Source organism: Aedes albopictus, chromosome 1, assembly GCF_035046485.1.
Source record: "Aedes albopictus strain Foshan chromosome 1, AalbF5, whole genome shotgun sequence".
Lineage (NCBI taxonomy): Eukaryota > Metazoa > Arthropoda > Insecta > Diptera > Culicidae > Aedes > Aedes albopictus.
Genome location: NC_085136.1, coordinates 227,556,904 through 227,845,261, shown reverse-complemented (window position 1 = coordinate 227,845,261; position 288,358 = coordinate 227,556,904). Strand labels below are relative to the sequence as shown.

At 40.9% G+C, this 288,358-nt stretch overlaps 5 protein-coding genes across 12 annotated transcripts in view; 2 read left to right on the top strand and 3 right to left on the bottom strand.

Annotated features, from left to right (window-relative positions):
- The window catches only part of LOC109430140 (synaptic vesicular amine transporter), a 10,588-nt gene extending 7,946 nt beyond the window's left edge, over window positions 1–2,642 (bottom strand). The window contains exon 1 of the mRNA XM_019706177.3: window positions 2,144–2,642. Within this exon, the coding sequence (XP_019561722.2) occupies window positions 2,144–2,246 (103 nt within the window). The 5' untranslated portion in view covers window positions 2,247–2,642. The remainder of the gene's footprint in view (window positions 1–2,143) is intronic.
- A 61,739-nt stretch (window positions 2,643–64,381) lies between these two features.
- On the top strand, window positions 64,382–65,811 carry LOC109430158 (ATP synthase subunit C lysine N-methyltransferase). The gene is made up of 4 exons (XM_019706198.3): window positions 64,382–64,397; window positions 64,468–64,619; window positions 64,679–65,055; window positions 65,570–65,811. The coding sequence occupies exons 2-4, from the start codon at window positions 64,511–64,513 to the stop codon at window positions 65,714–65,716; spliced, it is 633 nt and encodes a 210-aa protein (XP_019561743.2). The 5' UTR covers window positions 64,382–64,397; window positions 64,468–64,510; the 3' UTR covers window positions 65,717–65,811.
- Window positions 65,728–67,601, bottom strand: LOC109432169 (uncharacterized). Its single transcript, XM_019708488.3, has 3 exons — window positions 67,265–67,601; window positions 66,554–67,068; window positions 65,728–66,120 (listed from the first exon to the last, which is right to left on the bottom strand). Exons 1-3 carry the CDS (start codon window positions 67,385–67,387, stop codon window positions 65,991–65,993), a joined length of 768 nt encoding a protein of 255 aa, XP_019564033.1. The 5' UTR covers window positions 67,388–67,601; the 3' UTR covers window positions 65,728–65,990.
- Window positions 67,602–88,041: 20,440 nt separating this feature from the next.
- On the top strand, window positions 88,042–286,633 carry LOC109430165 (protein tolkin). 7 transcript variants are annotated; one of them, XM_062846367.1, is made up of 13 exons: window positions 88,042–88,696; window positions 142,387–142,596; window positions 143,899–144,417; window positions 200,018–201,323; window positions 229,264–229,503; window positions 241,412–241,821; window positions 243,005–243,150; window positions 263,998–264,199; window positions 264,691–264,952; window positions 265,353–265,558; window positions 283,036–283,682; window positions 283,743–284,177; window positions 284,241–286,633. In XM_062846367.1, exons 3-13 carry the CDS (start codon window positions 144,063–144,065, stop codon window positions 284,562–284,564), a joined length of 4,533 nt encoding a protein of 1,510 aa, XP_062702351.1. In that variant the 5' UTR covers window positions 88,042–88,696; window positions 142,387–142,596; window positions 143,899–144,062; the 3' UTR covers window positions 284,565–286,633. The 7 variants fall into 7 exon arrangements, with proteins under 7 accessions (XP_062702351.1, XP_029713457.1, XP_029713455.1 ...); XM_029857597.2 differs by having other exon boundaries at window positions 88,042–88,750; window positions 142,387–142,591; XM_029857595.2 differs by having other exon boundaries at window positions 88,042–88,750; window positions 142,387–142,591; window positions 143,885–144,417.
- On the bottom strand, window positions 213,117–227,210 carry LOC134285509 (uncharacterized). Of its 2 annotated transcripts, XM_062846368.1 has the most exons (3): window positions 217,479–222,097; window positions 216,821–217,423; window positions 213,117–214,235 (listed from the first exon to the last, which is right to left on the bottom strand). In XM_062846368.1, the coding sequence occupies exons 1-3, from the start codon at window positions 217,812–217,814 to the stop codon at window positions 213,153–213,155; spliced, it is 2,022 nt and encodes a 673-aa protein (XP_062702352.1). In that variant the 5' UTR covers window positions 217,815–222,097; the 3' UTR covers window positions 213,117–213,152. The 2 variants fall into 2 exon arrangements, 1 of the variants encoding a protein (XP_062702352.1); XR_009996435.1 differs by lacking the exon at window positions 213,117–214,235 and having other exon boundaries at window positions 217,284–217,423; window positions 217,479–227,210.
- Window positions 286,634–288,358: the final 1,725 nt, after the last annotated feature.

The following is a 288,358-nucleotide window of genomic DNA, read 5'->3' as shown; positions in this document are numbered from 1 at the left end:
CGGTCAGAACTAAAGCATGTTTTCTACGCCCGACGTTTCGATTGTATATTCAATCTTCTTCAAGGGTTAGAAAAGTTTAGTTCTTTGTCTGGTAGATTGTTTTTGGTCATTCTCGTCAAGCTTTTGGTGTTCATCAATTTCTATTTTACTGGACAAAACGGAAAAAAAAACTTGGCAACGGTTCACTACTTTGTCTTGTTTTTAACTATTCTAACTATTTTACTGTGAATAGTTAGAATAGTTAGAAACAAAACAAAGTAGTGAACCGTTGCCAAGTTTTTTTTCCGTTTTGTCCAGTAAAATAGAAATTTATGAACACCAAAAGCTTGACGAGAATGACCAAAAACAATCCACCAGACAAAAAACTAAACTTTTCTAACCCATGAAGAAGATTGAATATACAATCGAAACGTCGGGCGTAGAAAACATGCTTTAGTTCTGACCGCTCCAAAGACTGAAAGCCGAAAAAGTCTCCCGGCACGAACTCCCAGCAGTCGAAAGCATCCAAGTTTTGACAAGCTGAAGGTAATCGTGGAGGGTCTCTTTCCGAAGCACGCCCCAACGACGTGGCCACCAACACCGTATGCTGAGGAAAACGACGGTAGTGCGGAAGCTTGGCAAGTCTCCAATGTCGAGCTGGAAGCAGTGGCGAAGAAACTGAAAGCGAGCAAAGCTCCGGGTCCGGACGGGATCCCCAATGTGGCGTTGAAATCGGCGGTACTAGCTTATCCCGATATGTTCAGGACGGTGATGCAGAAATGTTTGGAAGAAGATCACTTCCCAGACATATGGAAGATGCAGAAACTGGTTTTACTGCCAAAGCCAGGAAAACCGCCGGGTGATCCAGCATCGTATAGGCCGATATGCCTGCTGGACACACTTGGGAAGCTGCTGGAAAAGCTCATCCTTAACAGGGTGGTACCTTGTACCGACTTTTCGAACCCTCTAAGCAGAATACCCTCTTCGAATGAGTGTAATCAGTTTCATAGCTGGTACCGTTTACAGAAGGAGAGCATGGACTGTCACAGATGCAGTTTGGATTCCGTAAGGAAAAGTCGACGGTGGATGCTATTCGCACGGTCCTGGAGAGGGCCAGGAAGGCGTCCAAACAGAAGAGGAGAGGAAACCGGTGCTGCGCCGTAATCACAATTGACGTCAAGAATGCGTTCAATAGCGCCAGCTGGGAGGCCGTCGCCGTAGCGCTGCACAGAATGCGGGTTCCAGACTACCTGTGTCGGATCATGAAAAGCTACTTCCAAAACAGAGTCTTGGTGTACGACACTGAAGCTGGACAGAGGAGAATGAAAGTGACAGCGGGAGTTCCACAGGGCTCCATCCTCGGGCCAACGTTGTGGAACGCTATGTACAACGGAGTGCTTACGCTACAGCTATCCACAGGCGTCGTGCTCGTGGGCTATGCGGACGATATCGTCTTTTCAGTAACAGGTGAGTCACCGGAGGAGGTAGAAATGTTGTCGGCAGAATCGATCGGTATCATCGAAAATTGGATGAATGGAGTCAATTTGAAGATAGACCACCACAAAACGGAGGTGCTATTGGTGAGCAACTGCAAGGCAGTGCAGCGAGTGGAAATCTCCGTCGGAGAACACGCAGTGGCGTCGAAGCGAGAATTGAAGCACCTGGGTGTGATGATCGACGATCGGCTAAACTTTAACAGCCACGTCATCCAAATATTTGCTGTATTTCCCGGAATAATCCGAAGAGAAAATTGATGAAGAGAAATCTATCATTGTAGATACGCCCGTATGATACTAAACGCGAGATTTAGATATTGAGATTTAAAATCAAAAAAAGGTACCCGGATACCCAGCCGGCCACGAGACGGTTGAAAAAAAAACAGCAAATTGATGAATGATTTGTGGCCCACAGTGTCTTACTAAAATTAAATTTTGGCCGACAAAGACAGTAAAGCTGATGATCACTGACCTAAATAAACTTTAAAATTTCTAGCCTGGAATTACACAGTAAAAATTTCTTGATAAACTTATAAACTATGTGTGAATCTCAGTATTGGTAGTTACACGATTGTGTCAGCGTTTGTAATCAGTATTATGGCCATCATATGTATTTCTACAACTCTTCATGGCCCTAATTTTGAATACCGCACAAAAGCATTACTTACCTATGACTGTCAGCAACATATTATCCAAAAACAGCGTTATGTAAACGATAAACGCAATGAAAGCGCGACTGTGCCTCCGATCTTGCCCGATAAAGGAAAACATATTGTAGCAAACGAGCCGTGATTTTCCGAAACTGCCCACTCAAACAAAGCCGACTGTACCAATGTTGAAAATTGTCGTCAATCATTATTCAAACACTGGGCTCCTATTCACTTTCACTTTTCTCTCACTCCACATCGCTCAAAAGATAAAATTTAGACAACTCAGCATATGAACGTTCAATCAATCAAATCACAATTTGGCGCCTTATCCTGGCTTCACAATCGGTTGGCCTGATTTTCCTTGGTTATTACAGCGGGCTGCACCACACACAGCGCACACGACAAAAGGACACTCGCAGACGTCTGTCTGCCTCCGGGCGCTATCAACAAGTGTCTGTTCTGTTCCGTTGTTGGAGGGTGGCGATCTGGTATTTTTCCGACCCTCCGACCCCGATCCGATTCGAGCCGAAGCGCAGAGTGGGGCGTTGCTGGGATAAAACGGAGCCACTGTGAACTGTGTCTTACGAGAAGCACTCGCGAGGAACATTTTTGCATAAAATGGTTATATTTTTTAAAGATACCTAACTTACCTGGTTTTAATTTTTTTTAGAAAAATCAAAATTATTTTATTTGAATGGATTGGCTCGTATCGTCTTTTGAAAGAAAGAAGCGGAAATGTTTCATTATCAGAGGAATTATACGATCTAATTTGAGGCATTTAATTGAGACGAGGCACGTGCTCACTCTTTTTCTTTTAACTTCTGAGAGAAACCGTGTTATCTAGGTGGTCATGGAAACAAGCTCATATTTTTTTAAAGTACCGCTTAAACTGATTTATCGGATCATTGTGCATGTGTACTAGTAGCGTAACGTAAACTTCAACGTCAAAATGTACACAATACCCCAAGCAACACACATGTTCTATATTAGTTACGACAGCGCAAGTTTTGGTTGTATAGAAGTTTATTTTACGTTATTTCAACACAAGGTTAGAATTACGTAAAAATAACTTCTATACAACCAAAAGTTGCGCTCTCGTAACTCTTATATAACATGTGTGTTGCTTGGGTACGCATCGCCCAACATCTTATGTATAGAAGAGCATTTCAACTCTTTCAGAAAATAGCCCTTTCTTCGGGGAGTTCATTTCACACCCCGATCACCGCAACTGATGGCCCAATCATCCGTATCTGTGATTAGTGATGCTTTCATCCTACCAGGAGAGAGAATGAATCATTTTTACATTGATGGAAAGTTGGTTGGTTTGCTCCTGTTAGACGGTCGCATAGTGACCAGAGACACGTGTACACTGCATGGGGAAAGTAGGGTACACAATGTAACTTGTACCGGCTTAAGACAACGTTAGAAAAATTTGAAATTGTGAAGGAGGGAGTTAGGGCGCTTAAGCTAAATTATTTTCTAACTTATACTAAAAACATTGATGGTGTAGTGTCCTGAATCAGGAATCCTGATCTGTAACGGAACCAAAAAGAAAGAAACTTAGACAACGATAAGAAGAGGACAAACGGAAGGAGATGGCGATAGTCAGGGGCGAACAAGAAAATCAAATGGCAGACAACAAAGACAAGCAACGTACTACATCAAACTCTGACATCAACACGTTTCAAAAACTGATATATGAGATTCGTGTATTCCAAATCAAGGTCTGCTAACACTTCTCTAACGGGGCTCTGTTATTTTTCTCGGACCCGGAGAATTTCATGCAGCTCAGATCTGACCTCACGATGCTCATCGCATCCCCACACGATATGTTCGATATCTTGGTAAGCCTTGCCGCAGACACAGAGATTGCTTTCTGAGAGCCCAATACGGAAGAGATGAGCGTTCAACAAATAGTGGTTGGACATCAGCCGACACATCACACGAATGAAATCGCGGCCTAAATCCAACCCTTTGAACCATGGCTTCTTAGACACCTGTGGAATGACGGAGTGCAACCATCTACCCAGCTGTGTAGCCAGCTGATCAAGGTCTCCTGACGGGCCAATGCAAAAAAAATCGTCGAAGGCAATTTGACGCTCGTAAATATCGCCTTCGCTAGCGCTTACCTTAACCAGAGTGTCCGCTTTCTCATTGCCCGGAATCGAGCAATGTGAAGGGACCCAAGCTATGGTGATGGTGTATGAGCATTTGGGCAGAGCACTCAAGACTTGGCGTATTCCATTTAGGAATTACGCTGAGCGATGAAGCATTAACCGAACAACCTCCAGAGAATTTAGACTGTTGGTAAAAATGAAGTATGTGTTGCCAGCTCAGGTGAAAGGCAGGACAATTGTGTGTGCCTGAACGTTGACCAAATGTATCCTTTGGAGTTTATCCTTTCACTAACAACAGTTTTATCAACAATCAATATACAGGTGGCGGCAAGCCTCGTTGCGTAAATGTACGACTCGTGCTGAAAAAATAAACTTTTTGCAATTAAATAGGGTAGTGGACATATTTTGGCCCAGGGAAGGTTTTTTGGCCCACCTTGGGTATTTTATTGCATTTATCATATAATCTCTACAAAATCTTGGCAAATTATTATTGGAACTTCCAACAATAATTTGCCAAGATTTTGTAGAGATTATGGTGATATGATGATGGTATTTTTACTACCATCTATTGTAGCAAGGCAGCTGCCTACAGTACTGGAATAATCTGAAAAGCGGTTTGATCAAGATTGTGCTGTTGTTAGTGGTCAATCAATCTCCTGTATGAAGGGCCAAAAACGGTTTTGCGGACCCGCAAGCAGAGACACTTGCACGAAACCCGCGTCCGGGGAAAAGAATCTCCGTCCAGAAGAAAATTCTCACGAACCACTACAAAACCAAGCCCTCGATTGACAGAATACTCCCAATAGATGGTGTGGTATTTCAATAACCAAAATAAAGTAACACGTTCTATACATTTTACTAGTATTGTTTATTATGAGTATCATCAATCTAACATTTACATAGGCAAGTAGACGACCAATGCGTCACAGACAATAGACATACAATTGACAAACATAATACAAATCTCATTACCACATCTCCCTTTTTTAATATTATTTAAAGTATATTATCATACGATCGACAAGTAATCCTGCATCGAATATGTTTCGTTGGTCCATCTGGTGAGCTGAACGTTCTTTAATGCGATGAGTTGTGTTGGTATTGCAACCGATACTCCTGGGTAACGATGCCAAGTAAAGACCGCACTTCATCGTGGCATCAACTCACATGTGGATTGCATTGCAACGCATCCGACAACATATCTGATGAAATGGTTGGACCTATTGTCAGCTGCTGGCGTTGATGATATCGACCGTCGCGGTGATTGGATTCCTACATCTGTAATTGATTAAAATACGAAAATTAATGAAAGAAACATGACATACCTCTTTGTTAACTCCTTTTCAATTTCAAACCAGCCGTACACTTTGATTTGTTCAAGCACAGTTGAAGTACTGATTTGCTTGCCTTTTAGTTCTAACTATTCTCTTCTTTCCCTTCTTTTTCTACTTTTTCTTCGTTATCTACTTTTCCTTATTCTACTTTTCCTTAATTTTCTACTATTCCTTCCTCTTCTTTTTTGATTATTTTTTTCTCGCCCTTCGTCTTTTTCTCAGCATAACGTCTCAACAGAGATAAAGTTTACTTCTAAGCCCAGCCCTCTAAGAGCACTCACAGTTATTGACTGTGTTGTTTACGTCGTGTAGCAGACACGAAGATATTCCATTCACAAGGAAGTTGAAGAAACCTTGCACTACGGCAGGTTCCTAAGTCGACCGGGAATCTCAACCGAAACCCTCAGCATGGACTCACTGTAATAACAAATTTCATATTTTCCTACCCAACATCTCAAAGAAAGAACTATGTAACATTTTCCTAACTCTTACTGAACTGTACATTTGCTTGATGTAGTGCGTAGATTATGAACAATAATGTTTCGTGATTTTAATGAATTTCTTGGGATTTTCGTACTGCGTTGTTATACTTGAAATATTGATGATTTGCAACAATACAGTCGTGATCAGCTCATTTCCTACAATAAAAAAATCACAAACGATCAAGTCACTCATCACTCAAATAACAGCCGCAACATTCCATTCCTCTATTTTTTCCTTCTTTGATTAAACACTCTGGTTAACTGTGAACAATGATATGACGTCATAAGATGTCTAAACATTGTACCATCATACAGCAACCCCTTTCCACCAATTACAGCACTCTATACTTGAACCTTCAAATGGCATGGCTCGGTTATGCACACATAAAAATCCCTAAATCGAAATTCTCTCAGAACTCACGGTAATGTGATTCCATATGCATTCAAAGAATCTGGTAGTGACTCATTATTATCAAAATATAGTAAGTCAGATTCACAATTCAAATCGACACCATTCCAGTTGTCTAACTGGAACCCCAAATCTAATTATTGTTATGATTGTGATGGGTAAAAACTTATTTATCGTTTTAATCTGATCCAACCAGCAAAACATACATGTAGTTCGCTCTCTTTATTCAACGACTCCCATTTGGTTATTTATTTATTTTGGTACAGTGTTCATTTTAATACATATGGGTATATTTAAACTTTATTTGATATTACACTTAATGTTCTAAATCCTTTTTCCAAATATTAATACCAAAGCTCTGTTTGTTCAAATGAAGATTACTGAATCAAAGCCTTGTCTTCTTAAAATTGGATAGTAACTCAGAATCGAGCCTTGAATATAGAAGCACAAACATACATATTTTCCTCTTCCTTCCTCCGAAACACACAACATCAAAACCTACATCAGCCGCTAGTTTGCTCAAAGATTACCTGAAATCACTCGAACGATTCAAAATGTATAGCATACCAAACAGCCGTTAAGATACCAACATTCGAACGGAAATGGCCACAAAGCTGGTGTTATCCAACCAACCCAAGCTCGCTTAAGCACTAAGTTTCATCGAATAATATTAAGTAGGCGCCAATTCATTCTCTATCAACCATCTCCTTTTCTTGGCGTAGCGTCCTTTTTTGGCAAACCTCTCTATCGACTTGGAATCTAGTGTATATAAAAACATCAGAGAATGAATGTAAACACCAAAAAAATAAATGTAATTCTATAAATGTTAATCACATTTATTATTATCATTATTATCGACTCGCGAGACTTGCGAAGTTACAGATGCGAAGTAGGGGTGGTGGGGGTAAAGTGTACAACCTAAGCATTTTGGTCGTTTCCCACGGAAATGCGGCAAAATCCATCGACTTTTCCGAGTAACATGGAAGGTAATGATATACTCTAGAAATCTTGTAGGAGGTTGCATTTAAAAAATATTGTTTTCTTTGATTATTTTCTTCACCAAATCGTGCATCAAAATAGCGTGAAAAAAATTGGTGGGGGTAAAATGGACAATCGATGGGGTAAAATGAACAGCATATTGTTTCTATGTTTTTAAATACAAACTATCAAATTTCATACGATACCTTTACCGTATTACCCCGTTAATACGACACCGATTGAACAATATATATATATATATATATATAGGTATATATAGGCATTTTGCTTCAGAAGGGATTTGATTATTTCAAACATGTTTTGAAAAAACTACTTGTTTGCAGTTTTGCTACAGGGTATATTCCCAAATCCTGGCGGGATATTACTGTGAAGTTTATTCCGAAAGTGGGTCGTGCGTCGTATGAAGAAGCAAAGAGTTTCAGACCTATCAGTTTGACCTCTTTTCTTCTGAAATGCTTAGAACGCATTGTGGATCATCACATCCGTGATGATCATCTGGCCAACGTGCCTCTTCATGTGAACCAACATGCCTACCAATCTGGTAAGTCCACTGTGACTCTTTTACACAAGGTTGTTTACGATATCGAGAAAGCATTCGCTCAAAAACAGTCTTGTCTGGGTGTTTTCTTAGATATCGAGGGTGCCTTTGGCAACGTGCCTTTCAATGCCATATTGGAAGCCACACGGAGTCATGGTATATCTCCAATGATTTCCAATTGGATTCACCAAATGCTCAAAAACCGATATCTCTTCTCGACATTGCGTCTAGCAGGGATTAGGAAATTGAGTGTTTGTGGATGCCCCCAAGGGGGAGTCTTATCACCGCTTTTGTGGAATCTCGTAGCAGATACGCTATTGAGGCAACTCAATAATAGCGGTTTTCCTACTTATGGTTTTGCCGACGACTACCTAACATTGTTAGTTGGTATATGCATCAGCACCCTTTTCGACCTGAAGCAAAGCGCCCTTCAGGTAGTTGAGGGTTGGTGTCGCCAATATGGCCTTTCGGTCAACACAGATGTAGAATAAAGATAATACAGATTGAGAAATAAAATGAAATTGAGTTTAGAAATTGAGATGTTAAAATTCTTTTAGAAATAATTAAAAAAAATCTATTATTTAGAATTACCGTATATATTTATTGCAAAACATGTATACGGAAGAAATTCAGTAGTCGAGTTTGTTAATTACATTCATCTATTTGAAAATATCTCACTGGTTGTAGTACTTTGCAACAGCGCACAACCACGCGAAAGCGAAAAAAGTGCGAAGGGGAAATTGTTCCCCCTTCGCTAAGCACTTCTGATTGGTCACAATGTGCGCGCGCAATATATAAAAGCAGCGTGCATTTCTGACTTGGTCATTCTCAAGACGAACGTGTTAGACGACGCATCGGACTCATCGGAGAGGAGAGCCAATCCCGTGGCAGCAACAAGGGAGAGCAACCCATCTGGGCGCTGATCCAGCAGGAGCCAGCCGCAGCAGCATCGAAAAAACCAGGTGCCACCAGCGAGGTTTTGAGAGTTTTCCTCGCTGGGGCCATGGTATATTTCGATTTGCGTGGCAATTTGCGGATCTGGAACCTGGAATTTCGACAACAGACAATACTGGAATAGTTTGGAGTCATTTCGTCAAACCAAATTGTATTGTACTGAGCCATCTCCAAGGGTGGCGAAGTATCTTACAAATCTGTCAAAGCAGAATTGCAGCATTCTGGTCAAAGCATTGACTGGCCACTGCCGACTCAGCTATCACATGGCGAATATTCAGCAAGCTGATTCATTTGCATGTGATAGCTTGTAGCAGCCATGAGGCGGCTTGGAGTCTGCTTTCTACATCCGGCCAGTTTTCAAACAAGTGGCTTATGCGCCACCTCCTAGGAGGACCACTAGTCGTGTTCTACGCCCGGCTAGATACTGACCGAAGAGGTCAGCTTCCAAATACTCAACAGTGCGCAGGAAGAAGTAAGCAGAACCATCTATCCAATTTGCCCGAAAGAATCTTACACCTCAATAACTTTCCTCACACGAACATAACCAACGAATCCCGGAAGACAACCGTACTCCAAGAACTCGACCTTATCCAGGTTATCATCACGGGCAGAGATTCCCCATCCACTTTAATCCCATTCCGGTTTGGAAGACGGAATACACAACAAAAGGACGCTAACCAGAACTAACGAAACGTGAAAGGTACTTCAAACATCTTAAACATCACTGACTAACACATTGTCTTACGAAAACAAAAACGTGAAACTTTCGAATTTATTTACTAACAATTTGATAACCTAGGCATTCATTATTCTAACAATTTGATAACCTACGCATTCTTGCTCGTCCGGACGGCCGGCCTTTCTTCTTCTTTCCCCCTTTTTGCTTCTGGCCCTAACGTGTGCGGTTTAGATCTATCTAGCGCTTTCGAGTGTCCGTGCTAATGACGCTTGCATGCAAGGTTACAGTAACGTACTCACGGTTTCCGAAGCTTACGCTTCGTAGCTTTCTACGATGACGTTGTCGATGACGTAGACGAATCGACGAGCGAGCGAGCGGGCTGTTTCTTGTACCGCTACTCGCGACTTCACAGTCACGCACGAGGTTCTAGGAGGTCCTTCTCGAGCCCGTGACTTCACGAAGACGTTGGATGGCCGATGAAAACGTGCCTGGAGTGCGTTGGTGACGGTCGCTACTCCCTTCTGGCCCTAAACCGCCAGGCAAACTTCGGCACCAAATCGCAGGTGGATGCGTGACGTATGGTGGTGCAGCGGGACGCTGTTTTCGCTTTCTGTTTTGTGCGGTGTACGCTATTTTTGGAAACAGAAGCCGTAGCGCGCGCTTGGCTTTGAGGACACAATTAGCACATATGGGGACACAACGAACACAAGTCATTTACCTTTGAACTCCAGTTCAACTCGCACAATTCACAACCGCACAAAACTAGCTAACTTATATGGCTCCCGGAAACAGAAGCCCGACGGTCTCCGTTAATCATGTTCGTGTGATTTCAGTTAAAGAAATTGCTTTCGCAATTGAATTGTCTGCCCATCTTAATCCGTTACAAAGCCAAGTATTCAAAAGCCAACTACTTCGGTGTTCTCTAGCAAGATAACGAGAACACGAACAGTAATTCTCGTTACAGTGTACGCAGTACGCAACTACGCTGCGTAGCGGTTGACCTTTCTACACTTCACGAAGTTGTATGCTATGATTTCATTGACTGTTTTGTCTAAACTCCGGCTACGTCCGTGTAAATCATGCTTGAATTTAATATGATTTTGTATTCTTTTATAAAGATAAAATTAATAAACGAGTAAATAACACAAATAATAAATAACAAAAGAGGGCTACCGTTACAAGCTGTGAATCCGATTATGGAACATCGTATCATTTGATATGTAACTGTCCAGTTTTTGCGCAACTGCGTTTCCGAGTATTCGGTAAACACTTATTAAGTGAAACTGACTTCAGAAACCTGAATCTTCAGGATATTCTGTTGTTCTTAACCCGCTGTGGTGAAGAGCTATAGGCTCTCTTTCGCTTTATGCGTTATTACAGTGCCCTTTTCAGGGCGCTGTTTGAACCCATTGTGGTACGCTTGTGCGTTAGTACCCTCTTGCAGGGTATTTTTCCTATTTCCCTACCTGTCCCTATCCCCATCCAAATCCTTTTTCCTTCCTTTTCTCAGGTAGATGATGAAATAGGCTGTTATTTTGGCGATGGCACAAATGTCCCAAATGGAGGATAACGTACCTCTGGAGCCGGCCTTCTGATACCTGATCGGCAGTTCAGCTGACCTTTCCTCGGTTGCGCCGTTTCTTCGCCTTGGGAAGAACGGTTTTCGTCCTACGGAAGCGGTATTTTCCGCCATTGATTCGACCTTTTGTAGCGCTTGAGCTTGATATAGGACTCGCAACTGCTGACCTTGTGGAACTGCTTGACGATCAGCTAATCCATTTTCGGTGGACATCTTCACTCTACTTTTCAAAAAATCCTGAAGAAAGATTATTTTTTCTTGCTGGGCTCACAACCTTTTAGATGTGGCCGTAAATCAATATACTCTGTTTGACGGTTGTCAGGGAAGTGAAAATTTTATTAATATAGGAAACCTAAGACTACTACGATTGATAATGTGCCGGACGGAAAGCATGGCTCCTACCGTGGCACCTACTCATTCCGACAGATTTTAAAATGTTAAAGTTCACTTATATCACTTCATAATCAGGTTTTGGTCACTAACACCCCTTTGCTTCTGACCCCCTCAATTGTAATGATGTCTATCACTTTTCCGAATCATGATAGTTTAAGTTCTATGTAATGTTTCTTAATGAGATTGTTCTACTTCCAAAATTATTAGGAATAACATGTTGAATGATTTACGCATTAATACAGAACCTCATATCACATGATGATTGCTGCTGTAGATATTCAGTGTTGCATCACTTAGGCAGCGGCCCTCTCTTGGGCACTTTCCGTTAAAACTCTCTGTTTTATACAAATGAACTTGATATTTCGCAACAAACCCGTTCCAGCAGATACCTAGAATCTATATCATGTTTATCATCTAACTTCTAACTCAGTGGAATAGCCGATAGGCAAAGGTTATGCCTCATCTCACAATCAACGGATCAGTGTACGAATCCATGCCAATATTTTACTTTTATATGATTCGTCTATCGATTGCTATACCCACTTTCCAACTGCAACGGCTAATTTACTGCGTGGAAAGGATGTAATTTGTACTTCACTTTTACGGCGCGACGGATGTACATTAGGCCGTCCCTTATTTTGCAAAAATTGGAAATGTTATAAGTTCGTTAGTGGAAAATGATCGTTTTAGCTAAAAAATGATCGCGTTAAAATTTGAAGTCCGTATCTCAAGGCTAAGTGGTCCCTCAAGGGGCCTAAAGTTGACAAAAATTGTATGGGACCAAAAAAACATGAATTTTTTTTCGACAAAAAAAATACGCTATTCTACTAAAACCGGTGATTTTAGGACCCTATCGGGCCAAAAATGTGCTTAGATTTGCGATATCTCTACTCGTTTTTGAGTTATTGAACAAAATAGGGTAAGTTTTCTTCGGAATCTAAAAAAAATGATCAAAAATGCTGATTTTTCAGTCGTTTTTTGTCAATATCTTGGAAACGAGTAGAGATATCGCAAATCTAAGCACATTTTTGGCCCTTTAGGGTCCTAAAAGCACCGGTTTTAGTGGAGTAGCGTATTTGTTTTGTCGAACAAAATTTCATGTTTTTTTGGTCCCATACAATTTTTGTCAACTTTAGGCCCCTTGAGGGACCACTTAGCCTTGAGATACGGACTTCAAATTTTAACGCGATCATTTTTTAGCTAAAACGATCATTTTCCACTAACGAACTTATAACATTTCTAAATTTTGCAAAATAAGGGACGGCCTAATGTACATCGAAAATGGTGTGATATCACAATAGGGGGATTCACTTAACAGCGTAAACTGATTAAACGTCGCGATCACCAAGGCAATCTTTGATTATTTCATTCTGAAAATCATGAAACATTTCAAATAAGCAGAAAATCATGGCTTACGCAGCAATTGAATCTGTTTAGTGAGTACCCCTAATATTTTTATGTTGTGTAGATACGCTACGTAGTTGACAGTGTACCAAAAATTTAGTACGACAGCTTCAAGCTTTCAAGAATAGGATTAAAAATTTTGAAAGTTTTTCGTTAGTTCTAGAATTTTTATTACTTGCTTGGTGGTCTTGTGGCTACCGCTACTGATTCGTATGCAGAAGATTCTTTCTCTTTTTCTTTTCTACATTAGCATCAAAAATAAAATTCTTCATTGATTGCTAAATCTGTGTATACATGTACACTCAGCCAAATAACCTTAAGATTTCCATAAGGCCCAGCTTATGAAACGGCCTTTAAATAATTCATAATGATTCGGATGAATTTCATAAGGTCACTCTATGACGTAAAATCGTCTCACAGCTTGGCTTTTATTCATGTTTAGCAACATGGTATTTTCAAGCGTCGGTAGCCGTGTGGATAAAACACGGGCTCGGTGATCCCGACGTTCATGGATCGAATCCGGTCTGCATCGTTTTAAGATTTTTTTGTTCTTTTTATAAGTCTATCTTATGAAATTTGTCATAGCAAGCACGATCAATTTTCATAAGGTATTCTTATGTCATCCATAAGAATTAGTTATAGCAAATTTTCATAAGGTATTTTGATGAATTTCGCTAGTTTTTTTCGCTGAGTGTAGATGAGGTAACAATTCACTACTTTTTATGGTGGACACACTCAAACATTCGTAAAACTCAATTTGCTGCTGCTTCGAAATTATCAGAATTTCACCATATGAAAAACATATTTCAAATTCAATGATATTTCGATTATTTTGGAGAAATATAAATGGTACTTTTGACAAATAGTATAATGAATTGTTCATTTACACTTGTGCATTAAAAGATTAACATAAAAGTTCGCGAGAATTCCTTCGTGAAGAAAATACCTTAGTGTGATGCATGGTAAAAAAATACTAAGTTGTAGTGGAGATTTCCCAAATCAGATTTCCCTGCCGAACTAGTCCCATACCCTACACAATCTAAATCTAGGAAAAAATGATGTTAGAACATTCAACTCGCAAATTACTAGATATATGTGTACTATCCAATCCATTATCTAATCGACACAATGAAAATCAAGCATCACTGTGCCACCGACAACAGCTAGGTAGCTAATCAGTTTTTCCCCGAAAAGTAGATTGACAGGTGAATTACAATTTTCCCAGCTGAAACGACAATACCCTCACCGCACTATAAATACCTACTCCAGCTTGCTGTTTGCTTTAGGTCCGAGAGTAAGTTCACAATGTTTATCGAGTTGTTTACTTTGGCAGTGGTGGCGGCATTGCCCGGTCAGCACCCTGTTGAAGCTCGATTGTATCCCGTGAATGACACGTGTGCGGATTTCCCGGTGGAGCAAGTGAATGGTGTGATAAAGGAATTTTTCAAGGTAAATGTGATAAAGTCGTGGGGTAGTGTTTGGTAGAAGTGACAAATACATTACAACTAGAATAAATAATGAAAAAAAGTGTACTACAGAATAAGAACCTACGACCAACGAAGGATCATAATGTATATTCAATTATAAAGAACGAAGTTTGCGTAGAGAAGGTGTATTGATTTTTGCAAAAACACCAGCCATGACAATAGCAAATAAGCACATTTGCACATAACAAAATATATAAACCTGCATAAAAAATGAGTTTTCAATAAAAGGTCGAGTTTTTGGAATTTTCAGTAATTCTCGCTAAATAACGCTAAATAAACCAATATCTCGCTAGCTTGTAACGATCGAAATCTTTTATATAGGAATTTGAGAAAACAAAATTCTCCAGGAATGTTTTCAAAAATTCATTTAGAGATTCTGTCAGAAATTTATTTAGACATTTATTCAAAAATTCCTACAGAAACTTTGATAAAATTCCATTAGGGATTCCTCCAAAAGTTTCACAAAGAGTTGTGTACCAAAGTTGCGTATGAGTTTCTGCAGGATTTTTTTTATTTTTTTTCCGAGAAATATTTTTGATTTTTCTTTAAGCATTCATTCAAACGATCTTCCAAGAATAATTTCCAAAACTTTCTCCGGGATTTACTGTGGGAATTGCACCAGGTTATTTTTAAATCTAAATTTCTGTCAGAAAATCTTCCTAGGATTTCTTTGGGAATTCTTCCAGGTACTCTTTAAAAAAAATATCAGATTCATTTGAGAATCTTCTGCACAGATTCCTACAGAATCTGCCTAAGTATTCCTTCATAATTCGTCCGAGGGATATTTTCAAAAAATCTCCCACTCAAACACATTTTTTAATGAAAACTATTTATACAATAGCTTTCAAACAAAAAAAGAAGTTCAAAGTCGGTTAACTGGTTGAAAAGTTATGATTTTTTTTAAATTTTAGTTTTTCAAAACTTTGATTTTTAGAGCCACCCTTTCTGAAAATTGATCACCCTAATGACGAAATAAAAAATACGGGTCTAATAATCGAAGAACTACGAACCCACCAAGTTTCACGACAATCGGAGTTGCACTAGGGTATTGATTCCCTTATTAAGCATGTGGCTTCCATTTTCATCCTACAAAAAACAGAGGATTGAAGCGCTGTTTATTTTTGTATTTTTCGTTGGAAGTGAGCACTCAGGAAAACAAAAAGAACGGAATTAATCAGTGCCGTAATTGCTTGTTTTCGAACAAGACCATATTCGTCCTGTGTGAGATTACTGATGGCACACATACCCTATATCATTTTTCGATGGAATGGCTGTAATATTAATGAGTTTGAGGCATCAAAGCTAACGAACTTAAAAGGTTGTTAAATGGGCGTGTCGAATCGGAAAACTGATTTTACAAAAATACCGGAATTCGTAGTTATTTTCCCGTTTTGCCGTGTGTGTTGGGATGCTGATGCTGCTAGTGTGTATTTGTGTTTGCTTCGGAAAATCTGTTGCCTAAACGTTGACCAAACATAACCTGAGGCCATTGTCTATTGAAATCGCCTGATTGGTGTGTTGAATTCAAACACGGGATATTTCTTTGTCGGCAAAAAGAAGTCCCTTTTTTCGGAAAGCATCCGTATAACACTGAGGAAATGCAGTTTCCAGTTCAATTGATGAGATCGGTTCAAGAAGTTGGTATTTTGTTTCTTTTCAGAGAGCGAGCAAGGACGCTTAAGCCTAGGCACAAGGGCTAGAACACGGACTAAATACCTGTGTTCCATCCCAGGAGACAAAGGACCAAGGAGTGATATTAACCTTCTTAGCTTAGTCACTCCCTCCGATTTTCCCATGTTTAACTTTCGAAAAAAGCCGAGTGAATGGTACGAGATGTTCCCACTCAATGGCTTTATTATAGAACTACCTCAGGAGTTTATCCAGAAGTCCAGGAACTCCTGGAGGAATCTCCAGGGAACTCCTGGAGAAATTCCCAGGGAACTCTTGGAGGAATCCTCGGAGAACTACCGGAGAAATCCCTAGGGAACTCCTGGAAGAATCCTCAGGGAACTCCTGGAGGAATCCCCAGGGAACTTCTGGAGGAAACCCCAAGGAACTCCTTGAGAAATCCTTAGGGAACTACTGGAGAAATCACTGGATAACTTGTAGAGGAATCCATGAGGCACTCTTGGAGAAATATCCGGAGAACTCCAGGAGGAATTTCCGAGGAACTCTTGGAGGATTAACACTCTAGGAGAAATCTTCTGCAGCTTCTGGAGGAATCCCCAGGGAACTCCTGAAGGGTAACTCCCGGAGGAATTCTTTCAGAACTTCTGAAAAATCCCCGGAGAACTCCTGGAAGAATTTCTGGAGGATTCCCCAGAGAACTTCTGAAGGAATTCCTAGGGAACTTTTGGAGGAATCCCCAGAGAACTCCTGTAGGGATCCCTTGAGAACTCCTGCAGGAATCCCCAGGGATCTCCTGGAGGAATCCGCAGGAAACTCCTGGAGGAATCTCTAAGGGAACTCCTGGAGGAATCCCCAGGGTACTCCTGGAAGAATCCCCAAGGAACTCCTGGAGAAATCTCTAAGTAACTCCTGGAGGAATCCCCAGGGAACTCTTGGAGGAATTCCCAGGGAACTCCTGGAGTAATCCTCATCGAACTCCTGGAGGAACCCCCAAGGAACTCGCTGAGAAATCCTTTGGGAACTGCTGGAGGAATCCCCCGGAGAAATCCCCTGGGAACTCCTAGAGAAATCCCCAGGGAACTCCTGGAGGAATCCCCAGGGAACTCCTGGAGGAATCCCCAGGGAACTCCTGGAGGAATCCCCAGGGAACTCCTGGAGGAATCCCCAGGGAACTCCTGGAGGAATCCCCAGGAAACTCCTGGAGGAATCCCCAGGAAACTCCTGGAGAAATCTCCAGGGTACTCCCGGAGGAATCCTTAGGGAACTCCCCGGAGAATTCCTGGAGAAATTTCAGGAGGTTTCCCTGCAGGAATCCTTAGGGAATTTCTGAAGGATTCCCAAAGGAATCCTTAGGGAACTCCGGGGAAAATCCCGGGGAACTAATGCAGAAATTCCCAGGAAGCTTCTTGATGAATCCCCGGGGAATTCTCGGGGACCTCCTGGAGGATTTCCTGGATAACACCTGGAGAATCTCAGTGAACTGCCATAGGAATCCCCATAGAACTCATGGAGGAATTTCTGGAAGCTCTTGGAGGAATTGCTGGGGATCCCCTGTGAACACCTGGTAAAAATCCCTGAGGAAATCCTGAAAAATCCATGGGGAACCTCTCGCAAAACTCAAAGGAAGTCAAAGAGAAATTCCTGAAAATTTCCAAGTGATATTTACGAGGATCTTTAGAAAGTTTTCTGAGATACTTCTTGAGGAATTCCTGATGAACTCCTGGAGTAATTCTCTAAGAACTTCTGGAGAAAATATTGAGAAACTTCTGGTGATCTCCTTGAGGATTTCCACGAAAAATATCTGGATAACCGACAACATTCTTCCCGTTCCTCCTGTATTTCCAATCCAGAATATCTCCAGAAACTTCCTGGAAACTTCAAATTATCCCGTAATTTCACCGAAATAACCAAGCCGAAATCGCCAACCAGAACTTAGTTTCAGTTTCCGCGCAATGTTATTGTTTTTTTAGTTCGCCAACATAAACGTCAACCTATATCAAGTTGGCGTAGTGTGAACACCTTTCTTGATACAGGATATAGGGCTCTGCACGAAATTCTCTCCCTCTCTTTCGCTCTTATTGAGATTTTGTAAACAACAAGGCCAAGAAATGTCAAAATCCCATACAAAATCAAAACAGTGCAGTACCCTATCATCAGAGCCGTAGCTTGCCGTTGGCCAGGTTGGCCCCCGCCAAGGGCGCCTGGCTCGGAGGGGCGCCGAAAAGGCATAAGGCTAAAAGCAAAGTAAAGGTTATCAAGATTCCACTGTTCAAAGTATCTATGATTACCTAAAAAACTATCAGTGAGTTTTTATTTTTATTTCCTGAAAACAAATTAAATATTTTAGGAACTCCAAATAAATTTCATCAGAACTTTCTTTGGAATTTCTTGCTAGGTTTCTTTCGAAAACGCTTTCAGAAATTCTTCTAGAGATTTCTTTGAAAACAATTCAAAGAATTTCTCCTGAAATTCTTTTGGAAACTTCTTCAGGAATCCTCTGAAAAAAAAACCAAATCAGAAATTCTTCTCGGGATTTATCACGAAATTTCTCGAAGGATTCTCTTAGAAGTTCCTCCTGGGAGACTATCAGAAAGTTATCTAAGAAATTATTGAAAATATTCTTCCTTAGAATAGTTCTTATTTTAGAGATAATTTTCTTCAAGTACACCTTCAGAAATTCCTCCACAGATTCGTCCAAAAATTCTTCTAGGGCTTGATACTTATATTTCTCAATTCTTATTTTACTATTTTTCCTGGGTTTCTCCTGGCTAATATCCAATAAATTTCTGAAGAATTTTTTTAAAGATTCCTTCAGAAATTCTTGTAGATATTCCTACAAAAACATATTTAACCCTTCAGCGCGCGCGCTGTTGTAAAAAGTACAACACTACCAAAAAACCTCGCTTTTCGTATACAGCGCGAGCGCGGTGCAGTTTCGGTTGTTTGATGGCGCGCGCGCTGGAAGGTTAAGGATTACGGATTAGGATTATGGATCTGCTATGGATTCCTATAGAAACTCCTGCAGATTCGTTTAGAAATCTCTCCAGTGATTCCTTCATAAATGTTTCTGAGAATTCCTTCAGAAATTCTTCCAGGTTATTTTTTTAGAAAACCATCTATAGATTTTTTTTTTAAATTCGACCAGTTTCCAAAGACTTGTACTGATTCCTTTAGAAAGAAGAAATCTCTCATATCGCTTAGAAAATCTTTCAATTATCCCTTTCGAAATTCGTTCATGTTCATTAGAGATTTTTTCCAGGTACATATTCCGTTTGAAAATCTGCCATTGAATTCCTCTAGGTATGTCTTCATAAAACCTTCTAGGGAGTTGTTTTAGAAAATCCTCCAGTGAGATTTCTTAAGAAACTTTTTCAGGGATTCCTTCAAAAATTTCTCCTTTCAGAAATTCTTCCAATGGTTTTCCACTTTTTTACATGAAATCCTTCAGGCATTTCTTCAGGAATAGCTCCAGGAATTCTTGCAAGAATTTTTACATAAATTCCAATGCAAATTCTTGCTGAATTTTTTTTTCGGGTTTCCATCAGGTATACCTCCGGGATCTTCCTGCAGGAATTACTACAGAGATTCTAGCACAATTTCGTTCAGTGATTCAGCAGGATTTTTTCCAGAGATTTCAACAAAAAGTCATATAGAGATTTCTTCTGTTATTTCTCCACGTCCATGATTCTTTTATTGAAAAACTTCTTAAGGATTTTCCAAGATATATTTTGATTGAACTTCAGAAGAAATGTTTCGTTAAGTTAATGGAAAATTCGGTTAAAACCAATTGAATAAATCATCGAAAATTTGTAAAATAGATCGTTTGAGGATCCCTGAAAACCTCTGGGAAAAAAAAACAGCTATGGAAAAAAAAAACAGCTATGAACATTATGCAACTCAAATGAGTTGCATTATGAAAAAAAATCATTGCATAAAATTTTGTATGGAACTCGTTGCAAAACTCGTGACATAAATAACTATTTTGTTACGCTGTGTAATGAACGTAAAATAAAGTTGGAGTGTATATTCCCGATCAAAGGTTTGGGGTCACCCCCTCAAACATATCATTTTTAGGCCCATATCTCCGCCAAATCTCAGTTTTGCACAGTTGTTTTGGACGCTAATATATATTTAAAAAGCATTGTTCCGGGTTGTTGCGATCAAATTTTAATACAACGTTGTCCCACTCTTATAGACATTGAACCACACATACTAAAACTTAACGTAAATTGCCTTTTTTTAATGTGGTGAAATGTGTTAACTTTACATAACATTTTTATATATAAAAATCGTTGAATACGTTCAATTGAAGACATCAAAAGTAAATTTAGTTAACTATCTTTGAAATGAGCCAATAAGAATTAAAGTTGAACAATTGATGATGAAGATATAACCAAATAACTTTTCCATGTTTTACGATAGTGACCCCAAACTTTTGGAGATGTTTATTTATGTATTCATTTATTCATACATATAACGAATACTTGCTAAATAAGATACAACCTTTTAAATTTTACCAATCGGAATTCAACATTATTCAGCTCTTGTGAAACCTACCACCTGTGTGTACCAATCGAATATCAAGTGCCAGTCCGAAAATTCCCCAGTGAAGCCCCACGCGTGTGTTGGTCCCCAGTGCAGTGTATACAGTCCATTCCAAAGTTGGAGGTCGGCCCGCGAATTTCTAACGAAGTGAATTCGTGGTCGGAAAACATTACTCCAGTGAACAAAATGGTGCCTAAAAATGACATGTTTTTGAGAGGGTGAACCCAAACTTTTTATCGCGAGTGTATATTCAAATTGATCGCAAAAAAGCTCACAGCAAAAAAATTCTTATGATATCACATCATTTTCGCTGCACATCAGTAGATCCAAGGTGGTAGCCCCACCATCGTGGTCGTCCCAGTGTTGGTTGGGACGTTAAACAGAACTGGCACGATGGCCCTTCGGCGAAACAGGAGTGTTGGCGTAGGCCCAATAAGCCACCCGTAAAAATCCCCATTGCGAATAACATAGGAGAAAATACGACTCGATACAATCGGCAAAGACCCACGCGACGAAATAAGGACTACGATTGGAAACTTGGAACATGGAATTGCAAGTCACTAGGTTTCGCAGGATGTGACAGGATAATATACGACGAACTACATCCCCGCAACTTCGACATCGTGGCGTTGCAGGAACTTTGTTGGACTGGACAGAAAGTGTGGAAAAGCGGGCATCGAGCGGCTACCTTCTACCAAGGCTGTGGCCAAAGATGCGACAACGTGTGATCGGGTGGCAGCCGATCAACGCAAGGATGTGCATGTTAAGAGTTAAGGGCCGTTTCTTCAACTACAGCATCATCAACGTCCACTGCCCACACGAAGGGAGACCCGATGACGAGAAAGAAGCGTTCTACGCGCAGTTAGAGCAAACATACGATGGTTGCTCGCCGCGTGACGTGAAAATCGTTGTCGGCGACATGAACGCGCAGGTAGGAAGGGAGGAAATGTCCAGACCGGTAATCGGGCGAAACAGCCTGCACGCCGTATCGAATGATAACGGCCAGCGATGCGTAAACTTTGCAGCCTCCCGTGGTATGGTAGTCCGAAGCACCTTCTTCCCCCGCAAAGATATCCACAAAGCCGCCTGGAGATCACCCGACCATCAAACAGAAAACCAAATCGACCACGTTCTAATCGACGGTAAATTCTTCTCAGATATAACCAACGTCCGCACATACCGCAGTGTGAATATAGATTCGGATCACTACTTAGTCGCTGTATGCATGCGCTCAAAACTTTCGACAGTTATCACCACGCGTCGAAGTCGAACGCCGCGGCTCAACATCGAGCAACTTCGTAACGTAGAAGTGGCTCAAGACTACGCGCAGCAGTTAGCAGTGGCCCTACCAACGGAAGAGCAGCTTGGCGCAGCTACACTTGAAGATGGCTGAAGGGACATCCGATCCGCCATAGGTAGTACCTCGGCTACAGCACTAGGCTTCGCGACTCCGAATCACAGAAACGACTGGTACGACGGCGAATGTGTACAGTTGAAAAACGAGAAGAATGCAGCATGGGTGAGAATTCTGCAACACTGTACGAGAGCGAATGAGGCACGTTACAAACAGGCGCGGAACAGGCACAACTCAGTCTTCCGGATGAAGAAGCGCCAGCAGGAAGAACGAGATCGCGAAGCGATGGAAGAGCTGTAGCGCGCTAAGGACACACGAAAGTTCTACGAGAAGCTGAACCGCTCGCGCAGAGGCTTTGTGCCACAAGCCGACATGTGCCGAGATAATCACGGGGATATTCTCACGAGCAAGCGTGAGGTGGTCGAGAGGTGGCGGCAGCATTACGATGAGCACCTCAATGGCGACGTTGCAAGTACCGAAGGTGGCGTGGTAACAGATCTAGGAGTATGTGCACAGGACGAAAGACTTCCGGCCCCTGACCTTCAAGAGATTGAGGAGGAGGTTGGCCGGTTGAAAAACAACAAAGCCGCTGGAGCAGATCAACTACCAAGCGAGCTTCTAAAATACGGTGGAGGAGCACTGCTGAGAGCACTACACTGGGTCATTACCAAGATTTGGGAGGAGGAAGTATTACCGGAGGAATGGATGGAAGGTATCGTGTGTCCCATCTACAAAAAGGGCGACAAGTTGGATTGCGGGAACTACCGCGCGATCACACTACTGAGCGCTGCCTACAAGATACTCTCTCAAATTTTATGCCGCCGTCTATCACCGATTGCAAGAGAGTTCGGGGGGCAATATCAGGCTGGATTTATGGTTGAACGCGCTACAACGGACCAGATGTTCGCCATCCGCCAGGTGTTGCGGAAATGCCGCGAATACAACGTGCCCACACATCACTTGTTCATCGATTTCAAATCGGCGCATGATACAATCGATCGAGAACAGCTATGGCAGATTATGCACGAATACGGATTCCCGGATTAACTGATACGGTTGATCAAGGCGACGATGGATCGAGTGATGTGCGTAGTTCGAGTATCAGGGACACTCTCGAGTTCCTTCGAATCTCGCAGAGGGTTACGGCAAGGTGATGGTCTTTCGTGCTTGCTGTTCAACATTGCTTTGGAGGGTGTAATAAGAAGAGCGGGGATAAACACGAGTGGGACGATTTTCACGAAGTCCGTTCAGCTGCTTGGTTTCGCCGATGATATTGATATTATTGCTCGTAAATTTGAGACGATGGCGGAAACGTACATCCGACTAAAGAGTGAAGCCAGCCGAATCGGATTAGTCATTAATGTGTCGAAAACAAAGTACATGATGGCAAAGGGTTCCAGGGAGGAATCACCGCGCCCGCCACCCCGAATTCATATCGACGGTGATGAAATCGAGGCGGTTGAAGAATTCGTGTACTTGGGCTCACTGGTGACCGCCGACAACGACACCAGCAGAGAAATTCAGAGGCGCATTATGGCAGGAAATCGTTCTTACTTTGGACTCCGCAGAACTCTACGATCGAATAAAGTTCGCCGTAACACGAAGTTAACCATCTACAAAACGCTGATTAGACCGGTCGTCCTCTATGGGCACGAAACATGGACCCTACGTGCAGAGGACCAACGCGCCCTTGGAGTTTTCGAACGGAAGGTGTTGCGTACCATCTACGGCGGAGTGCAGATGGAAGACGGGACTTGGAGAAGGCGAATGAACCACGAGCTGCATCAGCTGCTGAGAGAACCAACCATCGTCCATACCGCGAAAATCGGGAGGCTACGGTGGGCGGGTCACGTCATCAGGATGTCAGCAACCCGACTAAAATGGTTCTCGAGAGTCATCCGACCGGTACAAGAAGACGTGGAGCGCAGCGAGCTAGGTGGGTCGACCAAGTGGAGGACGATCTGCGGACCCTACGCAGAGTGCGGAACTGGAGACAAACAGCCAAGGACCGAGTGGAATGGAGGCGGCTACTATGTACAGCAGAGGCCACCCCGGCCATAGCCTGACCGGTAAGGTAAGTAAGCTTGAAAGTAGGTCTAGCAATCGGAACCGGAATCGGATCGATAGGTGAATTACACTCCCGATCAAAAGTTTGGGGTCTCCCCCTCAAAAACATGTCATTTTTTTAGGCCCATATCTACGCCAATTTGCGTCCGATTTCAAAACCCTAGGTTTCATTCAAAAGATAATAAGTCAAAGAAACTTTGATCATAATTAAAAAAAAAAACTTTTTCCAAAAATTTTGTATGTAAACTTTACCCAAAGTTTCCAAATTTTCTAAAAAATGAATATAAATTTACGGCAGTGTCGCTGGAAATTGGGTAGACCAAATTTTAAGATGAGAGCGGTAATATGACCCATTTTCTATTAGCTTTCACCTGCTTTTTACAGAACATAGCTAAAAAATCTAGAAAAAAAAGTTAATAAGTAAATTAACTCTTCATGTCATCGACCAAAAGTTTGGGGTCCCATTCACAATACGCGCGACGTGAGACGAGACATAACACTTATAGTTCTTACAATCGTCAAGATATTAAAATTTACCTTTTGTCGACCGGTTTCGGGCGCGATGTCGCCCATCAACAGGACAATGTCCGACTGATTGCCTTGAGTTTTCGTACGATGTTCGTACACGTCCGAAGAGAAGAGATGCTACCGGGGTGTCGTGTCTACCAGATTAAAAAGACACGACGCAATGGGCGAGTTGTCTTCATTCATCAACGGCCTTCGTGTGTTGCTGATGAACATAGACATGAGGGGTCACTCCTCAATATGATGTATCAGCCAAAAGTTTGTGGTCACTCTCGTAAAACAAATGAAAAGTGATTTGGTGATATCTTCGTCATCTATAGTTCAATTTTAATTCTTTTTGGCTCATTTCAAGGATAATTAACTAAACTTACGTTTGATGTCTTTAACTTAACGTATTTAAAGATTTTGGTATATACAAATGTTATGTTAACACATTCCACTACACTTCAAAAATTGAGTCAACTTTACGTTAAGTTTTGATATGTAAATTTCAACAAATATGTGTGGTTCAATGTCTATGCAGTAAGTATCATACATTTTGTTTCAAATAAGCCAAGAAGAATTAAAATTGAATGAAAGATGACAAAGATACCAACAAATCACTTTTCCATGTTTAACGATAGTGACCCCAAACTTTTGGCCGATACATCATTTTGAGGGGTGACCCCAAACTTTTGGTCAATGAAATCAAGGATTAGTTTACTTAATAAATTTTTTTCTAGATTTTTTAGCTAAGTTCTGTAAAATGCAGTTGAAAGCTAATAGAAAATGGGTTATATAACAGTTCTTATCTTGAAATTTGGTCGACCCAATTTCCAGCGACACTGCTTTAAGTTAATATCCATATTTTAGAAAATTTGGCAACTTTGGGTTAAGTTTACATACAACATTTTTTGAAAAAGTTTTTTTTAAATCATGTTCAAAGTTTCTTTGACTTATTATCTTTTGAATGAAACCTAGGGTTTTGAAATCGGCCGCAAATTGGCGAAGATATGGGCCAAAAAAAAAATGACATGTTTTTGAGGGGGTGACCCCAAACTTTTGATCGGGAGTGTATATATAAGTAAAATATTGGCAAGGATTCGTAGACGGATCCGTTGATTGTGAGGCATATCCCTTACCTCTTGGCTATTTCACCGAGTTGGAAGGTGGATGATAAATAGGATACTTCTACTAGGTTTCTGCTGAAACGGGTTTGTTGACACATTCCGATGCCAACCAGGGCGTACATTGTAAGTGTGATAATTTTTGGAAAATGATGTAACTGAGTGAAATTATGATAGAAAATGGATACATCGTCGAAAATTACGCACCTAGATATTACAAAATTATTTGCTGTACTGGAAAATTGTTCTAACCAGTAAAATTGCGCAAATATATTATTAATATATGTCTATTTTTCGATTTTGCTTCAAGAATGTTTCAGCTATCTGCATATTTGCCATGACTACGGATTGGTCAGCTTGTACCGCACGAGCAGGTGTTTTTGGCGAATCGTTAAGTCACACCTTTTTCGACTCATTGGACAGCTGTAGGAAGCATTTGCCCCATCAAGTATAGCTCAAACTTATGTTTTATATTCATCCGAAACAGATAACAGCAATCAACATCTGAACGTCGATGGTATTTTGTTGACGGCTACACAGGAGGTCAAATTTTCCATCAGTGATCACATGGTTAACAGGCGTGACTTTGAAACCCTTGCGGTGATAATCATGAAGGGTGACGACGATCAAAATTTAGGAACCCTTCGATCAAGCTCGAAACTGTTTCATCGGTCGGTTATCTTGAACATTGATCAACGAAACGAGTTGACAGGATGCATCTTGGATAGCGAGTCCAATAACAAATGTTTCAGGGATACCGAATTGTTTAAGATGGATCAGCACGTTCAAGTTCCTGAGCATTTTTCCAAGCGAGATAAAGGAACACTAAAGGTTTACTTACTAACATAAAATGTTCAAAGATCTCTGCTTATCCAGCGTTGATTTCCAGGTAACATTGTTTCGCCTGGAGACTGACGAGCAACCCGAAACTGATTTCTTTTATCGCAATCCTCTGGTGCGGTTGGTTGATCGACCCGTGCTGCAAGCCATGACCAGTATGCTTAACTTGACACCGGTGAGCGTTGGCGATCACAGAAACTTTGGCTACCGACTGCCGAACGGAACTTTTGTTGGAGATTATGGTGACATTGAGTACGGAAGGGCTGATCTGGCCAACTCAAGGATGGTGACTTTCTTGCAAGGGGCCGAGAATATTCGTTTTCTGTATCCAATAATGGTAACTCCGTTCAAATTCATAGTGCCCAAGAATTACTATGAGCATCCGAGAAGAGAAGTCGATGTTATTGGACTATCGCCGCAGTTTGTCGTTGCTTACTACAGTATTCTGTTGTGGTTTCCGTTGGGATTTCAGCTATTTGAATACTACGATAGAAAAATCCACCCCGAAAGGTATGCATCGAGAAATACAAGAGATTCAGCCATTTTCGCCACGTTAGCAGTGATGATCAATGTGTCTATAGCTATTAGAGATGTGTCGTCCCAGCGAATTTACTGGATGAGTTTGATTTGGTTTCAGTTGATTGCCTACAGTGTCTTCCAGGGAAACATGATCAAAGAGGTGAACCGAGCAGACAGCAGTCGTGACATACAAACCGTTCAGGAACTCATCGAGTCGGATCTCGACATAAAAATGCACTACGCGATGGAAGATTTCATCCAGTTCGACGAAAAAACCATGAAAACATACAACCTAAGCAGTCGCATCATACTGAACAACGATGAACCGGTTATATTAATATCGAAACTTATTCCGAAAGGTTCGTACGCCATACTTCTTCCACAGCATATGGTTGACGATCTTGTTCCACGTTTCTACGACGAGAGAACAGGTGAAAATTTGGTACACGTTATTCCCGAAGTGGTCTCGGAATTCCACTGCGCTATGTATGTCCCAGCCAATTCTCCCTACATGGAACCGTTCAATCGTATTTTAATGATAATGGTCGAAAGTGGATTGATCAATTACGGATTGAAGTACAGGTTATTTGAGGCAAGTTTAGCATACATTGAGCGATATAAAAGCAGAAACTTTGCTCAGCCTGAAAAATATGTGGCAACTGTGGATTTCGTTGCTTTGAAGAGGAACATTTTTGCTTTTGTTGGAATGTCGGTGGTGGCGTTGCTCGTATTTTGCGTGGAAGGGTTCGCAAAAAGAATTTGTATGAATTTTAAACGGTCGAAATTGAAAGTATTGAGTAGGACAAAAACAAAATGTGTGGCAACCAAGGCGGTTCGTACTAAGTTTTTAGAATGAATGTCAGTCACATAATCTGCGGTTGAAGCTAACATTTTCTGTTTTCGTTTCAAATTTCCATCCTCGATCACTCGCAACGCGTTCGGCAGATCACTTTTCACTTAGCATTCCCAACTTGCGGACTGCGCTCCACCCACACCTTTTGTGTCAAATGGGTCTTTTGCCAATACCAGCTTTGCAAAGCATTGTCGTCTTTATTTTTTCTTCTAAACAATGAGGGGAAATATGGTCAACAGATACCTTAACATGAAGGTCCAGGTATTGAGGGGTTAACGCCGTCTTCTACAACAAAACTGAAAGCCAGAACTACTCTCTCCTCAACGCACTTAACACATTCTTATGGTCGCCAAACCCTACGTCTCTCCGGAATCATCAAGAAGGCATTGCTTCAGAGAGGGGTCTGTGCACTGCAATTTTTTAGATTTTTGGCCTATGCCTGTACCACTGTGCGACGTATCTTCAGGTGGTTTCCTCGTCTTTGGCAATAGAACCGCTTCCAAATTTCTGGGAAAACTCCCTCATCCAGACTTTTCAGACCTAAAAATCTCGGGAGCCTCTGCAGTAGCTATTTTTAAGACCAGGTTCGGATCTTCGTCCGGACATGGGGCTTAACCTACGCTAAGCGACTTTGCTATTCCCGCAAGTTCCACATATAGGCCCATATAGCCGAGACGGTAAACGCACGGGTATTCAGTATGACCATGCTGAGGGTGACGGGTTCGATTCCCGGTTGGTCCAGGATCTTTTCGTAAAGGAAATTTCGGGAAATTTTGTGCGGCTCCGTGGTCGTGCGGCTAGGGTCACCAAGCTCTTAGTCGCATCGTGCTGAGGAGCGCGGGTTCGATTCCCGTCGCAGCTGTCAGGAAAAGTTTTCGGCTGTGCCACTGGGCGTTGCATGCTAGTCCGTTGTCTAGTGTCGTGCTTCCTTCAAAGAGCGAAAAGCTCACTGGAAGCATTGAACGTGTCCGTGTCTTTAAATTTCCTTGACTTCCTTGGGCATAGAGTATCTTCGTGCCTGCCACACGATATACACATGCAAAATGGTCATTGGCAGAGAAAGCTCTCAGTTAAAAACTGTGGAAGTGCTCATAGAACACTAAGCTGAGAAGCAGGCTTTGTCCCAGTGAGGACGTTACGCCAAGAAGAGGAGAGGAGCAAGTTCCACATCGGTGACCCTCTTCTCATCGCCAGTTCCAGTTCCCAGCTGCCCTACGAAAGGAGGCCAAAGACTAGGATTATAACGTGGAAAAACCACTTGATAATTAGCAATTACAGGCGCGTTTTCGGTCATCGGGTTACTTATAAAACAACGGTTTTAATTATAGCCGACGTTTCGAGCGTTTATTCACTCATCTTCAGGGCAAACTACAATTTACATACAAAGTTTGAGTAGTCAAGTCATTTGTTACATAAAACATAAAATTACTCACATTAAAGGTTGTTTTTAGGTCAAGTAGGTTTGAACATGGACAATTTGAACGGTTGACAACATTACACTGAAATTATAATCACACATATAAATTTCGGACCTAATGACTTGATTCGTTTTTAATTAACAAAACTTTGAACGGAGCACAAACTTACACAGCTTTCACCAAGGCACATCTAAACAGGTTTGAATCAAAATGTCTGTGAGTGGAGACGTCAAAACGAAACGATGGAACAGAAAAGACATTAACAGAAACAGAGCATCACAGCGTGCTTTGACGATGTTCTGCTATCTCTCTCCGTGCGTGATTGAGTGCAGAAGACCCGAGTAAACAACACTCAGATTGCTTGTGTCGGTTCTATAGTTAACCGTTTTGTTGTCACAAAAAATGTGACACATTTCAAGAATCTGAAGTGCGTTCAAACGATTGTCCTGATCAAGAATTTTTGTTCCAGGTAAATCGAATTGGTGCTCGCACTCAATCACGTGGACTATCAGCGCCGTCTTTTTGAATTCTTCCTCCCTCTCCGTCGCTCTATTCGGGTCGGAAGATTTCAAATCTGTGTATCGGTTCATGAGAGACCGATGCCCAGAGAGACGGTTTTTCAACTGCTGCGTCGTCAGCCCAATGTATGCACAGTCGCAGTCGGAGCAAGGAATGCGATAAATAACATTTCTTTTCTCCAGCTGCGGCGTTGCATCTTTAAGCTTCGAAAACAACAGTCTGTTGGTTTTGACGCATTTGAAGCCCAATTGAACATTGGGGAAATTTCTGCTTATAACTTTTGCGAGAGCCGGTGTGAGCATTTCTACATGGTGGAGAGACCGATATACTTTAGGTTCGGGATTTGTATTGCTGTTGTTCTCTTCTGTGTTGGTGTTCTTGTTGATATATCGGTTTATCAACCGATTTATCAATGAACTTGGATAGTTGTTGTTAAGCAAATAATCCCGAACCAATTCCTTCTTCTCATTTTCTGATCTGCACGTCGACAACTTGAACACTCTTGATGCTCTGTTTCTGTTAATGTCTTTTCTGTTCCATCGTTTCGTTTTGACGTCTCCACTCACAGACATTTTGATTCAAACCTGTTTAGATGTGCCTTGGTGAAAGCTGTGTAAGTTTGTGCTCCGTTCAAAGTTTTGTTAATTAAAAACGAATCAAGTCATTAGGTCCGAAATTTATATGTGTGATTATAATTTCAGTGTAATGTTGTCAACCGTTCAAATTGTCCATGTTCAAACCTACTTGACCTAAAAACAACCTTTAATGTGAGTAATTTTATGTTTTATGTAACAAATGACTTGACTACTCAAACTTTGTATGTAAATTGTAGTTTGCCCTGAAGATGAGTGAATAAACGCTCGAAACGTCGGCTATAATTAAAACCGTTGTTTTATAAGTAACCCGATGACCGAAAACGCGCCTGTAATTGCTTATTACCATCCAAACGGTCGTTATTCCATCAATACCACTTGATAATCCCGTCCAGCATTTTTGGATACTGCTCTGTAGGATGCATTACTCCTCCTGTCTTGGCTATCAAGATTCTGTCCGTATCATCACCCCACGGATTCGCATTCTGATTTAGACCCTCAAAGCAGGCCTTATTGCTTGCCCTTGTCTACAGCGCGACTCTAGCAGCGGCGAATACTACCCGTCGTTCGTTTCGCTCTTCCTCAGTCCGTGCCCGCTGGCTAGCCCGCAGGCAGGCGCGGCGAAGGTCCACAATCGCTTGAGTCCACTAGTATGCCGGTGGTCTCTTATTTCTAGGGTGGATTTGCCTCGGCATGGTTGCATTACTTCCCACAAGAACCTCACATTTTGTGAGTATGCCGGAAGTAGGATTGACGTGATAGCCACGGGCTTTATCCATCACACAAGGTTGGCTCCACAAGAGCTAACCGTCGATAATTACCCTGAAGTGTTTTAAAGAGCGCTTCGAAGTGATAGTGCAATCGCCTATACCACTTGCTGCTCCGACTTTTTCTATTGTTTCATCGTAGAACTGAAGCGCAATATCGTCAGCGAAGCCAAAAATGGCCATGCTCACCGAAAGCTTCAATCTCAACACCTCGTAGTACATGACATTCCCTCACACCAGACCAAGAATGGAACCTTGCGAAGCTTCTGGGATTGTGCTGAAGCACTTTCGAACCACCTACGTGTCCTATACTTGTACTCGATTCTGTGAATATCTTTCGAGAATCTTATAAATGTACAAATCGCCCTAGACGAAAGAGCGCATCGGCCTGGTACTGTTGACCGCGTTCTTCACAACCAGAATCACTTCTGCACTGTAGTAACAAATTACCCTCTCCAAGATAGCGTCTACGGAAGCCTAACTGGTTACTCGAGTGACATTCAGTCAGTACCCTCGGAGTGCTTCAGCAGTATGATGAAGATGATCCACTCGATCGGCAGGCTCTAAGATGCCCAAGAAAGTCAAGGAGAAATTTCTGCAGAAACTTTCGAAAAGTTTTTGAAGGAATTTGTGAGCCATTTTTGAGGGGACTCTTGGATAAATCAGGCAATACATGTCTAAAGTTCCTATCTGCTGAAGGGAGGCTCTCTTTGGTTTCCCTCTCTCTTTCGTTAATATCTCAGCTGTTTATTTGTATTATGATTGTCTCCTTGCATTAAACGATGGTCAAAACAATCGTCTTTTGATTTGTACTGTAAAAATAGTTGAAAAGTGTACCATTATATTGCAATAATTGAAAGAGGAAGTGAACAAAAAGAGCCTCTCAAATGCAGATAGGACCTATTGAAATGTTTGGCCTGAAATATTTGATTGAATACTTAGGATTTTTTCAAACGATCCATGGATGTGTACTTAAAGTTCCGCAAGTATCCTTGGAAAATTTTGTGGAAGAATTTTATCCAAGTAACACACTATTTGTCATAGAAGAGTCACATCAGCAAAGGTTTTTGTAGCACAGAAGTGACTGTAACTTACTTCTAGCAAGTTGATATTTATTTGTTAGAAGTTAGTCATACAGAGACTTCTGCGCAACAACGGCATCAACAACCTGCGCAGCAGTGAATCTTCTATGACAAGTGTGTTTCTTGGGTAGAGTAGTTCTTAAAAAAAAACTTCGAAGGAATTTCCGTAGCAAGCATTTCCTGCAGGCCTTCGTGAAGAAATCTCTGGAGAAAAGCAGAAGAAATCTCCATCCAATATTTGTGGAAGAACTTCAAGAGAAATCCATTCTAGAGCTCTTGGAAAAATATCAGATATTTACCTGGATGATCATCTTTGTCGATGGGAAATTAAGCAGGAATCGTCGAGAAAACCTTCTGGAAAAACATATAGTAAAATCCCTAGAAGAACTACAAGAGAAATGCTTTAAAAATATTCAGAAAGTAGGGGTTGGTGGGGCAATATGGACACCCGGGGCAGAATATAGTCCATTTATCTAAAACGTAGTTTCAGGAAAGAAACATTCGAAATTAAAATTATACTTGATTTTACACGAAAAAGTTGCATCCTCCGTTTTTTGTGCATGGAAATTAGGCCGGAACAAATCTCATTTTCTTCTTTTGTCACTTTGCTCGTAGACTCACCAAGGGGGGGGATGGTAAATAATAAATGTATTTCATGAAAAATTACTCAAACAAATAGGCAACTCATCGGATTTGTTAAGAAATTTTTTCGGCGGCTCTAATTTCACTCTAATTTTTTTATATTTCTTGAATAATTTATTTGTGTCCCCCCTCAAAATGTCAAATTCTGACCAAAATTTTCCGAGGGGGCGGTGACATAAGAGAAAATCGAAATTTGTGTCAGCCTTATAATTTTCACACCATCTAAAATAGGATTTAGTTTTTTTTCCAGACTCTAGTTTAATTTAAAAACACTTCACTAATACTTCACTTTTGCAAAAGAAAATAAAAAATGAATAACTCTTTTAAAGAAAAACTAGAAAGGACGAGCAAATTCCTTTTAATTCTACTACTGTGCTTATCTTCGGACAGATAGGCCTATTTCGTCTGTGACTTACAGACTTCTTCAGTGTCAAGTGCTCGACTGACACTGAAGAAGTCTGTAAGTCACAGACGAAATAGGCCTATCTGTCCGAAGATAAGCACAGTAGTAGAATTAAAAGGAATTTGCTCGTCCTTTCTAGTTTTTCTTTAAAACATTTTTAGAAGTGGATAAATCATTTTTCTTCGTGAGCATTCTTATGCAATAGATGCTAAATAGACTTTAAAAGGATACATGTATCAAAAAACTAAACTTTTTTGACATCTTGCCAGGTAAAGTTGGCAAAAACCTTAGGGTGTCCATATTGCCCAGCCTACCCCTATCCTACAATCATGGCCATGCATAATAAATGGTCAACTTCTTAGACATGTACAAAATCCTATGTCTAAAACGCAAGCGCCACGTAGTGGTTTAATTTTACATACAACATTTTCCACTACCTGAGACCCAAGAACTTATCGACAACATCGCTGAAGATCCTAACTTTCTAGGAAGACAGAATAATGAGATAAAAAAGCTCTACGAAAAATGCAGTGGAATTTCGTATCAAATTTTATACAATTTGAGAACATCGTGAATTCTAAACCACTTTGCTAAGCTCATGAACTTTTGAACTCATGATCTGGAATTTCAGATGAAAAATCTAAAATTTACACAATAGCAACACGTAGTCGTGGAATTACGTACACTCGAACGTTCATTTAGGTAATGAGTCGGAACTGCTTAATTGATACGGTTCTCTTTGATCCAGGTCTTTTTTCTGCTCGGCCCCTGACGGGAACCTACCAAAGCCCCAAGCTGCTGGTCTTTAGCCGACGGCTGCTTCCGGGGTGGGCACTCAAAGGCCTCTTGTGGTGACCTGGATCTCAGGGTCGTTGAAGATTTTTACTTTAATAAATTCATTACCTAAATAGTTTTCAAGGTTGCAAAGAATTTTGATAACGGCAAGTGGCCAGCAGATGCGAAGGGAGGGGAGGTCAAGGCATTCAGATATATGGGTCGGAGAGGGGGGTTGGGGGGCTTTATAGACTCTCAGGTAAGCTTCATGATGGTTCCAGAGGGGTTTCAGAGACGTTTTAAAGCGTTCTAATGCGTTTCAGGACGTTTGAGAGGTGCGTTATGGGGGCTTCGAAGGTTTTCAGGCTAGTTTCACAGTGCACTGTGAATGGATTTTTAGTGTTTCAGAGGCGTTTAAAAGCGTTTCAAGACGTTTCAATGCATTTTAGGAGACTTCAGAGAGGTTTAAGGAGGCTTCAGACTTCAGAGGCTCCCAGGTAAGATTCACATAGATTCCAAGAGGTTTTCAGAGGCGTAATAAGGCATTTCAAGAGGCTTCACAGGTTTTTGTTCCAGGGCGTTTGAGAAGGTTCCAGGACGATTTTAGGGGGCTTCAGAGGCTCTCAGGTGAATTTCACAGAAGTTTTATGGGCCTTCCAAAGCATTTCAAGGCGATTCAAGCCGTTCCAGGAAGATTTTAGGAGGCTTCAAAGAACTTTAGGTGAATTTCACGAAGGTTTCATGAGGGTACCAGAGGCGTTTCAAAGCGTCTAAAGGCGTTTCAAGGTGTTTCAGAGGGGTTTTAGGGGGCTTCAGAGGCTCTCAGGTGAATTCCACGGAGGTTTCATGATGATTTCAGTGGCATTTCAAAGCGTTTCAGACAAGGTTTCAGAAGGCTTCAGGGACTCTCAGTTGATTGTTGCGTAGGTTTTATGGGGGTTTCAAAGGCGTTTCAGGAGATTTCCGGGGAATTTAAGGGGGCTCCAGAGGCTATCAGGTGAATTTCGCGGAGGTTTCATGGAGCGTTTCAGGAATTTTCAGAGGGATTTTAGGATCTTTAAAAGCTCTCAGCTGAATTTACGGGGGTCTCATGAGGTTTTCGGTGGCGTTTCAAAGCGTCTCAATGCGTTTCAGAAGAGTTTGATTTCGCACCGAGAGGGAGGTATTAGGGGCTCCAGAGATTTATAGGTGAATTTCACGAAGATTTTATGAGGGTTTCAAATGAGTTTCAACGCGTTTCAGAAGGATTCAGAAGGGCTTCAGAGGCTCGTAGGTGAATTTCACGGAAGTTTTGAAGCCTTTTCAGATTCGTTTCAAACCCCCTCAATGCGTATCAAGATGTTACAGGGCATTAAAGGAGGTTTTAGAGGGGTTTTATAGGGCTTCAGAGGTTTTCAGGTGAATTCACGGAGGTTTCATGGGGGTTTCTTTGGCATTTCAAAGTTTTTCAATGCGTTTCAATGCGTTACAGAAGGTTTCTGGGGCGTTTTAGGGGGCTTCAGAGGCTCTCAGTTGAATGTCGAGAAGGTTTTATGGGGGGTTAAGAGACGTTCAATGCGATTCAATGCATTCCGGGGCTCGCAAGTGAATAACACGAAGATTTCATGAGGGTTTTAGAGGCGTTTCAGGAGATTTCGTAGGGGATTTAGAGGACTTCAGAGACTTTCAGATAAATTTCACGATGGTCAGGGATGGGAACACTCACTTGCAAAGAGTTACACGAACTTGCTTTTTTCTCAGCTCAGAAACGTGCAATCAAGGAACGATGTATGGCCGACTTTTGCCTTGTGATTTGATCTAAAAGTTTGCCGTATATAAATAGTAAGGATCGCACACGCATACCGAAGTTGCGAGGGAGCTGCGAAGGCAACTCTCCACGAGGTTAAAGTAATTCAAACTCACCTCGTGGAGAGTCGCTTTCACAGCTCTGTTACGACTTTGGTATGCGTGTGCGACCTTTACTCTATTCGGCAAACTTTTAGATCAAATCACAAGGCAAAAATCATCCATACATCGTTTCTTGATTGCACACTTCTGAGCTGAGAAAATAGCAAGTGAATGTAACGCTTTGCAAGTGAGTGTTCCCATCCTTGACGTTGATTTCAAGGGCGTTTTCCGTGGAGGTTTCCTGGGGGTGTCTGGGCGTTTCAGGATGTTTCAGGGGGACTTAAGATGCTCGCAGGTGCATTTAACGGAGATTTTATGGGAGTTCCATAGCCACTTGCAAGCGTTGTTGCGTTAGTAGATCAGATGGCCTGAACTTCAGGAAGTTCTCGAATACTTCTATACTGCCGTTCTACGCCCGATTGTCCCATGTTATATGGGAATCCCATATAACATGGGACAATCATGCGTAGAACGGCAGTATACAATAATAAACTTATAGTTACCTGTGACAGTGTGTATATGAACCTTAGTCATGAAGTTCTTAGATACAACAAATTACGTTGGTAGATTCGATAAACCATACTCAAGAGAGTTCTTGGAGATCCTCAAATAGATAATGAACTCTCAACTTGACAGCACTTAGTTGCATAGGGCTGTGCAAGTATGAAATTCATTCATTATGCTCCAATAGATCACTGGTTACGCTAGTAACACTTGTTTACAGCATTTTTGAACTCGGTAAGCTGATGATCATTTTTGGTGTGGAATCATGCCCTGAGTTCGAAAACGCGAAGGGAAAAAAATACAGTAGAGCGGATTTTTTTTCGACTTTCCATCAGTGATGGAAAACAGTGAGGAATGCAGCTGAGTAGACACAAACGCAAAGCTATCCTACTCGTGAACAACAGAAGCCAGAATATATTCGCTCTTCCTTCACTCGCGAGCTAACGAAGCTAGTCGCACTCGTGATTGATTCGCGAAGCAGCTCTGAACATTTTTCAATTTTGTGGAAAAACGAATTTACACGACCGACAGATTAACTTTTCAGGAACAATAAAGCACAAAACACTACTATCTGATGGATACTTACTTGTTTTGCTATTAAAATCGCACTAAAATGGAATTCCCGCATCTCCACTTGTTCTTCGCGAGTAAAAATTCATGAATGTTTTTGTTTTTGTTTTGTTTCATACTCGTGAAGTAAGCGGGTGCGAATAAACTCACACACGGCTTACTCTCGGCACCATGAGTAAACCGTTTGTTGGTTTTACACTCGCGAGTTGATTCACGATGAGAGTGTTTCCATCTCTGCTTTCCATACAAGGTTTTTGATTTGAAATCGACTTTTGTTCTATTTTTAAGCAAAGTCGCTTACTTCACACATCTCATTCTCCGTAAACAATGCTCCGATTTAGCTGACTTTTTTACTGTAACTCGCCTACATATGATATGCCAAATAAACAATGGGAAAGAATTTTTAAATTGCTTTTTCTTATTGAAAAAAAAATATCGTTCTTCTTATATTTTTGAAAATTTTGCTAAAATTTAAGAAGATTGTCCTTAAAACTCATCAGTACCTTGAATTTCATCAATTTGATGCAAAAAATGCATTCAAATGATCGAATGGTATTATACTCAGCTCTTAATTTATCGAAAAAAATCTAAAATTGATTGAACAGAACACAAGATATTTGAATTTTAGTTAATTCAATTTTTTAAAAAGTTGTAAAACTCAATATTGAGCTATAACTCAAAAACTGTTCTACTTAAAATTTTTTGAAGCACGGTGTAGAAATCAGCTTCAAAAATTTTGGTCGTTGACAGAAGTTCACGACTTTAGTTTTATTTTGTAAACTAGTGTAAACACTGTAAACATCCCTTAACTGTGCTTTTATTCCTGTAAATCAACTTTATTTTTAATCTTTGGTACTCCAACTGTTCTGAACATAATCAAATTCCATTTAGGTAACGTTACCTTAATGAAGGGGCCTAAAAAGGTTTTACCTTTAAAGATTATACCTAAAGGGTGGCTTGCATGTACCAAACTTTCCACCATTTAGGTTAATAAAGTCGATTTTTTGGAACAAAGTTTTTCGATGCCTTTGAGCGTCTAAAACAATTGTGCAGAATTTGGGAGCGATTGGTTGCATTCCCGTGTTCCGATTGAAATGCGATTGAAATTTTAATGGAATTTAGTATGGGAAAACGTGCTTATTTACATTTTTGTCATTAATTGATTTTTTTTTGTCTAAACGATCTAACTAATGACGTTGAAGTATAGCCTAGGATATGCCGAAACTTGTGAAAAAAGTTATAACCTACAGATTGCCCGGTGGTGCTTAACATTTAACATGTAAAGGAATAACATCAATAATAAAATCTCAATTTTTGGCCTAAGTTAGCAAGCAATTTTTTTAACGAGTGTCGGATTACTTTGCGGTCTTGGGCAAAGTCTTTCGGCATATGATAGGCTATACTTTAACATCATTGGTTACATAGTTTTAGACAAAAAATCAACTCATGAGTAAAATGCAAAAAAAGTACGTTTTCCCAATTCCATACAAATTTCAATCACAATGCGGAATACGGGGATGCAATCAATTGTTCCCAAATTTTGCACAGTGGATTTGGACGCTGAAAGGCATCGAATAAGCTTTGTTCCGAGTATTACAAATATTACGGATATTAATGATGGTATTAATAGTTGTTTATGTAACGAATCGCAAAAAGTTGATTTTTTCAGCACGAGTCGTACATTTATCTAACGGAGCCTGCCGAGTTGGATAAATACGAAGAGTGCTGAAACAATCGAGTTTTGCAAGGAGTTCCATAATGCAACTGGGGCCATAATGCAACTCATTTGAGTTGCTTAATGTTCATAATGCAACTCAAATGAGTTGCTTTATGAACATTATACAACTATTTTTCATTACGCAACTCATTTCGGTTGCATAATGAACCAGTTCGGAAAAATGGCCATTATGGTACCAAAATGAGTTAGATAAAATATAAATTATGATACTGAATTGCATAAAAATATTAACAAGTGCTCATTGATATATAGTCGTTGTTTGTAGTTGTCAAAACATCACATTGGAACTAGAAGAGCTCACATAATTTGGACACTTGAAACGCTGGAAAGTACCGCATACAGCATGTTTTAATTTTTGATAGTCCCTTTTGATGTGGACCACGACCTGCACATCGTTTTCAATGAGCGTTGTATCCATGATTAATAATCTTGAAGTACAAAGACGTTCATTGTTAACGATTGAATTCAGTTTCAGAGAGGTTGGTTAGGGTTAACACCCCCCCCCTTTCCACCCTCAGAGCCAAAAGTTCTAGAACAAATTTCCAGTATAAAACGCTTTGTGTTGAAAAAAAAATTTCGGATGCGCCACTATTTTAAGCCTACGCCTCAAGCTGAGTGTATGTATTTACGAAATGTGAGTGTCAAATAAAATATGGTAAAATATGGTATTGAACATCGAAAGCCCCTCCCAGAGCAAATTTCTGGCTACGCCTTTGACCGTTGTAATAATTATTTTATGTTATTGTTATGTCTTTCTGATCGGGTTCTTTTCTCAAAATAAAATGTGAAGTAATTGAAGGCTTCTCTGTGAAACTGGAACGATGTTTTGGTTGGAATACATAAGCATTTTGTTTGTTGTTTTAGCTGGGTGAAGTAGAGTTACTTTGGAAATGTGTTAATAGAAATACCAATATGTGAGGAAATAAAGTTAAGTTAAATATAAATGAAATAAACGAATTGCAGCACTGAAACTACTTTCTACAGTATGGTTCACGCATGATTGGTTTACCCCAACGATGATGACTGTCCTCCTCCCAACAAAAAATGTTTGTTTATGGCAATACAGATATAAACAGCTTTGACGACGACTGTTTAGTAGACTTTTTGAGTATTTTTGTGGCGTTTCAGTCTTCTCGAGGACATGTTTTCTATTTCCAACGTAAGGATCGAAACGTTGAAAATAGAAAAAAAAATATAGTTGTTTTTGATCCCCGAAAAGACTGAAACGCCACAAAAATACCTCAAAAGCATTACTGATAAAAAAACGATGAATGAATATGAAATTCTTACCCTAGTTACTTTTAGTGGGTATAGTATTATAACTCAACGATTTCTCATAAAAGCTTGTATGTTTGTTCCATAAGTACCTCTTTTTTTGTCGTTACTTAGTGATCATTGAATTTACTGTTTCCTTGCAAAACCCAAACTATTTTGCACACCACTAACATATCTGTATTGCTTTCCTTTTTATTTTTCATTTCAAGAATGTTCCAACAGTCTCCATCATTCATATGCAAACCGATTGGTCACAGTGCACAGCACGAGCAGCCATATTTTCTGAATCACTAAGCTACACAACCTATGAATCACTGGAAAACTGTAAGATCATTGCAAAATAGTTTAATTTTACCAGTGCAATATCTTATGCTCATTCTCAACAGACACCAAAACACAACATTTGAACATCGACGGCGTACTCCTGGTAGGAACGCAGGAAACCAACTTTTCTCTCACTGATCACTTCATCGATAAGCACAATTTTGAAAAGCTGGCAATGCTCATTATGGGAGGTGACATCGATCGTAACGCGGGAGCTCTCCGGCAGGCTTCTAGACTGTTTCATCGATCGATTTTACTTAATGTTGGCCATGAGTTGACTGGTTGTGTGCTGGACGTGGAGTTGAGAGTCACGTGTTCAGCTGGAGCCGAACTTCATGGCGTCGGACAGAATGTGGAAATGTCACCACATTTCATGAAAAGAGAGCGGAAGTTGTTTAGGGTTCGGTTGTTCGAACTAATTAGATTTGAACTCATAATTTGCTAAACTATTCATAAAATTTTAGGTCACACAGTTTTATCTGGAATCCGAGGTGCGACCGAACACGAGCTACGTGTACGACAATGCCTTGGCACGCTTGGTAGATCGTCCTATTTTGAAATCAATGACTAGAATGCTGAACTTGACGCCAGTCAGCGTTGGCGATCGCTCTAATTTCGGCTATCAGCTACCAAACGGAACATTTTCCGGTGCCTTGGGCGAGGTGGAATACGGCCGGTCTGACCTGGCTAACGCAAGGATCATTTTCTCGCTAGGCTCAAGCAATGTACAGTTCTTGCATCCAGATTTGGTCACTCCTTTTAGATATGTAGTACCCAAAAACTACTACCAACATGCGCGAAGAGAAGTACGCGTAGTGGCCCTAGCACCGGAGTTTCTTGCTGTGTATTTCTCCATTCTGCTCTGGTTTCCACTGGGGTTTCAAGTTTTTGAATATCTGTGTTTGAAGATGCACAGATTTAAAAGCAAATCGAGAACACCGTGGATATCGTCCGTGTTCATGACGTATGCAATTATGACCAACGTATCCATCAACATTCGAAATATTTCATCTCAAAGAATCTACTGGATGAGCTTGATTTGGTTTCAACTGGTTACGTACAGTGTATTTCAAGGAAATATGATCAAAGAAGTTAACATGGTGGACAATAGTAGGGATATCCAAACGATACAAGAACTCATGGATTCCTCGCTCAACATATCTTTGCAACCATCGATAACAGCATTCTTCAAGTTCGACGAACACACAATCACAAGATATAATCTTGGAGATCGTGTAATGCTGCAAGACGCGGAACCAGATCAACTTATTGCCAATGTTGCTTTTATGAGATCATTCGCTGTGTTCTTACCACAAGACTTGATTGAAGATCTCGTTCCACGCTTCTACGACGAGCAAACGGGTGAGGATCTGGTGCATGTGATTCCTGAAGTGGCGTATGAGTTCTACTCGGCAATGTATGTTCCAAGCTCGTCGCCCTTCATAGAACCCTTCAACCGTATTTTGGAACAGTTTGTCGAGAACGGATTGGTAGAGTACGGAATGGATCACATGAAGTTCGAGGCACGTCTGTCTTATATTAATCGTTTGAAGGTTGCAAGTTTCACAGCAAGTGAAAGCCAAATCGCTACCGTGGATATGAGAGCACTGAAGGATATAATGTTTGTAGCTTTTGGACTTTTGGCATTGTCAGTTGTAGTTTTTTGCATTGAGTTGGCAATAGAAGTGATTTCTTCTAAAAGAGCACAGGCCATTGCGCTAAACATTATTATGACAAAAGCTGAAAGAGTTGATAGCAGTGATACAGATGATGATGTATCTGGAAGAAATGGAGTTGAAGAGATGGAACTTTAATTGTATATACCTGGGTAATTCATCACTTGTTGAACGGTTTGCACTGTTTTTTTTTTGTAATTTTATGAAACTAGCCAGTGAACGTCTAGTCATTTGTTATACTTCCTATTGAATTTGAATTCTTTAACCTTCCGTTAATCGCGCTGTTGTACTTTGTACAACACATGAGAATTATCGACTATTACTTTGAAACCATCTTTTCTATCGATGTCAACCTCAAATGTATTCTACAGGAATCTTATTTGGAATATTATAAGACCTTTTTTGAAAACAGTATAACTCCTTATAATGCGGAAAATTAAAAATCGCAATATGAAGAACGTACTATATTTCAGATAAGATGGACAGTTGTATGTGCATTAGTGTATTTCAAAATCTAAATGATATAGAAATATGGTGTCTTCGGCAAAGTTACTTGGGATATCAAGAGCCTTCGCGAGGTGATCTGAGAAATTCAGATTTCAACCGATAGGTGGCGCTAGTGAGCATGTAATTTTTATATCCCATATAACTCAGGATCCTGAGTACTTAGAAAGATGGTGTCTTCGGCAAAGTGGTTTGGTTGGTTAAACACTAACTGATAGAGAGCCGTTTGGTTTGGAAAACATCTGAAAAAATATATATGAAAAAAATCAAGTTTTAAAGCATGTTTTGGCAGTGTTTGGTGAAAAGTATCATAAAAATGACTACTTTGATAAAAAGTTTGTTTGAGACAAAGATAGGCAACAAAAATATTTACAAAAGCAAGCTAAAAAATTTAAAATTGGTCAAACAGTTAAAAAGTTATAGGACTCTAAAGTTATTTTTTTTGTAAAAAGAAGAAAAAAATGAATTAAATCTTCAAAAACTCACATTTTGCGTGACTTTGGAAAAAAATGATGTTCTACGAGTTTTTTCGAAATTTAATTTGTGAGAAATTCATAAAAAAAGATTGAAAATCGGTTTAAAATTGAGAAAGTTATTGCACTTGAAGTGAAAACACCTTTTTATTACTCAAAAACTCGACTTTGAAGCGATTGCGCGACCTCTAAATCTCAATATTTTTGGCTTAAACTCAGAGGTTTCTCTTTTTTGTGTCATTTGAATCCAAAAGAGCTTACGAATTCCAGGTTTCAACAACTTTTGAAAAATAAGCCGCAGCCTACTGTACAGCCTCTGGCTGAAGACGGTGTCCCGTACCTTTTTAATCGGGATCCTGAGCTACATGAGATTAAAAATTTACATGCTCACTAGCGCCTCCTAGTGGTGACATTTGAAATTAAACTGTCACTCATCTATAAGCCCTTGATATACCAAACATTTTTGCTGAAGACACTATTTTTCTAAGTAATAAGGGTCAAGAGATACATAATATATAATATTTACGTGCTCACTAGCGCCACCAAATGATGAAATTTCAGATTAAACTGCGAATCATCCGTAAGTACTTGACCTACCAAACAACTTTGTCGAAGACACCATCTTTCTAAGTTATCATGTTCCCGAGATACATAGGATATAAAGTTAATTTGCTCACTAGCGCCGCCTAGTGGTGGAATTTCAAATTAAACGGCCAATAATCTGTAAGCTGTTTACCTACCAAACAACTATGCCGAAGACACCATCTTGCTAAGTAATCAGGATCCCGAGATACATAGGATATAAAATTTATTTGCTCACTAACGCCGTCTGGTGGTGGAATTTCCAATTGAACAGCCAATAATCTATAAGCCGTTGACTTACCAAACAACTTTGCCGAAGACACCATCTTTCTAAGACATCAGGATCCTGAGATATAAGATATAACATGATATTGCTCACTAGCGCCGCCTGGTGGACGTATTACGAATTAACCTTGTCAGCATCAAGTAGCCCATGAAATTTACAACAACTTTGCCAAAGACAGTCCCCCTCTAAACAATCAGGATCCTTAGATATTCCAGAATGTATGGGTGTTGTACAAAGTACAACGCGCGACTGCTCGCGTTACAAAAATTGGCGCGAGTACTGAAAGGTTAAAATTCCATTTTTTAGGGAAAACCGAACATTTATTCTGGAATCTTGAATCCAAATATTCAACGCTTTTTTTTAAGCTAAGGGTACGAAAAACGGATCACGCCGAAAAACAAACGCTTTGTCCTAAGCGGTGCATGTTGGTAACAAAGGCGCTCCGCATCAAACGGATGTCAGGCGATGAGAGCAATAAAACAAACATCGCTTGCCTTGCGTCTGCTGATATTCCGGCTTTTCCGCTGAAATTTTCAACCCACATCATCGAATTCATAAGCATTTGGACAAATCAAGACTCCTGCAAGCCTCAGAGTCGAGTTTCAGTTGTAAAACAATGCGAAAATCACTATATGAATGGAACGAGACAAATATTCCTTATGTTTTCATTGTGAACAAACTCGGGAGCGATTTTGTCATTATCTGCTAACGAAAAAACAAAGCGTTGTTGCCGTGCCTTCTTTGTTACCTATTTTTCGCTTGCGGTGCCATATTCTGCGTACACTGAAGCTAACTGATCCTAACGTTCGCCGATTCTCGCCTATTGATGAACTACACTAGTTTACAGCATTTTTGAACTCGATAAGCTGATGATCATTTTAGTGTAGAGTCACGCCCTGAGTTTGAAAACGTAAAGGGGACATACAAGGCTGTCATATTGAAATCGATTTTTGTTCTATTATTAAGCAAAATTGCTCCCTTCATACATCTCTTTATCCGTAACCAGTACTCCGATTAAACTGAAATTTTTACTATAACTGGTTAACATCTAATATTTCAAATATATTTATATACGTTGAGAAAGAATTTTTCAAATTATTTTTTCTTTGTGAAAATTTACAAATCTTAACTATTTTTTGGGAATTTTGGGAGATTGGCCAATATAATCACCAATATCTCAAATCTCACTAATTTGATGCAAACATTATGTTCAGATGATTAAGACATATTATGTTCAGCTTTCTATTTATGGAAAAAGATTGAAAATTTGATGACGCTAGATATTTACAGTGTATCAAACAATTGTTCGTACAGCAATTTTTTGGTCAAAATATTTTTTCATTTATATGATTATAACTTTTTTATACGTCAATCAAAAACGCTGAAATTTTGACCAATTGTAACCCATATATTAAAGCTAAAGGTAAAATTTTGAGCGAGATCGAATAAGTTTTCTTAAAGTTATAGAACTTTTAGAAAATCTTATAAAATTTCTGAATACGTTTTTAAAACATTATATCTCAATATGTACTTGACGAATTTTTTCCAATTTTTTCGTGTTATAGCTTATACCTAAGGCTTTCATATGCAACTTCGTTTAAGGTTTTATGTTCACTACAAAAAATATGAAAAATCTGTATATGTTCAGAGTGTCATTTGGAAATTTATCATATTTTGATCAATAAAAGTGCCAAGTGTTTTCAACTTTTTTAAACTCTCTTAATGATATATTTTTATACAGGACCTACTAAACTACATATGAAGAGTAGGTCCTATGGATTTTTCGTTCAGCTAATGCACTTTTATTGGTGGAAAAGGTTTGGCAGATTATATGTGCAAAATATGATAAATTTTAAAACATCGTCAACTACATATGCACATTTTTCATATTTTTGTAGTGAATATAAAACCCCAAACATGGCTGCATATGAAAGCCTTAGGTATAAGACGTAACACAAAAAAAATGTTTATAATGTTTTAAAAATGTGTTCAAAAATCTTATAAGTTTTACTAAAAGTTCTATAACTTTCAGAAAACTTATTCGATCTCGCTCAAAATTTTACTAATGGAGCTTTAATATATGATTAATAATTGGTCGAAATTTCAGCGTTTCTGATTGACGCATAAAAAAGTTATTAACATTTGAATGAAAAATTATGCTGATAAAAATTTACTGTACGGACAATTGTTTAATACACTGTATATTTTAGTAAATTCCATATTTAAAAAAAACTTTAGAGCTCCATTTTCAGGAAAAACTCGAAAACTGTTCTACTTAATTTTTTTTAAGCACGATCTTGATATCAGAACGTAATTATGCATCAAAAATGTTGGTCGTTGATAGAAGTTCACGACTTTCGTTTTATTTTGAAAACTAGTGTTATTGTCTATTCCGGTCAACCCATGAAACTCTCTGGAAGACCTTTGGGCCCACGTGAAACATGTCAAAGATATCAATGAAATCCTCTATAACCCTATGCAACACGCTTAGAATACCCTAATACCTATAAAAACCCATGGAATGTTCAAAAAATCCTATGAAGAGTCCTTGAACCTATTGTAACATATTTCTATACCCCTGAAACACCTTTGAAATTCCTTAAAGGCTTCTGGAGCTCTCTCTAAACCTCCTCAAACCCCTTGAAAACCCTTGAAACGAACCTGAAACCTCCTGTAATCCCTTCAAATGTCCCTGAAATCCCCTGGCAACACTCCTGGAACGTTTTGGAACTACTTGAAGCGCTCTAGAACAGCCCTGGAACACTACCGGATCGCTTCTGGGAGCAACTACGAGGCCCTGGAGTGGCCCCTGAAACCTCTTGAGTTACCTCTGAAACCACCTAGAACGCCCCAGAAACCCCTTGACAAGCTCCTGGAATGTCCCTGGGAATCCCGGTTACCCTCTGAAACCTGTGGGAACATTCCTGCAGCTCCCCTGAAACACTCTGGAATACCACTGTAATGCCTCTAAACCCATTGCACTAAGGGCCAGAATCGCAATCTAGCGGAACTAAATTAATTACTTCAAAACGAAGAATTTCCGACACATGGTGTCTTCGACAAAGTTTTTTGCCGTCAGTAGGGGCATCTATTGCTTAGAACGTAATAGTTCGCATCTCGTCCGCATAGGTGGCGCCACCATCTAACTTCTTTGTTTTACGTCCTAGAGACTTGGCGTCTTCAGCAAAGTTGTTTATTTTGGCAAAATAAACAACTCTTATTTAGACGTCAAAATTCCACAGCCTACTGTTTTCGAGTTATTTAAAAAATAAAAACCAATCAATGAAAAAACTGTTTTTTAAGCTTATTTTGACATTTTTACTAGAAACCACGTGAGTTTATTTTTTTCCTAATGCATGTGTGTCAAACCAAACACATTGTATGGGAATATGTTGAATATAATCATTAAAAACTCAAAATAAAAATACAAATTCGTAAAAATAGTGTGAATTTCAAGCCTTAATATCTCACAAAGCGCAAAAAATCGCAACTTCAAATTTTCAGCAAATACGAAGCAATACTAGGTGAACATACTGTAAAAAATTTGGAGAGGTATTTTTTGGTGTTTTTGAGATAATAGCTTTTTACTTACAGTATAAATATAAGTAGTGTCAGCATGTAACTTTTTACTGTTACACATTAGAGAGTTTATGTCTTCGAAAAAGTTGTTCATTTTGACTAAATAAACAACTCTTTCTTAGACGTCATAATTCCATGGCCTACTGTTTTCGAATTATTGCATATAAATTAGATTATATTGAGAAAAAATGACAATTAAACACATGTTGATGCCATAGTATGAACTATTTTTATTGTTTTTACTTTTACGATACATAGTAGGTCATGAACATGTCAGTTTCGTGGAGCTACAGTTTCACAATCTTCGACCAACGTCCTTTCCATTCAGGAACAGATCCACGAGCTTTCGACAAGATATTTCGCGCTCTAAAATTTAAAAAAGGTTGACAAAATTGGTTAAGCATAAAACATTTTGAAAAAGACATGCCAAAAATTAAAAGATATCTTGACCCATGCTGAAATAGTAAACTGACATTTGCTTGTATCGTTAAAGTAAAAACAATAAAAATAGTTCATACTATGGCATCAAAATGTGTTTAATTGTCATTTTTTCTCAATATAATCTAATTTATATGCAATAATTCGAAAACAGTAGGCCATGGAATTTTGACGTCTAAGAAAGAGTTGTTTATTTAGTCAAAATGAACAACTTTTTCGAAGACATAAACTCTCTAATGTGTAACAGTAAAAAGTTACATGCTGACACTACTTATATTTATACTGTAAGTAAAAAGCTATTATCTCAAAAACACCAAAAAATACCTCTCCAAATTTTTTACAGTATGTTCACCTAGTATTGCTTCGTATTTGCTGAAAATTTGAAGTTGCGATTTTTTGCGCTTTGTGAGATATTAAGGCTTGAAATTTACACTATTTTTTCAAATTTGTATTTTTATTTTGAGTTTTTAATGATAATATTCAACATATTCCCATACAATGTGTTTGGTTCGACACACATGTATTAGGAAAAAATTCAAACTCACATGGTTTCAAGTAAAAATGTCAAAATAAGCTTAAAAACAGTTTTTTCATTGATTGGTTTCTATTTCTTAAATAACTCGAAAACAGTAGGCTGTGGAATTTTGACGTCTGAGAAAGAGTTGTTTATTTTGGCAAAATAAACAACTTTGCCAAAGGAACCAAGTCTCTAGGACGTAAAACAAAGAAGTTAGATGGTGGCGCCACCTATGTGGACGAGTTGCGAACTATTACGTTCTAAGCAATAGATGCCCCTGCTGATGTCAAACAACTTTGTCGAAGACACCTTGTGTCAGAAATGCTTCGTTTTGGAGTAATTAATTTAGTTCCGCTAGATTGCGATTCTGGCCCTTAGTGCATTGAAAGCCCCAGGAACGTTCATGAAACCCCTTCGAAACCCCTGGGCCCTGAAAGATTCAGCACTGGAAGGTCTACCTAAAAAACCGGAGCAAGTTGTTATACATATATCATATTTTTTTAATGTTTATGCAGAAATTTAAATTAACGCGATGGCCACATGATTATTTCACACGAGTGTAATAACGCAATAAATGTGATTTTTGTGATTTTTTGTCATGCCAAACACTGCAATATATTCGCAAAACTACCTGCAATACAGAACACATGTGTTTTATTTTGTAACTTTTAATTTGTCGCGATGCTCTCGATTATTATTTTTTTATTTCACAAAATGTGCACATACTTGGGGAAGTAGTTCTCCGATTTTTTCAGGACAAATTTGAGATCAACGTTGGGTATGTGAAACGAAGCTGGAGAAACGATGAGTGCAGAGAGATTTTGTAGAAAAAAAAAGAACGGAGCGATTGCTGTCATGCTGCAGCACGGAACTCGACAGAACGTGGAATGACATAAAAGAACGCGGAAACCCGCATCTTCCGGGAGAAAAAGGAACGCCTGGAAAAAGTGAAGTGCTCTAGAGGAACTTTTAGGAATTATACGATTTTTTTTCAAGAAAACCTTCCAAGAAATTTCTTAATGTATCAGAAATTTCTAAGGTTTTTTTTTTTCAGAAAACCATCAACGGATTCCAAACAAGAATGTTTGGCAAGCTATTTCCAGAAAAACAAGAGTTTAAAATGCTTACATAAATTTCACCAGGGATCTGTTCAAAATATTCTTCTTACATAAATATTTTTCAGGGATGTAATAAGATAATTCATCAGGAAAATGTTAAGAAATATCTCTCAAGTTCCTTTTGAAAATTCTTTCACAAGTTTCATTAAAAATTTCTTCAGAAATTCCTCCATAAATTTTCTTTTTTAGAATTTCTATAGAGAACCGTCTATGGATTCCTTCTGAAGTTCATAAAATGCACGCTGAAATTGTCCATTTTCAAATCATACCTCCACCCCACCATAAACATCAAATGGGATTCTTGGAAAATTTTCTGAAGAAAACTATAGAAAAACTGCTAAAGATACTTCTGGAGGAGTTTTTTAAAATAATTTCTTGCAAAATGCCTGAAAAAATAAGTGGGCAAAATTCGTGAAACATTTTCTTAAATAATCGCTAGAGGAATTTTTGGAGCAAATCCAGCAGAAATTTAAAACCAATCTATAAGAGTTCTTGACGGAATCACTTAAACATATTTCTAAATAAATTGAAAGGGAGCCTGGAAATCTATAGAATGTTCTGCAGTAACTCCATTAAGACTTTTTTTAGTTATTCCTGGAGAAACACCAAGAAATAAATCGGGATGTGATTTCTGAAAGAATCTCTGAATAAATAACTGAATGTAAAAACTTCTGAAAGAATCCCTGATGAAAGGTCTCAATGAATCCTGAGAGAAGTTTACAATGCAATCCCTAGAGGAAAATTTGAAGAACTTTTGAGAAACTCCCTGGAGGAAATTCCAAAAATACCTCTTGAGAATTTTCTAGAAGAATTTCTGAAGTAATGTCTAAGACAATCTCTGGATCTGGAGGAATTCCAAAAAGGAACCTCTCGTGAAGCTCCATTAAAAATTTCAGAAAACAATCCTGCAAAAATTGAAATTTCTGGAGGGATCGCTGTAAAAACTTCATGATGAATACCACTGCTCGACAAAATTTTACAAAATTTGGTGTAATGGGATGAGAAAAAAAATGAACAGGGGTTTGGGACCCTAAAAGTGTCATAGTGAAAGAATTTTTGAAAAATATTGGACCGGGCCTTCACAGTTTAAAACCGAAGTTTGTATGGATAACTTGGGGTGTTCAATTGATATGTGCATTACAACGTGCTGTCTATATTTTTAAACGTTTTCGGTATTTGGGTTAGTTTCGTTATAGACCACCTCACGGCAAAATTCTATCTCTTTCGTGCTTTCAGATACAACAAAACCAGTACCCGTCAAATTTGATAGATGTTGGTGTTGTTGTTTTCTGATTTCCCGTTGGAGAGAAAGAGAACGATATCTTGGTGACGTCACCGTGCAATGTAGTATTGTCTAACGCCTAAATATATGCACAGCGCGCTCTAATGCACATATCAATTGAACACCATAAGTTAAGTTCTCCATACAAACTTCGGTTTTGAACTGTGAATATTTTTCAAAAATTCTTTCACTAAGACACTTCTAAGGGTCCCAATCCTCTGTTTTTCTTTTTCATCTCATAACCAAATTTAGTGTTGAACGGTGTACTCGGAGTAACCTTTGGAGAATTTCCTGCAAGAATTTCTTAAGCGATCACTGAAAAAATAACGGGAATTTCATCGTTGATCATAATTCTGAAGGATTCGCTTGAGGTTAAAGAATTTTTTTGCAGGAATTGATTTTTAAAAGTCATGGCTGGGTAAAACTAAAGAAACGCCGGGAAAAATATCTTGAAGAATTCCTGAAGAAATGTCTAAAGGAGGCACGGTAAAGGCTGGGTATGCTGCGCAATTCAGATCCCATTGTGATCCACTAGCCTCTGCCCAGCAGCTCCTATCCCTACCTCCTCGCAGTACCGGCCGGAAACTATGAGCAACCTTAGGGAAGATCGGGTAACCAACCCCGGTGGGAAATTTGGTCGTAGGCTGACAGGGAAGGGGGGGTTTGCTTCGGCAAACCTGAGCCTCTGTTCTCCAGGAGAAGCGGCTCACAACAGCGTCTGATCCCCATGTTAGGGCGGCTGATCTACGTCCGAGTGCCAGGGAAGGACTCTAAGCTCAACTGTGCACTATGGTCCTCCGGAAAGTAGGGGGTTGGTGTCAGGCCCTACGAGCCAGCCGTAAAAAAAACATTGTAACGGAAAATCAGCAACAGAATAATACGAACCGAGACCAACGGCAAGGACCCCAGCGAACAAAAAGGACTTGCGATTGGAAACTCGGTACGTGGAACTGCCGATCTCTCAACTTCATTGGGAGCACCCGCATACTCGCCGATCTACTGAAGGACCGCGGGTTCGGCATCGTAGCGCTGCAGGAGGTGTGTTGGACAGGATCCATGGTGCGAACGTTTAGAGTTAATCATACCATCTACCAGAGCTGCGGCAACACACGCGAGCTGGGAACAGCTTTCATAGTGATGGGTGATATGCAGAGGCGCGTGATCGGTTGGTGGCCGATCGACGAAAGAATGTGCAGGTTGAGGATCAAAGGCCGATTCTTCAACTTCAGCATAATAAACGTGCACAGCCCACACTCCGGAAGTACTGATGATGACATGGACGCATTTTACGCGCAGCTCGAACGCGAGAACGATCGCTGCCCAAGCCACGACGTTAAGATCATCATAGGTGATTTGAACGCTCAGGTAGGCCAGGAGAAGGAATTCAGATCGACGATTGGTAAGTTCAGCGCCCACCAGCAGACGAACGAAAATGGCCTACGACTCATTGATTTCGCCGCCTCCAAAAATATGGCCATACGTAGCACCTTTTTCCAACACAGCCTCCCTTATCGTTACACCTGGAGATCACCACAGCAGACGGAATCTCAAATCGACCACGTCCTGATTGACGGACGGCACTTCTCCGACATTATCGACGTCAGGACCTATCGTGGCGCCAACATCGACTCCGACCACTATCTGGTGATGGTCAAACTGCGCCCAAAACTCTCCGTCATCAACAATGTACGGTACCGGCGACCGCCACGGTACAACCTAGAGCGACTGAAGCAACCGGATGTCGCCTCAGCATATGCGCAGAATCTCGAAGCCGCGTTGCCAGACGAGGGCGAGCTCGCAGCCGAGAGCACCATCGGGTACGTGGTACGGAATCGACGGAACGAATGGTTCGACGAAGAGTGCAGAACGGTTTTGGAGGAGAAGAATGCCGCGAGGGCGGTAATGCTGCAGCAAGGGACTCGACAGAACGTGGAACGTTATAAACAGAAGCCGAATCTGCAGACCCGCCTCTTTCGGGAGAAAAAGTGCCGCCTGGAAGAAGCGGAGTGTGAAGAAATGTGCCGTTCCCAAGAAACACGGAAGTTCTATCAGAAACTCAACGCATCCCGCAACGGCTTCGTGCCGCGAGCCGAAATATGCAGGGATAAAGACGGAGGCCTTTTGACGGACGGACGTTTGGTGATCGAAATGTGGAAGCAGCACTTCGATCAGCACCTGAACGGCGTGGAGAACGTAGGCACGGGAGCCCACGGCAACGGAGGAAACGACGACGCCAGTGCAGCGGAGGACGGAAATGAACCAACTCCCACGCTGAGGGAAGTAAAGGATGCCATTCACCAGCTCAAAACCAACAAAGCAGCTGGTAAGGATGGAACTCATCAAGATGGGCCCAGAAAAGTTGGCCACCTGTCTGCATCGGCTGATAGTCAGGATCTGGGAAACCGAACAGCTACCGGAGGAGTGGAAGGAAGGGGTAATCTGCCCCATTCACAAGAAAGGCGACCATTTGGAATGTGAGAACTTCAGGGCGATCACTATTTTGAATGCTGCCTACAAAGTGCTATCCCAGATCATCTTCCGTCGTCTGTCACCTAAAACAAATGAGTTTGTGGGAAGTTATCAAGCCGGCTTCATCGACGGCCGGTCGACAACGGACCAGATCTTTACCGTACGGCAAATCCTCCAGAAATGCCGTGAATACCAAGTCCCAACGCATCTCCTGTTCATCGACTTCAAAGCGGCATACGACAGTATCGATCGCGCAGAGCTATGGAGAATCATGGACGAAAACGGCTTTCCTGGGAAGCTGACTAGACTGATTAAAGCAACGATGGACGGTGTGCAAAACTGCGTAAGGGTTTCGGGTAAACTATCCAGTTCATTCGAATCTCGCCGGGGACTGCGACAAGGTGATGGACTCTCATGCCTACTCTTCAACATCGCTTTGGAAGGTGTGATGCGACGAGCCGGGCTCAACAGCCGGGGAACGATTTTCACAAAATCCGGACAATTTGTGTGCTTTGCGGACGACATGGACATTATTGCCAGAACATTTGGAACGGTGGCAGAGCTGTACACCCGCCTGAAACGCGAAGCAGCAAAGGTCGGACTGGTGATGAATGCCTCAAAAACAAAGGACATGCTGGTAGGCGGAAAAACGACCGGATCCGTCTGGGTAGTAATGTTACGATAGACGGGGATACTTTCGAGGTAGTGGAGGAATTCGTCTACCTCGGATCCTTACTGACGGCTGACAACAACGTGAGCCGTGAAATTCGGAGGCGCATCATCAGCGGAAGTCGGGCCTATTACGGGCTCCAGAAGAAACTGCGGTCGAAAAAGATTCACCCACGCACCAAATGCACCATGTACAAAACGCTGATAAGACCGGTGATCCTCTACGGGCACGAGACATGGACCATGCTCGAGGAGGACCTACAAGCACTCGGAGTTTTCGAGCGACGCATGTTAAGAACGATCTTCGGCGGTGTGCAGGAGAACGGTGTGTGGCGGAGAAGAATGAACCACGAGCTCGCTGCACTTTACGGCGAACCCAGCATCCAGAAGGTGGCCAAAGCCGGAAGGATACGGTAGGCAGGGCATGTTGCAAGAATGCCGGACAACAACCCTGCAAAGCTGGTGTTTGCAACTGATCCGGTTGGCACAAGAAGGCGTGGAGCGCAGAGAGCACGATGGACGGACCAGGTGGAGCGTGACTTGGCGAGCATCGGGCGCGACCGAGGATGGAGAGCGGCAGTCACGAACCGTGTATAATGGAGAAATATTGTTGATTCAGTTTTATCTTGAATTTGATGTAATACTAAATAAATGAAATCAATGTCTAAAGGAATTCCTGGAGAAATCTTAAGAATATCCTGAAGGAGATTTTAAAAGGAATTCCTGGAGATATAATTGGAGAAACCTTTCTAAAAATGATGAAAAGGGTTCCTGCAATAATTCCAGATTTTTTCTGAGGAGTCATTGTAGAAATTTTAGTAGAAATCTTTATGCAACTCCTTGAGGTTGACAAGTAGTAGAGGTAGTTGGCAATTCTTAAATTAAAAACGATTCAATTACATGTTTATGATACCTATTATTCAAGATTTTCATGCCATTTAGCAGCTAAACAATAACATACTTCTCAGTTCCATTCGAGGGAAGCAACTGATTCGATAAAACATATTTGTTCGGACATTTTATAAGGTGGCTCATGCCAATCAATGATACTCCTTTTTCAGTAGCTGAGTCAATATCTAACCGTACGTTGCGATTTTCTTCCATGAACTCTGATGTTTAAGTTGTTTTTCATTACTGAAATGCTTCCATATGATTGACGCTAGGAGGTATATTTTCGGTAGCTCAATTTGTTATGTAAACACATCCTTTATTCCTCGATAAATGCTTCCATTAATTGAATGCGTAATTCATTTCATCTGGTGGGTAGCCAAGCTTTAGGGAAAACAAACAAAATTATCATCTCTTTGTGCTCTGGAAGAGTATATAAAAGCATCGCAAGGGAACCTAAAATTATAATCGGTTTCAAAATGTACTGGACAGTAGTGTTTCTAGCGGTAAGCTGTACAACCATTTTGGCCCAGAGCAATGAGTCCTCAGTACCCATTGCAGTCGACTACTGCCAGCAGAAGTCCAATCGAATATACGTGGAAATCACCAGGCGATTTATCCAGAATCAGCATTTTCTGACGGCAGTAGAAACTCTCCACAATCAGGACGGAAAACTTATCACTTTGCATTGCACCATCAATGGAATTGCCAACCCTCTTATTCTTTACACATTGCAAGAGTATGATTGAAGTTGAGTGTTTGTAAGAATGTCAGTCAGAAGATCATTTTCATTTCTCGTAGATTTCTCACTCGAGCTGAAAAACATCGAAAAAATCCGGCAAACAGAAAGAATATCAATGCTTATTCACAACTGGAAGGTTTCCTAAGCTTGGGTTCGTACGAAGTGTTCTCGCACCAACTACTTCCAGCGTTTGCTACTTTCAACCCACTGGCAAAGATAATTCTCATCGGAAGATACTTTGATCGTCAGCAAATCATCAATTTGTTCCGCTTGGCGTGGATCGACTACGACATCTTCAACCTGCTCATTCTGAACCGAATGGACAGTGAAACAACCGAATCATGCCTTTTCAACCCGTACACGAAGTCAACGGAGGTAATCGATGAATGGAATCTGGATTGTCGTTTGATAGGATCACTTGAAGAAGTTGAACCTTACATGGAACACGTGAAACAATATCTGCACAACCGTGTGAGAAACCTGAACAAGTATCCACTGAGAATCGCCATCGCCGATATTGACCTAATGTCTTTGGCGGTTCGAAGGAATGGCAAGATAGTGCGATTCACCTATCTGGAAGGGGAGATAGTCGATATTATGAAAAGAAAAATGAACTTTTCAACAGATTTTGTAATACTTCCAAGTCAGCTTTCTACAGGATTCGTTTACCCTAACGGATCATTAGGAGGCTCGTTGGATTTGATCGAGCGTGATCAAATTGACTTAGCAGCAAACTCCAGAATCATCTACAGCTATAACGTGAGTAATCTACAATACCTACGTCAGCTGACCACCACGAAACTGATCTTCATTGTTCCCCGAAATTACTACCAATCCCGCAGCAGAAATCGCGTGTTTTTCAATACCTTCACGTGGTCATTCTATACTGTGAACATTTTAATTGCCTTATCCTTTCCAATCTTCATGAAACTTTTGAATAGGGTATCCTTCGAAAAGCTCGAGGAATCCTACGCAACTGCAGCTATGTACACCCTATCCGTAACTCTAGCCATTTCCACCACACTACCGAATCGTACTCCTGCTCGGATGGTTCTCTGTGGCATAATGCTCTACGGCTTGGTATCCTACTCGATATGGCAGGCCATCACTATCAAACGCCTGAACACAAACAACGACCATCTGGACGATATTCAAGGTATCAGCGAAATGCTAGATTCAACTCTGGTCCCAACGATTCCGGTGGCTTATAGCCAATTCGTCAAACCCTACAATGGAAACGAGACTTCTGTTGGTAGCTTACAAGAGAAACTCTATCGTCTGGCAAAGATAGCTAGCAACAATCTTACCGGAGCCGTACTGATCGCAGAAATGCTAAAGACGGGCACTTCGGCCGTTCTGATTCACGACCTGCGAGCCGGCGCCGTCTTGGCCAGATTCTACGATGATGAACGGATGCAAAGTCTGGTTCATGTCATTGCTGAGCACGTGCTGGAGTTCTACCAGGCGATGGCCGTACCGAAAGACTCGCCGTTCCTGGAACAGTTCAACGACATCACGACCCAATGCGTGGAGAATGGAGTGGTGGCTAACCAGATGGCCCGCATTGAATTCAAGAGTGTACTGTACATGATTGCCAAGGGGAGGGACAACCACCTGCTCGGTATTCACGCCGGAATGCAACGCTTCGATCTAGGGGTTTGGAAAAATGTGTTCTATTTCTACATGGGATTGAATGCATTGGCATTGATTGTGTTTGTTGGAGAACTGCTGTTGCACAAAAAGTTTCCCAAAAAGAAGGACCAGCCTCGGAAATATCAAATTGAATCGAAGTTGCGCAAGAAAAGGCTATCGTTGAGTGAGGATTTTAATGTTCCGACTATAAGACGTAATCCTTTGAGAAAACGAAAGGCCACAACTAACTAGTCCCTAGTCAACAATGCCGTTAAAATTAGGTTTGTGATTGTATTTTGTTTAGTTATTGTTGTTATTCAGGTCAAAGTAATAAGTAACTAAAATTTTACAGCATTGTTCTTTCCAAAACAGCTCAAAACTGAAACGATGTTAAGCATAACTCAATAACTCGATTGAAACACATTTCAAGATTAGCACCAAATATCTGCAGCACAGAGAAACAGAAGTCACACTCTACATTTTCATGTAAACCATGGGGGGAAATCTGCTCAACAGACACATGAACAGGAAGGTCCAGGTAGTGTGTGGTTGAGGCCGTCTTCTACGTAAAAGTCTATGGGGGGTCGCGAAAACTACGTCTGCTGGCAAAGGGGGTAGCGCGACCTGAAAGTTTGGGAACCTATGCCATAAGGAGTTGCTGACAGTGGGGCTTTCAACTGCCCCGGCCCTTACCGGGGACAACTCTCCAACCGCGGGCTCGGATCCAACACAGTTGACCGACGCCACGACAGCAACGCTACCAGAATATTCTCTCTGTGGCCACTTAATTGCTATAAGGGTTAATTTTGCAGCATTACACCGGTAATACCGATTGTACGACATTTCCCCGAAAACCAGTTCTCCGAATGAAGTTTCCCCGAATTTTTTTCCCCGAATGCACCATTTCCCCGAAAAGTGTATGTCATCTGCCATTTAACCTTCTTTGGAAAATAGCTGACGCAGTACACGTTCAGCGTAACCTGCCTGGGTCATTATGAGCCCAATCCACGAAAAGGGTTAACTCAAAATTTGCTTTCGTTCACAGATTCTTTAATTTATTTCTGATTTCAAATAGTATTGATATTTTCGAAGTGGTTAACTGACACTGAGGAAGATTACAAGTGGTAGTCAAAATACGCGGTCTGTCAAAGTATACACAGCTAGCCGCGTTCGGTAATTTTTACCGAAATCTCAACAGCTGAACGTTCGGTAATGGTTTTTAACCGAAATTCTGTAAAAAATACCAAATTTCGGTAAAATGTTATCGTTTATCTGGCAAATTTTAACGAAGTTCGGTAAACGTCACCGAATTTCTCCGGTAAAAAACTTAACGGTTGAGATTTCGGTAAAATATTACCGAAGTCGGTGATTTTTGCTAAGTGTGTAAGCAAAATAGGGCGGAATTAAAAGGTACGAAACTGATTACACTCATTCGAAAAGGGTATTCTGCTTAGTGGGTTCGAAAAGTCGGTACAAGATGGTATTGATATGTTGAAGTAGGATTCCGGGGTTGCGATATTTCTGTTTCGTTAGACTTCTAATTCATTATGTTTAAGAAACGATAGGGGAACTACAAAATTTTGTAATAATGAGATGATTTCTCGTATGGTGAGATCGAAGGCTCAGAGACCTTTGGTGAAATGGTAAATTCTTCGCTCCTGCAATGAGATGGCGCAAAATGAATGGGTATTATAATTCCTTGCCTAATGTGATGCTGTTTGGCTGTTGTAGTATTCATTTCTTGCCTCTTCAACAACACAGTTTTCCAAAGTTTTGCTCAAACAGCATCACATTAGGTACGGTATGATCATTTCACGCTTTTTGCGCCATGTTATTCAGAATGTATCATCTCACCATACATGTATTCTGTTCATCAATGTCCTAATGCATTGCCACACTTCAGGGTTATGAGAGAGTCAACTATGTGTACGGATGATTATAAACGGTGAGGTAGATAATAGTGGTGAATGACCATAGGTCCATTGTCAATGAACTCTAGTAGAATGTTGGGCTCAATATAACCCAGACAGAATTGCCGAACGTGTACTACGCCATTGTCTAGCCTAACATCTTAGGAGGTTTAAGTTAAATGGTGAACAGTAGACCGAATGGGAATTGACGTACTGTCTTAACCTGATTGATAACCTTTACATAATAAATTTTCCTTCTTTCAAACAAAGGCTGTTCTTTCAAGTTAACCTGTGGAATTTATCATCAGCAATTTTACAACTGGTATATTTATCATTGATGTTTTGTTCTTTGGTATCAAGTTGTTCTAGTGGCTATGGACTTTTTATTATAAATCTCCATCAGAGATTCTCCCTTCTTTCAATATATACGGTTCTTTCAAAATATTCTGTCAAAAACTGTCGACAGTCAAACTACTAATATTTTCTGCAAAAAAAAAATCAAATATAATTTCAGTAAAGTTTGGCCATTACCATCGATTAACAAAAAAGTACATATTCAAATTGTGCCCAAATACTTTCTTTGAAAGCAATAATTTTTAAATTTTCCTTATCGAATGGGTTACAGCTATAGCCTACAACTTTTATGCCGATGATGATCTTTAGCAGATTACTTGAACCCCGACGACTCATTTTAAAGGTATTATATGTTTTGAGGGCGTTTTCAGCGTTTAAATATTCAACAGTACTCGTAAGAACTGCTTATGAATCAAAGAAGGGATAATCTCAGATGAGCGTGTTCTGAGTTGAAAGACCTATAATTTTCAATCACAATAAATGAAAAGAACGACCTTTGTTTAGAAGAACAGCAAACGTCATTCAAATATCATAATTATAATTATGTCTTGAAAAATACCTCAAGGGAAAATCCAGAATGGTCATAATACCAATAAGGTGTGTAATTTTTGTCAGATGCGTCTCATACAAACTAATAAGTGTTCCATGCACTTGATATCTCCATCAATTCGTCAATTGTGTCAAAGCAAGAACAGAAACTCCAAGGTCATTAAAGCCCTGTGAAGTCATTGAACAGTCCTTCTAAAGCCGGTCAGATGGAAGTTTAATAAATATTTCGGGGAAACGGTCTATTCGGGGAAACAGCTCATTCGGGGAATCGTTTTTCGGGGAAAAAACTTTCGGGGAAACTTCATTCGGGGAACTGGTTTTCGGGGAAATGTCGTACAATCGTAATACCTACGTAGCTGATTCCGAACCCTTGTATAGCGTCTGAACTAACCCATCTCCGAGTCCACGCACCACCTCCTCTATAGCTCCAAGAGGATGTGGATGATAACCATTGAAACGGCATTCCAGTCAAGCTCGACAATACACATTCTCTGGACAAGATTTCCGGAGTTATGTCCTCTCCGCATGTGGGAACCACGCGGCCACACATTGTGCGAAAACGCGGACACACGATCAAAACGTGTTCCGCTGTTTCCTTCAAACCAGGACAAACCGGACATTTGGAAGAACCCGCATGACCGAAACGATGTCGATACTGTTGGAAGCAACCAGTCTTGTTAGCGATCACAGTCTTTGACACCTTTTTGTCGATATTCGGCTGCCTTCGTCTCCAACATTCGCAACACAAGCGATCAAACTACTGTCCGGAACAAAAATTTCGAATGAATGCGCTTGACCACGATTGCGTCTTCGGGAGATGGTTCGGTTTTTGTTATTCCTGTCTTTCTCATAAAGAGAGCTGTTTTGTATAGATGTATGTGTCGTAATCGATTTATCACACACGAGTAAACTAATATTATACCAATCTTAATCAAAATTGGCTGAAATCTTGCGAAAAGCTGAAATTAGGCAAATGTCACCGTGTCAGACGACGATGATTTGATCCACTTTTTTGTTTATTGATCTTCGTTCTGCCGCTCGTGTTGTGTGTAAGAGGTAGCGGTCGCGCTCGAATGAAACAAAGCAAGCTGACACCCGACCGCGGCAACGAAACGAAGGTAGTGAAAAGTGTCGATGTTTACAAGCCTGCTTGAAGCAACCATGGCCCGAACGGACCAGTGTCAGGTGGAATGTTACTTCCCCATGACGCCTGTTTATCTACCCTTGGGATCTGCCATTTGACCATTGAGGCCAATCTGGCAGTCCTACGTATGCCTCTTGAGTAGCGCTCTATGTCTTTCCCGATAAGGATACCGATAGGCACCATACCAGTCATAATGTAGAGTGCATCGTGTTACACGGTACGGTACGCTCACAATCGTCATTAGCCAATAAGTACTTTCCAGCTAAATCGGGTGAGCAGTAGTCAACTCCACTTCTTCGATCGATTCACCGTAGACTTCCAGCGTAATGTCATCAGCAAAACCGACGATCTCCACTCCCACCGGGAACTCAACACCTCTTCGAACATGACAATCCATAACACCGGGCCCAGGATGGAACCATGCGAGACTCCTGAGATTATTTATGTGAAAGCACTTCCGACTCATTTCTTTTACGACACAGAACTACTACTACTCGATTCTAACTTCCGAATATCTTGTACATATACCCGGGTATCCCCAGACGCAGGATCGTGTCGGCAATAACCGCCTAATTGGCACTACTGAACACGTTCCTTACTTCACTGATGTACAGTAGTGAATCGCTTTCTTCTTTTGCTGGAGCGCTATCACGACTGTCTTTGTAACCGATATGGCAGCGTCTACGGTCGACCTCCCCTTCCGGGAGCCAAACTGGTTGCTCGAGAGATTATTTACACCCTCAGTGTGCCTCAACACTCTGTTGAGGATGATCTTTTCGAGCACTTTTTCCGCCGTGTCGATCAAGCATATTGGTCTATTTGCCGATGAGTGGTTTCTCCGCCTTTGGTACTAGAACTGGGCTCTGTCGCTTTCAAACCTCTGGGAAAACTCCCTCGTCCAGGCATTTCTGCATAGAAGACCTGAACATCTGGGAGCCTGTGCAATATCTACTTTTAAGGCCAAGTTTGGAACTCCACCCGGACCTGAGCTGAGGTCTTACCCAAGGGAATTGCATTCCTCGTAAGTTCCTCATCGGTGACCCTCTCCTCATCACCAGCCTCAGTTTCCAGCTGTCGAACACCACCCGCCTCTCGTTTCGCTTTACCTCAGTCCGAGCCAAGGAGGATGCAGGCCCGTCACACTCCAACAAACTACGCCTAGGGTAAATGTACCAATAGTGGTGCTATTAGTAGCTCCTTGTAGAAAAAAAATTGAAGAAAAAAATGATAATACCACAAAATAAAAAGGTTGAAAACGTTAATCAGTAGTTTCCACTTATTGCTAGGAAAAATGTAAAAACCATTGTTTATTACAGTTTTTGCTAATAAATCATTTGCACCAACTATAGGTACACGGTTCCTATTATGGCGGTAAAATTTAACATTGGTTACTATAGTGGCGCATCCCATTGAATTCTAATGGGATCCACCACTATAGGTGCAAAGGAGCCAAAAATTTAAGGAAAATAATTGTTTGAAATAAGTTTTTCGGCAAATCCTGAACACAAAACTGAATTAATATTATTAATTAGTTATGATAGGTTATGATGCATCCGCAGACAGACGTTCAAGTTTGACTCAGCAGCTTGTGTAAAAAACATGGCCGCCACAAATTGCCAAGTGCAATCAGCGAACAGATGGCGTTAGCGACGTTCATATGCAATCGCTGCCTCACATGTGCGTTGCGACCAACAACTGTCACCACGGTCGTCTTCCAGTCGGATGGCGGGAAAAGACCGCACGTGTTGCACGCTAATAATGTTTCCACATAATTTGTGCAGAGTAAATGACTTTTATTTAATGTCTAAAATCTTTTGCACAAATTAGCGCAGGACTCTTGTAAACTATTTTACACATTATTACTTTTATTTTACATAGATTTGCTTGAATAAAACTGCATTTGGATGAACTTCACCCGCATTGGAAAATCTTAGTGAATGTGACGCAAATATAGGAATGATTTTGACAGTGATTGTTTTGATTTTATTTCTCGGTGGGTGGTGAATTGGGTGGTAAGTAAGTGGCTGGAAGCACGTGGTTTCTCAAACTGTCAACTGCACGCGACTGCACTGTGGCAATCGATTGCCTACACTGAAATGAATTTTGTTGTTGTTTCTACCGAATCCATGGTAAAATTAAGAACTGTACCAACAATTTTCAACCGAATGCAAAATTCTGTTAATTGCACTGAAACATTGTCAATATTACCATGCGTGAAGTACCATTGACTAAAAACATTCTTGATGTTACTATTTTGACATTGTATTTTTGACCATGTTTATCTAAGACGCGCAACATTCAAGTCTACATGGTCGAAATTACAATACCAAAATAGTAGAACCAATAATGTTTTTAGTCAACAGTAACACAGGCATGGTAATATTGACAATATTTCAGTACAATTAACAGAATTTTGCATTCGGTTGAAAATTGTTGGTACAGTTCTTAATACTACCATGGATTCGGTGGAAACGACAACAAAATTTATTTCAGTGTAGGTGTCGCTAGTTAAAATTTACATAGAAAATTTGAATAAATTTGTTCGAGCTAGAACGTCTGTCTGCGATGCATCTATTAAAAATGTCATTTGCAAGCTTTTTGTTTGAAATAGTGCTAAATTGGCACTACCACCACTATTGGTACTACCTCCACTAAGGGAGCTTTTACCCTACCTAACATGCATCAAACGGGCCTTCCCAAACAACACAATGCGATTTCGCGGGCCATCCACATCGGCAGCACAAATCGTTTTCCAAGCAGATTTCGACCAGGCCCAGGTCACGTTGGCAGTCGACACTAACACACTTGAAAAAGATAAGCAGTAGGCCTACCTTGCCGCTTGTGAATCCATTGGTCAGTGCTCGCAGAATCCGCCATCTAACTCATAGGCAGGTCCACAATCGCCGATGTTTACCTATCTTCGCCAGCAAAAAAAAGTTTCGGCAGCTACATTATTCCAGTATTTCTAGATTACAGAGATGTTTACCTTAAACTTTCTTTTTCTTCTTCTTCGTTCTTTGGCACAGTGAGCGGGGATGGATGGCACAGCAAACAAAAAGAAACTATATTGCCAGTTTGTTTTTACCTTATATTTTAAAACGCTTTAAACGACATTTTGTTGCACTGTGATTAACGATCACTGCAAACAAACGTAAGTACGCAGCTAAACTTGATTGCCAGAAATCAAAACATTGTCAATACCATTTTGACATTTCTAACAGCGCATTTTTTGTACGGTCTACTGAAGTGAACGTGATTGTAAAAATGTCAACAAACGAACTAAGCTCGCTCTCTGCGCTAGCCATTCAAGCAAATGTTGCAGATTCCCCACAGAAAAAGTCCCTTTCGGGGAAAATCCTCATCGGAGTCACTGGTAAGTGATTTATTAGTAATTTCAATTATGTAATATATCATAAACTCGCCTCATTTCAGGTGGAATTGCAGTCGGCCTTTCGGTCGTTTGCTATCCATTTGTAGCACCAGCATTGCGTAAACACTGCCTTCCGTACGTACCTGCTACAGTCAAACAGATCGACAATGTGCTGGCGTCGGTTCGAAGGGGAGCTTGTTCGACGAGCGACAAACTGCTGGACATTGGTTCGGGGGATGGACGGATCGTGATTGCCGCTGCCAAACGGCTCCACCTGGAAGCACATGGAGTGGAGCTGAATCCTTGGTTGGTCTACTATTCGCGGCTGGCAGCTTTGAAGGGAGGCGTTTTCGGGCAAACCAAGTTCTACCGGAAGGATCTGTGGAAGTATGATATTTCCGGATATAATAACATTGTGATCTTCGGAGTAGAGCAAATGGTGAGTTAAGCGAGAATCAGAGATGAGGGTACTTCATTTTTTTACACCGGGATCCACTTTCTTCTACTTTAGGGAAGTATGGCAGACGATTCACGCATTTCAAAGTATTCGCTCATATATGGATATTATGCCTAATTTCACCTTCTACCATATGTACACTTGTTCGCGCCCTAGCGAAACTGTCAAATCTAGCATTTCATTCCTTGCACTCTGAGTAGAAAATGTTTCAAGGAAAAATATGAAAGATCTTTTGAAAGAGATACAATTAGACCTTAACGAATTTCAAGAATTCCAACTGACAGCCTCGCAATATTTCCGCACAAATTTATCCAGGGTTGAGGAAATTTCAAGAAAAACATCTTGAGTTCCTAAGCATTATTATTACATTTCTTTAAGCACGTAGATTTTCTTGTAGCGTTTTACTTTATGAAACATTTTGTCTTGGATTTCATAAAGTTACATGTTATATAGTTGACGTATCACAGTCACAAGATTTTTTTCCTATTGTTTTCAGATGGCTGATTTGGAAAAGAAGATCCAAAATGAAGCGAAACCCGAATCGACCATCATTGCCTGCCGATTTCCATTTCCCACCCTGCAGCCAACGAAGACCATAGAGGACGGAATCGATTCGGTATGGGTATATCGGAATGTTAAATAAATGGAGTGAAGTTGGTTTCGTTTCGATTTGTAATTTATATGGAACTGTTAGACATGATACAAAGAAAACAAAAATAACACGATATTGATTATGCACTTACAAAATAGTAAATATCATGAACTGTTTTGAAGTATCCCAAAACAGACGAGATTAGGTTCATTCAAGTTGAAACTAATTTAATTGTTGCTGCTTACCTATTACCCCGCCTAATACTATGAACCAATGACCGAACAGAAACAAAAGCTGCTCGAGTGTGTCCGATTACGATACTTGACTACTGCAACTCTACGTTTATTTGTTCCCTGTTTTGATGCCATTCAAATGGATCGATGCCCAGCTGCGATTTCATGATTTTCAGAGTATTTCCAATGATTTGCTTATGATACACAAGCCTTAGAGTAAATCTGCAAAAGAAATAAATTGTTTTACGTTACAATTATCGATTCATGGATCGATTACTCTTCATTAAATTTCGCGTTCGTTAATAACTTCTCCACGAAAACGTTTTGGTGATAGATAATATTACCACAGACAAACAGGCATCTCATCTTACTAAATTGTCATCGTTCTACTTTTTAACGGTTAGTTGGAATATTCCTCATTTCACAATTCGCTCTCTCACTGCGCTCACATCGTTTTTGCTCATGATAGACGTTTACTCACTACCGCTGCCTACTTAGAAATTTGTGAAACACAACGTTGGGCGTTTTGTGACGATGAATTCGTTAGCAATTTGTTCCAAATGATACGTCCGTTTGTCTGTGCTAGTACCATACAACTACATCGTTAGATCATCCATAATCTTATTGCGCCTACGATAAACATGTTCAAACTTACCCCAGCTTCAAGTAAACTTCCCTGATGGCTTCGTCACACTCCGAAGTAGCCGTTTCAATCGTAAGAAGTTGATTGTCGTAAGCATTCTCCAGCACCCTGATAATCAACTGTTCTGCAATCTCTCTAAATGGATACCTGGGACACACTGCCAATCGATATATCCACCCAGAATTTTCTAGCATGAGATGATTCTTGCAGCTTATGGTGCCAACCACTTTCCGTCTCATTTTGTTCAGTTCCTTAGAGTCAACGTTTGGAACATCACTGTAGAACTGATCTATTTCCAGACCTCTGGTCAATCCGTTGTGAACGAGTGGTTTGTAAATTTCCGCCACCCAACACATACTGTTACCCCCTCGGATGGCTAGTTCATTAGATTTGTTGAAATAGCTGCCGTACGTCGTAAACAGAATCAGTCCTATGACCACTGGAATCGCTATGCAACACATATATAACGGAATGCCGCAGAATATAAACAGGATGGCCCATACTATGACCACCAGTTGGAGAGTTATCTGAAATGAAAATTAGATAATGATAAACGTGGTCAGTAAATCCCTCTTCTCGTGCAATAACCCCGATCAAATTCTAATTAGATGTTATCGTAGAAAATCGATATCACATTCCCATGCATTGTAACTCCCCACCGTCACAACAATTCATAGCATACGTCACCACCAATCAAAACCCAGAAACCACAGACGGACAAACCTCTCGGAACAAACACGACACGAAAGCATCCCAGGCACCGGCCATAATGAAATCCTTCACAACTCTTTGGCACTGTAAATTATCCTGACCTTCCAGCTTACGGATAACGACGAAGGGTTTCATTTTCTTTCACTAATTCGGCTCAAAACAAAAAGGAAAAACAACTAGCCCCGTCGAAGCTCACCGCTGCACTACACACTGGCGTTAGCTTGTGCGGTAAAGCGAAGGTGAAGAAATTTCCAAACAAACCAGGTTGGACTGCACGCATACCGATACACGACCGGTGAAAGAACGCACCCAAAGCAGAGAGTGGTGGTTGTTTTTATACCAGGGTTGGCTCTTCAAAACAATCGAATTTTGCGGACGAAGATTGGCTGCGTTCGGAGTTAAGCTCTGGATGTAGCGATAGCAAACAGTAGTGAAACATAAAAATATTGCTATTGAAATACGACTGTATGGTTGACTCTCTCGATTAACCGCTACGCAGTCTTGAGATTTTAAAAAAACGAGCTATTTTATTCACCCGACGTTTCGACACGGGGATAGTGTCTTCCTCAGGGGGAAAATAATTACTATCGTTTTTTGTCAATGGTTTTGTCTAACTGTAACTGTCCCTTTTTGTGTCGTTTGTGGTACATGACTTCGGATTCACTTTCAACTCGTTTTTTAAAATCTCAAGACTGCGTAGCCGTTAATCGAGAGACATAAAAATATGATAGAGTAGGTAAATGATCATTTGTTACAAATTGAGGGGTATTTTATCTCTAGTTCAGAATTCATTTTATTTATTTTGTTTTAATTATTGCTTTTAAGGGAACGAGTGTTACTTTAACTGGAAACTTTTAGTGGCTACGCAGTCTTTATTCTTAAAACGGGTTTATTGTTTACCCAACGTTTCAGCACTTAGGGATGGTGCCTTCATCAGGGGAAAAACAATGTTCTCGTTTTGTCTCTAGTGTTTCGGCTAACTTTAACTGTCCTGATTTTAGTTTTTTGGTACATGACTGAGTATTACTTGGTGAATCTACGTGGACTTTTTACTAATGAATATACCCGTTTTAAGAATAAAGACTGCGTAGCCACTAAAAGTTTCCAGTTTTAAGTAGGCTGACACAAATTTCGATTTTCTCTTATGTCACCCCCCCCCCCTCGGATTTTTTTTGTCGGAATTCGACATTTTGAGGGGGTACACATATAAATTATTTCAAAAATTTAAAAAATTTAAAGTGAAATTAGAGTCGTCGAGAAAATTTCTTAACAAATCCGATGAGTTTGGCGATTTTGACAAACATTTATTATTTATCATCCTCCCCCTTGTCGAGTCAACGAGCAAAGTGACAAAAGAAGAAAATGAGATTTGTTCCGGCCTTATTATTGCACCGGAACGTTATGGAGCCTTTTTTTTATCTATTTCATTTATTTAGGGCTCAATCGCGTATAACGCTTTGCGGAGCCGAAGATATTTTTATACAGAGTTATACAGAGTAATAGTTTTTCATGATATCTGTTAGTATGTAATGGGTAGAAGCCAGGGTACTCGTGGCAGCTCGAGGTTAGAAGGTCACATTTTGAGGGATGGACAGGGTAAAGATTGGGCCAAAGGTTTCACTGCAGCTCATCCGGGGGTTAATCGCATCTTGCTAGCGCAACTTGTTGTGGGAGTGTGGGACTTGGTCTTCCGGATGGCCAGGAGCAGCCGTTATGGAGTCTGGCATGCGTGCTAAAGATGGTGTTGTAAGAACTTCATTTGGAAAAAAAATTGACTGACCAGAAGAAAAGGGCATCCGTTTCTATATCGCATTGATGAATTTGGTGAGTTCATTCTGTTTTCAATTGTGTAGTTGTTTATATCACTATTATGGTTGTTATGTCAATTTCTTTTGAGATATTTTCAACATCCAGTGCCGATTCGTTCGTTGGGAGCTCGTTAGACGGGCTGAATCGATGGTTGAATGTACGCTGATAGGGGCAAAACCCAACTAAAAAGCACTGTCAATGTCAAAACCGAAATCAAAACGAGTTTGACGTCCGACCGCCGTCGCATCGCAGCTCCTTTATTCAGTAGTTTGTTCAATTATGTGAGTGTTTCGTGACGTATTTCTCGTCACTTGCGTATGTCTAAGAGCATTTTGATCAGTTGTCAGTTGCCCCAACGAACGAACTCGATCCGCTAATCGGGGAACAGTCGTGACCCAACCCAAAGTTGTAGCTAATAGAGTTGCCTAGGAGTACCAAGGGTCAACTAAAACTCTAGGGTACTTGGGGAAATGCTACGGTCAATTGAATAAAATTCTTCGTTTTCCCATTGTACACGGACTGGAAAGCGTTCACGTCGAAACAAAAATAAAGTTTATTAAATTAACACATAGGAATTCTTTTGAAATTATGTGAATTCTTATATGTAGTTTCAAACAGATTTGCTAATTTTAAAACCTTGTGATATTCTGTTTGTTTTGATGATCCAGTGTATTATGGCGACTCTTGTATAAATTAACATATCTTGCGTTTTGTATCATACGGGCGTATCTGCAATGATCGATTTCTCTGAATCGATTTTCTCTTCGGATAATTCCGGGAAAAATGTTCAATGTTGGATTACCCTCGAAGAGATTCGATAAAAGACGACTTTGACTACATCTAAAACAACAAAAACAATCAAGAATGATTTGTAGGTTATGGTTAATAACTACCAAAGAGATCAAATCGATGAAGAGAAATCGATCATTGCAGATTCGCCCGTATGATACAAAACGCAAGATATGTTAAATGCGAGGTATTTTTACTTTGTTTCGAAGTCAACTTAGCTGAACATTCCCTCAGCGTCGAAGAGGAATGTAAAAACCACAATATTCAACATGAAATCAAACAGAGTATTTTGGTATAAATATTTTACTGGTAAATCCGTCGGTCACTTCTGTCAAACCAAGCAGATAACTTTGTTTTATAGTATTTACTACTTTGCTAATGCTCAAAAAGGGATAATTTTCAAGTAATGCAAAGCTGTTTTAAATAAAAAGCATAATTGAACATTACTTCAACTTAGTGCGGCAAGCAAGGTAAGGCATTTTTGAAAAGTTTTTTTTTTCAATTTATTTATTTATTCATAAACAGGTTAAAATACAAACTCTAATGACATGTACGCCCATCATACTCTAACACAATACATTCTTGCATATATTTTTATTTACTAATACGAGAAAAACTGAAGTCGAAAACATCATAACATTGATTAAAAACGCAGCACACTCTGTAAAGGCTCATTTTGTCCATAATTGGTTCTAGCGGGACGAATGTACAGAAAATTGTGAAAACGAAGACTACGACTAGGGACATGAATTCCAACTTGTTCAAGGAGAAGCACTACTAACATCACCTTGTAATAGGTCAGCTATGAAGCAAGCTCTCGCAACACTTCTTCTAGATTGAAGTATCTCAAGACGAATCAACTTACAACTTACGTAACTTACGTAGCTAGGGAGCCGTAGCGCAAAGCGGATAAACTTGCGCTAAATAGCCTCAATACGCAGAATTTCGTTCTGATAAAAAGGGGCCCATAAAACAGAACAATATTCAAGGATAGGTCGAACCAGCGAACAATAAAGTGACTTCAGACAGTATACATCTTTTAACTTTTTGGCAAACCTTTATACAAAGCCCAACTGTGAGGATGCCTTAGAAACGATATAAGCGCGTGTATAAGCGACATGTTCCTTGAAACCAAGTTTAGCATCCATCATAACACCCAGATCCTTTACAGTAGTTTGCCGCTTTGAATAGGTGTCATCCAGGCAATAGTCACGGCATAAATATCACAAGGCAGGCTGGTAACCTATGTAAACATACATTTTGGTTGTAAACATGTGACGTCATTCTAATCATTCTTCACATGATCAAATTTATGTGGAGTACTAGATCGCCTCTGAACGATTTGAACTACGTCATCAAAAAACTGTCAGTTTTCCGGAAGATATCACCTTCTAAATGTTGTACACCGTGGCAATAGTCCTGATGTAAAAGTGATCGTTTTGAACAGCCGCGGCAATGTCGGAGTTATCAACTACCTCGTTGGAGAAAACGCTATTTAACTGAGACCGAAACATCTCAGCAATTTCAGGTGTAGAATTAACTTCCAATACGCTGTTGGTCATGGTGGTGGGTAGTCCTGATTGTTTTCGTTGGTCATTCACGTAGCGCCAGAATCCTCTAGGGTCGGATCGAAGACGATTTTGAGTTTCCACCAAATGGGCTAGGTACAGCTGGTTGTTCAGTCTGGAATACTGTTTGATGATGCTTGAATAGGCAGCTCTTGTCGAATCTGTACGATGTTTGCTGTGCTTCTTCAGAGCAGCTCTTTTTGCTCTCTTCAAATGACGAAAGTTCCGAGTTTGACCAGACTGGGCTTGCAGGTGCCCGGTGGTATTTTTTGACGTAGGACTACGTCTCTCTTTTCTATACCGGGTGTCATTCTAAATTTTCAGAAATCGGCCGCGTTACGTTTGAAGTGGAGATTTTGAGCGTTAATAACTCAGCCATTTCTCGTTGAATTTTCAAAATTTTGGCTCCAATCGATTGGAAATCTTTACACCAATTATGTGCAATATTAACATTTGCTGTTTTTCAATAACAAACTATTGAAAAATTGGGAAAAGTAAACCCATGTTTATTCCAGCCAATCACGATCGAGCACATTTTGGAGCACATTTTGGATGCTCCCGTCGAATATAAAAGCTACTGCTTCTTCGCATCTTCCCTCATTTGCCTTTGTCGTCTCGAGGTGAACGCATCGAACGAGAGCTGCCCACTTTCATCGTTTGCGTTTTCGCTCATTCTACTTTGACGGCCGTGTCGACTCGGTGTCGGTGGTTGTCGGCAAGGGTGCTGTTGCGCATTCACCTTCTAACCGTCTAACGCGGCAGACCAAGGAAGTGTTTGAACATCGGATTGATCGACGGTGGTGGCAGAGGCAGCAGCAAAATCCGGAATCGCACCCACGGCGCGGCAGCAAGCGGTGGGCCAATTTTCGACGGCTTCCAGAAAACAGCACGGAGAAATCCAACACGCATTGCGTGGAATGATGAATCGATTTCAATTTCTTCCTAAAACCGTCCATAATTCAAACGGTTCTTTTCAGAACCATCGAAAATGCTTCCTAGAGAGTTAATTGGATAAATTTCCTCCATCGACCGAGAAAGTGTAGTGAAAACAAATAGTGAAAGATTGAATTCTTGGTGGTGGTTCAGCAACAGTGAAGGCGATCACTAATCTCATCCACGGCAGCAAGCGGCGGGCCAATTTTCGACGGCGTTCAGCATTCAACACGGAGAAATCTAACACGCATTGTGTGGCATGATTAATTCATGTCAATTTTCTGTCTGAAATCGTTCAATATTCAAACGGTTCTTTTCAGGACCATAGAAAATTATTCCTCCAGAGTTGTGAATCAGATAATTATTTCATTCCATCGCTCGGTAAAAGTGTGGTGCAACCAAAAAGTGAAAAATTGTATGCTTGGTGGCCCCGCAACAATAATAATGCCGGCCACTAATGATTCCACCAGGAATTTAGCAACGCTTTATCCTATCCAGACCATTTTTCGTGAAACATTGTTTAATTTAACCATTTTTCGAATTAAAATAATCTAAATCTTCCAATATTTTGGTTACTTTATGCGTTAAATGAAAATTTTCTCATTTCTCGGTTGATTAACCGTTTCAAGCGTCTGGTGTATGCGGGGCGGGACATGCAAACGAAATAAACTGGAAAGCCAGACGAATGGGAGGAGCTTCATCTGCCAATCTAGGGACATAAAATCTGTTCCCTCTGATTTCTTTCGTCATTTTCGTATGATCAGTCAGGCAGGGTGGATGTCACCTCCACAGCTGAGCAGTGGCACATCAACCCAGCCACAACTCTCGGCTATCGTGCGGATAGCACCAGGAATCTCATCCATGGCAGAAAGCGGCGTACCAGTTTTCGATGGCATCCTGTATTTAGCAAAGAGAAAACCAACACGTATTGCGTGACATGATGTTTTCATACCATTTTGTTTTCTAAAATCGAAAATAATTCCTCAAGAGTTGTAAAGCAGATAATTTCATTCCATCAATCGAGAAAAGTGTGGTTCAATCGAAAAATGACCGATTGAATTCCGGCCACTAATCGTTACACCCAGAATTTAGCAACGCATTGTCCTATCAGAAGAAATATTTTTCGTGAAACATTGGGGAGCGTTCAGAAATTACGTCACATTTAAAGGGGGTGGGCGGTTCAGCAAAGTGTGACGACCCATACAAAAAGTGTGACATAGGGATGAGGAGGGGTTGAAAATGACTAATTTTTGTGTGCCGTAATTTAAGGACGATCCCTTGTTTAATTCTAGCATTTTTCGAATCAAAATGATCTAAATCTTTTTATATTTTGGTTACTTTATTTTGTTAAATGAAAATTTCTCTCATTTTTTGGTTGAAAATCGTTTGAAGCGTCCGAAGCATGCGGGGCGGGTCATGCAATCGAAATAAACTGGAAAGCCAGCCGAATGGGAGGAGCTTCATCTGCTAATCTAGGGGCATAAAAGCTGTTCCCTCTAATTTATTTCGTCATTTTCATTGGATCAGTCAGTGAGGGTGGAGGTGGATATCACGTCCACGGCTGCGCAGCAGCACGTCAAGTGCGACGAGTGATAGCACCAGAAATCTCATCCACTGATCACGGCTGTGGTGGGTCCGGCAATGGAAGCTACCTCGCAGCTGGGTAGCTGCGCACCAACCCAGCGACGACTCTCGACTATCTATCTGATAGAACCAGGAATCTCATGCACGGCAGCAGGCGGCGGCAGTTTTAGATGGCTTCCCGCATTCAGTGCGGATAATTTTCAATTGTCTTTCTAAAATCAACCGTTATTTGAACGGACCTTTCCAGGACCAGAGAAAATTATTCCTTAAGAGTTATAAATCGGATAATTATCGGATATATTCCATCGATCGGTAAAAGTGTAGTACATTCGAAAAGTGAATGGTTGAATGCTTGCTGGATCAGCAAAAGCTTAATCGATCACTAATCTTTCTACACGAAATTTAGCAACGCATTATCTTATTCGGACAATTGTGCCTGGAACATTGTTTCATTCTAATATTTATCAAATTAAAATGATCTTAACTATTCAATACATCGATTAGTTTATCCGTTCGATTAGAAACTGTCTCAAAGAACGGTTGATTAGTCGTTTGAAGCGTCTGCCACAATGTCATGCAATCGGAATAAACTTTGCAGCGTTTGAAGCATGCGGGGCGGGTCATGCAATCGAAATAAAATGGAAAGCCCGCTGAATGGGAGGAGCTTCATCTGCTAATCTAGGGGCATAACAGCTGTTTTCCCTGTTATCTTTCGTCATTTTCCTTGGATCAGTCAAGGAGAAGGGAGATGTCACCTCCCAGCTAGACAGCAGCACACAAACTCAGCGATGACTCTCGGCTATCGTGGTGGCAGCACCTGGAATCTCATTCACGACAGCAAACGGCCGCATTCAGTATGGATAAATTCGCATTGCGTGATGAATTCATGCAATTGTCTTGCCAAAATCTTCCGTTTTATAAACGGTCTTTTCCAGGATCAGCGAAAATGATTCCTCAAGAGTTATGATTCGGATAATCAAAAGCGACAGACTGAAAGCTTGGTAGTTCAGCAATAGTGAAGTCGGCCATTAATATGTTCGTCCTGGATGAAAACAACATATTGGCGAAAGAGTTTCACGTTAAACTTTAGTTGAAAAGATCTATCTAACGCCGTTCAATTATCTAATAATTTTATCCGCTCGATGAAAATTCTCTCGTAGAATAATAATTTGACCATTTCTCTTCAAAACGAAATAACTCTTGAACTAGTCAACATTTTTCCAAGTAACCGAACCAGCTGAATAACAGCTTCTTCAGCTAAAGTTAGCTTAAGAGTGATTTGTTTTACTCTTATAAAGCGAAAATGTTTGTTGGGTTGTGAATGCGTTCAGCGAAAGCAATCACACAACAACTTTACTCAACACATCAGTTCTTCATTTGTATTATCCTAACTACAAACATTGTATTATGGAAATATAAAAGTCAGAATCTCGTTCCAGCCTTTGTCCTTCGTCAACATTGCGGTTATGTCCCAGACATTACCCACCCCTAGTTTTTTGTATTAATCAATCGAATACAGCAAAATGTTTGACATCGTCGAAGCAGCATGATTGCAATCACTACCATGAAAAAATCCTGCCCAGTCGAGGTTTTGTATAGAAATTCGTTCATACCGTCAAAATCGCCCCTACCAAAGTCGTACGAGACGCGGTCCATAGGTTCGACAAAACGTGGCCGAGGTCCGTTGTTTAATGCAACAAGCAAAGGTGTTGTATGTATGTCCTTCACTAATGGCGATGATGCACGAGTTGCAGAACAATCTGTACGCAAATCTTCACTTATGAAGCAAAGATCGAGTATCGAGTTGTTATCATTATGAACCGAATTTATCTGCTTGAGACCGGCAGTGCTATATGCGTCCAACAGAGTAAGCGATGCTGATGATATAGAGGAGCGAGATGCATCCGGGAAATACGTCCCACTGGAGTCCCTTAGCCATGTAACAACACGAAGATTGAAGTCGTCAAGTATGATGATGTGTCATTTGCATTCATTTGAGCAACTATCCAATCAAGTTAGAGGAGATGTGTGTCAATTAAGGATCTATCATTCGCCAGGTCAGGTGGAAAGTAAGCAACACAGAAAAAGGTCGTTTTGTCACTTCCACTTACAGCTACCCATAATTGTACAAGGGATAAGTGTCTGGAGCATAAAGTATACGAGATTTATGAGAGGAACGAACTGATCAATGAGAGTCTAATAGAGGTGGGGAAGAAGATACTTCGTGTGCGTGAGATCCGTGTCTGGTGCAAAACATGTCACTACTACAAGCAAAGCGAGCTCCCATAAGAACGCGTGTCAAATAGTGACGTCACTATTTGTGTTTACATTTTTCTTGCCTTACTAATACATAGCCATCTCTTCTTTCCCCACCTGTAATATACTCTCATTGCGAGCTGATAGAAGAACGCCCCCGCCAGAGCTTTTGCTGCTATTAGAGGTTGAACGGTCATGACGATGGACTGTAAACGAATTGTCGAACAACTGACTTAATACAGTATTATCGCTAAGCCATGTTTCGGTGAACGCGTAAATATCGTAGCAAGCATCGCTGCATGCTAGCCTATAGTCTGCCATGGAGCAATTGATCCCACCGATATTCTGATAAAAAAAACTAATAAGCTTCTGGAACCGCTGGTTCTGCTGGGAGATGGAGTTGAGTGGAATTGATCAGTTGAAACTCCAACAACTCCTGCGTGCAAGTTTGAGGTTAATTGTTACTTACGTTTGTGCTTGAATGGCACAATACTGACAAAATCAGGCCAAACAGATGGACAACTAATTACATTTGTGAAACAAGGATTGTCAACAGTCGCTATTCTAAATGACACAAATGTTCTCCGGTGGCTACTGGACTCAGAAGCCAACCGATGACAAGAAAAGTCTTCAAGGTTCCAGCCGGTTTGATGGCAAACGTAGTTGATGATGTCGTCTTCGGTGGTGTAAGGTTCAAACGGTTTCACGTAGAAATGCTTCATTGTACGTTAGACTGGCCCAAATACAAAAATGTCGAAAAATTCCACGGGGCACCCTCTAGAATCGTGCATTTGGATGAGAGGAGCAATCTGTGAAAATCTGTGAGTGAGAGACTGTAGGTCATCCAATTTCCCATATATTTGGACTCATACAAACCTTCAACTCATTTGCGCCAGCTCAGTTTTAAACCGATTGAGCTGAATCTTTCACAGATTGTTCTTCTCATCCAAAGGCACGATTCTAGAGGGTGCCCCGTGAATTTTTCCAACTTTTTTTCTCGCCATACAAATGTGGGCCGGTCTATTGTACGTGCTTGTGGCGGCAATAGCACTGGAGCAGCAATAGTAGTTGGTCTCGCTGATAATCCACGGGTTGTTGAGCAGGATATCTGGGTCTCAATGAAGCGTTTATTAGGGGTGTAGTATCCAACCCTGCTTCAGCAGGGCATATACTAAAGCCTGTATCCGCAATAATCGGGACACAGAAGTACGGCCGTAACTCTGTACTGAATCAATAAAAATTGACCTAAAGTTAACTGAGAACTCTTTGATGTATATTTATTATCTGTGCAAAATTTCATAAAAATCGATGCATTACTTTCAACTGTGAAAGAGAAACAAATAGACGTGGTTTTTAAGATTTTGTACAATTATCACCAATTTTCATTCGCATATTCTTCTTCTTCTTCTGTATGGCTCTACGTTCTCACTAGAACTTGGCCTGCCTCACTCCAACTTAGAATTCTTAGAGCATTTCCACAGTTATTAATTGGAGGGCTTTCTTTGCCTGCCATTGCATGAATTTGTATATTGTGAGGCAAGCACAATGATACATTATGCCCAGGGAGTCGAGAAAATTTTCCCGACCGGAACGGGAATCGAACCCGCCATCTCCGGATTGGCGATCTATAGCCTTAACCACTAGGCTAACTGGAGACCCGCATATTAGATGGTTCTTTTCCGCTACAATTAAAAGTTCTGTGAGGATAATTATGAAACTTCGTGAGCAGTTATGATGCTGATAGAGACACTTTCTTGCAAAATTTCTTCAACTTTTATCAATTGGATTGAAAGTTACTGGTGTTGATAGAGGATAGTGTTAGTGAAAATGTTTCATGTTTTTTATGTGCGATGTTTGCCTATTCATAACTTTGGAATGTCTCGACCAATTTTCATGAAATTTTCACAGAAGGTAGTTGATTATGTGTATATTATGCCTGCAAAATTTGATGATTATTGGTGCAGTACTTTCAACAATACAATCGAAGCAATAAGGGGTGCTCACTAATTGTTGTCTGAAGGGCTAAAATCACGGTTAGCCCCAATATATGTTTCGACTATAAAACTGTTGATAGTGCATCGATTTTTTTGAAATTTCGCCTATGCAAGTACAGTAGATTGAGAGGTTTGTGTTCAAAATTTCAGCCATTTCATTTATCAAATTCAAAAGTTACAGCGCTGACAAGCTAAACCAGGGGCTGTACAAAATTCAATTGCTCGCGTTTTACTGTTTCATTGCTACAACAAAAGGTACTTGACCGATTCACATGGAATTTTGCAGATGAAATGAACACAACTTAAGATATTATCAGGCAGCATTTAAGCAATTTTATTGTATCTATTGCAGAGTTACAGCCATGTTTCTGTGTCCCGATTATTGCGGATACAGGCTTTATTGTAAGTATTACCTGTGAAAACGATGGATGTTGCGGACACAGGATGCGTTGGTGGCATAGTAGGCTGCTTCAGTCTATGAGTGTGTGTATTTGATAAATGATGACGGTGAATGGTGACAGCCTGATGCAATTTCATTAATCAGGATATTCCTAGATTTTTTCTGTAATCTTCAAATATATGTAAATAATAATAAACCAGAGAGAAAAACAAGCATGCTGCCATACAATTAATAAGGGGATTCACTAAGGGTGTGAACCATTTCGCTTGTTCGTTTAACTTTTAGTTAAAATTTGACACTTCGACAGTTATTTTGCGTCCGGTTAAAAATAACCCTACTCCCGACCAGGGTTAGTTTTGACAGTTCGATAGTTATTTTTTGTTCGCAATGATTTGGCTGCGTACTGTATTTTGTTCCAAATAACTACTCGTTTGTCACATTTCAAATGGGTCGCCCTCGTGGTTATTTTTAAACCATCCGATGAAAAATAACCACCAAAGTGTCATATTTTAACTAAAAGTTAAACGAATAAGTGAAATGGTTCACACCCTAAACAGTGTAAACTGATTAAACTGATTAAACGTCGCGATCACCAAGGCAATCTTCGATTATTTCATTCGCAAAATCATGAAACATTTCAAATAAGCAGAAAATCATGGCTTACGCAGCAAATTAATCTGTTTAGTGAGTCCCCCTATTATATTATTGAAAGTAGAAGAAGACTATTTTTGAAACAACCATAATATTGTACATATCATTCTTGACAACCCACGTCTAAACCCTGAAACTCTTATTATAATCAGATTTCTGATTGAAGAACAACAATACTGTATTGTTGAGTAAGGTATCTGTACATAGCACTAGAGTAATCTGGCAAGCGATTTGATCAAGATGGTGCTGTTGTTAGTGATCAGACATTCTCCTGTATGAAGGGCCGAAAACGGTTGTGCGGACTCCCAAGCAGAGACATTTCTTCTAGAAATAAGCTATCACGAACAACTTTAAGTCACATTTTAAAAATTGCTTTTGAAATAACAGGTATTAATCTTTGTGACCTTTGGATCGTTTTATAGTATAGTGTATTTAGTAGAGAAATTTCATTTGTAATCAGAAAATTATGGGCATCCATTTCTTAGCTGACCCATTTTGCCATTCTGAAATATTACTTGAAGGATTTTATGAATCAATCAGCAGAGGTATTCCTGAAATAAAGCTTGATGAAATTAAAAAAAAAAATCTTCAAGGAATATCTCCGAAGAAATTTTCGTATTAATCCTTCAACAAATATTTGAAAAGAAATACTCGGCTGAAAAAAAGATTCGCCGTTTGGAAAAAGTTTCAGTCGATTGGCGGATCGGAAGCGAGACGGACACTACAGCCAGGTCAAATTTCTGTCGAATTGCTTTATTTCGTTGTTGAGGGTGCGCTGCCATAAGCCTCTCGGTCTGCCTCTGCTGCGATGTCCTACGGGGTTCCAATCTAACGCTTGCTTGCAGATTTCGTTTCCGCCCCTGCGCACAGTGGCGGGCCTCCATACAAAGGACGGACAAAACCTCAAATGTTAACCGAAATGGCTAAAATTCACAGGTTATGATGATTTTAGTGCCCTAAACCTATTTCTGACATGGAACTTTTCATATATTTTGATTTTACTATTTTAGGGTAATTCAAAATTTTGAAATCGATAATAAGCTAACACGATGCGTTTTCGATCGTACCTTTTGATCAACCTTTTGATTTGAGGGTTCTTTTATCATGTATAGACATTGAAATTACCTGTAATTGTGTATTTTTTGCTGTTAGGGTGGTTCAAAATCTTTAAACCTACATAAATCATTAGAAAAATTCGATACGTTTTCTTTCAATGGATCAATTCAGATACACACAATGTGATTTATTCTCAGGGACCCTCTATAGACCATGTGACGATTTACGGTGGATATACGGAGATGAATTACCAATTTAAAATGGGGTAAGATAGTAAACTGCGTAAAATTTGAACTGCTGTTTAAAAATCTCGTTTCAACGACTTTATAAATGCTCGTCCGAGTTTAGGTTGTACATGTTGTAATGTATATTGATCTTTGTTATCACTTGTGGAAGCAATTAAAATAACCCTACATATATTGAAAGGAGTTATTGATAAACGACCATTAGAGATCGGTTATCATATTGATGAACAGTAGAGCTCCAGCAAATATTTTCCAAATCTATATCACTTTGTGTGTCGTTCAGTCGAAATGTGTTCTAAGAAAACGCATGAATAACATACAATAAAACTTCAAGGTTTTGACAAAAAAAAACCAAGAAAAAAATCGAGAAAAACAAAGATTGCCTTGGTGCTCGCGACGTTTACGAAGAAAAATATTTGACGTAGCGTTTTACGCCGTTTAGTGAATTCCTTTTATATTTTATAGATGACTATTGAACTGGCTTTGAACTGTAGCGATGTGCGTGTAGAAAAGAAACGCGCTGGTGTCGACAAATTTGTATCATTATATGTATATTGAAACTACGATTGAAGGCACTGTAAACCCCCTAAAGTAACGAGGAACAATTGATGACATCGGGAACCTTCGGCAATCACCAGCAGCGAAGATAATCTTAAGCAGGCATTTTTAATATTGTAATCAGTAGGATTTGGACTACCATAAGTGTTGTGTCGTAATTTACCTTTAGTCAATTTGTATGGTCCTGTAAATATAGTATGAGTAATTAAATGTTGGTTTTAAGTCAAAGTAAGTGTTTTATTGTGACCCATTGGACGGAACTGGCCAGGACGGGCCAGTAGGCACATCTGCGATGTCGGGCAAGGGACCCCCAACAAAAATACAGTCCACTGAAAGCAGCTCGGGTCGCTCCCCGACATTATGGTCCTTCGAGCCGGATTGGGCTAGGAGCCGGATAGGACTAGGAGAAGGATAGATCTAGGAGAAGGATACTGGACCCTGGAAGATCAACGGTGATTGAGACTCCTAGGAAATAAAGGAAATCACGACCCGATGTGAAATTCGTGCGAAGGCTACACACTCTACGCCATTAGTGACAATTGGACCTGTTGTCACAACCCAACACTTAATCTGGCTGTGCAAGGTGATCGGCAGCGCCAGGAGAGCTGTACTCAGCCCAACTGAACATGATGGCGGATTCAATCGGATCCCGTCTTTGAGGATTTGGACTACTGAACCAGGCCCCAGAACTGGTTCTCCAGGTAAATAAGTGTTCAGTATATGTCCAGCCGAAATTCAGTAAATCAAATTGCTAATTCACCTTTCGTGTTCAATTCATCGTTCATCTGGGCTACAAATGGATGGAGTGCATCACTCTAAGCACCGCACATCAAGCAGCAATCATCATGGAATTACGTCACCATCTACACATGCTGTTTCGGGAAGATGATTGTTGACATCATGGGACCAAAATGACGATCATCAGCGAACCATCCAAGAATTTCACTACCACCAATTTGAACACATCACTACTAGCTGAACGGCACGCTAATGGAGTGCCACTTCAGCATGGACGCTTCAACGTTTTCATCCACATCATTTGGGTTAATATCACTCGGATCGTCACCCAATCAATCACTCGATCATGGAGATTATCACTACAATCATGGCAACGGTACACATCATAACTGGTGGTCTTCCAATACATCCAACGATGAGACAGGTACTCACTCGGCCACAAGATCATCGACACTACCATGAGGGCTCATAGGACTGACCAGAGCTCACTAACACATCACACGGGAATCAATCAGTTTTCTGGCTAGCTGAAACGAATTGCATGGAATCTAACTATGCCTTTGGAAACATGTTAATGCTCACGTAGATGCAACGGGTATCCACGGTGAGCACTATCCCAATTCGAACACTAGGGGTGTCCATCGGATCCAAATCACAATCAAGGTCAAGTGTAGTCAATGGTGACTGCACACTACCCGGCGGTGCAACGGTGCACTATGGTTTGGAACGCAGTACGGTCTGCGGCTGTTATAGGGTAGCAGCACTCCAATGCCACCACAACTGGCTTCCCACGGTTTGGTTTGCAGCACGGGCTGCGACTGCTACAGGGTAGCGGAACTCCCAATCCGCAATTTAATCCAGTGACTAAACGAGGAAGTCACGAAATCCCGAGTATCTGATGCGGCTCATCAATACTCATCCTTGATTGGTATCGGATATTGTCACGGACGGCAGTATTCACTCGGTTAATGGGTTCCAAAGGCACTAGAAGACGATTCCGGATCAAATTGCGGAATAAAAACCATCCCATTTTGGATTCAAAGATTATTCAAAGCGACAATTCACTAGATCGGACACCACCACACTTTCCCAAGAAGATAAACTCATCCACACCGGCGGCGTAATGGATGGAAAGCGGACACCGAACTATTATCTCGCTCGTTTTTGACGGATTCAACGGCGGACAATTCGCACGGAAGCGCCCAAACAAGGGTTCACAGGTAAATACACTTGGTATATGCCCGCCGAAGCATGGGCCTACAGATTTACACTATCCTCATCAAAATTATTATTCCAACCGGACTCTCACGACTTCGCACAACCTCGACACGGCGCACTCGAATTGGACTGGAATCGAGTCGCATGGATAGATCTCGCCGAAACTAGAATGAGACCAATACGTACGTAGGAAAGGTGATATCGGCAACCAAAGGGCAACGTTAGACGAACATCATCCACACTAGACTACCTGAGATGGTCACCTACAAAATCGACAATCGCTACACGAACGCACACATTGGCGATTTACAACAACGAGTGAACCTGCGACTACTACAATTGGACCAACTGATCGCTATCTCATTACCCACCACAACCAACATTGCACAGTAGTTCGAAAGATAGTCTACCACGGACCTCCATGTCTGGGTTGGATGAAGTACACACTTTTAGCTGTTTGGATGTGATCATCAAGTACCACATGTGAGCAGGTCGAGATCATCATCTTCATCCGAAGAAACACATGCAGGGACACATCGTATACACAAGGCATACTGATACATCATTCAACAAAATACCATGCTACTTCTTGCCCAGCGACCGTAAAGCGGGAAGGGTTGACCGTGCTTACATTCAACGATTTGGCTTTGTTGACGTAGATGGTAAGAAACTGCCACCGAGAAGCGATTGGCGAGATCATTGAGCATGAGCTGAATATCAGAACGCTGTTGAGCTAGGAAGGCAACGTCATCAACCAATTCGAAGTCATTTAGGTGCTCCATGGTATTGCCAATGTATATTTGCATAAAACATCCTCCTAGAAGCCAGGCAGGCAAAACCACGAAAAATTCCTTTGTTTCTCCAATAAATATTGCCAACTTCAGGTTTTTCGTGCTTGCAATTAAGGTTGTCTGATAATTTTGTTATCAGCCATGTGATTCCAAAAAGATTGAGAATCATATGGAGGCGCGTGGTTGTTATTACCCATGCTACCCCTGTTAACCTTCGAGCATGCACATGCGTGCATTTTTCATGGTGCGTGTACTCAGCACACGACGCGACCGCTTCCGGATTACTTAGCCAACTTTTAACAACACTAATAAAAATCGATTAAAATGCATTATGAACGTGAATGTTTCTGCTGAAGTATCAAGCAAATATTGTTTAATTGCTATTAAAATTTTGATAGCAATACAAAAAGTTTAAAAAATGGTATCTACCCAACCTTATCCTAATATGAAAGTGTTTCCGTTGCGTTGGTTAGTAGTATGTACCTAGGTAAACTTCTCTGTGTCCATTTAGTATCGCACCGGTAATGGAGGCGCTGCATACTTCAACGGTTATGAACTTTTCATGCTTCAGCATAAGAACGCAGCATGGGCGGGCAATGAATACCACCCCATTCTCAGGAAAATCCCCCTGCTCATCAACAGTGCTCATCTTTCAAGTACCAACAGGCTGCTGTTCTTTCTGTTTGTTTTGGTACATAACTTTGTTGGAGAGCGCGCCTTGCGCCGTCGTCGTCGTCTCGCCAATTGAGAATCAACCGAAGCGAGGACAACCGTTTTCAAGATAAGGATGAATCGCCAGCCAAATCATTTTCTCGGTAGCGGCATTCTCGTCATCATCATCATCATCGTCATCTTGGTAGAAGGAGCGTTGCCCCACTGTCGAGGTAGGGAACGAGCGCGCGCGGAAAACCACCGTCCATGTGATCGTTTGCCTCTCCCACTACTGTCTGGATCCCTATATCGTTATCACCAGAAGAGCACTTCACTAGTTGCAAAGCGCGAGCTGAGAGTTTTTCATCTTTCCATGCTCTGTTTTCATGTGTCGTCGCGTCCGTTCGGTTGTCATTCGGTATTCATCGTCTGTCTGATGGTTGCTTGCGATGGTGCGAGGAGGCTGTCGGCAGTCCCATCGAGAATCATATTGACAGGGGCGTAACCAGCAAGCTGTTGAAGGGCACAATTTGAAAATTCGCCTGGATTGATCTCTCTACCTGGTGTTCATTGATTACGTAAAAGCTTTCGACCGTCTTAATCACGGAAACATGTGGCAAGCCCTCAGGCGCAAGGGTGTCCCTGAGAAAATCATCGGCCTCATTGAAGCACAGTACAGAGCATTCTCGTGCAGAGTACTGCACAGCGGTGTGTCTTGGCCGATCCCATCCGGGTCGTTGCTTACTTACCTTACCGATCAGGCTAAGGCCGGGGTGGCCTCTGCTGTACATAGTAGCCGCCTCCATTCCACTCGGTCCATGGCTGTTTGTCTCCAGTTCCGCACTCTGCGTAGGGTCCGCAGATCGTCCTCCACTTGGTCGACCCACCTGGCTCGCTGCGCAGCTGCGCTCCACGTCTTCTTGTACCGTTCGGATGGCTCTGAAGAACCATTTTAGTCGGGTTGCTATCCGACATCCTGATGACGTGACCCGCCCACCGTAGCCTCCCGATTTTCACGGTATGGACGATGATGGTTGGTTCTCTCAACAGCTGATGCAGCGCGTGTTTCATTCGCCTTCTCCAAGTCCCGTCTTCCATCTGCACTCCGCCGTAGATGGTACGCAACACATATAGGACGACCGGTCTAATGAGCGTTTTGTAGATGGTTAACTTCGTGTTACGGCGAACTATATTCGATCGTAGAGTTCTGCGGAGTCCAAAGTAAGAACGATTTCCTGCCACAATGCGCCTCTGAATTTCTCTGCTGGTGTTGTTTTCGGCGGTCACCAGTGAGCCCAAGTACACGAATTCTTCAACCGCCTCGATTTCATCACCGTCGACAGAAATTCGGTGATTCCTCCCTGGAGCCCTTTGCCATCATAAACTTTGTCTTCAACACATTAATGACTAATCCGATTTGCCTGGCTTCACTCTTTAATCGAATGTACGTTTCCGACATCGTCTCAAACTTATGAGCAATAATATCAATATCATCAGCGAAACCAAGCAGCCGAACGGACTTCGTGAAAATCGTTCCACTCGTGTTTATCCTCGCTCTCCTAATTACACCCTCTAAAGCAATGTTGAACAGCAAGCACGAAAGACCATCACCTTGCCGTAACCCTCTGCTAGATTCGAAGGGACTCGAGAGTGTCCCTGATACTCGAACTACGCACATCACTCGATCCATCGTCGCCTTGATCAATCGTATCAGTTTATACGGGAATCCGTATTCGTGCATAATCTGCCATAGCTGTTCTCGATCGATTGTATCATACGCCGATTTGAAATCGATGAACAAGTGATGTGTGAGCACGTTGTATTCGCGGCATTTCCGCAACACCTTGCGGATGGTGAACATCTAGTCCGTTGTAGCGCGTTCACCCATGAATCCAGCCTGACATTGCCCCACGAACTCTCTTGCAATCGGTGATAGACGGCGGCATAAAATTTGGGAGAGTACCTTGTAGGCAGCGCTCAGTAGTGTGATCGCGCGGTAGTTCCCACAATCCAACTTGTCCCCCTTTTTGTAGATGGGACACACGATACCTTCCATCCATTCCTCCGGTAATACTTCCTCCTCCCAAATCTTGTTAATGACCCAGTGTAGTGCTCTCACCAGTGCTTCTCCACCGTATTTTAGAAGCTCGCTTGGTAGTTGATCTGCTCCAGCGGCTTTGTTGTTTTTCAACCGGCCATTCTCCTCTTCAATCTCTTGGCGGTCAGGGGCCGGAAGTCTTTCGTTCTGTGCACATACTCCTAGATCTGTTACCACGCCACCTTCGGTACTTGCTACGTCGCCATTGCGGTGCTTATCGTAATGCTGCCGTTGCTGTCGTTGCTGGATGTATACCACCGACGAACCGACGTGGCAGTGGTGATCCAAAAGTGTCCCCCCCCCCCCCCCCCCCCCCCCAAATTTAACGGTCGACCACCGAAGCGAGCGATCGCTTCTGTCAAATCAGCGCAGACGCGAACCGTTTCCTATATGAACACACGGGGGTTCGGTGTCGAGCTATCAAATCATTGCGAGCCGTTATAGAGGTGGCGATAGTGTTCGGCTATTTTTCATCATGGCGTCGAGGACAACAAATTTGAATTTGTTTGTTCTAGCTGTCACGTCGGTTCGTCGGTGTGTATACTATCACCGCTACTGTTCCTCATTCATCGTAATCGACGAGATCCTGATAGGTACGATTGATCATGAACTGTGACCCATTACCTTGGAGCACCTAAATCACTTCGAACTGGCTGCTGACGATGAGTTCGACGGCGCCCTGATATGCAGAGCAAGCTCGATGATCTTGCCGATCGCTCCTCGGCGACAGGTCTTACCATCTACGTAAATAAGACCAAATCATTGACTGTAAACATGGTCAACCCTTCCAGCTTTACGGCACACGCTATGTCCAAACGGAAGTATTATGAAAATCGAATGTCCCTCAAATGTTATTCGCTAGGATCGTAGCTTTGGACCTCTAGTTTCAGAATCTGTGCGGTTTAAAATATTTCATCTAGGGTTTTTTGATTTTTTTGATTTTTTTTCCTATTTTCCCATACAAATATCGAAAAAAGTCATTTTAAGGTCAATTTCGTCCCATATAAAAATGTATGGGAAAAAAAACCCAAGATGGATTTTTTTAAACCACACATTTCCTGAATATAGAGGTCAAAAAATATAGTTCTAGCGAATAAATTATGAGGTACATTCAGTTTTCATAATACTTCGCTTTGGACATAGCGTGCGGCAGCTTGGCAAGCAGTGGAGAATGTTGAAAGCTTCCAATATCTTGGTAACTAAATGGCGACATAGGTGCACGGATTAAGAAGGCGAGGGATGCTTTTGCGAGTTCAAAAAATGTATTGAAAACAGTCAGATTAATCAATACACCAAAATCATATTTTTCATCCCAAACGTGATGTCTGTACTGCTGTATGACGGTAAAACTTGGTGTGTATCAGTGGAGAACTGCAACCACAATCATCCTTCTTACTTCTTGATGCCTCACACAATGTATCGCACACACGCCTATGATTTTGCGTCCTGAGTTGGATGCTGCCTGGATTCATTCAGACGTAGACGCTGCCGTCGTATAGGACTTATCATCATCCCGTCGTGGCGCCACAGATTTCAGTTCGTATCCGATGCTGGGACCGTTCGGTCGTGTTTTCTGAAACCGCTTCCTCCCTCCGGTCTACGGTCGTGTAGTGTGTTGTGGCTGTGGAGTGTCTCTCAGGCACTCAGCTTCAGCTTTTTTTTTGTGCTGCCTACCCACATTGCTGGTTTCACTGCCGCTATCAACCGTGCTCCTCGTGCTGATATTCTAGTTATTCCTCTTTTATTTTGTTTCGTGCTGATCCCTTTTCTTATCAGTGAGCATATCTCGTCGCTTCGGGTGTTTGCGTGTACTGGCCGCCAGTCGTCCGTGTTTGCCGTTTGCATTCCTTTATCAGGAAACTTTTGTCCTTCTGTTCTTTTTTTTTTTTTGTTTCGGTCCGCGGCTTGTTTTTGCTGAAGCGGCTCATCTGTTTTGTGTTTAGTGCGCGGAGCGGAGAATAGAAGCGAACCATTGTGCGAAAGTGTGTACTCGTTTAAGCCGTAGTACTAAAAGTGAAACAATTAACTTGCCCATTGTTCCTGAATGGAGATAGAAATGGACAACCTACCCAGCAGTGAATGGAAGCTGTGATTTTGCGTCCCGCGTTAGTTCCGCAGACAATAGTGGTTTAAGAAGGGAGAGTGGGAATACCCATCATGTAAGTGTTTCGTTCCCGGTGGAAGCAGTCAAGTGGCAGGATATTTTTCACGAAAGGAGCATTCTGGGAGCTGGGAAATGGACTGTAAAGAAGAGTTATGGGGAAATATAACTTTGTCGTGTGAATATATTGTCTATCCGGTTGGAATCAAGACCGACATTCAATCAAAAATTGCCATTTTCTTGGTCCACAAGTGTCGCAACTGTTTCGCATCTAGTGCGCTGTGTTGCTGACATCAACGGGAAGGATGCGCACTGCTTTTGACATGATTAAAAAACGTCGCGAGTTGGGTCGCGTCGCGACTTGATTGTGCGAAGTCCGGTTTGGTGGCGGCCCGACAATACAATCTCTGAGAGATAGTTGAGCGGGCCCTTATGGTACCACAGAATCATTTCGGAAGTGTGGTTTGGGAGTCGGTGAATACACGGGAGTGAAGGGAGTAATCAATTAACTGATATATCTTCATGGATAGTTTAACTTAAAACGTCGAGCAATTTTACTTTTGAAAAATGCTTGAAGTTGATTAATGATTATTCATTCCTGCATATACTTCGGTAATTAAATACTATTAGATGCCGGGTTCTATTCCCTGTCAGCCCAGGAACTTCTCGTAGAAGAAATTTCCTTAACTTCCTTGGAAATAGAATATCTTCGTGCCTGCCACGCGATATACACATTGTCATTAGCAAAGGAAGCTCTCAGTTAATATCTGTGGAAGTGCTCATACTAAGGTAAGGTGAAAAGCAAACTTTATCCCAATTGAGACGTTACGTCCAAATTTCAAAAGAAATCTAGAAATTCCTAGGAAATATAGGATGAATTTCAAAAAAAAATCGTGAAGAAAATCCTGGAAAAAATCGTAGAAAATACATAGCGAAATAGTTTCGGAATTACTGAAAAACCAACCCTGTGTTAATTTCTACAAGAATGCTACCAAGAAACTTTTTAATTCCATAAAGTTAATTTGAGGAGGTTATAAACTGAATCACATAGCTAAAAAAAAATCACCTTGGTTTTATGATAATTCTCAAAACCTCTTGAAAGCAATTAGTGGCCTGGAGTTTTACCCGCTAGACCCCGGAAAGAAATTCCTACAAGAATGCTCCCTTTTAGGGGAGAGTGGGGATTCAGTAAAGTGTAACAGCCCATTCAAAAATTTCAGAGGTCTCATAGAAAAAGTGTGACAATGGGGTGAGGGGTGGTAAAAATGGGCAATTTTTGCGTGACGTGATTTTTGGGCACTCCCTAGGTATTCGTCCAAGAATTTCTCCAGGAATTCCAGGAGCAGTAAATTCCTCCAAGAACCCTTCTAAAAATTTCTCCAGAAACCTGCAGAACATTCTTCCCAAAATTACTCCAGGGATTCATCCGACATTACCTTCAGTCATTTCTTCAGAAATTCATCCAGGAATTCGTGAAGAAATTATTCAAGAAATTTCTACAGAAATTACTACAGGAAATCCTCAAAGAATTCTTCCAGGAATTCTCACAGGGATTTTATAAAAAAATTTCTTCATGAATTAATACCTCCATGATCCATCGGGAAACCTTTAGAAATTCCTCAAGAAAATATTTCTTGAACTCTAAGAATTAGTCTAAGAATTCCTTCAGGGGTTTCTTCAGAAATTCCTCCAAAAAAATCTTAAGGAATTACGCCGAAAATTTCTACCGAAACTACTCCAGGAATTTCTTAATAAATTCTTCTAGGCATTCCACCAGGAAATCCTCCAAAGATTCCCCCAGAAATTACTCCGGAAATTCCTTTAGGAATTTCTGTTATAATATCTACAGGAATTCCCCCAAGAATTCATGCAGTAATTCAGTCCAAGTGACGAACCAGCCAAGGGTTGGAAGTCTCTATAATAAAGATAAATCAATTAATCAATCCAGTTATCCTACCAAAAATTCCTCAAGGAATTTCTCAAGCAATACATCCAGGAAACTCTCCAAGACATGTGCCTAGAATTCTTCCAAGCAGCTCTCCAAAAATTTCTCTAAAAATTCTTACAGGACCTTCCCCGAGATTTTCATCAGGGCCCCCCTAAGACTTCTGCTAAAAATCCCTTCAGGAATTTTGACAGAGATAGCTCCAGGGATTTTTTTCAAGAATTCGTCCAAAAAATCCTCCAGATATTCCTTTATGAATTCCTTCAAGATTCTTCAGCGAAGCTCCAGAAAATCTGCATGAAATTCTCCTGGGACAACTTCAGGGATTCCTCCGAGAATTGCTTCAGGGAATTCTCCAAAAACTGCTCCGAGACTTCTTCCAAGAATTCCTCCAAGAATTCCTCCAAAATTTTCTTAAAATTTATCCAATTAATCTGCCTGGGTTGTTTTTTTAAGAATTCCTCCAGATATTCTTTCGAAACTTCTACTGAGAATTGGGTTTTTAAATTTAGAAAAATTCAATGATTTTTTATTTTTAAACGAAAGGACACCTTTTTCTGAACCACTATGATTTTTTTCAGATTTTTAGAACTTTATTTTGATACCCAAAATCAATTTCAAAGAGATTTTTTCAAACCACCTTTTGACAGCTGGGCAACTGCTTGACAGCTCCGCCCAGTACAAAATCCGACGAGGGGTGATTCATCAAAATGCTCCCATACAAACTTCAAATCAATTTTAAAATAGGTTCCCGGGCACCAAAATTCATGAAAATTTGGATTTCGGCTCAGTTTGGCATGCAGATTCAGAATATGAAATTATCTCAACACCGCTAAAGAAGCCAATTCCTCCAAGGAACTTCATGAATTTTTTCAGGAATACCGCCAAGACTTCTTCCAAAAATTCCACCAAGAATCTCTCTTGGAATTACTCCAGGAATTCCTTGAAGTATTCTTTCAGGAATTCTTCCAAGAATAAAGGAATTTCTTCATGAATTTCAAGAAATTCTTGAGGTAATTTCTGGAGAAAATCATAGAGGAATTCCTGGAGTATTTTCGGAAAGAATTCATGTAATAATTTGTGAAGGATTTTTTTGAAGAATTTCCTGGGGGAATTCGTAGAAGAATATCTGAAGGTTTTCCTTGCGGAATCCCTGAATTTTTATAAATTATTTTATCTTCTATTGTGGAGGAATTCCTTGAGGATTTCTGTAAGAATTCGTGGGAAAATTCTTGGTGGAATTCCTAAAATAGTCCCTGGAGGAATTCCTGGACTAATTCCTGGAGGATTTCCTGGAATAATTCTTGGATGAATTCCTGGTGCAATTCCATTAGGAGATTCTGCAGTTCTTCCTGGAGGAGTTCCTGGAGTAATTTCTTAAGGAATACCTGGTGTATTTGCAGGAGGAATTGCTTGAGGAATGACCAATTGAATTTCTGGAAGATTTTCAGGAGGAATCCCTGTGAAGAAGTCCTGGAAGAACACCTGTTGGAATTGCCGGAGGAATTCTGGGATGAATTTGTGGAGGAATTCCTGGAGGAACCCCTGAACAATTTCTGCAGGACAACGTGGAGGAATTTCTGAAGGAATTCCTTGATGAATTTGCAATAATTTCTGGCAAAAGTCCGGGAGGAGTTTCGGCATTAATTTTCTGGTGAAATTCCTCAAGTAATCCCTGTGATAATTGGGTTGTTTAGTGAATAAAATATTGCTTTTTCCTATAGCCTAATCGAAAGAGCTCATTTATCTGAGTATAACGTGATTTTATTGGATTCCATTACCTTTGTTTTGATGGTTAAATTAACAAAACAGTTTTAATTTTCGTGGATAGAATGACAGTTCAATCGATAAAGTGACAGTTCGACCCGAACAAAAAAATTTCCCCATACAAACTTTAAATGCATTTTAAAAATAGTTCCCGGACTCCGAAAATTATGAAATTTTGGATTTCGGCAAATTGGGCGGAGAATCAGATTATAAAATAATCGGGATACCCCTAAAGAACCCAATTCCTGGAAGAATATCTGGAAGAACCCCTAGAGGAACTCCTAAACAAATCCCTGGATTAGTGGATTGCTAGTGGAATCGCCTTGGGAATTCCAGGAATAATTCCTGCAGGAATCCCTGGAAAACCTTCTAGAGGAATTGCAGGAGAAATTTCTGAAGGAACTCTTGGGAAAATTACCAGGAGAAGATTTCAGAGAACTCCTGCGGAAATCCTTGGGTGACTCCCGTGGAATCGTGGAATTTCTGAAGGACTCCTGAAGGAATTTAAGAGGAACATCTGGAAGAACTCTTAGGTAATTTCCAACACTTCAAAATTCAAAATCAATACTAAGGTGGCCCACACTTATATGAAAAGCAAAAATTTCGAAAAATGCCAAGTCTTACCTCCTAAATCAGTTCTTTTGGACTCCCAGAAGCTACGTTCAAAATTTGAGCAAAATCGGTTGAGCCTAAAGGGGCGCTCAAAACGCTTGAAGTTTGTATGGGAAAACTTGGCCAAATGTATGTAGAAATTTAAAGTTTTCGAATTTTACCGCTAGGTGGCGCTGTAAGCGTTCAATAATCAAACCCTTTGGTATTATTGTAGGTGACTATATGCCAAACAACTTTGTCGAAGACCGCAAAGTGACCCAACGTCTGTGAAAAAAGTTATACCCTAGGCAAAATGAGGATCAACTTTATTGTTGTTTTTCCAATACATGTAAAAGAATAATATCAATAAGAAATCTCAATACTTTGCCTCACTTTGCCTAGGGTATAACTTTTTTCACAGCCGTCGGATCACTTCACGATCTTCAAAAAAGTTGTTTGACATATAGTCACCTACAATAATACCAAAGGGTTTGCTTATTGAACGCTTACAGCGCCACCTAGCGGCAAAATTCGAAAACTTTAAATTTCTGCATACATTTTTCCAAGTTTTCCCATACAAATTTCAAGCGTTTTGAGCGCCCCCTTAGGCTCAACCGATTTTGCTCAAATTTTGAACGTCGAAGACCGCAAAGTGACCCAACGTCTGTGAAAAAAGTTATACCCTAGGCAAAATGAGGATCAACTTTATTGTTGTTTTTCCAATACATGTAAAAGAATAATATCAATAAGAAATCTCAATACTTTGCCTCACTTTGCCTAGGGTATAACTTTTTTCACAGCCGTCGGATCACTTCACGATCTTCAAAAAAGTTGTTTGACATATAGTCACCTACAATAATACCAAAGGGTTTGCTTATTGAACGCTTACAGCGCCACCTAGCGGCAAAATTCGAAAACTTTAAATTTCTGCATACATTTTTCCAAGTTTTCCCATACAAATTTCAAGCGTTTTGAGCGCCCCCTTAGGCTCAACCGATTTTGCTCAAATTTTGAACGTAGCTTCTGGGAGTCCAAAAGAACTGATTTAGGAGGTAAGACTTGGCATTTTTCGAAATTTTTGCTTTTCATATAAGTGTGGGCCACCCTAATCAATATCCTATTCTAATCCTCCGGTAACGGTCCAATAAAGGCCCGAAACGTCGGATCAGAGTGAAAAATAACGTTTTAGCTGGTCTTCCGACTGGAAAAGCCGAAAACCATACCATACAAGTTTTCACAGTCGATAGCCCCCAAAACTACTTCAAAATACCATAAAGATCATTTGTAGGTGTGTCAGTGGATGCACCTATAACACCTAGATAAACACAAGACATTATGAGATACAACAGAAACTATCGTGAAATGATTACATCCATAAAGTAAAGAGATACAGAGTAGAGCTTGTAGGTCTTGAAGGTCTTAATTCCAACATAGTTTGAATGACCTAGATCACCAAGTGAATGTTGCTAAGTTACACTAGTTCACGGCATTTTTGAACTCGGTAAGCTGATGATCATTTTTGGTGTAGAATCATGCCCTAATTTCGAAAACGTGAAGGAAAACAATTACAGTAGAGCGAATTTTTTTTCGACTTTCCATACAAGGTTGATGATTTGAAATCGAATTTTGTTCTATTTTAAGCAAAGTCGCTCACTTCACACATCTCATTCTCCGCAATCAATGCTCCGATTGAGCTGATTTTTTTACTGTAACTCGCCTACATATGATATGTCTAATAAACATTGAAATAGAATTTTTAGATTTTTTTTCTTATTGAAAAAAAAAATACATTTCTTCATATATTTTTGGAAATATTGCCAAAATTAAAGGAGATCGTCCCAAAAACTCGTCAATATCTTGAATTTCATGAATCTGACGCCAAACCTTCATTTAGATGATCGAATGGTAGTGTATTCAGCTTTTAATTTATGGAAAGAGATTTGAAATTGGTTGAACAAAACGCAAGATATTTGAATTTAAGTAAATTCCATATTTAAAAAAAATGTTAAACTTAATATTGAGCTAAAACTCAAAAACTGCTCTACTTAAATTTTTTTGAAGCGTGATTTCGAAATCAGCGCTAAATTGTTCTTCAAAAATTTTAGTCGTTGACAGAAGTTCACAACTTTCGTTTTATTTTGTAAACTAGTGTTATCAGAATTGCACTCTGAGGCTCTAAGAATAGCGAAGATTATATTCCACGAGCATTTGCTACAATAAAAATATCCCAAGATTTACAGATATTGTGACCTATACTTTAAAATACATTAGGTCCATTTGTATGCCAGTGGACAAAACATAGAGATACTCGTAATATAATGACGTGCAACAGACACAATCGTGAAAGAGATATGCCGATAGAGTGAAGACAAACAAGAGTAGAGCCTCTGGACCTTGAATGTCCTGATTCCAGAATAGTTTGGAAAGCCTGGAATATCCCATGAATGTACCAAAACCAAAATAGTTGTGCACTGAATATTTTTTTTTAGTTATAGTTGTCCACGAATATTTTTTTTTTTACAATTAACGCATGTTACAATATGTTGATATCCTGGATATGGAGGTCATTTGCATTTCACGGAATGTAAGGACTGTTCATTTTATAAAGAGGACAACTTTGCAAGGCTATAAAAAGAAAACGCGTAGTTCAAATTTGAGCAGCCTTGGTTAGTTGTTCAGTACATTATATTAGCAGATAATAACCATATATAAATTGGTTTAAAATTTTTGAACTTCATAGAAATGTGGCAAAGTGTTTCGAGAGATCAATTTTTCAATTCCCAAAAACTAAAGATAAACACAAAATTTCTGTAAAACATCGGTGTATCGTTTTCAATTGCAAAAAAGTGTTTGCCATGCTGCAGCAGTTTGAGTGATACATATTCTGGCAAAATATAAACCTAATCGGAATAATGGTTGTTGATATATTAAAATTACAAATTGGACTCGATTTTCAGAATAAAATTTATTGTTAAACAAAAATGTATAAAAATATTAAATTTTGAATGTTTTCAATGGATCTAGTCGAAAGTACTAATAATGCAATTTCAAATGCAGAAAACCGCTTCTTGATAGCATTGTTGGCTTGGTTACTGTGCTTCATGGCAGTTACCGGAGATAAAACCGCTTCGTTCTATGAAGGTTCTTCTAAATAACGATGTACTTTATTGCAAATACAACGTAACAATGATGTCGAAAATAAAAATTAACATGTAGTTATTTTCAAATAAGGTATATAGTCACATAGGGTCAGACCTTGCTGAAAATAAATAATAATAAGCTTCTCTAGAATCAAAAACTTGCATTTATGGAGCAAAAAGTATGCAATTTTTCATTATGGCCATCATGAAGTTTTAAATTTATGATGAAGAATGTACTTTAAAGAATATTTTTCTTCGGTATCATTTAGAATGCGATTCTCTTCTATACTGGACAAATTTTGAACTGATTCCGTAGTGTTATTGCATCACTGGACTTAAATAGGTATTTTTTATCAATTTCATTGATAACAAGGCAACTCACTATATCAAGCTGTATAATCCTTGGTGCATTATTACTGACCAACTATTACACTCTACCTTTAGAAGAATAGTATTAGATCCCAACACATTGAAAAGTTCATGAAAATTTTAAAGTTATGTATGTGGAAAGTTGTGTAGAATTTTGAGAAATGGGGTTTTATTGAGTTTTAACGAAAACCGCTTCAGTTCCATAACTAAGGACAATTTGTATAATGTTATATTTTTCCTGCACTGTAGAATAGCTATGGAAATTTATGCAAAAAAAACGATAATGATTTCATTGAAAAATAAAAAAGATATCACACCAATAAGGTGTCCTCTTTATAAAATGAACAGTCCTTACAACTATCACAATATCGAGTTGCTCGTAACATAGCGAGATCTAAGGGACATCAACGTTACTAAATTTCTTGAACAGAGTGAACACAAACGATGGTAGATCTTGTAGATCTAAAGAAAATGAATTCCAAAGTAGTTTGGATTACCTAGATCACCCAATTCACGTACCATGAATTTTCTAGGGGTGCTTTGAGGCTTTTTGAGTATCGTTGACTATGTTCTGTGATCATTCATCGAGATTAAATTTTGTTTGAAATGTTGGATTTGTGACACAAACTTCGGAGAACTTTTGAGGCCTTAGAATAGCTCTGGGATCAAAACATCAACAGACTATGATAGGTTGTAATAGATCTCATGTCAAGGATCAGTGAAAACTATTGATGATTAGCAAAACGATGAAATTTGAGCAAAAACATGTAGAATACATAAAAATTACAAAAAGCCACGTATTTTCAGCTACCAGCAAAAAGGGGAGGGTGTAAAGGGGGGAGGTACCATGCATTTCTTAGCACAACTTTTCACCTTGACTATGAAAAAAACTCCAGGGTAAAATATTTAAAAAAAATGATATTGCATTTCTGCCAAAAGAAGATCGTCCCGGGTGTTTACGGGTTAATCAACATCAATATGGGAGGATTCATAATTGAGCCTTTTTTTTTTTACTTATTCGTTTATTTGGAAGGCTCGGGCGCCACAAGAGCATAACGGAGCCAAAATCATAATAACAAACATTCTTACATAAAAAAAAGTTCAAATAACAATAATAAGGAAAAAAAATCAATCGTGATAAAAATCAAATTGTTCCATCGGGGTGTTGGTAGCCTTGGCAATCCGCTGCTTGTCTTCCTCAATCAACGATCGTCGTTCATTTTCGTCGGTAATCCAATCATAACTGGCAATTCTCTGTGATATTCTCCTGGGTGCCACATCCGGGACGGTAGCTAAGCTGTTGTCATCACTTTCACTGGAGGAGGTGTTACTTTTGTTTTGCCTTTTGTGTACAGGTTGTGTCTGTGCAGATTCAGACTGACTATCTGTATCCAACGAACGTTGTCGTTTTGTTTCGGTCTTCTTTATCTTCTGCTGTCGTTTCGCACTTGTTTTGTCCTCTGCTACAATAGGGGCGCCACCATCTGACTGTTCATCGGATGTTTCGATTTCCACGGCTGCTGTCGACTGTTTTTGTTGTCTGTCACTCGTCCGTTCTCGCAAAACTGGGCAATCTTTTTTAAAATGCAATTCTGATTTGCAGCTGAAGCACTTCGGTTTGATTCCGTCGAAATACACTCTTCCCTTCCTGTTGCGGAAGTAGAGGATATCCGGAATTTCTCTCTCAATTTCCATATAGACACCCCGGACTCCGGTAAACAGATCCAGTAGGAAATCTGCCGGGAATCGCTCGCGTACTGTACGTTTGACCTTCCCATACTTCTGCATCACTTTGACCAGATCAGCATCCGATACTTCGGGTGGTAGATCGAACACGCGTACATATCGCGTGTTTCCTGCCACCGACATGCGAACCACCACTTTGTTTCCATTGACGTAATGGAACGGTAACGATTGGCTGTTGTTTTCGAACACAAATTTCAATGCTTCTGCGGATTTGAAGCGGATGAAAACCGACTTCTCATCCGAAATCTTGTAGGCCGTTTCCATCAGCGACAGGTCACCTTTGAGTGCTTTCACGAAGCCGGCCATATCTGCTACGGTCGGTTGCGCGGCATCTTCTGGGAACAGGAAAGCAAGCGTGTTTTTGATTTCAATTTCACTCGACATTTTGATCGGTATGCACTGTATAGAAACAAACAAAAGAAGCTAGCAACTGCACGAAACGTCTGTTCGCGTCGAGAGCTGATCATCCACTCATAATTGAGCCTTATAAATTTATCTATTTTTATATCTAGTTCATTTATTTGGGGCTCAATCGCGTATAACGCTTTCGGAGCCGAGGATCTTTCTTTGTACTTAATAGTATACATTATACAGAGTAATAACTTTTTAATGATATCTGTTAGTAATGGGTGGAAGCCAGGGTACTCGTGGCAGCTCGAGGTTAGAAGGTCACATTTTGAGGGATGGACAGGGTAAGGATTGGGCCAAAGGTTTCACTGCTCCTTAACCGGGGGTGAATCGCATCTTGCTAGCGTATTCGGTGCCTTGTGGTGTTGGTACGAACTTGTTGTGGGACTTGGTCTTCCGGATGGACAGGAGCAGCTCGGTAACACAAAGAGGACAAAACAGAGAAAATAAAACTGGAGAAGAAAACATAAGCGAATTAAACTTTTATACCAGCAGAGCGAAGAAAGTCATCATAACCGGAACCGCACTTAGTACAAGCATTGCTCAACGCGAGGTTAATTCTGTGTAAATGCGCGTCTAGCGAGTAATGGTTGGAATAAGTCTTGACATCACGCGAATGAAATTGCGACTTAGGTACATCCAAACCATACCACCATACTCGCAAAGAAACATTAGGAATAATGGAATGTGACCACCGTCCCAGCTGGCCATCTCGCCAATCATTTTGCCAACTTTGAAGAGAACTCTGGCGAACGAAATGGAAAAATTCATCATGTGAAATTCTTCTATCATAGATCTCACCTTCCTGTGCGCACACCTTTGCAAGAGAGTCCGCCTTCTCATTGCCATAAATTGAGCAATGTGAGGGGACCCATACAAAGGTAATCTTGTATGATCTTTCGACCAGTGCACCCATCTGCTCCCCTATTTTTGTAAGAAAGTAAGATGGATGTTTTACAGGTTTTATCGACCGGAGTGCCTCAATCAAACTAAGGCTATCCGAGAAGATGAAGAAATGGTCTGCGGGCATGTTGGAAATGATTCCCAAAGCGAAGTTGATTGCTGCCAGCTCAGCAACATAAACCGAACAAGGTTCCTGAAGTTTGCGGAAGGCGGTGAAATTTCCATTGAAGACACCGGTTTGGATCCATTTATGCGAGACCCATCAGTGAAGAATCTCTTACAGGAATTGACATTTTGGTACTTTTCGTTAAAAATGCGAGGAATAGATATACATCGAAGTTGATCTGGTATTCCATGAATAGCTTGTTTCATGGACAGATCGTATTTAACAGAGGAACTGTCATTAGTGAAGTGCACACGAGGAGCGTTATAACTTGGTAGGCTTATGTCAGACGACATGTAGAGCAGATAGACTCTCATGAATTTTGACTGAGTGTTCAGACTGAGCATTAATAGTCGTTTGTAAAGCTTAATGGTGTCTTCCAGGTGAGCACCCCACCATGTTCCGGTAATTGTTCGTAGAAAATTGATCCTTTGTTAACATTTTTGCACCAAATATTTAGTTTGGGTACCCCAAGTGCCTTTTGAATCAAATCAGACCCCAAGGTATTTCGAAGTCAAAGACTGGTCGATTTCTATTCCCAAAAGATTGAGTTTCAGTTGGGCTGGGTTCCGCTTTTTAGAAAACACAACCAATTGAGTTTTTTGCGGAACAAACTCGATCCCCAAATCTCTTGCCCAGATTGACAGATTATTTAGAGAACTTTGCAATGGTCTTTGCAACATTTCTGCATGTGGGCCTTTTAGAGAAACCACCGCATCATCTGCAAGTTGTTTTAGCGTGCATTTGCCTTCCAAGCAACTATCAATGTCTTTCACGTAAAAATTATAAAGCAAGGGACTTAAACATGAGCCTTGCGGTAGGCTCATGTAGCTAATTCTAGATGTTGTCAGTTGTACGAGATTGAAGCTCATGTGTTTTTCTGACAACAAATTATACAAGAAATTATTTAAAATTCCTGGAAGTCCACTATTGTGCAGTTTTTCTGACAATATGCCTATGGAAACTGAGTCAAAAACGCCCTTAATATCCGAGAAAACTGAAGCCAGTCACGGCGTGTGTATGGGAAAGGTTTATAACAAAAAAAATAGGCATCGTCAAATTTTTCGCTATTCAAAAATAGAGGCTTTCAGCTTTCATTTGCACGGTCCCTCAAAAAAACCACCGAGGGATCTCGAACAACTTTTCAGAATACTGTTTTTCCCCATACAAAATGAACGGTTCCAAATTAATCCCTATTTCTACTTAACAAACATACCCAATTTTTGTATGAAAAAGTTCCCCCGATGGAATATTTCGATGATGGGCTTGAATGAAAGCTAGAAGCGTCAACTTTCACGTAACGTAAAATTTAGCGATGCTTATTTTTTTGTAATAAATTTCTTCTACCAGACACACCGTGCAGTTGCTCCTTTTCCGCAAAGGCCAGTTGAATATCTGTTGAAAGCAACGCTAGACAATCGTTTGTTCCTTTACCCTTGCGAAACCCGAATTGTGTATTTGAAAGCAAGTTATTCGATTCGACCCAATGATCGAGTCGTGTTAGGATCACTTTTCAAACAATTTCCTTAAACATGATAAAATAGCAAATGGGCGGTATGAATTAGGTTCAGACGCTGGTTTACCAGGCTTTTGAATAGCTATTACTTTGACCTGTCTCTATTCATACGGAACGATGTTGTTCTCCATTAATGAGTTGAACAGGTCCAGTAATCGTGTTTTCGCGATATCTGGGAGATTCTTTAGAAGATTGAACTTTATCATATCGCGTCCCGGAGCAGAATTGTTTGAAGAAAGAAGAGCTATAGAGAACTCCAGCATGGAGAATGGTCTGTCCAGAGAGCCGTCTCCTGAGGAAGTTTCCCAAGAGAGCGCTTCAGCTGGGACCTAGTCTGGGCAGACCTTTTTCGCGAAGTTGAATATCCAGCGATTGGAGTATTCGTCACTCTCATTAGAGGATGAGCGGTTTCGCATGTTGCGAGCCACTCTACAAAGCGTTGTCATCGAAGTTTCTCTTTTAACATTGAAATGTCGATGTTTCTCTTTTAACAATGAAATGTCGCCAATAACTACGCTTTTTCGCTTTCAGCAGGTTCAATCATCATCCCAGCCTGGCGGTGGCTGGTCTTCTTTTGAAGGTTGCACTTGGAACACGTCGTTTTTGTGATTCTAATGCACTCTTGTATAACAGTTCAGACAGGAATCGATATTTATCCAAAGGTGGGAGGGAATTGAATGATTCAATGCCAAAAGATACCGCTTCTGCTTATTTTTGCCAATCGATATTCCTAGTGAGGTCAAAAGGAACCTGAATTGGTTGGCCTGACCTTTCACTATTATGTCACCACCGTCAAGGTTATAATGGGCAAGTGATCACTACCATGAGGATCTTCAATCACCTTTCACGAGCAATTGAATGATAGTTAACTCGATCTCAGTGATAGGTCAAGGCGAATTTTATTGCCGTCAGATGCAATACGTGTCACTTCACCTGTATTTAAAATGTTCAAATTGAAATCGTCGCATAAATCATAGAAAATGGCCGCTCTATTATCGTCATATGGTTCGCCCCATCCTGTACCATGTGCGTTCATATTACCCAGAATTAAAACTGGATGTGATAGTGAAGAAACCGAATTCCAAAAAAAATCAACTATAGCGAATAATTGGTACTTTTGCCATAATTGGAACACTCACCCTAATAATCTACCCAAAAATTGAAAAAAGTGTCACATAGATCATAAAGTATATCACACCAATTAACGGCAATCGTTGACGTTAATTTTACGCATTCCGTTGACGTTAACGTTAACTGGCAAGAAAATTAACGCAACGCCGTTGACGTTGATTCTGACGCAAATTAACGTTAACGGCGTTAATCGTTGATTACGTTGACAACACTGTTCCAAACATTTAAAAAAGTTAAGTGAAATTTTTTGACAATTCGATTAACAAACATTAATTCTTGCCTACTAAGACCAAACTATAAAATCAGGAAGCAAAAAAGGTCAGATTCGAATCACCCCTCGCAGTTTTATAACCAGCGTGAAAATCTGGACAAGGAGCCAGATAATCCAAATCAGGCGCATTTGTTAATCAATTTTCAAGTTTGATGCTCTTGAAAACCTGAGTAGTGGTTCAAGTCGGTTATTGTGACAACTATATTTGTTTTTTTTTATTTCTTTGTATGTGTGAATTTTAACTAAAGCTAATTCTTCACACCATATTTGTATTCACTGATGTTCGACCACAAATTCCTTCGAGACCTCTCTCAGATTGCTACAATGATTACCTGCGGTCATGAGGGTAACCAATTGCACTGGAAATTTGAAATGTCTTCATTTACTTCTAACTGAATTTATACCCAAGACTCCGTTTGAAGAAAAACGGTACTACAGCCAGTTAACCAAATAAATCAAAAAGAATTAGATCGTGTGTCATTGTGGACATTGAACTTAAGTTTTAATTTATAAATTAAACTCATAGCGATAACGCTTTTTCGGTAGTTAATAATAGGAAATAATTTATTGAGTGTTACCAATATGGTTTGGTGTTTACTCGACCGCCCGTTCCCACGATTTAGCTGTAAAAGGCAGCAAAACTGACACAACCTTTTTTACTTCCAAATCTCCCTGGGAGGCACAACCGCCGTTATCAGCATTCAGTATAAAACACAGATGAAGCCAAAGGAGATGTTATAGAACGATGTTCAATGATGAGAGAACGATGACGACGACGGACCCAGAAACGGACACAAATGAAAATGATGGAACGCATATTGTCATGCGAACGCCGCCGTCGGTAGGCGGAGTATAGTGGTTAAAAATGCGAAAAACGTTGGTATTTCGAATGTAAAAATAAAAGATATTTTTTATACGTTTGATAAATAGTCAAATACCATTTTGTTCAAAAGTTAAAACAGTGTCTTTGGCATATCAGCCCCTATAGCAGAAAAAGTAATCGCTCCGGTATTAAGCATGAGCAATGCGACCATGTTGAGGCTGACGAGTTCAATTCCTGGCTGGTCTAAGATCTTTTCGTAAAGGACATTACACTGCCTTCCACGAGCGAAGAGTATCTTCGCTAGCTTTCAGTTCAGTTAATAACTTTGGAAGAGTTCACAGAGCCCTAAACATTGAAGCAGGCTTTGTCCCAGTTGAGATGAATGACAAGATGAATTAAAGAGATAAAATATAGTTCTTTTTCTGTTTTGGATAAATTTATCAAAAACCAAACAAAAGTTTTCGTATAAAATGCATATCAACTTTAAAGCTTTGAAAAACATAGCACACCAAAATGCTATTTTTTTTCGCACGGAAAATGTCGACGATCGTGTTTTTCGCAAGTTCAACCACTGTGCGGGGGCACCTTCTTACTCTTACTCTATAAAGTATCAAGACAAGAGAGACGACAGACAAACGGACACATGTTTTCATTTTAATTATTGTTATTTCCGACGATTTTTCGTTCTTGGCGCTGCACGCTCTCGAGTGCTGAATTTTCATCTCGTGCTTCATGCCTGCCATACCATTATTGCTGGCGCTTGCTCGGGTGGGGGGGGGAGATTTGGGCCAAATGAGCTCCTTACATGCGTATAACTAATATTAGATGTGGAAAGTATATAAATTAAGATGATCTCCACTCTTAAAATAAGGGCGGGATTATGAAGATGTTGTTAATAAGTTTAAATTTTCACATATATGGTTTTGCATTATGCGATATACACAGTGATTCTGTGTATCCTCGCCTTTGGCGTTTTCCAATCGATACCGATTTGGTTTTGTTGCTGCCGTTCTTTGTTGTGCTGTTGTTGCGAAGAGTTTAATCTTGCCTAGTTTGGTTAGTGGCTACGGTTTTTTATTCCTTGTTGGGTATATAAGTCACTGCGACCAGTTTTTAGATCTATTGTGGCTACGGTTAGGATAGCTCTGATCAATCTTCAGCATAAAAGAACAGCAACAATCAATCGTTGCAGACTTCTCGGGTTCTTGTGAACCCGGTGTTTGCTACTTTCAGTAAACATGAAATGGCAAACTCGCGTGTCATGCCTCGAGCCTGTGTGCTTGTCAACAACGCAATAGTTGCTACACTCATCTCTGAACTAACCACTAGAGATGTATGTGCTATCACAATTGATGTATCTGTTGGAAACCTCAACATGAAATACGTCTATTGTTCGGTTTATTTACCGCATGATGAACCATCAACCATACGGATGCTTTCAAACAAGTCATCGCATACTGTACTTTAAAAGGTCTTCCGCTAATTGTTGGCAGTGATGCTAATGCTCACCATATCATCTGGGGCAGCTCAGACATTAACTTGAGAGGCTCCAGTTTGATGGAGTACTGAAGTAGTACAGATATTGCATTACTTAACATAGGCAACCGCCCAACCTTCATGGTATCTGCTAGAGAGGAAGTGTTAGATATAACGCTTTGCTCTAGTAGAATTAGTCACGAGCTGACCAATTGGCATGTGTCAGATGAAGAATCTTTATCTGACCATCGCTACATCTTTTTTGAACACATAAATGTTACTTCGCAAACATTGCGTTTCAGGAATCCCCGGTCAACAAACTGGTATATGTTTACTGATTTGGTTGCGGCCAAATTTCATGGATACTCGCCATGCATTGACACTCCAAGTGAATTAGATGATGCCGTTGATACTTACAACGACCTTCATCATGGAAGCTTTTGAAGAAGCATGTCCTCTACGGTCTGTGAAGATGACAAGAGGAACCCCTTGGTGGTACTCTGATCTGGCGAAAGCCAGGAAACAATGTAGAAAGAGTTGGAACAGACGACGTTCGGCTGGATCGGAGGCTTTTGAGTCGGCTCGCAAGGCCTACAAGAAAGCTCTTCGGTCTGCTGAACGATCCGGCTGCAAAAACCTTTGTACAAATGTTTCCAGTTTGAGTGAAGTCAGTCGGTGAAATAAAATTCTTGCGAAATCTAAGGATTTCCGAGTGAACGAACTTCGTTTGCCAAATGGCGATCTGACTTCCTCTGATGAGGAAGTTCTGGAATGCTTATTCCGCACACACTTCCCTGGATGTGTGGATATCACATCTTCGGATGAACCTGATGTCTTTTCTTGTAGTTACGATTCCCTGGCTTCGGCTCGGAGTATTGTAACTATAGAATCGATTGAGTGGGCACTTAACCCTCGAGCGATCGCGCTGTTGTATTTTGTACAACACGTTGAAAAAATCTCGCTTTTTGTACTCAGCATTAGCGTGGTGCCGACGCAGGTAGTCAACCGCGCGAGTTACGGAAGGTTAATAGCTTTGCTCCTTTCAAATCTCCTGGGGCAGATAGGATTTATCCTATTTTGCTTCAGAAGGGATTTGATCATTTCAAACATGTTTTGAAAAACATACTTGGTTGCAGTTTTGCTACAGGTTATATTCCCAAATCCTGGTGGGTTATTACTGTGAAGTTTATTCCGAAAGTGGGTCGTGCGTCGTATGAAGAAGCAAAGAGTTTCAGACCTATCAGTTTGACCTCTTTTCTTCTGGAATGCTTAGAACGCATTGTGGATCATCACATCCGTGATGTTCATTTGGCCAACGTTCCTCTTCATGTGAACCAACATGCTTACCAATCTGGTAAGTCCACTGTGACTCTCTTATACAAGGTTGTTTATGATATCGAGAAAGCATTCGCTCAAAAGCAATCTTGTTTGGGTGTTTTCTTAGATATCGAGGGCGCCTTCGACAATGTGCCTTTCGATGCCATATTGGTAGCCACACAGAGTCATGGTATATCTCCTATGATTTCCAATTGGATTCATCAAATGCTCAAAAACCGATATCTCTTCTCGACATTGCGTCAAGCAGGGATTAGGAAAATGAGTGTTTGTGGATGCCCCCAAGAGGGAGTCTTGTCACCGCTTTTGTGGAATCTCGTAGCAGATACGCTATTGAGGCAACTCAATAATAGCGGTTTTCCTACTTATGGTTTTGCCGACGACTACCTAGCATTGTTAGTTGGTATGTGTATCACCACCCTTTTCGACCTGATGCAAAGCGCCCTTCAGGTAGTTGAGGGTTGGTGTCGCCAATATGGCCTTACGGTTAATCCGGGTAAAACATCTATTGTTCTTTTTACGGAAAGGCCAAACCGTAATGGCGTTCGACCTTTGCGTCTCTTTGATTTTGAAATCGATGTGACTGAACAGGTAAAGTACGTTGGAGTCATTCTTGATTCCAAGCTTTCCTGGACACCTCACATTGAGTTCAGAATCAAGAAAGCTTGTATAGCCTTCGCACAATGCCGGCGAACCTTTGGTACAACTTGGAGTCTAACAACCAAGTATATCAAATGGATCTACACAACTGTTGTTCGGCCAATATGGGCCTATGGATGTCTCGTGTGGTGGCAAAAGGGCGAAATGAGAACGATCCAATCAAAGTTAGGCCATCTGCAAAGGATGTGCTTAATGGCGATGTCTGGAGCGTTCTCTTCAACTTCCACGGCAGCGCTCGATGTTCTCTTTGACGTTGCTCCACTACACATTCATCTCAAACAAGAAGCATTTTCTTGCACTTACCGTCTACGGGTACACGGTCTACTAAAGGATACTCCCTTCCCGGGAAGAGTGGACATCTGGAAATCTGGAGATAAGTATTTAAGACGGCATCGTATGTTACACTGATGGCTCCCTGCTCGAAGGTCGAGCAGGTGCTGGTGTTTATTCTCGTGAGCTAAGGCTGTATCAGTCTTACTCACTTGGTAGACACTGCACCGTTTTTCAGGCCGAAATCTTTGCTTTTATGGGTGGAGTGCAATCATCACTTCAGCAGTACGTAATGGGCAAAGTAATGTACTTCTGATCAGATAGCCAGGCTGCTATTAAAGCACTTGCTTCGGCCAACTACAGGTCGAAGATAGTAATAGCTTGTCGAACTCAAATCGAGGAGCTGAATTCAGCAAACGCTGGAAATGAATTGGCTGATGAGTTAGCTCGCACTGGAGCATCACATGTCTTCATTGGCCCTGAGCCAGCTATTCCGATATCGAAGTGTTGGGTAAAGCTTCAGATTCACACCTGGGCTGCTACTCAACACAGACAATACTAGAATAGTTTGGAGTCATGTCGTCAAACCAAATTGTATTGTACTGAGCCATCTCCAAGGGTGGCGAAGTATCTTATAAATCTGTCAAAGCAGAATTGCAGCATTCTGGTCAAAGCATTGATTGGCCACTGCTGACTCAGCTATCACATGGCGAATATTCAGCAAGCTGATTCATTTGCTTGTGATAGCTGTGAATCCGATTATGGAACTTCGTATCATTTGATATGTAACTGTCCAGTTTTTGCGCAACTGCGTTTCCGAGTATTCGGAAAACACTTATTAAGTGAAACTGACTTCAGAGACCTGAATATTCAGGATATTCTGTTGTTAATAACCCGCTGTGGTAAAGAGCTATAGGCTTTCTTTCGCTTTATGCGTTATTACAGTGCCCTTTTCAGGGCGCTGTTTGAACCGATGCTGGGTCATTAGGCCGAATGGTCATTAGGCCGAATGGTCATCAGGACGAATTGAAAGTTAGCCGTTGTTTTTACCTTTGCCAACAATTTTTGCCAAAAACTAGTTTAACAATGAAACAAGAAAGAATAGCCTATGTTTTAAAAAAGGAAAAAAAATATGAATTGAATATCAGCAGTTTCAGTGCCAAAAACTATTTTAGCAATGATACTAAAAAGAGCAGCCTGTATTTAAAAGAAGGAAAAACTCATGGGTAAAATATCAGTAGATTCAGCATCAATAAAGTATCTTCGTGCCTGTCACACGATACACACATGCAAAATGGTCATTTGCAGAGGAAGCTCTCAGTTAATAACGTAACGGCAAGAAGAAGACCCAGTGACCATTCGGCCTAATGACCATTCGGCCTAATGATTATTCGGCCTAATGACCTTCGGCCTAATGACCTTCGGCCGAATGGCCTGACACCGTTTGAACCCATTGTGGTACGCTTATGCGTTAGTATCCTCTTCCAAGGTACTTGGTACAAGGAAATGTCTCATAATCACATTAAAAACTTCTCGTTTAGTAAGGACGATTACTTCTGTCAGCAACGATAGAGGATCTTCACGAAATTGTGTATCGATGTGAAAAGATCGTCCTTAAGGTATCACATCATTTCTAGGACTCGTTCGACAAACGTAGATTTTCCCACTAAGAAAGACTGTTATGGATGGCAAAAATATCCCAAATAGAGAATAACGTGCCTCTGGAGCCAGCTTTCTAATACGGACTGCTTATGGGTACAGCGCCTTGCACTCTTCACTTGTTGGGTACAACACGATGAACGCGATGTTCTGTAAACTACGATGTCTAACCAACAGCTGGCGAGACATTTGTTTTTGAAACGTCTCCAATTGAAGTATATTGTCGTTGCAGTATATTGTCGTACAAGACCTTCATATGTGGAGTCAAAAGGTCTGATCCAGTCAGCAGCATTGAATTGAGTGATGTTTTTTTCCCACGCGTGCTGCCGCGTCCCATACAAGTCGCACTTTCCCAAGTTGCCGGGGATGCTCAACGACGCCCATGAAAAGATATCATACCCGATGTGGGCCGGAATCTCGTAGCTCATCGTTCTGTAGCCTTGTGGGCATATCCGTGCTCCAGACACTAAGGGGCTGTTCATAAACCACGTAGACCAAATTTTGGCCATCTCAGACCCCCCTCCCCCCTCGTAGACTTTTGTCCATACAAAAATTTTAAAATTTGTATGGAGCGTAGACTTTGGCCAAACCCCCCCCCCCTCCCCCTAAAAAGTCTACGTGGTTTATGAACGACCCCTAAGTAGTAAATCTTCTATGACACCTTCATATCCAGAGGGCTCCACCCCACTACCCCGAATAGGGCACTGCCCCGAAAGCCATTACACCGAAAGCCACTTCCCCGAATGGACCATTACCTCGAATCATTCAGGAGATCATTTATAAAGTGTTGGCCGTGGACAAGTTATTGGAAGTTGATAAAGGTGCACACTTAGTTTTTAATACCGAACTCGGTTTGATTTTTAAACGAATTTAATCGGTTGAATGTGAAAAACCGACGACTTCGGTTGATTTGTGGCATTTTGACGATTAAAACCGGCTGTTCGTTGGAAGTGACAGTCTTTGGCGAACTGATATGTCAAATCTACCGAGCAAGTCGGTTTACTTCTGAAATATACGGATTCGGTTGGCAGATACCGAGAAAACTCGGTTCACTGCCCTGACGGGCTCAACTTTTGCGCCGCCATATTTGATTTCTTCAATGTTGATTATGTTACAACTAAATGGATTCGTGCGAGTTTTGTGCAATTTTTAAGATATTGTGTTGACGGATTTGAAGTGAATCGTATTACAGATGTTAATAAGTGCTTCAACTATGTTTGTCTGGTGGCGCAAATGCCAAATAAGATGTGTTAAACTACTATTTTCAGATTATGTACCAGCTCATACCTCGCGAGAATTTTTATCCAGTACTACTAAGCAGATCTTCTTCGAGGTAACAAGTTTTAAAATGCAATTGCCATAAGATAAATGATATAACAGAAAAGTGTGACTAATAAAGCGAATTACGCCAAGGAACTTGTCCAAAACAATTGTTTTATGATTCCGAATCTCTAGAATTCGAAAAAAAAAAGATTCCAATAAGATCCATCCAACTTGATACAACCGATGTTCGGTTGGCCACGTTATTCGTACTAAATTTTAACCGACTTCATCGGTAAGTTTGACAATCAGGATCAAATCAAAATAACACCGAACGCTCGGTTGGCCCACGTTGAACCGAACAGCCAACCGAGCGTTCAGCAGATTAAAACTCGGTTAAATTTTAACTTAGTTCGGTTCTATTTTTTAAGTGTGTGATTATAAGTTAGAAAGGGGTAATCTCTTACTTGGTTTTGAGTACTCTTCTCTGCCCTACACCGTTCGAAAAAAAAACCTGCAAAATTATGATGAATCGAATGTAACAAAAGGACCTCATCATATATGATGGAAATTTTCGCGCGATTTTAAAATAACGTTGCAGATATTTGTTAGAAAATATATAGTAAAACTGAGCTCCGAGCGAGCGAGAATCGAACTCAGATCTATGGGGTGTGAGTAGCACGGCCGAGCACGCTCTGCTATCATATCTTGTTTAGTAGGAGACAGTCAAAGCTAAACTATGTTCATCCTAGTCTAAAACAGCCGATTTTTCCCGTTCTTTTTGTTATCATGCATGCTCACTCGTAACAAAAAACACCATAAATAAAACAAAATGAATAGCGCTTATTTATTTCGTTTTAGATAGGATGAAAATGGGAGCACTTTGTTTTATTGTGTGGCTTTGAGATCGTGGGACTAGTGTCACCAAGCATTTAGTCGCATCATGCTGAAGAGCTTGGGTTCGATTCCCGCCGTAGCTGTCAGGAAATGTTTTCGGCCGTGCTACTGGTCGTTGCATGCTAGTCCGTTGTCTACTGTCGTACTTCCTTCACACTGTGCATTGCTTACTGGAACCATTAAAAACGTGTCCGTGTTTTTTTAAGGTACATGCATTTTAAGGGCCCATATAGCCGAGGCGGTAAACGCACGGGTATTCAGCATGACCATGCTGAGGGTGACGGGTTCGATTCCCGGTCGGTCCAGGATCTTTTCGTAAAGGAAATTTCCTTGACTTCCTTGGGCATAGAGTATCTTCGTGCCTGCCACACGATATACACATGCAAAATGGTCATTGGCAGAGGAAGCTCTCAGTTAAAAACTGTGGAAGTGCTCATAGAACACTAAGCTGAGAAGCAGGCTTTGTCCCAGTGAGGACGTTACGCCAAGAAGAGGAAGAGGAGAGGAGGCATTTTAAGGTAGATGCAAATGCAATGAAAATAAGAAGACATATTCATCCAATTTGCTACAGTCTGTATGGCCGATGGCCGAAGACGAAGGATGTATCTATTCAATTATTTATCCTCTGTAAGAGCTCTGTAAGCTTATCTAACCGGCCTTAGGTTAAGGTGTGTTTTTTTTAATTTGCTTCAATTTCTGTTGGCATTGACCGCGATAACATTTTAAACATATTTTTTCCTTTCTTTTAATCAATGGCTGTTCTTTGGAACTAACGTCCCTATTTAAATTGGACTGTTCAAGTTTTTATACGTGATTTTCCCTGGCTGTTCTTTCGAAGTTATTGCTATGAAAGCTACAAATATTTCAATTTTCCCTCCCACAACATTCGTTTTTAAACCTACATCATTTAGTACCGAATACTTGCTGCAGACCATGCCAACTGATTTTTCTTTATTAGAGACTTTCAGCCAGTGCTGAAAAATTCATTTCGTCATATCTAAATTCAATCTCCTACAGCTCATTTTAGAAGCTGAACCTGAGAATATGGTATATGAAAAACTTGTGCGGCTAGACCAGCTCTGCAAGAAAGTCACGGAAAAATCGCTATTTTTCGAATATTTAGGGTAAATGTCACGGACTACCTTTGAAAAATGCAAATGATATTCACGGTGAATATCATTTGGCATTTTTCAAAGGTAGTCCGTGAAATTTACTATGAATATTCGAAAAATAGCGGTTTTTCCGTGACTTTCTTGCAGAACTGGTCTAGCCGCACAAGTTTTTCATACGCCATATTCTCAGGTTCAGCTTCTAAATTGAGCTGTAGGTGGTTGAATTTAGATATGACGAAATGAAATTTTCAGCACTGCTTTCAGCCCTTGGCTGGTTCGTCTCTTATTGAATGACCAGTTTTTGATAATGAGAATGACCGAAAAGATCTCTAGCCATTCGGCCAAAAATCATTAAGGCCAAAAGTCCAAGAAATTTTGGATATGTAAGCTGTAATTAGTATAAATTTCCTTTTCTTTCGAATGTGATTACTTTCTCTTCACCTATTTATAACTTTTTTTCAACATAGGCTGTTTTGAGCTACTTACACACGTTTGTGACTTGTTGTTCAAATTATACTCCTTATAATATTTGCCTTATTTAAAAAAATATGCTGTTTTGAGATTACAGTGTCCAACCAGGTACTGCTCCAGAGTTGTTTGGCGGCAAAACTGTTGATTTCTCCATAGAAATTTTCCCTTCTTTTCATCAGAGGCTGTTCTTTCAAGTTGAAATGTTAGTTTATTTGCAGACAAACTACTAACTTCATAGGGGATTTGTTTTTCTCTGAATAATATGCTGTTCTTTCAAATTAAGTTTCAGAATTGACTGACCACATTCATTTATTCGGGCTAATGACTATTCCGTTTAATGTTTGTTTCAATGCAATGACTGTGGCCCTTCATTGAAGAATTGGTTCTCTAATATTTCCTGGAGAACCATTTTTCGGAATGTTTCACTTCCTGCATATTTATTTCAAAGAAAACCTCAGATCTCAGAAGATATTTTTAGTATATTTAAACATGGTCATATATTTTGTTTCTTATTTTCATTAATTTTATCAGTTGTATGATCAGTTTCCAGAACGTCTAGCCCTAAAATTGTTATCTTTTTTTTTTCAAGATTGTAGTACTTCTTATGGTTGTTTTGATCACCGTTTACGTTATCCTTTTCTATTACGATTGGTGTTTTTCGGTGACGATTGAAAACTCTGTCTTTATTCTTCTTTACGTTTCAACCTACTTTATTAACTTTCGGTCATCTTCAGAAGATTCCGCCGGACGTTCGTTTGTCAAGGAGAGAATTAAGTGTACCGCCTTGACAAACGAACGTCCGGCGGAATCTTCTGAAGATGACCGAAAGTTAATAAAGTAGGTTGAAATGTAAAGAAGAATAAAGAAAGAGTTTTCAATCGTCACCGAAAAACACCAATCGTAATAGAAAAGGATTGTAGTACTTATAAATGGACTGGAATTCAGATTTTCAGTTCAGTTCACTTAGCAAAGTAGAGCCAGCACGTTGAACCAAATTGACTTTTTCGACTGGCGACTAAACTGTAGCTTTTATTTTCGTCAAATGATGTTCGTGTAGACTCTAGGTGCACTAATATAGTTTACTGGCAGTTAAACTGCTAACTGTGTATGAGATTTGCCCTTCTTCAATTTAAAGGCTGTTCTTTCTAATTTCATCGTTACCGAGTTTTTTGGTGACCAATCTATTAATTCCATCTGATGTTTTTCCTCCTTTAAAAGTAGGCTGTTCTTTCGACTTACAGGGGATGGCCAAAATGTTTGGGATAGGCAACTTTTTTTTCTCTCACAAAAAAGTTCAACATGCTATAACTTTTCATAGAGCGCATCAAAAAATCTCAAATTTTGACTGTTTGTCAACCTATTATATGTGCATCATTGGTACAAATTTAGGCTTGATTGATTAATATTTCGCAAAGTTAGAACCGTTCGGGTAAAACACCTTTTTTTAGACAACGCATTTTTGAGCTGTCATATCTCGGAAACCAGTAAACCGAATTGAATGAAATTTTGAACGTACACTAACAATATGTAAATACTTCAAAAACTATTAAAACATAGATACTTTTTAAACGTTGAAAAAAGTTATCATTGATTGACACTTTTTGGACTTTTCTCGAAAAAATATATTTTTTTTACATTAATGTGAATAAATTTTAGTGTTGATATCCAAAGATTTTCCACTTCTGTTCTCAAATTATCTCTAATCAGATATTATAGAGCCTATTTAGATTGAAGGAAAAACACATTTAATAATTTTTGTGTGGTATTGTTAATTTTACTTATTTTCCTCTATATGGGTAAAAATTTCAACCCGATATAACTTAATTCGCCGTGAGAAAATATTACATTTTATAACGTCGTATTGAGTATCAATATATTGTTGATAAACGTTAAAAAATTCATTCAATTTGGTTCACTGGTTTCCGAGTTATGACAGCTCAAAAATGAGTTGTCTAAAAAATAGTGTTTTACGCGAACGGTTCTAACTTCGCGAAAAATTAATCAATCGAGCCCAAATTTGTACCAATGATGCACACATAATAGATTGACAAACAGTCAAAATTTGAGATTTTTTGATGCACTCTATGAAAAGTTACAGCATGTTGAATTTTTTTGTGGGAGAAAAAAAGTTGCCTATCCCAAACATTTTGGCCATCCCCTGTATATTGTTTTTAAATTGTTTGGTAGCCATGTGGCTTATTGGATCTTTCAGATTTTTGTATATATGTTTATGATCTTCTTAACTACGAAGAATTTAAGGCGAAAGAGGATCTATCCAAAGCCTACGCTTCATTAAAAAAAATTCTGCTGTATGGACAAAAGTCAACGAGGGGGAGGTCTGAGGTGACCAAAATTTAGTCTACGTTGTTTATGAATGATGCCATAGGAGATTTGTCCTACTTTAATTTATAGGCTGTTCTTAATAGTTATATCCTTGCTGACCTTATTGGTGTCCAAAGACTACTTTTTTTTCCTGTTTTAAGAGTGTACTGTTACAGAGTGTTAAACAACTCGTAATATGTTACGCTAGACGCATCATGATGGCGTAGTGCACGTTCAGCGAGCCTGTCTGGGTCATATTGATTCCAACATCCAACTAGGGTTAACAAACTGTCTTCTCCTCCTTAAGAGATTTTCTTTTTTTCTAGCTAGGTTGTTCTTTCGAGGCATATTATTCGGTCGTTTTTATTTTGATTTAGCCTAATGATCATTTGGCTTGGTATGATTTGGCCAAATATCTCTATGCTTTCGGGGTAATGGCGTTCGGGGTAGTGGCTTTCGGGGTAATGGGGTAGAATCATCCAGAGCTAGGTCTTCTCCGAGCTTCTTTCCAAACAAACCATCCATCGTTCGGCCATTTTGTAGCTATCAGGGAGTTCGAAGTCGTCGCTTTTCCGGTACGTCGGGTATTTTGGGCCAAGATTTGCTTAACAAGCTCGTCTATAGGTGATTCTGAAGGCGTTGTACGGTTTACACCAATAATCTTTACTGCAAAGTAGTCGTTAACGTGATTGAGAAAATTATTCATTTCAGTTTCACATGGCCAGTTTGACGTGCTCAGTCCTTTGCTGCCCTCCTTGTCCACCTACGAAATCGTCCATCTAAGTCTCATTTTAGCAGGTATTGATACGTCTCTCACGCTTGTCCAGTGTGATGTTTAACGCAGCGTTATCGCGTCCAATGAACATTTTGGGCACCGCATTGGAAACTCTTAGTACTGGAAACTCCCGCAGGTGGTTCCTCGGAGAGGCACTGTTTGGACTTCCGGTATTTTTTTTTTCTCTTTTCCGTCAAAACCATAGGGGAAAATTCTGCACAACAGACATCTGAACAGGATGATCTAGGTAGTGTAGAGTAGAGATGGTCGGGTTTCGGGTTTTGAAACCCGAAGCCCGACCCGAACCCGAACCCGACGGGTACGGGTCGGGTTCGGGCTTGGAAATTTTTAAAAACTCGGGTTCGGGTCGGGTCCGGGTTTAAACAATTTCAAAATTTTCGGGTACGGGTCGGGTCCGGGTTTGAATAACGCCGGGTTGAAGTCGGGTTTGGTACCAGTGTAAATAAATCAGTATTTAAAAATATGCTTTATTTGTTATAACCGATACAATTAACGGAAAGGGGGGATGGCTTTCTCAGTCTTTGATTCAAGAACGATTTTTATCTACATTCCCGACGTTTAGGCCTAGGGATTTGGCCTTTTTCAAGGGTCGTAGTGTCTACCGTCTATCGGTTTTGTAGCTTTTGCATATAGAATGCTCTTCTGGGTTGCTTGAAAAAGGCCAAAACCCTAGGCCGGAACGTCGGGAATGTAGATAAAAATCGTTCTTGAATCAAAGACTGAGAAAGCCATCCCCCCTTTCCATCAAGTTCCCAGTCGTAAAATCCCATACTAGATACAATTAACAATTATTTTTGAACTCGGGTTTTTGGTCGGGTTTATTGACAAATATTTTCTCGGGTTCGGGTCGGGTTCGGGTTCGATCATCGAAAAATTTTCGGGTTCGGGTCGGGTCCGGGTTTGACGGAACAAAAAATTCTCGGGTTCGGGTCGGGTCCGGGTTTTTAAATTGAAAATTGTTCGGGTACGGGTCGGGTTCGGGTCTGAAAAATCTGAAACCCGACCATCTCTAGTGTAGAGTAAGGGCCGTCTTCTAAAACAAAAGTAAAAACCAGGACTACTCTCTCCTCGACCCACTAAACACATTCCTATGGTTCCGCCAAACCCTTCGTCTTGCAGCCAAGATTAGCTGCGTAGCCTGCAGCAACGAACATCGATGACTCGCTTTGGAGAGTCCATCGTCAGCAACACTACCAGAACTTTCTCTCCACGGCCCCTTAACCCGGGAGCGGTCGCGTCGCGTCGTACACGCACCATGAAAAATGCACGCTTGTGGTACACAGCGTGAGCGCGGCGTCGCTGTAGGTGTAGGTAGTCAAAGACGCGACTGCTCGATGGTTAATCGCTGTAATGGTTGATTCCGACCGCAAGGCACCAGCATGACCTATAAAGCCGACTCCGAACCTCTGGACCACCTCTTGTACCGCATCTGAACTAGCCATTCTCTGAGTCCACGCGCCCCCTCCTCTGTAGTTCCAAGACGATGTGGTGATAGCCGTTGAAACGTCATTCCAGCCAAACTCATCCCTACAAGATTGTCCGGAGCTGTGTCACGCATTGTGCGAAAACGCGGGCGCACGAACAAAACGTGTTCCGCCGTTTCCGCCAAATCAGCACAAACAGGGCATTCGGAAGAACCTGCATGTCCAAAACGGTGTAGATACTGTCGGAAGCAACCATGGCCTGAATGGACCTGTGTCAGGTGGAATGTTACTTCCCCATGGCACCTATGAACCCAACTATCTACTCTCGAGATCAACCTGTGATCAACCTTCATTTGGTAGAACTGTCCCACGCGCGCTGCCATTTGCCCATGGAGGCCATTCTGGCAGTCCTGTGTATGCCACTCGCTCGCTACCCTTAGAAATATTAGCTTTAAGTTCTTTTCCAGCTTACCACGGTAGTTTTTGGTTCTTAACGTGGTGCCCCAAGCCGGGCCGCCATACCTTAGTATGGACGAGCCGACACTAGCCAGAATGCACTTGCTGGCATACACCACAGAGCTATTTGACATCATCCGGGACAATGCCACGGTGCCACTATTATAGCTGTGGACGTGGAGGCTCTTTTGCAGTCATTATCAACGTCGCTTCGAAGTGATAGTGCAATCGCCTACACTGATCACCGCTTGCTGCTCCGGTTATTCACAAGGGGCTGTCCATTAATTACGTAAGGGTTTATGGGGGGAGGGGGGGTTTGAGAAATCTTACGCGCCATACAAAAATATTTGGGTTCTCGTACAAAAAATCTTACAAGGGGGGGTGGGGGTGTCGAAAAATCGTAAAATTTCCCTTACGTAATTAATGGACAGCCCCCAACCACCACAGTGCAGTTCCCTCGAGCTCATCCACTCCTCCACAACTACGATCAAGTGGGCAACAGTTAATTCCACTTCTACGATCAATTTATCGTAGATCTCCAGCGTAATGTCTTCAGCGATGCCGACGGTTGCCACTCCCACCGAGAACTTTTACCTGAACACCTCTTCGCACATGGCACCGGACCCAGGATGGAACCTCGCAGGACTCCTGAAGTTTTTTTATCTAGTTCATTTATTTGGGGTTCAATCGCGTATAACGCTTCACGGAGCCGAAGATCTTTTTTTTGTACTTAATACCCAAGTAACACACATGTTATATAAAAGTTACGACAGCGCAAGTTTTGGTTGTATAGAAGTTTATTTTACGTTATTTCAACACAATGTTAGAATTACGTAAAATAAACTTCTATACAACCAAAACTTGCGCTGTCGTAACTCTGTTATAACATGTGTGTTGCTTGGGTAGTAAATTATACTTAATAGTACATTATACAGAGTAATAACTTTTCAATGATATCTGTTAGTAATGGGTGGAAGCCAGGGTACTCGTGGCAGCTCGAGGTTAGAAGGTCACATTTTGAGGGATGGACAGGGTGAGGATTGGACCAAAGGTTTCATTGCAGCTCATCCGGGGGTGAATCGCATCTTGCTAGTGTATTCGGTGCCTTGTGGTGTTGGTACCAACTTGTTGTGGGACTTGGTCTTCCGGATGGCCAGGAGCAGCTTGGTAACACAAAGAGGACAAAACAGAGAAAAAAAAACTGGAGAAGAAAACACAAGCGAATTAAACTTTTATACCAGCAGAACGAAGAAAGTCGCAAATACATCCCATGTATGTGACATCACGGGTCCCCAACACATCTCTCACAAGAACAAAGGGTTGTCTACCTCGGGCCTCAAGGGTATACAAAAGTAGTGCTCTGGAGTAGACCTGTGCGCCGCCGCGCCACGCCGCCGCCGCCGACAGTTTTTGCCCCACGCCGACGCCGACGCCGATATCGGCGGCGCGCCATACGCCGATGTTTGTCACGCCGCCGATTTTCATTTTTCACGCCGGTGATCAGGGCGCGAACAAAATTTTATTTACATTGAGATAAAATACTTAAACTCTTTCGAAGATTTCTCTAAAATTCCAATCAAAGAATTTTTCAGAAGTTCCTTAAAAGATTCCTTCAGGAGTTTCTTCAAAGATGTCTACAGTAGTTCCTTCAGAGATTCAGGGATGCCTCTAGGAGTTTCAACACGCATTTTTTTTTTCAGAAGATCTCTCAGGAAGGTCTCGACAGGAGTACGATCAGATTTTTTTCAGGTGGTTTCAGGGATTCCTCCTAGAAATACATCCGAAATTCATCCAGGAGATTCATCAGGGGATCCAATAGGAGGCCCTTCAGAGATTAGTCAGAGAGTTTCTTCAGAGATTCCTCTAGGAGATCTCTCAGGAATTCCTCTAGAATTCCAACAACGGGTTTCTCCTGGCGTTCTGTATTCTTCAGAAATCACTCCAGGAGTTCCATCAAGGGTTCCTTCAGGAAATCCTTCCTGGATTTTTTTCAACAATCCCTCCTGAAATTCCTATCGGTATGCCTCATGGAAATTTTTCAGAAATCCTTTCAGGAGTTCTTTTAGGGATTTATCTAGGAGTTCCTTCAGATATTCCTACAGAAGTTTCTCCGTAGATTAATTCATGAACATTTTCAAGGATTCATGAAGTATAGTAGTTCTTTCAAGAAATGCTCCAAAAGTTCCTTCCGTGACCTCTTCAGGAGTTCCTTCAGGGATCTCCTCAACAATTCCAGGAGGATTCAGGAATGCCTCCAGGTGTTCATTAGGAATTCCTTCAGAGGTTCTTTAAGCTATTTCAACAGAAATTCTCTCGGGTATTCTTTCAGAAGTCCCTTCAGAGATTTTTTCAGGAGGATTCATAGATGCCTCCTGGAGATCCATCAAAAGTTCCGTTAGAAGTTCTTTCAGGAAGAAGGTCCTAGAAATTAGTCTAGGAGTTCCTGCAGGGATTCCTTTTGAAGTTCCTTTAAAAATTTTACTTTGTAATGGCTTTTCCAGTTTTGATACATTTAAAATACAGCTATTATTATATCTTGTCCGACGTTTCAGTTACATTTGGTACCTTCCTCAGGACTCAATTATTAACGATTTTTCGTCCAGTGTTGTTCTTTCGAACAGCAGTTAACGATTTTTGGATTCGACTGCGATAGAATTTAACTTTGAAATGGCTTATCTAGTCTTGACGTTCGAAATCTAGAATTGACAAAATTCGAATAAAGCTATTTTATTAAGTTCTTTTAGACATTCATACAGGAGTTCTTACAGAAATAAGTTCAAGAGTTTCTTCATAGATTCCACCAGGAGTTTCCGGCATTCATGAAGATGTTTCTTCAGAGGTTTCTCCTGAATTTCTTCAGGGATTCCTTCAGAAGTTCATTCAGATTCCTTTAGGATAACCTTAGGGGATTCCTCGAGAAATTCATTTAAGAATTCATTCATGAGTTCTTCAAGGGATCGCTCTTGGGGTTCTTTCTGAGATTTTTCCAGGTGGACTTACGGATGCACCAGGGTCCAGGAATTATATCAGAGATTTCTTACAGGAGTTCTTTCAGGGAATCTGGTTAAAGTTCCTTCGAGAATAACCTTAGGAATATAATCAGGCATATCTCCAGGATATTATTGTGGGATCTCTCATGGAGAATTCCTCAAGCATTTCGTTCTGGAATTCCTCCAGGAATTCTTTCGGGGACTCCTCCTGACAATCTTTCGGGGATTCCTCCTACAAATCCTGCAGGGATCCCTCTACCCAGAAAGATTCCCTCGGGACGGGAGATTCCGCTGAAAATCCTATCAAGAATTCCACCTGGAAATCCTTCGGAGATTGCTACCGGAATTCTTTCGGGGATTCCCCCTGGCATTCCTGCAGCAATTTCCCCTGCAATTTCTTCAGGGATTCCTCATGGACTTCCTCCGAGCATTCCTCCTGAAATTCCTACGGAAATTCCTCCTGGAATTTGTTTGGAGATTCTTCAAATTCAAAGAAATCATTCGGAAATTCCTCCTGGAATTATTTCGAAGATTCCTCTTGGAATTCCTACGGGGATTCTTCCTAGATTTCCTTCAGGGTTTTTCCTAGAATTTCTTATGAAATTCATTCAAGGATTCCTCCTAATATTCCGTCGTGGATTCCTCCTGAACTGCCTTTGGGAATTCCTCCTGGAATTCATTCGAAGATACAACTTAAACATCCTTCTTGGAATTCTTCCTGGGGTTTCTCGTACAATTTCTTCGGGGGTCTCTCCTAGAGTTCCTTCAGGAAATCTTCCTAAAATTCTTTTGGAGATTTCTTCTGGAATTCCTTCGAGGATTCGTCCTAGACTTACATCATGGATTCCACCATAAATTCTTTCAGAGTTTTCATTTGATACTCCGTCGTGGAGTTCCCCTGGAATTTCTATAGGGTTTCCTCCTGGAATTTCTTTAATAATTTCTCTTAGAACTCCTCCTGGATTCCTCCTGGATTTCCTCAAGGAATTAAAGTTCCTTCGGGTTTCCTTCGGGAATTCCTTCAGAAATTACTCCTGGAGTTCCTATGGGGATTCCTCTTGGAAATCAAACGAGGATTTAGGTTTGCAACCCTTCGGGGATTCCTCCTAGAGTTCCTTCGGAAATTCCTCCTGAACTTCTTTCAGGGATTCCTCCTTAAATTCCTCCGGGGATTTCTCCTGGAGTTCCTTCGGAGATTCTTCCTAGAATTCTTCCTTGAATTTCTTCGGATATTTCATTTAGAATTCCTTCACAGATTCCTCCTAGAGTTGCTTCTGGGATTCCTCCTGTAATTTCTTCAGAGTTTCCCCTTGGAATTCCTTTGGAGCTTTCACTTCCAAATTCTTCGGAGCAGAGATGCCAGATATACAGATTTTTGACCTTCTTTACAGATAAGATACAGAGCACAGGAAAATACAGATTTTTAAAATATGATACAGATTTCTCCAGAAAGCACAGAATTTGAAGTTCATAAATTTAATGAAAACTTTATAAATAGCTGCTTAAACATTAAAGAATTTATGAAAATTTGTACATTTTCACACAAGTTTTAGAAAAAATGTCAGTAAAAATTAAAACCCGTCAAAAAGTAGTACTTTTTTGTTAGTTTCTTTCGAAATCTAGGACTCTCGGTGTCTGCTATAACCTCAAATACGGCGATACAGATTTTTGATAAAAATAATCTGGCATCTCTGCTTCGGAGATTCCTCATGGAATTCCTCCTAGAATTTCTTCGGGGTTACCTTCGGTGAGTCCTCCTAGAATTCCTTCGGGGATTCCTCCTTTCTGAGTTCTCCTGGATTTTTTTTCGGGGATTCATCTTGGAATTCCTTCGGTCCTCTTAGATTTTTTTTATGAATTTCTCCCGGAATTTATTTATTATTATCCATTTATTACGTTCTCGAATTTTTGACACCAGCCCACCTCCCCCCCCTTGTAAGATTTTTGGTATGAAACTCCAAATATTTTTGTATGGATCCAAACCCAAACTCTTGGGTATATTTCGTTGGTTCGTCCTCACAATTTTTCGGGGATTATTTCTTGAATCCTCCTTGAAATTCCCACTGAAATTATTTTAAGGATTTTTGCTGGAATTTCCTTGTTGCACTGCTTGAATTCCTTTGAGATACGCGGGATCCTGCGGGAATCCCTCACAGAGTTCTTTCGGGGATTTCTTCGGAGTTGTGAAGAATTAGCCTAAGTTAAAATTCACGAATAAAAAGAAATAAAAAAAGATTTCTTCAGGGATTTTTCCTGTACTTCTTCGGGGTTTCCTCTTGAAACGCCTTCCTTGGAGTTCCTTCGGAGATTCCTCCCGGAATTCCTTAAGGGGGTTCCCCCTGGGATTCTTGCAGGAATTTCTTCTGGAATTCTGTCGGGTATACCTCCTGGACTTCGTTTGGGGATTTCTCGTGGCATTCATTCTGGAATTCCTTCGAGGATTTCTCCTGAATTTCCTTCGAGGATTCCTCCTAAAATATCTCCGGGGATTCCTACTGCACTTTTTTCAGGGATTGCTCCTGGACTTTAACGAGGATTCCTCCTGTTTTTTTCAGAGATTTCTCCTGGAATTCCTTTGAGGTTTGCTCCTAGAATTCCTTTTGGGGTTTCACTTCAAATTTCTTCGGAGATTTCTCCTAGAAGTTCTTCGAGGTTTCCTCTTGGAATTCTTTCGGCAATTCCTCTTAGAAATCCCTCAGGGATTTCTCCTGGGATTCCTTCAGAGATTCCTCTTAGATATTTTTCGTTAATTACTCTTAAAAATCCTTAAGGGATTCTTTTTCGAATTCACTTTGAAATTCCCACTGGAATACTTCCGAGGATTCTTTCTGGAAATCCTTTGAGGATTACTGCTGGAATTCTTTCGGAATTTCCTTGTGCAAATTCTGCTGGAATTTCTTCTGGAATTCTTTCAGGGCTCACCCATGGAATTCCTACGAGCATCACTCATGGAACTCCTTCCAGGATTACTCCTAAAATTCCATTGGGATTCTTTCTGAAATTCCTCCGGGGATTCCTGCTTTAATTCTTTTGGGGAATCCTCTAGGAATTCCTTCGGGAATTCTTCATAAGTTTTTTTCCAGTGATGTCTCTAAGAGAGATTCTTGAACTACATATCAGTGATTTCAGCAGAAGTTTCTTAAGGGTTTCATACGGCAGCTCTTGCAGAGATTATTCCAGTAGTTTATTCATGGATTCATCCAGAAGTTTTTGGAGGCTCCTCAAGGAATTCTTTTGGAAATCATTCGAGGATTCCTTGAAAATAGTGCGACCTTATTATCAAATGTGATAGCTTCTGAAGGTTCTAAGAATTCAAAATAAAAACGGTAGCAAAATCTATATTTTTGCCCTTAATTTGCAATGGAGTAATGCAACATGCACTAATACGGATACTGGTAATTTCACAATAGGTCTAATTACTGGGCACAGTGAAGGACCGGAACAGGAATAAAAAAAAGGTGTTCATTCAGACGTAAGGTTATAGTACACAGGGTCAAATATTTGACAAATGAACTTGCGTTGCGTTGCGTTGCGTTGCGTGGTAACGGAGTAATTCGTAGATTGCATACTGAAAGTTGTCATGTTATATCTTTAATACTTCTATTCCGATTGCCTTTGGAATGCTATTTGGGAAGGAACAGCTATCCAATCAGAGGTTGAAATAAAAAAGACATGAAAACTTCCATTGCCGGCCACGCCCATCTTCTCCGTTACGAGGATAGGAAAGGATGTGATGATATGACACCTACTTTATGAAAGGTCAGCGACTCACCGACGCCCCCATAGGTGTCAAGGAGTTGGATATTTGGAATAGGTTGATTTGGGATTCACTATAAGCAAGTGATGCGGCAAGATTCAGATTGTGTAAGTGTATTTGAGTAGATTATGTAGATGTGTAGGTGTGAGTGTAAGTGTATTAGTGTATTTAAACACCAACGTTGGGAGTGACATAGCTAAGAAATTTGTCCCTCCATGGGCCTTTTGCTTCCGGGATGGGGCACAGGCATTTGGACCATGTGTCCTGACTAACAAGCCTAGGCTTAAGCGCCATTGATCGCTCTCTGAAACGATAAGAAACACGTTATGTGGATGGGAAGGGATGGTAGGGAAGGAATGATATCTATTTTTCGAGGTGCCAGCGACTCACCGACGCCCTCGTAAAAAGAAAGGAGATGGGATTTTGATACGGGAATGGTCTGGAATCCAGTATGGTTAAGTTATGCGATTTGGTTATTATAAAATTATCGACTTATGCGTGGTAATGGCTCGCTAAAAAAAATCTGTTCCACATCGGAACGAACTCACCAAATTATCTGGTTGCACATCGTCTGGTTGCATGGCTCATGGATACCGTAATTCAGTCACGCAGGCACAAAATTGACAGAAGCTTTCACTTTTCATAAATTATATCCGTATTAGGGGGATTAGGGGCATAATGGACACCCTAAGCAAATGAGTATGTTTGGCCTGTATAACAGACAAAAACTTAACATATTATCAGTTGGCCTACAACTTTAACTTGTTTCCTACGTATTTCAATCATTCACAGCTAGTAGAATGGCATTATTGAGAAGAAATAATGAATTGAAAACCGTGTGTTTTTTGGGGCTGGCAGGAAAGGTACGGGGCGAAATAGACACCCATCGGGGCATAATGGACACCCATGCATATTTTATGCTGTATCTTTGAGAATATCGACCAGTTAAGTTATTTGCCTACGGAGATCAATACCACAGATATAATTCTCCATCTTAGACGAGTTTACATAACATCAAAGTTAATTAAATAAATTTTAGGCTAAAATAATCGGATTGATTTTTTTTCAAACTCTCTAAAACGCCTAACAGTATGCAATGCACGTACATCCATTCATAATTGCCAGTGTTTATTTCGCCCCGAATAGACAACATTGATATTGCTATTTTTAGTAACTTCTGATCAAAAATATAATACTTCATCCATTGCTAAATCTGCGTATACATGTAGATAAGCTCAGGGATGGGAACACTCACTTGCAAAGAATTACACTCACTTGCTTTTTTCTCAGCTCAGAAGAATGCAATCAAGAAACGATGTATGGATGACTTTTGCCTTGTGGTTTTGTCTAAAAGTTCGCCGAATAGAGTAGGGGTCGCACACGAATACCAAAGTCGTGACAGCGCTGTGAAAGCGACTCTCCACGAGGTGAGTGTAATTTACAATCACCTCGTGGAGAGTTGTCTTAGCAGCTCCCTGACGACTTCAATATGCGTGTGCGACCCCTACTCTATTCGGCAAACTTTTAGACAAAACCACAAGGCAAAAGTCGTTCATACATTGTTTCTTGATTGTACGCTTCTGAGCTGAGAAAACATCAAGTGAGTGTAACTCTTTGCAAGTGAGTGTTCCCATCCTTGGATAAGCTAACAATTCACTTGTTTTTATGGTGGACACACTCAAACACTCGTAATGCCTTATTTGCTGCTGCTTCGAAATTATAAGAAATTCACCATATGAAAAACATACTTCAATTTCAATGATATTTTGGTTAGTTTGAAGGAATATAAATGGTTCTTTTGAAAAATAGAACAATGACTTGTTCCTTAACACTTCTGCATTAAACGTTTTACATAAAAGTCAACGGTTTCGGCAAAAACAGGGGTGTCCATTTCGCCCCGGGTGTCCATTATGCCCCTAATCCCCCTATCTTCAATCACTAAAGAGAACAACCACATCGGACGACACGAAAACGACAACCACCATTTTAAACCCACATCATAACACACAAATCAAATTCATTAAAACTGATTTCAGGCGCCCATTTCTTCACTTTCTACCAAACGATTGCACAATGTGCAACAAAACACACGGTACAGCCACTTTTAGTACGAGGGTAGCACCCGAGCTACCAGTTTATTCAAACAAATCTCGAGGAAAATAATTCTCACTAAGGAAAACTAGCACAATAAGATTCGTAAGTGATTGAATTGTACAAGCGAAACAATTTTCCGGGTGGCGTAATACCGACCGATCCGCCAGCGGGACAAATTTTTCTCGGGAACGCGAAGAAAAACGTGACAAGCGGTTGAAAACACAACCGTTCGTGGCGATGCCTACTACGATCCTCACTAGGTTACGTAACTTTTTATAGCACAAAAAATGACTACAACGAATTCAGATTTAAAAAAACGCTCAAATATTTGACAAATGAACTCAACAAAAAACATCTGTTTGACACTAATGAAACAAACAAGATGTTTGAGCATTGGTTTCTTTTTGGTCAAATACTTCATCCTGTGTACTGACATAATAATAATTCATGTCATAAATGGTCATGAAAAAGCAAAAACTGAACTACAAATTCTACAGCGTAGAGACAACTTCTTTGTTTCGCCAATGTTGACATTACGGCCAAATTTTGGTCACGCCGATTCGCGCCGCCGCCGCCGCCGCCGAAAGCTGCCACCGGCGTGACGCCGATGACGCCGCCGCCGCCGGCCAAAAATGGCCCTCACGCCGCCGCCGAGCAAAATAAAGTCGGCGCACAGGTCTACTCTGGAGGCGTCATTATCCGGGCACTGCCAAACTACGTGGTCGATGTCATCATAACCGGAACCGCACATAGTACAAACATTCCTCAACGCGAGGTTAATCCTGTGTAAATGCGCATCTAGCGAGTAATGGTTGGACATAAGCCTTGATATCGCGCGAATGAAATTTCAATTTACATCCAAACCATACCACCACACTCGCAAGGAAACATTAGAAATAATTCTGCTGGAGGTTCGACTGTATGGTTCCAACAATCAATTAAAACCGGCTACTTAGTCTTGAACTAACAAACGATGTTTATTACTTGCCCAACGTTTCGACACGGGATTGGTGTCTTCTTCAGGGGGAAACTAATTTGGTCGTTTTTGGTCGAAAGACGAAACAAAAGACCAAAAACGTCCAAATTAGTTTCCCCCTGAAGAAGACACCAACCCCGTGTCGAAACGTTGGGCAAGTAATAAACATCGTTTGTTAGTTCAAGACTGAGTAGCCGGTTTTAATTGATTAGAAATAATGGAATGTAACCACCGTCCCAGCTGGCCATCTCGCCAATCATTTTGCCAACTTTGAAGAAAACTCTGGCGAACAAAATCGAAAAATTCATCGTGTGAAATTCTTCTATCATAGATCTCACCTTCCTGTGCGCCCACCTTTGCAAGAGAGTCCGCCTTCTCATTGCCATAAATTGAGCAATGTGAGGGGACCCATACAAAGGTAATCTTGTATGATATTTCGACCAGTGCACCCATCTGCTCTCTTATTTTTTAAGAAAGTAAGATGGATGTTTTACAGGTTTCATCGACCGGAGTGCCTCAATCGAACAAAGGCTATCCGAGAAGATGAAGAAATGGTCTACGGGCATGTTGGAAATCATCCTCAAAGCGAAGTTGATTGCTGCCAGCTCAGCAACATAAACCGAACAAGGTTCCTGAAGTTTGCGGAAGGCGGCTCCTGAAGCTATGCGCAAACACTTCCGACTCACCTCTTTGTCGTACACGAGTACTCGATTCTGGAAATAACCGTTCAAAGTTTTGTTAATTGAAAATGAATCAAGTCATTAGGTCCGAAATTTATATGTGTGATTATAATTTCAGTGTAATGTTGTCAGCCGTTCAAATTGTCCATGTTCAAACCCACTTGACCTAAAAACAACCTTTAATGTGAGTAAGGTACACCGGGGCAAGTTGAAACGGGTGGGGCAAGATGAAACAGCGGGTTAACATGATGTTTTCTAATGATGATAAACAGTTCGATCGTCATAATACATAGTTTTTGATTCAAACAATCTTTTAGTGAAGGATAAATTTCCAAATTGTATTGAAATCTATTTCAAAACTTCGTGTTTCATCTTGCCCCACCCGTTTCAACTTGCCCCGGTGTACCTTAATTTTATGTTTTATGTAACAAATGACTTGACTACTCAAACTTTGTATGTAAATTGTAGTTTGCCCTGAAGATGAGTAAATAAACGCTCGAAACGTCGGCTATAATTAAAACCGTTGTTTTATAAGTAACCCGATGACCGAAAACGCGCCTGTAATTGCTAATTACCATCCAAACGGTCGTTATTCCATCAATTTCTAGAATCTTATACAGGTACCCCAGATGCAGGAGCGCATCAGCAATAGCCGCCCAACTGCCAACTGGCACTGTAGAACGCGTACCTGAACTCCTGAGTCACTACTGCACAGCAGCCTGGAACAGAGTGTTTGCTCCAATCATTGGTTACGGTAGAACTCTACGGAGACGCATTTTCCGCCAATCTCCCCTTTTTGTTTTCCTTACTTGAGGACCACCACGGACTGACTCTTTACCTAACTGTTGACTGCTGGCGGTGGCGAGAACACCAAAGAAAATTAGTTTCACCCCCATCCTAGTCGGAGAATGGTAACCGGTTTGCTGGTTTACAAAATTTAATGGCATGCCGCTTGAAGAATATACGACGATGGCGGCCAAAATTTTTGTTGGGATAGAACCCCTACGGCCTTTCGCCATAAAATCGACCCTCTGCGCCGTGAGGTGATGGCATGCTGTGAAAAGGAGAAACAATTCGTGCCAAATACTAGGAAATAGATCTTCTACTGTACATCAGCGAAAGTAAGGAGAGTACTCAAGTACCGACTATTATTTGTATGAAAACCATTACAGATAGGATCCGACAATAGCCAAGGGCATGAGCGGTAGGAAAATAACTTTCTCCTGAAGGGCATCGTTTCTATGAATTATTCAGCGCATTTTTTACTTTGCTGTTAGCGCTTATGTTTACATGCTGTGATCTGTTGAGAACGCAGTGGATTTTTGATAAGGAAACAGTAGTCTTATGTCGTTAGTATGAACGCCACTGGTAAATTTACTGGGATGACATCTTTTTGCACTGATCGAATTATTTTAATTAGGAAAACCTATGTAATACGTCTCCATGAATATAAACTTTTTTCGGCTTATCAGTTATGTACATTTATTCTGTAACATAATTAGAATATTAGTTGGCTTCCGTACATACACATTAACCCCAAATATAACCCCACAACTCCAATCCATCAGAGTCGCCTTCATCAGAACCATTTAGAGCTTGTTTTCAAACTTCCTACACACTCTGTTGCACCGAATATGTTGAACCTACCGAATCACATGGGTAGAAACCCCCTTTACTCCACCCGTACATGCATATGTTCCCTTGCATCTCCTCCGGCATTGGTCTAACCTGCTGACCGGCAAATGGGCATCGTTTCAGCTGATGAAGTTTTATTGATTGATGGCATCGAAAGTTGTTGCTTGTTCTGGCTGCTCTCGTTTTGCTTATGGATGTGTAGATATACATATAAACGTAACTTCTAGAAATTAATTTGTTTGCTTCAAATGGATACGCTTATTCATTTCGGTTACGAATTCATCCCCGGTTGATGTTTTTGAAAAGTACCTGGAGAGGAAAGCTGGTTGTTTGCCAATAAAACTTTCCCAAAAGAGATATGTACTTGCTGCGGTGGGATGTTGATTCAACAATTTTCAGAAGCATACCTTTTCAAGCTTCTACGAATGCACCGCAGTTACAATTTATTATGTAAACACTAAACAACTCTTTATTCGTACGGATTTACAGTGGCGATTCCCTAATCTCAACTCTACCTGTTCCACGAACGCAAATTCTTGATTTTTTCGCAATAAATTGACGTGCAATTTGTAGAAAACGTCGAGAATAGCCGTTTCTGACCATTTTCAATTTGTTTCGGATCCTGAATTCTCCGCAAATGTAACTTTTAGGGTCGTTGAACGGGTGAAAAGTGAGTTTACGAGACGCCACTGTTTTTTTTAACATATGCAAACGAACTGCAAATCGGTGAGTCGAAAATGAGAGCGTCCAACATAGCTCTAGTCCTCACAAGTTCCTACCTCATGCTTCCAGCGATGACAAAGACCGCCAGCTAAGAGTTGTGTGCTTAGCTGGTAGTGCAGCCTGGGCACTGTTGTCCTTCTGACTTCAGCTAGATTGAGGAGGTACGTCTCGAGCGTCTGTTCACCAATAAGGTGCGGATCAAACAGCGTCTGTGTTTTGGCATCCAGCGACTGAGTATGAAATGCTCCTTCACCGCATGCCATACCTAAGGTGGCAGCCCCACCACGTTGTATAGGGGACCTTAGGCCAACAATCTACTGCTTCCGAAACCCAAAAACCGTTACATAAACCGAAAATGAAAGATTATCAACTGATTCAACGGAAACGATGCTTAGCGCGAAACAACGGACAAGAATTGGAACTTGGAATGTATTAACTCTAGCCAAGCAGAGTAAACTGGCACAACTAGCCAATGAGGCATACCGTATGAAGCTTGAGATCCTAGGACTGAACGAAGTTCGTTGTCCGAACTTTGGAAAACACAGATTGGTGTCAGGTCAAATTCTGCTATACTCTGGCCTACGATGTGAACACGCTCCTCGCCACCGTGGCGTTGGTTAACTGGTCAGTGCTCACGCCCATGCTGCGCTCATGAAGTGGATGCTTCCGAATTGCAAGATAAAGAGAACTTTTACAGCCCACTGAATGCTGTCGTGCTCGGAGAAATGAGCGAAAACGGAGAGCTGTTTGAAGAATTTTGTGGCAACAATTGCATGGTGATTGGGGGATCGCTCTTTCCTCATCGATCAGTGCAAAAAGTGAATGGGTTTCCCGTGATGGCGTCACGGAAAATCAAATCGAGCACATATGCATCAGCCGGAAATGGAGACGGAGCCTTCTTGATGTGCGAAACAAACGCAGCGCTGACATTACGTCCGACCATCATCTCCTAATCGCCGACTGGAAGACGCTGCGGTGAAAAGGTATTTCATCGAGGAGCTAGAGAACCGTGCTGCGGATATTCCAGAAGGTGGAAGCGTAGAAGATCAATGGAGCACCATCAAGAACGCCTTCATCGCCTCCGGTGAGATTAATTTGGGTGAGCTACGCACCCGGAGAAAGCAGTGGATCACAGATGATGCCTGGAGAAAGATAGATGAGCGAAGGAACGCCAAAGCCGCGATAGAGCGAGTGAAAACACGAGGAGCCAAAGCCGTAGCCCTTCACCGCTATTTGGCTCTCGAGAAAGAAGTAAAACGCTCATGTAGACGGGACAAAAGAGCGTGGGCGGACTCCCTAGCCGACGAAGGTGAGCAAACCACAAACACCGGCGACATCCGTCTCCTCTACGATGTTTCACGTCGCCTTAGTGGAACCAAGATGAATGCTACGAAGCCCGTGAAAGACACGTCTTGACAGTTACTGATCGACCCGGCTGACTAGATGAAACGCTGGTTCGAGCACTTTGGAAACCTTTATCAAGTGTTGGCCACGCCATCAACACCTCAGGGTGATCGGCCAAGGGTTCGACGCATTACCCGTGTCAACACCGAGGCTCCATCAGTGCAGGAGACAGAAACAGCCATCCGTAGCATGAAAACGAACAGGGCCCCAGGGGTCGATCGCATATCAGCTGAGATGCTCAAAGCTGCAACATATGGGAAACCGGGACCTTTCCGGCCGACTGGATGCAAAGGCGTTATATTAAAGGTATCCAAAAAGTGTGACCTGACTGTATACGATAATTGACGGGGTATCATGTTACTGAGTATCGTTCTCAAAGTCTTCTGCAGAGTAATCTTTAACCGGATACATGCGAAGATCGACGCAACTCTCCGATGGCAGTAGGCTGGATTCCGTGCTGGACGATCCTTTGTGGACCATATTGTCACGCTCCGTATAGTTCTGGAGCACCTAAATGAATTCCAAGAGTCTCTTTACCTGGTGTTCATTGATTACGAAAAAGCTCTCGACCGTCTCAATCACGAAAACATGTAGGAAGCCCTCATGCGCAAGGGTGTCCCTGAGAAAATCATCGGCCTCATCGAAGCACAATAAAGGGCATTTTCGTGCAGAGTGTTGCACAACGGTGTCTTGACCGATCCCATCCGGGTCAATGCTGGTGTGAGGCAAGGATGTATCCGCTACTGTTCGTCGTCGTAATCGACGAGATCCTGGTAGGTGCGATTGATCGTGAACCTAATTAAATACCATTACCATAGCGCAACTATATGATTTCGAATTGGCTGATGATGTTGTACTCCTAGCTCAACGGCACTTTGTTATGCAGAGCAAGCTCTGTGATCTTGTCAATTACTCCTTGACGGCAGGTCTAACCATCAACGTCATCAAGACCAAATCGTTAGATGTAAGCACGGTCAACCCTTTCAGCTTTACGTAGCTAGGCAAGCATTGAAGAATGTTGAAAGCTTTTAGTATCTTGGTAGCCAGCCTGTGACGGCACCAAAATCGACAAAGGTGCACGGATCAAGAAATCTGCAAGCAACCGTTAGATTGAAACCCAGCCGGACATCGCAACAGAGGCAGACCCAGAGGCTCATGGCGGCGCAGCCTCAACAAAGGTCAAGGCGATGGCGGGCAATCGCCTGTTACCCGGGCAAAACTCGCGGTAAAACTGCAGCAGCAAGTGACCCTTGGAGCTGTGTCTCAAGGTCGGCTTACTACTGGGCAATCGGAGGGGCTACACGACCAACGTGCAGACACTGTCACCTTACTTGGGTATGGTATTACAAATATGGAACTATGGAATTGAAACTATTGGTTTTATTGCAAATTTACTACTTTAATGGTGTGGGTGGTATTTATTGGAAACTATTGTAGATTATGGGTGTAGAGTGGGTGTTTTATTGAGAAATTGAGGACGTACCGGTACTGCTGCTGTTGGTTGTGCTTGGCCTGGTGTATTGGTCGGTGGACGAGCGCTCGCCGATGCTGTAGCGGGCTGGACTGCCTGTCCGCCGGCGGATTGACGGCTTGTGGTGGTGGTTTTGGTGGTCGTAATAACTTGGTGGATCGTGCGAACAGATCGTCTTGGCTTGACGGTGCGATCTGTCTGTCTCACTGGCGTCTTCCCTCTTTGTCGAAGATCGACAGAGCCCAGGACAAGGCCGGATTGACTCTGCCGAGAGGGGTCCTCTTTGGCGGTTAGGGCGCCTTTCGGGGCCCGAGGAATTCGCTCCTTAACGATTATGGCCTCGCAAGACCAGAGCGGGGTTACTCTCTTTTACGCTTTAGGCGTAGTGGCCAACTAGGGACCACTAGGCCGAGTCGTGTGCTTCACCAACTCTACGAGTTGGTGTACAAAATGGCGGTCGAGTACCGTAAGGTACCACAAAAGGTCCTGTGAGGACAATTGGGAGTAATTTTTACAAACCGTACTACAAGATCTAGTCACTAGCTTTAACGTAGGTTTAAGTTAGTTTTAAGACCACTACACTGCCGTTCTACGCCCGATTGTCCCATGTTATATAGGAATCCCATATAACATGGGACAACTATGCGTAGAACGGCAGTACATTAGTAGAAGCATACCTGAATAAACTTCGTATTTTCTCCCAAATCGTTTTTACCACTCACTTATACTATACTAGGACACTTTTTAACTTTTAATTATCGATCCGAAGCACACGAACGCCAGATACTTTCTGAGGGATGGCGGATTTTCATTGCGCCTCAATCCTTGCTATCCTATTCTGAGACGGTTATTGTTACCACCCCTTTGTATCAGTCTACGCCCGCTAGGATATGTGTTGTTGTACCCACTCTGTATGTTAAATATGTCCTCCACTTGTCCCCACTCTATACTGTTGTAGTGTTTTACATATTTTAAATTTAAAAACAACTAACCCTACTAACAAACATACAATTTTATTACATTTTAATATAATTAACCCTACTAACCCAACACCTAATAACCTAAGGGACGTGACAGTATCCAAAATAAACATATAGCACATTTTAAAAATCCTTAAATCTTGTAACACACGGTTACACGCCCAGGATGGAGATCTTTCAATTAGGCCCTCTGCACCACCATGGGTGCTCTAGGCCTGTCCACCTTTTCAAAAATGTGATCTGATTCTCAAGTCCACCCCCATATTTTGATTGGCATCCTAAAAGAAGTAACCGGTCAAAATTTCAGCCACATTCATTGAAATTAAGAGGTGCATCAAATCAATTTTGTGTTTTTCGACTATTTTTGAACTTCAAAAAATCATAACTACACTAAAACTTGTCAAAACTTAATTCTTCCGGCAGAAATTGAAAGCTATACTTGTTTGCTACAACTTCTCCGAACAATGTGTGCCAGTAAAAATGAAGGAAACATGTGTAATAATCACATTTGTAATCAGAAAAACCTTAAAAGTTGATTTTTTGATAGATTTCGTTCTGGAACACCCTAATATACGTAATAAGTTGGATTTTTCAAAACGGCATCATATTCTCCAATGTTTTTTGGTTATTTGCTTCTTCGACACCAATGCTGTAGGAGATGAGCAAAAATTAATGAAATTCGTGAAAGCCAAATGTGGCCTTAAAACTAGCTTTTCGGGTGCAATCACGCTTTGGCGCGCAAAAAGTGGCATCGCGTCAGCACTGATATGATAGCCAACACCTGTCATCACGCTTGTTTGTTATCACCCGTGGTAGGGGGTAACCAAGGCAAACTACAAGGATACAAAGCTACTACGTTCAGTACAATTTCGCGCCACAGCGTGATTGCCTCCAAAAAGCTAGTTTTTAGGCAACATTTGGCTTTCCCGAATCACTTCGAAGCGCTCCGTCTAACTTTTGGCGGTGATGATCGACGATAAGCTTAACTTCGGTAGCCCCGTTAATTACACCTGTAAAAGAGAATCCGCAGCTATAGCGGCACTATTCCGGGTGATGTCCAATAGCTCTTCAATGTGTGCCAGTAAGCGCAACCTTCTGACTAGTGTCACTCGGTCCATACTAAGATATGGCGGCCCGACGTGGGGCACGGCACGGCGCTAAGGATCGAAAGCAACCATGGTAAGCCGGAAAGTACTTACAGGATGATGTGCCAGAGAATTACAAGCACTTATCATACCGTGTCACACGATGCGCTCTGCGTCATCACTGCCCTAGTAACCATTAGCACTATATTTCGCCACTTTTGGCTCACAGGGCTATTAAGCGGCCAATATAGCGCATGTCAGCTCCTTAATAGCATTATATTCGCCTCCAGGTGAACTATAGTGCCTCGTGGTTACTTGGGTGGTATAGTGCCTATCGGCATTCATATTAGGGAGCACATGGAGTGCTTCGAAATGCGCGGCACAAAAGACATGCGTAGGACTGCCAGGATGGCTTCCATGGTCAAATGGCAGGGCACGTGGGATAGTTCCACCAAAGAAAAATGGACACACAGGTTGATCCCGAGCGTAAATAGTTAGATTAACAGGCGCCATGGGGAAGCAACATTCCACCTGACCCAGGTCGTCTCAGGCCATGGCTGCTTCCGACAGTATCTACATTAGTGTTTCCCAAACTTTTAGGAGGTATCGCCCCCTTAGAGCTTCAAAAAAAATATTTTCGCCCCCCTTGGTGCGATTTTTTTTTTCTATAATAGGAGGCTGAAACTGTGCTTAGCTAAAGCCTTTAAAAGCGCTACTGTGGCAAATCTAGCAGTGCCATTCAGTGTATCTATATCTGTGTCACTCTCATTTTCATTAAATTGTTTTGTAAATGCGGTGATTTTCCGCATTTGAAAAAAGAAATATAGTGAATTTTCTTCGTACTTACAAAAAATTGAAATCGTGTTTATGCCTACTTCTCAAACCGTTGTTAATTGAACATTTATTAATCGAAATAGAACGAACTGTAAACACATATGAACACTCGATATTCCTACCAGATGTTTTATCATTATCATTTTTAAAAGGACTTTTTCAACAACTGAGAGTCAATGTTTGGTCACAAGTAGCCAAATAATACTGGTGGAGAATTTGAAAACAATTATAAACATATGTTATGTGAAAGTGCAACTCAGAAAAATATCGGTGTGGCCAAGGGCTGAAAATCTCGATAATAAAGAAAAATAATAATAATAAATATTGGTGTATTTTCAAATGTAGTTACGTTTCTCCAGATTCAAATCAACGAGCTTCGTATAAATTTGAATGCTTTCTGTGTTTTAAAAAATTATTAAATAAATAAATATGCAACATTCTTGACTAGATTTAAATGGAATATTTACATGGAATTTTACGCAGAATTTTCGGAATGTTTAAAATTAACTTCAGTAAAATTTGGAAATCCTCCGAGAAGCTTCTCTGAAATATTTTCAAACACAACTGTTTGTAAACACTGTGATACGAATTTAATCAGCAAAATGTTCTAAAATTCGTCTGATATTCATGTTTTTGCTTGGAAAATCCATGAATAAGTCCGCCTACGAGTTGAAATGCAATTTTTCTCATCATTTCGCGAAAAAAAACTATGTTCTTTTCATAATTTTGACAAAAACTAATCACGATTCACGAATGTTCATTATAGGAGTTTCCAAATATATTTTTATTTAGATATCCAGAATCACACAAACCCTTCAGAAATACGTGTAGCGGTCTTGTCTAGCAATTTTGCCAAAGAGTCCACATAAATTCCAATAATTCTGTAAAATTAAGTCGATGCTTTTGTTTAACCCTCTAATACCCAAATTTTTGATTTTGATCTAAATATCATTTTTCGTCATCTAAAATCGATTTAAACATGTTTTGGAAGATGATTCTTTTTAATTCTCGATTTCGTGAATTTCAGTTTTTGATTTTTCTAATTTTTATTTTTGAACATTCCCACACTTTTATATTTTTCCTGGAAGCCAATTGGGGGAACGGATTTTTTTAGATGAAAACATTTTGAGATTTTATGATTATTGTTGAAATATTATTATTTTAAATTTTTTTCACAGAAATTTTTTTTTTCCGTGTAATTTTAAGGAAAATAATTTTAGACTGTATTCGATCCCCTTAATCTATTAAACAAGGATATAATGATTCGGGAAAAATTTAAATTATGTTAATTGTAGCCATTCAATACAAAATAAACAATGACTTCTAAAAGGGGACTAAAACATCAATTTTTCAATGATTTAAAAAAAATGTAAATACGCTTTAAAATACACCAAAAACCATTTTGAGATGTAAAGAACAGTCTTAAATATCAGCCAAAAATATAAAAAAAATGATTTTCCACGAAACACAAAAAACAAAAATGCTCAAACTATACCCCGTCTAAAGGCGGGATTGGGTATTAGAGGGTTAATAGTCACACCATTTTTTTTATTATCCTAGACAAAACTTGAACTGCCAGCTTGAATGTCAGGGAGTTTTTATGATTCAGTTCACTTTCTCGACTTGTAATTCAATACTTTCGATGTTTTCCGATCATTGAAAAAATCGCCCCCCTTTTTAGTATTTTCGCCCCCCCAATTTGTATTTCTAAAATTTTCGCCCCCCTGGGCCTGATTTTCGCCCCCAAGGGGGCGATTTCGCCCACTTTGGGAATCACTGATCTACATCATTTCGGTCATGTGGGTTTTCCTGAATGTTCGGTTTGCGCTGGTTTAGAGCAATCAGCGAAACACGTTTTGCTCGTGTGCCCGCGTTTTCGCATGATGCGTGACCGCATGTAGGGAAGTGCAAGGAGGACACAAATTCCGGACAATCTTGTCCAGAGGATGCGTAGGGCTGTGTTTGGCTGCAACGCCGTTTCAACGGCTGTCACCCATACATCGTCTGGGAGTTACAGAGGAGGTGGCGCGTGAACTCGGAGAATGGCTCGTTCAGATGCGGTACATGAGGTGGTCCAGGGGTTCGGAGCCGGCTTTGTAGGTCATACCGGTGCCCTACGATCGAAATCGACCCTTACAGCAATTAAATTGCCGCGGAGAGGAAGTCCTGGTGGCGTTTCAGTCGTGGCGTCAGGCTACTGGGTTGGATCCGAGTCCGCGGTTGGAAAGGGGTCCCCGGCAAGGGCCGGGGCAGGTGGAGACCCTACTGTCAGCAACCTTCTGGTGCATCTGATTGGGCCTGAAGGGTAGTGATACCCTTCTTTCGCGGGCAGGTCAGATCGGGTTGCCCGTAGGCATCAGTTCTTGATGTCTGCAAAACAGTTGGGTGCGGACGTGGTGATTGACTCTGTCCACCTTCCCAGGACAAACGGAGTGGAGAGGCCCACTCGGGAAACTGGCAAAGCCCAGTATGCTGTTGAGTGTGTATGATTCAATCGATCACCCCTCGATATCGAGACAACTTTAATATTGTTAATACACCATGACCGTGTTGTCAATATGTTTATGTTTTATCTGAATGTAAATAAAGGAAAATCAATCGTCTGTGTACAGCTGTAGAAAACGCAAGTTGTTTTGCAATTTGTCCGGTCAGCAAAATTTTCTTTTTCGTCCCGCTGTAAAGTTGTCCGCTGTGTGGTGCTTCCAACAGGTAATGAGCCCAGGAATGGACGAAAAAGTGAAAGTCGCCGCGTTTGATGGCTCCGGCTTCCACAACTGGAAGTTCCGGGTGGAGACCATCCTCGACACGTTCGAGCTTCTTGATTGTGTTCACTGGGAGATCGCGGAGATAGAGGAATTGCGTGAGGAGGCCACCGATTCCGCAGAACAAAAACGAGACAAGAATAAGAAGACGGTGGAACGGCGTGCCGCGGAAAAGAAGTGCAAAGCAATGATTATTCAGGCCATCGCTGATAATCAACTAGAGCTCGTCAGGGATTGTGTAACTCCGAAGCGAATCTGGGAAACACTGAGAGCGGTTTTCGAACGTCGTGGTGTTGCCGGTCAACTGCTCATCCGGAAGCAGCTGCTAACGTTGAAGTACGTAGAGGGGGGCAGTGATGGTTTGTCAGAGCACCTGCTAGTGTTCGATAAATTGATTCGCGAATTAAAGGAAAGTGGTGCTGTGGTGGATGATTCAGATGCAGTGTACCATCTATTGTTGACGCTGCCTCCATCGTTTGTTCCAGTGATTACAGCCATTGAGACACTTCCCAATGGTGTAACTATGGCCTTCGTGAAGAAGCGGTTACTCGACGTTGACATGAAGAAGAGAAATCTGATGGAACCTGACAGTGAAAATGACGATCTGGCCATGGTAACCAGGCACACCTGGAGGAAAACAAGGTGTTTCCGGTGCGGCAAACTTGGACACAGAAGAGCCGATTGTCGTATATCAGTGATTCGAAACTTTAATGATAACGAAAATGAGGGCTTCCGAAATCGTAGAACTGACAAAGTTGTTGAAGAAAGAGGTGTACTGGATCGCGCAGAGGTTGTATTCGTAGCTAGGGAGAAAGAAGAAGAACCGAAGGAAATGGAATGGTTCTTAGACTGAGGTGCTACGGATCATATGGTGAACGATGCCAGCTGTTTTAGTGAGCTACGACGTTTGGAGAAACCGGTAGAAGTGATAGTGGCAAATGGCGAGAAATTGAAGGCGGAGTATTGTGGCGATGTGAATGTCTATGCAGTTGTCGGTGGGAAGAGTGTAAAATATGAAGCAAACAATGTATTGTACCTGCCCGGACTGACTTGTAATCTGTTCTCGGTGAATCGAGCAGCAAGATCGGGCTTACAGGTTAGATTTGTCGGTAACAGCGCAGAATTGGTGAAAAACAATAAAGTGATGGCGTTTGCGCACTACACAGGAAAGTGCAGGTGACGTAGGTCGAAACGGCAATGAATAACAACATCAGCAAATTGGTTGGACGCGTTTAACTTTTTTTGATTATGTTACGGGGCCTCTAGTAAAAGTAAGTGGTCGGGTAAAACATGATGCATAATTGGAACAAGGATTGGAGTAAGAATCAGAATGGAAGAGTTATTGTTTGTGTATGGATGTATTTGTGAAATGTGATAGGAGGTTATTTTAGGCAAATGATCATAACACAGTTGCAAATAACACAGTAACAATAAAATTTATCCTCACTTTTCCTAGGGTATAACTTTTTTCACAGACGTTGGATCACTTTGCGGTCTTCGACAAAGTTCTCTGGCATATAGTCATCTACAATAATACCAAATGGTTTGATTATTGAACGCCTACAGCGCCACCTAGCGGCAAAATTCGAAAACTTAAAATTTCTGCATACATTTGGCCAAGTTTTCCCATACAAACTTCAAGCGTTTTGAGCGCCCCCTTAGCCTCAACCGATTTTGCTCAAATTTTGAACGTAGCTTCTGGGAGTCCAAAACAACTGATTGAGGAGTTGTTTTTCATATAAGTGTGTGTCACCTTAGTACACAGTCATGGATAACTTAGTAAAAACACCACTTCAAAATTCAATTAAAAATAAAAAAAAACAAAAACTACGACTTTGAAAGCACCGTTGGCTATTCTCTGATTCGAACTTTTCATTATCGATCCATTTGAAGTATAATCGCAAGTCATTTCCGTGTAAAAAAGGAATATTTCACTGTTTACAAAATGCCCTATTATGGATCAGCTCCACAGAGTCCCACATATTATGGATCAGTTTTTGCCATATTATGGATCAGTGGATAATTACTCAAAATTCCAACTCTTATAATAAATTTGCGTTTGTAAGGCTAAACTACGCAATATATTGATTATTTTACTGATAAAGTACCCGATTTCACAGCAGGAATAAAGAGAAAGCATTAACGTTGAACCATTCGTCATTGAAATCATTGCCATCATCAAGAATTTAAAAGCAGTTTTCTCGTTCAAAACAAAAGATTTTGCCATGAAAATGTATTCACTGCATTCCACATGAGGAATGGAATACAGTGAATATATTTTCATGGTCATTGTTTTGATTTACAGTGAAAAAACTGCTTTTCATTTTCCGAAAAATGATGACGGATGCTTGAGCCTTAAAAAGTCCAGAATCCATATACTTCGCAAGAGGTGCGGCACTAGGGTTCAGTGATGCTCTCCATTTTAAGGCTCAAATAACCATCATTCAGTCATCAGCAATCATCAATTTTTCAAAAGCAGTTTTCTTCCTCTAAGTCACAAAACCGTCATTGAAAATTATTTCACTGTTATCCAGATGGTGGCCAGAGTGCATTGATAAATTTTTGTTAACATTGGTTGAGATTTCATCGAGACAACTTCTTTTGAGTTTTTGCTTAACGATGATGGTTTGTTTCCTCTTAAGCGTTATTATTATTATATTTTATTGATCCATACTTTATATGTGCACGAAAACCGATTTTGAAAATATTGCTTCGTTATTTAATAAAAAATCAAAAACCAAAATATGAGGAAATGCTTCCAGTTTCGCCTTAAGCTATGTAGCAGGCTTTGTTGCAGTTGAGACGTTAATCCAAGAAAAATAATAAGAAGAATTAACACCATTGCATTGCCTTTACAGATTTTTTGGGACATATTAAACTTCAACATGCCTCAGTGTTATATTTTATTGAAGTTGGAAATATGTTGTACTCGATAAGCTCGAAGAATTCGATTTGAAAAACATCTTAATTTTAATTAAATTGGTAAGTGATATCTTTAAGGGAAACAAATCAAAATAAAAGGGTGGAATTGAGGATCAGATTACATAAAAAGAAACAAGTAATGTACGTTTACTTGAGGCTTTAGTCAACTTTTGTCCATTGAAAGAAAATCATTGCTTGCGCCACTGAACACATACATTAGCTTGTTAGGAAATACTGTGATAAACAACTATCCTCACATTCAGCTCGCTCCATGCTCCACAATTGAACGCTGCTCTGGCTAGCTTCCACCAGTTATGTACCTAATAGACTCCCTTAGAACGCAGTCAAATAGACCGTTCTCCCTGAAGGGTATAGCCCCCCAGGAACGAAACCGTCCGTCGTAAAATTGCTCCCAAGTGGTTCTCCATCAAAGTGTGTGTTTTATTGTTTCAAATTTACTTCTCCACCAGTCGTTCGTATCAGACGGAACCATATCAACCAGTCAGCCAGTCAGTCAGTGATTGGAAATCCAACCGGGTCGTAGACAGAAAAGATCGTTCAGTGCAAGCCGAACCGAGATTCCGGCGAAGAAATTACTACTGAATCAAGTGGTTTTATGAATAATGTGAAGCTATAAATCCCATCAACGTGATACGATACGACCCTCCAGTACAGGTCTGGTATGTAGCAGTTCTCTATATATGACTCCGGGAAAGTGCAATGAAGAAGAAATAATCCATCTCTCGAGCTGTGCTTAGGGAGAAAGAAAGTGCATGCTGCAGAAATATCGACTACCGCTACCAATAGTGTACAGATTTGTTATAGTTTTGCAAGGCCAGCAGACATGCTTTGAATGAGAGAAAATTTTAATCAACACTTTATCATCAAGGAACAAACGTGTTCATTGGGGTGCGGATTCATATTAAATGTCCTAGATATTCAAAATTCGCGTATATTTTCTGGATTATTATCGCACAAAAAACCAAGTCTAACCTCAATAGTTGTTGGTTGATTTAAAAACAAGTCGCACCCTATCATGTCCATTAGACTGGCCCAAATGCAAAAATGTCGAAAAAATCCACGGGGCACCCTCTAAAATCGTGCCTTTGGATAGGAAGAACAATCTGTGAAAGATTCAGCTCAATCGGTTGAAAACTGAGCTGGCGCAAATGAGTTGAAGGTTTGTATGGGATGTTCAGTCCAAATATATGGGAAATTGGATGACCTCCAGTCTCTCATACAGCGCGCCGGTTTGGCGAGTTCGATTTGGCTCAGAATCAAAAGAATCATATTTGATACCCTAATGAACAACTTTGTAGAAGACCATGTCACGATAAAACTAAATTTGGTTGCGATTTCGGCCAACGAAAGCAGGATGAGGAAACCTTCCCCAGTTTATACTCGGTTGTTACATGCAGCACGTGTTTTCCGTTCGAAACTTGAGCACTACATCATAGGCGGCTATGCTGTCCTTCATTTCCATTGCTCACGCACGTGGATGGGTATCGAGACAATGAAGAATTACATAGCTGCCTATGATCTAGCGCGCAAGCGACGACCGACAAACACGTGCTGCATATAACAACCGAGAGTAAACGGGGGAAGATGTCCTCATTCTGCTTTCGTTGGCCGAAACCGCAACTAAATTAAGTTATATCATCATATGATCTTCTACAAAGTTGTTCTTTGGGGTATCAACTACCATTCTTTCAATTCTGAGCCAAATCGAACTCGCCAAACCGGCGCGCTGTATGAGAGACTGGAGGTCATCCAATTTCCCATATATTTCGACTGAACATCCCATACAAACCTTCAACTCATTTGCGCCAGCTCAGTTTTCAACCGATTGAGCTGAATCTTTCACAAATTGTTCTTCTCATCCAAAGGCACGATTTTAGAGGGTGCCCCGTGAAATTTGAAAACTTTTTTTTCGCGTCATACAAATGTGGGCCGGTCTAATGTCCATAGTGTTCCTTCATCAGCACCGTTTCGCTCCGTTACCCGCCAAAGAAAAGGAGTCTCTATCATCAGTGAAAATTTAATCCCTCCTGATGGAGTAGTGAGAGTCTGTGAGAGTAAACCCAACCAAAGAACAAACCTTTCCACCGAAAAAAAAACATCACATTGTAACTAGAAATCCTTCGCAATGTCATCGTACGGCGGGCTATTCTCGGTGCCCACGACAACGACGACGACGAAGGCCGCCCGCAGACTGCCACTTCAGCAACGACGAAACAGCAAAGGACTTTCCATTAATCCTTCGTCCTGCAGCCGCCCGCGCATTGCCATGGCGATCCCGCTTGGTCTTTTGTCTGTGCTGTTTCTAATCAGTGAACCCTTCATCTGCCACGGTTTGGAGCTGAATCAAACGCTAATTACGCGGAAACATCAGCAGCACCAGCATCCTCATCGGCACGGGGCCTACTCGATAGACGAGCTGCTGGCGACCAAGTTTCCGACCAGAATCTCCAACGATATCGACATGGATCCATGCAAGTCAAGTAAGTGGAAACATCCTCTATTCTGTAGTCTTATTTTTGTGCGAATTTGAAAAGCTGTTTTTCTGATGAAAGAAACAGTTGTCATTATAGGAAGATGGAGGGTTGACGTCTTCAGCTACGTTAAAATATGTCTTAATTCAATACAGGGGCCTTTTCGAAGACTCGAACGTCGATTATTTCATCTGCTTAGAGATAGAGTTTTGATTGGAGATACATAGATCGAAAAAAACGCTTTCATCAAAGAAATGTGCATTTTTCTTAGTTCAACGATCAATTCAATTCACTTTATTTGTGAGACTTTCAGTCGTTGGCTTATTCGTCTCAATTGAAGCTAATAATACAGACTATATGAAATTAAATATTAACAAAGTTCCTATGAAGCTAATGATGTTTTGAGCATATATGCATAGTTGAGTCATTAGTAGAAAAATGTCACTGATACTCAATGTAGATTTCCGTTGGGGTAATGTAGGAATCGATAATTGGGATAATGTGTCGCCTGATCTGGGAATGTTGTCAAATATCGTTGTACAAAGTTGCGTCCTTGAAAAAGCGATTTAGTGATCGCATCGCTTCTCAGGACATGGTGGGTGGATCTGATGTCATAATGATTACTATGGTCTTTTTGGACTAACACAAATAACATGTTCTACAGAGTTTGTAAGTTCGCAGAAATCACTGTCCTTGTGGAGATTCGATTCACCATTCATGTTGTGAGAAATCCTCGTGTGACCAGTTCGAAGACGTGAAAGCATCCGTTGGCCCTTGAAGTGCTTTGTGTCGACTTATCCACATCTGCTTCTGCTATGCCACTGGAATGGTGAATTGTGTTATGTATCCATTTTTCACATCTGATCCCGGAATTTCCTTGGTAAAGTGTCTACCCAGTGAGGCAAGTCTGTCTACCGAGTCGTTCCCTGGAATTCCGCAGTGGCTAGGAACCCAAACGAAAGTGGTACTGTTGCTGTGGTCCGAGATTGCTTGAATGGCCTGAATCCAAAAGTGTCGGAAAGAAGGGGAGCTTATTTAGAGCAAATATAGCACTCGCGGAGTCTGTGGGGACCACGATAGGCTTTTAGAAGGGATGTGAAGTGGCAACAAATAGAGCTACAGGCTGTGGAACGCTGTGGTTATACGAACAAATGGTACCAGAGGGGTTTAAGGGGTCTCAGATGTGATGCAGGAGTTTTTGGTGGGGACTTGGGAAGTTTCGGCAGGTCTCAGGGGAGTTCAGAGGATTTTAGGAGCACACCGGAGGTACTTCAAGTCGACTCAGTGAGTCTCAGGGGATAATAGAGGCGATTCAGTGGGTCTCAGGTGCGTTCAAGGCGGTTTTAGGAGCGTTCCAGGGACTTCGAGAGGTCTCAGGAGATTTCAGGAGAAAGTACAGACAGAGGCGTTTAAAAGTGCGTCTCATGGAGTTTAAAGGCCACTTAAAGGAGTCTTAGCAGGATTCAAGGAATTTCCAGAAGTGTTTCATGGAGTCTCGAGGCATTTCAGAGGGTATCAGGGACATGTGGAGGGGTTTCAGGGGGTTTTCAATGAATCTAAGAGAGCTTTACGGAGTGCAGGGACGTTTCTGATTGTTGTCAGAGACGTTTCAAAGGGTATCAGAGAGTGTCAGGGACATTTCCGGAGGTTTCAAGTATGTTTTAGTAGTCTGGGGGAGATCCAGGGGGTTTCGACGTGGTATCGGGGAGTTGCCTTTTGTGTCACACAAGAGGCGCCTGAAGGGGCTCAGTGGGTTTCTTGGGTTATCAGAAGCAATTCTGTGGGTGCCTAGGGAGTTCACAGGGTTCTAGGTAATTTCATGAGGATTTTAGGTGCATTTTAAAATGCTTCCGAGTGTTTCAGGGAGTCTGCGCTCTTAGGAGGTATCATGGTGTTCCAGGGGAGTTTCAAAGGTGCTAATGGGGTTGCCAGAAGCGTTCCAAGCGGTTCATGGGGTCTTAGTGACATTTCAGGGAGTTAAGAGGCGTTTCAGGGAGTTACAGGGCCATTTTGAGGGGTCTCAGCACGTTTCAAGGAGTTAACAACGGTGTTTCATGGGGTCTACTGGGATTTCAGGAGGTGTTAGAGGCATTTCAGAGGGTTTCATGGACGTTTGGGCAGGAGGTAGTACGGAGGTGCTCCTTTTGCCTTTGATGGGTTCAGGGATGTTTCAGATTTTTTCAGGACCCTTGCCTTCAGCAGGTCAGATCGGGTTGCACGTGGGCATCAGTTCTTGATGTCTGCAAAGCAGTAGGGGTTGACCCTGCCCGCCATCCGAGGACAAATGGAGTGGCGAGGACCACTCGGGAAACTGGCTGAGCGCCAGCATGTTACCGTGATGGAGTCATCGATGTTCGTTGCTGCTAGGCTACGCAGCTAACCTTGAGGGTGCGAAGTGCACTAGCCCCTCTCTGAACCTTCTTGGTGGTTCCGGAGAGACGTAGGGTTTGGCGACCATAGGAATGTGTTTAGTGGGTACGAAGAGAGAGTAGTCCTGGCTTTTACTTTTGTTGTAGAAGACGGCCTAAGACCTACACTAACCTTCTGTTAGGGTGTCTGTTGAGCAGATTATCCCCCTATGGTTTAGTAGAAAAGAAAGGACGTTTCAAAGGAAATGAGTTTCAGGGGCTTTTCCGGGGGTTTCAGAAGCGTTTTAAGGAGTACGGGGAGCTCCATTAAGTATCGATTATAGTCTCAGGCAGGGATGGGAACACTCACTTGCGAAGAGTTACACTCACTTGCTGTTTTCTCAGACCAGAAGTGTGCAATCAAGAAACGATGTATGGGCGACTTTTGGCTTGTGGTTTTGTCTAAAAGTTTGCTGAATAGAGTAGCCAGAGGTTCCCAAACTTTTTGCTACCGCGGCGCCTTTCAAAATTTTCAAAAATGTCGCGGCGCACCAACAACTTTTTACAGAGATGGTCGACGTTGAGTAAAACCGGACCATGCGTTTTTCAATGATTTTGTGAAAATCTCGGGGAAAATGTGCTGCAAGCACTTGGGATATCACGTCAGGAACGTTATTTTCTTAGATACTTTATTTTTTCTATAATGAAATATCTGCATCACAATAACGCTGAAAAGTTCAACTCTGTCGAATTTCATTGCTTATATTTGCCTGTCCAAAAATTCGACTAGTCTTCTCTGATTAAACAGCGGCCACTTTCAGTCAAAAAATTCAAATACATATCGCGGAAAAATCTTTTATATAATGTTTTCTTAGAATTTAAAAAAATGGGTTCTTAAAATGTATATTTTTCGAAAGAAAAATGGCTTGACGATTCACAGAACTTACCAAAAATTTTAATTTTCTTTGCGATTGCAATGCAAAATTTTCAAACTTGTAAAACAAAGTGATTTGTCAAATTTCAAGAAACATAGATAAAAAATAGATTGTAAAGTGACACAACTCAAAAGAGAGGGTTTCCAGAATAATGTACGAAATCGACATACAAATTGTAGCTGAATTGTTATGCAACACTGATGTTAGTAAAAATGTCGTTCCGAAACGTTTAAGACAGCATGTAGACCAGAACATTGACAGCAATAATTCTGAACAGAACTTCAAGTAGGTCCTTGAAATATTTACTTTGAATTACAAGCTATTGATGAAATCAAAAACCAAGCTCAATCATAAAAAGTACAAATAACCATTTCAAAAGATTAACTTAATTTGTCAGAACTTCGGAAATTCAAAAATTTGGTCTTCTTAATCTTAAAGTTCCACGAGGATATCAGAAATAACATTCGTAGAACATCCGATGATTTCGCAATATTTATTTTTAACTGAAAATTTGGAAAGAGGAAAAACCTTTTTGAGCGACTTTCTTTCGAAGACTTCTTAAAAAGGCAAGACTTTGGAATGTAAAAAAAGTCTGTGAAGCGACTCTAGTTTTACTAAACAAAACAAAAACAGCAAAACAGAGATTTCGCGTTTTGAATAGTAAGGGTGCTATTACACTCTTTGCCCAGACGCCAAATATTTGACCACATATGACAGATAAATTTTGGCAGGTTGTTTGGCTTTGTTTGTCCCAATTCGTTCGTTTTTCGAGAGTGACAAATATTTTTGTTTGCCAGGGACACCTTGGTCAAAATTTAACTGTCAAAAGTGATTAAATATTTGGCATTGGTCAAAGAGTGTCATACTAGCTTAAGAGTTTGTTCTTAATGAATATGGCTTAAGAGCCTGCGGCGCACCTGAGAAATGTTCACGGCGCACCAGGGCACCGCGGCGCACAGTTTGGGAAGTACTGGAGTAGGGGTCGCAAACCCATACTAAAGTCGTGACAGACCTGTGAAAGCTACTCTCCACAAGCTGAGTGTAATTTACACCGTGTCCAATAAGTTCTCATACAAAATGCAAATTTGGAAAATATCATTTTATTTCTCACACGTGATTCATATTTTCAAAATAAATACATGTATTGAAAGGCCACATAATACTGAATAAATAAAGCATACGGTTTAGAATAACTTTATTTTCTATTTGTTTTTGTAAGCCTAGCAGTACACTTCCGTTTTCTGAAATCCGTTTTCTCCGGCACGCAAGAAAAATATTCGAAAAGTTTTTCATTCTACGGTAGCAAAATAGAGTCCATATGGATAAATTTTGAGTTTGTATCCCAAGTGATGTACCAAATGGATAAACTAAGGCTAAAACAATACAGTTTTAGTGATAATATGGTAAAAAATTTGCAAGTAAGCTCAACTTGGGCTGATTTTCATGAAAATAACCGTGATTTCAAAGATAAACATCAAAAACCCAGATTATTCCACCTAGTGGTGATAGTGCCTTTCTCGTCGAATATGTACTCATGAACTTTTCGTCGACGTTAGACAAAATGTTCTTGAATCCTGAAAACACTTCATATAGAAAAGCAACAATTTTAACAAAGCCATCATCGATTTTCGAAACTTATTAATGATATATATTCCGATGTAATGTTCAACAGCAAAACAGAGCTGAAAAATATCAGCCCTCTCAGTTGACTGCTTGACCACCTTAACCCTAGTCGTGTATTGGGATCATTATGACCCCATTCCATCCACTACGGTAGAGGGGTGAGCGTCAGCTAATGCATGAAGAAGGTTAACTTTATTCCAATCACAGGTCACTTTGTGATCTTCGCCAATGTTTATTTCAGCACACTTTAGGCTATATTTTATTATCATTGGTAACATGATTCATGTAAAATTTGACCTTCCTTCAAGAAAAATGCATTCAAATTCTTGAATTTCATTTCCATTCAAATTTCAATCGCAATAAGAAAAGTGAACGCTCAACCAGCCACACCCAAATTGTGAGCAGTAATTTTAGAAGCATAAGGAGATTGAAGATTGAAAAACTGTATAAGGTGTTGATGCGATTAAATTATTTTTTTTTTATAAAACGTTGATCCATCCTACTATACATTTACACCGCAGGAATCTGAAATGATGTGATTTGAAGAGATCGCTTTGTTCACGATTTTGTTCTCTTGCATATATAATCTTATAATCTTACCCAACGTTTACATGCTATCCAAAAAGCATTTGATTTATCGCTTTGACATTTACAGGGGATACTCAAAATAACTGGGACAAGGTAAAATAACTGGGACAGGTAATTTCAAAAAATGTTCAACTCGCTGTAACTTTTCGAAAAGATCATCAAATATTCTTAAATTTTTACTGTAAGTTCATCAACTAGTTGTGTATCAGTTTTTCAAATTTGGAAAAGATCCGGCCATTCTACACGAAATTATAAAGATTCTAGAAAAAGCTATAATTATCCGATAGCCAACTTTGAGCTGTTATATCTCCGGATTCAATGAACCGAGTGCAATGAAATTTTGTTCATTTATGACTAATATAATGAACTTTGAAAAACAGTTGACTTAATTTGAAATTATAAATAAGGAAAAAAGTTATAGCGATTTCATTTATTCTATGTTTTTTTTTAGTAAGTTCATCTATTTTTCATAAGAATCCCGTTACTTTTTCTATTTAATGCCATCTATTTGGTTGCTTTCCTTTGAAACATAAATATATCCAAGTCAATTAAAGGGAATTTAAATGAACTATAATTACTACCTCGAATTTTGAAACGATGATGAAGTTTTGGATAAATTGGTGTTATATTAGAAAAATTATCTAATCGTTATAATTTTCTTTCGTGTGAAGAATTTTAAGTTTGGTAAAATGTTATTAATAGCTCATTATATAAGTCATAAATGATCAAAATTTCATTGCATTCGGTTCATTGAATCCGGAGATATAACAGCTCAAAGTTGGCTATCGAATAATTATACCTTTTTCTAGAACCTTTATAACTTCGTATAGAATAGCCCGATCTTTTCCAAATTTTGACCACTGATACACAACTAGTTGATGAACTTACAGTAAAAATTTGAGAATATTTGATGCCTTTTCGAAAAGTTACAGCGAGTTGAACATTTTTTGAAAACTGAAAATTTTACCTGTCCCAGTTATTTTGAGTATCCCCTGTATTTTGTTCACCTTTATAATTCCGCTATTTGAAGTGCAGCTTGCATGGGTTATGTTAAATTTTGCGTTTGACCACTTCCGGCGGGACACCTGCAACCGATTGCGGTTGTCTGAAATATGGTCTGAGACTATGTTTTTGTCAACTGTTCATCGGGTTACCTGAAAAGCCGAAACTTCATGTGATCTGAGGCTATTTTCTTGCTTAACGTTCGGCAAATTTTTGAAAAAGCCGCGATTTTATGTATCGCATGCGTGATTGTGATTCACATGTATTAAATCACTTTCGATGGAACACCCGCAACCGATTCCGAAATATTATTACTGTAGTAAGAGCTCTTTACTGTTTGGAGTATTAATCAACAATATCTTTATTCCACATATCCTTTCTGACAGTCCCCCAGACGCAGCCTACTCTAACTCAATCTGTTTCACAATACTACAATTACAAGCTCTAGATGTGTCCTGAGACTATTTTCTTGTTGACCGTTCATCAGATTATCAAAAACGCCGCTATGGTTTAGTTCCCTTTCTATATTTTACCACTTCCGAAGCGTTACTCGTCTTGTCACCAGATCTGAAGCACTACCGGTTCTCCCAAATATGGTCTGAGATTATTTGTTGATTGACCGTTTATCTTGTTACTGAATAAGTCATTGATATGTCGCATGTATTGGTTCTCTTTTACATTTGACCATTTCTGTTGGGATACCCGTAATCGGTTCCGTAACACACTGATATGGCTTGCGTCTATTTTCTTGCAACTCTTCAACATGTTACCTAAAAGGCCGTGATTTGAGCTATCGCATGCATGGGTTTGGTGTCACTTCCGGCCCGGAACCGGTTGTGGATCACTACCGATAGTCTCTTAAATAGCCTATCTGCTTGCTAAAGTTTATTAGGTTATCAAAAAAGCCATGGGTTTGGTTCAATTTTATATTTAGCCGCTTTCGGAGGAAAACCCGGAACTAGTTTCGGCGCTACTGACAGTCCATAATGTGGTCTTAGCCTACTTCCTCAATAACCGGTCATCAAGTTGTCGAAAAAGCCGTGATTTGATGTGCCGTATGCAAAAGTTTTGTCAACTTTTATATACGACCACTTCCGGCGGAACATCCGGAACCGGTTCCGAAGCACTACCGGTGCAGATATGGTCTGGGACTGTTTTCTTGCTAACTGCTCATCAGGTTATCGAAAATGCCGCAGTTTGATGTGTCGCATGCATGGATTTGGTTCACTTTTATATTTGGCCACATCCGGCGGGACACCTGGAACCGGTTCCGGAACACAACCGGTTCAGATATGGTCTGAGACTGTTTTCGTGCTAACTGTCCATCAGGTAATCGAAATTGCCGCAATTTGATGTGTCGCATGCGTGGATTTGGTTCACTTTTATATTTGGCCACTTCCGGCGGGACACCCGAAACGGGTTCCAGAACAATAGCGGTTCAGATATGGTCTGAGTCTGTTTTCTTGAGAACTGCTCATCAGGTTATCGAAAATGCCGCGGTTTGATGTGTCGCATGCATGAATTTGGTTCACTTTTATATTTGGCCACTTCCGGCGGGACATCCGGAACCGGTTCTGGAACACAACCGGCTCAGATATGGTCTGTGACTGTTTTCTTGCTTACTGTCCATCAGGTTATCAAAAATGCCGCAGTTTGATGTGTCGCATGTATGTGTTTGTTACATTTTTATGTATGGCCCCTTCCAAGGGTACTGGTCCGGAACACCTAAATGGCCATAACTTCGGAACGGCTGGACCGATCCGAACCATTTTCAATAGGAAACAATGGGACCAGATTCCGCGTCGAATGAACCGTCGGTCATTAAAATCGGTTGAGGTTTACTGCCAAAAAGTGATGTGAGTTTTTTTGTACACACACATACACACACACACATACACACACAGACATCACCTCAATTCGTCGAGCTGAGTTGATTGGTATATGTGACTTGACCCTCCGGGCCTTCTATCAAAAAGTCGTTTTTGGAGTGAACATATAGCCTTTCCAGTACACTTAAAGTACGAGAAAGGCAAAAACGTAAATTTTGGACAAAATTTACCACAATAGGAATACAAGCATGATTTATAAGTGAGAATTACGTGATGCAACCAGATAAGATACACCCATGCTTCTTTAACACAACAAATCTCATTGAAACAGATAAATGGACGTTTTTATTTAATTTACGTTTTATTTTGTACAAAATTAAACGGCTCCGTACATTACCAATACAGGATCTCATATTTTTTCTCTTCTGGTCATAGTTGCTACTAGCAATGGGGACGACAGGAATCTAATTTGTTCACCTTAAATCCATTACTCGTTAAAATACGATGAAATGCCAATGGAATGGCGTGCGTGCCAGCTGAAATTGACTAACGACACATAAGCAATCAGCAGAGAAGGATAAAGGACAGTTAGTTCCGAAACATATGCTGTATTTGGTGTATGTTAGTTGGCCTTTCAATGAATATATTTACTTTGAAAATTCTAATTACAGATGTGAAATGAATTGAATTTGATTTTGTATGAGAAATTATTGGACACGGTGTACATTCACCTCGTGGAGAGTTGCCTTCGCAGCTCCCTCATGCCTTAGATATGCGTGTGTGACCCATACTTTATTCGGCAAACTTTTAGACAAAACCAAAAGTTGTCCATGCATCGTTTCTTTATTGCACGCTTCTGAGCTGAGAAAACAACAAGTGAGTGTAACTCTTCACAAGTGAGTGTCCCCATGCCTGGTTTCAGAGACTTTGATGGGGTCTCATGGGATTTCAGGTAATTTCAAAGGGCACCAGAGGTGTTCCAGGTAAATTAGCAGTGAATCGCGCAACAATAACGACAATGTCGCAACCTGAATTTGTTGCGACATTCTACCCATTTCGACATAGGTTTGTCCCAACTTGAACAGAATAGGACAAAGATCGTGCACCACGAGTTTAGAGATTTTTAAGCCTTGCATTGTGAATATCGAGCGATAACTTCGAGTCGGTAAGCACTGCAACGCTGCTGAATATGTATCATCAAAAAGTTTCGATTTTGGGTTAGTAATGATTGATTATTCACGAATTGAAAAGTACGCAACAATTTCAGATTCCGTTTTGTCTGCAACAAAAATTTTCAAGATCATGTCATTATCTGTTACCAGTTGGGATAAAGAGTAATCGCCGCGTCTTCTTTGTTGCTTGTTTTGTGTCTCATTTGTCTGACAATTCTCTTCACTGTAAATTGGTAAATGATTCCAAATAAGCCATGAGGCACTAGGCGACGTTCAAGATTAAACTCGATCATTATTGGTCGGTGCTTAGGAAGACGGAAATTATATAAGAACCATATTAACAACAAAGCAGGGTCAATGCTCCCAAAGAACTATGGATAAATCTAGTGATATAAAATCTTGGTTTTCGGTAGAATTTTATTTCCGCTTATCCTATTGAATTGCCTTTTGGAGTACATCATGCTGTAAAACGAACTAGCGTAATTATTTGGACAAATCAGCATATTTCAAGTGCTAATCGAAGCTTGGAACGATCCATCCCATGTAGCATTTTGATGGCCATTTAGTCTTAAAGAGATTTTCAGAACCGTCATAAAACCTAATACCATTTATTTTGTTTTTTTGATGTTTTTTCCTGCTTCTTCTAGTCTATTTGACTAAAAAATGTTACTTGGGCCCATATAGCCGAGGCGGTAAACGCACGGGTATTCAGCATGACCATGCTGAGGGTGACGGGTTCGATTCCCGGTCGGTTCAGGATCTTTTCGTAAAGGAAATTTCCGTGATTTCCTTGGGCATAGAGTATCTTCGTGCCTGCCACACGATATACACATGCAAAATGGTCATTGCACAATGGTCCGAATCCACGTTTTAGCAGGAAAAAAATCCGTATCTCTGTTTTCGTTAATTTTAGGCGTTTGGTGTCTTCAGAGAAGTTGTTTGTATTTGTTTGCTGCATCTTTTCCAAAAATTTTTGATTAGGGTGGTCCTCGTCCTAACTCATATCTGGAAAAGAATTTTTTAATTTTAAGTCATACGCGATCGAGTTCTTCACAAAAGTTGTAGGCAATGCTATTTTGAGCAACTTTGCTGAATACGCCGTTTATCTAGCTCTTTATTTGAACATAGTAGGTCAATTTTAAGTTTTGACTTAGGGTGAGCCCCCCAAAAACGGTTTTTTCGCAATAACTTTTTTATTTGATTTTTTTCGAAGATGTGAGCTTCGGAGCATTTGAAGAGCAAGTAATGACGCATATTTGTTCTGAACATTGCATGTTGCTAGGTCTTGTCATTCAAATGTTATGGGCAATTTAGACTTAAAAACAACGATGTCTTCAAATGCTTATATCTCATGGAGCTGGTAAAATAAAAAAAGTTCTTTAAGCGGCATTTGGAAGGTCACATATAAAGTCAAATGTGGAGCAAATATTACAAGAACGTTATTTTTTAAATTGGAATAAATCGACTCCAGAAATCCTCTTGAAAAATCGAAAAACTACTTATAACTTATACAATTTTAAAGATAGAGTCAAACTGTCTTCGAAAAAAAGTGGGTTTTCACCATACCTAAAAGTTTCCCATACATGTCTTTTTTGTAAAACGTGAAACAAAAGCTTGAAATTGATAATTTGTTTTTAGAGAATATAATCGTTCTGATTTCCTAGAAAAACATAGCATGTACCCTTAAGAATCAAATTATCAATTTCAAGCTTTTGTTTCACGTTTTGCAAAAAAATCGTGTATGGGAAACTTGTAGGCATGGTAAAAACCTACATTTTTTCCGAAGACAGTTTGACTCTATCTTTGAAATTGTATGAGTTATAAGTAGTTTTTTCAATTTTCTAGGGGATTTTTGGAGTCGATTTATTCCAATTTAAAAAATAACGTTCTTGTAATATTTGCTCAAAATTTGGCTTTATATGTGACCTTCCAAATGCCGCTTAAAGAACATTTTTTATTTTACCAGCTCCTCGAGATATAAGCATTTGAAGACATCGTTGATTTTAAGTTAAAATTGCCCATAACATTTGAATGACAAGACCTAGCAACGTGCAATGTTCAGAACAAATATGCGTCATTACTTGCTTTTCAAATACTCCGAAGCTCTCATCGTCGAAAAAAATCAAATAAAAAAGTTATTGCGAAAAAAAACCGTTTTTGGGTGGCTCACCCTAAGTCAAAACTTAAAATTGACCTACTATGTTCAAATTAAGAGCTAGATAAACGGCGTATTCGGCAAAGTTGCTCGAAATAGCATTGCCTACAACTTTGCTGAAGAACTCGATCGCGTATGACTTGGAATTTAAAGGTTCTATTCCAGATTTGAGTTAAGGCGTGGACCACCCTAATCAAAAATTTTTGGAAAAGATGCAGCAAACAAATTCAAACAACTTCTCTGAAGACACCAAGTGCCTAAAATTAACGAAAACAGAACCACGAATTTTTTTCCTGCTAAAACGTGGATTCGGACCATTGTGCATTGGCAGAGGAAGCTCTCAGTTAAAAACTGTGGAAGTGCTCATAGAACACTAAGCTGAGAAGCAGGCTTTGTCACAGTGAGGACGTTACGCCAAAAGAGGAGGAGGAGGATGTTACTTGGGATCAGCTGCATTTCAATCTGAAATAGAAGAAGCTGTTACTAACTATAGCAAACCCGTCAGTTTTTTTTTACGCTACCCAAAGCTAGCCCATGTTTGTGTTCCAAAACCAACATGCGAGTCATCCATATTAACAGTAGAATGTTGAATCAGTTGATGAACGGCTTAGAATTTGGCAGGCTCTGAAGCCTCACTACAACTTGCTGTATGACGTCAAGCGTTGTTAACATCCTACGGGTTATTATGTGAAAAAAAAACAGCACTAAGAAAAGCGCTGTGTATTACACAGAACTACCTATACATGTTTCTTATATCACATTAGTTTGATAGTGCTTCATGGTGATTCAGGAAGTCTAAGACAGTTTCAGGAGATTTCAGAAAGGTGTTAAAGCACTTGATTGCGTTCAGGGGGTTTTCAGATGCTGCCCATTTCTCAGAATCTATAGCTGTAATATACCTTTTAGCGCTTGAAACGCTATTGAAAAAAGGCTATGAACAAGCGCCCCTCCGCCTGTTGCCGAAATTGAAAAAAAAAAACCTCCCTTGGCGCCACTTCTGTGAACGGGCTGAAACTCCTTTAAACCCCTGGTGAGTCTCAGGGACATCTCAGTAAGTGTTAGGATCGATTCAAGGGGCTCAGGAAGTTTCAGGGGATAAACAGTGGCGTTTCAACGGGTCTCATAGGGTTTTATTGAGTTTCAGAGGCATTTCAGAGATATTAGGGGCTGCCAGGGGTGTTTCAAGGAGGCTTAGGGTTTAGGTGAGGTTTCAGGAGCCTTTCAAAAAATCTCGTGAGTTTCAGGGGGTCTCAGAACGTTTCAGTGGTCTCTGGAGCGTTTCAGGGACGTTTCGGGAGGTCTCTGGGGATATTAGGGGTATTTCAGTGAGTATTAAGGGCAATCAAATGGGTTTTTAATTGGATTTGGGGTTTTAGGGTGTGATGGATTTGGTTGCACAGTGCATGTTACTAGAAATACAACACGTGTGTATCGCTCCTACCTTCCCGCGGGAATCATGCGAGTTCAGCATTTTAAAAAATGCGCAGCACAGTGTCTCTGGTCGCATGCGAATCAGATGGTTCTTAGTTGAACATGAAGAGAATAAACCAGTGTTTACCAGCCTACCAAACGTGCCAGATGTATTTAACTAATGCTGATCAACCTTTTCATAACATGGCGACCGTTACAACGTACTTTAGAGGATTTCAGTGGTTTCAAGAAAGTTTCAGAGGATTTCTGAAGAGTTTTAGGGCGCATTTAGTTGCGACCCCATACCTTTGAGTCCTTCTGAAACGCTCACCATAGCCCTTGAAACGCTTGAGGAGGTTTTACACCTCCAAAAACGAATCTGAATTCTGAAACCTTCCTCTGAACTTTTCGGTCCGGATAAAATATAAGCGGGGTGATACTATTTCATCCGACGTTTCGACCCTTGGTTATAGGGATACCTCCCTGAAGAAGACCCAAACCAAGGGTCGAAACGTCGGATGAAATAGTATCACCCCGCTTATAATTTATCCGGACCGAAAAGCCAACCATAGAGGGATATCTCTGCCAACCCGTCAGTCGTTTCCACAATCAGCTCCCTCTGAACTATTGAAACACCCATTATACCCCTCTGAAATGTCCCTGAACCGCACATCCTTGAAGATCGACAACTATAGTTGCTTTTGGAATATGGAGTTACAACTGCTTATGGGATATGGTAGCTGCTTTTTCAACGATGACTAGCAGGTCCAAGCACTACTTTTAGGAAAAATGTGGAGCCCTGTTGAGCTTGGAGTTTAGCCATCCTTTACATAGAGAAAAGACGTTAAAGCTGCTAAGTAGAAAACTCCCTCTCTTCCATGTCAGTCTACTAATAAAGTTCGCACCGGAGTTGGTTACCCGAACCTTCCAAAGGTTGCTTGTAGTTCAGCCGTTTCCACGAGAAGGTAAAGATAGGACTTGCTGGGAAGAGCCTAATGACCTCAATGAGGTCTGTGTTACGTGTTACCCTGTCGGTACCGTGGGCGTGATATGTTTTTAAATTTTTTGGCATCGCGTTTTTTTTTCTTCATAAATTATAATAGTTTAAGGGTAGATAACCCTTTACACTGATTCAGCATCAATTTGTACTTGAATGTCTATCTGAAGCATCTACTTGCCAGCAAATATTTTCACCCTCCAGACTGCCCGGTGCCAAGTGCGCAATAAATTCGTTCACATTCCGATGCCAGCTGATACAAAATTACCTTCTCGAAAGGCTCTTACCACTTCACGGCCCGGGCAAAATTATAAATCCTGCCATTCGTCGTCGTCGTCGCCCGTGTGTCTCCACTCCATCTATCGTCGCGTCGTTTCTCAAATAATGTAGCTTCTCCACCCACCACACCGATTCTGACTGGTGCGGGGCGTCGGCGGTGAATGTACATACGTACAACATACAACCCGCCAAGCTATCAAATCCAGTATGCCGCTATTATTTGATTTATTTCCAACGATGAAGCAAATACCTACCGTTCTCGGGAAGCAATCTTTAAATCTGTAAAAAAAAAATGCAATCAAATATGATTTCATTCGCCTTCCACACCCACACGTGCCACCCGAATGCTGAGGGAGCTTGGATTAAGACAGTTATAGGTGGCAGAAAAATAGCAACGATTTAATTCTCTAAATTCGAGCAATTTTAAAACGCGACGGTTTTTTTTTTCACATTTCATCTAAAAATACTTCAAAGTTTCTTCGACATATATAGTTAACTCTTTCTCTGCTTTGAGGACTTTCCCGTGAATTCCTTTGATAATTTTTTCAAACTTCATCGAAAAAGAATTTGATGCATATTTATATTAGCATATTCTTTAATTAAAATAACATACACACAAAAAAATATTCAGTTTTTTTATATATTCAGTTTTTTGCTGAGACTTGGGCTACCCTGTATATTCTCGAAAAACTGTTTTCTTACCCAAAACAGTCGCTTCACCCCCAGCTCCCCAATTAATGCTTCGTCCTAACGGAGGCGCATTCTGACCTCAAGCCGAGAAGCACCATCACCGTGTCAGAATCGAATTTAATTTTCAGTGGAGTTTTCAAGCCTGGATTGAATTCGTAGGTACCGACGCGTTACGCCTGGCCTCGCACCATGTGCCACCGCAATTTTATCCGATTCGTAAATAATGAGATCCTATCTGGTGAACCGATTCAATCACGCCGTAGGTGGCGCGGAGCGAAATGTGAGACATTTAGCAGTGGGTTCGGTGTGGAATGTTGTCAGTTGCTACCTTAATAAAAAAAGATATTTTTAATTGAATATAGTTGTCATTTGTTTATTACCTAGTTTGGTACTTTGTTTTTTTACAGAGTAACTTTACTTCACGGAAGATTATACAGCAAGCCACCATATTCATCAGCCTTGCGCGATGTTTCTGAAGTTTTTCCGAACGTTCAGGGTCTACGCGTGCAGTTCGCGAAATCGCTAACCTAAACTAGGTTCCCTGCTTGTTGTTGTGGAAGAGCAGAAGTAAATAGTATAGTGTTGGGTGAAGAGGTAGCGCTTCGGAAGGGCGATTAATTTAAATACCAAAATGTAAGTTAGTTTAGTATAATTTATGTTAATGTATATAAAATAAAGAAATGAAATTTCAGCATTGAAGCTGCTATCAGGAAGCTGCTTTCGATAATTGGTGTTGTAGCGGAATGTGAGGACGGCGCATTCGTCGTTCGCGCCAAATATCAAAATCCAACTGTTTTCTATTGAATTTCCAAATTCCACTCTCTCTATCTCAATACTATAACAAACACCTCTATTGAAATGCACCCGCTGATTGTTTGCTATACGAAATGCACTATGTATATAAGGAACCATTGAAATACATAACCAGTTAGTTGAAATTGTACATCCCAATCGCGTCGCGCAAATTATTTCTCAACCGATCACATTCCCCTGGCTCACCGACCTTTTTTTTTTTTGGACCTCACGGAAACATATGGTCCTTCGAACCGGATTCCGCGAAAGTCTTCGTTGTGAACCGCGCAGTGTCGATTAGTTTGTGTCGCGTGTGTTGGCCAAGTCACTCGCCAATAGAATCGCCGTTTAGTGCCTGGTGGTACTGCCAATCCGTGACACAGCGATCGAACAAACTCTCTGTGAAAAAAAAGCGTGCCAAGTGAACTGTGGTGTGAATCAGCAATGGAAAAACTATTCCGCGAACGGAAATCTCTTGATCCGCGGATCAAACGTGTGTCCGATGTGGTGTCCAAGTTAGAGCCAGAGACGGCTGAAGAAACCGAAGTGCAAACGGAACTAGAAGTGCTTGGTGATATATGGGCCGCGTATTGTACTGTGCACAAAAGAATTTTGGACGCGAGTGAAGACGATGCATTGTACGATGACGCTGTTCTGCAACAATGCCGATTTGAAAGTGTATATATCGACCTGAAAAACCGGCTGTTGAAAGTGCTAAAAGTTATCAAAGGACGCGATAGCAGTCAAGAAGAACGACCTCAAAGTGATGCCTTGAACCAGCTTGCTCAGCAACAAGCCGAGCTTCTTCGGCTAATGGCAAGCAGAATAGCTGCTGGTCCGAGCACATCTGCTGCTCCTCCTGTCCTCACACCGCTGTCGGATCTGAAGCTGCCGCGCATGAGCTTACCTGTGTTCAGTGGAGATTATCTCGAGTGGCAGTCATTCATTGACCTGTTTGGCAGCATGGTTGATCAGAACTCATCACTTAGAGATAGTCAGAAATTGTATTTCCTCAAAACTAATCTCGCTGGTGAAGCTGCTTCGCTCATTTCGCATCTAAAAATTGAGGACGCCAATTACTTGCCTGCGTTGCAAAAACTCCAGTCGCGCTACGACAAACCACTCGAGATAGCCAACAAACACATTGAACGGTTTCTCAACCAACAATCTATGACGTCACCGTCTGCACAGGGGTTGCGATCTCTACATGATGTCTCCGATGAGGTAGTCCGCGCACTGCAAGCAATGCAGAGAGAGGATCGCGACATGTGGGTGCTGTTTATCCTCGTCGAGAAGCTCGATCACGAAACCAAACAGTTTCGGTATCAAAAGATCGCCGATATGCCCGAAGTTGACGTCACCCTCAAAGCGTTCCTCTCGTTTATCGACTCTCGCAGCTTTGCTTTGCAATCTGCTCAACCCATCAGACCAAGAGCTGCTTCTACATACAAGCCTGCAATGAAGCCACAGTATAGAGGAGCAACCACATTTGTTGCCACCAATACAAGCCCAAACTGCGGAGTGTGTGATAAGTCGCCCCATCCTCTATATCAGTGCGGCAAATTCATCCATATGAGCTCTGAAGAGAGGCTGAGTGCTATCCGAGCTCAAATGCTGTGCCAAAACTGCCTGAAGAAACATCACGGTGAAGCATGTCGATCGGGAAACTGCCGAAAATGTGGGCAATTACATCACACCCTGCTGCACTTTGCCCTTACGCCTCCACTCCCTCTACAAGCTTCATCAACATCGTATGCTGCTTCTGGTAGCGATGGTTCGGCCGCCCAATCTCTGATTTCGGCCCTTGATTCCACTGCCAGTTTCGATGCCTCCAGCACCCTCCTCGCCACAGTGTCTATTAACGTTATGGATAAGCAAGGCCGACCGCACGCCTGTCGTGCAGTTCTGGACTCCGCCTCGCAAGTGAGTTTTATCAGCGAAAGCTTCTGCAACGAACTCGGGCTCGACCTGTTAGAAGCAGACATGGACATTGAAGGAATCTCATCTACTCCTGCGCACGTAGACAAGTGCGTACAAATCATGATTGCATCCAGATGCTCGGACTTTAGTACACCAATTCCGTGCATGGTGCTTGAGAAAATCACCAGAACACTCCCAGTCAAACCAGCAAATATCGATGGTTGGCCAATTCCAAAATCCATCAATTTGGCTGACCCACTGTTCCACCTCCCTGGTAAGATCAACGTCCTGCTTGGAATTGAGCCTTTCTTTCAGCTTCTTGAACCAGGAAAAATCGCCCTCGGCTCAGATGACAATCTTCCCACATTACACAATAGAGCGATTCCAAGCAACAGCATCAAAATTTAGGACTTTTTTTAATTCATGATTTTCTATTGAGCTGAAACTTTGCACAGTTTTTCAGTTCCATCTAAATCACCATTTTTCGATATCATATCTTCATGTTGAGTCACGACTAACTTTTCAAAAGGGTGTATATGAAAATGGTTGAAAAATATTCAAAAAGCTGCACAGCAAAAACGGTTCGTTCGATTGTTATGATTTTTTCAGCAAAGTTAGATAACTAAATGGTGATTACTAAAAAAATATACACTGTAAAAAAAATATTTTTTTTGCATTAAAAAATATAATTTTTGTCACAAAAACTTAAATATCTCAAAACCCTATCTTTTTACCAACGTCATTTTTTTAGGGAAAATGGTCCGTTATATTAGCTATCTACCATAAAAATTTGGTGATGGTAAACTAATAAACAAAAAAGTTATGACATTTCAAACATTTCACAATTTTTTACATTTAGTAGAAAAAAAATTTTTTACCGTGTAAATTATTTCGAGAATCACAGTTTGGTGCTGTTTTTTTTGTTAAAGGTCTTGCGGGAGTTAAACAAGTTGTTTTTACGATATTCAATATTTGTGTATTCATTTGTATTATGTATATTATATGTATAAATACAGTGGGGTTCCGATTTTGGCAACAAAATTTTTATTTTCAGTTGCCAAAACCGGAACCGTGCTAAAAACGGAATCTTTTTTCGTCAACACTTTTTTTACATTTCTCTGTTTGTAAATGATTAGATAATATGCCTAGTTACCGTTATGGAACCATACGACGATCTTACCCCGAAACAATAATAGTTTGATCATATTTCCGCAGAGCAGTGTGTAGCCTCGTCACACTGCTACAAATGAATGGATCTCTAAAATCAAATATCCTTATGCGTGTGTGTAGCTAGGAATATTTGTTACTTTTTTGGAACATAGTTTATATTTTATGTGAACTCTTTTCTTAAATGTCCTTTGTGCATTAATAATCGCATTTGTGACGTTAAAACGCCTTAAAAACATTGAATCTATGATTATGTTGATTTTAGATATTAACTGCTTCTCAGAGACTTTACAGGTAATGTTTTTTGGAAATGTAAAATGACAAAGAGAACAGTCAATAATACACTGTAGAAAATTTTGACGTTTAATGTTGACAGTTGAGTGAGGCCTTAAAAAGTATGGCCCTGTTTGCCAGGAAAAAAGGTGTTAAAATTAAGTTGTAAAGCAAACAGCCTGCATTTACGTTGTCGCAAAAATAGATCATTCTTGAAAGATACAAACATGAAAATCATGAACAAATTCACCCAGTCTACACACGACCGCATAGTTTGCAGAATGGGACAACAAAAAAGAAAAAAAATGGCGGACATTTAATTGGTGTATGTCCACATATGTATCATCCCATTCAGCAATATTTGCAAACATTACGTCAGCTTGGCATTTTGAACCCAAGGATAATATTTTTTAAAGGAACAACAACTTTCTCGAAATTCTAAACGAAATTTCTGATCTATTTTGTAACATATTCGCATAATATGTGGATAATATCCACGAAATTTAACAGCATTTGCTGAAAAAATCCCATCTTGTGATTTTTTGTGAAAACTCTGAAAAAGTTCTGGCAAAATTTCTGCAGATGTTTCTGGAAAATGAATCTTGTGGACTAGCTTGTGGATTTAATCCCTTTCGCAGCGAAATTCATGTGTGAACTCATATAAAAATCTATGGAATTCTCGAAAAGACCCATCCAGACTCATAACAGAACAGCGAACACTAAGTCGACAGAGGCCAGTACTCCACAAACATTATGGTCGTATATGAATCGAATAAACTACTTTTAACCGTTATGTGTCCGACAAACTTTTTGCAATTTTCTACACCGTGCATTTTAAATGGGCGCTGGGTACCCGGGTACCCTGTCGGCCACATAAGGGTTAACTCTCGAGTGATCGCGCTTCTGTATTTTGTACAACACGTTGAAATAATTTCGGTTTTTGTTCTCAGCATTAGCGTGGTGCTTTTGGTGGTGGCCAACCGAAGAGTTACGGAAGGTTAACCTAACTTCAACTAAAAGTGGAGTGGACCTAGTGTGATGGTTAGAAAACGTGACTATCACGCTAAGGACCTGGGATCGAATCCAACTCCCGACAAACTCACAAAGTTCTTCCTTAGGAAGGGAAGTAAAGCATGGGTCCCGAGATGAACTAGCCTATGGCTAAAAACTTCAACTAAAGTAACTGTTGTTTAGCTACTTCTGTTATTTTAGGTAGGCCTATGAACCATTTGGACATCCTGGTGAAACTTGTATATTTTTAGAGTCCCGGATGAATTCATAGTGATAAATTTTGGCTGATTGTATGGCTCTGTTAATATCTCCAGACATCAAGAAATATATAAAAAACAATCTCATTTATTCCGCACAGAATTTATCAAGGAAGTGTTCAATCCTTGATAAATTCTGTGCGGAATAAATGAGATTGTTTGTTATATATTTCTTGATGTCTGGAGATATTAACCCTTTATAAGGCCGAGAGAACCAGGCACGGAATCCACTCGTTCTACATTGGAATATAAAGTACATGTGGTGTAATGAACAAAAACGTTTTTATTTTCAAAAAATTCGATGGTCGGTTTTGTATGAAAAAAAATGGTCTAAATTTCAACTTTTTGTCAACAAAGTTTAAAATGTTGTTATTTTGTTATGCGTTTATTAATCATGCTGATTTTTTGACAGGTTATTGCCCTAATATTCATGAGTTACTTGTGTGGGTTTGAACTCGATTGGACAATTATTTTGGACGATATGGTAATTTTAGTACAACCCCATTTATTATAGTACATTTTTTCAAAAGGCTGAGTTTCTAAAAGTAATGAAGCAATCAAGTTGAAATTTTGTCCACTAGTAAAAGGAACATAGGCCTTTCATTCCCCATCATTCGATTTTCAATTCGCTCACCACAACAGAAGTTCGAGGTTATAAACCTTAAAGCACTAAAAAAATGGCAGTTTTTGGAGAGACATTTTGTTCTAAAAAAGCCCATTCATATTTGTTATTACTCAAAAAAATCATTTGTGCTCACAAAGGCCTAATGTGTCCATCAGTTACAACAGAAGTTGTAAAAATTTTCTTAACGAACGGAAAAAAAATTGTGTATAAGGTGGCAATATAGTTGCCACTGCCTTATAAAGGGTTAACAGAGCCAAACAATCAGCCAAAATTACAAATAGTGAGGCCATACCCTTAAAGATTATGAAATGATTCTCTCAAAGCAATTTCCCACCAAATTCTCTAAAGGAAAAGTACCTCCAGCGGACCCTTGTGCTCTCAAGGACAACACTTTTGCGTTGGTCAGATACTCAATTCCCAGCCCTGCCACCAACAACTTTTAGACAAGCCAAAATTATTCAATCTTTCGTCTCTATTCTAAGCAACTACTCTAACAAAAGGATAATTCGATAACGCCCCTAAACTACATCACTGTTTACTGGACTGGCAACCAATATTGACAACAATATGAATAAAAATACCGCGTGCTCATCATTTTACCGTCGTCAAAAGTAGAAAAGAAAGCAGTATCGAAGCTATTAGTGTAAGAAAAAATATCATCCAACAGCTCACGTTCTAGTCCTAGTGGACAAATGACTGACTACAAATGTGTGAGAAAGTGAATTTTAAAAACATACTTTGAACATCGAAACCACAGCTTATAAGTCCTGGATATTCACCATAGCCAATGGCCATGCTGAGGGTGACGAGTTCAATTCCCGGTCGGTCCAGAAACATTTTGTAAAAGAAATTACTTCAACTTTCTTAGACATAGAGTATCTTCGTGCCTGGCGCACGATATACACATTAATATCTGTGGAAGTGATCATAGAACACTAAGCTGAGATGCAGGCTTTGTCCTAATTGGGACATTATGCCAAAGAAGAAAGATCTACTCGGTTTTGTGCGCTCTGCACGTAATAAACAGTTGGACATAATATAAAATGATATATGATCCCATACATAACGTATTTAGGATATGTGTGGCAAACATAAATGGGCTGGTTCCTTTGTTCGAATGCCGGAATAGCATAAAATTGTTATTATTTCTTATTGATATGATACAAGTTGTCTATTAGAAGAATTATTTATCGATATTTGCTATATTTTTATTAGATTTAAAAATGTTGCCAAAAACGGAATCCTTTGTTGCCAAATTCGGGGGGTGCCAAAAACGGAACATGCCAAAAATGGAGCATGCCAAAAACGGAATCCCACTGTATTATATGTATTTATATTATATGTATATACATGTAATATATATACATATAATATATATACATATAATATTTATACATATAAATGAATTCTCAAATTACACAACAATAATCATAGATTTGACACAATAGGGGTAAGAGAGGGCTAAGAGTTTTGGGTTTGGATTTTATTATGGGTTATGAGATCATGAAAACAGTTTTACTTATTTTTTATTTGATTTTATTTATTTTTTTACAATATCGAACACTTTGGCATTATTGTCAGAACAGTTTGAGTATAGTTTTGCTTTAATTTTATTTTCTGACAATGGAATGAAACAATGGAATTTTTGGGTTCCTTGGATCGTTTTCGCGTTATTATATTGCTCGCTGAGCTCTGAAGCCTTTATTTCGTACTCTTCCGTAGTAGTAAAACAAAATGATAATTTGGTTAAATCTTCTTCTTTTCTACGATTCGCCCATTCAAAAAGTTCTTTCGCAGTTTTAATTGGATGCTCACGTTCTTTGGCTAAACTTGCTCTTGTGGCCATGCGCTTTATTGTTCCTCCAATAGCATCACAAGGACCTTTGCCATGTGACGTAGCAAAAAATGCCATTCTGCATCAATTCCGTACATTGATTTAAATTGACATAGGCTCGAAAAATTCATACGGTTTTTGTACTGCGACGCTGCTCCATCAGACCAAAAATATATTTTTTTGACTTCTTTATGTTTATCAACGCGTAAAAAGTTAATCATTTTGGCAATGAACAAGTTTACGGATATTGAATCGTGCCTTAAATCTTCGGAAATTACAATGAAACTAAAGTGTTCAATTTGCGAACTTCCATTAAAATAAATAACGAATGGATGAATTGTAGCTTGTTGCACGTTCCAGTGATGGGACTGAACTTCATCTTGCAATACAAAACTGTAATTTTCAGAAAAATCACAAATGACTAAAAATTCACCATTTTGTAACGTATTTTTCGTATTTTTTAAAAAGCTGGATTGCTCTGTTTTAATGAAATCGTGAGGGATTAAACTTTCTAATTTCAAGCAAAAATATGACACAAACTCATCTACAGGTTTTACAATTGTTTCTAGGTCACACCTATCCGTGGTTACCCATTGCTCAAATGATAACTGATCAATATATTTTTCTTCAAACTCACCGAATAAAGTATTTTCCAATAATGAAGAATCTGGACAATCCGAACAAGATCGTAGATAGCAATTTGATGTTGTATTTTCACACAAAAGACTACCAGTTAACATTTTAATATCCTTTGTTAAATTTATTCTTTTCAAACTATGTAAAATAAGGTTAATATTCTCATGGGTTGTGCACACACAAACATTATGTGTTCCTGAATTGGAAAGAAGCTTGCATTGCCTTGGCCGAAGGCTTGCAAATGAGGAAAAACCTACTTTAATATTATTGTGAATTTCCTTGAAGCGTGTGTAAGCTTCTTTCAATGTCGTCATCATTAATCGTTTTTGGATTGCTTGACGCTTTCCATCTTGTTTTACTGATACATAATCTTTCTGGCCAGGCATAGCTCGACTTACTTCATCATCTTCAAAATATTGAACTACTATTTCTTTTGCCTCGTCTGGTAACGCATTACTAGACCTAGTATTTTTGGTTGAAAGACAGTTATTCTTAAATAGTTTTGCCTCTTTTACTGTATATCTATTGGTTTCGAACTCATCAATGGCATCTTGAATAGACCACGAACTTGGCAGCATCGACAAAATCAATAATTTTTCTTTCCTTGTCGTGGCTGGATTCGAGAACCTTTCCTTCATATTCATAATTACCTCATCGTAGTCTGTATTTTCCACATCCTCAGGTCCTAATTTGAAGAGGTTTCTACGTACAGCTTCGTTTATTTCACGGTATTTTTTCTCTGGATAATAAACGTAGTCCATCTTCGTCCATTTAATCGGAGTCACTTTTATCCCAGCTATGCCCTCGTTAAAGCGTTCGATGTTTACCTTTTGAATACACTCATCTTCCGATTGATTTGTTGAAACAGATGTCGCTGATGGTACGGTGGCAAGGCTCTCTGCACTTGGAACTTCTAGTAATTCCTCAGTTGTTGTCGTTTTCGAACTTCCTGCGCCCTGCTCTTCCGATGATATACATGTAAATATCCGCACTGCAGTTTCGGCCGGTTGCCGCAAATTGCATGCTGCCTGTTTTGAATGACGCGTGCTTGCCGCTCGGTTGCTGCGATGCGAAAGAGGCCGATCGTCGGCGGTGCGGTCTCTCCTGTCAGACCGGCACCGTGTCGCTGACGACCGACGACGTGCGCGTCGCGACGTCTCGTAGTCACGATGTCTGATGGAGCGCGAATATTGTTGTCGCGGTTGGGCCGCGGTGGTCGATGATGCGTGAACGTTGATGACTCGCATCTCTGCGTATAGGGTGTTTAACTGATATGCCACATCTTCCTTCTCCTCTCGACAAAAAAACACAAAAAAAAAATGTTACCATCTCCCAGTTACATATTGTGTACGGCCTTCATGTGCGTTTGGAATTTTATTTCGTCAACCGATATGATAAGTCGTGTGCCAGTCATGTTCAAAAATTTTACTTCTTGACTGTTAAAATTTGCTTTTTTTTTGAGGTCATGTACAGTGTTTTTTTTTAATAAACCTGCACTTGTTTCTCACTTGCAGAACACCAGAAGGGCACGTTCGCATGGTCGGAACCACATCTCGTCATTTAGAGACGATTAAGTTTTGACCAAATTTATCAGTGAGAAGCAGGTTTTCATTATTCTCCTCCATTACTGCATAACTATGTAGGTCCAATAATCTCGACTCCTTCTTCACTATATTGACATTGATTCATAATGTTACTCAGGATGCTTCTTCCGCCTTCGCTTGTCCTCGCGAACCTAAGCTTATAATTCAGCTTTGTGATCTCTTTAGTTGCTGTCATAACTAAGCCGTACCACATCTGGTATGCAATTTTTTCTTGATATGTTTTGCTTTTCTAAGCAAAATCGTTCTCATTCAGGCGGTTGTCCAATCGGTCCGCAATAGCACCTAATAATTTCAATCCTCAGAAACCACAACATGGAACATCTAGTGTTCCAGTTGAGTATTTTTCGTTTAACGACAATTTTCCTCCGCCTGGAGCGCGAATCGAGTCCTCATTCCGGGGCACTCACAATACGACAAAATTACACATGCCGCTACCCGCACGACGATTTTTCAAATCTTTTGATTTTAATCCTAATTTCAACATACTTGCTTGAACTTTACACACATGGCTACGAAGCCCACACGGTACGGTAGTAAGTCCGTTGAAAACTTCTCATGCTACAAAAATTTCTAGAATTACTGACAGTGGTTCGTTCATGTTCGAAATGTCAGACAAAAGTTCTTGCTTGAACTTGTAAAAGAAGTGTTCAATGCTGTTCACACAACTCCGTGATTTTCGACACTATAAAAATTGTACAACCATTTATATTTTGCATAGTTTCTCAATCCGAGATACTTCTCATTTCAGCGACTGTCCAAGCACATCCGAGGTTATCAGTACACCACAAAGCCGGACGCATAATCACGTGCGCTGGGTTTCTTTATAAGGAGTCGTAGCAGGCACTATTTGCTGTGGTTGTTGCAAGCCGTACGAAAAAGAAATACACGTGAGCATCCCGCAGCTTCTTCTCAAATAACAGAAATGCATTCGCTTACAATATCGAAGGTAGTCCAAACCGTCTTAAATTTCGCGCACAAGTCCATGTATGCGGATTTATGAACATTGGGTAGATACTTCTCGAGCTTCAATATGCATCTTCTGACGGTAATCCACTTGCGTCGGAAGCCCTTCAACACGATCATTCTATCGAAAGCACAATAACGTTTTTTTCTTTTCCGACGGAGCATTCGGAACTTCATGTGTGGATTTTTAAATAGAAAAACTCAATTCACCCCGTTCGCTTTCGATGGTTTCCCCCGTGGCATGAGTGATTTAGACGATTGTCCGCACGCGTCTGACATTTTCTAAAACACGAGCGCTCAATCAAAAGCAAAAACCACGCGCATAACGTCTGTTTTTTTTTTCATTCTACCGACGATACTTCGATCTCGTACGGTTCTTCTCCGGCGGAACTCCAATCGCGCCGGATCTTCACACACGTCCATGTGTGGCTTTTTCCATTTTCCCCCGGCTTTTTTCATTTTCCTTTGGTGGAACTCCAATCGCGTCATATCTTCACACAAGTCCATGTGTGGCCTTTTCCATTTTTCATCGGCGGAACTCCAATCGCGCCGGATCTTCACACAAGTACATGTGTGTCTTTTCCATTTTCACTCGGCGGAACTCCAATCGCGCCAAATCTTCACACAAGTCCATGTGTGCCTTTTCCATTTTCCTCTGGTGGAACTCCAATCGCGCCAAATCTTCACACAAGTCCATGTGTGCCTTTTCCATTTTCCCTCGGCGGAACTCCAATCGCGCCAAATCCTCACACAAGTCCATGTGTGCCTTTTTCCATTTTCCTTTGGCGGAACTCCAATCGCGCCATATCTTCACACAAGTCCATGTGTGCCTTTTCAATTTTCCTTCGGCGGAACTCCAATCGCGCCGGATCTTCACACAAGTCCATGTGTGGCTTTTTCCATTTTCCTTTGGCGGAACTCCAATCGCGCCATATCTTCACACAAGTCCATGTGTGCCTTTTCCATTTTCCCTCGGCGGAACTCCAATCGCGCCGGATCTTCACACAAGTCCATGTGTGCCTTTTCCATTTTCCCTCGGCGGAACTCCAATCGCGCCAAATCTTCACACAAGTCCATGTGTGGCTTTTTCCATTTTCCTTTGGCGGAACTCCAATCGCGCCATATCTTCACACAAGTCCATGTGTGCCTTTTCAATTTTCCCTCGGCGGAACTCCAATCGCGCCGGATCTTCACACAAGTCCATGTGTGGCTTTTTCCATTTTCCTTTGGCGGAACTCCAATCGCGCCATATCTTCACACAAGTCCATGTGTGCCTTTTCAATTTTCCCTCGGCGGAACTCCAATCGCGCCGGATCTTCACACAAGTCCATGTGTGGCTTTTTCCATTTTCCTTTGGCGGAACTTCAATCGCGCCCTATCTTCACACAAGTCCATGTGTGCCTTTTCCATTTTCCCTCGGCGGAACTCCAATCGCGCCGGATCTTCACACAAGTCCATGTGTGCCTTTTTAATTTTCCCTCGGCGGAAATCCAATCGCGCCGGATCTTCACACAAGTTCTTGTGTGGCTTTTTATTTTCATTTTCCCTCGGCGGAACTCCAATCGCGCCGAATCTTCACACAAGTCCATGTGTGGCTATTTCATTATTTTTTTCATTCAGAACTCAAAACCTCTCTTGCTTTTCAGCGTCATGTTTTTTTTAACACAATCAAATAGCATTACTTTGCGAGTATGAGAAAAAATCACTTACACCGAATATGCTTACCGTTCAGCTTATGTTGAAATATGTTTTCGGTCTTCACAATTTATTTGCTCTTAAAACTTTAAGCAGCAAACCTGGCAGGATCACCAATGTAAATATCCGCACTGCAGTTTCGGCCGGTTGCCGCAAATTGCATGCTGCCTGTTTTGAATGACGCGTGCTTGCCGCTCGGTTGCTGCGATGCGAAAGAGGCCGATCGTCGGCGGTGCGGTCTCTCCTGTCAGACCGGCACCGTGTCGCTGACGACCGACGACGTGCGCGTCGCGACGTCTCGTAGTCACGATGTCTGATGGAGCGCGAATATTGTTGTCGCGGTTGGGCCGCGGTGGTCGATGATGCGTGAACGTTGATGACTCGCATCTCTGCGTATAGGGTGTTTAACTGATATGCCACAATACAGATTGCTCGTTTGTCAACGTTTAGACGGCAGGACGTGCAAATGCGTAAATTTGTATTCAATGTGGACATTGGAGCATAACCTGTCGCATTCAGTTTATCTATGGTGCTTTCGGTGAGATTTCGTAACTCTTTTGAGCACTTTTTTTCTGCAAACGGCCTACAACAGTTGAGAAAGCGACTACTCATGTTGTTCGTTAGATTTTAATAAACAAAATCTCTTTCAAGTTTTTACTGACTAGTTTGGTGTCGTTTACTTGACTGAAGAAAACTTTTACTTTACAATCCTTAATAACCATAGCGGTAGTAATTTTTTGCTTTTTCGTGAGCATTGTCATGGTACCTATCATGCATTTGTTGTTGTTGAAGTTACTCGCTTCCTCCCGATATTTATGATTCTATTCTCTGATAGGTAAATTTTTGCAAGTAAACTAGACGTCTAGAGCATTGTCGTGGTATTCACCTATTATGTATTTGTTGGTGTTGCAGTTACTCGCTTTCTCTCCATCATAAAATCTATTATCTAAGAGGTAAGTTTTTTGCAGGTAAACTAGACGCATTCGTCTATATAAAACTTTTGTTTTGCAGCTTTTATCTTAAAAATAATATTACTTATGTTTCTTATTATCAACAGGTTTTAACCCTATTAACAGAATTTTTCGCCAGTCACGTACAATAAAAATAATGACACTATCAATACTTTTGATCACTACACTGGATCGCGTCTAAGTTTCTAATAGATGCTATAATAGTTATGAATAATTAAATAAAAATATCATGAAAATAACTTGTTTAATTCATGCGGTAGCCTTAACAATAAAATCAGCATCATAATGCGATTCTCTGAATAATGTACACGGTAAAAAAAACATATTTTTTTTACTAAATGTAAAAATTGTGAAATGTTTGAAATATCATAACTTTTTTGTTTATTAGTTTACCATCACCAAATTTTTATGGTAGATAGCTAATATAATGGACCGTTTTCCCTGAAAAAATCACGTTGGTAAAAAGATAGGGTTTTGAGATATTTGAGTTTGTGTGACAAAAATGATATTTTTTTAATGCAAAAAAAAAATTTTTACAGTGTATATTTTCTTAGCAATCCCCATTAAGTTATCTAACTTTGCTGAAAAAATCATAACAATCGAACGAACCGTTTTTGCTGTGCAGCTTTTTGAATATTTTTCAACCATTTTCACATACACCCTTTTGAAAAGTTAGACGTGACTCTATATGAAGATTTGATATCGAAAAATGACGTTTTAGATGAAATTGAAAAACTGTGCAAAGTTTCAGATATTTTTGAAATGGTCGCTCAGGATCGACTTGCGTGCCTCCGTGGAATCCCTCAATACCAAGCTAGGGTGGGTGGTTGCTGGTCGTTATCGAGAACCCAGTATCTATCCCTATGCTACCACGTCAACATGTTCGTTGACGTCCACTGACAGCCTCGATCAACAGTTGCGTCGATTCTGGGAGCTAGAGGAGTACGCGCTACCCGTGCATCATCTAAGTGAAGAAGAAAGGCAGTGCGAAGAACATTTCCAAAGGCACACCCTTCGAGACGACACCGGCAAATTTACCGTACGACTGCCATTTCTACACCCTGTGAGTCAACTGGGCGACTCGAACTGATGGCTGAAAGGCGACTGAATCACATCGAACGAAAGTTGCATCGAAATCCTAAGTTAAAACAGGAGTACCATACCTTTCTCCGTGAATACTGTGAGCTGGGACACATGACACTCGCTGACGGGCCAGCACCAAGGGACTCCGTCTACCTGCCTCATCACTGTGTGGTAAAGGAAGCCAGTTCCACAACAAAATGTCGCGTCGTCTTTGATGCCTCCGCGAAGACCACCAGCGGAAGGTCCCTCAATGACGTGCTTATGGCTGGCCCAGTACTTCAGGATTCCATTGTCAATATTCTTTTGCGCTTGCGCTTCCCGCCGATCGTGATTACCGGCGATATCAAGCAAATATACCGCATGGTGAACATCCACGAATCCGAACGCGATTTTCAGCGAATTCTTTGGCGATGGTCTGAAACCGAGCCCGTTGGCGAATATCGATTGAATACGGTCACATATGGGACGAAGAGCGCCTCTTATCTAGCGACGAAGTGTGTGCAACAACTATTAGAGTCACACAAGGAGCAGTATCCGACGGCGGTTGAAAAGGCAGAAAAGGGCACTTACGTGGACGACGTGCTGACCGGCGCTGATACTGAGGAAGAGGCCATATTACTACGTGAGCAACTAACAACCATCTTCGCCGCCGGTGGTTTCCACCTGCGGAAATGGGCTTCAAATAACTCGGCAGTTCTCGGCGGTGTACCTGAAGAAGACCGGGAGGTAGAAGTACCAATCGAACTGAACGACAACCGAACCATAAAGGCCCTCGGCATCCACTGGCAGCCGTGCAGCGACGAGTTCCTGCTTACCTACACACCGATCAAGATCTCTCAGCCCACTAAACGTAGCATGCTTTCACAAATCGCCAGCATCTTTGACCCGCTCGGTCTGTTAGCTCCAATAATCGCCAAGGCGAAGCTGTTCATGCAACAACTGTGGGAGCTGAGGGTGGACTGGGATGAAACTCTCCCTGGTGAGTTTGTTCAAATTTGGTTGTCGTTCGTGCAAAATCTTTCCGATCTCCAATACTTGCAGGTACCCCGTCGAGTGATCGGCATTCAAAGCGCAGCCCGCGTTCATCTGCACGGCTACAGTGATGCTTCCGAGCGAGCCATGGGTGCCTGTGTCTATATTCGAGCTGCAGACGAACACGGCAACACGTCATCGCATCTGCTGTGTGCAAAATCGAAGACGGCTCCCATCGGCAATGGACGAACAACGTTGCCGCGACTAGAGCTACATATCTAGATTGAGTTTAAATAAGGGCGAAAGTAACATGAGCGAGTTCTCTTCATCGACTCTCTTTTCTGCAAATTAAAGTGACAAGATGCTAATTCAATCAAACTTTTTACACTTAGACGCTAGATTGCACCGCAACCAAGCGATTTATGACCAAGAAGTGCAATCATAGTTGCATCTTGTCACTTTAATTTGAAGAAGAGAGAGTCGATGAAGAGAGCTCGCTCATGTTACTTACGCCCTTATTTAAACTCAATCTAGCTATGTGCGGCCGTGATGCTAGCACGATTGTTGGGAAATGTTATGGAGGCAATCACAATTCCCATCAACGAAGTTCAAGCGTTTTCGGATTCAACGGTGGCATTAGCATGGATTCATGGTGGAGCGTCGCGATGGAAGACGTTTGTCGCCAATCGGGTGGCAGAGATCACTACTCATCTACCTGCTGTCAACTGGCTACACGTCGATACGCACAATAACCCAGCTGACCTGATCTCACGTGGTGCGCTACCTGATCAAATCAACAACAATCCTCTTTGGTGGCACGGCCCCGAGTGGCCTGCACCCCAAAGCACTCATCCTTCTCGGTCTGTTCCCGATTTCGACCTCAATCACCAGCGACAGGTGGAGAGAGAACAACGGTCGGCAGCAGTGGTGTATCTAGCAGTTTACGAAAACTCGTTTCTCGATGCGATGCTAGCCAGATACTACCCAAATCTCCAACTCTTACTGCGAATTACTGCTCGAATGCTGCGCTTCCTACATCGAGAATCAAGATCAACAAAACGTCTGACTACGCTGGAAATCGACAGAGCCATGCAAATCTACGTGTGACACGTCCAATGTCAGCACTACTGGAAGGAGATTGATCAATTAAAGCAAAACAACGATGTGAATCGCCGAAGCTCGCTTCATCAGCTGAAACCCTTTCTAGATGAACATCAGCTCCTCAGGGTGGGCGGCAGGCTGCAGGCAGGAATTGAGCTACGATACGAAACATCCGATATTGTTACCACACCACTCGTCTTTCACTTCTCTCATCCTTCATCACGAGCATCATGAGCAGCTGCACTGTGGTCCCCAATCATTGCTGGCTGCGGTACGACGAAAGTTTTGGATTGTTCGTGGAACAAGTGCTGCCCGCAAGATCTGTCGCGCTTGTGTCAAATGTGCTCGAGCGAGACCTGCCCCACTACACCAGCTGATGGGCCAACTACCTGCAGATCGAGTGAAGCCGAGCCCACCATTTTCAATTACCGGTATCGATTATGCCGGACCGATCAACGTCGTTAGTCGACGGACACGCGGTGCTGTACCGACGAAGGGATACATCGCGTTGTTCGTTTGTTTTTCTACTCGAGCTGTGCATCTCGAAGTGGTATCGGACCTCAGTACATCTGCATTCATTGATGCGTTCACTCGCTTCTGCAGCCGATATGGGTTGCCGTGTAAGGTTTACTCCGACAACGCGACTAATTTTCGTGGAGCAGCCAAGAAACTCCGTGAGTTCTACGAACAGATCAACACAACCATAAATGCCGATGATGTTACCGATTCCCTCACCGACAAGGGAATCGAATGGATGTTCATTCCACCTAGGTCGCCTCACCACGGCGGACTCTGGGAAGCGGGGATAAAGGTGGCAAAGGGTTTTCTAAGTAAGTTCGGCGATGATGCTCGGTTCACTTTTGAAGAATTGAGTACCATTCTTGCGCAGGTAGCAGCTTGTATGAACTCTCGACCGATCGCTGCCCTATCCGACGACCCTAACGAAGCTCAACCTCTCACGCCAGCGCACTTTCTCATCGGTCGACCCTTGAACATCGTACCTGAGATCAACCAGTTGGAACGCCGCGTCGGATCCCTAAGCAGATGGGAATTTGTGCAACGGGCCGTGCAAGAATTTCGTGTGCGGTGGCAATCAGAGTACGTGCTATCACTTCAACGTATGACAAAGTGGCAGCGCTCAGCATCGAATATCTCGACAGGGGACTTTGTATTGTTGGCTGCGGACAACGAGAAGCCCAAGCAATGGCCATTGGGCCGCGTCGTAGACGTTTTCCCTGGACAGGATGGACATATCAGGGTAGTTTCTATCAAAACCGCCAATGGCACTACCCGACGAGATGTTCGACGAATTCGACGAATCCCGCTGGAGGACGACGAATATGTTCCAGGCCGCAACGGAGCAGAAATTCCACGAGGTAATTTGGTGGGCGGATTATGTTGTAGCGGAATGTGAGGACGGCGCATTCGTCGTTCGCGCCAAATATCAAAATCCAACTGTTTTCTATTGAATTTCCAAATTCCACTCTCTCTATCTCAATACTATAACAAACACCTCTATTGAAATGCACCCGCTGATTGTTTGCTATACGAAATGCACTATGTATATAAGGAACCATTGAAATACATAACCAGTTAGTTGAAATTGTACATCCCAATCGCGTCGCGCAAATTATTTCTCAACCGATCACATTCCCCTGGCTCACCGACCTTTTTTTTTGGACCTCACGGAAACAATTGGTTTATCGCTCCGATGACGACTGCATACCCCAACACTGCCGAATATTTTTTTCGTAATTATTTCCTTAGACATTCGCACTACATGTTCAGCCCACTAGAATCTGTCGTTTTTTATTCGTTTCAGCCTCTTGGGGAATTCACATTTTTATTGCAACTTACCCACTCGGAATTATTCACCTAAAGTTTATCCTCTCGGTGAAGTCGTTTTACTATTTGATGGGGATGCGTCCTATTCAACTCCTTCTGCTTTCACGTTACGATCATCTCGTCTACGGTCTTGATGTCGCAGCTCAGCTGGTAATTTTCCTATGCCAGATGTAGGACGCCGTAACCGTGGTCTGCTTCACATGCAACGGACTTTTTTACGTCCGTTACAGGTAGCTGAACCAAAACTACCTGTGTCCCTGCCGGCCCCTTCCGTAGTCTAACGGCAGCGGCGGCCACCTGCACCTCGCACTGTTGCCGCAGTGTCGTGATGAGCTCTGTTCGAGCCCAATGAAGTTGATCATCAACATAAGCTTCTTTTCTCGATCAGCCTACATAGCTGTGCGTCGGTAGCGATTGTCTCAATTGGCTAAGAATACCACTACGGACCGCCTGTTCCAGTGCAGTGGTAAGAGTCCACTAGCAGGTGACCCCTAATTCATGGTGTGATGCGGCTATATGCTAACCATGCTTAGGAATGAATGGCTAGGGGGGTCTAATAAAAACCTAACCGCAAACGGAGCCTGTGGAGTACCAGAGAGCCCTCCACAGTATTTTGCCCTTACTGCGCTAACCGGAGCAATGATGCAGTGGACCTTGCGTTTCTCCGAGACAATCAGCTGCCCTTCTTTAGTCTCATTTGAGGCTAAATAAGGGCGGGATTATGAAAATGTTGTTAATTAGTTTCAATTTTCACCTATATGGTTTCGCATTATGTGTATTCTGTGTATCCTCGCCTTTGGCGCATTCAAATCGATACCGATCTGGTTTTATTGTTGCTGTTCTTTTTTGTGCTGTGGTTGTTATAAGAGTTTAATCTTGCCTAGTTTGGGTAGTGGCTACGGTTTAGGATAGCTCAGATCAATCTTCAGCATAAAATAAAAGCAACGATCAATCTTTGCAGACTTATGCAAAATGGTACAGCCCAAGTGGTGTTAGTCCAAGAACCTTACTTTCGTAAGGGGAATATCTATCTAGGAAACCTTGTGAATCCGGTGTTTGATACTTTCAGTAAAAATAAAATGGGGAACTCTCGTGCCATGCCTCGAGCATCTGTGCTTGTCAACAACGTAATAGTTGCTACACTCATCTCTGAACTAACTACTAGAGATGTATTGTGCTATCACAATCGATGTATCTGTTGGAAACCTCAACAGGAAATACGTTTATTGTTCGGTTGATTTACCGCATGATGAACCATCCCCTACGGATGCTTTTAAGCAAGTCATTGCATACTGCACTTCAAAAGGCCTTCCGCTAATTGTTCGTAGTGATGCTAATGCTCACCATATAATCTGGGGCAGCTCAGACATCAATTTGAGAGGCTCTAGTTTGATGGAATACTTAAGTAGTACAGATCTTGGATTACTTAACATAGCCAACCGCCCAACATTCATGGTATCTGCTAGAGATGAAGTGTTAGACATCACGCTTTGCTCTAGCATGATAAGTCACGAGCTGACCAATTGGCATGTGTCAGATGAAGAATCTTTATCTGACCATCGCTACATCTTGTTTAAACATGTGAATGATACTTCGCAAACTTTGTGTTTCAGGAATCCCCGGTCAACCAACTGGGATCTCTTCACTGATTTGGTTGCGGCCAAATTTTATTGATACTCACCATCCATTGACACTACAAGTGATTTAGATGATGCCCTTGTTTCAACAACGGCCCTCATCATGGAAGCCTTTTAAGAAGCTTGACCTCTACGGTCTGTGAAGATCACACGGGGAACCCCTTGGTGGAACTCTGATCTGGCGAAACTCAGGAAACAACGTAGAAAGAGTTGGAGCAGACGACTTCGGCTGAATCGGAGACTCGCAAGGCCTACAGGAAAGCTCTCCGGTCTGCTGAACGATCCGGCTGGAAAACCCTCTGTACAAATGTTTGAGTGAAGTCACTCGGTTGAACAAAATCCTTGCCAAATCTAAGGATTTCCAAGTGAATGAACTTCGTATGCCAAATGGCGACTTCACTACCTCTGATGAGAAATTTTTGGAATGCTTATTTGGCAAACACTTCCCCGGATGTGTGGATATTACATCTTCGGAAGAACCGGATGTATTTTTTTTAAGTTATGATTCTTTACCTTCGGCTCGAAGTATCATAACTATAAATTCGATTGAGTGGGCACTAAATAGCTTTGTTTCTTTCAAATCTTCTGGAGCAGTTGGGATATATCCTGTTTTTCTTCAGAAGGGATTTGTATATTTCAAACATGTTTTAAAAAAACTACTTGTTTGTAGTTTTGCTACAGGGAATATTCCCGAATTCTGGCGGAATATTACTGTAAAGCTTATTCCAAAGTGGGTCGAGCGTCATATGAAGAAGCAAAGAGTTTCAGAACTATCAATTTGATTTCCTTTCTTCTAAAATGCTTAGAACGCATTTTCGATCATCATATCCGTGATGTTCATCTGACCAACGTGCCACTTCATGTGAAACAACATGCTTACAATCTGGAAGGTCCACTGTGACTTTTTTACACAGGGTTGTTTACGATATTGAGAAAGCATTCGCTCAAAAGCAATCCTGCTTGGGTGTTTTCTTAGATATCTAGGGTGCTTTTGACAACGTGCCTTTTGATGCCATATTGGAAGCCGCAAGGAGTCATGATATATCTCCTAAGATTTCCAATTAGATTCTCCAAATGTGAAAAAATCGACATCTCTTCTCGACATTGCATCAAGCGGCGATTAGGAAATTGAGTGTTTGTGAATGCCCCCAAGGGGGAGTCTTATCACCACTTTTGTGGGATCTCGTAGCAGATACGCTATTGAAGCAACTCAATAATAGCGGATTTTCTACTTCTAACATTGTTAGTCGGTATGTGCATCAGCACCCTTTTCGACCTGATGCAAAGTGGTTCAAGGTGATCAGGTAGTTGGGGATTGGTGTCGCCAATATGGTGTTTCGGTTAATCCGAGTAAAACATCTATTGTTCTTTTCACGAAAAGGCAAAACCGTAATGGTGTTCGACCTTTACGTCTCTTTGACTCTGAAATTGGTGTGACTGAATAGGTATAGAGTTATTCTTGATTCCAAGATTTCCTGGACACCTCACATTGAGGAATCAAGAAAGCTAGTATGGCCTTCGGGCAATGCCGGCGAACATTTGGTACAACTTGGGATCTAAAACCCAAGTATATTAAATGGATTTACACAACCGTTGTTCGTCCAATATTGGCCAATGGATGTCTTGTGTGGTGGTAAAAGGGTGAATTGAGAACAATCCAATCAAAATTAGGCCATCTCCAAAGGATGTGCTTAATGGCGATGTCTGGAGCGTTCTCTTTAACTCCCATGGCAGCGCTCGAAGTTCTCTTCGACGTTGCCCCACTACACATTCATCTCAAACAAGGAGCACTTTCTTGAACTTACAGCCTATGGGTACTCGGTTTACTAGAGGAAACTCCTGTGAGCTGCAGATCAACACACACCTCGTTGCTTCCCCTATTGGTCATTTGGGACAAAGTCGTCCTTGCTCCAAGTGATCTTACAATAGCTTGTAATTTTCCATATAGGATAATTTCCACGAAATTCCCTTCTCGGGATGAGTGGACATCTGGTTATCTGGAGAGAAGTATTTCAGACGGCATCGTATATTGCACTGATTGCTACCTTCTCGAAGATCGAGCAAGTGCTGGTGTCCACTCTCGTGAGCTTAAGTTACATCATTCTTGGAAGAAAAGGCGTCAAAACGTTGTAGTCACGGTAGAATGTGTCTACGTCATTTATGGACGCTCCCTTAGGCGTCGTGAGATATCGTAGAGGAGGCGGATTTTGTCGGTTGTGGCGGCTTTCTTTCCTTCATCAGCCAGGAAGTCCACCACGCTTGCTTGTCCCGTCTGCAGCAGCGTTTGCGGGTAATATACACTGTAAAAAAGTACCCAAAATTGTAACCACGGGTTGCAAACCTATTATAGTTCGCCAAAAACCCATTTGCCAAAGCTGATTTTGTTTCCACTTAACATCGTACGGCAGCTCAATGATTCGTATATAAACTAACACATTTCAATCTCCTTTTGATTAAAAAGGCATACTGGAGTGAGAAACTATTCGTGCCGCTGCCGCAAAAATCAACCATTACACCTGAACCCACGCAAACAGACGACCGCAACAAGGATATCCTCCATGTTCGTACATCTGCGTTGCCTTAAATACACTCGTACGTCGTACATACACATGTCGTTTGGCAGCAAGCAAGCAAGCGGCCCGATGGTCCCTGTTGGGCCCTTTAGAACATCTTCTGGGTAGCAGCATGCCGTTGATTCCATGAGATAGAAATTACGGGGCGATGAAATGGCTTCAAAGTGATTTATCATTTTGCGATGCAACCATGTGTGCGGAAAAAGCCATTTGCGCTAGTTGGGACGACAACGACGACGTCGCCACCTACAACTAGCGACGACACAGCTTCAACCTCATCCTTAGATATGTGCCATCATCATTCAGGAACATGTTACGGAAAGGATCAAAACCACGGCTAGAGGAGCCAAAGGTCACAACACGACAGCCTTGGAGATAAGATTACACTCGAATAAATAGCGATTAGGATGAGTGAACGGTAGCGGAATGGGACGCATGCAAAGCGGATCTGATGTAATATGTATGTGACCAAGTCACCCATAAGAAATTCCGCACGCAGTCAACCACCTAACTAAGTTAAAGGGCAAAGTTCTCTTATGATGGCGCTGGGTAGAGACATTTAAGCGGAAATAGGTTTACGTTTGTCTTTGGATCTTTCTTTTTGATTCGGGTGTTTCGTCGCAACTGGGACAGTGCATGCTTCTCAAAATAGTGTTCTATTAACGATTTCACAATTATTAACTGAGAACTTTCTGTACCAATTGAGCATTTCGCATGTGGTTATCATATGGCAGGCTCAAAGATATTCTATGGTCAACTTGTACTATCGAGTGTACTGGAAAAGCTATATGTTCACTCAAAACTGGCTTTTTGATAGAAGGCCCAGAGGGTCGAGTCGCATGTACCAATTGTTCCCCATTGAAAATGGTTTGGATCGGTCCAGCCGTTCCGAAGTTATTGCCATTTGGTTGTTCCACACAGGTGTCCCAGAAAAGGGACAATATGAAAATGCTACAAACCCATGCATGCGACACTTCAAACCGCGGCTTTTTCGAAGACCAGAGTAATTATAAGCAAGAAAAAAGGCTCAGACTACGTTAGAAGCTGCCAGAAGCTGTTCCGAAAACGGTTCCGGATGTCCCGCAGGGAGTGGTAAAATAAGTATTTTATGGAGCCTTGTATCCGTGCGATTAAGGTCATCAAGCTTCTAATCTCAACATGCTATGGGGTGGGATTCGATTCCCGCTCTGGGTGATGAAACTTTTCGTAAGAATAGTTTCTTTTCCGTATCCACTGGTGCATGCCACGTGTGTCCCTTGTCTAGTGTTTTCAGTTTGTACAGCCTCTGGCTGAAGACGCTGTCCGCGTCTTTAAAAAAATATAGAAAAGAGACCAAACCCAATCATGCGACACGTCAAATGGCTTTTAGATAACCTGATAACGATTAATACGAAAAAAATCTCAGATCACATTTGAGAAAACCAATAATATCCCGGAACCGGTTCCGGGTGTCCCACCGGTAGGGGTCGAATGTAGAAGGCAACCAAACCCATGCATGCGGCATATAAAATAGTGGCTTTTTCGATAACCTGAAGAATGATCAACTAGAAAATAGTCTCAGACCACATCTTAGACTACAGGTTGTGTCCTGGAACCGGTTTAGGGTATCCTGCCGCAAGTGGCCAATTGTAAATGTCAACCAAACACATACATGTGACACATCAAATCGCGCCTTTTTTGAAGATCTGATGAATCGTTTGCTAGGATCACATTTAAGACTACTGGAAGTGCTCCAGAACCGGTTCCGGGAGTCCCGTCGGAAGTGGTCAATTGTAACTCATTCATGCGATACATCAATTCGCGGCTTTTTAGGAAATCTGATGAACAAGCAACAAACTTGTCTCAGATTATATTTAGGACAATCGGTACTGTCCCGGAACCGGTTCCTGGTGTCCCGACGGAAACGGTAAAATGTAAAATTAAACAAAACCCATGAATGCGGGACATCGTCTCGTAGATGGGCAACTTCGAGCCCGAAACCGGTCGACCAAAAAGTTCCTGTTAATTAGTAAGAACGATAAGTGTTGTGGTCCAGTCTTGTATTCGCGTATTTTGTGATCGTGAATGTTCTTACGTTAGCACAATCAACAAATTGTTTATATCAAATAGCAGCGTTTTTGATTACCTAATGACGGTTAGTAAGAAAAAAGTCCATTTTCAGAACAACCGCTAGTGTCCCGAAAACAGTTCTGGGTGTGCCAGCGGAAGTAGTGAAATGTAAAAGTGAAACAAACCCATCCATGCGATACATCAAATCGCGGCTTTTTATGTAACCGTTAAGTAATGAAATATTTTCTTATTAGAACCGGTAGTGTTCACAATAATCTAAAGAACAGTAAGCAAGACAACTTTCTCAAACCACAATCGAGATTACCGGTAGTGCTCCGGAACCGGTTCACAGGTGAACCAAACCCATGCATGTGACACAAAAAAATCAGTATTATCAGGACTCAAGAACACTTAGGCCTACGTCGATGGAAAGACATGTGCCTAAAACAATTGAAAATGAAAAAAGCGAATTAATTCATTCACTGTTTCAAATTAAATCTATTCAGAAATATGATCTGGAACCTTTTGGGAGAGAAAAACGGCGAGTATTACTTGTAACACTTCCACAGTGCAACAGATTTGATCATGTTTCTTCCACACGTGGTAACATCATTGTCCGGAACCGCCAAAATAGCATGTGTTTCCTTTCAGGCAAATTATGGGCCAAAATCCATAAAACACATAATCACTTGCAACTATTAAGCTGGGAATCATATATTTGCGGAGGACCTGCTGAACGAACGCTCACATGTTGTGTGTTTCCATGTTAATGCAGGCCACATCTGGTTCTGTTCATTATAACGAACCGCAAATGTGTACCGGTATCAGGAGGCAGCCATGGGCAACGGTCGCCCAGCCAGTATCAGTGTTGCGCCGCTGGATGACTGCCTGGTGGCACAAGTGCATGAAGTTTTTATTTCTTCCCCAGAACTTCCGAGCGTTGCGGCGACGGCGGAGGTTCTATCAAATCCCAGACTCTCTCTCTCTCTCTCTCTCTCTCTCTCTAAGCCGATGTAGTAGCAAGCCTACTCCAACTCCACACATGTAGCCGCAATAAATTATTAGGGCTGTGTACATGCATAGATTTAATTTGTTGCTGATACACGGGCTTGCCACTACTGGCGAGGCTTGGGCTTTCGTATGAAGTACACGTGCTTGGCAGGAATAAAGGACTCCAAAGGGGGTACTGAATGGCCCGCCACACGGTTCGACACAGAATGCCACATTGTTCGACAAGTACACCTTCAGTAATTCATTACGATAATTAAATTCTTAAATTGCAGTTGTTGCATTCAAGCTACTACCTAGGCAATGCAATGAAAGGGACTGGAAGCGCATTATATTGTGCAATTTTAAAGATGTTGGATTCTCTTATTCATTTGGTCCAGGAACATAGGCGAATCTAGCTTTTTCTTTTTTTCTTGCACACTCTCCTCAGGGATTCCTCCAGGAACTCCTTCAGGGATTCCTCCAGGAACTCCTTCAGGGATTCCTCCAGGAACTCCTCCGGGGATTCCTCCAGGAACTCCTTCGGGGATTCCTCCAGGAACTCCTTCGGGGATTCCTCCAGGAACTCCTTCAGGGATTCCTCCAGGAACTTCTTCAGAGATTCCTCCAGGAACTCCTTCAGGGATTCCTCCAGGAACTCCTTCAGGGATTCCTCCAGGAACTCCTTCAGGGATTCCTCCAGGAACTCCTTCAGGGATTCCTCCAGGAACTCCTTCAGGGATTCCTCCAGGAACTCCTTCAGGGATTCCTCCAGGAACTCCTTCAGGGATTCCTCCAGGAACTCCTTCAGGGATTCCTCCAGGAACTCCTTCAGGGATTCCTCCAGGAACTCCTTCAGGGATTCCTCCAGGAACTCCTTCAGGGATTCCTCCAGGAACTCCTTCAGGGATTCCTCCAGGAACTCCTTCAGGGATTCCTCCAGGAACTCCTTCAGGGATTCCTCCAGGAACTCCTTCAGGGATTCCTCCAGGAACTCCTTCAGGGATTCCTCTAGGAACTCCTTCAGGGATTCCTCCAGGAACTCCTTCAGGGATTCCTCCAGGAACTCCTTCAGGGATTCCTCCAGGAACTCCTTCAGGGATTCCTCCAGGAACTCCTTCAGGGATTCCTCCAGGAACTCCTTCAGGGATTCCTCCAGGAACTCCTTCAGGGATTCCTCCAGGAACTCCTTCAGGGATTCCTCCAGGAACTCCTTCAGGGATTCCTCCAGGAACTCCTTCAGGGATTCCTCCAGGAACTCCTTCAGGGATTCCTCCAGGAACTCCTTCAGGGATTCCTCCAGGAACTCCTTCAGGGATTCCTCCAGGAACTCCTTCAGGGATTCCTCCAGGAACTCCTTCAGGGATTCCTCCAGGAACTCCTTCAGGGATTCCTCCAGGAACTCCTTCAGGGATTCCTCCAGGAACTCCTTCAGGGATTCCTCCAGGAACTCCTTCAGGGATTCCTCCAGGAACTCCTTCAGGGATTCCTCCAGGAACTCCTTCAGGGATTCCTCCAGGAACTCCTTCAGGGATTCCTCCAGGAACTCCTTCAGGGATTCCTCCAGGAACTCCTTCAGGGATTCCTCCAGGAACTCCTTCAGGGATTCCTCCAGGAACTCATTCAGGGATTCCTCCAGGAACTCCTTCAGGGATTCCTCCAGGAACTCCTTCAGGGATTCCTCCAGGAACTCCTTCAGGGATTCCTCCAGGAACTCCTTCAGGGATTCCTCCAGGAACTCCTTCAGGGATTCCTCCAGGAACTCCTTCAGGGATTCCTCCAGGAACTCCTTCAGGGATTCCTCCAGGAACTCCTTCAGGGATTCCTCCAGGAACTCCTTCAGGGATTCCTCCAGGAACTCCTTCAGGGATTCCTCCAGGAACTCCTTCAGGGATTCCTCCAGGAACTCCTTCATGGATTCTTCCAGGAACTCCTTCAGGGATTCCTCCAGGAACTCCTTCAGGGATTCCTCCAGGAACTCCTTCAGGGATTCCTCCAGGAACTCCTTCAGGGATTCCTCCAGGAACTCCTTCAGGGATTCCTCCAGGAACTCCTTCAGGGATTCCTCCAGGAACTCCTTCAGGGATTCCTCCAGGAACTCCTTCAGGGATTCCTCCAAGAACTCCTTCAGGGATTCCTCCAGGAACTCCTTCAGGGATTCCTCCAGGAATTCCATCAAAGATTTTACGGAGGCATATATCGATATAATACATTCCAATTGACGAACAGTTTCACAATTTTGGCACCCAATCAATGCATAGGTCTCGAATGCTGTTTCAGTTGAAGCAATACGATAGCCTACGCACGCTCGATATTAAAGCTATCGCATTGACTCTTTAATCTGTTTTCAAGCAGCAATCTGTTGCATCTGACTGCTATCCGGAGATCATTTTGCATTCAAATTCTGGGTGGGGGGAAATTCCCCTGACCAAACAATTTTGCGTTGTTATTTCGTTTCGTTGCCCATCGTATACATTCATTTCACCCATTACTGACTGGGAGACAAATTGAATTGTTTCATCCGCATGTATTATCAAAATTAAGCACATCAATTCCACTGATGATGACTGGCGGGTGGCCGCTCGCACTCGCTTCTGGCTGGTTGCAATCCGTCACATGACAAACGCGCGAATCAACATCGTTAGGGACATCGCGAGGCTTGGGATGATACACGAGGGTTGTTCTTAGTAAATATGTTGTTTCGTTTTGTGTTGGATACGCTCAGATCCACAAAAGATGCTATCATTCAAGGGTGAAGCCAATTTTGGGCATGTACATTTTCAGTTTAACTGAAAGCATTCAGGTTTTCATCGGTGTTTATACTGTTTTCACTTTGTCTCCAAACCATAAAATTTTAACAGCGAATTTTCATACAATGAACCACCCTTACCAACCAATCATGTATCACATAGTTTGACGCGTGCCACTATGACGTGAAACAACTTATGTTCACGGGCCTTCTCCAGTTCAGTGACGGAGAAGTAAATCCAAGAGATTCATGGTGGCGGGTTCGATTCTCGATGGTCAAGGTTGTCTAGACACATTTCTGAATTTGAGTGATTGATTATGATCATGTTAACAAGAACAAAATAGTATGAAAACCGACTAGAATCTAGTAGCTGCATAGTAGAATAAGATGCCACTTAAAGACCAGATCCGTCGGCGACTTCGACTTTCTGTGAGCACTTTACATTGCATTTGACAAGAATGATTCATAACATCAAACAATCAGGCTACATCAAAACTACAAACGTTTGTGAGGCGGTAAATAGTGATCTGCCACGACTGCAATTGAAACGTAATCTGCTAATCTTGGTATAGGTCAAGATGACTGTTTTCTACTACATTATGAAATAAACAATGTGACCTGTCGTCACTGATGGTGCTAAAAGTCAGTGAAAGAGACAAAAACTTCGAAGTGTTCTATTAATTATTGCTGATGCTCCAAATGATAAGAATATTATTAGATTCTTTAAGAGATTTGTAATGGTCTATTGACAGAACAATTGGATTGAACAATTCCACCATGTATTTCTATTACATACACTAGGTCATCTGTTGTATGGGATAATATAAAATTCTCGCGTTTAGTATCATACAGGCGTGAGGCGTATCTACAATGATCGACTTCTCTTCTCTTCATCGATTTTCTCTTTGGATTATTTCGGAAAATACGAACAATTTTCGGATGATCTCTCGGTTTGATTCAGTAAAGGACGACTAGGGCTAGCATCCTAAACAACAAAAACAACCGAAAATGATGTGCTGGCCAAGCTATTCACCAAAGAGAAAATCGATTAAGAGAAATCGGTCATTGTAGATACGCCCGTATGATACTAAGCGCGAAAATTATATCGCATTCCGTCAGGTAAAGGTTGTTTCTTGGTTCCATTTAGGGGAAGATGGGGTAATATGCACTCCCTAAGCAATCATGGTCAATGGTAATTTACTCATACTCCGTTGGAACTTTGTGAAGCAAATTTTTGATTCATGTGCTTAAGGATAGAAAAAGATAAGATAAAAAAGATAATAATCAAGGTACAGTTTATCTAGCTACAGACATAAATGCCTCATAAGGCTGACACAAATTTCGATTTTCTCTTATGTCACCGCCCCCTTGGAAAATTTTGGTCGAAATTCAACATTTTTAGGGGGGACACCAATAAATTATTCAAGAAATTTTAAAATTTTAAGAAGAAATTAGAGTTGCACAGAAAATTTCTTAACAAATCCGATGAGTTTATAGATTTTGCCGATTTGTTTGGGTATTTCTTCGTCAAATACAATTATTATTTATTGTCCTCCCCCTTAGCGAGCCAACGAGTATTGTGACAAAAGAAGAAAATTAGATTTGTTCCGGCCTAATTACGTTGATTACGTCTCTTGGCACTTAATGTTGAGCTACATAATTTTATTCTATTTTCTTTTGAGTGATTTGTTTAAAATGTTGGTTTTTGATAACTTGGTTGTGTAAACAGTTTTAGTCAAGGTTTATCCCATTATCCTAACAAAGTTGCGAGTCGAAGTATGACGGACTGAAAACGTTTATTCGACAAGTGAAAAGCACATTGTGCAGGAACATATGCTTATTGACACATCAGCTTAATAAGAAACAAACCAATGTTTTGTTAAACTGTTTTGTAAAGGAATCAATGCTTGTGGAATGAAATTTTTATTAAACTTTTCAAAAGTGTTTTAATTTATCATTGTTAATACCAATTAGTCGAACATTGAAAAATCATTTAAACAGTAATGTGTACAGCATAATTTTTGTACAGATATCATTACCATTATTGAGCAACAATTCAGTAAGCTTGCTTGTTTGTGACTTGTAATTGTTAGTTGGGACTGAGCTACTCAGTTTCATTCACCCTACAAAAAAAAAGAGAAAAACGCACAATAAAATGTACATAATTGCTCTCACAAAGAGTTTTTGTGCGGGTGATTAGAGTGCTACGTGCAGTGAGAGCCCGCAATTCATAATCCCAGTGCGCACGCAGAAAAAAAAACAGAATTCAGTGCACACGCGTTCAAAGGAATCCGTGTAGTTTGAGCATTTGGTGAATCAAAAGCATGCCAGTGAGTCCGAAACCCGCTAAGGGGTATCAAATCCTGTGATATCAGAGACAAGCAGACGTTAAACTGGTAAAATACCCATCCCATATATCTCAGGGTCCTGATCACTTACAGTGTTGTGTTACCGTTTCTGGTACGGCTCTCTTAGCCCTCGAGGAAACTCACCGGAACCCAGAGGGGGCACCGGTCAAAACCCCAGGCTGCTGGTCTGACCACGGCAGCCGGCGGGGTGGGCTCGAAAGGCCTCTTTTGGTCCTCGAGTCCCAGAGTCGTATAGTGAGGACGTGGGGAAATTTTCGGACCTTATTATCTGATAGATTTGGGGGTTAGTTTAAGAAAAGTCTATTAACTCACTCTAATCCGGACTGGTGAAAGCGGTCGTCGGGTGATGCTGGCTTTCAGGCGGGTGAGGACGGTGGCCCTGCAACGGCGGTTGCCGTAAACGGAAGGCGAACGGATGAAATCGGCCAGGGGTGGCCGTCGAAAAAACCCGGCCACGTGGGCCGACGGTGTGAACTGGCGGCGGCGAGGGCTGGCGGCAAGAAAACTGGCTGGCTGGCTGGCTGGCTGGCGGCGAGTGGCCAACGAAGGAGCTCGGCGACGGAGATTGACGGTGGGCAGCGAGGAGAGCCACGTGGGCTGATTCGGATCGGCGACGGTGGAGGCCGGTGGTTGGAATTGGCGCCGGCGACAGCCGGTGGCGAGTGGCCAACTAGGAAGCACGGCGACGGAGATCGACAATGGGCGGCGTGGCGTGTTTGCGGCTGTGGCTAGCCAGGGAGGCGGGTTACGAGGCCAGCGGCAGGGCTAGCGATGGCGGCCGATGACGTAGGTGGCCGGTAATGGCAAACGAAGATTGTCCAGGGGCCACTGGATAGCCCTAGTACCGTGAGCTAAGCTGGGCTGGCCAGACGGTGGTTCGGATTTGGAGCCAACAGCGTTCCGCGCGGCTCCGGGCGTTCTTGGAGAGGGACGTTAGATCACCGACGAACCGACGTGACAGTGGTGATTCAAAAGTGTCCCCCCCCCCCAAATTTAACGGTCGACCACCGAAGCGAGCGATCGCTTCTGTCAAATCAGCGCAGACGCGAACCGTTTCCTATATGAACACACGGGGGTTCGGTGTCGAGCTATCAAATCATCGCGAGCCGTTATAGAGGTGGCGATAATGTTCGGCTATTTTTCATCATGGCGTCGGGGACAACAAATTTGAATTTGTTTGTTCTAGCTGTCACGTCGGTTCGTCGGTGGTTAGATCCCCCCGAGCCACGTGTTACCAGAATGGCCGATCACTCAAGCTCCGGGGTCCACAAAGGCGAACACTGCACCACAAATTCAAAAGGCTCACTACGATGGACCACTAACGGCTTTCGGTAGTTGCTGGATACGGGATAGGTCCAGAAAAACTGGCTCTGACGGGGTCCAAAACAACCTTCGGAAAGCAGCTAATTACTTGGCTTCAACAAAAAACAACTCTTGCAAAACTTTCGTTGTTGCCGGTTTCGTGGCTCAAACACAAGAGAGCCCCTGTTCTCGTCGATTCCACCTCCCTAGCTCGGAGACGGTCCATTTTCGCCGCTGTTTCTTGCCCACCACATCCGTTGACTTTCTTACTGACAGAACGTCACCCATCAATCACCTCCCCAGCCACCTATTGGGGATTTTTGTGTGGCTACCCACTTTGGTAGCGTGTGGGGAGCAATAGGGTTCTCAAACATCACCCTTCTTCCAACGCGACAATAAGGCGGTGAAAATCGCTTGCATTATTTTAATTAATTTCTCTCAAAAAAAAAACCATTTGTAACCACTTTTACGGTTACAGTTGGTGTGCTAGGTAATATTCTTAAGCTGGTCAAGGATTTACAGTTGATGCATAGTTTGATTCGAAATTCCACCAACAGGCAGCGCTAGTAAGCTAACAAATTTTATTTTTCATATATATCAGAATCCTGATTACTTCTTCTTCTTCTTCTTCTTCTTCTTCTTTATGGCTCAACGTCCCCACAGGGACTTGACCTGCCTCGCTTCATCTTAGTGTTCTTCGAGCATTTCCACAATTATTAATTGAAGGGCCTTCTTTGCCTGCCATTGCATGAATTTGTAAATTGTGAGGCAAGTACAATGATACTCTATGCCCAGGGAGTCGAGAATATTTTCCCGACCGGAACGGGAAACGAACCCGCCGTCTCCGGATTGGCGATCCATAGCCTTAACCACTAGGATAACTGGGGACCCTATTACTTAGAAAGATGGTTTCTTCGGAAAAGCTGAGTGGTAGTCAAGGGCTTCTAATTTGTTTATCATTTGATGCGAAATTTTGTAATTATGTAGCACTAATTACAAATTTTCAGAAGCTTGTAAATGATTGAAATGTTTAAAATTAAGTTTTGGAAAAATAAAAATTTCGCTTTGGACTTATTTTGTTCAAGTCAAATAGTAGTCAAAGACCAATATATTAGTTACACATGTACAAAATTTTATTTGATTTGGTTCACTTAGCCCTAAGATATAGGAGTTTATTGAACGGCAGGAAAGTTTAAAGTAGTTTACTAGAAACGCTCCAACTTCGTGAAGAGTTAACCAATCAAGGCCAAATTTCTACCTCTTGTAGCTATCTAGCTGAAGCAATAGCGGTTGAAATTTGAGAATTTTCGTTGCACTTTATGAAAAGTTACAGCCTGCGAAAATTTTTTAGCTAATTATTAAAATGTGTATGCACGTGTATGCTTTCAAAAAATTGCAACTAGCGCCGCCTAGCTGCAGAAACTCGAACCAAATGATAACTATTCTGAAAGCCCTAGATATAGGGCACTGCACTGTTTTGATTTTGTATGGGATTTTGACGTTTCTTGGCCTTGTTGTTTACAACATTTCTGTAAGAGTAAAAGAGAAGGAGAGAATTTCATGCAGTGCCCTATAGTGGATGGAATTTTTTCAGTGTTGCATCTGCTTATCCAAGATATCACATAAATCACAGACAAACAGATGTGACACTAACAAAATTTCAATAATATATGTCTCGGGATCAAGATTACTTAGAGAGTTGGGTTTTTCGGCAAAGCTGTTCAGCTGGTCAAGAGCTTTCAGATTATGGGCCATTATGATTATGATTCATGATTTCACCACTACCCGAGCAGGAAAAAATAGCTGAAGAATACCTAACTCAGGTATGGAAAACCGAATACCTACAACCTGATTGAGGTATTAAGGTGAAACATCAAGAAATCCCATTGCAATTTTTCATACAAACTTTAGAGGCACAAATCTGACGAACAAAGCATCGAACCAAGCCGCACTTGTTTTTACTGACTTTGCTCACTTCCAAAAAGAGGCAGCTTTTACAAATCGAGAGCATTTGTTAACAAATTTTCAAGATTGGTGCTCTTGAAAACGTGAGTAGGTGGCCATTGTGGCAGCCATGTTTGTATTCTCTGAAGTTTCTCCTTAAGTAGCCCTGCATAAGAGGTAAAATACCTAAAATAATAACTGGTGTGTATTCAGCGCAAGCGCATCACGCGTGAATAATGACTTCAGGTATGGCAATACCCAAAAAATAATCGGCAATTTTTCCATATAAATTGCTATTTTTCCATAATTGAATAATACCTCAACACCAAACCAATACTTCGTTGAGGTATTTTGTCAATACATACAAAATACCAGAATAAGTTATTTTCAATACCTGGATAACAGACCAATACCTTATCTTGGTATGATACCTTACTTTGGTATGCTCCAGTTATGCGCCAGTCCGCCAGTTATTCATTCCTGCTCGGGGAGGCGGCGCTAGAGAGCAAACAAATTTTAAATTTCGCATATCTCAGCACCCTGATTTTTTAGAAAGATGGTGTCTTCGGCAATATTGTTTGGTAGACCAAGGACTTTCAGAATAATTACCGTTTGGTTTGAGTTTCTGCAGTTGGGCGGCGCTAGTTGTAAATTTTCGAAAGCACGCATATTTTAATTATTAGCATAAAATTTATCATTAAGTTGTAATTTTTTATAAAATGCACAAAACAATCCTCAAATTTTGAATGCTAGTGAATACTAGTAGTTCTCAATTAGTTGGCTATAAGGGGTACAAATTTGGGCTTTATTGGTTACCTCTAAACAAGTAGTTAGGGCATTTCTAGTAAAATACTTCTAATTTTACTGCCATTCATTAAACTACTATATGTTATGGTTTATTGTAAAGGGTGAATCGTTAATTATTGTGCCACCCTACATTCAACTGATTTGTAAATTGTCTACAGTTGACGAAATGAAACCAAATTTTACAGTAGTTTAGTATACATACATATGTATTTCAACTTTTTGGTTTCGGTTGAAACTTAGGACGCGTTTTAGTAAAATTCACGACATTTTCGATTGATGCCTTCCATGTGGAAATGTTCAGGTTCCACTTGAAAAAAATAACTAAAGCCCTCTGGTTTGATTATGCGCATCGTGCCTGGTTTTCGCCCAGCTCGAAGCTTATGTTTCCCTGACAACCGTTCCAGAAACCTATTGACGAACATTAAGATGATCCGATAACGTATAATCATTAATTGTTCCAAGACGCGATACCATAATTTTAAGTTTTAGCATGTGATTGTACAACATCTTTTTGAGAACTGTTAACCCTTCAGCGCGCGCGCTGTTGTAAAAAGTACAACACTACCAAAAAACCTCGCTTTTCGTATACAACGCGGGCGCGGTGCAGTTTCGATTGCTTGATGGCGCGCGTCCTTGAAAGTTAACTAAATTTATTCTATATCGACCGGAATCTAACTGATAACTGCTCAATTACTCATATGTAAACAATAAACTATAAGGATAAACTGTGTAAAATTTGATTGATTTCGATGAAGTAGGAAAAAAGTTATGTTAGTTTGAAAATGGCACAATAATGATCGACTCACCCTTTACTAAATTAAATGAAATTTTGAACATTAATGATTAAAACATTAGTCTTTGAAAATGATTTGACTCAACTAATTTATGTTCGAAAGGACAAAAGTCACAACTTGTTGAATACTTTTGGAGAAATTCTTATCATTTACATGCTTTTAATATTTTGTAACTGGCGCCGGCCCGTGGCAGAATTTCACAATTAAGGCGAAACTGGACGCATTTCTTAATTTTTTTGGTTTATGATTTTATATTAAATAACGAAGAAATATTTTCAAAATCGGTTTTCATACACAGTTAGAGGAAGTGTCGAGCTATCTCTTGGATTTTTTTCAGATGTAAAACTTTTACCAATTTTTCAAAAACCATATTTTTTTTGAAATTTTATTCAAAAACGGTTTCCTTAAAACTGAAAAACATTTTCCACCTGAAAAAAAAATCAAGAGATACCTTGATCCTTCATCTAACTGTGTACGAGAATCGATTTTGAAAATATTGCTTCGTTATTTATTAAAAAATCAAAAACCAAAAAGTGAGGAAATGCTTCCAGTTTCGCCTTAACGACCCATCACATGTAATCCCTTGACCTACAAAACGACTTTGTCGATAAAACCAGCTTTGTCAGTAGTCAGGATCCTGAATTTAATGATATAAAATTTTCATTCTTATTAGCACCGTCTAGTAGCAAATTCTTGAAAGGAACGGCCCATCAACTGTAAGCCCTTGGATTTCCATAACAAAACATTACCGAAGAAACCATCTTTCTACACTCAGGCAAATAAACCTAGGATTATCATAAGGTCTATCTTATGAAATGGCCTTTTAACAATTGGCTTCTTTAACGGTGTTGAGATAATCCTATATTCTGAATCTGCATGCCAAACTGAGCCGAAATCCAAATTTTCATGAATTTTGGTGCCCGGGAACCTATTTAAAAATCAATTTAAAGTTTGTATGGGAGCGATTTGTCGAATCACCCCTCGTCGCATTTTGTACTGGGCGGAGCTGTCAAGCAGTTGCCCAGCTGTCAAAAGGTGATTTCGAAAACTCTCTTTGAAATTTATTTTAGGTACCAAAATAAAGTTCTAAAAATCTGAAAAAAAATCATAGTGGCTCAGAAAAAGGTAAAGTCAGGTTTTTTTTACGCGGTTTTCATTTACGCGGCCGCGTAAATGAAAGCTCCATACAAAAAAAATCATCGCCTTATTTTTGCATGATTCGTCGAGAATTGGTGAGACCTAGGGTGAGACTTTTTTTACGCGGTTTTTTGGATTTTGAACTGAGTTTTTTTTACGCGGTACGTATCCCCCGCGTAAAAAACCTGACTGTACTCTTTCGTATAAAATCAAAAAATCAATACATTTTTCAAAATTTAAATACCCAATTCATAACGGCTAGAACGATTTTCATAAGGTCGATCTATGACGCAGAATCGACTCACAGTTTGGCTTTTATACAAATTTAACACCACGATATTCTCAAGCGTCGATAGCCGCCTGGGTTGGGCACGAGCTCAGTGATCTCGACGTTCATGGATCGACTCTAGTCTGCATCATTTTGTGATTTTTCTGCTCTTTTCATAAGTTTATCTTATGTAATTAGGTCATAGGTGAGTGAGTTACTTTTGCATCCATGAGAATCGTACGTGTTTGTTTTTCGTCCGCTAGTTTTTGATCGAGAAACAGTTAAAATTCACTGAAAAAATAAGCTGTGCCACTCAGTCTGCTGTGATTTTTGTTATCTTCACGAATTGGATAAAATTAAACAAGCTAATAGTGATTAAGCGGGAGAAATTACTATTTTCGAGCTCAGTTTAACCGATTATGAACGCGATACTTTGCTTTGTGGGCGATGTCCGCTCCCCATCAACCCCAGTGCATATCAGCATGTAACATGCAAAGTCTGCAGTAATCTATACCATCACCATTGTGCCACTATTACTTCTGAGCAGTTGTGTGCACTATCAACTTCGGACCGACTTCTATGGCTATGCGAGAAATGTATGTCCAGTTTCGATAACTGGAGAAAGGAGCAATCACTGGAGCCTCCATTGTGTGATGTCAAGACTTCCAAGCAGCAAATCGTTGAATTGCAGAATCAAGTATCAGGTATACTTACTACACTTGCAGAAATCACATCGAAGTTAAACTCGATGCCAACACAATTATCATCGCATCAAACTCAGCCTGTTTCATCATCGACGTTATTGGAGGGATCGAACTGCAACTATGAGTGTTTTGATGAGAACCACACCAGCTCAGGCGAAAACAATGAAAGTTTTGCTTTATAAATATCTAACGAACATTGACACTTCGGTTTCAGAGAGCGACATCAATTTGATGGTATCTCGATGTCTTGAAGTCTCGAACGAGGACCGCATAGATGTTAGAAAGCTGGTATCTAAATGGGTGGACTGTAGCGAACTAGATTTTGTTTCATTCAAGGTAGTACTACACGAGAAATGGAAATTACGATCATTAATTGCGTCTACATGGCCACGCGGAGTGAAATTTCGCGAGTTTGTCAACCGTTTCGATCATACATGGAGACCCTAGTGTGTAGTAGAAGAGATTTTGCACAGGAGATTTAATTAGATACCTATTTCTTCCTATAATTTATGTTGTGATTTTATAGCAGATTCCAGTTTTTATTATGAGATTTTAAATGTGAATGATATATCAATGTATAATATGAATGTGATACATGTAATTGTCGTTTGTGAATAAGCTTAACTTTTCGTTGTTGTAATTTACTTGTTAGTTTTCAAATAATTAAATAAGACCTAGAATGTGTCAGTTGAACCAACGTTAAATAAAGAAATTAAAGAAATAATAAGCATGTTCAATTTTCATAAGGTATTCTTATGGCATCCATGGATGCATACTTTACAGTTATAGCTAAATTTCATAAGGTATTTGAATTTCGGTAGTTTACTTCGCTGAGTGTAGTACTTTCATATTCCTGCGGTACAGACAGTATTGCACTCGAAGCACGACTGAGTGCGCTCTCAACACGAATTTTTGTGTGCACATTTTCTGCGCGCACAAAAATGTGCACACAGAAACTGAAAAAAACATGTTTGTTCTAACATTTGAATGAGCACTCTTTTTGAGTGTGTCGCTGATGCTTGCCAGAATGTGAGCGGCTGGTTTGTGTGTGAAAAAAGTTGCGTAGTTAACTCACGCTCTCGTTGGAAGCCGTGTGTAGAGTGTATGTTTTCTCTTCTCACATTTCGCACTGAGGAGCAAACCTGCGATTTTGCATCGAATCGTTTCGGTGTCTTCTGCGCACTTATTCAGCACCTTGTAATGCATAAGTGCTCATGCTCATGCTATAACTTTTTTACAAATATCAGATCACATTACGATCTGCGGAAAAGTTTTGAAGAATACCCTTTAGTCCATATTTTTCCATCACCAGTTACACAATTTCAGACAGATTTAAATCTGTTTCCATACAAATTCTAATGAAATGTACAAAACATACGAATAACCGATCATATTCAAATTTTTCAGTTTTTCGGAAGATGAAAATTGAACTATAAAACCTTGATATGTATGAGAAAACGATCACAATGACCCACCAAAATGTCTATACTAATGAATTTATCAGGTACACTGTGGTGCATAATTGATCGGACAAACGTCGATTTTCATACAAAATGGACAAGTTTGAGATGCTGTAACTTTGGTTTTTAACACGGAACTATCCATATGCTGAATTTTACGTATACGAAGTACAAAATGTTTTCGTTCACAGGTTTGGGCTTTACAAGGCGTTCATAATGTGCTGCAAAAGTGATCGGACAGCGGCACGCGTGTAAATCAAAGGGGTACCGATAGCCGATCATTTTTCCACATTTTAAACGCCTTGCCACGCCCAAACCTGTGAACGAAAACTTTTTGTACTTCTTAACGTAAAATACAGCATATTAGTAGAGCCGCGTCAAAAATTGAGCTCTATCCATGAATGCAAACCATAGTTACAGCATCACAAACTTGGCCATTTTGTATGAAAGTCGGCGTTTGTCCGATCAATTATGCACCACAGTGTACATGGAACCACAAATCGACTCAAATATAGGCTTATTTTCACTCTACTGTTCTGCGCGAGAAACCAAATTATTAAACTAAACTATATGATAACTCTGACTGGTTAGGTTTTGTCTAATCTCGGTAGAAAATACAAACGAGCGAACAATGGCGCTTAGGCCTAGACTTTCGACCCAGGACACAAGGGTTAAATACCTGTGCCTCATTCCAGGAGGATCAACATCAACATCAATGGGGTGCGCATTAGCACTCTTAGCTATGCCACTCACAACGATGCGTTATACAAACCACATCCCAGTGGAGCGAATCTAGTGTGATGGCTAAAGCACGTGACTATCACGCCGAGGACTTGGGATCGAATCCCACTGTGAGTTCTTCCGAAAACTTTAAGTTTTGATGGTCTGGTCATTATCCGTTATTACAAACTGTTACCTTACATAAACACATCTAAATGACATTGTTTTCTAATGTGCAACAACATAAATAAATGCATCAAAACCTCAGTTTACTTTCATTTAAATTTAGTATCAGTCTAATGTAAACTTTTTTCATTTCCATTTTCTTACAGGTGGATTCATGGGAGACATCGCACTGCCAAACGTAGATTACGAAACCGAATGGCAAAAGCAAAGACTGAACAAAACCTTCCAACAAGAGCTGGAAAAACTCAAACAAGAAGTCTACCACGAGGGCCTCCAGGTGGAGGAGGAAGGCCTGACCGACATAATCCGAAAGAAAACCAAACAACTGTCCCCTGACCTGAACCAGCCGAGCAAAAGTCTGAACGAAGCAACAGTCTACATTTCAGGCTCGCAGGCTGTCGATCATAAATCACTTAACCAAATATCACATAACGACCGAGACAATGCCATAATTGACAGCTACAGCAATGGCGAATCGCAGATAAAAGCGACAATCATCGATAACAACGATAACATCATCCTCCGGAACACGACCGGCACCGACATCCATCAAGTGGGTCCTCAAGAGGGCAACTCAGCTTCGACATCGAATGGTTCCGACAGCTCAACCATCATCAAGAAGAAGAAAAATACCAAAGCAGCGGATGTTCGCAACATTGACCATAACCGCATCCAGTCCGACACAAAGGACATCGTTATCGACGATGCGAGCGATAACATAATCAGCAATAATCATGCGAGCAGAAAGACGATGGCATCGAGAACACTTTTGACGCCACCCCCAACTCCCACGCCTAAACCGGCCCGGACGACCCAAGCCAATCGCTTCAGTAATTCCGGTGGCAACGGGAGAACGCTGGAAGATGTTCAGGTCCTGAACGGAGATGGAACCATAACCGCCCACAAACGACACCACAGAAGGCGTCGGCAGGGAAACGGGCGGAAGAACAACGGTACGAACCCCGACGAAACAACAGTACAAATCGACGGTAAACAGAAGAAAAAACCCCTCGATGCAAATTCCGACACGTACAAAGCTCGCCTGGAGCGGCTGAAGACCGACCTGGGCAACCCAACCCTCTCCGTAAACGATCTCAATCTGAAACGGTCCAAGAGCAAACCCAAGCCCTTTGCCGGCGGCAAAAAAGCACCCAAAGACAAGCAACCCGCAGGGAACAAAAACAAGGAGTCACGTGCGTTGCCATCAAAGGTTAAACAAATCGGGGGAAAACCACCCGGCAACGGTGGCGCCCAACGGCACACGCCGTCGTCGTCGACCCGTATCCTAGACGACATCATTATCGAGGAAAAAGTTCAAGGGGCAGCAGCAGCAGCGACGGTGGGGGCAGGGGATGACCTGATAAGAGACAAGAAAGGGAATGTGGTTAAGTCGTCTTTTCTGGAGGCTCACCTGGCTACCGAGCAACGGCAGTTACCTGTTGATGGTGCAAGGTAGGTTCGTGACAGTTTTGTGCTCTCGACTATTAGGTTCCATTCAAATTAATTCGGCTCGCATCGTTGGGGATCGATGTGTCTAATGGCCTGATGTGCCAACATTCTTTGTAGGCGTCGAACAGGGAACTTACATCGTCATTCTAGCAGCATAACAATTAACGGGTCCCCAAGCGTGTAGGGCTCAAGCTGACAACCTGTACCATTACTTTGCGGCAAAGTGCGAATCAAGAAAACGGAAAGATTTGTCAGTCCCTTGGTGCCGACACGTGGGACGATAGCATTAGGGATTTCCCAGAAATTCATATCCTGTGTATGTAGGTAATGTTGAAGCTTTGGGAATTATCTGATTTTTCGTTGTCAAATATTTGTAGCAGCACAATTCAGGGAATGGAAAATCCGGAATAAATTCTTGCAATTGTTTAATCCATTTCTAACTCCAATGGTAATTATTCTGATTCTCTAATCAACCCTGTTTATGTGCAGTAGAAATCATGCAATAAATAACGTAGAATTCCTCATAGTGAATCAATCATTTTGCAACCAAAATAGTCAAATGAACTTTTCCCAATTAATTTTAAAATAATCTTTCTACACTCACGGCAACGGCATCACTAATGGATTTCACCAACCACACAGCTGTGAGATGGACAGAAATGGAACGCTTGTTGCAATAGTGACAAAATATAATTTTCACACAGTAGGTAAATGTACCGTACTTCAAAGGCTGGGTAACGCATAATAGCCCGACCAGAAGGGAATAACAACAGCATAAGGACCTGTGTTATTAGGATAAATTTTGGATAAATTTGGAAGAATAATAGAATCGATTATTTTTAAGTTATTAACATAACAAATTATATTATAAACTTGTCTGTCATAAGCGGTAAAATAACAAATATCATAACAAAAAAAAGGTCGCGGAAAGCCATTTTAATAACTTGTTTTGTTAGTTTCCATAACAACTTAACAACAGTGCATTTGGAAATTATTTCAATAACAAATTCTAATATTAATTTGTTATTGATAATAATCGGAAAGCAAAATTTGTTATTAGGGGGATTCACTCAACAGCGCAAACTGATTAAACTGATTAAACGTCGCGATCACCAAGGCAATCTCTGATTATTTCATTCGCAAAATCATGAAACATTTCAAATAAGCAGAAAATCATGGCTTACGCAGGAATTTAATCTGCTTAGTGAGTACCCCTATTATATCAAAATCGTAACTAAGTAAATTATGATACTTATTATACAAAATTATTCACTTGGTCTCACGAACCCACAAATAACATGAGTAACAATACTACAACCACATACTACAACACATATTTTCAAAGACTTCTCTAGAAAATCCTTCAGAACTATGAACAGAATCCCTTCATGGATTTCTTCAGAATTCCCCGTGATTATTTGTCCCGAATTTTATCTTGAGATTTCTCTGGAAATTTCTTTGAGATTTTCACCAGGAGTTTTTTTTCCGAAGAATTCATCTGGAGTTTTTCAAAAGATTTTGCCAAGAATTGTAATAATTGTTCAGAAGTATTACTTTGGAATTTCTACGAAGGTTGTGCCAGGAGTTCTTTTGAAGACTTCTCCAGGGTATCGAAGGGTTCCTCCAGAACTTCCAAATGTTTTCCCAAATATTATTTAGGGGTTATCAGAGGATTCGTTCAGAAATTTCCTTCCTAAAAGGACAGATCATTATTATAGAATTGTCGCTTTGATTCCAATACTTGTTACTGTTGTGCTATTGTTGATAAGTTGATCAATAGTACAACAATAACAAAACTTGTATTCTCCTCTGCTAGGGAGTGTCTGTATTGTTGAGATCATTAATCTCTTCTCAGCAGTCCATTTTTCTTCTTCTTCCTCGTCGTACCGACAACGCTTCTAGTATAGTATCGCTTCGAAAGTGCCACAGCCCAGCTAGGAGTGCCTCGAGCACATCAGGAACGACACCAGTAAGTTCCTGATTAGTTTGACCCCCATAAGGGCCTGCACTAACCCTCGGGTTGTCACCCTGCTTGCATAGATAACCACCAGGATCCTTGGCGACTACTTCATTGGCAAAGAGGGATAGTGCCTCTCAGGGAAGGCCAATAGACGTGACTAGTAAAACTACAACTACAATTATACAATCAAAGTGAGCAAGAGCGGTGCAGGCGATGGGGTGACCCTGTCCTGGGACTTTATGGCCTCGGACGTTATGATACTGCGCCGCTCCGCACCATTGCACACTGAGCCACGAGCGGGATCTAGCAAGTAAAAACCTCTAGCGTTTTGGGAGTGCATTTTTTTGAGTTGGTGTCTTCGGAGACTTGTATTCATTTTACCTGCACTTTTATATGGTGATGAAAGCTAGTTGGTAATTTTGCCGCATAGGCGGCGCTGCGGTACTAACTTTTTTGTTTTACGTCCTAGAGGTTTCCCGTCCTCTTCAAAGTTGTAGAGCTTGCAAAAATAAGTAAAGCCACCGAAGACACCAAAGTTGTGTGACTTCAAATAACAAAGTTATACTAGAAATAGTAAAATTTATGTGAAAATCACGTTTTCATGATCATTTTGAATGTTATTTGAAAATTTATCAATTTTAATACTTCACATGTGTTAATCAAAGTAGGCTGCGTCTTATAATACCAACTTTACAATTTTTCGGGACATTTGAAATGGTTTTTGGACAAAATAATAAAAATTACTATGATTTTTACTAGCACTTTTTTTTCAAAAGTTGCAAACTTCGGCAAAATTTTATGCATGCTTAAAAATATACCATCAAAGATCTATTTAAACTGAAAGTTTGCCGGAGGTGAAATTTGGTGTTTTTGAGATATCTTGATTTTAAATATTGAGGTTTTTATACCAAAATTATTTTGAAAGAGAAGCAATTCTTTATTCCGGAGTTGTCCTGCCATTAGATCCTCACGGATCACTTTTAAATTAAAAGTTTTATGTTTACCCAACGCCTTAATCACTATTGACGTTTTGTGTTCAATTGTCCTGCGCATCAATGTATTAAATCTACAGTGCACATATATTTATTGGTCTATTGAAAAAAAATATAATGCTTTTTGATCCTGTGTGAGCGACTTATGTTAGTGCAAAGTTGCGGTATACCAATCCGTGGAATCAATAATGATTTTCAGTTAACTCAACGATTAAATTATGATTAAATTATGAAAAACAAAACTTGACTCATCAATGCCGTGTCATTAATTGGCACAGTGATTTAGTTAGTAAAGCACTTGCCTATTGTAGTCGTAAATTCAAATCTCATCTTGAGCTGAGGATTTTTTAAACAAGTTAACCAATAATTTATTCATTTTTACGTATGTACGTTGAGTTAACTAAAAATCATAATTAACCACACGGATTGGTATAACGAAACTTTGCACTTGCGTGAGTCGCTCACATAGGGCCAAAAACCATTATAATTCCTTTCTCTCAATAGACCAATAAACTTGCCAATAAATATCAGTGCTCGTGATTCAATAAATTGATGCACAAAACTATTGAACACAGATCATCAATTTTAAGTAATTAGGGCGTTGAGTAAACATAAACCTCTTTCATGAAAAGAGATCCATGAGTATCTACTGGCAGGACAACTCCGTGATAAAGAATTGCTTTAGTTTAGGTATAAAAACATCAATATTTAAAAACAAAATATCTCAAAAACACCAAATTATACCTCCGGCAAACTTTCAGATTTAATAGATCTTAAGTGGTAGTAAAAATCATAGTAATTTTTACTATTTTGCCCAAAAAAAAACATTTAAATGTCCCAAAAAATTGTAAAGTTAGTATCATCAGACGCAGGCTACTTTGATTAACACGTGTGTAGTGCTAAAATTGATAAATTTCCAAAAAACATTCAAAATAATCATGAAAACGTGATTTTCACGTAAATTTTACTAATTCTAGTACCGTAAACCGGGGTCAAATTGATCAGCGGGGTGAAATTGATCATGCGGGTACTACATTGTAATTCCACACTAGGAACTCTTACGCGTCGTAATGATCTTAAACTTTTTACGTTATCTGGTTCGTAGATGTCTGGGGATAAGTGTAGAATTTTATTTTTTAAGAAAAAAGTTAGTTTGGCTTATTTTTTTTAGGAATTTGCAATGTAATACTCATTAAGCTGAAATCATGGCTACTAAACAATCGATTGCTAATAGGACTTCCCGTAAATTCTCTATTTTAACATTTTTGTGGAGCCTTGGTTGGAGAGTTATGTAGCTAATAAGAGCATGAAATAGTTAAAAAAAAAGTTCATTTTATGTTGAAATAGTCATTTATTGTGACAGAAATCACTTATTTCAAATGAAATTGCCTACCTGTAGGCGTTTAAGGGGAAAATTCAAAATTTAATTTTGCATTTAAAGTAACAAATTCACTAGTTGCAAGATTTTAAACGCGTTATTCGGGTTTGGAAGGGCAAAATTAAGCGGACAAGGAAATTTTCTTTTCCAACCGATGCTTAATTGTATACTGATTAATTTCGCCCCAAAGAGGCATTTCCTATTTAATGATATTTGAAGTTATTTAACTTCAAAGTTTGAAGTTGTTGAACAAAATTCTGTCACGTGGTTCCATGGAGATCCACTGGGTATTGATTTTACAGAAATTCTTTTGGCAATATTTGGAATTCCACTAATGTTATCCGCAAAAGTTGTTTTAAAGTGATCAATTTGACCCCGGATTACGGTATAACTTTGTTGTATGAAGTCACACAACTTTGGTGTCTTCGGCGACTTTACTTATTTTTGCACGCTCTACAACTTTGCAGAGGACGGGAAACCTCTAGGACGTAAAACAAAAAAGTTAGTATCGCAGCGCCACCTATGCGGCAAAATTACCAACTAACTTTCATCACCATTTAAAAGTGCAGGTAAAATGAATACAAGTCTCCGAAGACAAAAACTCAAAAAAATGCACTCCCAAAACGCTAGAGGTTTTTACTTGCTAGATCGTGCTCGTGGCCCAGTGTGATTGAGGTGATCATCGTAGTGCTGCTTCCACCTTTCGATCACTTCACGTCCGCCAGTCAAGCTACTCCCGTCCTTATCCCTGCACATTTCGGCTCGCGGCACGAAGTCTGTGCGGGATGCGTTGAGCTTCTAGTAGAACTTCCGTGTTTCTTGTGTGCCGTTCACATATGGTCACATTCCGCTTCTTCCAGGCGGTGCTTTTTCTCCCGGAAGAGACGAGTCTGCTGTTTTCGCGTTCTTTTATATCGCTTCACGTTCTGCCGCGTCCCGTGCTGCAGCATGACCACCCTCGCTACGTTGTTCTCTTCCAAAATCTCACAACACTCATCGTTCCTTCGACTCCGTTCCACATACCCATCGTTGGTCTCCGCTGCGTTGTTGATGGCTGCTTTTATCGTACACTAGCTGTCCCGGCAAACTTTATCTTGCCGTCTTGGGGTGATTTGACAACTGTTGGGCACAGCACTCTAGATTGATTTCATTTCGATCGTGTTGATTTCCTTCCCAGTTCATGAAAAATCAGTGTTTTATCAATTTTCTTACTTTTCTAGTTGATTTTCGTAACTTTTTATACATATAAACACAGCCACCATGAAAACGAATCGAACCGTGCAAGAGCCATCCTAATCGGTTCAGCCGTTTGTGAGTTTTGTTGCCTCAAAGGGATTTCAAACTCATTTTTATATAGATAGATAGAAGATACTCCAGCAGTCTTCAAGAGGGGCTTCATTGAGCTCGTCCTCGTCCGTCAACTCTGCCTCGAGGTTCTGCGCGTATGCGGTAGCGACATCCGGTTGCTTCAGTAGCTCCAGATTATACCGAGGCAGCCGTCGGTGCCGTATGTTGTTGATTACGGAGATTTTTTGACGTATTTGTACCAGTGGTCAGAGTCGATGTTTGCGCTACGATAGGTCCTGTCGTCGATAATACCTATTGGATAAGTGTCGTCCGTCAATCAGAATGTAAGCGAGAGGGTGCAGGTGGGAGCCTTGACTGCGGAGGAGACTCTCCTGTGGAAAACCTGAGATCACCGACACAGACGAGCTCGTAGTGGCCCTTAGCCCTTGGGAGCTGGAGGGGTCATATATGACCCCAACATAGAAACGGCTGTATAAATTCACCCATTCGATAAAACAGAATACTGGCTTCGGCAAAGTTTTTGTAAATTAAGTCCTTTATTCGAGAAAAATGGGAATATTTGTATTCTGGCCTTCATTGATAACCTAGAACATCCTAAACACCATGAAATATGGAAAAACGAAATAATTGACATAACAGTTTTTCTAAAAGCTGAACTTGGAAGTGGGATACGTTTATATGAATTCATATAGCCTTCGTCAAGAATATCAAATGATGTTTTATTTTCTGGGATGTTCTAGGTGTTCCAAACTGTCCTACACCTCGTCCTTTTTTTACGTCCATGCTTGGCTAAGCGACAAAAAATTCTACCGCTAAGACAATGAGCAAAATCAACAGTTTTATATTTTTGAAAACATCTTCGTGATTGAGAGAAGTGTACAAAATTATAAAAATGTGTATTTTGATCATTATTTTGTCGGGAGAATTTTTTTTCGCTAAGCCAATAGTGAACGTAAAATAAGGTTTGGGTGTATAATAAAGTCCTTCAAATCTACAAGTATAATTTTATGTATTTTCGCCATAAATAATAGTATTGAATAATATGCTGGGATCAGCGAAGCTCTTGAAATCTCAAATGTCATTTAGAGGCACAAGAGAAATATTCCAGGTCAGCCAAACTACCTTGGAGCTCAGGACTTCAGTTCTATACTCGTAACAGTATCCATATCTGTTATACTGAGTACCGCTGCAAAATCAGCCATAGTTACTGGAGCCATCTGAAGTCTACTTTTTTATTATAAACCTTCGGGACATTAACATTCGTCCAAACTATTCTATAATGAAGTCCTACAGATCTACAAGAATAACTTAATGTGTTTTGCCATAAATAATAGTATTGCATAATCTGATAGAATCCGCAAAGCTCTTGAAATCTTAAATGACATTTGAAGATAATATAGGGATATTCCAGGTCAGTCAAACTACCTTTGAGTTCAGGACTTCAGGTCTAAACTCGTAACAACACCCATATCTGCTATACTGAGTAACGTTGTATATTTATCCGTAGTTACTGGACCAATCTGAAGTCTGTTTTTTATAAACCTTTGGGACATTCAGGGTCGTCCAAACTGTTCTATAATAAAGTCCTTCAAATCTACAAGAAAAACTTTGTGTTTTCACCATAAATAATAGAATAGCATAATCTGCTGAGATCCAGATTGCGCTTGAAATCTAAAATGTCATTTAGAGACTGTTCCGGTGCGACGCTCCCACAACACAAAACACATCTTTGCGCAACTACTTTGCGCCAAAACGTCATCAGAGAAAAAACACGATTCCACAAGATTTTCCCTCCAATTCATTCCAATTCTAAATCGACACGTATAGAGAAGAAAGAAAAGGTTAACGGAATAAAAGGTTGTATTTTAAATCGTCAAACGCGGTTTACTCCTCTTCCCCGGGTTCCGTCGGGAGTTTAACGTCTTTCCGTACAGAGACACTATGGGAATGTTCCAGGTCAGCCAAACTACAGGACTTCAGGTCTACACTCGGAACATCAGCTATATCTGACATTTCATAAGCAATCTCGGTTACTGGACCAATCTCATAGGGTAATTTTCCAATTGTTGCACGGCTAAAAACTCGCCTATTGTTGCACACTCCACGTTATTCTTATGAGGTGTGCAACAATTGGCGAATTTTTAGCCGTGCAACAATTGGAAAATTACCCTACTATATATTATTATGAACCTTTGGGACATTCAATGAACGACCTGGAAGTTTAGCTCTTGATAGTAACAGTAGTTATTCTCACAATGAACTTCAAACTGTAATCTGTAATCCCTCTGGTATATCATGAGTCATTTCACGATAGTTTTGTGATATTCCAGATCAACAACACTACTCCGAAGACAATAGCTTCAGATATACACTTGCGATAATAGCTTTTGCCACTACGTTAAGTAGTGTCACATAATCCGCTGTACTTACCAAAGCAGTTAGAGGAACAATAAGCGTTGTTATAAATTTTTGGGACATTATGGGCTTCCTTACTGTTATGAAGCTTAGTTGATAAAAACAACCACTGACTTTCAGAAGACTTACTGGACATGATTACAAATCGTAGCTTTCAATGATAAAAGTTACCGTTACACACGTAGACTTCAGATTCTAAACTTTGGTTGGCCTAGAATATCAAGACTGATCTGATACTATCTATTGAACTTTCAGAAGACTTACTGGACATGATAGATTATAAATCGTAGCTTTGTATAGTGAAAGAAGTTTCCGTTACACCCGCAGACTTTAGGATCTAAACTCAAGAAGAGTTTGGATGGCCTAGGATATCCCGACTGATCTGATATTATCTATTAACCTTTTTGAAGACTTACTGGACATGATAGATTACAAATCATGGCTTGTATAATGAAAGAAGTTACCGTTACACCTGCAGACTTTAGGATCTGAAACAGTTTGGATGACCAAGGATATCCCAACTGATCTGATACTGTCCATTGAACTTTCAGAAGATTTACTGGACATTATAGATTACAAATCGTAGCTTTGTATAGTTATAGAAGTTACCGTTACACCCGTAGACTTTAGGATCTAAACTCAAAAACAGTTTGGATGATCTAGGGTATCTCGACTGATCTTATATTGTCTATTAATCTTTCAGAAGATTTACTGGACATGATAGATTACAAATCGTAGCTTTATATAATGAAAGAAGTTACTGTTCCACTCATAGACTTAAGGATCTAAACTCAAAAATAATGTGGATGACCTAGGATATCCAAAACAATATTCTTCATAATATTCTACCGTTTTTAGGCTATTAACCACCAAAACTACAGAAAAACGTGGAAAAAACTTTTTAATAACGCTTGGAAAAATTCCGGCTTCAAAGGGTTAAGCAGCAGTGCGAGGTTTATACATTAAGTGCCAAGATCCGTCTGGGACAAGGCCCAGCAGCCCAAGTAGCACCTGTAACATCGCCGCTCAAAAGTTAATAAAAAAAATGTTGCATTAAGATTTCATAGCAGCTACGTTGAAACAAACTGGGTTACATATGCGAGAAAAAAGTTACATATTTGACACGCATTGACATTTTATCATTCTGAGGTACATAAACGTTGCACAGCGGTTGCTGCAACTTTATTGTCAAACAGTAACTAAAATGTAGCAAAGGTAGTTACTATTCACTTACGAAGTTATCTCTCAGTAACATTCATATGTTTTTTTGTTTTCATGTCATCACTAAGCAACTTCAATGTAGCATGCTTGTCTCAAATCCTTACAGTGATGTAATGTTTTGAAATCTGTCAAAATATGGATGTGGAAATGGACCCATCAAACGTTATCAGTGAAAGCGACAAAAAAATATGGAAAAAAATAAAGAGGAATGGCAATTTTTCCAAAACAAAGAAAGTGCTAATACGTCGTACCAAGACACCAGAAGAAAATCATCAACATATCCCAGAAGAAAGCTCAACAAACCCTGCACAACCAGGAATGATCGCTGATGAAAAGATGATTTTGGATCAGATGCAATCGTCGATTCTATTTAGTGGCGAGCAGTATCCTCAAAACGATGATAAGAATGAAACTGATTCCGAAACCGAAACGAATGATGTTAACCCAAAGGCAGACATGGAAGATTTTCGAGAAGATTTGAAAAACTGGGCGTTAAAATTTCAAATCAAACACACAGCTATGAATTCGTTGCTAAGTTTGCTGAAAAGTCATATCCCAGATAACATTCTTCCCAAGGATGCCAGAACATTAGTCGGCACTCCCCGTAACACCGGTATTTTGTCGGACCCGGAACATTGGAGGAGAATACTGGCACTACGGCTTACGAAAGATTCTTATGGATACGTTATCTACATATGCGGAACTACCAAACAAAATATCGCTGAACATTAATATCGATGGTTTGCCTACGTTTAAAAGCTCGACAACATCATTTTGGCCAATACTGGTAAACGTTCACGAGCTCAAAAACACCATGTCTCCTCTAGTAGTTGGTGTGTTTTGTGGAACAAGTAATTGGACAATAAATAATATGTATAATGCCATCACTAACTCACATCCTTTTTTCAGCAAAACCTAAAGATGTAAATGGTTTTCTAAGACCTCTTGTTACTGAATTGAACGACATATTTGACCGCGGACTCCTCATCAATCAACAGCTGTTAACCGTACAGCTGCGTTGCTTTATCTGTGATACGCCGGCTCGCTCCATGCTTCGAGGCTAGTTTGGATAGATGCTATTGAGAACAACATGTTTTAACTAATTCTCTCTTTCAGGCGTGATTGGTCACAACGGCTACAATTCGTGCTTAAAATGTGTTACTGAAGGGGAATATTCATATGCATTCAAAACAATGATATTTCCCGAAATCAACGCTGCACTGCGAAATGATGCAGATTTTCGCTCTCGAGTATACGAAGGCCACTACAAGTTCGACAGCATTCTTGAAGAAATACGGGATCTAGATATGATCAAAGATTTCCCGATAGGCGATTCACTGCACTTAATTGACTTAGGTATTATGAAACGATTACTAAATGGATGGAAAACTGGCACCCTCAATAATTTCAATGCTAAATGGTCAGCTAAACAAACAGAAGGTATTTCTAGTTACCTCAAAACTTGCAAATTGCCTAGAGAGTTTAATCGACCAGTCAGGAGCTTAGATCACCTTGCTCGTTGGAAGGGCACCGAGTTCAGAACCTTTCTGTTATACCTGAGTATAATTGTGCTGAAGAAATCTTTCGAGTCCAGCGAAATAGTTGATCACTTCTTGAATTTTTTCTGTGCCATTCAAATTTGCATTAGGCGTGATCAGGATCAGAGTAATTACAAAGTGGCACGCTGTTTAATAACGGACTTTCTAAATGGGGTAAAAATATTGTACGGTGAGCAATTGTTCTGCAGTAACGTCCATAGCTTATCGCATTTAGTTGACGATGTCGAAAGGTTTGGACCTCTCGACACATTCGATGCTTACCCATTTGAGTCGAAGCTATACATTCTAAAACGCTTAATTCGTACTGGAAATCTACCTCTGGCACAAGTTGCGAAAAGAATATGTGAAATGCAACAGAATGTATCAAAAACTCCTGAACGAAACCAACGGCCTCTCCTAAAGCGAAAATTACCAGCGAATAATGTCTTAGATCAACTTGCATCGCAAATGGAGAAAGATTCAGATGTCTATTCCTTCATAGATTTTGGTGATTTTTGTGTAGACACTCAGAGAGCTGTGGACAAGTGGATTTTGACTCGAAGTATGCAAGTAATCTCTATTGACCAAATTGTGCAAAATAGTACATCAGGTAATATCTATTTTATTGGGCAGCCATTGAATGACCTATGCGACTTTTTTGAAGAACCAGTCCTTTCATCATCCTTGCAAATTTTCGGATCGCATCTTAGTCATGCATCTAACATCGTGTTTAAATCAAACGATATTTACTGCAAAATGGTCAAAATAGATTGCCAGGATCCGAAATTGCCCAAATCAGTCCTTTTTCCATTAATTCATACAATTAGACAGACATGAGAATATCTATGGGGATAGTAGTTCGACGATGCTAAATATTAGTAATATTTGTTACGGAATCAATCTTTATTGCTCATATTGTAAACATTAATAAACTTCGATCGTTTTTATACATCTATCATATGATTTATTATTTCTGTTACAACGAAAATCCTGCGTAGTGAGTGCGTGAACTGCAGGCTTTTACTCATCACTCCCGAAAGACGCGTCATCACCAGTTCCAGATTCATTTTCAGAACTGTTCTCGCTGCTTTGACTTTGATTTAGAGGCAATAATTGCTGTGCTTCTTGAAATGTCTTGGAGGGCGCATCACATGGCTCGTCGTGATTTGCATGGTTTGCACTTTCCACGGGAGCAGTATCTTCCTTCACTTGACGCTTTTGTCGCTTCCTCGACGACGATGCACGTCGCTCACCATTGCCGCTTTCGTATCGCTTGAGCTCTAATACTTTGTACCTTAAAAGGTTTTTAAACAGGTTGTCATTCTGTTCGCGTGTGGTGGAGTAATCTGCGGCATGAAGAACTTGGTGTATGGTTTTGATGAAATTCGGGAATGTTTCTTGAAAATTCATGTTCGCCCCTGAATCACCAGTCGACCCTTTCTTCGTCCTTTTGTTTCCTTTCCAAGAATACGGGATCAAAACATTCGGCGCCAATAGTTTTCGCATAATTGTTCGGAACAGTGGTCCACTGTCTCGCTTCCCATTCAGACTGTAAATTGAATGTAAATACCGGAAAAACTTCTCCGAAAACGCGCGTTCAGCTAAACCACGTTCAAATGCTTTGAAAGATTCATCGGAATCAATTTTAGGAATATTTTCAAATTCAGAAAAGTCTTCCTCTTGGCGGTTCGCGATGGGCGTTGCATCATTCATGTTCTTCATAGCCATAAGTCTGTTGAAGTTAGCCATGAACTCTGTCGTCTTCACTAGCAGTCCTTCCTGAACGTCCAATCGGTCATTTGCCTTACGTAGCTCGGATGCAATCTCGGACAAATTTCTCTCAAAGTTATTTAGACGGTCGTTTATCTTGCGCAACTCGATCAGTACATCATGAGAGTTATCTAATGCTGGCGAGGGCGAATTAAACGAGTTTAATTCATTATCGATGCCCAGGTCAACCTCATCCTGCTTTATAACATTAGATGTTGGTGCTTCGGCGGCTTCGCTGCTGTCCGTAAGTGCGTAATAGTATCCATTGGCAAGCTGTGCATACTGTATACCGTCATTTCCCATGACAACTGGAATACTAATCGGCTGATGCACCTAAAATAGTAAAGATGTCCATAAATCGTCATTTCGTTCAAATTATATCAACTTACAATCTAATTAAGAGAAGTGTTCCCTAACTTACATTCATTCTTGAAAGTAAATATAAAGGTAATGATTTTTGCCATTTGAACTTGGAAGAAATAAACAACCACAATCCACTTCCTACTCCCACTTTTTGCATTCTTTAGTTGTTCAAAATTTAATTTAAAAAGAAACATGTTTACATAAAATGATCGAAAACTTTTGATGAGATCCCATTCATATATATATGTATTCTGGTATGTAGCTCATAAAAAAAAAAACAAGTAAAACGGAAAAGAAACACTATAATGTATTGGTCGATGAAAAAAGGAACGTAAAACCAGCAATCGCAAGAAAGAAAAACTAAATCGTCATAGTATGTATCATTGTTTTTTTTAGTTGAAATTGTTAACATATTCCTACTATTTACAGGAGATCTTTATAGCAAAAATTAATTTGAGGTCATAATATACTTGAAATTGTAAAACTAAGGCAAACTATTTTACACTGTTTGTAATAGGGAACTTGTTTTCTGTTGTCTGGTATAAATGCCTAAAACCGATGAAGAACGCTACACCCACATCCAACTCATTAGTCAACCAACCATTTAGCAATCAGCGAAAGATTCAAGCTACCTAAATGGGATTTTTGAAACACAGCAGCACTGCAAACATGTAATACAGGATACGGGGTGCATTTAGGTAATTGATACACTTTTTCGTGCACCCACGGCCGATGTAATGCCACAAAAATTTGCCTCCGTCATGACAACCTAAAATCACACAAAGTATCAATTCATTATTTTCAAAATAACTTAGAATTCACTTCCCGTCAGCTCCAAAAAACCACCCGGTTTCAGAAACCGTACTTAATTAAACTTAATTAAACATTAAACACATTAAACTGCAGTCAAATCAAACCTCTAATAAAGATTTAGGTTTGGACTGCATTCAGTCGTCTAGTTTTTAGAGATGTTTGTTTTGGTTTTGCTGCTATTCGCGCAAATCACAGTTTGGAAGCATTCATAAATGACGTGACATTTCCTCCCTTTTCGTAGTCTATTTTCCTATCTGAAACATGGCGCTAAGCAAAATTTAGAACCACCTTGTACCCTCTAAAATGCCACGTCATTTATGAATGATCACTCCAGCACTTCGTTGCATAGTGGTACAAACTGTATGAAAACATATTGGTATGGACCAGTACACGATATCCATAATTTATTATTGAGCGGTGCTGTGTTTAGGATAACTGGACGGTTTCTTGGCCAGTTAGATAACATCACTCTACTCAAAAATCATATAGAACAAAATTAGACAAATTGAGATTTAATTCATAAATTCAACAGCTTACCATTTTGTTGCGTTTTTACCACAGTGCGCTTTCGTGCGGTACATGGTGCGGTACCTGTTGTTTTCGTCTTCACTGTGGCACTCACGATAGACAGCAAAATGCACGGCTCACCCGTTTGACTTTTGGGCGGTGCCGTGTTATAGACGGCCATGGATACGAGTAAGCACAACGCCGCTCAAATGTCAAATTAGTGAACTCGTGCAGAAGTGCAGAGATACGTACTGGGTCAGTGCAGTAAAAACAACAACATTTGAGTGCATGTGTTATCATCATCAATCGAAATTACTTCAAAAAGAATTATTTTGGTTCCATCAGAAGCTGCAGTGTATGCTGCAAATAAGGCACTGGATTCCTAAGATTTTCTACAAATGACGGGAAGTTTATTGTAAGTATTCAAAGCAATAATTTGATACTTTGTGTAATATGATTTCAGGTTTAAATGAAGGCAAACGCAGTGGATAGAGATGGGTACGGCGAGATTCCTTGTGTGGAATGAGACGGCGGTGGTTCAGACGGCGGCTTGACTCTTATGATGATTGCGAAATCAATTAGTACCTGCAATTGCAGGATGCAACATTCGAAACAGGTGCATCGAAGATTTTTCTTTTACTTTGGGCGATGCCCATTCAAGTTCCCCGAATCTTGACGGCTCGTGTAATCAGTGTAGCATTCTATGACCTATTGCTGTGAATACCGTAGTGACTGCATTGCTTGGAAAGGTGATAGAAAAACCGTGCACAAGACAAAGTTCAACACTAGGTTCAACATAGGTACCTACCTATTTATAATTTGAACTTCTGTAAAAAATGATTTGACAGAATTATTTTCAAAATCTCTTTGGTTTGAAACCGTAAAAGCATAAGTTCGTGCGATATGGGATATAAGCAAGTATATACAATGAACAAAAATGAAAACAACTTCAACTAGACGTTTGTCTTTTTTTTTTCTTTCTGAACTAACGTCCCGATGGTCAAGAGTCTGTTTCTCAGCTTTGTTCTGTAAAAGTAGTAAAACATTACGTCAAATAGTGTCTTCAATTAAAAACGTGTAAAATCCTAACAGAACCCAACGGTAAACTATGAATGAAATTAGATTCCAAGAAAACGTGATAAAATACTTTTTATGTCACGTATATAGTTTAGGAAACACTCCTCTATCAATGGAAGCAATTTTGAAAAAAATTGGTGAACATTAATTTTGCTTACCGAATTTGTACCAATTGAGTCCGATGAAATGTTGTAAACACTTCCCGCTTGTTTATTTCCTGTCACGCTTCCTGTATGTGAAATCTGAACTTGCTGTGGCAAGGCGGAAGCAGTATTCCTCGTCAAAGTAGCGGTGGCTGCAGAATTCATGATCTCCAGACAAGTCCCCGGTGTTGAAATGCTACGAGTATTGCTTACCGCGTTGATAGCGGAAGTGTGTGCATCATGTGTAGAGACAACATTCACTGGAAGAGGTTGAGCATTCGTCGATGATTGGCTTCTGATGGAAAATTGCTTCGGAAACGTAAGTTGTGCTGAGGTTCGATCAGCGGATATGGCGCTCGGTATTGGAGCGTTCGAATCAAGCTGCATGGTATTAGAGCCTGTATCGAACACGGCATGCAGACGAGGGTCTGTTAGACGACAGGGTCTGTTGGACGAAGCAACTTTTGGTTCGGAAGCGGTTGCGGAATTCACGTTTACCACCAGCATTTCGGGACCTGTGTTTGGCGTTGATTGATGAGAGATATCTTCCGAGGGAGTTACCTTTGCGATTTTGGAAGATGGTGCTCCATCGTCAGCAACTGCGGCAGCTGGTGGTGCCTGTGTAAAATTATTGAGTGTTATTGAAACATAGAAATTCTCTTAATTTACTTACAAGTTTATAGCTTTTCGATTTGAATTTGGGTTGTTTTCTCGCTGGAGTCGTTCTTGTACCATGGCCCATCTCAACGGCGTCTTCGGAGTCCGTTACCTTCTCCAACAGAGCCATCATTTCTTCCGCAAGCTGGAATGTTTGTGCTCGTCCTGCTAGCTTGCATTTCTGCTTTTTCCAAGTCAATTTTTCTGGCATTGAGTTTTCATTTTTGGAAAGACTGACCAGATTGCTTGGAGGCCAAAAGACAAATTTATCTTCTACCCAGTTAGCCGGAACCACGGTCATAGACGGCAATGACTTTTTAGTTTTACGCGTTTGTACGATACAAAAGGACATCGCGAATATTATAATAATCACCGAAGAGCGCAACAATGATTAAGAATGTCCTCGGAGACAGAATTAAAATTGACGAACTTTGCGCAGCCCAACAAGACGCACTCGTGTCTGCTTTATGATAAAAACAAATCAAAATGTTGGCAGCTGTCAAAATGTGTTGTTACGGTGTGACAAAATTCAGGAGCCAAATCAGTTGTTTAGTGACAACATTAGTTGAATTGTGGACATAGTGTAACATTGTGGGTTATGAACTTGTGACTTAACTTTTTTTTATGTTTCAATGAAACATAACATGATTCGATACAAGTGACAAGTTCACATGTTAGAAGTAACATATTGGTCTCGAAACAGTCACAATGCAACTTGTGGAGTTTGGGATTTCTCTGGGAAGGAATCACCCCTCACGTGCAGCATACACAACTTACCCAGGCTGACGTTGGTTCGCAAGTGGCAAGAGTGAACGCGGTTGGGTGACGCCTGAAGTTGTTGCTGCGCAAGCGGGGATGCTAACATTGTCTGCTTGACAGTTCGCATCACATTCAAATGCGCTATATCGCCTGCTGTGATCATTCTCTTTATCACAGCTTTATTCAGTACATCTTATATCTCACATCCTTCTTCTACTCTGAAGAAGTTTTGCACATTTTTAACCTAAAATTGAATTTCCGTATCTCAATTTGGAGTATTTACTTACAACCATTCAACATAATTAACTGTTATATTACATCGTCATATACGTTGCAGCTGCTGCCATGGCTGCCAAATACAGTTTTCATTGTGAGGTACCATTCTGACTATGCTGCTGTTACTTTGTTTTCCAAAAAGATCGAACATTTTAGTACTTAACTGTAGGAATGATGTTTTCTGACGAGCAATGGTAGCTTGCACAGTGACGTCATCATTATCTCTCTCTCTCTCTTTTCCTCTCGTTCGGGGTCGCTTGATACAGCCGTCCTTGCTCTCAAAATAGTTTTGAGGGCAATGCTTAAAAATCATATGTGATTTTGTTGAAGTTTTGTTTGTAATGCAAGGCTCTATACTTGTAATATTTAAGAAAATTACCGCTTTGGTACTGGGTGGTTCTGAAAAAAAAATCTTGCTCTTTGAGTCTTTATTCAATCTTATACCCGAATTTATCCCATTGCTCCGTCGTTTAAATTCGAGATATCTGATAAAATACATTATATATAATCTAGAGATCTATCTATAGATAAAGAGAATGAAGCATTGTCATTCATTGAAACACTAGCCACAGAAAACAAACTGCATCTACATAATCCTTCTTTTGGCTAGCCGACATTGACGGCACCTTTTGATAACCATTCGATCCCACATTGGCACGAATCAAAACTACGGGATTTTTCTAATATATTTTTTTTTGCGTACATTGCTAAGATTTATCGACCACGACAAACAACACGATGTTAGCTTCAGATCCGACATTTGTACGATGCAAAACAACTCGATCTTGCTAACCAAGCTTTTCGTCAGCGAACATTGCCGGGACTGTCCCTCCACGGCAAGCAACATGCTGTAAGCTTCCGATCCGACATTTGCGCGAAGCAAAACAACGGGATCTTTCTAACCTAGCTTTTCGTCAGCGGACATTGTCGGGATTCTTCCTCCACGACAAACAACATGCTGTAAGCTTCCGATCCGACATTTGCCCGATGCAAAACAACAGGATCTTTCTAACCTTGCTTTTCGGCAGCGGACATTGCCGGAGGTTTCCCCCACGGCAAACAACACGCTGTAAGCATTCGATCCGACATTTGCACGATGCAAAACAACAGGATCTTTCTAACCTTGCTTTTCGGCAGCGGACATTGCCGGAGGTTTTCCCCCACGGCAAACAACACGCTGTAAGCATTCGATCCGACATTTGCACGATGCAAAACAACAGGATCTTTCTAACCTTGCTTTTCGGCAGCGGACATTGCCGGAGGTTTCCCCCACGGCAAACAACACGCTGTAAGCATTCGATCCGACATTTGCACGATGCAAAACAACAGGATCTTTCTAACCTTGCTTTTCGGCAGCGGACATTGCCGGAGGTTTTCCCCCACGGCAAACAACACGCTGTAAGCACAAAATAACAGAATCACTATAGCTTTTCCTTACCAGTTACTGCCGCTGGTTTATTTTCCTCGTGTTTTATTTCTTCCTCGATAATTGTCCAAGCACAAAAATCATCCGGAAGCATACACCATCCGGAGCCCACGATGAATATCACACCACATTTTTCACTTTTTTGTGTTGTCGTAATTTGCTCACTTTCGCATGCAAATTGAAGAGTGATTCCTCCCAGAAAAACAATAAATTGGCTCGATTTTTTTTCGTAATTGAACGAAAAACTGGCAGGAATTCGCCAATGTGGAGTTTGGGATTTCTCTGGGAAGGAATCACCCCTCACGTGCAGCATACACAACTTACCCAGGCTGACGTTGGTTCGCAAGTGGCAAGAGTGAACGCGGTTGGGTGACGCCTGAAGTTGTTGCTGCGCAAGCGGGGATGCTAACATTGTCTGCTTGACAGTTCGCATCACATTCAAATGCGCTATATCGCCTGCTGTGATCATTCTCTTTATCACAGCTTTATTCAGTACATCTTATATCTCACACAACTGTACGGTACTATACGCCGGCGTTATGATGATGTAAAAAATAGACTGAACTGCCGATCAAAAGTTTTTGTATGCATATGTTAAATGAGTTTGTTTTTTTTACGTAAAATCTTGAGTTAAACGAATTTTTTCTTGAGTATGTATGATCTAGTATACACTGAATAGTTTTTTTTTTCGCTGACAAACTGACATACCTATGTCACTCTTTTCACTATCCGTTGTTCAGCTTTTATACGGGTTATTCTAATACCATATACTGGTCGCGCCCATTTGGGCATGGAGACCCATTTTGGACACTTCCTAATATAGTTTATTCGATTTTTACCCAATTAACGTGGTTTTTTGGACACGGTGAGATACGTACAGTATCTAGCTATGTACACAAATTCAAGTTAATTAGTGTGAAATTGATTGAGTTATAGCGGAATGTGCCCAAAATAGCTCCCCCTGCCGAAATGGTCGATCATCGCCTTGGCTATTAGGCCCAAACAAAAGATATTCAAAGTGAAGTTGTTATAACGGTATCCGGTACCTACGGTGATCGGACCGGTCCAACCGACCGGTTTGTCGACAAATAATGTTTGTCTGAGTTGAACAAGATCAAAATTTCTAAAATCTATGGCGGAGATGAACCAGCCTCGGGCTGAAAATCTCCCTAATAAAGCTAATAATAATAATAATAAAATCTATGGAAAATTAGTGGACCGCATCATTTTAATTTTGTAGTTTCGTGCCGGCATTCTACGGGTGTATTTTTTGCTGGCCACACTACGGGCAATAACTGTGGAAGTGCTCATAGAACACTAAGCTGAGAAGCAGGCTTTGTCCCAGTCAGGACATGACGCCAAGGAAAAGAGAGGGTGATTCTTGTATTTTTTATTTTTTAAACATGTTTGTTTCCTTCTAATATACATTTTTTCAGACGGCAGTGTAAGCCCGAAAAAATGGCGATAAATGGCGAAAATTGAATTATCACTGAACTTTACACACAGTAAAATTATGCCAAAATAACCGCCAAGCAATTAAGTTTCAATATAATAAGATAAAAATTGGTTTGAACTTTATTTGGAGCACATTTTTAAAAAACATGTAATTGTAAATGGATGCACATGTTTTTTTTCATTGGTTCATTATTTGCAATTTTTCCTAAAATGCTCATAATTCTTGAAGCGCGTGAATTATTTATAAGTACAACACCGTATTTCACCATAAATTTGGAGCCGCATGTTAAATTTGCTCTTAAAACGATAAATCGACATAATTTTGCCAAAGAAATAAGTGATATAATATTTTTAATGAGTCCATGTGGAAAAGTTCGTGTGCGGCATTCTAAATTTATTTCTGTAACAAACTGTCTGTGGAAATATATCACATATGTTGCAGAAATTGGTTAGATTGAAACATAAACTTTACCCGTTCTATGTTGCTGAAGAGCACCTTTCAAAAATTTTATCTGTGTGACCGTTTGACTTAAATGCGACAAATCAAGTTTCATATCGATTACAAAAATACATCTTCTGTAACAATAAAGAAGTTACATTTAGGCTCCACCTCCTGCGCTGTTTGGGTTACAGAGGTGTAGAAATTTACGTTACAGAGGCCTTCAATGTAATTTACGATATGTTTCATAGCAGTGACAGTCACATAAATGCGATAAAGTGTGCTGCTTGGGAGGCACGCAGATCGCCACGATCAACCTCCCAGTAGGGGAGGTGAACAAAGTGAGTGCAGTCAGCAAGATAAGAGTTTGCTATTGCCGTGGTACAAATGCCTCGTGGGCGTGTAAAGACCCCAACAAGAGTGAGCTCTACAGAAAGTGCGAAGTGGAAGGCCACATCGCCAGAGAGTGCAACTCGGTACAAAAAAGGCCTGATTTGCACGGCGGATAAGATAAGAATATCGTGTGGCAGGCACGAAGATACTCTATGCCTCGCTCTATGCCCAAGGAAGTCAAGGAAATTTCCTTTACGAAAAGATCCTGGACCGACCGGGAATCGAACCCGTCACCCTCAGCATGGTCATGCTGAATACCCGTGCGTTTACCGCCTCGGCTATATGGGCTCACCCATACTGCATCCCTCCCGATAACGGGAACTGGGTGACCAAGCTAGCGGCAATCTGTACGACCGATTGTTTCCCCATCCAGGAAATCCCTTGGCAAATCCGCAATCGCGAAGATCAACGGAGTGCACCGCTGCAGTTGTTATGCACTCGCCAGTTGGCCGATAGACTACCGTGCCATGCCCTAATACCGTGACCTTAAGAATGCTCTTCACTTCAAAGAACCCTGTAAAAATCAATTATTCGTGTTTCTTGATTTTTCAACCGCTATATTATTGGTTATTCTGTATATTATGTATAATAAATATAATTAATAATATTCCAAATGTTTAAACCATTGTTAAAAACCAAATGGTAAAACATAGCTGTTGGCGGAGAACAAGTTGAGAACGCCTGTCGGCACCGGGTTGTCAGCAGCACATATCATACACACAAATGTTGTATTGGTGTTATGCAGCTTTAAACTGCAAACATGTAAATATATTCATCAATTAGGATATTTTAATATACACTTAATAATAACTTACACGTTCGGTGTTTTGCTTAGGAAAATTTCATTCTCGTGTTCCCGACGCAACAAATGATTAGGCTAATCTAATTTAACTGTAAATAATGATTAAATGATGATTTCGCTAGTATTTAAGATATGAATGTTTTAACCTCACTTTTGTAGGATTCTAACTTTCTGTTCAGTACTTCACAGATCATGTTCTGTACACGATCTTTTATTCAATTAGATAACTGTAAACAATTCATGAGTTAGCATTGAAACTATAGATATTCTGCAGATTTGTTACTCACTGCATGCCAATGGGTTATTTCAACTGATTAGGAATATTTTATCAAATTATTAGGCTTTAACAAATTAGTTATAATACGAGCACTTTCTGTCCATGATTTGCTATCTCATGGTCGCGTTAGTTTTCTCTTCTTCTGCCTCTTCATATGTATGTCAAAATCTGTAGTCCCGCGGTTATATCGTTTTTACAGATTAACTGACACAGCACAAGAAATCTGACGGCGTGTAGCAGTGTGGCCAGCGGCAACATACTCCCCCCCGTAACACTAGCCACTTGGTTCCAGTTTTACCATCTTACAAATGTCTAGAACCATAAGCGACACAATGAGTACACGCCACAAATCCCCACCTGCTTTGTAAACATCTTGGAATAATTGATCGGCAACGCCTAGCTTATCCTTCCACAAAAGTTTCCTTTCCCTGCCTTTCTTTGTCGAACTTTTGTCAGCTACCGTATTCTCCTCGCCAAGATACTCTGTCATCGATATGCTAGAACTGGGACATACTCGCGACGGACGTTTCTTAGACAGGGTTATAGGGCAGACCAACATTTTAAAAATTTCGGTTAATTTCTTCCGGGTACGTTTCGGGCTGTCGATGATTTCCTGTACGTCGAGCACATCGGATAGGCACTCCAGCGTCTTCAGTTTTCGTAATATACCCGGCGCAGGCATTAGAAGACTGTCATTATGGATTTCCGAATCGACTGCCAAGTTCAGTTTCAATACGGTGAACTTCTGGTATGAAAACTGAAAGTGCGTGATGGGCCGCATTAAACACCAACCAGCGATGGCACAAGGAAGATGAATACCCAAGGTAGATAACTGTAGCGAGTCAGAGTCCACCAAGAAGTTCTCGGACGCATTGCCCTGTCCTTCGCTAACGCTCACGATCGTACTGCCAATTGCGATAATTTTCTTCACCCGGAATGGGCTGAATCCGCGAGGGGTAGATGGAGCATCGAAATACTTGAGCGGCTTGGTTTTACTCTCGGAGGATAGAGACATTGACAAATGTTCATACTTGAAAGTGCGGATGACCAGCGATCCCATCTCGTGTACTTCGGCGGTCGTCATTTCGGAGCACTGCGGCGTATCGTCAACTTTGCAAAGCATCGGAGATATCGTCGGTGATTTCATAACCTTCTTGCTAGCACTTCTGGTGGTCTTCGCCTTGATTAGTTTCTCAGTTTCGGAACTTGCTTGCCTCATTTTCCCACAATTGATTCCCTTCTCACCGTAGGTGCCATTCGAGCATACATTGGTTGCTGCCTTACGTTTCCTCATCGTCGCTTTTCCAACATGACGCAAATGTTTCGTCGTCATGAATTTGTCTATACGCAGGGAGTAGCCTTTACCGTCGATTACTATCACCTCCACGGCAGATTTATCATTACGTTTGCAATCACGTAACATGCGCAGGGTATTATCCGATTTCTTCGTTTGTCCGAACTGTGTTTGTTCCCTAGAGTCTGTTTGAAACAACAACAAACACATCAACATTTCTATCAGGCAGAACTGCAGGGGTATAATAAGCGATTCATAACTCAATGGCAACAATCTTCCACGGGGGTTAGTGCCATTCATATTCATGTATAGTTGCCTGTATGGTACGCTGTCAATGGAAAACAACCGAGAGCGTTGCAGTTTCGGACGGAGTTCCATAACTGAATAGCAAGATGCAGCTGTTGAGCTGACGAAAGCACATATCAGTATGAGCCAGCTAGTAGGTCTTTCCGGCGCGCTTGTAGTAGTTGCAACAAAACAAAAATATTGTCGAATCACATTATCAAATCCAGTTCTCATGGGTGCCCTTGGAGCGTACCGTGGTCCATTCTCACCCGATGGAGAATGAGAGAAAATTAAACAGTATATTTCGTGTGACCTACCGAATCCAATCGCATAGTTATATACTTGTCTCTCGGCGGAGGCGTCGATCATAGACACGGGTGTTGTTGTGGACAGCATGGGGTATTCGTAGGAGATAGAGTTACCGTTGATACCCTTCATCAGATCTTCCGTGTCTACACACAAGTTTGGCCTTGCTTTGGAAATCTCGCTTGTTTTCTCATGCTGAGTTCCACTAGACTGCAACTGATCAGACGAAAATTCTACCCTGGCGAGAATGAGTTCCGGCATAATTGGTTGATCGTTGATTTTTTGCTTCGTCTGAGAGCCATCATTTTGCTCGTTTTCCTCTGACATGTTTTGGTTGAATCGTTGGTACGGATCTCGATTTCGAACCGATGTACTCCTGAAGGTGCCTTTATCAGTGTCATCCTTCGGAGTGTTTTCGAACCTTATATGTGAGCGTTCCTGTCTTGAGCGCCGGCATACACGGTAGTGGTTGTTTTCGCTCTTCGTAGACAGTAGTTGTTCCAGCAATTTGTATTCTTCTTCCAGCGCTCTACGCTCTGCAGCAATAGCTCGTCTTTCTGCCTCTATTTCGCGCCGTTGTATCGCGCGCTCTTCTTCTGCTTGTTGCAGACGTAGTGTGAGGCGAGCGGGCTTACGGCTTGGCTTCAAAGCCGGATTCTTCGGCAAATTATTGCCAATCCACTGCCGCTCTACATCAGTATTGTGGACCATCATACACGGATTATAATGTATGTGGTCATCGTATTCCTCGGGGCGCGTGTAATCATCGCAGTCTCCCGTTTTCAAATGGTACTGGTCATCGTGTTTTTCGGGGCGCGTGTAGTTTTCGCCGTCTCCCGTTCTAACATTGTACGATGTTTGTATGGTGTTTGTATCAGCACCCATATTCGCCACGAACGTTTTAAAGTTTGTTGGCGGAGAACAAGTTGAGAACGCCTGTCGGCACCGGGTTGTCAGCAGCACATATCATACACACAAATGTTGTATTGGTGTTATGCAGCTTTAAACTGCAAACATGTAAATATATTCATCAATTAGGATATTTTAATATACACTTAATAATAACTTACACGTTCGGTGTTTTGCTTAGGAAAATTTCATTCTCGTGTTCCCGACGCAACAAATGATTAGGCTAATCTAATTTAACTGTAAATAATGATTAAATGATGATTTCGCTAGTATTTAAGATATGTATGTTTTAACCTCACTTTTGTAGGATTCTAACTTTCTGTTCAGTACTTCACAGATCATGTTCTGTACACGATCTTTTATTCAATTAGATAACTGTAAACAATTCATGAGTTAGCATTGAAACTATAGATATTCTGCAGATTTGTTACTCACTGCATGCCAATGGGTTATTTCAACTGATTAGGAATATTTTATCAAATTATTAGGCTTTAACAAATTAGTTATAATACGAGCACTTTCTGTCCATGATTTGCTATCTCATGGTCGCGTTAGTTTTCTCTTCTTCTGCCTCTTCATATGTATGTCAAAATCTGTAGTCCCGCGGTTATATCGTTTTTACAGATTAACTGACACAGCACAAGAAATCTGACGGCGTGTAGCAATGTGGCCAGCGGCAACAATAGCATTGTGCCTAATACCGTGTATGTGACCCGCGTACATTGGTGGTCCTTTGAATCATCACTATATCAATCATACTAAGTTCATACTTAAAAGAATCTGTGCGTTAAACGTTGCCTAGAGGTTTGTACAATTGATTCATAAAGTAAAAAAGTATCAATAATATTTTCAGCTTGCAGTTTTAGTCGAAACACGGTATTTGGAACACAAAAGGAACCATGCCCTAATACCGTGTATTGGTACTTCGCACTCACATTTTGTGAATATTTTTAATTGCTTGTTTTTGTAAATATGTGCTAAATTTATTACGCCTAACTTAAGAAGGTTTAATATGCTAATGATTGAATTAGTTACTTAGTTAAAAAAATAATACACTTAGTAAAATATTTGAGTTTTTTGTCAAATACACGGTATTAGGAGGCACACGGTATTAGGGCATGGCACGGTAGTTCTCTTCTGTGCTAGATTCGCTATCAAGCGCACTAGTGGAATCTAGAGTGCGTTTGAGTCCCATGGTAATCGGTGGATTCTTCAACGCCTGCGCGAGTGAGTGGAGTAGCCGCCTGACTAATGCATGACGCTGGACACTACTCGAAGCCATGGCTAGACTAAACGTGGATGTCGCGAATGTCAGCGACAGGAAGAAAAAAACCTATAGTAGGAATGGTACAGAGCCAACATCGATATGACCTGCTGGAGTCCGGGTCTCAATCTTAGTTCAGAAAGGAGGGTCGACGATGGGTATACGCACAGCGACCACCTGGTGATTCTATACAGGGTGGAACACGAAGTAAGACAGCCGCATCCGAGGGTCATTAACCGCCATCGTGTATAGTTGACCTCGCGTTTCGATTAGTCGGCATTTGTGACACGACTTCTCCTGAAGGGTGACACCGATTATCAGTCAAGTGAACCCTAAGCCTTGCATGAGACACCGCAATGCCATGGCGATCTTTACCAAGAAATGGACGCAAACCTTTATACTGATGGTGTTAAGGAAGCCCAAAATTCCGCGCAACCTTCCTAAAAGTTCGAAGGAGGATGCAAGGAGCTTCCATCGAAGAGGAGGATCGAAGGCCTCTACAAGGCGGCCAAACTGGCCTACAGAGTAATCACCGCCAAATCGGAGGGCGCGTCAGCACTCCCAGAACGTTCCCAAGAGATGCTGCAGAAGATCGTGTAAACGTTGTTCCAGCGTCACTATGCAACATGAGCCAGATAACTCTGACCTCTCGGATAACCAGTTCGGCTTCAGGAAGAGTCGATCAGTGATGGACGCTATTAGGGCTGTAACCAAAACGGCAGAGATAGCGCTCCATAAATGCGAAGGGAAATCCGCTATTGCGCGGTCGTCACGCTGGACGAGAAGAATGGGTTCACGCTGGGACGTGAAGAACAGCGTCTGCTGGGTCGCCATAGAGTGCGCCATACACGATCTAGGAGTCCCGTATAGCCGAAAAAGGCGAGAGGAGCAACAACATCACCGCGGGGGTCCCTCAGGACTCCATCCTGGGCCTGATACTATGGAACACGGCTTACGTTGGCGTATTGAAGCTCAAACTTCCACAGGGCGTAAAGCTGATCTGCTTTGCCGATGATAGGTATTTGGCCTTCGCGCACCTCAAAACGGAGGTACCGGTGCAGAACAATCGCAAGTCTGAACAATAGGCAGTGGTCACCACAGGCGGGTTCACGATCAATTCTAAGCTCTCACTGAAGCAATTGGGGGTTATTATCGCCGATATGCTGAAATTCGGAAGCCACGTGGAATATGCCTACAAAAGGGCAAGTATTGCGAAAATAACATTGTCAATGATATGTAATGTCAAATAGTCTCGAGTAAGCGTTAGCTACTCGCGATAGTATCGGTCTCCATGCTTCGTAGTATGAAAATGGGAGCACTTTTCTTAAGATACGGAACCCCCTACATATAAATCGTTTTCAGCGAGCAGAAAGCCCAGGATGTTCTGTCTTTGTGAAAGTTTTTACTAGGATACTGACTTAGTCGGTTTCTCCAACAAACGCTCCAATTGTGTTCCGGTCCGTTTGACCGAGGTTCTCTGGCGGCTTCCTCTTCGCCGTAGTAATGAATGGCAACTACCTGATAACTACGCGCACACTTTCACCGCACCAGCATCAGCGGCAGGATGGCCCCACGCAGTGCGGTGGGTGGCATCAAAGGACAATTTATGAACACGTTTCGTGGCCATGTTTAACTTTTTTAAATTTATGACCATTTGCAGACCATTACACACTTCCGGGCTCTGCGGGGGCGTACACACGCATATGCTGCTGGCGGCATGCTCATGATTATTTACTGAGGTCTGGTGGCTGCTTCTGAGGAGATTGTACTTACCGTGTTATTAATATTCAATGAGCAATGGCAGCGCTTTCATGATGAAATATGCTTTGCTGCTGTTTGGAACCTGATTTCGAATGCACAGCTTTGCTCTCAACACGTTTGATTGTATCAATTTTTCAATTTAATTTTCATTTCAGGAGTTCACGGGCTGCAACGGCATCGCACCACCGGGCAACGCGTGCAGCGACGGCCAAAAAGGAACGCATCTGGGATTTCGGAGTAATTCCGTATGAAATCGATGGAAACTTTAGTGGACTGCACAAGGCGCTATTTAAACAGGCTATGCGCCACTGGGAGAACTATACGTGCATCAAGTTTGTCGAACGCAATCCAATCGACCATCCGAACTACATCGTGTTTACCGAGCGGCAGTGCGGGTGAGTAGACCAATGCGCACAGTGATTCTCAATGCACTGGCGGCTTTTATGTATGTAACTGACAACTTACTTACTTACTTACTGAGTCGAGTCAAGTACAAGTCAACTGAAGACGACCTTACAGTTGAGGTCGAAATACGTATCTGTCAAAGGATGCAAATTCTTAGTGGAATTCAAAGCAACAGTACTTAACGCGATTTCCTTTTTATTTAACTTACTTTCGATTATGAGCACCTATGCAAAATAAAATTGAGAAATTTCTGTTACCGTAAACCGGGGTCAAATTGATCTTCGGGTCGAAATTGATCACACGTTTTTCGGTTAGGTTTAGCATATTTTAAGTAATTTCCTATCAACTATCGTGCAGTTGGGAACCGATACTAAACGATATTTGCTTGGAAACTATTTGAAGTATGTTTTATCTAACGGAAAATCGTCTGATCAATTTCGACCCGGAGATCAATTTGACCCCAATTTACGGTACGAAATAAGTTTTGCTGGGAAACCGAACATAAATAGTTACACCATAATTACAAGAACTAAGAGGATGTCCTCTACACTTTTGCATTGTAAAAATTACTTACATTTTGTACTTGGGACTTGGCCTGCCTCGCTTCAACTTAGTGTTCTTTGAGCACTTCCACAGTTATTAATTGAAGGGCTTTCTTTGCCTGCCATTGCATGAATTTGTATATTGTGAGGCAAGTACAATGATACACTATGCCCAGGGAGTCGAGAAAATTTTTCCGACCGGAACGAGACTCGAACCCATCGTCTCCGGATTGGCGATCCATAGCCTTAACCACTAGGCTAACTGGAGACCCCATTTTTCACCGCTATTTTATCCAATTGTTGATCACTGGTAAATAGTATAACCTGAACTGTTAGAGTGACTGCTGAGCTGATGTTTATCTTTAATTTAACTAAGCGCTGTCCATAAACTACGTAGACCCATTTTTGAAAACTCAGACCCCCCCCCCTCCACCTTCGTAGACTTTTTTTCATATAAAAATTTGAAAATTTGTATGGACCGTAGACTTTGTGTTACTTGTGCAACCACTGACATACAAATGATCTTAATTGTATTTTAAACTGTCAGAAATTACGCAAGAATTCATCCAAGCCTTCCCTGGAAATTCTCCCAGGAGTTCCTCAGAAATTCATCGTGATGTTCTCCGAGAAAACCTCTACGGATTCCTTGAAAATGCCTCCAGGACTTCCCGTAAAATTCTCCACGAGTTTTCCGGCAGTTTCTCGGAGATTTCTTCAAGAGCTATGCTAGAATTCCTTAAGGAGTTCCTCAGGAATTACTTCGAAAACCCTTCGAAAATCCTGCAGGATTTCCTCTGGGAGTTTCTCGGGAAGTCCTCCGGAAGTTCCCTAAAGATTCCTCGGGAGTCCCCCAAGGATTTCTCCATGAGTTTCCTGAAAACTTCTCCAGGAAATTTTCTCAAGAGTTCCTCCAGAAATTTCTCTTGGGATCCTTCCAAGAAGTTTTCCAGGGATTCCTCTAGGTATTTTCCCAGGAACTCTTCCAGGGATTCCTCCAGCGATTTCTCTAAAACAATTTCCAAGGATTACTTAAGGGATACCTTCATGGACTCATCCAGGAATTCATTCAGGTATTCCTCCAGGAATCTCTTCAGAGCTCCTTCAGGAATTCATCCAAGATTTCCTCTAAAAACTAATCCAGGGATTTCTTCAGGAATTCCTCAAGCGATTCTTCCAGAAATTCCTCCAGGACTTTCTCCAGGATTATTTCCAGGAATTTCTTCATGAATCACTGCTAATTCATCTAGGAATTCATCAAGAAATTCCAGAAATTTCTCCACGGTGTCCTCCAGAAATTATTCTATTATTCCTCCAGCAATTCCTCCAGCAACTCCAACGAGGGTTCTTCCAGGGATTTCATCAGTTATTCTTCAAGGAATTCCGCCACGTATTCTTCCAGGGATTCCTCCAGAAATTTCTCCAGCAAATACTCCAGGAGTTCCTTCACGAATTACTTCAGGAATTTCTTTAGAATTTACTCTATGAATTAATCCTGGAATTACTACAAAAATTCCTCCAGAAATTGTTCCGGAAAATACCCCAGAAATTCCTGCAAGAAATATTTCAGGAATTCCTCCAGCAACTATTCTAGGAATTCCTTCAGGAATAACTGCAGAAATTTCTGCAAGAATTACTACAGATTTTTTCCAGAAAATTTTCTAATTCTATTGTTGCAAGAAATACTTTAGGAATACCTCGCATGAATTCCTCCAGGACTTACTCCATGATTTCTTACAGAAAATACTCCACGAAATAAAAATTAAAAAAAATATCTTCAAAAATTTCTCTAGTAGTTCGTCCAGGCGGCTTTCTCGCTCTCATCGGTTAGGGAGTCCGCCCACACTCTTTTGTCACGTCTACATGAGCGTTTCACTTCCTTCGCGAGAGCCGAATTGCGCTGACGGGCTACGGCTTTGGCTGCTCGTGTTTTCGCTCGCTCTAACTCGGCTTTGGCGTTCCTTTGCTCCTCAATCTTCCTCCACGTATCATCTGTGATCAACTGCTTTCTCCGGGTGCGTAGCTCACCCAAATTATTCTCGTCGGATGCGATGAAGTCGTTCTTGATGGCGCTCCATGGACTTTCTTCGCTTCCACCTTCTGGAATATCCGCAGCACGGTTCTCTAGCTCCTCGACGAAGGACCTTTTCACCTCAGCGTCTTCCAGTCGGTGTGTGTTGAACCGGCGCCCGATTTTCTCCTCCTGTCGATGGATCCTAGCAATGCGCAGTCGGATATCGCCGATTAGTAGATGATGGTCGGACGCAATGTCGGCGCTACGTTTGTTGCGCACATCAAGAAGGCTTCGTCTCCATTTTCGGCTGATGCAGATGTGGTCGATTTGATTTTCCGTGACGCCATCACGGGAAACCCATGTCACCTTGTGCACTGGTCGATGAGGAAAGAGCGATCCCCCAATCACCATGTCATTGTTGCCACAAAACTCTGCAAACAGCTCTCCGATTTCGCTCATTTCGTCGAGACCATGGCGTCCCATGACGTGCTCATAGTCCGAGTTGTCGGAATCAACCTTCGCGTTGAAGCCCTCCATGAGGATCTTGATATCACCATTCGGAATCTTGTCCACGATAGCATTCAGTTGACTGTAAAAGCTCGATTTATTTTGCAATTCGGCAGCATTGGTTGGCGCGTAAGATTTGATCATGGTAAGGTATCGTACCCGTGATCTGAATCTGGCTACAATTATCCTTTCGTTGATAGGTTTCCACTACATAAGTGCAGCGTGGGCGTGAGCACTGAGCAGGAAACCAACTCCACGGTGACGAGGTGTGTGTTTGCATCGTAGGCCAGAGTATAGCAGAATTTGACCTGACGCCAACCTCTGTTCTCCAAAGTTCAGCCAACGGACATCGCTTAATCTTAGGATCTCACGCTTCATACGGCATGCTTCATTGGTTCGTTGTGCCAGTTTAACCTGCTGGGCTAGGGTTAATACATTCCAAATTCCAATTCTTGTTCGCTTTTTGCGCTAAGAGTCGTTGCCGTTTAATCAATTCGCAATCTTTCATTTTCGGTTTCTGTAAAGGCTTTTTGGGTTTCGGGAACAGTAGGTTGCAGTAGGTTCCCTATTCACCGTGATGGGGCTGCCACCTTAGGTATAGCTTCTGGTGGAAAAGCATTTAATACTCAACCGCTGGATGCCAGAGCAGACGCTATTTGAGCCGTACCTCCTTGGTGGACAGACGTTCGGGACGTACCTTTTCAATCTAGCTGAAGTCAGAAGGACAATAGTACCCAGGCTGCACTACCAGCTAAGCAGACTACTCTTCTTTTTTATAGAAAGAGGAAATCTGCTTCTACAGATTCCCGAGAGGTGGATGACTTCGTACAATGAGTACACTCTTATGGTAAGCGTTCCACCTGCTACTGCCTTAAGTTGTTCGTTCTAGTACATAGACTACACATTGAGCTCAAGCTCCTTGATGGGGAGGGGGAGCCAACTAGCTGTTGTTCGGCTCGCCATTTTCTCTGTAGTTCAAGGACGGTTCGAGATACAGTGGAAGAAACGGCATCCCACTTATCCTCCCCCGTACACATCCTTTCAACAATGTTGTCGGGAGTGATATCTCTACCGCATACCTCCTGCATACTCGACCTTTGCTCCACGAAGCGTGGGCATTCAAAGAGCACATGCTCCGTGGTCTCGTCGCAGTCTGCACACTCCGGACATGTAGGAGAACCTGTATGTCCGAATATGAGCAGACTCCATCTAAAGCACCCATGGCCTGACAAAAATTGTGTCAAATGAAAATTCACCTCGCCACGGGGCCTGCTCATCCACTTGGACACGCTCGGTATGAGCCTGTGTGTCCATCTACTCTTGCTGGAGGATGACCAATCCCTCTGCCATTTCAAAATCGATGATGTTCTGGCAATCCGTCTCGCGCCTCTTGTGCCGCGTCTCGCGAAGCACTCCTCATCCTCTGACACCACAAGTGCTATAAGCATCATACCCGCCAGCACGCATAACGCGTCCTTTGACACTGTACGGTATGCGCTGATGACCCTAAGGCCCATCAACCTGTGTGTACTGTCGAGCCGCTCTACTGTCGCTACTGCAGCGAGAAGTCTACGCTTACTCGAGACTATTGCCGAGCTATTTGACATTATCTTCGATAGTGCCATAACCGCCATGCTTGCCATCTTGCAAGCATATTCCGCGTGGCTGCCAAAGTTCAGATTATCATCGACCATGACTCCGAGATGCTTCAATGAGCGTTTGGAGTTGATCGCGCACCCGCCTGTGGTGACCACCGTATGTGGAAGTGTGAGCCTTAATACGCCATCGTACGCCGCGTTCCATAGTATCGGGTCCAGGATTGACCCTTGTGATACTCCCGCGGTGATGATGTACCTCTTTTCGCCCTCGTCCGTGTCATAGAGTAGCACCCTATTCTGGAAGTAGCTCTCCAGTATCCGGTGTAAGCTATCTGGGACTCCATGGTCTATATCGTGGGAACAACGTTTCCACGATCCTCTGCAGCATCACGGGTGAGCGTTCCGAGGGCGCAGACGCTCCTTTAGTTTTGGCTGATGACCTTCGGCTGCGTCCTCCTTCCACCATGTTCCACCCTATATTGTACCGCCAGGTGGTCACTGTGCGTGTACCCATCGCCGACCCTCCAGTTTGAGCTAGGGTTTAGACCCGGGCTCCAGAAGGTCACGTCAATGATGGACTCTGCACCGTTCCTACTGTAGGTCATTTTTCCACCTACGTTCGCGACATCCACATTCAGCCTTGCCATGGCTTCGAGTAGTGCCTCTCGTGTTAGTCGATCGGCTACCAGCATTGCTGAGAACTGGTCTATCGGCCACCTGGGTGGGGCATAACAACTACAGTAATACACCCCATTTATCTTCCCTATTGCACTCGTGCCGTCGTGCGACCTGGAAATTATTTCCTGGATCGGAAAACGACCAGTTGTACAGATCACCGCTAGCTTAGCCTTATCCGCTACCCAGTTCCCGTTGTCGGGTGGGATGCGGTAGGGTACGGCTAGCAGGGCGATGTCTGTACTAGACTCCGAGACTGAATGCCACCAACCCCATGAAACGGCTGTCATCCACATACAACTGGATTGAAGCCAAAAATATGGTGCTGGACGTGGTGCTAATTTGAATCGGCGGTTGCATAAGGCTGAAAACACAGTGAATTTTTCTTTTGGAGCAGGTGCGACATTCAAATTTAATTGACTTAAGTGCTGTTTTAAATGGGTTAAATGTATTTTCATACTTGTGCGTCTTGTAAATTTAACAAAGAACACTAAACCCATTGAACAATTATGTGGAAATGATCGTTTTTCGCTCACGAATTTATCTTCGCACGACAAAGTTCGCTTCCGCACGTAGCAGATTGGCCAGCAGACTGAAATTTCGTAAACAAACCTGTGGCGCCCCACCAAAGGCGGCGGCTTCAAGAACTAACGCTTTCTTCAGGGGGTTGAATGCCACAGCAACTGCTGCTCAGCATCACAGTGGTTCAGGTTTAATTGTGTAACCTGCATTATCGCTTAACACTTCGACCTCCTCGTGTGCCTAGGCATTCAGGCCCGCCCGTCATGTGGCCCTTATTCGCCGTGCAAATCAAGCATTTTGGTGCCGAGTTGCACTCCCTGGCGAAATGGCCTTCTACTCCACACCACACTTCCTGCAGAGTATACTCCGATCAGGGCCTTTGCATGCCCAGGATTTATGTCCTTGCTCAAAGCACTTGAAGCACGCCAACAGCGGCTCGTGTATGCTGAGCGGGCACACTGACCAAGCTACCTTGACCTTACCGTCTGCTATCGCCTTGTTCGCCTTTCCTACGGGGAGCTTGAACGTGGCAATCTGCGTACCAGCCGGGCCCTTTCGCAGGTGGATCGATGCACTTGGTACATCTATCTCGCACTGCTGTTTAAGTACGGCTGCGAGCCCTCTGCTTCGGCGATTTCGTCCAGGTTTTACACTGGAGAGTTGCCTCCGCTGTTAGAGCTCTTACCTGTACTTTTTCTCCAAGTACTTCTTGGGCTAGTGCCTTGTAGGATGCACCTTTCTTGGCCGCATCCTTCTTCAGCACTACCATCATCTCTTCAGTCCTGGTGCGTCAGATGCTTTTTACATCCGCGCTCAGCGGTGAGAGACGATTTTCGCCCCGCATGGCCTTCAGCACCTCGGCGAACGGGTTCAGTTCTTCCCCACTCTCAACACCGCACCGCACTCGACCACTGCTTTTTTGTTGTTGATGCTCATGTCTGTTGACCCCTCCCCCCTTAGAGCCGCTATCCCTCGCTATAAATTAAGTAGTCGCCAAGCATCCTGGTGGTTATCTATGCAAGCAGGGAGGCCACCCGAGGGTAGTCCAGGCCCTTATGGGGACTGGGCTCAGAGTCGCATCAGCGCTAATCAGGATACTTCAACTGAACCTACTTCCACCCAGTTAGTTGCCTAAGCTGGGCACAGATCGGGAACGTACTCTAAGGCCATGCCGCGGTTTTATGGGGCGGAAGACAGCGTCGACATTAGCCTACCCGCCGTTTCAAGTCAGTGTCACCCGACCTTACTAAGAGGATAGAATGCCGTCACCATCAGCTCACTTGTGCGTGTACCATCTCAAAACCAATTACTAAGCTAACAGTATTTGTCATCACTTGTCCCGTGGAAGCATGCGGTATGGCACTTGGGAGGAATCAGGGCCGGATTTAAGGGGGGGCCAGGGGGGCCATGGCCCCGGGCCCCCACATTTTAGGGGCCCCCACAAAATCTAACTTCAAATCGAAAAAAAAGTAGTGCAAGAAACATTCTGCTCTAATTTTTATCACAAGTACTTCTACTATCAGGATGTGTGTGAAATATTGTGCTTCAAATTAGAAAGAAGCAGATATCTGCCTTTTTATAAAATTTTAAACTTCTTGTGAAAGTTGTTAATCTTAAACTCTATGGAATAGAGAGTCGAAAAGTTTCTGCTGAAAATTCGTGTTTATTTCGGTCGAAAATTATTGGTATTATTTCTAAACATTTCCTATATACCTAGTTCTTTGAAGATTTGCAAGTGTTTCTATCAGAATAAAGTTTTTTGAGTTGTAGAGTTTGATTCCACTAACCAAACTTATAAATTATTCAAATCGAATCCCAGAATTGTTGAAACATTTCTTTGAAGAAATTAGCAAGAATTTTGAGTGGATTTTCTTTGCAAAGATCTAATCCGATTTTCTTTAATATGATTTAATTCATAACGAATTTTTCTTCCTGGCTTGAATGTGTAATTTAAGGCGAACTCTTTACAAATCCATAGGTTCCTTATAAAAATTTGCAGTAGATATTTGTGAAGAAATTCTTGAAAGATCCTGAAATATTTAAAGTTTTGCAAACAATTTTTGTTTAAATTAACTAAAAATTCGTCCGTCAAAGATTATTGCGAAATTTTGCATATAATTCTATTCAAAATAAAACAGAAATTCCATCAGGAACTCATTATGGATTTCCGATGAAATTTCTTCAGCAGCTTTTAGTAGAATTTCCACTAAAAATACCACTATGGATTTTTTGCCTCTTGAAGTTTCACAAAGAGTTCTTAACAATTATTTTGCGCGTACACCAGAAAAACCTCTCGAAGTCGCGTTAGAAATGTTTATGCTCAAGTTCCACAAAAAAAAGAAACGTGGTAATCGGTTAGCAACTCTATAGATTTCATCTATGATTCCGCAAGAAATTTTATTTGGAGCTTTTGCAATAACGGCCCCAAAGATAGCGCTATAAATTTTATTTGAAAATGGCTTCTTAAAAATCTATTTTCAAATTTCTTAAAGGACTTCTCATGAATTTCGACTTGATCAATGGAATCTAATACTATGAACACTCTCGAATAAAGCGTTGTTTACTTGATAAAGTTTCTTTTACAATCGACTTCAGACTAGATTATCATATCTCGATATCTGTTAAACTTAGATTGCTTTTTTTTCTAGTTACATAGCTAGATTAATTTCTCCAATAACTACCCTAATTTATGTAGAAATTTTTCTTATTTTCTGGATTTTTCTACAATGAAAAAAAAATATCCTCTAAAAAAAGGGCCCCCACAACACTGTGGCCCCGGGCCCCCACATTTGTAAATCCGGCCCTGGGAGGAATAGAGCTGTGTTGGACGCTCTCCATATGAACTCACGTTCTCAAACCAGCGCACTGGATCATCTTATTTGATGTTTGTCACAAGTGAGCAAGGCAAGGGCAAAGAAAATTACACTGTCGTTAGAAGTTTTCTTCTTGAGATTTGTACATTTAAAGATCTAGTGTATTATTGAGCTGAAATTTCAAGTCGGCTTGCATTCCTAAAATAAAACAAAATAGTGATACCGAACTTTTGAGATGCTGCAACTTAAAGTATAACTGTTGCATTATGCGATTCCATATTTTGGCGGGTAGCGTACATAATACACATGTTATGATCAGGCATCAAATTTCTCACTCACGTGATCGGATTCCTCGGATTTATCCACCTCCACGATCATGGTTTTTCACTGCATGGGGTGAAAAATAAAAGTCTCTCACTCCAGCGCTCGCGATAATTCTCTTTCTCTCCATGTTCAACTCACGGATAATGGCTAGTTTCCACCTCGTACGTACTGTGCAAAAAGATAGGACAAGTAATGGTCAAGTAATGGTTCCGCTTCAAAATTATGTCGAATTCGTTTTTGATTCAGTTCCAACCTGGGTTGGAACTGGATGAGATCACAGTTTCAACCCCAACCCGACTTCGGTTTCGCTTGTACTAAAGTTTGTTTGAGTTTGTTTGACGTTTGTTTGTTTACACATTTTCCGCCAATCCAGTTCCAACCCAGGTTCAAAAACGAATTCGACATTACTTGAGCGGTTCGCAGATGGCAAGTAAGGATAAAAGTGTAACACTCATAACGCTTCCCGTGCGAATCAAATGGAGCTGTCACTTTTCCTTGCGGAAAAATTGTCCGCGCTATTATTCCGTAAGGAAAAGTAACGTTTCTCCCCATACTGGATCAGTTGTCAAAATTACTTGCGGAAAAAGAGGGATTTTTACTTGAGCGCTCTACTTGGAAACACGAAACTTAGCTTAAACAACAAAGCATCAAATTTTTCACTCCGTCTCCGAGTCACACACCGTCTCCACCGATGCACGTTTTGACGTTTAGTACTGCCGTGTTTACATTAATTGTTGTTGTTTTCATGGCCATCTAGATAACACGGAACCGCTCAGACGTCAACCGGGTGGAAATATGGGTTGGTGCAGACTTATGTCGTTTTCGTTTTTGATTCAGTTCCAACCTGGGTTGGAACTGGATCAGATCACAGTTTCAACCCCAACTCGACTTCGGTTTCGCTTGTACTAAAGTTTGTTTGACGTTGTTTGTTTACACATTTTCCGATCCAGTTCCAACCCAGGTTCAAAAACGAATTCGACATTAGCAATCATTTTCTCCTGCGAGAACAAACGATTTGTGAGTGAGCGCTAGTTGGAGAGAGCACACTCAGAAATAAAAGTATACACAGAATTACTAGTATTTATGCATTTTGTATCCGCATCTCTCTCACTCTCTTTCTGTTTTCATGCTATCTGCCGTTTAGCCTGGGTTGAAAAGAAGTCTTTCGTCAACCCAGGCAAAGCACCAGATAGCATGAAAACAGAAAGAGAGTGAGAGAGATGCGGATACAAAATGCATAAATAATAGTAATTCCGAGTATATTTTTATTTCTGAGTGCATACTTTTATCACGCCAAGGAACCGGAGCGAGAGCCTTTTCAATCGTCTATGCACGCAGAACTCGATGTACACAGCGCAACGAGTAACTTTCACGCAGCGACCGAAAAGACAAAAGAATTTTCACGCAGATTTGTGTAACACCGGATCAACACAAAAAATGTGCTGATCCGGTGTTACACAAATCTGCGTGAAAATTCTTTTGTCTTTTTGCTCGCTGCGTGAAAGTTACTCGTGCGCTGTGTTGTTTCATTTAAGGGTGTGGGTGCAAGGAAAATATCACAGGCTGCTTTATCCGGATAATATCGCTGTGTGATAGATCGTTGCTCGCGTGAGTGAGGGAAAAATTTGGTGCCTGGTTACACCCTAAAACGAAACAACACAGGCTTGTGTACAATGCACACAGGCTTGTGTACAATGTACACAGATTTGTGTACTACTAGATCAGCCTCCACCCCTGTGTCAAATGTACACAGTCACTTTTCTGGCTCTAGCGCTGGTATGGGAGCAAAGTTCGTAACTAATTTTCTCTGAACGATGACATGCATTATCAGGAATCGATCAATGCAAAAATAATTGTTAATTTTGTTGTCATGCCAGCGCTGGAGCCGGAAAAGTATCTGTGTACATTTGACACAGCGGTGAGGCTGATCTAGTAGTACACAAATCTGTGTAACTTCTGTAACCGTGTATGATGTTTACCATCTTCGTATTTGTGTGGCTCACTGCGAATGTTAAAACGAATGCGAATAGCTTCAATTAATTACACTAGTTTACAGCATTTTTGAACTCAAGCTGATGATCATTTTTGGTGTAGATTCATGCCCTGAATTCGAAAACGCGAAAGAAAAAAATTAGATACAGTAGAGCGGAAATTTTTTCGACATTCCATACAAGGTTGATGATTTGAATTGATTTTTGTTCTATTTTTAAGCAACGTCGCCCACTTCACACATTTCATTCTCCGTAATCAATGCTCCGATTGAGCTGAATTTTTTACTGTATCTCGCCTACATATGATAAGTCAAATAAACGTAAGGAAAGAATTTTTAGATAGTTTTTTTTTTTTTATTGAAAAAAATACATTTCTTCATTTATTTTTGGAAATTTGGCTAAAATTTAAGAAGATCGTCCTAAAAACTCGCCAATATCTTGAATTTCATCAATCTGACGCTAAACCTGCATTCAAATGATCGAATGGTATTGTATTCAGCTTTTAATTTACGAAAAAAGATTTGAAATTGGTTGAACAAAACTCAGGATATTTGAATTTTAGTAAATACCATATTTCAAAAAGTTATAAAACTCGATATAGAGCTAAAACTCAAAATCTGCTCTACTTAAATTTTTTTGAAGCACGGTTTCGAAATTAGTGCTAAATTGTACTTCCAAAATTTTTGTCATTGACAGAAGTTCACGACTTTCGTTTTATTTTGTAAACTAGTGTTATGAGCGGAGTAATGATATTGAAACCTATAAATGCTTAACCCGTAATTCCTCAAAGTTCAAGCAACACTGGAGCTAGACATTTGACGACGACCCCATTCGCTGACAACATTCTGCAATTTCCGATGATTGATGTCGCTTTTCATCCGACCCTCTTCTTCCATTCTCTCTCTATCATTGCAGCTGTTGCTCGTTCGTGGGAAAGCGTGGCAATGGACCGCAGGCCATTTCGATTGGGAAAAACTGCGACAAGTTCGGCATCGTCGTCCACGAGCTGGGACATGTGGTTGGCTTCTGGCATGAGCACACCCGGCCCGACCGTGAGAACCACGTCGTCATCGAGAAGAACAACATCATGGTCGGTCAGGAGTACAACTTCAACAAGTTAACCGAAGACGAGGTGAACTCGCTGGGACTCCCGTACGACTACGATTCCATCATGCACTACGCCCGGAATACGTTTTCGAAGGGAACCTACCTGGATACGATTTTCCCGATTGAAATTCCCTCCCGAAAACGGCCAGAAATCGGCCAGCGGTTGCGACTCAGCGAGGGGGACATCGCCCAGGCGAACCTGCTCTACAAATGTGCCAGTTTGTGTTGTTTGAGACTCTGTACACGGTGGTTTAGAGGGGTTGTATTAAATTGTGGTTTTTAGATAAAAGTCTATTAGAGAATGTTTAATCGTAAATGATCATATTCTGAAATTTGTTGAACTAAAAGCGAAGTTAGTCAACTTCTACCCCATTCTTTTTGACAATGATTTTTATTGCCCTTTTCCGGCTATACCAGTCGGCTAGTATGTCTGAAATAGACGTAAAAACTTGAAGTATTTTAGGCAAAGTACGTTTAATTGGCAAATTGAGAGATAAATTTGTGAAAAAAATACCACTTGTTTTGGTGGGATTCGAACCCACGACTCCGTTTTCGCTAGTCCGGCGCTTTAACCAACTAAGCTACAGAACAGGTTACAACTCTGCAGAATAGAAAGTCAAACTGGATTCGAAGCACCACCCTAACCCGGGTCCGTCTTTCACAACTTCTTTCGGCTCTTAGATGTCAATTCTTTATTTCACCAACGAACCTAACCTCAAAACGACTGACAAGTCTCAGGTCATTTTGACAGATGTAAGATGAGCATGAAAAAGACAGCAACACGATCGATAAAGTAGAATATATTACCCGTCTCTTTCGTGCATGTGTGTGGTCTGTCAAAATGACCTGAGAAGTGTCATACATTTTCATGGCTACCTTTGTTGGTGTAATGAAGAATCTCCCGCACTCTCGCGGACTACGAACAACAAGTGTGCGCGTATTGTTTTTAGAATGTTGATATTGAAGCTCGACTGACACAGATTGGCATCTAAGAGCCGAAAGAGAGATAAAGTTGTGAAAGACGGACCCGGTTTAGGGTGGTGCTTCGAATCCAGATTGACTTTCTATTCTGCAGAGTTGTAACTTGTTCTGTAGCTTAGTTGGTTAAAGCGCCGGACTAGCGATAACGGAGTCGTGGGTTTGAATCCCACCAAAACAAATGGTAATGTTTTCACAAATTTATCTCTCAATTTGCCAATTAAACGTACTTTGCCTAAAATACTTCAAGTTTTTACGCCCATTCTTTTTGTTTTTGTTTTTATTAACGTGTATTTTAACACTGAGCTAATTCTACAATTACTACCCCATTCTGAACCACCGTGTACCGGCGCTTCCGGAACGAACAAATCCTTGCTAATAGAATTATTCTCTCTCCCCCTCAACCGGTCCGTCTCGTTTCAGAATGCGGTCGCACGTTCCAGGAAAATTCAGCCTCCTTCACGTCGCCCAGCTACTACTCGCTGGTACCACCGAGCGAACCGGAAAGATGCGAATGGCGTATAACGGCCACGCACGGTGAACGAATCGTGCTGAACATCACCGATCTGGTAACGTATCCTATCTGCTGTCCCTGTATCACGCTTCGTAGGTTAGAGAAGGGATTCGTCTTTTTTTTTCCTTCTGTTTGTACCTTAGTTCCGATCTATCTGCTGCGGAGCTCGAGCAACGTGATTTATATCCAATGCATACAAATCCTGAGCGCTGCACTTCCGGTCTTTGGTGTACCGGTGCCGTTCAGTCGTCGCATATCAGTTGCGGTTTGCTAGGTGGATTTCTAGTGGATTATCACTACATAGGGAGAATATCGATGTTTGGAATTGCGATTGTATGTGGAGAAGTTTATTAATTTTTACTTTCATGAAAAAGTGAACACGCTAAATCGAATCTGATAAAAATAAATTGATAAACATAATTCATGATGAGCTGAATAATATGTTGGGATACATACAGAGATCAGGAGTGTTGTGCGGTATACCGATTTGAAATTTTCAAGGATTCAAATTTGAGCATTGGAAAAACTTTACACTACACGAGTGATCTGCCACATAGCGTTGTTACTTTTGAATCTGTTGCGTTTATTGTAGCAGTAAAGCAGAGTGTTAATGAATTATCAAAAGCTTAACCCTCTAATACCCAATCCCGCCTTTAGACGGGGTATAGTTTGAGCATTTTTGTAATTTTTGTTTCGTGGAAAATCTTTTTTTATATATTTTTGGCTGATATTTAGGACTGTTCTGTATATCTCAAAATGGTTTTGGGTGTATTTTAAAGCGTATTTACATTTTTTAAAAATCATTGAAAAATTGATGTTTTAATCACCTTTTAGAAGTCATTGTTTATTTTGTATTGAATTGCTACAATTAACGTATTTTAAATTTTTCCCAAATCATTATATCCTTGTTTAATAGTTTAAGGGACTCGAATACACTCTAAAATTATTTCCCTTAAAATTACACGGAAAATAAAATTTTCTGTGAAAAAAATTTAAAATAATAATATTGACGATTGCATGAATTTCTAGACTCTAGTGCAATATATATTTAGTGAGATGAAAATTGCACACTCACTAATATCAGTAGGCGTATGCTTTAAATTTTTGACATTTCACCTACAGAAGTGAGACGCAATGCCAGGCGAGGGGGCAGCAGGGACTAAAGTCCTGGGGCCTGACGCACCCCCCCGCTTGCGAGTCAGCCGCGTAGTCGCCGGCTAAGAATAGGACTACTAACCCCAATTCAAGGTGTCAAGCGACCCGTGCTGAGGAATGAGTGATCGAGGGGGTGAAAAAGATGCTCGATCTTTAACGGAGCCTGTGGGGTACCTGGGCACCCCCCACAGTAAGCTGTCCCTTACCGCGTTAATGCAGGGCTCTGGCGTGGTGGACATTCTTTCCCGTGCTACTCGTGGGATTTAATCATGAAGTCAAATAAAAATCAGAATCTAGGTGGAAATAGTGGTGGGATCAACCCCTTCGCAAGAAGCGGGTTGATGAGATCTCCGACAAGGAGAAGTGAGGAGATAGGCGCTGGGAGTTGCGTACGCAGCTCAAGCGTGGGTGCTCCAGTCCACTTCCCGGCAAGCCAGCCGGTGGAGGTTATGGACGGAGCGTGGTTGTTGAGGGCCGTCAACCGAGGATCTAAAGGACGGTCCGCAATAGAGGTGGCTGAGCAGCAGCTTGGCAAAATCATCGACTTTGCGTCCACTAAGTCGAACATAAGCAAGGACCTGAAAACGGCCTTGCTTCGACTTAGGGCGTCGATCGACGATGCCAAGCAGGAGCACGCGGCACTCGCGTTGCTGACTGCTGCAGCAGCGGAGCCTGCAAATGAGAAAGTGCCGAAGTTTACCCAAACGGAGGCCTTCTCCTTCGCAGGAAGTCCGAATAAGGCGGAAGCGACTGCTCGCGACAAACGGGGCAAGCAATCGCAGAAGCGGGCGAGGCAACCGTCAGGCGAGGAGCTGTCTGGCGGTGCCCGCAAGGCCAGGCGAATCATTACCCCGAAAGTCGGTAATAATGCCGGAAGGTCGGACCCCAGCCAGGGTTCCCGGAAAGCTGGGAAGGGTGGGCCTGAAAAGGCTGGCCCGTCCCGGAACGATGGGAACAAGGGGTTGCGACCGCTAGTGGGCCCTCAACAGCCACAGAGTAGGGTGATCCAAGGGGAGGACCCCCCTTGGACGAAGGTAGAGCGGAAGAGGAAGAAGAAGGCGAATCCGCAGGTAGTAGCGCAGGACGCCAAGCCAAGGCGTAGGAGGGCAGGTGCCAAGCGCGAGAAAGGCGACGCTATCGTCATCAAGACGGAACAGTCCAAGTACTCGGACGTCTTGAAGATGATGCGAAGCGAAGCCAAGCTTGAGGGTCTTGGAGCCGACGTACGCAGTATTAGACGTACTCGTACGGGCGAGATGATCCTGGAGCTGAAGCGCCAGAAGGAGCACAAGGGCGCCGCCTATAAGAGGCTGGCAGAAGAGGTCCTTGGTGAGGGTGTGCAGGTGAGGGCTCTGACACATGAGGCGACTCTGAAGGTCAAGGACATCGATGAGATCACCGAAGTGGAAGAGCTCGTCACGGCACTGCGGCAACAGTGCGATGTGCAGGTGGCCGCCGCAGCCGTTAAGCTACGGAAAGGGCCAGCAGGGACACAGATAGCTTTGGTTCAGCTACCTGTGGCGGACGTCAAAAAGTCCGTTAAAGTAGGGAGCATAAAGGTGGGTTGGTGTGTATGTCACCTGACATTCCACGAGCCACCAGAGGTTTGCTTCAGGTGTCTGGAACCAGGACACAAGTCGTGGGACTGCAAAGGCCCCGACAGGCGCAAACTGTGCAGGCGATGCGGCGCTGAAGGTCATAAGGCCCAAAGCTGCACGAGTCCGCCCATCTGCATGATCTGTACCGGGAAATCCTCGAACAACAGACATCCGATGGGTGGCCCAAGGTGCCCGGCCTTCAAGAAAGCCGCAGTGAACAACAAATCACAGTGCAGGTAACGCAGCTGAACCTGAACCACTGTGATGCGGCTCAGCAACTGCTTTGTCAGGCAGTTTCTGAGTGGGAGACGGATATCGCCATCATATCGGACCCATACCGAGTACCCGCCGGCAACGGCAACTGGGTCGCGGATGGGACCAGAAAAATGGCGGCGATATGGACGACGGGTAAATACCCCGTTCAGGAGTTGGTGTCTACTACCTGTGAGGGCTTCGTGGTCGCCAAAGTAAACGGGGTCTTCTTCTGTAGCTGTTATGCGCCTCCGCGGTGGCCGATCGAGCAGTTCACGCAAATGCTGGACCGCTTAACGACCGTGCTAACAGGGCGAAGGCCGGTGGTAATAGCGGGCGACTTTAATGCCTGGGCCGTGGAATGGGGAAGCCGTTTCACGAACCAGCGGGGTCAGATCCTGCTAGAAACACTGGCCATCTTAGATGTCGACTTGGCTAACGTCGGTACCAAGAGTACCTTTAGTCGAAACGGAGCGGAGTCAATTATTGACGTGACCTTTTGTAGTCCTGGCCTAACAAGTAGTTCGAACTGGAGAGTAGATGATGGCTACACTCACAGCGACCACCTGGCGGTTCGCTACAGTATCGACTACAATAACAGCAGACAGCGGATAGAAGAAGAGGCGGCTAGGCCAAGGCCAAGCCCTCGCAGGTGGAAGACATCATACTTCGACGAAGGGGTATTTAGGGAGGCGCTCCGCCGTGAGCGAAACTTAATCGGTTTAGACGGCGACGAGCTGGTAGCGGTGCTCTCACGTGCGTGTGATGCGACCATGCCTAGGCGAGTCCACCCTAGAAATGGGAGGCCACCGGCTTACTGGTGGACCGACGCGATTGCGGACCTGCGCCGCGCCTGCCTACGGGCTAGGCGGCGGATGCGGCGAGCACGATCAGAGGAAGAGCGAAACGAACGGCGGGTGGTGTTCGCCGCTGCAAAAGCCGCGCTTAAGACCGAGATAAGAGCAAGCAAAAAGGCCTGCTTTGAGGGTCTCTGTCAGAGTGCCAATACGAACCCGTGGGGTGACGCCTACAGGATCGTTATGGCCAAGACGAGAGGTGTGATGGCTCCTACAGAGCAATCTCCAGAGATGTTGGAGGGGATCATTGGAGGACTTTTTCCGCGTCATGATCCTAGTCCTTGGCCTCCTTTCGTAGGACAGCCGGGGACTGGGGCTGGCGATGAGGAGAGGGTCACCGATGTGGAACTTGCGGGGATAGCTAAGTCCCTTAGCGTAGGTAAGGCCCCAGGTCCGGACGGAGTTCCGAACCTGGCCTTAAAAGTAGCTATTGCAGAGGCTCCCGAGATGTTCAGGTCTGCTATGCAGAAATGCCTGGACGAGGGAGTTTTCCCAGAAGCTTGGAAGAGGCAGAGCCTGGTACTATTGCCAAAGGCGGGGAAACCACCCGGAGACCCGTCGGCATATAGACCAATATGCTTGATTGACACGGCGGGGAAGGTGCTCGAAAAGATCATCCTCAATAGAATGTTGCGGTTCACCGAGGGCGAAAATGGTCTTTCGAGTAACCAGTACGGCTTCCGGAAGGGGAGGTCCACCGTAGACGCTATCTTGTCGGTTAAAAAAACCGCCGAGAAAGCACTCGAGCCTAAGAGGAGGGGAATTCGCTTTTGCGCGGTAGTGACTCTGGATGTAAGGAATGCGTTTAATAGCGCCAGCTGGTCTGCTATTGCCGATGCGCTCTTGCGTCTGGGGATACCGGAGTACCTGTACAAGATTCTCGGAAGTTACTTTCAGAATCGTGTACTAGTCTACGACACGGAGGTGGGTCGGAAGTGCTTTCACATAACCTCAGGAGTCCCGCAAGGTTCCATCCTGGGTCCGGTGTTATGGAATGTCATGTACGACGAGGTGTTGAGGTTAGAGTATCCAGTGGGAGTGGTGATTGTCGGATTTGCCGACGACATTACGCTCGAAGTCTACGGTGAAACGATCGAGGAGGTAAAGTTGACTACCAACCACTCGATCAAGGTTGTGGAGGCGTGGATGCGGTCCAGGAAACTGGAGCTGGCTCACCACAAGACAGAGGTGACGGTTGTTAACAACCTGAAGTCGGAGCAGCAGACGGAGATCAGTGTAGGAGACTGTACTATCCTGTCAAAGCGCTCCGTCAAACACTTGGGCGTGATGATCGACGATAAGCTTACCTTCGGTAGCCACGTCGATTATGCCTGTAAAAGAGCCTCCACAGCTATTGCGGCACTGTCCCGGATGATGTCCAATAGCTCTGCGGTGTACGCCAGTAAGCGCAAGCTTCTGGCTAGTGTTGCTACATCCATACTTAGGTATGGCGGCCCGGCGTGGGGCACCGCGCTAAGTACTAAATGCTACCGACGGAAGCTGGAAAGTACTTACAGGCTTATGTGCCTGAGGGTTGCGAGCGCGTACCGTACCGTGTCACACGACGCTCTCTGCGTCATTACTGGTATGGTGCCTATCAGCATTCTTATCAGTGAGGACATGGAGTGCTTCGAAATGCGCGGCACAAGAGGCATACGCAGGACTGTCAGGATGGCCTCTATGGTCAAATGGCAGCGCGCGTGGGACAGTTCCACCAAAGGAAGGTGGACCTATAGGTTGATACCGAGGGTAGATAGTTGGATTAATAGGCGCCATGGGGAAGTCACATTCCACCTGACACAGGTCCTTACAGGTCATGGTTGCTTCCGACAGTATCTACACCGTTTCGGGCATGCGGATTCTCCCGAATGCCCAGTGTGCAATGGTTTAGAGGAAACGGCGGAACACGTTTTGTTCGTGTGCCCGCGTTTTCGCACAATGCGTGACCGCATGCTTGCCACATGCGGGGAGGACACAACTCCGGACAACTTGGTCCAGAGAATGTGTAGGGATGAGTTTGGCTGGAACGCCGTTTCAACGGCTATTACACACATCGTCTGGGAGCTACAGAGGAGGTGGCGCGTGGACTCGGAGAATGGCTAGTCCAGATGCAGTACAAGAGGTGGTCCAGGGGTTCGGAGTCGGCTTCGTAGGTTATACCGGTGCCCTGCGGTCGAGATCGACCCTTACAGCGATTAAGTGGCCGCGGAGAGGAAGTCCCGGTAGTGGTGCTGTCGTGGCGTCGGTCTACTGGGTTGGATCCGAGCCCGCGGTTGGAAAGGGGTCCCCGGCAAGGGTCGGGGTAGGTGAGATCCTGCTGCCTGCAACCTACGGGTGCATCTGATAGGGCCTGAAGGGTAGTGATACCCTTCCTTACGGGCAGGTCAGATCGGGTTGCACGTGGGCATCAGTTCTTGATGTCCGCTCAGCAGTAGGGCGCGGGCGGGGTTGACCCTGCCCGCCTTCCGAGGACAAAGGGAGTGGCGAGGACCACTCGGGAAACTGGCTAAGCGCCAGCATGCTACCGTGATGGACTCTCCAAAGCGAGTCATCGATGTTCGTTGCTGCAGGCTACGCAGCTAACCTTGTGGGTGCGATGTGCACTAGCCCCTCTCTGAAGCAATACCTTCTTGGTGGTTCCGGAGAGACGTAGGGTTTGGCGACCATAGGAATGGTTTAGTGGGTACGAGGAGAGAGTAGTCCTGGATTTTACTTTTGTTGTAGAAGACGGCCTGTCAGACCTACACTACCCTAACCTTCTGTTAGGGTGTCTGTTGAGCAGATTATCCCCCTATGGTTTAGAAGGAAAAAAAAAAAAAAAAAAAAAAAAAAATGCCAGGCGAGCTCTACAATAACACAGAAGGTGCGAACTGGTAGCTAAGAAGTGTTTTGTGCAAAGAGGGAGGCTTTCCAGACTAGCCAAGATCGGAACGAACTATGCGGGATGCCAAGGACGTTGGTTTATTATACCGGATGAACTAGTTAGTTCCTGCTCAAGAAAGACAATTTGTAAACCCCGTGCAGTAGAATTATCCAATAAGGAATACTCCCAGTACATACATTCGCATCCCACATTTAGCCAATGCTAGCCAGCCCAAAGCTGTTGTTTTTTAGAAATATGTAGCTACTTATACCTTATTACAGTACATCCAGCATTTCTCCTGGCAATCCCATACTTAACCCGACCAAATAAATCCGCACCATCCTCCTCAATTAACCAGCAGCTCCTTGACTCTGATTGATGCTGGTCTTCGGTACCTCCATATGTTTGCCCTTGCTGATTCAAATATTCCTGTAGATTCCCTAGACCCGGAATCATGGAGCCGGTCGATTCTTTCGTTGCCGGTTTTATTGCTTTTTAATCTCAACCTGACATTGACCAACACGATTGAACTCATCAAGCATTTAGGAACAAAATAAAAACAATGAGGAGAAAACTTGTTGTCGAGGTAACCGTGAGGTAGCGCAGGAGTTCAGTGAGCTGTGCAAATAATCACTGTGCAGAAAATATTTGCACAGTAGTCTAATCATTCAAAAAAACTGCAATAGTTTAACAATAATCATAAAATCTCAAAATGTTTTCATCTCAAAAAATCCGTTTCCCAAATTGGCTTCCAGGAAAAATATAAAAGTGTGGGGATGCTTAAAAATAAAAATTAGAAGAATCAAAAACTGAAATTCACGTACCGTCGATGGGGGTGACAATGGGTCTGGGGGTGAGATTGGGTCAAAACAGAGAAACATAAAATTTGAAATAGCTCATCTACTATTGTTAATTTATATTTAAAACTTTATATTATTTCAAAAAGGAGATGTTTTTACACGTCATGATGCAGTATAAGATATTTTGCAATAATCGTTTTTTGTTAAATTTGTGGCTAAACTTATATGACGAAACTACTTGTAAATCACTCTGAAAAAAATTCTCCTTCGTTATGTTTAACACAAGTACCTAACCATAAATTTTCTTATAAGTGGATAGCTGTAGGTATTACCTGGTTGATGTAATGAAAAAAGCGGGCTGTCATTGCTCTTTTTATTTAAAAACTCAATATTTTTGACCCTATGTATAAATATCAAGAATGGGGGTGAGATTGGGTCAAGCAAGTTATCGAGTGCACATGACCTTAACTAAAAACTCAACTTGTTATCCAGTCCCCATTTGACGTTAGAGTGGTGCCATGTTCACCGTATCTTCATAAAAGCACGTTTTCTTTCAAAAATATGTCGAGAAGTGTCAAACGAGTGTGTTAATACGTTTAGTGCCTAAAATCATTTATAACAATACACCCATGCGTTTGGACAACTCCTCTAATCATCAGCTAATCTTTAGTGTACTGCAATATCGTAAGCTCACAAAATAGACTTAACATAATATTTGAACGACCCTCTATCTTGAGATGGAGTGATTTGTTTTAGCAATACAGAGGCCAATAATCATGCACATAAGAGTTTATAAAGGAGGGTTATACATGGTTAAACATGTCTTATGCAGTATACTAAAACTATCATGTTTTTTTACAATCAATCTTTCAATGCGCCCCTGCCTCATTGTAATCTCCCCTCCTCTCATGGAGGTTGAAACTCTTAATGAGGATGATAATGGCAAAAAATGGTGATACAGTATGCAAACGTTATTTTGTCAAATTTCAACCATTTTTTCGGTTGTATTAGCCCTTTTAGGTGGATTAATCATCTTTTAAAATTACCTAAGTTATTATTCGTCATGATTACATTATGTTTTAAGTAGGTTTACTAGATATGATTAATAAAATTAACTTATATTCTTAGATAGGTGATTTCGAATACTTTGACCCATTCTCACCCCCTCTAAGGGGTGAGATTGGGTCAATTTTCAATAATTTGTAGTTTAGTAGGCAATTCATATAACGTGATACTTTCTTGCTAAACTATCATTACCACATAGGAGAGTATACATACCAAATAAAAAGTTTTTCCGACTTCAATTGCATTTGTTATTTAACAAACAATCTTTGAGTATCCTTTTTTGACCCATTCTCACCCCCAACGACGGTAATTGAGAATTGAAAAGAATCATCTTCCAAAACATGTTTAAATCGATTTTAGATGACGAAAAATGATATTTAGATCGAAATCAAAAGTTTGGGTATTAGAGGGTTGATTATGATAGATTATGATAACTGCCGTGAATTGCAAGCCAGTCCCATCTCCATCTACATTTTAAGCAAAATTGAGTTAATGGCAGTTTTTTATCTTTCTTAAGAGCATGAGCATGACCCGTAACGTGGGTAGATCACCTTGGAATGGTGCGTTACGGTGTAAGATCTACCATATCAAGTTTTGATCTTGCTATTTTCCGGCCTGGTTTATTTAAATGCAGAAACATTACAAGATCAAGATTTGGTGTACTTTTTTACACTATTTATTTATTTATTTTTTTACTCTATTTATTTTTCACTGCTAATATACCGTTTGTTTCAGAGGTATGGAGGTAAATTTAGCCTATATATAAATAACAATTTACAAAAATATAACAGTGGAGAACGTATCACAATTTAATACTATTTTCTATTTCAGATTTACAAGCAGGCAATCAGCGATCAAAGCGGCGAATTATCGCTTTCTTTAGAAAGGTCAAGATTACCGTACGATACAGTGACAAGTAGACCACGTTTTTCGCGTCGATTTATTCGTGCCGAGTTCCATAATTTCGATTTCTTCTGTTTTGAACATTTACGATAATGTATTTTTGTTCATCACACCTTCAACTTATATTACTCGTTGCAAACATTCGCGGATAATAAATATGTACAACGGTTTTATTATCCGCAATCTTATTAACACGGGAACGCGAAAAAAGTAATATAAGAACATAAGTTAAACTCAAAAGCAACGATTCTAGTTGTTTAGTTGATCAGTTTTCTCGTAAAGCTACGGCGCGGGTTTCGGTTTTTCAGCATTGGCAGTAACACTAAACGGAATTGCATACAGTATATTTTCTGACTGAGAAACGATAAGCTTGGAACGTGCGTTATTACGAGTTGATCCGACATAAGCGTGGTTTAAAAATTATTCATACCCGGTATATAATTTAATTTAATACACAAACATACAATAAAATTATTGTATTCTTCCGACAGCCGGCTGGCGGAAGACTAAATCATATCAAGGGTTGCATAGCTCATATCACTTATCAATGTGAATCCAGATCTATGTAGCTTTATATCCCTTCCCTTCCCTTCCCACTAACAAACTTCCTTCCTATGACAACCGAAAGGATGTGGAGGTACACACGGTCTCTAGTAGCAACGGATGTGACACCAACATTCCTTCCCTTCCCTGATGACCGTAAGGACGTGGCCGGAGCCGGTACTGACAATATAAAGTTTTAAACCTTCAAAATTACACATTGAGGATGTAAAGCTACACCCAGGCCCCATCCTTTTGGTTCCTTGTGCAATGTTGACTGTTCTGGTCAGTAACGGAGTAGCAACTACGAATTGTACGGTCATCTCATGCTCATGCTCATGCTATCTTAAGAGCATGAGCATGAGCATGAAGCATTGGTGAGAGTACACTTCGTAGTTGCTACTACCAAGTTTCAGGTAAAACAAAAATGAAAAAGTGTTCTATACATTGATTTTTGCTGCGATGTTTCTGAAGCGAGTTAACAGCAAGTGAATGTAAATGATTGCAAATGAATGATCCCATCCTTGACCTGAGCTAGAGAAATTGCACAGAGAACCAATAGGCTTGGGGCTTGGGATTTGCCACCATCCTAAATGTACACGTTTCGAGAGCTCAAATTTTATTGGATCAATAACGGCGTTGGCCACGTCCTTACGGTCTACCGGGGACAACTGTTGCTATTAGAGGTTGTATGTACTACTGGACCCTCCGCAGTTGTCACGGGAAGGAGTTTTGTTAGTAGGGAGGGATTGATAGTTGCATAGATCAAGGGTTCACTTTGGTAAGCGATGTGATCCATGCAACCGTACTGTAAACATACAAATGTGTCACCTCATAGTCTGGAAGGATGGTGAGACCATGAGAATTTTAAATGGAAATTTATGGAATGAAAAAGATTTTGCGTCACCTCGCAATGGGGCACTTTCGGTATATTTTTGTATGGTGAGAAGGTATGGTGTGGGTATTATGATTCCTTGCCTAATTTGATGCTGTTTGAGCAAAACTTTGGATAACTATGTTGTTTATGTTGCAAGAAATTTAGAAAACAACAACACCGTTGCCCAAAGTTTTGCTCAAACAGCATCAAATTAGGCAAGGAATCATAATACCCACGCTTTTTGCTCCATTTCATTACTGAAACGGAGAATAAATCTTCTCACCATACTAAAATTGAGCTCATTACTTCATATCTAGTACTTCACCTATTTGTCCTATTGGGTGGACTGGTAAACCAATATGCTAGGTACTTGCCATGAAATCGATATATTGAAACAAAACTTTGTGCCGACACTAACGGTGACGGACCGCACAAACTTAGGCAAAATACTGACGCATAATTACGGATCAAATCAATGTGGCCAGCACCATACGGTGGCAGACTGTACAAAAGTACAGGAAAATTTAATTATAATGAAACAAAATAATGAAAAATTGGGCCGACAATTGAAGTGTTGAACTATGCAGTTTTTGTTGAGTAAATATATGAAGGATGATTTTAAACTAAGGGGGCACCCATAAATGACGTAGCTTTTTTAAGCGTTTTTTATACCCCCTACCCCTCGTAGCTTTTTGTCACAAATTCGGATCGGTTTTCATACACAGGAACGATCGAGCTATCTCCTGGATTTTTTCAGGTGTAAAACTTGTATCAATTTTTTAAAAAACCATATTTTTTTATTTTTGAAATTTTATTTAAAAATGGTTTTATTAAAACTGAAAAACATTTTCCACCTGAAAAATAAGGAGATTCCTCGATCCTTCCTCAAACTGTGTACGAAAACCGATTTAAAAAATATTGCATCGTTGTTTAATAAAAAATCAAAAACCAAAAAGTGAGGAAATGCTTCCAGTTTCGCCTTAACTGACACTGGCCTATTCTAAGCCTCAAAACAAAAATTATGAATACCATTCTTTTCATTCTTCAATCACTGAACCTAATTTACAGCTCTTTTTGTCCACTAGGGCACTCCGTGAGCGATTCCAATATTGGAAGCTGTACTTACACTATGTACAGCGCCTAAATGTATTCAATTCCAATTCTCACTACAGGCACAGACAAACAGACGTAACACTCTTCAAAACGGCTTGGCACATACATTTAACGATTAATTTAAATTTCATTTGATTTGCGCGATCGTTCCACCAGATACACGGAGACAAATTTCGTTCGTTTGAAACAAAAATATTCATGTTTATTCGATAAACCGATAAAATATTTAAAACTAAAATATTAATTTTTGAAACAAACTCAATTACATATTGATTTCTACAATACCCATTGAAGAGCCCCCCGTTCCGCCGTCGAGAACACAAACAAAACTCTCAAGTTCCAGCTGCATCACCAAACAAGATTTCCTCTTGCAAAAAAAGGCAAGTTTCACCAAAAATTTCCACGAAATCCCATTGATTTCGGGAGCGTATGTTATTTACATGATGTTGGGTTTTCCTATAGAGAAGGAAATGATTTTGTAAATTTAATTGGAAAACAAATATTTCCGTAGGGCCGAGCTGCCACAAAAAAAACAAAAAAAATACATTTGCTTCTAACATAACCTGTCAGAAGATACATGTTTGTTTCAAAAATGGATTGAATTTGCTTCAAATGTGACGTTCGATTTGCTCCAAACAGTTTTATTTTTGTTGCCAGAACAAATTGACAATTTATTTGAGTTTACCTGAAATATTTTTGATTTTACCATGTTTTTTTCTGCGTGTGCGCTAGTGTTCGATCGCTTTGACGTTTACCAGTGTACACGTTGCTGAATGATGCAAACGAGAATTACTGGCAATTTGTGTAGTAGTGTGCGTGTCAGCAAAACGTCAAATCGAAATCCATCATGGCCGACAGTGTCGCGCGCGGTTCCCAAGCAGAAGGGCATACCTTACAAACACCATGCGAAGAGCAACATGTGCTCTAATACCTAACATTGTTATTACTGCGTTATTCTACGAAATGTTATAAGAACATCACAATAACAGTTGGAGCTATTTGAGCAGAGTTTGGTATTGATATAGTATTTGTTGGATTAGCAGTGAAAATAACCGAAGAACAAGATTTGCTATTACATTATGAAGTCGTCGAACAAATGAAACATTGAATAACAAGACATGTTTTTTTTTTTTTTAAAGACGCAGACACGTTCAATGCTTCCAGTGAGCTTTTCGCTCTTTTAAGGAAGCACGACACTAGACAACGGACTAGCATGCAACGCCCAGTGGCACAGCCGAAAACTTTTCCTGACAGCTGCGGCGGGAATCGAACCCGCGCTCCTCAGCACGATGCGACTAAGAGCTTGGTGACCCTAGCCGCACGACCACGGAGCCATTATTAGTTTGTTATTCAATAACTGGGATAACAAAGACACTTTAAATTTTAGGTATGCATTCATTATTGAAATAACAAGACTTGTCATTTTTTAGGTGTTATTTATACAAAATTTTGGTATTCGTTTTTGTTATTTTGCCTCTTATTACCACCTAATGAAGGGCATATCAAGGTATGGTAGTATTGAAGATAAATACCTTGATATGTTATTCTCTTGTTATTTTCTTCCGCTCGGGTCTACCAACAGGTGGCATTGTGCTCATGAAAATGACACCGGGCAAAAGTTTTTGATGCATTTCCTCTAAGAGTTACGTCTCCCAGCCAACCACATATCGTAAATCATTGTGTGGAAAAAATCGTATACTTTCATATATTGAATCAGAATTGTATAATAATATGTATATTTGTTGACAATGATTGCGTAAAATCGCATTTCATGCCAAATTAAATTTCAATTGCGATTTTGTTTCATATAGTCGTCTCCGATCATAAACGGTGCGAGAAACTATCGGTATAGGATCGCACAGAATCGGATAGAATCGTGAAAAAACATTCATTTTTAGTGTCAAGCTGCAAATTCGCTAGCATCGTATCGGGTATGTGTGCCATCAGTAATCTCATGCTCCCATTTTCATCCTATTCGAAAACAAGCGATTACTGCACCTATTGACTCCGTTCTTTTTGTTTTCATGGGTGCTCACTTCTAACAAAAAATACAAAAATAAGAAACAAAACAAACAACGCTTCAATCCTTTGTTTTTCGTGGGATGAAAATGGGAACCACATGCTTAATAAGGGAACCAATAGTCTATATGATTTTTTTGAATCGTGGAAATCGTCGCTTCACATCGTATATGAATCTGCTAAATCGAGCTTGCTACCTAAAGGTATGATGACAATCGGTAAAATCGTATATACAACTATAACAAAGTTGTATAATGTATATTGATCGTTTGCGTCACACTTGCGTGAATGAAATCGTAGAAATCGTATATTCATTTTTACAGCCACATATAATTGTTACTGCACTTTTAATAGTCGAATCTTAATCTCGGAAATCGTAAATGGTTTTGTTTACATATTTGTATGATGGAGAAAAAGAAAAAGTGGGATTCGTCACAAATTTATATTTTTGTTGTTGTTGACACATTCCAACCATTGTAGCAATAATTTTAACCAAATATATAGATTTTCATACTAGCAGATGACTTAAAATAAGTGATGTATAGATTCCAACAACGATGTGAATTCCGGGCCTCTTGCACGGCACAACTTTTGGTGCCACTCAATGCATAACAACAACGCTCCCACCACAAGTCTCGCACCGTATTGTAAGTGTTTGGTTTGTTGATTGGTTGTGTTGAAGCGATTTTGTGTTTTTATTTTCGAAAAATGAATGACAGGTAGATTTCGTGTTAGATATAGGTAAGTCCCCCACTTTACATGCAGCTAGGGCAGTAGTAGGCAAAACCACCTTAAATGCAGCATACCTCCCACCGAGCTTCACCAACCCACCACCAGAGGTCGAGCAAAATGCAGTTATGGGCGGCCATAAGGGGTGGCGTAATGGGGCCATTACGAACGATGCACTTCGAAAAGGCAATGACCGAGGGCCGAGGTCATGGACCTTGAAGCCTTATGAAAAAGCTAAACTCTTTCACTTACCCGGTGAACGTTGACCAAACTAGTTTGAAGTCCAACCAACGGAAAAGTTTGAAAATCAAAACCGATAGTTTGAAGTGAGCTAAGTTAAATAGCTAGAAGAGGAGTGAAGTGGTGTGAAAGTGCTGATAGAGGACATTAGGTAACGGAACTCAATCACCCGTGGTCAACCTGTTCCTTACATCGACATTTGTCCATCTTTTTCACCAGGACCCCACAGTTTTAGTGCGAAGCCTGTAAAGGTTTCCCCTTCGCCCTACCACGTCCTGGTGCTTCAACCGGGTAGATTCCGGCAGCGTTGTTGGCCGAAGGCCGATCCGTCCATATATCGGCAGCCTAGGACGTGTAGGCGGGTCCATTCAGCTGCAGCTATACCCCAAAGCCACCCCGAGGCAAGAGACGCGGCCAGACGTGGCCTGAAGAACCTGCGGTACCACGTGCGCCGAAGGAAGGAACGCCGGCGACCGGCGGTGAGGAGAAAGGAGGTTGCTGCGGAGGAAAGGGGCCCCAAACATTAGGAAAAAGGTTAGATAGAATATAAGAAAGTGGGGAGGAGTGTTGAGGAGAAAAAGGAGAAGAAGCAATAAAGTGTGCACAGTGTCCAGAAACCAGAAATATAGGCCTTGTTTTAACGAAGTGCTTGTGTAGCTACCTAAATCGAGTGCGAGAATTCCCTGTCCCGCGATAAACGTAGGTGAGCGTGCCGACCCTGAGGCAGTTGAGTCGGGGAGTCTCTAAGACGCTCCCGATTGGCTGACCCGATATTTACAGTATCATGCTATTTTTTATTCGTTTCATGCCATTCACTTTGAACTTTCTATTTTCAACTTGGCAATATAGCCAATAGAGATAACGCGCAGTTCTCAATCAAAAGACCTAAGTTCGATTCCCACTGAACACCAATTGTTTTTTTTTTATTTGGAAATCTTGAGTCGTATATTGGTACTCTTAATCGTGATAAGATCATGCATAATCGTATGTTTAGACGGATAAAATCGGTGAAATCGTAGAAATTTTTCGAGAAATCGTAAATTATGTTGGATGGAATCGCAGTAATCGTATATATGTTTCGATATGGCCTCCACTTTAGTATGTATATGCCTGTTTCGTGCATTGAATACGATTTCTTTGGTGCTATATATGTGTGACTGTTTCCGTTGCAATTTCGGTATAGCAACCAAATTGCTGGCTGGCTGTTTGTCTGTGCTACAGGTATACCCCGATTTAGTGGATCCTACACCCTCGATTTTATGTTCTTCGATTTTACCCCGATTTTATGTATATTTTTAATGGTAAAATTTTTAATATCCAATAAGTTTAAAACTTGCAGTTTGTATTATGATGACTTATAATGCAGGGGTTTTCAGCCTTTTGACACGCGGAGCACTTCATATCAATAAATTGTTTTGTGAAGCACTCATAATAGCGCCAAAGCATAGCCCATGACGTGCTTAGTTTTATATATTTACGTTAATCGCAATCGCATACTTCCCTCTCTGACATCATTTTTCATAAATATCTCTCGCTTTGTTGTTGTTCACGATGAGCGGAGTATAAGGAGTGTATCGGAAAGTAGTTGAAAATGTTCAGGATGCTCTATCTCGAAGCTGGGTTGGTCTTTTCATTTCGGTTCTTCTATGAAATCTTCACAATATAGTTGAGTTTAGAACAGCTTGGAAAAATTTGGAAAATGTTAAGTATTATTGAAAATATGGTTAAATGAATACTCCTCACAAAATAAAAATCTGCACAAAATGTAATTTTGTTAAGGTTTTTCATCATTTCAAAAATGTGTAGTGAATAAAATTTGTACGATTTAAAATCTGGAAAATATTGATGCTTGTTAACAGTTATGTACACATAACATATCATTGAACACCGACTTTCAAAATTCATATTTTCGATAGAAAAAGCTCCTATATCTACAAAATGGTCCATTCCAAAAAACGTATATTTTTTGGTTAAACTTTGAAGCTCTGCTTTTAATATCTTAAAAGGTTATATATTTCCATTTTTTGCTCTAACTTATTCGTCCATAAAATAAAAAACATACCCTATTTGAAAAAATGCGATTTTTTCATTTTATGTATTTTTTATTTGCGTAAACATGGTTTGGTGGAGCATATAAAAAAGGGGTTCCTCAAAAATGGCCTTTTTTCATTTTTAAGAATTGTGCTTAAATGCAGTGGAGATTTTTCTTGAAAACAATAATTTGCCTATATCATGAGGATTCTGGAGCTTATTATATTTGCTCAAAAAAGTTAACAATTTTCGAACATTATCGAACCTTTTTCGCAATTACAATTTTTAAGAAGGTGTGCAAAAATTTAAAAACATGCGTTCAGTAATCTAGGTTAAAAACCTAGTTGAAAGAACATTTTTAGAAAATCATTAAAGCCATTTATTTTTTGAAGGATTTATACAGTATCTCCAAAAATAAAATTACTTAAAAGTTGTATTAAACTATTTTTGATGCTATTATAAACATTTTCAACTACTTTACGATACACTCCTCAGGGATGGGAACACTCACTTTCAAAGAGTTACACTCACTTGCTATTTTCTCAGCTCAGAAGCTTGCAATCAAGAAACGATGTATGGACGACTTTTGTCTTGTGGTTTTGTCTAAAACTTTTCCGAATGGAGTAGAGGTCGCACACGAATCCCAAAGTCGTAACAGAGCTGTGAAAGCAACTCTCCACGAGGTGAGTGTAATTTACATTCACCTCGTGGAGACTTGCTTTCGCAGCTCCCTCACGACTTTGGTATGCGTGTGCCACCCCGACTCTATTCGGCAAACTTTTAGACAAAACCACAAGGCAAAAGTCGTCCATACACCATTTCTTGGTGGCACGCCTCTGAGCTGAGAAAACTGCAAGTGAGTGTAACTCTTTGCAAGTGAGTGTTCCCATCCTTGACACTCCTTATGGGGTGATTCTCTGGCAGGATTTATCACAGATCCCTTAGCAATGACAACATTTTTGCGGATGCATGCAAATTGCTCATTCGCCAGACTTTTCCGCAAAGCCTTCTAACAAACGTCTTTCAACAATTCGTATGACATCCTCGCCGAGAGTTGTAATATATTCCTGATATTTTTGGTAGATGCCTTATACTATCTTGGCGTGTACTCAGCTGATTGAATTCCGAAATTTGTAGCAAATTCTACAAAAAGGTCATTGTAATGCTAATTGCTGACAAGATGTGTGATAAACTATTTGCAGTACTGTTATGTTAAAATCAGAGCTACTTAGTCAAGGTTCTCCGATTTCAGCGCTCCTGCACTGGTGCATTCCCATGGATGAATTCCTGGAGGAAACCCTGAAGGAACCACTTGAGCAATTCCTGAAGGAACTGCTGAAACAATTTCTGAAATAATCCATGGAACAATTTTTGAAGAAATCCCTGCTGAAATTTCTGATGTAATTCTAGGAATATTCCAGAATTCTCTAAAAATATCCCGAAAGTGTTTTCAGAAATAATTCCAGAAGGAATTTAAAAAAAATCTGAATAAAATGACAAACGAATTCCTGAATAAATTTCTGAAGATAAAAGCCAATCGAATTTTTATTGGGAGGAATCTCCCAATAAAAATCCTAATCATTCATTTAATGAACTCCTGGAGGAATCCATAGAGAAATGCTTAGAGGAAATCCTGCAGGAATGTCTGAGAAAATACATAGAGGAATACCCGGCGGAATTTCTGATGAAATCTCTGTGTGAAAATATGCAAGAATGTATTCCAGCCTTTCCACAAGAATCCTTATAAGAATCTGTAGAAACATTTCTGAAGGAATCTTTGAATGATTTTCTAAGACTTTCTTAAGAAATCCTTGGAGCAATTTCTGCAAGAGAGATGTCTTGAAGGAATATCTAAAAGAATTGAAGAAATCTTGAGAATTTTCTTAGCAATCTCTTGTAGAGTTTCTAAAACAATCCTAAGAGAAAATTCTTTAGAAAGTTTCTGAGAAAATTTTGAAGAAGTTCTGAATTTCTGATTCTCAATCCGTGAATCATCTTCTAAAACAAATCTATGGTGTATTTTTGAGAAGATTCATGGAAGATTTTGTAGATAAATGCTTTGAAACAATTTCTGGAGGAATCTCCATGCAAAAAACACTCTGAGAAATTCATACATGAATTTCTGGAACAATCTATTCAAGATTTTTTGAAAGAAAACCTGAAGTATTTGCTAACGGAGTCCATGCAACACTTTTGGAAGCTATCTGTGCAAGACTTTTTTAAAGAGCTCATGGAGAAATTTCTGGAGGACATTCTAAAGCATAAAGGATAGATCTATCAACTGGTTGCAGTGACTTAGATACCCAACAAGGAATAAAAAAAAAAAAAAAAGCATAAAGGAATCCCTAGAGATTTTGTGAAAGAATTTCTGACTGAATTTCTTTAGGATTTCCTCGATGATTTTTTTGAAATAATTATACGAGGAGTTTCCAAAGGAGTCTCTGAAAGAATTTCTTTAAGAATCCTTGGGAGATTTTTTTTCAAGAACTCGTGAAAGATTTTTTGAACGAATCCTAGGATGTATTTCAGCAAGGGTCCATGAAAGAATAATCGAAAAATTTGTGAAAGGTTTTTCAAAGTAATCATTGGAGAAATTTGTAAAGAAATCTCTGGTGGAAAATATGGAGATAATTCTGAAGAAATTATTAGTCAAATTTATGATAAGCCATAAGCCATGGGAGATTTTCGAAAAATTTGTAAAGGAACCCCTACACTAAAAAACGGCTTGCAGTAATGACAAGCATAACAATGTTTTTAAATTTACCATGGTAAAACATGATCATCGACCCACCAACGCTTCTTGTGTGCGTTTTGTTTCTTTTCACATCAACCGGTTCGATAGCCGAGTGGTAGCGTGCGAGCCTGGTGATGTCAAGGTTCTTGGTTCGAATCCGGTTGCCAACAGAAACTTTTTTAATTGAAAATCGAGTCCATGGTAAAATTGACAACATAATTCTGTTGAATTGAAACGCAAATCAGTCTGCACAAATTTATTGGCGTTGTGTATTTAAATTGACCCTCAGAATAATAATTTTCACCGCAAGTCGCCGTTCAGTGTAGGGCAGTTTTTATAGCAATTCTTGCAGAAAATTCCTGAATGGTTCTCACATTTTTTTAAAGAGTCCCTAGAAGAATTTCTAAAGGGAGATGTGGGTTCCCAGGAAAATCTGACAGAATTTCAGGTTTTCAAAAAAAAACCCTCGTGGAGCAATTTCTAAAGCAAATCGCGGAGAAAGTTTTGGAATAAATCCCTAGTAAAATTTTTGACGGATCTTTTGAAACATTTTCTGAAAAACTCTGGAATATTTTCTGATGGCATCGCTGAGAGTTTTATTAAAGGAATCTCTGGTGAATTTCTGAATAAATATTTGAAGAAATTTATGAAGGAACCTCTGAACGAATTTTTGAAAGAATGCCTGGAGGAATTTCTGCCCTAATTCATGGATAATTGGTTGGGACAAGAATTGAGGAATTTCCGAAGTAGATCATGCAAGACGCTTTGAAAGAATGCTCTGTGGAATTTGTAGAACAGGAGGAATTTCTAAACAAGCTTCCTTTTTTTCCTGAAGAAATTTTTCAAATGAATCCATGGAAGATTTTTTGAAAAAATCCGTGAGGGTTTTTGGCCGAATACTTGGCCTAGGTAAATTTCCAGAATAACCAGAAGAATTTCTGAAGTAATCCCTGGGAGAATTTCTCAAACAATCTCTGAAACGATTTGTGAAAAATCATGGAAGAATTGGTGAAGCTCTATCAAGTGCTTGTCACAAATCTCTAAATTTCTGAACTTTTTGTGTATATTCATTGCTCAATGTATTGTCTTTTGAACCAACTTTACATATTCCTCCCCATATTTACAGGATATCTTCAAGTCGAACAACTGCCGCTCGGATTATCTGGAAATTCGCGACGGCTACTGGCACAAGTCACCTATTCTGGGTAAATTCTGCGGCTCTGGCAAGGTGAACGATCTGATCAAATCAACGGGCAGCCGAATGCTGCTCACCTACACCACTACGTTCCGGCAGATCAACATGAGAGGATTCGCCGCCAGCTACGAGGGTGAGTATTTCGAAATTAGGATATTGAAGCTGTAGTATTGATATTAGCTTGGTAGGTAATGTTCAGATGTGTTGACAATCAGCCCAGCCGGTGCAGACAAACGACCCACACTTCCGGGCTTATCTTAAAGAGTTCAGCTGTTTGAGCTGTCGTCCTTGACTTCACTCTGGGAGTTGGTTGGTTTCCATAATTCACAGTGCAAATGTAGTTAACTCTTCCTCTGCCTTGTTACTCCGTACCTGCGTTATCTGCACCATTCAGGTGTTCGTTAAAGTGCTGTTTCCACCTTGCGATCACTTAACTTTTATTTGTCAAGAGATTCCCATAGAACACAAATTTGCATGATTTATCATGTGTAGTCATATAATATTCATTCAGTAAGGATTGATAAAAAAAAATCAAGCATATAAGATCACATCTAACTCCATATTACTCCAATCAGTTGATTGCATCTGATAATGACAACAATGATTCCCCTGCTTGCATTTCAGCGGTCTGCGGTGGCAGTGTCAATTTGGAAAGCGGTGGCCGACTGGAATCGCCCAACTATCCGATGGACTACCTGCCCAACAAGGAGTGCATTTGGAAAATCACCGTGCCGAAAGACTACCAAGTGGCACTCAAGTTTCAATCGTTCGAGGTGGAAAATCACGACAACTGCGTGTACGACTACGTGGAGGTGCGGGACGGCGAGTCGGCCGATTCTCGCATCATTGGAGTGTTTTGCGGCTACAAAATTCCACCGGATATGAGGTGAGTGCTATCTATTTCATCTGCTGCTGCCGTTGCTGCATGGCAGCCTGATTATTGAGCAATTAAACAAATAATCACTGTTATAATAAGTCATGAGTTTAAAAAAAAAACCTTTAAGAAAGAAATCAGTTATAGCATTTAAATTTAAAATAAAATTAAATTAAGCATTGAAAAGTGAAAGAAGTTAATTTAAAGTAAATAAATCCATTCAAAACAAAAGAAATATAAAAATAAAAACAAAATAAAAATATCACAAATAAATTTTAAAAAGTTTCTTATAATTTAATTACTGTATTTGAGGGGCTGGTCCCAAACTTTTTAGCGGGAGTGTACATATTTTCAAAAATGTATATGAAGTACTTTCCCATTCAACACAAGCAATCCTCTCGTACTATTGCAGATCATCCACCAACAAAATGTTTGTGAAGTTTGTGTCGGACGGTTCGGTGCAGAAGGCCGGCTTTTCGGCCACGTTCATGAAGGAAGTGGACGAGTGCGAACGAATGGACCATGGTTGCGAGCATGAGTGCATAAACACGCTGGGTGGATACGAGTGCGCTTGCTACATCGGATATGAACTGCACAGCGATAAGAAATCATGTGAAAGTAAGTATGACTGGAGGGACGATGGTTGGGGATGTCAACTTTTTTAAAAATTGTCTGTTTTCCAAATCCACCATCATATTTTGATTCACATCCTACAAAAAAGTCTACATAGTCATAATTTGTTACCAGATATGATGCAGTTTTTTTTAATTATTTTATTTTTTTTCTTTATTAATTTAACTGTTTACAAAATGAAGAAGCATATAGCATGTGAGTGGTCGACTGTAACAGCTCTAAGCAATTTGCAGGTTAAGGCTCAAGCAACCGTCGTTACTTCTTCGTAAAATGAAAAGCAGTTTTTTCGCTGTAAAGCAAAATAATGACCACGAAAATGTACTCACTGTATTCCATTCCCCATGCGGAATGCAATAAATACACTTTCAAAGCAAAATCTTTTGTTTTCAACGAAAAAACTGCTTTCAAATATTTGATGAAGACGATGATTTCATTGACGAATTGTTGAACGTTAAGCCAAGTTTCCAGATCCCAAGGAGAACACTCGAGTGAAATCCCTCAATTTTCCGAAAGTATTTGTCACAGTCGTATCGTATCAGTCGTATTGTAATGGAGAGAAATATCTGACTATCTGACACTATACTCATGATGTATGCTTATGTTTTCATGACTTACAGGGGGTGGCCAAAATGTTTGGGATAGGCAACTTTTTTTCTCTCACAAAAAAAGTTCAACATGCCGTAACTTTTCATAGAGTACACAAACAATTCTCAAATTTTGACTGCTTGTCAACCTATTACATGTGCAGTGCATCATTGGTACAAATTTGGGCTCGATTGGTCTATCTTTCGCGAAGCTAGAACCGTTCTCGAAAAACACTATTTTTTTGACAACAAATTTTTGAAGTGTCATATCTCGGAAACCAGTGAACAGAATCGAATGAAATTTTGATCGTTTATCAACAATACATTGATACTTATGATGACGTTATAAAATTCAATATTTTCTCACGGCGAATAAAATTATAGTGGTTTGACATTTGAACCTATATAGAAGAAAATAACTAAAATTTACAATATCACACAAAAATAACTAAATGTGTTCTTCCTTCAATCCAAATAGGCTTTAATATATCCTATTATAGATATCTTGAGAACAGAAGTAGAAAATCTTTGGATATCGAAACAAAAAATAATCACATTGATGTAAAAAAAATCGTTTTTTCGAGAAAGATCCAAAAAAATTCAATCCATCACAACTTTTTCCAACGTTTAAAAAGTTCCTATGTTTTAAAGTCTTTTCAAGCATTAATATATTGTTAATTAACGTTCAAAATTTTATTCAATTCGGTTCATTGGTCTCCGGGATATAACAGTTCAAAAATATGTTCTCTGAAAAATAGTGTTTCACGAGAACGGTTCTAGCTTTGCGAAAGATTAACCAATCCAGCCCAAATTTGTACTAATAATGCACATATAATAGGTTGACAAGCAGCCAAAATTAGAGAATTTTCGGTGCACTCTATGAAAAGTTAAGGCTGTTGAACTTTTTTGTGAGAGAAAAAAAAGTTGCCTATCCCAAACATTTTGGCCACCCCCTGTATGTTATGATTCCGTGTGCAGGCATCATAACATAGTGACCCGAATTACCACTTGTACACTTGAAAAAATGCCTAACGTCATGATTACTTTGTAGCAAACGATTTCATGCCTTTGTATGCTTTTTTAATAGCATAAAAATAAGCTCTTTTTCCAAGGTCATGACTCTAGAAAAAAAAAAGAAAAAAAAAGTTCAAATTTTTTTTTTGTTATACAGTGACCCCACAATTTATGAATCGGCAAAAATGACCACAGTTTATGGATCACTCATTTGATCAACACGGTGATTCAGAAATAGTGTACAAAATTAAGGTGATTCATCGGTGTGGGGTCACTGCCTTTTTTTTCTAGAAATGTTTGGGAATTCTCGTGTGTTTTACAAATTTGTTCTTTGTGAAGAAATATACATCTTTTTGCTCTTTCTTATTGGAACAGAGCTTACATCTTGACTTGAGAAATCTTAACTAGATTTCCTGGATGAGTCGTTGGAGAACTCCCTGGTGGAATCACAGGAGGAATATTAGAGAAATTCCTGGAGTGAAATACTAGGACTAAAAAATTATTACAGGACTTCCTAGTGCAATTACAACTGAGATTCCTTCAGGGATTTTTAGTAGTATTCTAAGAGAAATTCACAAAGAGATAAATCTGAAAAAGTCACTAGAGGATTTCTGTAGCAATCCTTGGAGAATTCACAAGAAGAAATTGTATATGAATACGTGGACAGGGATGGCATTCACCATTTGCAAAGAGTTACATTCACTTGCTACTATCTCAGTTCATAAGCATGCTATCAAAAAACAATGTATGGATGACTTTTACCTTGTAGTTTTATCTGAAAGTTTGCCGAAAATCATAAAAGTCGCACACGCATGCTTAACTCGTGAGTGAGCTGTGAAAGCAACTCTTCACGCCGTGAATGTAAATTACAGAGTTGCTTTCACAGCTCACTCACGAGTTAAGCATACGTGTGCAACTTTTATGATATTCGGCAAACTTTCAGATAAAACTACAAGGTAAAAGTCATCCATACATTGTTTTTTGATAGCATGCTTATGAACTGAGATAATAGCAAGTGAATGTAACTCTTTGCAAATGGTGAATGCCATCCGTGTACGTGGACAAACATCTGAGATCCCATCAGGAGTTTCTCATCAGTCGTTTGTGAAGGAATTCCAAAAGGATTTTTCCAAAGGTTTCTGCATGAATTTTCCCAATGATTACTCTTGGCATTTCTGCCTGGAATACTCCAAGACTTCCTTCAGGAATTCCTTTAGGATTCCGACTGGAATTCCTGCAAAAGCTCCTCCTACTACAGTAGGCCGTTCCTTATTTTTCAAAAAATAGAAATGTTATAAGTTCGTTAGTGGAAAATGATCGTTTTAGCTAAGAAATGATCATGTCAAAATTTGAAGTCCATATCTCAAGGCTAAGTGGTCCCTCAAGGGGCCTAAAGTTGTCAAAAATGGTATGGGACCAAAAAAACATGAAATTTTTTTCGACCGAAAAATATGCTATTCTACTAAAACCGGTGATTTTAGGACCCTGGAGGGCCGAAAATGTGCTTAGATTTGCGATATCTCTACTCGTTTCTGAGTTATTGACAAAAAAAACAACCGAAAAATCAGCATTTTTAACCATTTATTTAGATCCCGAAGGAAACCTACCCTATTTCGTTCAATAATTCAAAAAGGAGTAGAGATATCGCAATTCTAAGCACATTTTCGGCCCTTCAGGGTCCTAAAATCACCGGTTTAAGTAGAATAGCGTATTTTTTAGTCGAAAAAAAATTTCATGTTTTTTTGGTCCCAGCCATTTTTGACAACTTTAGGCCCCTTGATGGACCACTTAGCCTTGAGATATGGACTTCAAATTTTGACACGATCATTTCTTAGCTAAAACGATCATTTTCCACTAACGAACTTATAACATTTCCATTTTTTGCAAAATAAGGGACGGCCTATTCTACAGTGATTTAAAAAAAATCATCTTGGAAATTCCCCGATTCGTGCTGGATTTTCTCATGTGATTCTTATAGGAAATCCAAGAATTTCTCCAGAAATTTACTCATGGTATATTTTTTTCAGAGGAAAAACTTATTACATGGCGACCGTGACAGTGCAGACTGACAAAGGTTGCAATATAGGAATATTGAGAGCATCATGATGGACGAATATGATGTGAACGAAAGGTGAAACCAACACTTCGACTAACATTTGAATGACAACGGGGTCATTGAGGATTAATGCAGCGGACTCCTCACACTTAAAACCGTTGCGTGTGATACTATATGGCATTTTTCTTCGAAGAAGGTGCCAATTGAGCCTGAAATCAATCTTCTTTTTCTGGAAGTGATTCCACGACCAGAAGCACATAATAAGATCATAACAAAATTGTGACATGTGTTGTTAGAAATAACAATAGATGTTGACATAATCATGTTATAAATATTTTTCCATATGAATATGCATAACAAAGTTATTATAAAATTTGTTATAATTCAAGTGACAACATTATAACAAAACTTGTTTCATTTATTCAAACAGATGTATAACAACATTTATTATATTATGCATTATAATAGAATCGCCTCTAACATAATTTCGCAACATGCTTATTGCAATCTTTGTTATATTTTTTGAAACAAAATAATTTCAGAATTTATAAGATTTTTTGTGTTGTCGATTTTTGTTATTATGGCCAGGGCCACGAGCTAAGAGATTTGTAACAAAACTTATATCAAACTAGCTGTCCCCGGCAAACTTTGTTTTGCCTACTGCGTCAAATTACAGTCGAACCTCCATGAGTCGATGTTCCTTGACTCGATATCATGAAAGTAAATTTTTCCATACTGAAAAAAAAAATCTGGGTTACTATGATGGTCCCCCCAAAAAGCTTCCCAAAGGATTTTTTTTCCACTACTCGGTATTTCCTTGAGTCGATGGTCCCTTCAATATCGACTCATGGAGGTTTTACTGTATATACATGTCCAAATTATATTTTTTACCCTAGTCGGAGCAGCTCAATTGTCAATCTTCCAGACATTACAATCATTCAAAAACAGAAATTAATAAATACCTATTAAAATAGACAAAATATATCCTGCAGTAACTGGCAAATAATTTTCCCATGGTTTAAGATGCACTTCATGACGACCGTGACAGAGAAGACTGACCAAGGTTCCAACATAAGCCTTGTCACTTTACTTCTGAACATTTTATAATATTGAAAGCATCTTGATGAACCAACGTGGTGTGATGTGATAAATTGTGGAATTTCCTTGTTGAGGCTGCGCCACCATGAATCTCTGGGCCTGCCTTTCCTGTGATGTCCAACTGGATTCCTATCTAACACTTGCTTGCAGATTACGTTTCCGCCCCTGCATATAGTGTGACCGACCCAGCACTTCCACTCGCGAATTTCTGTCGCTATTGGCTTTTGATGACATGGACGATGGAGCTCCACGTTGGAGATCTTGTGCCACCCGAATCTCTTGTGAACACCAGCTTTGCAGAGTTAGTAAAAAGAAAATCGGGTTAAGTAGTGTTCTTTTTAATTCCACTAAGAATTTGCATTCTTTGACACAGGGTTTCTCAAACTATGGGTCGCGACCCACTGGTGTGTATGAACATTCTGATTTTTAATTTTAAAACACGATACAAAGATCTAGATTTCATTTCAAATTTATTCCAAAAGTCAGTAAAAATGTTCAAAAATCATGAAAACACATACTGGTGAGTCGCCAAATTCTATAACAAGCAAAAGTGGGTCGTTAGCTAGAAAAGTTTGAGAACCCCTGTTTGATAGATATGTATTTCGACCTCATCTGTAAGGTCGTCTGCAGTGTCTTGTACTTGACTCGACTTGCAGGGTTGTTTTCCAGCATTATCACAACATACTCTGCCCGTCATATCCTTTCAGCTTTTGCGATTGCGACCTTCCGTAGACCTAACCATAGAGTGCAGCGAGCTCGTGGATTCTTCGCCGTCACACACCGTTCTCCTGCACACCGCCATAAATAATCCTGAGCACCCGACGCTCGAGCACTACGAACGCATTTTTGGAGGATATGGCGAACGGTGGAAATCGGGTCCGTTGTCGAACGGCAATCGACGAGGCTGGCTTGATAACTTCCCACAAGCTCATTCACTTTAGGTGAAAGACGACGGAATGATCTGGGATAACACTTTGTAGGGGGCATGCAGAATTGTGATCGCTCGGAAATTTTTATCGGATTATTAGCCGCTGCAGTCAGATGGCCTGCTTTTCCGGGCCCATCTTGATGAGTTCCGCTCCAATGCCATCCTTATCAGCAGACTTATTGTTCTTGAGCTGCTGGATAGCATCCTTAACTCTCTCAACATGAGAGTAGGCTCGTTGTTGCTCCCTGATTACTGACTACTGACGTAGTCATTTCTTCCGCTGCCTTGGTCATCCATGTCTGCGTTCCATGCACCATTCAGGTGTTCGTCGTAGTGCTGCTTCCTTCTTCCGATCACCTTCCATCCGTCAGTCAAGCTCCCGTCCTTATCCCTGAAGGCTCACGGCACGAAGCCTTTGTGGGATGCATTGAACTTCTGGTAGAATTTCAGTGTTGCTGGTGCACGGCACAGCAGTTTCATTTGTTCGCACTCCGCTTTTTCAACGCGGCACTTCTCTTTCGGAAGAGCCGGGTTTACTGTTTCCACGTTCTTTTATATAATACCACGTTCCACGTTCCACGTTTCAACCCGGAGATCAATTTGACCCCGGTTTACGGTGCTCACGTTCGAGCTGCGCATAGAATGCATCCTTCTCATTATCAGTGCTTTGGGAATGAGAGCAGTGCACATTTATTATGCTGAAGTTTAAGAACCGGCGGCTTTTGACCCTTAACTTGCACATTCTTTTGTTGATCGGGCACCAACCGATCACGAGCCTTTGCATATCGCCAATCAATATAAAAGCTGTTCCTAGCTTGCGTGTGTTGCCGCAGCTCTGCAAAAGGTATGATTCTCAACGTTGATCCTGACCAACACACCTCCTGCAGCACTGCAATGCCAAACCCGCGGTACTTCAGTACATCGACAAGTATGCGGGTGCTGCGAGTTGGATATCTGCAGTTCTACGTACCAAGTTTCCAATCGCAAGTCCTTTTTGTTCGCTGGGACCACTGCCGTTGCTTTTGGTTCACATTCTCTTGTTGATTCGCCTACAGCCGTTGAATGTTCTCCACTGATACACACCTAGTTTCACTAGCGAACTGCAGCTTAAATTGCACGTTTGATTTGAAAATTCGGATTTTGGAATCCGACTGTTTTTTTTTTTTCATATATTTTCCAAACCGCCTTCTTGATCCGTGCAACTATTTCGCTGTTAGTGCCGCTCCCAAGATATTGGAAGCTTTCAACATTATCCACTGCTTGCCTAGCTATTTAACGGCCAAGCTGACCGTGTTTACATCCAACGCAACGTGTTGTTGACATTGATGGTAAAACGTTGACGTTGATAATTGATCGGATCATACGTCAAACAATAGAATCCAGACTATGATTGCTTGATTTTTTTTTCACACACTAAGCTTGATTGGCATTGTCGAATATAAAATAACTAGGTTGCAATCGGTCAAAAAAGTATTTTACACGAGTTCACGCCAAACGTGACCGATTTTCCTTTCATCAAACACACATTCCATGCCGTAGTAAATTTTACTGATATCTGCACTACAGATAACAACAACCATCCAGAACGATCTCTACTGTTCCCCATTCAGCTGTGCTTGTATCTATACGGCTGATCGTAGCACAGGAGTCTAAACGTATCACCGACACAATAGAAAACGTTTTGGATTCCGAGCAGTTGCACATCTATTGGAAAACAAATAAATCAGCGTAGAGATGATACCGCAGAAGCGCCAGCATTTGGTCGGTCGTATGAGGATACACTCGACATTAGACATGTTCACATTTAAGAAAATGTCTCGAATCCCACTGGTCAAGTAAATATCATAATTCTCATGCCAAAATTAACTTCTGGTCAAATTTTCAGCTAGATTGATAAAGATTTCGATGTGCTTCAAGTTGATTTTATAATTTCAGGCTTTTCTACACTTTAAAAAATCATAACTATTGAACGGAAAGACATACAGTTAGGATTATAGCTCGAAATCAAAGCTTATTATGTTCTTCAAAAGTTGTCCATACATACTTGTACAATTCTTGCAAGTTTTGTCAGTAATAAATTGAGTTTTGTTCTAAGTGGTACCGAAAAATTTGTTATCTTGTAGTCAAAATGGCCTGGGAAGCAGCTAAATACCCAGGAGATAGTCATGTAATATCTCTCAAGACGAACCCCGTTCGAGATAAATCAGCAGTTTTTTGGAATAAATTATTAAAAATGCTGGAAGCCGTGCCACACGTCGTCATCATCATGGGGGACAAAAAAGCTTCAAGTGACATCAAAATTAAACAAAATGAGCACATTAGCCTTGATTTTTTCTGCCAAACGATGATTGTTTTGGTCACATTTCATTGATGAATCAGAACGATTTGAAAACAGTCATCGTCATCAGCAATGAAAAACCAATGCTAACGTGCTCATTTTTTCCATTCGATAGGCGCTTTGTGGTGATTTTTTGCCTCCCTCGGTGGGTGATGGCGTGTGACATGGCTTTCAGCATTTTTAATAAATTATTACAAAAAGCTTCAGGGTTACCCCGAACGGGGATCGTCGTGGGATATAATACATGATTATCTCCAGAATATTTCATATCAGAAAATTTCATTAATCCATGCTTTCCATGCCATTTTGACTCCAAGTCCAAGATAACAGATTTTTCGGTACCACCTAGAACAAAACTCAATTTATTACTGGCAAAACTTGCAAGAATTGTATAAATATGTATGGACAACTTTTGTGGAATATGATAAGCTTTGATTTCGAGCTATAATCATTATTGTATGTCGAGATTTCTTAAAGTGTAGAAAAGCCCGAAATTACCAAATCGACTTGAAGCACATCGAAATCTTTATCAATCAAACTGAAAATTTGACCAGAAGTTCATTTCGGCATGAGAATTATGATACTTACTTGACCGGTGGGATAGGACAGATCGGTGAAGTACTAGATTTGTAGTAATGAGCTGAATTTTAGTATGGTGAGAAGGTCAATTCTCCGTTTCTGCAATGAAACGGTGCATAAAGCGTGGGTATTATGATTCCTTGCCTAATTTGAGGCTGTTTGAGCAAAACTTTGGGCAACTGTGTTGTTGTTTTCTCCATTTCTTGCAACATAAACAACATAGTTATCCAAAGTTTTGCACAAACAGCATCAAATTAGGCAAGGAATCATAATACCCACGCTTTTTGCACCATTTTATTGCAGAAACGGAGAATTGACCTTCTCACCATACTAAAATTCAGCTCATTACTACAAATCTAGTACTACACCGAACGTGCCCCATTCAAGACATTTTCTAAAATGTGAACATGTCTACTCGACATGATATTGTACACTTCAACCCCCCCCACTCTCTCTCTCTCTTCTGATCTAGTCGATCTGCAGCATTTGAAGGTAGTTCTATAGTTGACCGCCGACGTGAAACATCTACCACAGACAAACAGACGTAACACTCTGATATTTTGCATCGTACACCGATTTAACGGTCTATTTGAAAATTTGATAGTTGGCCAACTGACCACCCGTGGCGCTCGCATCGTTTTTGCTCGAGTTTGACGTTTGCCCACTACCGCCACCTAGTTGATGGCCGGCCAAACTCAGTCCTTTTAGCATTGGGCGAACATGTTTCCGAGGTTTTTCATTCGGTCGTCGTCGTCGTCTATTTGACTGCTCATCCTCGTACGGGGCGATTTAGTGAGTTTTTGGTGGTAAAGTGTACAGGCCGCGTTTTCATTCGGATCGTCCGCGTGCACGTCGTCGTCGTCGTCGTCTATTTGACTGCTCATCTTCGTACGGGGCGATTTATGATACGATAAATGCAACATCAACATTTTTTGCGATTTTAGTCAACAGACATTGAAATGTTCGTCACGTCAAGTGTCGGCCCAAGTTCCAAAGCCACGTTGGTTCAAATCACTTTATTTTCTCTTTCGTTAATTTTCGCACTTCGAAAACTATCTGAATGGTTCGTCATCTTCGATGTCGGCATGTGTTTTGTTTTAGTCCAAATGAAAATAAGTGGTTTGATATTAATAGGGTTGCATGAATCACTCCACCAGTCTTCCCAAAAACACGAGCCGCGTTGAGCCTGAGCTCAATTTTGCAAGTGCGCGTTCATCCCGAGCGCGCATTCTCTCTCATGTTCGTGTTTGTCGAGAGCATCGAGCAGGCAAGGAAAAAATGAACACGGCGCGCTCGAGCTCAGGCTCGAGCTCAAGCGCAAAACTCAGGCTCAAGCCTAGTGTTTAAGCTGTGTGTGCGAGCCTACTAGCCAGCTTGTGTTTGTCGTTCTTCGGCAGGCGGTGAGCGGTGGCAAAGCTAGGTGGGTTGCCGTTGCCTGCGTGACACCGGTGTGCGGTTTCTCAAGTGATCGAGAACAATAGAGCTTGCTGACGTTTATTCACCTTTCTCTTTCAAACATGCAGGCGGAATAGGATTTGTTGTCATCAGGAAAAGTTTCCCGATGAAAACAAATCCTATCCCGCCTGCATGTTTGAAAGAGAGAGGTGAATAAACGTCAGCAAGCTCTATGTTTACTATTTTTTAGTGACTAAATTTGATATGCCGCAGTTGATTCCTGGATTTGTTGCTGTTTCTCTTTAGCCGCATGGTTTTCACGCTGCCGCCGATTACTATGCCGACACATTACCATGCTTACAATATCATCACCATGATCTTATCTAAATATACCAGTACGTGGACACAATATTTCTTTACAGATCCCCGATTTAAAAATATACTATGTATACCCATTTTGTTATTGATAACTAAGTTGCTCGTCGACTATTCGTTAGGATCGTTAGGATCCGTATGGTTCAATTTGAGATTATTCTGATTATTGTTGGTAATAGCCGGAACTCTTTTTTAACGTAACTGCTGCAACAATGCCTGCTTCTCAGCCAGTTCAATGAGGCTGAATTCCCACGCCTTCATAGCTGTGGCTAAATGTCCCCCTAATTAATTAACTTATCCTTCCGTAAATCGCGCGGCTTGCCACCACTGTTAGGTCTTCTTCTTCTTTTGTTGGGTTCGAGGGACTTTAACCCGAAGGTCATTCGTCCCTAGACCCACTGTTGAGTGAGTGCAAAAAGCGAGATTTTTTTTTTTTTTTTCAATGTGTTGTACAAAATACAACACCGCGATCGCATGAGGGTTAAGCTCTTAAATCATACAGTGTATCAAACAAATGTCCGTACAGCAAATTTTTTGTAAAAATAATTTTTCCATCAAATGTTTATAACTTTTTTATACGTCAATCAAAACCGCTGAAATTTTGACCAATCATGAATCATATATTACTGCTCTATTGGTAAAATATTGAGCGAGATCGAATAAGTTTTCTGAAAGTTATAGAATTTTTACTAAAACTTATAAGATGTTTGCACACATTTTCTAAACATTATATGGGGCCGTTCATAAACCACGTAGACTTTTTGGGAGGGGGGCGGGTTTCTGGCCAAAGTCTACGCTCCATACGAATTTCAAAATTTTTCTATGTACAAAAGTCTACGAGGGGGAGGGAGGGGGGGTCTGAGATGACCAAATTTTGGTCTACGTAGTTTATAAACAGCCCCTATCTCAATATGTAGTCGATGAAACTTTTTAGATCTTTTTTGTGTAACAGCTTATACCTAAGGCTGTCATATGCAGCTTCATTTGAGGTTTTAAATTCACTACAAAAAATATGAAAAATTTGCTTATGTAGTTGACGGTATTTAAAAAATTACCATATTTTGAACATATAATCTGCCAAACGTTTCCTAGATTGTTTCGCGTGAAAATCGAAACAATAGATGCGCGGGTGTTTAGTGTTCAGTATTGTGTTGTTCTTTGCTGAGTATTGTGTTGTTCTTTGCAGAGAAGAACATTATTCAAGACAAATAAATGATTGGCATTGAACCACAAAAAACACACAAAAATTGGTGAGATCTTTCCAATATTATTTATTAATAAAAAATTCTACTTCAGTATATATTTGCTATATAACTGCATATAAGTTGAAAATTCGCTATTTTCAACATCCTTTCATCTATTGGAAGCTGCTTCAGTTCTGGGCTCTTTCTAAGTTGATGAAGGGATTTATAAATGCTTGCAAGGACTTGGCCAGGTGTGTGGAGCTGAGTGAATCTATGGCATTGTAGATAGTAGCGACATCAGCAATGTCAATGGATATATTCAACTTTGCAACTCCATCCAAGATTTGTGCAAGTATTCATGCTATGCTATGCTATGCTATAATCTGCCAAACGTTTCCTACCAATAAAAGTGCATTAACTGAACGAAAAATGCATTTCCAGTAACGTGGGTAGATCACCTTAGAATGGTGCGTTGCGGCGTAAGATCTACCAAATCAAATTTTGAACTTGAAATTTTCCTGCCTAAAGTAATCAGGCAGTAGTTTACAAATACTCCAAGATCAAAGGTTGATGCACTTTTTTAATGTTTATGTAATATTTTTGTTTCAATTTTGCTGCTAATCAACGTTTTATTTCAGCAGGATTCATGTATGATTATTGTATGATACACAATATTGTAAAAATATATAACTGTAGCGAGCGTATCACTAATATGTGGCTTATTCGACGTCAAGGTTAATATTATCTAATATTTCAGATTCCCAACCGAAAAATCAATTAACTCGAATAAATGACATTAAGATGATAAGGAAACCAGGACGTATTGGGCAGATAACTAATTCGAAGCAGTCTAATAATGGTGTGTCTGAACGTTGGAGGATTGCGTCAGTCTTGTCGAGAAGTCAGAGATTAGTCTCCAAGCTTTGTGTTTGTACATCCGACAATCCTCATAACTGTGGTGTAGGGCTGTACTACCTACGAAATCTGTGCGACTTGCTTGATACATATGTTTACTTTTTCAGTGGTAACCAGGTAAATGATTAAACCATGACAATTTCTCATACGCTTTTTCGCCAAGGAAAGCACCCCATTAAACCCTATCCAATTTCCAACTCCAGATATCTATGAAGTGGGCCAAGTTCTTGGACATATTCTGAGTAGATATCTAATCAACATTTCCTCCCCATCCCCGCTGATCGTAAGGACCTGGCCAGGTGTTGAGAGCTAGTTGAATGAAAGGTTTGTCAAGTCCCAGGCAACTTTTCTGGCGCATTAAACGTCTCTATCGACAGCCACCCCAGGATGTGTACGGTCGGCTATGCTATGCTATGCTATGCTATTAACTGAACGAAAAATGCATAGGACCTACTCTTCATATGTTGTTTAGTAGATCCTGTATAAAAATATTACATTAGGAGAGTTAAAAAAAGTTGAAAACACTTGGCACTTTTATTGATCAATATATGATAAATTTCCAAATAATACTCTGAATATATACAGATTTTTCATATTTTTTGTAGTGAATATAAAACCTCAAACGAAGCTGCATATGAAAGCCTTAGGTATAAGCTATAACACAAAAAAAGATTGAAAAAGTTTCATCGACTACATATTGATATATAATGTTTTAAAAATGTGTTCAAAAACCCTGCAAGTTTTACTAAAAGTTCTATTGCTTTCAGAAAACTTATTTGATCTCGCTCAAAATTTTACTAATGGAGCTGCAATATATGGTTTATGATTGGTCAAAATTTCAGCGTTTTTGATTGACGTATAAAAAGTTAAAAACATTTGAATGCAAAATTATTTTGACCAAAAAATTGCTCTACGGACAATTGTTTGATACACTGTATCTATATGAATATCACACCCATCCAAGATTTGTGCAAGAATTCATGCTATGCTATGCTATCTATATGAATATCACATCCCAAGTGTTTGCGTATGCAACAAAAAAATAGATAAGATCTTCGATCGCAGTGTCATACAGTGGTGACCAGATTTTGTAAATCCCCGATTTTCTCTACTCCCGGTTTTGCTGGCTTTTTTATCCGATTTTACCATGAAGACATAAAAATTTGCACTCATGTTTTGCATGTTGGTGATTTCAGAGACCCCTCCTCCCCCCGTCGACTTTTGATCACACAAACACTTGAAAATTTATTGAATTAAGCGTATACTTTGGCTAGTCCCCTGTCCCTCCCCTCTTATCTAGAAGTTTACGGGCTTTATGAACGCCCCTCCCCCACGGTTATTTTGGAACGCTAAGAAGGACAGAAATGTTCCGTAAGTGTAGAATTAGCCTAAGTTAAAATACACGTAAATAATAATTCAAAAAAAAAACGAAATGTTCCCGAGTTGATGCGACAAATTTTAATTATCCTAAAACAACTCTAGTACGTACTATCGACACCGACAGCGACCTTCAGCACTACAAATGTTGCTTATAAAAATTTAATTCGGAAGCTTTTTTTAACCCAACTGAAGAACTTACAATATTTTAACCCAGCCGCCCTTTGGAGGCCTAAAATACGTCATGGCGACCAGCAATGTGTTTATTAAATATAAAAAAACAACCCATACTTAATCGAAGTGGACCAGAAAAAAAAATTATCATCACCGGTGGATCACGCCATCATCAACTGTGACGACAGCGACTGCAAATGTGGCATTGAACCGTTAGAACATTTCTCAGCTTCTTGACCGCAATGCAAAACCGAAACGAGTGCGAAGCTGCAAACACCGATGTTTTCAGCGTGGCTGTGAGCGCCGCTGCGAGCGCGGTGCAAAACATGAGCATTGAGCTTGAGCTCGAGTGCATGTTCATCCCGACGTGTGCATGCATGAATTCGAAGCTAATGTTCATTGGAGAGTGTGAGCACGGCTACACATCCGCGCGGGGCTGCACCTTGAAGACTGCACTCCACTTACCAAAGTGAACTCATATCATGCGCCCTTTCCCCTCCCCACTAACAAAAAGTCCTTCCCATGACAGACGTGGAGACGCAGAGGTGATCTCGGTCTTTAGTAAGCAACGCACGTCATAATAACATTCCTTTCCTTCCTCGATGACCGTAAGGACGTGGCCGGCACCGTTATTGACCTAATAAAGTTTGGAATTCTCGAAGATGCACATTGAGGACGGTAAGCTACTCCCAAGCTCCGTCTGTTGGTTCCTTGTGCAACTTCGATTGTTCTGGTCAATCACGGAGTAGCAACTACGAATAGTACGGTCATCTATGCTCATGCTCATGCTCATGCTCATGGGCGAACATGTTTCCGAGACTATGATTTGATTCAAAAAATGTTCGAAGTGTTACGTCTGTTTGTCTGTGCATCTACATTACATTAACGCATATAATGAACGCGCGCTCTTTTAATCTCACCTTGTCCCACAGACCGGGAAAGGTGCAGTTAGTATTAATCATGTTTTGTATATTATAGTAAGGGGATTCACTAAAAAGTGTAAACTGGTTAAACTGGTTAAACGTCGCGATCACCAAGGCAATCTTTGATTATTTCATTTGCAAAATCATGAAACATTTCAAATAAGCAGAAAATCATGGCTTACGCAGCAATTTAATCTGTTTAGTGAGTCCCCCTAGAGTGTATATTATAAATGGACTAATCATTCCATCGAAATATAGTTAGCTCACTGTTCAATGAATTTGTACGTGTTTTCGTTGTGAGTGGAAGACTTAGTGCCTAAGGTACACTGTGGTCCAAGTGGTCACTCTCGTATTACTCTTCTGCTATCTGCATCCCGGATCACGAGTACGGCCAGTAATATCCGGCGTCAACTACACGATTTGAATCTACAATATGGCGACCGTAACAAAACACATTGGTGCGAGGAGTAGGTAGGATAAATGTATTGTCTTACCCATGAATTTACAGAAGAAATCTAGTTAACCTTTTAAATAGTATCATATCCTAATTCAATTACACTAGTTTACAAAATAAAACGGAAGTGATGAACGTCTATCAACGACCAAAGTTTTTGATGCTATGTGCTGATAACAAGATCGTGCTTCAAATTTTTTTTAAGTAGAACAGATTTTGAATTTTTTTTTCCTGAAAATTGAGTTGAATAGTTTTTAAAAATGTGGAATTTACTAAATTCAAATATCTTGCGTTACAGTCAACAATTTTTGAAATCTTTTTGCATAAATAGAAAGCTAAATATAATATGTTTCGATCATCAGAACATATTTTTTTGCATCAAATTAGTGGGATTCGAGATATTGGTGATTTTATAAGCCAACCTCCTTAAATTTGGGCAAGGCAAATTTCCAAAAAAATAATGAATATCGGTATTTTTTTCAGTAAGAAAAAGATAATTAAAAATTCTTTCTCAACGTACATTTGAAACATTAGATGTAAGGTACACCGGGGCAAGTTGAAAAGGGTGGGGCAAGATGAAACGCGAAGTTTTGACAAAGATTTCAATACAAATTAGATTTTTTTTCTTTTGCCAAAAGAAAGTTTGAATCAAAAACTATGAGTTATGGCATTCGAGATGTTCACCATCATTGGATAACGTCATGTTAACCTGCTGTTTCATTTTGCCCCACCCGTTTCAACTTGCCCCGGTGGACATAGTAGAATCAGGCTTGACAGAAACTCCCTCGCGAGAAAATGAAGAAGCGATTTCGGCGATTTTCTGAGGAGTGAAAATAAAACTCAGAAATCACAACGCAAACCCTCAATAGCGCCGAGCGCGAGCTTGCAGCGCAGCGAGGAGTTTGTCCAACACTCATAAGGGGCTGTTCATAAACCACGTAGACCAAATTTTTTGCCAATAAGGCATTTTATGAGACATTTCAAATCAGCTGTTTTTTGAATGTTTACCAGCTTTGAAGTCCAACCGGTGGGCCCATTTATTTACATTTTCGTTAGCATAACATGTGATACGGGCCCATCCAATAAACGGGGTTCATTTATCTGCAAAAATGCGCCAATCCGCCCACAATAATTAATATCCGTAGACCGTGGTAATGTTTTTTTCATCTGCTAGTGACATCATACAGCTCGGGGGATTGATACATGCCGCATTAGAAACCGAAACATCTCTGCCAGCAAAAATCTGATTGGCGCTCACCACATGTTATACTACTTTTTGCGAAAACAAAAACATCAAATGTAAACAATAACATTGAGCGGCCCACCGGTAGAACATCTCGTAAAATAGCTTATTCAGACCCCCCCAAATTTGGAAATTTGTATGGAGCGTAGACTTTGGCCAAACCTCCCCCTCCCCCAAAAATGTCTACGTGGTCCCTAATTGCTTGTTGTGTTTCTCACGTCCACTCACACTCAAAAAGCACTCGGGAGTTCCACTCCCATACATAGAAAGACTCTCGAGGTGAAAATCGCACTCAAAAACCCGAAATAATCATCGGCTCTTTTTTCGTTCCCCTCTTCCTCGCTCAGTTTTAATGCCTCTTTGTTTGGGGTTCGTACGCTCTCTCGCGACGAAGCAGAAGCAAAACACCGCTCTACACCCTAAAACGAAACAACACAGGCTTGTGTACAATGTACACAGGCTTGTGTACAATGTACACAGATTTGTGTACTACTAGATCAGCCTCCACCCCTGTGTCAAATGTACACAGTCACTTTTCTAGCTCTAGCGCTGGTATGGGAGCAAAGTTCGTAACTAATTTTCTCTGAACGATGACATGCATTATCAGGAATCGATCAATGCAAAAATAATTGTTAATTTTGTTTTCATGCCAGCGCTGGAGCCGGAAAAGTATCTGTGTACATTTGACACAGCGGTGAGGCTGATCTAGTAGTACACAAATCTGTGTAACTTCTGTAACCGTGTAGAGCATGTTGCAAAACTCTTTTGATTACGAGGAGGATTGTCAAGCCTGAGTAGAATAACATGTTATTACTCTTCTCACAGATGCATGCGGCGGAACCTTGAAACAAACCAACGGATCCATTCTATCGCCATCTTTCCCAAACGAGTACCCAATTCTGAAAGAGTGCGTGTGGGAAATCATCGCTCCACCACAGCACAAGATCACTCTCAATTTCACCCACTTTGAACTGGAAGGCAACACCTTCTATCAGGCATCGGAATGCGAGTACGACTCCGTGGCGGTTTATTCCAAGGTTAACGAAGATTCCCTAAAACGGCATGGGGTTTATTGTGGCAACAAAATACCACCCACGATCACATCCGAGGGCAACACTCTGCGAGTGGAGTTCAAATCGGACAAAACGATCCAGAAGTCTGGATTCGCTGCCATCTACTCCACGGACGTGGACGAATGCGCCGTCAATAATGGCGGGTGCCAACACGAGTGCAAGAACACGTTGGGCTCGTACGTTTGTTCGTGCCACAACGGTTACACCTTGCAGGACAACGGTCACGACTGCAAGGAAGGCGGATGCAAGTACGAAGTCTCCTCACCAAATGGACAAATCTTCAGCCCCAACTATCCGGACTATTACCCACCGAAAAAGGACTGCGTGTGGCACTTTACGACTACGCCAGGTCACCGAATTCGGTTGGTGTTCAACGTGTTCGATATCGAGCCTCACCAAGTAGGGGTTATCGTAGTTTTGCTAGATGTTTTTTGGAAACTTGAACTGTTTTTCTTCCAGGAATGTGCCTACGATCACATCGTCATCTACGACGGCGATTCACCAGAAAGCTACGCTTTGGGACGATTCTGCGGAGCGAAGTTACCGCACCCACTGTCGTCGACGTCCAACGAAATGTACATGGCCTTCAACACGGATTCCAGCGTCCAGCGGAAGGGTTTCTTCGCCAGCCACTCTACGGCCTGCGGTGGCCACCTGACAGCTACGAACAAAGTGAAACACATCTACTCGCACGCCAAGTTTGGCATGGGAATGTACGACAATGGCGCCGACTGCGAGTGGTCCATCGAGGCGGACCTCAATAAGAACGTTCAGCTGAAGTTCCTGATGTTCGACGTCGAGGAGGAACGTCAGTGTTCGTACGACTACGTGGAGGTGTACGGGGGTCTGGACGACTCCAGCGGGCCACTGCACGGGAAGTACTGCGGCAATAGCGTAAGTATCTCCTAATGTTTCTTTATTACTAAACGATCATGAAACATTTCATCCCGTCTACAGAACCCACCGGAGATCATTTCAATGAACCAAGCCTTGTTGGTACGATTCCGATCGGACGATACGGTCGGTTTCAAGGGTTTCTCTGCATCGTACGTGGCGATCAACCCTTTTGGGAAAGGCCATTCGGAGGACGACGAATTGGTGGACAGCGCCGAGATAACGCCGTTTCCGGGCTCGCTCAAGAACACCGTCATCAAGGCGGACGAAGACGTGGACGAGGACGAAGACGAAGACTACGAAATTATCGTCCACCATCGGCATCTGAACCCGAAGGTGCGGTACGCAGTGCGCAACGAGATACGATCGTCGCAAGCGATTGACTGAAATATACGTAGACGCGTCGGTAACCGGCGCAAGGTAAATGTGCGTGGGCAGCAACCCTCCTAGTCAGTGGCGGAAGCTGCGTACGCAAGGCTGTTAGTACACAGGATCAAATATGTGACAAGGAATAAACTGAAGAGCAAACAGCTGTTTGACAATAATGAAATTTTGACCGATCCCAAACAGATGTTTGCACATTGATTTGTATTTGGTCAAATATTTGATCCTGTGAACTCAACAGCTCAACAGATTGAACTGACTGTGATGTCTGATCGTTGTAGGCGGGGGTATTTCGAAATGTTTACAGTGTTTATGTGCAATCGCATTGAGAGACAGTTTGAAATGTCTTCGTCTACTCATAGCTTGAGAGACACTCAAAATCGAGGAAATGAAAAACGGCTAGTTGAATACGGCCAAGTTAAATGGTATCTGGTTAAACTTTCGACACCATGAAATCCTATTTTAATTTAGGCAACGATCCTAACATCTGGCAGAGTACATCCGATTTATTTTTAACACGACTGTTAATAAAAAGTTCTCTTTTTTCATTGGATTTGAGTGTTTGCTTTGTAAAAAAAATCGTATTAAATTGCAAGATTTTTCAAAAGTTGTACCACAATTTTATTACTTTGACCTGGACACTTTAGTTCGTATAGTGGTTTTTTAACTGCCTTATCGTATGGCTGGCTAATCAATCCTCCTTTTTGGATATTTTTAATGATATTTTCAATCTAAATCTGCACAGATACAGGCTCCTGACAGAATGTAAACCACCATGTTGATATTCCAGTGAATACCTAAGAATCTATCATGCCAAAACGTTACAAAACATTATTGTAAGTCAGTCCTCAAGCCAAATAAAAAAGACAAATAATTTATCGTAAGTTTCTCATCTCATATTAAGGGCAGCTACTTCCATCTTTTTACTTTGGAAATATGTAGTCATATCCTTCGGTTGTAGACAATGAACGCATGATGCCAAATATTCAGAATACCGAGGTTAACCTAATCACTGAAGCAACTTTCCAAACACTTGCACATAGATATATTTACAATCAGAATCGTTTTCTTGTTAAATCTAACCCTAGGCTGCGTTGGTAAGTCTCAATGAACGGAAAATGATTCGAAAAAAAAACTCGATCCCCTCTAGATTAAATTCATTAATTAAGCGCAAATCGGTTTAAGTATTAATCGCTCTCCTATCGTAAGCATTGACCAGTGAATCTAAAGCTGCTACATAGCTTCCTTTCAGTGTAATAAAAAATCACGCTCTGAATGATCACTATCAATTTTCCATATCGGGTACGATAAACTATGCTGTTACCTATTGAAAGTTCATATCACTTCGTATAACTGGTTGCATGTTCTGTGAAAATGAATCAAGCTAATCTGTAAAATTCCCATCTCTTCGAATCGCCAAGAGTCAAACGCAATGAAAGCATCAAATTTACTCTGTCGATCCTATTGAAGATAGTCGAGATCGAAAAGCAAATTACGTCGACTAATTCATTGGGAATCGAACTTGGAGTTGTTCATTGTGTTCGAGCTATAGTAGAAACATTTAGTATATAGGGTATCGCGCCACTTGGGCGGTGGCTTCTATATTCGTCTGTTTGCCACTATAACTCAGTCAATTTTGAATCAATTGACTTGAAATGTTGTACACGGGTAGATACTATACCTTTCTCACTGCATTCCAATAATCGTGTCAATTGGTTCAAATTTGACTGAGTTATAGTGGCAAACAGACGAATATAGAAGCCACTGCCCAAGTGGCGCGATTCCCTCCCAATGCTATATATTAGCGCATGTTTCTGAATTATATCATAAAAAAAAAATCAAACGAAACATTTACAATTGACGTATCGAATTGTTTGTTAAGGGTAGAAACTATTAGTCGATAAGTATGGAATCAAAACAAAACAAGAACAAATAATAACAAATTCGTTCACAAACGTGTATGTTCGAACAATAAATATTTTGAGAATAAAAAAGACAGAAATAAAACAACATATATTTAAAGAGCGTCGTAAGTGTGATTCAATAAAATTATTCATCGATAGAAACAGAAATCTAAATGAATAAAAATGTTACTATTGTGAAATTCCCTTACTGAACGCGACGATTTCAATCCGTCGCGCATGAAACCATCGCCAGAGTCGTCGCCAGCCAATCAGGTGGCGGGAGTCTGACGTTTCTCCGATCTGCTAAATATAGCGCATTTAGTTCACCACTGGACTATCGCACTAGTTTTCACCTTTCACGAGTGCGAAAACGCTAATAAAAGTGCGCGATTGCATCAAATCAACTCGGTGTCTTCAGAGCACTTCAGGCCAAACATGTCTAAAGGTCCAATCTGCAGAAGAGAGGCTCTCTTTGGTTTTCCTCTCTTTCGTTAATATCCCAGCTGTTTATTTGAATTATGATTGTCTCCTTGCGATTCTATAACGTTCCCCAGAAAACCATTCCCCAGAAAACCAATCCCCAGAATTCCATTCCCCAGAATGTACCATTCCCCAGAAAAAATAAAACTATTGCTTTAATTCTGAATGGTTTATATTAATAGCTAAAAATCAAATATTTATTCGTAAAAAATCACCGGAAGAAACATCCTGCCAAAAATTCTTATTTGACAAGAAAAACTTCGGAAATAAGCATGATTTGCCTTTACAATTTAGGCTATTGGTATAATTAATGGCATCGCAACTGCTTACTTTTTCAACATACATTTTTCCTTCTTTTCTGCATAGGCTGTTCTTTCGAATTGTACTTTTCAGTAAATTATCGGCATCAAAACTTCTTACATTTTCTACGTAGTTTTTTCCTTCTTTTCTGCATAGGCTGTTCTTTCAAGTTACACTATTCAGGTAATTATCGGCACCACAAGCACAGGTGTTTAGAAATTTAGAAAAAAATAACAGCAATTTTAACACCGGTGGAGGCTGTAATGCCCATAATTTCCCGAAACGTGCGATTCGAAAGAACAGCCTATGCAAAAAAGCAGCGAGAATCTATGTTAAAAAAATAAGCAGTTGCAATGCCGATAATTTCTTGAAAAGTGCAACTGGAAAGAACAGCCTATGCAAAAGAAGGGAAAATTTTTGATAAACATATAAGCAGTAGTAATGCCAACAATTCTTATAACGACTCAAACATTTTTTTAACGAAGAAGGAAACGTAACACTTTGATAATTGCCATCGTACATCGATTTAACGGTTTATTTGAAAATTTGAGAGTTGACCAACTGCCAATTCGCGGCGTTCGCATAGTTTTTGTTTGAGTTTGACGTTTGCTCACTACTGCCACCTAGTTGATGATTGGCCAAATTCAGTCCTTTTAGAATTAAGCGAACCTATTTCCGAGACTAAAATTTAAATCGAAAAATGTTCGAAGTGTTACGTCTGTTTGTCTGTGGTGACATTGTTTTCCTTGCGGCATTCAAAAACCCAACACTGTTCCTTTTTTTAAACAAGCTTTTTTTTAGAATTTAGGCAATTGGTACAATTATTGGAATTATAACTGCTTTCATTTTCAACATAGACTTTTCCTTCTTTGCTGCATAGGCTGTTCTTTAGAATTGCACTTTTCAGGAAATTATCGGCATCACAACTGCTTACTTTTTCAACATAGATTTTCTCTTCTTTTCTACATAGGCTGTTCTTTCGAGTTACAATGTTTAGGCTAGTTACAATCGGCACCACAAGCACAAATTTGAAAAAAATATATATAATAAATTTAACAGCAATTTAACACCGGTGGTTGTAATAAAGCCCATAATTTCCTGAAAAGTGCAATT

What these genes read in the sequence shown, in the direction of transcription:
- LOC109430158 (XM_019706198.3), top strand. Translation starts at nt 64,511, where the DNA reads ATGTCAACAAACGAACTAAGCTCGCTCTCTGCGCTAGCCATTCAAGCA. An exon ending in AATCCTCATCGGAGTCACTG is followed by an intron (nt 64,620 to 64,678) that starts GTAAGTGATTTA and finishes GCCTCATTTCAG; the next exon opens with GTGGAATTGCAGTCGGCCTT. An exon ending in TCTTCGGAGTAGAGCAAATG is followed by an intron (nt 65,056 to 65,569) that starts GTGAGTTAAGCG and finishes TATTGTTTTCAG; the next exon opens with ATGGCTGATTTGGAAAAGAA.
- LOC109432169 (XM_019708488.3), bottom strand. Translation starts at nt 67,387, where the DNA reads ATGAAACCCTTCGTCGTTATCCGTAAGCTGGAAGGTCAGGATAATTTA. An exon ending in TGTCGTGTTTGTTCCGAGAG is followed by an intron (nt 67,069 to 67,264) that starts GTTTGTCCGTCT and finishes TTTTCATTTCAG; the next exon opens with ATAACTCTCCAACTGGTGGT. An exon ending in GAAGTTTACTTGAAGCTGGG is followed by an intron (nt 66,121 to 66,553) that starts GTAAGTTTGAAC and finishes TTTCTTTTGCAG; the next exon opens with ATTTACTCTAAGGCTTGTGT.
- LOC109430165 (XM_062846367.1), top strand. Translation starts at nt 144,063, where the DNA reads ATGTCATCGTACGGCGGGCTATTCTCGGTGCCCACGACAACGACGACG. An exon ending in CCTGCTCTACAAATGTGCCA is followed by an intron (nt 241,822 to 243,004) that starts GTTTGTGTTGTT and finishes GTCTCGTTTCAG; the next exon opens with AATGCGGTCGCACGTTCCAG. An exon ending in TGCTGAACATCACCGATCTG is followed by an intron (nt 243,151 to 263,997) that starts GTAACGTATCCT and finishes CCATATTTACAG; the next exon opens with GATATCTTCAAGTCGAACAA.
- LOC134285509 (XM_062846368.1), bottom strand. Translation starts at nt 217,814, where the DNA reads ATGTCCTTTTGTATCGTACAAACGCGTAAAACTAAAAAGTCATTGCCG. An exon ending in AATCGAAAAGCTATAAACTT is followed by an intron (nt 217,424 to 217,478) that starts GTAAGTAAATTA and finishes AATTTTACACAG; the next exon opens with GCACCACCAGCTGCCGCAGT. An exon ending in ACTCAATTGGTACAAATTCG is followed by an intron (nt 214,236 to 216,820) that starts GTAAGCAAAATT and finishes TTACTATTTTAG; the next exon opens with GTGCATCAGCCGATTAGTAT.